Here is a 288,358-nt window from a genome sequence, read left to right on the forward strand (position 1 = left end):
TGTGGCCAATTGAAAAAAATTAATTGTGACTTTTTTATACCAATGGTATGTCTGTCTTGTGGCAAGGTATGGTTCCAACACTTGGTCATTGAAGTCGACTCCCCCATGAACAAATTATATTCATAGATGCATTTTGGTTTTGTATGGGGCCATTCTTTCTGGGGATTTCCACAAAGGTATCATTGTGGATCGAAGACAACAACATGTAGACATCCCTTTTGTCCCTCCACTTCACTGCTAAAATCTCCTTGTTTCGCAGACTTGCCTTTTCTCCTTTTCCCAACTTCTTATTGACAAGACTTGGAGGAAAGCCCTTCCAGTTCTTTTTTATGGTGCCACATGCTGGCGTCTTATTCCGGTGAAGGTTGTGGAACAGGGGCAGAGATGTGTAGAAGTTGTCTACATATAAATGGTAGCCTTTCTCCATTAGGGGGTGTCACGGACCTGGCCGGAGCAGAGGCTGTTGGAGAGGACTGTATGCAAGCCTGTTGCCCACCGATTATGGGCCCTAGCATTTGAGGTGAATGAGAAATCCAGTCTGAACTGTATTAATCGGACTCAGTCATGTATATATTGTATGGGGACTCCTTACTGTAGATTTGTGTCCCTGAAGAGGGAGGGGGGATTCCTCCAGCAGCCCCCTGCTGATAAGACTGATTCATTCTGTTGGGACACATCCTGTGAGGAGATGCTGGTGTTATCAACATGTGTTTATGTTAATTGAGAGAGCTGATCACATTAGCCACCAGCACTGGCTAATAGACGAATGGTCTAGGCTGAGGAAGGGGGAGATTGTTGTTTGTATTGTTAATTGTATTAATGTGTGAAGCTCGGTGCCCACAAGACTGTCATCTGGTCTGGGTACATTTTGTAGTAAATTAGGTCATGTTAATTAGGTTAGCTTTGAGTCATCCCTGCTGTATAAAGGTCTGTGAGATCTCAAAATAAAGGTAGTTCTGATGTACTCCAAGACTGGTGTTGTCTAGTTCTTGGGGGTTCCTATAGCCAGATCCATTGGACTCGTGTTCCAGAACTTAGGAAGCGGTATATGACGGAAGCACTCAAGCGGAGTGTGGGGCGTTCCGTGACATTGGTGGCAAGCAGCGGGAAAGCTTCCTGAAGTCTGAAGTCTGGGACATCCAAACCTCCAACTGGATCCAAGATCAGCATAGCAGACTTCAGTCACCCCAGCGGAGATATGGACCTGGCATCAGAATTCCCGGGGCTGCTGCGGATCATCCTTTCAACGTACACCAGGACTGTGTCTGAGGATGAATACCTGGAGCTCAGGCAGCTGATTCGGGTGGAGCTCTGGATAGCAGCCCTCCGTCTCGCTGGTATAAAACAGGGCAAGTGCTTTCCAACCCAAGAGCAACGGGCATTGCGGATAGCATTCCTGGGAGAGCAGCCCCAGGAGCAATGGGTGACTGAGTTGGACAGGTTGGTCCAGCAGGAGATAGAGCTGGACAATCGTTATCGGGCTCTGCAATGGCACGCAGAGGAGGGATATTTAGGGGAGACAACAGAATGCTCTCCGGAGGGATATGACTTTGGCGGCCCTGGATTGCTGTGGGAGAACCTTACAGATCTTTTTATGTTTGGCGATGAGGGGGAACCTGACCTTGAGGACATGAGGGACTATAGAGAGTCTATGCTCGGTCTTGCAGGGGTCTCAGAGCTCAAACCTGATCTGGACCATTTGCTAAGGAAGGAACAGCATCTGGAAAGGGCATACAGGAAACTGCTAGAACAAGTTCAGCAGCATGCCAGAGAATCGGCAGTGGAAAATCCGGAGATTGCCGTCCCCAAACCTGAAGTGCTGACAACAGGGCAGAGCTCTGCTAACCTCTGTCCAGAAATGATAACATCTTCTGGGTTCCATGGACAGGAGATGGTGAACCTCTATTCCCAGACATCAGTTGCAGAGACATGGGATTTGATAGACTTTTCTGCTGAGGAAGAACAACCTGATGAGCCTCCAGCAGAAGAGCTGCTATCATTGCCAAAGTTCACTGTGTTCTGCCCAGCACCAACAGTGGCTTCAGCCTTCCTGAGAGAAGAGGTAGTCGGCCTTTCTCCCACAACACTGACAGGGACATGTGATTTTCTGCCAGCAGCATCTATGGAGTTAAAACAAACTTCTCCAGCTGAAGATCTGGTAACTGAACAGAGGGTCCAAGACCTCTGTCCCACACTTTTACCAATTCCAGAGACTGGGGATTTAATAGACGTTTCTGTAGAGGAGGAACCACCTGGCAAACCCCCAGCAGAAGTGCTGGCAACCGGACAGAGGGTCCAAGACCTCTGCCCCACACCTGCAGCAATTGTGGAGGCCCAAGGTGAGGAGGTGGCAGTCTATCGCGAGCTGCAGATCAGGATCCAAGGAGAGAATGCAGTCATCACCTCACAACTGCAGCTTGATCTGGTGTTGGTTGATGGGGCTTCAGTCCCCACCTGTATACCCCTGCTGATAAGACTGATTCATTCTGTTGGGACACATCCTGTGAGGAGATGCTGGTGTTATCAACATGTGTTTATGTTAATTGAGAGAGCTGATCACATTAGCCACCAGCACTGGCTAATAGACGAATGGTCTAGGCTGAGGAAGGGGGAGATTGTTGTTTGTATTGTTAATTGTATTAATGTGTGAAGCTCGGTGCCCACAAGACTGTCATCTGGTCTGGGTACATTTTGTAGTAAATTAGGTCATGTTAATTAGGTTAGCTTTGAGTCATCCCTGCTGTATAAAGGTCTGTGAGATCTCAAAATAAAGGTAGTTCTGATGTACTCCAAGACTGGTGTTGTCTAGTTCTTGGGGGTTCCTATAGCCAGATCCATTGGACTCGTGTTCCAGAACTTAGGAAGCGGTATATGACGGAAGCACTCAAGCGGAGTGTGGGGCGTTCCGTGACAGGGGGTATATGAGGTCCCAAACAATTTTCCCGCTTGATCCCAAGTAGTCTGGGCAACATTGGGTTGCAGCTGGGTGTCCTTCCCTTTGTACACTTTGAAGGCATATATGTACCCTGTGACTCGGTCACATAATTTGTATACCTTCACCCCATAGTGGGCCCTTTTGCTGGGAATAAATTGTTTGATTTTAAGCCTGCCACTAAATTTAACAAGGGACTCATCCACACACATGTGTTGGTCCGGGGTAAACAGCTGGGGGAATACTTCAGAAAAATAATTTAGAAGTGGACGAATTTTGAAAAGCCTGTCATAATTTGGGTCATTTCGGGGCAGGCACTAGGTATTATCATTGAAATGAAAGAACCTCATTATCATGAGGTATCTGGTTCTGGGCATTATCTTGGAGAAGATTGGCATGTGGTGGATGGGGTGGGTTGACCAATAGGACACCAAAGTGTTTTTTTTGGCGAGTCCCATACAAAATGTGAGGCCTAAAAAACCTTCAACTCCTCCACTGCTAGGTCTCTCCACTCGTAAGGATGGGCATAACAAGACATTGAAACAAGAGGTATAGGTTAGGACTTTATATGAGACCATGACCATCCGGTACACAGGTCTCCATCCAATTATATCTGAGAAAAATAAGGGGACTAGGGGAAAAAAGGGGGAACAATGGGGACTTTATATGAAACACATCACTAGGGCAGGCTGAGTCATCAGATGTAAAAAAATGTAAATTTATTGATACCACATGAGAAACAAGGTGCAATAGATGATGCTTGCATATAGTCAGTAAATAAGGTACAAAGTATGTAAAACATGGCAGTAGAACATATAATAATAGCATAGTAACATGTTATACATTGTAACATAGGTAGATTGCAGCATCGTCAAAATTACACCCCACATGTGTATACATGATTCATATTGTATTAAAATCCAACTGATGGCTAAAACACTAAAATGCCCATAGTAGATACATATTCGTTGTGACATGTCAAGAAGTTATGAATGTTCAGTTGTATTGCTCGACGCGTTTCGTGGAAGTTTGTCCACTCATCAGGAGCAGCTATCTGGAAATATCTAGAGTAACGTATAAAGTAGTAATTAATAATATTTAATTACAACAGGAAGAGGGGAAGCAGAACCGCTAGTCCTAACACTCTTACCTGTAGATATATGGTAAAATAGTAGTAGGGCTTATATAGGAAAGTTCATGATGGTAGGAGATAACCAGGGGTGGACACAACAACCCCACGGGAGCTGAGGAGGCAACCAAGAGGCGGCAGGGCGAGGCAGCTCAGGACGCCATAGAGCAATGGGTAGTGAAAAAGTTCACCTAGGTTTCCAACATGGGGTGTAAAATAGAGCATTGACCCACGGTAACTGTAGATAAATAAAATAAAATACGTATAGGTAAAAAACAAGTGATGTTGGATGACCACTAGGTGGAAGATCAAGTGTGGGACAAGGTGAAGTGACAGTGAAGTGAACATAGGAAAAACAGACAGATAGTGTCTGGGAGACCGGTGGAGTGAAGGAACAAAGAGAGCCCATCACAACACCAAGCGAACAAGGTGAAGGGATAGTGCAAGGCAGGTAGAGTGAGGACGGGTGTATAAAGGGGATAAAGAAAACAAGGTGCAAGAAGATCTACGGTCACCTAAGATGACAGAGTCTCAGCCCGCCAGCCAACGAGGTGAACCCCCAACGTCACGCTCAGACGTGCTAGGAGGGAGGAGAGGAGGCAGCCCACTAAGGCGACTAGCGCCTATATAGGCAACCTCCGGCCTCCATCAGTATGCACGCCAGATGGAAACAGCGTCACGACGGCACGTGATGTCAATTGACGCCAAACGTGCCGACGTGCGGGGCGTGGCGTCGACGCACAGCGAACACACGCCCCCAATCCCATGACTGGTGGATCAGGGGGATAGGGGGATAGCAACGGTGCGCGTCGCAGCTCCCGAGGATGGAAAGGATCCACCCCCTGAGTATCAACCTGGATAGATAACATGACTAGGGTAAAACAAAGATATTCCAGTGATAGCAAGTAAATATAGTAACTAGGCATATGACACAAGACCACAGCAATGGTATATATAGTATTTAGTGTGTGTTTCCACCCCATATTAATTGAAACAAGAGGTATAGGTTAGGACTTTAACATTACTTGTTTTTTACCTATACGTATTTTATTTTATTTATCTACAGTTACCGTGGGTCAATGCTCTATTTTACACACCATGTTGGAAACCTAGGTGAACTTTTTCACTACCCATTGCTCTATGGCGTCCTGAGCTGCTTCGCCCTGCCGCCTCTTGGTTGCCTCCTCAGCTCCCGTGGGGTTGTTGTGTCCACCCCTGGTTATCTCCTACCATCATGAACTTTCCTATATATGCCCTACTACTATTTTACCATATATCTACAGGTAAGAGTGTTAGGACTAGCGGTTCTGCTTCCCCTCTTCCTGTTGTAATTAAATATTATTAATTACTACTTTATACGTTACTCTAGATATTTCCAGATAGCTGCTCCTGATGAGTGGACAAACTTCCACGAAACGCGTCGAGCAATACAACTGAACATTCATAACTTCTTGACATGTCACAACGAATATGTATCTACTATGGGCATTTTAGTGTTTTAGCCATCAGTTGGATTTTAATACAATATGAATCACGTATACACATGTGGGGTGTAATTTTGACGATGCTGCAATCTACCTATGTTACAATGTATAACATGTTACTATGCTATTATTATATGTTCTACTGCCATGTTTTACATACTTTGTACCTTATTTACTGACTATATGCAAGCATCATCTATTGCACCTTGTTTCTCATGTGGTATCAATAAATTTACATTTTTTTACATCTGATGACTCAGCCTGCCCTAGTGATGTGTTTCATATAAAGTCCCCATTGTTCCCCCTTTTTTCCCCTAGTCCCCTTATTTTTCTCAGATATAACAAGACATTGGATTATTTAAAATAAATTGTTGTGCATAAAGGTTGCACTGGGCCACAATTGTTGATAGCATGTCCTCGGTTAAAGTTAAATCAAAAAAATTGATTGGGGAAAAATTGTCCGTGTCCACCTGGACTCCCGACTGGACAGTGAAAGGGGGAATGTCGGCTTCTCCTGAATTAGGAAGAAGCCACAAGGGGTTCTGAAGGGCATAGGGAAGGCTGGCATGGGTCCTTGGCCTTTCTTGCCGAGGTACTGCAGTGCTGGTGGATGGCACTGCGGTGCTAGTGGATGGCACTGCCTCCTCACCAGAACGCCTTCGTTTGGTGGGCTGAATATCTTCCTCCTCTGAGTCACTCAGTGTTCCAATACTGAGGACTGGCTCATAATTTACGTCCGACTCAGAATCTGAGTCTGAAAAAGAATCCAAAAAAGAGAGCTCCCCATTGCTCTTGTCGGCCTGGGAAAGTATTTGGTATGCCTCCTCGGCGGAAAAGCATCTTTTGGACATGGTTACTGGTGGTGATGCGACTACACAGGTGTGTGCTAAGCCTGCACTGATGGGCACTGATGAGGCGGCAATGATGAGCACAGACGGGCATGGAGGTGGCACAGAGGGGCACTGATGAGGTGGAACAGATGTGCACCGATGAGGTGGAACAGATGTGCACCGATGAGGCGGAACAGATGTGCACCGATGAGGCGGAACAGATGGGCACCGATGAGGCAGAACAGATGGGCACCAATGAGGCGGCACAGATGGGCACCGATGAGGTGGCACAGATGGGCACTGATTGCACAGATGTGCACTGATAAGGTGGCACAGATGGGCACTGATGAGGGAGGACAGATGGGCATAGATGAGGTGACACAGATGGGCACTGATGAGGCACCACAAGTGTGCACTGATGAGGTGGCACAGGTGGGCACTGATGAAGTGGAACAGATGTGCACCGATGAGGCGGAACAGATGTGCGCCGATAAGGCGGAACAGATGGGCACCGATGAGGCAGAACAGATGGGCACCGATGAGGCGGCACAGATGGGCACTGATTGCACAGATGTGCACTGATAAGGTGGCACAGATGGGCACTGATGAGGGAGGACAGATGGGCATAGATGAGGTGACACAGATGGGCACTGTATGAGGCACCACAAGTGTGCACTGATGAGGTGGCACAGGTGGGCACTGATGAGGTGGCACAGGTGGGCACTGATGAAGTGGAACAGATGTGCACTGATGAGATGGCACAGATGTGCACTGATGAGGTGGCACAGATGGGCACTGATGAGGCAGCACAGATGTGCAATAATTGGCACTGATGAGGTGGCACAGATGTGCACTGATTGCACAGATGTGCACTGATGAGGCGGCACAGGTGAGCACTGATGAGGTGGCACAGGTGGGCACTGATTGTGAAGATGTGCAGATGGACACTGATCACCGATGGCAGATTGGCACAGGTGGGTACAGGTGTGCACCGATTGGCACAGGTGGGCACCAATTTGCACAGGTGGGTACTGTACTGATGGGGCACTGTTTGGGCACTGTTGGCACTGTATTATGTTTTTTATCACTCACAGATTGCTGCCAGATGGTCTCTCTGCTCACACGCAGTCCCTGTGTGAGGAGAGAGAGAGCCGGCAATGAGAGATGATCTCATATGTTTACATTTGAGATGATCGCTCATTGGCCACGCCGATCGCACTGTAAATGGCCGCTGTGATTGGCCATTTACAGCGATCTGTGATTGGCTGTGTCCAAGGGACATGGCCAACACAGAATTTCCCCGATGCGCACTCGTGAGTGCGCACGGGGAGCGAGGAAAAGGGGGGCCATCATATGACAGCCTCCCGGAAATTGAGGTCCACGCTGTAGCCATCATTTGGCTATGGCCCGGATGTCAAAAGTTTAAGCAGGGGCACCAGGCAGGGGTCCCCATTATCCCCACTCCTTTTTGCTTTGGCTATCAAGCCCCTTGCCTGTGCTATCCGGAATAATGCAAGCATTAAAGAATACACTAAGGGTTCTAAAGAATTCAAATTAAGCCTCTATGTGGATGATGTCATTTTATTTCTCACTGAACTACTTATTTCCCTGCCAAACCTTACTAAAGTATTGAATATATTTCATGACCTTACAGGTTTAAGCGTAAACCTATCAAAATGTTCTGCTTTGCCCATAAACATTCCACCAGTGATGACATCACTGCTAATTTACATTTAATTGGTGCTCTAATTAATTTAGATATTTAGGAATCCATATCACCCCCTCATATAAAACTTTATTCCAGGAAAATTATCCAATATTACTTAACAACATTAAAAATGTACTTAAACTATGGTCAACATATCATATCATATCATATTTTGTTCATGGGAAGAATAGTCGCTACAAAAATGGTTATTTTATCAACTTTTATTTTTTTTTAGAGTCCTCCCCCTTTTAATCCCTAAAAACACTTTAGATTCACTCCAAAGAGATATCAATAAATTGATCTGGCAAAACAAAAAACCCAGGTATAGCTACTCTTTGTTGTTTAGACCTCAATCTAAAGGAGGGTTAAGCATTCCAAAACTATGGATATATTATCTTTCAGCATGATTCACTCAACTAGCACAATGGTACGCTTCAGACACACAAATCGCCTAGATTTTATTTGAAGAGCAGTCAGTTCTTCCATACTACCTACAAGGCCTACTATGGTCCAAGTCTGTCTTACCACGGAAAATTAGTCCACTAAACATAGTAGTAACTCATTCCTTACAATTATGGAACTGACACAAAAACAAATTTAACATGTTCTCTGACATCCCTCCCTTAGAATCCTTCCTGTGTAAACCCTACTACTCCATCCCAGATAACAACCAAAATTCTCTAGCCATATGGCAACTCCACAAACTAACAAATCTAAAAGTGCTTACCCAAAATAATTAATTTCATTCTTTTACAGAACTACAAACAGAATATAACCTTGCACATTCAGAATAAATTAACTATACAAAAATTAGACAATTCTATTAAAAATACTATTAACTCACTCTTCATATTCTTTTCTCACAATTTGAACACATATGCGTATCCTCCCCAAGGGATAGAGAAACGATATATAGAATTTACAAAAGCCTGAATGAATTCAACATGCCAATTAAATCACAACCTATGCTTCAATGAGAGTTCGACCTGGACCAATCTTTCTCACCTGAACAATGGGATGTTATGATCGGAAATTTGCAAAAACGCACCAAAACAACTTTCTTCAGAGAATCAGCTATAAAGCTACATTACAGGTGGTATCTTACCCCTGACAAAATGAATTCATTCTATCCATTAACATCCCCCTTTGTTTTAGAGGTTGCTCCACACAAAGTACATTATTACATACCTTTTGGGACTGCAAACACCTCAAAACCAAATGACAAAAAGCAAGTCTCAAGATAGAACAAATAACAGGAAGAAAAATATCTTTAACACCACAGATGTGCCTTTTATTTATTCCCATAACAGATATGCCTATAGCCTGTTCCAGATTAATATATACCTTGCTTAGTTCTATCCATTGGACCATAGCTTTCAACTGGCATTCTAGTACCATCCCATGGCCTCGGGTCTTAAACCGTATGGTAAAATAAAATTATCAGAATGCATACACCATACACTTTTTGACAACATGCATATTTGTAAACAAAAAAAAATCCAGAGTATGTCATTTTTTTATTAGTTCCATTTGGGTTTGTTCTGCAATTATGATTTAAAAAGGATCCACAAAACTATGTCATAATAAATGGCTTCATGTCATTGCTATCCTTAAATAAAAGACATTTTTTGGCATTATCAATCATATTTTCAATATTAATGCCAAAATCTCACAATTTCTGCCAGAGTATGCAAACTTTTGAGCAGAACTGTATGTACATATACATGTAACTATGTAGTTGGGGTTTACCTTTACATGAATACAGGCTAGCTATGCAAAAATATCATTGCAGCATATTACAATTGTGTTAAAAATAAACCTTTAAAAGTGGTTGTAAACCCTTCTTCCTGACTTTTACCTATAGGTAAGCCTAGAATAAGGCTTACCTATAGGTAGTGAAAATATCTCCTAAACGTGCGCCATTTAGGAGATATTTCCCTTGTAAAGCACCGATGATGTCATCGGCGCATGCGCTGTGAAGAAACGGACCTCCGTGCCGTTTCTTTCCCAACGTGTGCCGTGACTGACGGCTCGCGCGCATGTGCAGGGGTGATGTCACGCGGCTTCAGCCAGTCACAGACCTGGAGTCTGCGGCCCCGGGAGGAAGAGGAGTGAAGATGGACAAGGCCTGCACAGGGGACAGCGCAGGATTCTTTTGCAGGTAAGTGTCACATAATGGGCTAGTATGCAATGCATACTAGCCCATTATGCTTTTAATTTGCAGGGTTTGCAGGGAGCAAAAGAGGAAGTAAAACCCATCAGGGTTTACTTCCTCTTTAAGCTGAATATAAAAAAGCTAAGTTGTGTAAAAAAAAAAAAAAATCCTATCCATTGTGTAAATGACTCACAGTAATTACAGACCATGGTCTGAAATTGAGAGATCAATGTGAACAAACAAACTCACTTCAAATACTCACAGCATTAAGGTAGTTTCTCAGAATCCATTTATCATCAGGTCTATCCTGAAGTGAACCTCTCTTTAATATCCCTAGTCTTTTGTTAAGACTTTATCAATTTCTCCATTTTATAGCCTCTGGCAGAAATGCTGTTTCTCATTCCCTCCAGGATTTGTATAAGGTCTTGTCTATCAAATGCCATCCACATCGCTCCAAGGTACCACAGCAAGAGACCAAAAAGCCATTTAAGAACGTTATAAATGCAAAGCTAAAACCCCTGCAAAAATCTGACAGATTATATATACACACATATTTTATATATATATATATATATATATATATATATATATATATATACACACATACACACACACACAAACACACACTACACTACTGTGCATATGTTTCAGGCAGATTTTAAAAAAATGCTCTAAATTAAGAATGCTTTCAGAAGCATAAGTATTAATAGTTTATTCTTATTAACAAAATGGAATGTAAATGAACAGAACGGAAATCCAAATCAAATCAATATTTGGTGACACCAGCCTTTGCCTTCAAACAGCATTGATTCTTATAGGTACACTTGCACACAGTTTTTGAAGGAACTTGGCAGGTAGGTTGTTCCAAACATCTTGGAGGACTAACCACAGATCTTCTGTGGGAGTAGGCTTGCCTCAAATCTCTTCATGGAACCCCAGGCAAATTTGATGATGTTGAGATCAGGACACTGTGGGGGCTGAATCATCACCACCATGAAGATAGTTCTTAATGACATTGGCAGTATGTTTTGGGCTGTTGGCCTGCTGCAGAATACATTTAGGGACAATCACACGTCTCTCTGAAGGTATGGTATGATGGATAAATATCTGCCTGTATTTTGCAGTATTGAGGACACCATTGATCCTAACCAAATCTTCAACTCCATTTGCAGAAATGCAGCCCCAAACTTGCAGGGAACCTTCACCATTCTTCACTATTGCTCATAATTGTACTGCTCATCAGTTCAGAGCACCTGCTGCTATTTTACTGCACCCAAGTTCCTATGTAGTTACGCATAGTTGAATCGCTTATCCTTCTCTCCGCGTTGGAGGTATGGCTTTTTAACTGCAATTCTTCAATGAAGACCACCTTTGGCCAGCCTTCTCCAGACAGTACATGGGTGTACCTAGGTCCCACTGGTTTCAGCCAGTTCTGTGCTGGCGGCACTTTTAGACATCTTCCTATGTGAAAGAGAAGAAAGCATGATGTGTCTTTCATCTGCAGCATTCCGTTTCCTTAACCAACTATTGCATCTATGGTCCTCAGCATTGCCCATTCCTATACGTTTCTTCAAAAGTGCTTGAACAGCATATCTTGAAACCCCAGTCTGAAATCTTTGCCTGGGGGAGACCTTGTTGATGCAGTATAACTACTTTTTGTCTTCTTGTTGTGCTCTGTATTTCTACACACCTGCCTAATGCCCCGTACACATGGTCGGATTTTCCGATGGAAAATGTCCGATCGGAGCGTGTTGTCGGAAATTCCGACCGTGTGTGGGCGCCATCGGACATTTTCCATCGGATTTTCCGACACACAAAGTTGGACAGCAGGAGATAAAATTTTCCGACAACAAAATCCGATCGCGTCAATTCCGACCGTATGTGGCCTGTTCCGACGCACAAAGTGCCACGCATGCTCAGAAGAAATTCCGAGACAGGACAGCTCGTTCTGGTAAACTTAGCATTCGCAATGGATACAACACTTTCGTCACGCTGCAATGTTAAAAATGGTTTAATACAGCGCACTCTCTTCTTCTTTATAATGTGACAAGAATTAAGTAGTTTTGCTGCTCATATTCACACACACTTCTCACAAAGTTTGATTTGTGTTTTTTTAGTGGGATTCCCTGAATATATTGTTATTAGTTGTCACATCTGACAGTTTTATAATTTTTTTTTCTGTTTTTTTGGATTTTAAGCCTTTTTTTTTATTTAATGTTTTGGATTTTTTCCAAGGCTGATCTTTGTTCAATGTTAATTTTATTTTTACTCCAGAATATTTTTGTGTGTGTTTTGTGTGTCAAGTTACCCCAACACCATTGATATCTTTTATTATTTAATCTCAAGGAGATTGTTTGTTGTTGGTGTCCCTTGTTCATTTCACATTGTATATTTGAAATGTACCTGAAACCTCACAAACCAACTGTCCTTTTTGAAGTAAAACACATAGGAGAGTATAATTCCAAACAAAAATCCTTTATTAAGGGCTCAGAACCAAACAAAGAGGAAGGCAACACTGGATCAACATGAGAAATTAGCGAAGCCTGGGACCCCCACGGCAGACATCAATTCTTGAACATCAAAATTGGTGGCCTGAGGAGTCCATATGTAAGGGAGGGCAGTCTGGTCCAGAATTCGCAGAGATCCGGATAGCAGCAGATGACATCTGTGTCCCCAGGCTGTGGTACCACAAGAGGCTGCATCTTTTGGCCGACCAGACTGAACCCAGGGCAATCACTGTCTGGTCTTCCTTCCACGCTTCATTCCGGGCTGTGGCTGTGCAGTTGGAGATGTGGCAGGAGGAGGAGTAGGACCTGGAGGAGGAGGAGGAGGAGGACCTGCAGGAGGAGGAGGACTGGGAGGACCTGGAGGAGGACTGGGGGGACCTGGAGGAGAGGGAGGAGGAGGAGGACCTGCAGGAGGAGGAGGAGGACCATCGCGAAGGTGTGTCTGAGGTGTAATTTGGCCCCTCATACCTTTCTCCAGAGCCTCCGATATGAGGGCCTCACACATGACTTTTTGGCCCTTCTCCATCCTCTGCATTTTATATGCAATGAAGGCAGCAATGTTCTCCTCCATGGTGTGGGGTGCTCCCAGGACCTCTGTAGCCCTCCAAAAGAATCCTATAGCAGCCTCCTCTAGGGCACTCCTCCTACTGCCACTTTCTCTTTTCAGGGGGGGTGGAGGGACCTGCAGATCAGCCAGCCGGCTCGGCCCGGCCACCTCCTGGCTGAGACTTCCCTGTGTATGAAAAAAGGACATGGTTTTAGTTGTTGCTTCATCAATCCCAATCCTAAATTAGTACTCCCAACTAACATCTAGTTAACATCATTGATTGGACAAGCAGAAATATTTAGAGGAATGCTATACCTGGCTCAATCTGGGCTCCTCCACATGTTGCTGCCTGGAAGGCCCAGGTTGGGAGTCAGAAGCCTCAGCCGGGGGGGGAAGGAAGCGTGGAAGGAAGACTTGAGAGGGATGGCCTGGGTTCAGTCTGGCCTGCCAGAAAGTGCAGCCTGTCGTAGTACAACATCCTGGGGACATAGATGTCATCTGCTGCTCCAGATCTCTGTGAATCCAGGACTTTCTTGCTCTCCCTTAGATATGTGCTCCTCAGGCAACCAATTAATATCTTTAAATAGGTGATGTCTGCCGTGGGGATCACCTGCTTCACAATTTCACACAATTGCACCAGTGCTGCCTTCCTCTTTGCTTGGTTCTTGTAATGTGGGTGGTTAATCTCCCACAGACAGGGCAGCTCCCTTAAGATATCTATGAATACTGACATGAAGTCATTGTCTTTCAGTAAGATATCCATGTTCACTGCAAGACACAACACAAGACAAAGCCTAATGTCAGACAAAACTCTCCTAATCTTGTTACAATATAGGCCTCAATCTAGAACCAGTATTGGCACAAGTTTGTCTCTTACCTTCGTTCTTACGATCGGCGCGTCCAATGCTCCTTCCTCCGCTCACAGATCGTACGTAATACGCACGCGTGTTACGCTTTATACACACTGCGCATGCGTGTAACTCCGCCCGCCCCTGACGTTCTTTCTAGTCTATTCCCCGCCCCTTTTCGTTCGGCGCAGTGGGTGAAGAGCACATGGTGGAGTTACAGCAGGTGCATGCTAATTATAGCAACGAGGAGGAGGAGGAGGAAAGCCCGGATCCAGGCACGTCCCGATCCAGAAGGAGACGTTTTAAGGCCACAAATATGTCCTTTGGGGAGATGTTGGAGATGGTCGACATCATGAGGAAGTCCGACTATGACAGAAAATATGGGCCTTACCCCAACCCCAACATCCGAAAGGCCAAAATCATTGCTAAAGTGATCAAAAGCCTTCACAGGAATTTCGGGGTACGAAGATCGAAAGATCAGCTCGGGAAGCGGTGGTCGGACCTGAAGTTAAGAGAGCCAGAGCAGTACCGAAAGATCCGGAGAGTGCTGCAAAAAAGTAAGTAGTTGTGCTGTGTTCCTATTCTTTCTGTCTTTATTCCGTTCGTTCTGCTCCATATGCTTTTATTAATTGTAACGTTTAAAAGGGCAACTTTAATGTTCATGGGCCCATTATTCGTTCGTATCCAACATTTTTCTTTCGGCCTCTAGAACACCATTGTTTAGGCCATATGCATTTTCACACATTTTTTTTGGGCCTACTTGGATGCCAAATATTTGTTTGTGTAGATGGGTTTGTTGCTAGAATGAAATGCCAACTAGATTCTGTGTAAGGAGAGGACACTGAGCAGCTGTTTTCACATCTGGACACTGGAGCACTAGTGTGGGACACAAGAACACAATTTTTATTAGGGGGGCCACACAGGTGCTCCAGTGTATACTATAGGGGGGTCTCCATCTGTGAAGCTTGTACTAAACAGGTAAAGTATTGCAGCTTGACAAAGGCCAATAAAAAATATACATCTTGGAACTCTGCTAAAATAGACAATTGTACCCCACTTCCAAGCAACGTTTCCTATTTATAGTTCTGCCATCAAATATCTGTGTGCTAATTATACCATTTTTGTTTTACATAGGGGAGAAAAGACTCGGAGGACACCCCTCATCCGAGGAGACCACAGACCCCCCATCTATGGAAGAAGGTGAAATACCCCCAAATGAAGAAGAGCAGGAGGAAGAAGAAGATGTGGTGGAGATTGGCACCACAACAGGTGAGTGTCTGCGACCACAGGCTCAGGTAAACGAGATGGATGGTGGCAGATTTTTGAGACCTATTTTATTTTTTATGATCTCTTTTTAGGTGATCGTGAGGTTGTGGATCCCCAACGTTTTACTTCTGAAAGTGCCCAGATCCTGATCGGGGAGATCATGGGGTGTAATGCCGAACTGCAAAACATCCAGCAAAAAATCCATGATGTTATTAAAAAAAATAATATCATCATTGATGTTTTGGGGCAAATTTAAACCCCACAAAATCACTTTTTGTATTGTGGTTCAATATTTTAAAATTTTCTGCAATGTTTAGAAAAGCCAAATTTGGAGGATGCACACAGTGTGCCAACATGTGCTATCTGCCATCACGGGAGATCAATGGACGCGTTTTGGGGGTGCAACCCCTTCCTCAATTATAAAGTCGCGTTGAGGAAGGGCTTGCTCCCCCAAAACACGTCCCTTGATCCCCCCTGATGGCAGATAGCACATGTTGACATTCGTAAATTGGTGTGCATCTTCCAAATTTGGCTTTTCCAGGGGTGATTTCCCCCCATCTGAACGCTATATCAAACCCAGTTCCTAAATACTGATGTCTGATATAGCCTTCAGGTTTTACCTAATGTGAACTTTGTAAGTTCAAGTTTTTTGGCTTTCTTGTTGGTTTTACACAGGCCTGTTTTATCTGAAATTGATATTTCGATTTTTGATAATGCTACTGCAAAAATTGTTATACAACAAACATGTTGGTTTGTTTTAAAAACCTTTGGTAAATGCACATGTGATTGTGCAGGTATAAAAAAGTGGCTTACTCAAGAATGTGTGGATTATTGTCTCAACACTACAACACTTTTGGGGTGATGTAATAGCTGTTTTATGCAAAAATGGGGGTTATTTCCTAAGGGCAAATCCACTTTGCACTACAAGTGCAGGTTCAGTGCAGTTGCAAGTGCACTTGTAGTGAAATGTGTTTTTGCATTTAGTAAATAACAGCCAACAGTGCTTTGTATAAGGTTACACAATCATGACATTTTCTGCACTAAAAACATTTCTGTCAGGGTCAGCTAAAACAAACACAAGCAGTAAATGTCCACCAAGAATTTCTTTTGTTTTTTTATTATAAAAAGGCTTCACATACTGTTTGGCATATTGATAGCCCCCCTACCCGCAAAGAACTCCAGGTATCATAACCAGACATCACGGGCACTCAGAGAGGGCAAGCCAGGACGGCCGCTTTCAAGCGCCGTCAGTGTTGTTGGATGTAGGATTCCGGCCTCAGGCCCAACTGAGCCAGCACAGTTGGCAGAATGTTTTCTTAAAAAATTATGGAGAACACAGCACGCCAGTATTATATGGTTCAGTTTATACTCTGCCATATGGATGGGTGTCAGAAATAGTCGGAACCGGCTGGCCAGGATTCCAAATGTGTTCTCCACCACTCTTCGGGCTCTGGCCAGCCGGTAATTAAAAACCCTCTGTTCCGGGGTGAGGGTCCTCATCGGGAATGGCTGCATCAGGTGGTCCCCCAGCGCAAACGCTTCATCAGCAACGAACACAAATGGGAGACCTTCCACATTGTCCTCTGGAGCTGGCAAGTCCAAGCTGCCATTCTGGAGACGCCTGTAGAACTCCGTCTGGGCGATGACTCCACCATCGGACATCCAGCCATTCTTCCCCACGTCCACATACAGAAAGTCGTAATTAGCCGACACCACCGCCAACATCACTATACTATTAAACCCCTTGTAATTATAATAGTACGACCCCGAGTTGGGTGGTGGGACGATGTGGACATGTTTCCCATCAATTGTCCCTCCGCAGTTAGGAAAGTCCCACCGCTGGGCAAAGTGGGAGGCCACAGTCTGCCATTCCTGTGGCGTGGAAGGAAACTGTTGAGGAAAAAACAATAAACATTACTATTTTTTCACAGAAACATGGCAAGCAGATTAGACACAAACATTCTGGGGCAACCTCCAGATAGCATTTATTAAGGGGAATTTAACAAGGCCAAAGTATAAGGTACACCTATCATATTCCCCCCCCCCCCTCTCATGGGCCATTTCTAACATTATAGGGGGGGAACTCTTGGACAGGTAACCCTCTTCACTTCATTGAGAGATGAATGCCTAAATACAGGGTATTACTTGGAACAGCCCCTCCTTAGTTACACTATTGGCAGACCACTGGACAGGTAAGAAGTGTCATAATACAAAGATATAAATACACACTGTACACATTTGAGGACATTTGGACATTCTGCTATTACCTATCAAGATAATAATAGGATACAAAAACTTTAAACAGTACCATTGGAAAGTATACAGGCAGGCCCTTGCACTACATGCTTTGGGGAATTCATCCATAAATCTGAGCACAAAATAGATGGGTATAGTGTGTATGGGTTTGGCAAAGTCAGCAGATAGATGATTGATGATAGAGAATTGGGATCAGCTGACTTAGCAGTTGGGGGAGGGAGGGTTACTAAAAATTATTTGGGGACACCACAAAAAAAAGCCTCTGCCACTCTGCCTGAATTTAAATCAAAAATAACATTTCCAAACATTTTAGGGGGTGTTTGGGGTAAAGCACTACTATGGAGCTGATAAAATACATTGTTAAGTGACTACATGAGGTGAATATAGGGCAGGAGACACCATGCTATGGAGGTTATTGAAGGGCAAATATGTATGAAGGACCTAAAATAATAATTACATAAAAATCCACCATGCATGAGGACAAAGGGGACATTCACAGCATATTACAATCATGGTAATTAGGGAATGAGGAAAGAAATACAATATATTAGCAAACATTCAATACAATAAAATGTGATATAAAAGGATAAAAATCTTACCTTCATATACTCCTTCTGCAGGACCTGGATGATGGCAGAACAGGTCTCTGGGATGATGATACCCAGAGTCCTGGGGGGAGATGCCTGTCGAGAACTGCAAGTCCTGCAGACTTCTCCCTGTGGCCAAATACCGCAAGGTAGCGACCAACCTCTGCTCCGGAGTGATGGCTTGCCTCATGCAGGTATCCTGCCTGCTGATATAGGGGGTCAGCGAAGCCAACAAACGGTGAAACACGGGGTCCGTCATCCTGAGAAAGTTCCTGAAATCATCAGGATTATTCTCACGGATCTCACGGAGCAAAGGCATGTGAGAGAACTGGTCACGCTGAAGCAACCAATTCTTGGTCCATGAATTCCTCCACACCCTGTTCATGGACTGGACTTGTGTCAAGGTCAGGACCCCAACACCAAGCCCCCGCACAGCACGAACTCTACGAGGAGTACGCATACGAAACATGGCTAGAAAACGGTCGGCTGCTCAGAACGAAGTAACAGAACGCACTGAAGAACAGCAAGGCCTGTGAAGAGTGACCTGAAAAACAGCAACGAGCAGGCAAGATCACACAGAAAACTCTGATACGAACTGACTGCACGCACTGAAGAGCAGATACAAACCCACAAGCACAAACTGAACGGCAGAAAACGATCTGAAAGCCACGAGTCTGAAAAAGCGCGAATAGTCTCTCACCAAACTTTTACTAACACGAGATTAGCAAAAGGAGCCCAAAGGGTGCCGCGCTTGGTTCTGAACCGGCCTTTTCTAGTCTCGTCGTACGTGGTGTACGTCACCGCGTTCTTGGCGATCGGAAATTCCGACAACTTTGTGCGACCGTGTGTAGGCAAAACAAGTTTGAGCTAACATCCGTCGGAAAAAATCCTAGGATTTTGTTGTCGGAATGTCCGAACAAAGTCCGACCGTGTGTACGCCCTATAAAACTTTTGCACAGTACTATATTTTATACACACACACACACGTGTGTTAATCCTTACACTAGTTCAAGAATTAAGTAAACAAATGTAAGCAATTATAGTTAAGTACACTTTCTGCTTAATCTCTAGCCTTGAAACATGTTTGCACTGGTGTCCCAACTGTACTTGTGTGGCTTAATAATGTTGCTCACTTACTATGCAGTAAGTCTATTATCCTCTAATTATAGATGGGTTGGGTGCTGTACTTGCAGTATGAGCTTGTATTAGTAGATTTGTGTGGGTGTCATCAATTGAGTATCTGTTTGAAACAATTCTGAGATCAGAATCTATTGATTGGTGAATTTTATTTGCTGTTTACCCACATTTGACATGCTTTCTACGGACTTCTATAGGAATGCAAAACACATCTGTTGCAAAAGAAAAAGTCTGTGGTTTTGTTTGACTTTCCTGAATTATTACCTGTCCTGGATCAATGAGTGATAGGGAAACCCCAGAACTCAAGGGGTTTCAGTAATGTTGACTGCTGAGGCTGAATCCAAAAAAAGATTACCTATTTATACAAGCCTATAGTTTTAGCTATAAGCAGGGAGAACAAGCATAATGTCACAGTACATGTTCATTTCAAAAAGTACTGCTCTGAAATGGCTGAGAACCTCATAGTACAATTTATACATTCTGAAGGGGGTGGCATCTTGGCACCTGGACTCTTTTGAAGTCCCATTCAACTCTGTTTACATTCATTGATATGCAGATGGTCATTTCACATATACACGTCACTTCCAGAGTTCTCTGGGAAAAGCCATGTCAGGTCACCTTGAGGTTAGGTGACAGATGCACACCGTGGGGATCAGGAGTGCACCGCAAGGTAGTGAACCCTACGGCTGACTGCTGCGGATGGGAGTCAAGGTGGTAAGGAAGGTAGGGCCACTGGAACACCAAGACAGATCCCACCAGGATTAGAGCATAAGATTCCCTAGGGCATGGAGTCTAAAAGCTATCAGGTGTTCACCAAAGCCTCTAGTGGTGAGGATGGACTGGGCTGCAACTGGCTCCAGGTCGCAACCCCCAGGGTCCCCCAGCTCACGCCCACAGTAGGCAACAGGAGGATAAGGATAGTAAGGGAATAAGCCAAGGTCGAGGCCACAAGCAGACAAGAACAACAGAGTTCACGCCAACGGTTCAGGGTCACAGGCAAACAGGGATAGTCGGGGACACGCCAAAGGTCAGGGTCACAAGCAGACAGGAATAGTTGAGAACACGCCAAGGTCAGTAACAGAAATAAACGTAGAGCACATGGCAAGCAGGAACAGGAAGCCAAACACACAAAGGTTGATCAGCACTGCTGGCTTGCAGTGCACAGGTTAATATAGGGTTCCCTGATAGGGCCTAGGGTGGGGCCATGCTTAGAGGAGAGATTATAAAACCAGCCAGGTGTGAGTGGCTGGCCTCTTAGTCTGAACACATGAGGAGAAGGTAAGATGACAGAGAAAGATTGCTGCATAACCATGACAAGCAAGAGATAAACATCTTCACAGCTGGAGTTGTGAAAACATTTGAACACAACCAAGACAGCTGTTACATCATATGACTTCTAACATATTTGCACCAAGTATATCTGCTTAATCAGAAACACGTGTTTTGATACTTATAACTGAATGTTTGATAAATAAAATGGCTATTCAATTTACCCTATCAATGAGTTATTGAGATAATAATGACATCCCCTAATTTTCTATCACAGAATGCTTATTTTATATTTATTTTGATCCCTTCACTTCAAAAGTCAACAAATTATATCATGAAACTGAAGATATATTGAAGTGCACTCTTTAGAAAAAAATGTAATCAGGATTTTTGCCCCCCAGTGCTTAGAAGACCATAATGAAGTAGACTACAAAAAATCTTAAACATATCGGTTTAGCTATTGCAGAAGTTGAATTGGCAGTTGACTGTTAAAGAAACACCATGAACACAGTAAAATATTTCTATCATTTAGAAGATGACAATGAACAATATTACAAAAGGTCTGTGTTTTGTGAACAGAAAGTGATTTTGCAGTTAGACTCAAATATAACAAAATCGGACCACAAAAGGTTGATCAAATAACTATACCAAAAAGCTTCCAAAGATAAAGTAGATTTAAGAAACAATAAAATCACTCTTACATTTTGAGTGTTTATAATGGATGAAACTATACTGCTATAAAGAGTATGCAGGTTGCAGTCAAATGTTGAAGAAAAGACATCACAGTAAGAATAAAATTCCACTTGCACCTATACTAATGAAGCCAACTGAAAAAAGCCAGTGAACAATGTTATCAAGATGCGGAATAAGATACTATACAGTCAACTGTACAAATACACCATGGAACAGTAAAGTCACTCTTTGGCTTAGAAAACTATAATGAAGTGCATCACACAATTGGTAAATCATTCTACTGAGCTACTTCAATAGATGTGCTAGAAGTTATTTTTTCAAGAAAAAAAAATACAGTCGCCTTCTTAGAAGATGATAATGAAGAGGATTATACACATCGAGTAGTATACTGTATAAAACAAAGTTTTATCTTTAGGAAATACATCAAAGAAAACACCCAAATCACAGTATAGAAGGCTGTAGTGAAGATGACACGGATGTTTAGTTGGAGGGAGCCAAATATATCTGGTTCATTGAAGGCAGGATTACAGAACACGACTAAAGTTTGGATTGAAGTCAATGTGAGCTGAACGTTAAAGGGGTTTTAAACCCTCAAGGTTTTTCACCTTAATGCATTCTATGCACTAAGGTGAAAAACCTTCTGTGATGCAGCTGCCCCCCAGAGCCCCCCTTTAACTTACTCGACAGGAACGAGCACACCAGCTCCAGCTGGTGTCTTGGGTTCTGATTGGATAGATTGGATAGTAGCACAACCATTGGCTCCCACTGCTGTAAATCAAATCCAAAGATGCGGGAGCCGAGTCCTGCTAGCTGTGTCAATAGATGCAGCAGCAGGACACCGGAATGCACCCACACGAATGCCCTGAATGAAAACGACTCTCCAACGGGGCACTTGAGAAGAGGTGGAGCCAGGAGTGCCACTGAGGGACCCCAGAAGAGGAGGATCGCAGCCACTCTGTGGAAAACCAACTGTACAGAGGAGGCAAGTATGACATGTTTGTTTTTTTTTTTTTTAAATGAACCTTTAGATATCCTTTAATTCTCTTATCCCTGAAGGTAAAACAAACCTCATCTCCTGGATGCAGTTTTGCAACTTTGGAATGCATTAGTAAAACTGTACATATCTTTGCAAATACTTATCCAGTCATACCTTGTAAATTGGGCCTTCCTTTTTTTATTGAACTATTGCATGCCATTACCATGGCCCACCACCAAAGAAACCCCAAAATAAACTATCCTATGCTTGACATTTATAGCGATACCATACATGTATACGGTATAATATTTGATGTTGTACCACCATGGTAGAGTCAACAAAAAATAGTGGATGATCTTAAGCAAAATATAACATGACATGGATTTTAAGGAAGATTTGGCGGAAGTCTTGGCTAGAAAAATAAAAAATAAATGGAATAAAACCATGTACTAAATAAAATAAAACAAAGTATGACCTAGCCAACACTGCAGTACAGCATCAAATACCTTGTTGTAGTTTAAAGTTACAGAATGAAGTGACCATATATATATATAGTTCCACAAACCTATAAAGCGAATATAATCAGAAGAGAATTTAAATGAAACCCATGTGTTCCAAATTTTATGGTAATGATTTAAGCAATCATAAGAGATAGCCAAAGTTTCTTCCATTGCATGAAAATTATTGATCTCTGAGAGAAAATCTTTAATAGTAGGTTTATATTTAGTTTTACAAACTCTGGGAATTAGGGTTTTTTCTGCATTAATCAAGTGCCTAACCAAGGCATTTTTATAATGCTGTATGGGTTGAGTGGAGCGTTAAGAAGGCAGAAAGCGGCATCAAGTTCAATCTCAAGTTTAATGTCTGATCTTTGTCAGATCACATATATTGTCCCAGAAGTTGGAGATCAGAGGGCATTGCCACCAAATTTGTAACATTGACCCTATGTCGTTATTACATCTCCAGCATGTATCTGTGTATTGTGAGTACCAAGAGTGTAGTTTATCAGGTGTAGCATACCACTGAGTGAGAATTGTGTATGAAGTTTCTTGTAGTTTAGTACTAATGGAACACTTGAGAGCTAGAATTTCCCATTGGTGGTCTGTAATGTTCTTATCTAATGCATTTTCCCACTTAGATTTAAAGTTGAGGCTTTGCTTATTAGTAAAGGTCTGAAGGCATGAGTATGCTAAACAGGTTGTTTTCTTTACCGTATGGCATTCAAACATATATTTTCTAGTTGCTTGGAGCCCTTTGAAAAGGAATGCTTAGATTTGTGTTTTCTCAAAAAGCTGCAAAGTTGTAAATATGTCCATTGGGGAAGAGCCTGTTTGTTGTATAAGGTTTGTATGCTGTCTCTAGATTTAATAACTCCTGCTTGTAAGCAATGTGAGGTTAAGAGTGGTGAGCCACTAACAGTGGTGGGAATCATTTTGTTTTCAAGACCTGGACTGAATTCTGGGTTGTCTGCAATTCTGGTTAAGGGGCCAGGAATTGAAGCTACATTGCAGTTAAGGGAGATTAAATTAAAATTTTGTAAAGTGGTACCTATGAAGGGGTGTTTTATAGCTAATGGGTAAAAAAAAAAATTGAATCCATGGTAAGAATCTGGGAGGGAGGGGGGATGTTGCATTTTCAATCGTTATCCAATCCTTGTTTTGGGTGTGATAGTGTCACTCTATAATCCTTGTGATGTGTGTGACATCTCTCTTAAAGTCAGGCAGGCCCATGCCTCCTGCTTCTTTTGAGCGTGTGATCGTTTTAAAATTTAAACAAGGTTTTTTTGTGAGCCCACACAAATTGTCACTGCATGTGTTGTAAATGTCTAAAGAAGCTGCATGGGGTTTTGATGGGGAGAGCATGCATGCAATATAGAAGTCTGGGTAGGATGACCATTTTAATGATTGCAGCTCTCCCAAACCATGAAAAACCTTTGAAATACCATTTCTTAAGATCTGTTGTGATTTTTTTTTTTTTAGTAGTGGGGAGAAGTTTAGATAGAAAAGGTCTTTAGAATGGTGTGTGAGCCAGATTCCTAAATATTTCAGGGCTTTTTCTTCCCATTTAAAAGGGACAGGTCTGTTGTGTAGATGTCAATTTATCTCTTGGTAGGGAAATATTTAGGGAGGGAAATATTTAGGGCTTTGGATTTGTTGTAATTTCTATTTATTTTTAAAATATAGCTGTATGTATTGAAATTTTCCAGGTGGTTAGGTATAGAGATGTGTGGTTGTGTCAAAAAGAGTAGGAGATCATCTGCATATGCCGCAGTTGTAAATTCTTTTCCTGCGATCTTGAAACCATGAATGGAAAGGTTTATGTTAACAAATCGAATAAATGGTTCTAACGTGATAATGAATAGTAATGGGGAAAAGGGGCATTCCTGTCTAGTACCATTTTTGATCTTTAGGACATCATATAAAGTACCATTAAGATTTTTGCCATTGGTGAGGTATAGAGGGTAGAAATCCAAGACAACATCTTATCTTGTAAACCAACGTGTTTGCATGTTGCAAATCCCATGCCACTCGAATAAAGGCCTTCTTTGTGTCAGTGTACAGGAGAAGGCCTTCTATCTTGTTTAAGTGGATGTTGTGGATCAAGTTGAGTTCTTTAGTGATGTTGTCCCTGGCTTCCCTCCCTGGCATAAAGCCCACTTGTTCCGGGCCTATGTTCTTCATCAAAAGGGGTCTAAGACATGTTGCTAAAATTTTTGTGAGGAGTTTTAAATCAATACTGAGTAGTGAAATTGGTCTGTAGTTTGAGCATTCCTTGGGGTCTTTGTTTGCTTTTGGGATCACTGTTACAGTATATGTGCTTGTAGGAAGGAACCAGGGATTTTTTGTAGGTTGTTTAAGGAGTTAAAATTTGCAAGGAGAGGGGCTTTTAAAATTCCTGTGAATAATTTGTAATACTGGGAAGCTATGCCATCCAGTCCTGGACTTTTGCCCAGTTTAAGATCTTTAATTGCCTGTAGATGTTCATGGTCTAGAATCGGGAGTTCTAATTTTTGTATCTCCTCAGAGGGAGCTTTGTTTTAGGAAGTCCACTATAAGGTGGCTCCTGTCACCATGAAGATTGGTTGGTTTATGAGTTGAGGAAATATCATAGAGTTTGAAATAATAGTCATGGAATTGTGCAACTATTTTATCTGTCAAGTGTTCCAAGACTCTTTCCCGAACGTATGCAATGTATATTTTCTAGTGTTTTGGTATCTTTTAGACCCCTTTCACACCGAGCCGCCTATATTTTCAGCGGTAAAACGCCGCTATTTATAGCAGCGTTTTACCATTGGATTTGCGGCGCATTTTGGTCGCTAACAGGGCGCTTTTACCCCCCGCTAGCGGCCGAGAAAGGGTTAAAACCACCCACAATGCACTGCAATAGTGGCGTTTTGCTGGCGGTATCCCAGCGCTGCCCCATTGATTTCAATGGGGAGCAGCGGTGGAGGAGTGGTAAACACACCGCTCCTTCACCGCTCCAAAGAAGCTGCTGACAGGACTTTTCCTGACGTCCTGCCAGTGCAGTGCTCCGGTGTGAAAGCCCTCGGGCTTTCACACTGGAAACAATGCTGCAGCTGTTTGAGGGCGGATTGCAGGTGCTATTTTTAACGCTATAGCGCCTGCAAAATGCCCTAGGAGTGAAAGGGGTCTTAAGGCTCTAGCTAAGTATTTCCCGCTCTTGTTACCATGTTCGTAGTAGAGCCTTTTTTTTTTTTAGAAACAGTAGAAGTCTCGTCTTGTTCTCTAATAAAGTTTGTAGTTCTTTTCTGGCTTCCAGTAGTTCAGAGGCTGATGTCACTGAAAGCGTTTGCTTATGCTGTGACTCTAGATGAGAAATAATGGCAGAAAGAGTGGAAATTTTCTGCTCAAACTCTTTTGTAAGGCGGGCGCCCCATTTAATTCTCCTCTTATCACACATTTGTGTGCTTCCCACATTATAAGTGGAGAGGTTTCATTATTGCTATTTAGTGCAAAATGTGTCATGATGGATTCCATGATCTGTTTTAGAACGTCTGGTTTCAGAAGCAAGGAGGGGTTTAGTCTCCAGTTACAAGTTCTGGTTTTTTTTTTTTTTTTTTTTTTTTTTTTTATTTCCACTTCAGCGAAAATTTTCCGAGAGACATTATTTCAACTTTATGTGTCAAACTTTATCTCTTCTCCTTTTTCACATCATTGTGGATTGTTTCCGTCACATCTTTATTATTTTTCCCTTCTAGGATATTCTTAAATATTTTTAAAAACCGGCGACAAACCGCCTTCTATAATTATAAACCCTATTATTATCTTATTCTCTCTCAGTTCCTCTTATTTCCCCCCACCCCCCCTCCCCCTCCCCTGTGTCTGGTCCGTTCCTTTATGTTATTTATTTATCCACTTGGCTCTGCACCTGTTCTTTCTTTTATCCTATCTAAATAAATATCCGAGACTTTGTAGTTTTTCCAACTTTCCCATCTACTATTATCCCCTTTCTCTCCTCCTTCCATTTTGTAGTGATAATCTATTTCCTTTAGCCAGTTTCTAATGTCTGGTTTTCCACTTTTTAGCCAATTCTTGGGAATTAAGGCCTTGGCCGCATTCAGGAGGTTAGGTATTATTGATTTTCTATATTGTTTCTTAGGTTTATTGTAGATATGGAAGAGGCATGTCCAAATATTTTGTTCTATTTCTTCTCCAGTTATTTCCTTTATGTTGTTTAACACTTCCTTCCAGTACTCCATTATTATTGGGCATTCCCACCATATGTGTATGATCGTTGCTATTTGGCCACATTTTCTCCAACACAAGGAGGTTCTATCTTGATGGAATCTGTGTATTCTTACTGGGGTCATATACCATCTTGATACTAGTTTATAATTCATTTCTATGGTCTTCATGTCCCAAGCCTTATTATATCCCATTTCTATCATTTTTTCCACTTTTTGGTTATCTATTTTTAAATTCATTTCTTTTTCCCATTGATTTATATATTCTGGTCTTTCTTGTGCTTCCAAATCTGTCAGTATACTATAAATTTTTGATGTTCCGTTTTTTAATGGTGTTTCATTGCTACATAGCTTTTCCAGTGCAGTTAATTTTGTTTCATCTCTCAGTGGGTGTGGTATTGTGCTTACTAGGTGCCTTATTTGAATATAATTCCATTCATTCATCTTCCATCCATTCCTTTCCTCTATTTCTACTCGTGTTCTTATTTTGCCATTTCTAGTGATATCTTTCAGTCGTGGGTTACCTATTCCTTGGATTTCAAATATTTCCCTCCCAGGGGTGAAGAGATTCGATCCTGTGAGTGCTAATAGTGGTGAATTATATTTCCATTCATTCTTTAAGTGAATGGTGTCCCAAATTTTAAATACATTTTTTGTTATTTCGTGCGTGTCGGTGTCCAATATTCTATATTTCCGTGGAATCCAAATATTCTTATGTAGTGTGGCTCCACTTATTGTGTTTTCCATTTCCACCCATTTTTTTTCATTTTTCTCATTTGTCCACTCTAACATTCGTGTTAAAACTATGGCTTTATAGTACCTACTTATATCTGGGACGGCAAGACCCCCATGCTCCTTTTTCCTTGTGATCAGCGTGTATTTAATTCTTGGTTTTTTATTAAGCCATATGTATTTTAGCATGATTGTTTTAATTATTTTAAAAAAACTCTGCGGGATTTTTACTGGTAACATCTGTAATCTGTAATTTATTTTAGGTAATATCGTCATCTTAAACATATTTATTCTTCCAATCCATGAAAGTGGCTGTATTCTTAACTTTTTCATTTCTTCTTTGACCTCATTGATCAGTGGAATAAAGTTTGCCTGATAAATTTTTTCGACTCTAGGAGTTATTTTAATTCCAAGGTAATTGAGTTCTTTTACCCAAGTGAATGGGAATTCTTTTTGTAAAAACTGAACTTCCTTTTCCTCTAGACCTATGTTTAATATTTCCGTTTTTATTGGATTAATTTTGAAGTTTGACAGTTCTCCGTATTTTTTAATTTCTTTCAGTATGTTTGGGAGTGACACTCTTGGGTTGGATACGTACATCAAGATGTCGTCCGCGTAGGCAGCGATCTTATGCTCTTTTCCTCCTAGTTTCGCTCCTTCTACCTCTTTGTTATTGCGGAGTGTTGCTAATAGTGGTTCTAAGGCCAATACATATAATAGTGGAGACAGTGGACAGCCTTGCCGTGTTCCATTCTGCATCTTAATTTTTGGAGAGAGTCTACCGTTTACTTTTACGACTGCTGTCGGGCCATTATACAAATTTGTTATCCACTTCATCATTTTTGTCCCAATACCCAAGTGCCGCAATGTATCCATCATGAAACCCCAGTCTACCCTGTCAAATGCTTTTTCTGCATCCAATGACAGGAATAGAACTGGGGTCTCATTCTGCACCTTCTTGTGCAACATCAATAATGATTTTAGGCTGTTGTCCCGCCCCTCTCTCCCCGGGACAAAACCAGTTTGGTCCGGGTTGATCCACAGTGGGATTAGTTTTTTTATCCTAGTGGCCAGGATCTTGGAGTACAGCTTCGTATCAGCGTTCAATAGGGCTATTGGCCTGTAGCTTGAGCAGTTAACTTTGTCTTTCCCTTCTTTTGGTAGTATTGTAATATGAGCTAATAACGATTCACTTCTTATTTCTTCATCTTCCCCTAAGGAATTCATATATTCTAATAGTTTTGGAGTCAGCTGTTCTTCAAATTTTTTATAGTATTTGACCGTAAACCCGTCTGGTCCTGGGCTTTTTCCTACGGGAGTTTCCTTTAATGCCAGTTTTACCTCTTCATGCGTAATATTTTTTTCCAATTCTTCTAGTTGGTCTATTTTTAGTTTTGGTAAGTTTGCTTTTTTTAAATATTCTTGTATCTTCTTTGTTCTTGTATTCGCTTCTTTCCAACTTTCCTGTCCTTTTATTGCATAAAGGGAGCTGAAGTATTTTTGAAATGTTATCGCTATATCTGTGGTTTTATTTACCACTTCTCCTTTTTCATTTTTGATCTTCTCAATGTAATTCAAAGACTTCTTTTTTTTTACCAGATTTGCTAGGTATTTTCCTGGTTTATTACCCCATTTATATTTTTCTTGTACTACTCTGTTGTAGTCCTTCCTTTCTTCTTGTTCCATCCAGTCTTTTAATTGCTCTCTCTTTTGAGATAGTAGGCCGAAGATTTTGTTGTTTACTTGATTTTTGTGTTTTCGTTCCAATTCATAAATTTCTTTAATTATTTGTTGCATGTTTGTTTTCCTTTCCTGTTTTTTTCTTGCCCCTATAGCTATTAACTTGCCCCTAATAACAGATTTATGCGCCTCCCATATTGTTGCTTTCGATACTTCTGGTGTATCGTTTTCTTCAAAATATCTTTTAATTTCTTCTATGATGCTTATTTCGGTCTCACTGTCTTCTAATAAAGTTTCGTTGATTCTCCATGGACCCCTTTCAAGGACTTCTCCTTTTATTTTCATTCTCAAGATTACTGGGCTGTGATCTGAGGCGGTTATTATGCCTATTTTTGTTTCTTCTATTTCTTCCAAGTTTCTATGTTCGACCATGATGTAATCCAATCTGGAGTAAATTTTGTGTACTGTTGAGTAGAATGTGTAGTCCTTTGTGCTGGGGTGCTGAATTCTCCAAGGGTCTATTAGTTGCTGTTCATATAATGTTCTTTTTAATTTCTTTAGTTGATTTACCTCTTTGTCCCTTACTCTTGAGGTACTGTCCATTTTATTATCCATGCTGAAGTTGAAGTCTCCAGCTAGTATTAATTTTCCTTGCTTGAATTCCATTAGTATTTTAATTATATCTATCAAATATTTTTTAGGGTTCTTATTAGGACAGTAGACATTGGCCAATGTATATTTTACCCCATGTATAGTTCCTGTAATAAAAAGATATCGACCCTCCGGGTCTATTTTCCTTTGATCTATTAGAAAACGTACATTTTTCCCTATACCGATGGCTACTCCTTTGGCCCTTCTTATTGGCGAGTCTCCTTGATACCATGTTGGTATGTTTCTTGAATAAATTTTGGCACTTGAGTTTTGGGTTATATGCGTCTCCTGTAGGAAAATTATTTCTGCTTTACTTTTTTCTAGTTCTCGGAGGATGATGTTTCTCTTCCCTGGGGAATTTAGTCCTCGGACATTGTAAGAGATTATTTTTATGCTGTTTACGTTTTCCATTCTTGTGCCTTTTCTTCCCCGCCCGTCCTCCGGCCCTCCCCCCCACGCGGTCCCCCTAGGAGACCGGATGGAGGGGCCACCCAGCGGACGCACGGGGTCTCCTCATCTCTTGTCTCAGAATAGGTGTGCCTATGTAACCACTCATGTGACTCAGACCTCTCCCTCCCCACCCTCCCTCCCCCTCCCCTCCCTCCTCCCACCCTCCCCCTCCCTTTTTTCTGATATGGGTTTTTTACCCCCATATTCTCTAGAGCTGAGAGCATTTTACTTTGTTTTGTGGGGCACGCTCTGCCCCCTCTGCTCTATTTATTGTGAGGCGGAGCTCTGTAAGACACCCTATTACCCCCCTGCCTAAGCACTAATAGGGCGACCCCCTGTCCACTCCGTGAGTCCCTGTCTCCCTCTCCCTGCGTTTTTGTTGTGTTTTACCAATCCTTTCACTTTCCTTTTTTTTCCCATCCCATCAACCCCAGCCCCCCCCCCCTTTCCACTCTAAGGCCCCTTGCACCGTTGTGTGGTATTTTCTCAGATATTAATTTCCTCGAGAGTCCACATCTTGATGTCTGATCCTTGAATTTACTTGCCACTGTAGGTCATCTCTTGCCGTTATTCGCTCCTGACTATTTGCGTATTTTTCCAGTTCTGGGGAGGGGATTTCTAGTTTGTTGCAAAAGTCCGGAATCTCCTCCACATGTCTTAGCCTCGCACTTATTCCGTTTTTCCTTGCTATTAGACATGCTGGAAAACCCCAGTTGTATTGAATTTCTTGCTCCCGGAGGATTTCTAATAATGGCTTTAGTATCCGTCGTCTTTTCAACGTTTCTTGAGATAAGTCTTGAAATATTTGTAATTTACCTCCCGCAAACTCTATTTGTGTTTTCCTCTTTAGGTTTATCCAGATCTGTTTTTTTTCTTCCCATTTTTCAAAGCGTACGATTACATCTCTAGGTGTTTCCCTTGCAAACCTTTGAGGTTTTTTTACTCGAAAGACACTTTCTATTCCTATTGTGTTAGTTGTTTCCTTTCCCAAGATTTGGTTGAAGAGATTGTTCATTTTTTCTATTAGATTTTCTGCTTGTTCTGTTTCCGGTAACCCACGTATTCTCAAGTTTTTCTTTTTATCTCTATTTTCTTGCTCTTCTATTTTATATGATTGTTCCTGTTGTTCCCGTTTTAATTTCTTTATTTCATCTTCTAGTTCCTTTATGTTTTTTTGATGTAGGTCTACTTTGATCTCTACTTCTTCCACTCTGTTTAACATATATCCCATATCTTTATGGAGTGTTGACATCTCTGCTTTTAGGGAATTCTCTAGTGCCGCAAACATTTTTTCCATATCCTGTTTTGTTGGCAACTGTGGCCCTTGTTGTCCTTCCTCCTTTCCTCTGTCTTCCTCTCCCATTTCTGGCTCCATTCTGGGTTCGGAGAGGTGGCTGGTTTCTGTTTGTACTTTATACTGGCCTTTTTTATCCTTGTTGTCCTTCTCTTTTGTATCTATTTGTCTGCCCTTTGAACCCACTTGTTTCTCTCCTTCTCCGATTCCTTGCTGTATATACCTGTTCATAGGGCCTGGACTTGGGCCTAGGCTGGTCCTAGGTGATTTCGGTATTGCTCCCGCACTTCTTGTTGTTTTCCCCTTCATGTTTGTTTCTATGGCTGGATTTATAAGATCTTCAAAGCTGCCTTCCAGAATACCCCTTGATTGGGATCTCTTAATGATGAAAAAATCTCCCAGCCTTTTTAAATTGACTTATTTTTACTAATATTTCTTTTATTCCGTTCTCATACCCGGCATCCTCCCCACAATCCAATAATAGAAATAAATTAATGAGATATGAGTGGTCCCCGTTTTCCAGAAGTTATGTTACTACCTTAAGTACATTAAGCATTCCTTAGTGCTGTTCAATTGTTTAAGCGTTCTTAAGCTGGAAAAAAAAAAAAAAAAAAAAAAAAGGCTCAAAAACGCTATTGCAAAAATGCTGAAAAAAAGCTGGAAAAAGTTAAAAAAAAAAAAAAAGTCACTGCAAAGACACCGGCGTCTTCACAGCGCTTTTCCAGCAGCCCGTGTGCATGGGGGCCCAGGTGCTCAGCAAAATAATTCAAATGTTTTAGCGATATAATGCAATCTAATTCAAGTATTCAGCAAGATGGTTTATATATTCAGCAGTATAGTTCCAGTATAAGCTTATATGTTCCACATTTTGTTACTATGGAATTTCTTCTTATTCTATAGTTTGTACTATCAAGCCTATAATTAGTACCCTTTGCAAAAAAAAAAAAAAAAAAAAAAAAAATTCACAAGAAAGGGAGATACTGCAGCAGCAGCAGCAGCAGCAGCAGGCAGGTGGGGGCTGGGAGACAACTCTTCCGTTGGCTTGTCTTTCTTTCACCTTCTCCTTCTCTTCTCCCCTGTTCCCCCCCCCTGTTTTTATTGTTTTTCTTAGCTCACTTGATTCTACTTTTTCAGCTCTTTCGCCTTTTCCCCTGCTTGTTCACTTCAAGACAATTGCAATAGAAGAGCCAAAAGAGGAGGAAAAAACAAAAACAAAAAAAAAACGCTCCAAAAACGCTCAAAGACGCTATTGCAAAAACGCTGAAAAAAAAAAAAAAAAAAAAAAAAGTCACTGCAAAGACACTAGCGTTTTCACAACGTTCTCCCAACAGCCCATGTGCATGAGGGCCCAGGTGCTCATAAAAATAATTCAAATGTTTTAGCGGTATAATGCAATCTAATTCAAGTATTCAGCAAGATGATTTATATATTCAGCAGTATAGTTCCAGTATGAGCTTATATGTTCCACATTTTGTTACTATGAAATTTCTTCTTATTCTATAGTTTATACTATCGAGCCTATAGTTAATACCATTTGCAAAAAACAAAAACAAAAAAAGACCAAAAAAAAAAAAAAAAAAAAAAAAGGATCACAAGAAAGGGAGCTACTGCAGCAGCAGCAGCAAGCAGGTGGGGGCTGGGAGACAACTCTTCCGTTGGCTTGTCTCTCATTCACCTTCTCCTTCTCCCCTGTTCCCCCCCCTGTTTTTATTGTTTTTCTTAGCTCACTTGATTCTACTTTTTCAGCTCTTTCGCCTTCATTTACTTTCGCTTTTTATTCCATTTTATTTCGTTTTATTTCAATATGTTCTTTCCCTTTCCCTTTCTTTTGCTCTATTACTTTTCCTTTGCCTTTTCACTTCAAGACAATTGCAATAGAAAAAAAGCCAAAAAAAAATACGGTACTTATCTTTTAGTTGTTGTTGAAGTTGGGACAAAAAGGGACGCTCACTACAGCTTGTTGCAGTCAGACGCAGGTACAAACTTCCTCTGGCTTACTCCACAAGACAGCTCAGTGAGTGATGAGCAGGGGGGGCGGGGAGGAAAGCTACCTACACCTTCTCATCAGGCCGATCATTCCTCTCAGCTGCAGGGAGAGGGTTCTCAGGATCCTCACGCCGTGCACAGAGCCATTACCAGGCTCCTCCCTCCTCCCCTACAAGTTCTGGTTTGATTATCGCATTGAGAGAGGGTAATCACGATAGGGGCATGGTCAGATACAGATTGAAACCCAATTTTGGCCTCTATCAATAAAGCAATATCCCTTTGTGTTACAAAAATGTAATGTATTCTTGAATACTTGTCATGTGGTATTGAGTAAAATGTGAAGTCTTTTCCTGAAGGATTTTACAGTCTCCACAAATCCACTAACAAAGAGATTAACATGGATTTAATGCATTTAAGTGTTCCATATGCAATTGAAGTCTGACCGTTAGAAGTGTCTTGGAGTAGGCTGAGGGGGATATTAAAATATCCACCCAATATTATCATTCCTGTTGAGAACGACTTCAACTCGTCTGTAACCTTCTGGCAAAAATAATTATGTGCTTTATTGGGGAAATACACATTTGCAAGGGTTGTTTCTTGCCCATTTAAGGTCCGCTTTAACCACCTGACATTCGGCCGTAGCCGAATGACGGCTACAGCGCGGATCTCAATTCCCGGGAGGCCGTCATATGACGGCCTCCCCTTTCCTCGCCCTTGGACACAGCCAATCACAGATCGCTGTAAATGACCAATCACAGCCGCCATTAATAGCGCAACGTAAACATTTGAGATCATCTCTCATTGCCGGCTCTCTCCCCTCACACAGAGACAGTGTGTGAGGAGAGAGAGAAACTGTCAGCGATCTGTGAGTGTTGCAAAACATTTTTACAGTGCCTACAGTGCCCAATCAGTACAGTGCCCATCATTACAGTGCCCATCATTACAGTGCCCATCAGTACAGTGCCCATCAGTACAGTACCCCATCAGTACAGTGCACCATGAGTACAGTGCCCACCTGTGCCAATCGGGGGCCCACCTGTGCCAATCGGTGACCACCTGTGCCAATCAGTGACCACCTGTGCCAATCAGTGACCACCTGTGCCATTCAGTGACCACCTGTCTGCCCAGCGGTGATCAGTGTCCATCTGCACAATCAGTGCCCACCTGTGCCACCTCATCAGTGCCCACCTGTGCCACCTCATCAGTGCCCACCTGTGCCAATCAGTGCCCATCTGTGCAATCAATCAGTACACATCTGTGCCGCCTCATCAGTGCCCATCTGTGCCACCTCATCAGTGCCCATCTGTGCCGCTCCATCTGTGCCGCCCCATCTGTGTCCCGCCTCATCAGTGCCCAGCTGTGCCACCTCATCAGTGCACATCTGTGCCATTTCAGTGCACATCTGTTCCACCTCATCAGTGCCCACCTGTGCCACCTCATCAGTACACCTCTGCACATCTGTTCCACCTCATCAGTGCACATCTGTTCCACCTCATCAGTGCACATCTGTTCCACCTCATCAGTGCCCCTCTGTGCCACCTCATCAGTGCCCAGATGTGCTCATCAGTGCCGCCTCATCAGTGCCCATCAGTGCAGGCTTAGCAACCATGTCCAAAAGAAGCTTTTCCACCGAGGAGGCATACCAAATACTGTCCCAGGCCGACGAGAGCAACAGGGATCTCTCTTTTTTGAATTCCCTTTCCGACTCTGATTCTGAGTCGGACATAAATTATGAGCCAGTCCTCAGTAGTGAAACACTGAGTGACTCAGAGAAGGAAGATTTTTGGCCCGCCAAACGAAGGCGTTCTGGTGAGGAGGCAGTGGCATCTACCAGCACCGCAGTGCCATCCACCAGCACCGCAGTGCCATCCACCAGCACCGCAGTGCCATCCACCAGCACCGCATTGCCATCCACCAGCACCGCATTGCCATCCACCAGCACCGCAGTGCCTCGGCAGGAAAGGCCAAGGACCCATGCCAGCCTTCCCTATGCCATGCAGAACCCCTTGTGGCTTCCTCCTAATTCAGGATAAGCCAACATTCCCCCTTTCACTGCCCAGCCAGGAGTCCAGGTGGACACGGAGAATTTTTCCCCAATACATTTTTTTAAATTTAATTTTTACCGAGGACATGCTATCAAATATTGTGGCCCAGTGCAACCTTTATGCACAGCAATTTATTTTGAATAATCCAACGTCCTACTATGCCCATCCCTATGAGTGGAGAGACCTAACGGTGGAAGAGTTGAAGGTTTTTTTAGGGCTCACATTTAATATGGGACTCACAAAAAAAACACTTTGATGTCCTATTGGTCAACCCACCCCATCCACCACATGCCAGTATTCTCCAAGGTAATGCCCAGAAACAGATACCTCATGATAATGAGGTTTCTTCATTTCAATGACAATACCCAGTGCCCTCCCCGAAATGACCCAAACTATGACAGGCTTTTCAAAATTCGGCCACTTTTGAATTATTTTTCTGCAGTATTCCCCCAGCTGTTTATCCCGGACCAAAACATATGTGTGGATGAGTCCCTTGTTAAGTTTAGTGGCAGGCTTAAAATAAAACAATATATTCCCAGTAAAAGGGCCTGCTATGGGGTGAAGGTATACAAATTATGTGACCGAGTCACAGGTTACATATATGCCTTCAAAGTGTACAAAGGAAAGGACACCCAGCTGCAACCCCCTAATTGCCCAGACTACTTGGGATCAAGCGGGAAAATTGTTTGGGACCTCATATACCCCCTACTGGAGAAAGGCTACCACCTGTATGTAGACAACTTCTACACGTCTCTGCCCCTGTTCCACAACCTTCACCGGAAGAAGACGCCTGCATGTGGTACCGTAAAAAAGAACCAGAAGGGCTTTCCTCAAAGTCTGATCAATAAGAAATTGAGAAAAGGAGAAACGGCAAGTCTACGAAACAACGAGATTTTGGCAGTGAAGTGGAGGGACAAAAGAGATGTCTACATGATGTCTTCAATCCACAATGGAAATCCCCAGAATAAATGACCCCATACAAAAACCTAAATGCATCTATGATTATAATTTGTTTATGGGGGGAGTCGACTTGAATGACCAGATGCTGGAACCGTACCTTGCCACAAGACGGACATACCATTGGTATAAAAAAGTTGCAATTTATTTTTTTCAATTGCCCGTATACAATTCATATGTAATTTATCGTAACTCCACCCAAAACCCCAAACGCTTCCTTGGCTCTCGACTCTCCGAACGCCACTTTCCCGATAAAATCCCTCCCAAACCAACAGGCCAACAACAGCAAAAAAAATGTAAGGTGTGTACCAGAGCAGGATTCAGAAGAGATACATCTTTTTATTTTGCACAATGTCCTTCTGAACCAGGCATCTGCATAGGTGAATGTTTTCGCCGTTACCATACTTCAGTAAATTATTAGTGAAGTATGGTAAACGTAAGCCTCCATTCCTGCAATTTACCCTCACACCCCTTATGCCACTGCCTGCTCTATAACTGACCCTGGCTTGTTATTTGAACACGCTTCTGCCTAACGATTCTGTACATACCTCTGCCTGATCTGGAACTGACCTTGGACTGTTTAACCATGATATTTACCTGCCTCTTGGACTGATCTTGTACCCTGCTACTGGACTAGTGGGATTCAACACAGGGGTCTCACATATGTGAGGGGCTCCAGAATTGTTTTTCTGGATGAAGAAAACAATTTTTTTGTTTTCTCAATCCTAGATTAGGGTCTGCAGATTCGGAGGCTTCAAAGAGATTTGGGTGGGAGAAGCCTCTACCCCGTCCCCATTCTGTCCTGAACGAGGCCCTACTTCTGCCTGTAGGACTTACTGCCGTCATGCCTCTTCCTGTCACACTGACCACACCACATGGACCTGCCTACTACCAAGACCAATATTTTTGGCACTGCGGACAATATCTCTGCCTGCACTGACCCTGGACTTTATATGGACAGTAACCCTGCCTGCTGCCTGGACAATTGTGTTCGCCGCTGCTGACCAAGTCCCTGCCTGCTGCCTGGACCAGTGCTATCCTCCTGTGTACAACTGTGCTACTACAACCACAGGAAATCTTTTGTTTACGCTTTGCTCAGCATAATGTATTTTGGGGTGTAATTCTTGGTATGTGCATGCTATGTGTCCCTGGAACACCTGACGGTGTTCCTTGCATGTTGGATCTCTGTATGTGGCCAGGCTGTGTAGAAGTCTCACACATGGGGTATCGCCATACTCAGGAGGAGTAGTAGAATGTATTTTGGGATGTCATTTTTGCTATCCAAATGCTATGTGTTGGAAATATCTTATAAACGGACAACTTTGTGTAAAAAAAAAAAAAGCATTTTCATTTTTTTCCACATTTTTCAAAAACTTCTGGAAAAAATAAACCATTCAAAAGACTAATTATGCCTCATAGATTATACGTTGGGGTGTAAGCTTTCCAAAATGGGGTCATTTTGTGGGTGTTTCCATTGTCCCAGTGCTCCAGGGCCTTCAAAAATGTAATAGGTGGTTGAGACATGTGATGTGTAATTTATGCTCCTACAACACCTGATGGTGCTCCCTGCATGTGGGGCCTCTGTATGTGGCCAGGCTGTGAAAAAGTCACACACATGTGGTATTGTAATACTCAGAAGGAGCAGCAGAATGTATTTTGGGGTGTGATTTTTGCTATCTAAATGCTATGTGTTGGAAATATCTTATAAACGGACAACTTTGTGTAAAAAAAATGCGTTTTCATTTTTTTCCACATTTTTCAAAAACTTCTGTAAAAAAATGAACCGTTCAAAAGACTCATTATGCCTCATAGATTATACATTGGGGTGTTAGCTTTCAAGAATGGGGTCATTTTGTGGGTGTTTCCATTGTCCTGGTGCTCCAGGGGCTTTAAAAGTGTAATAGGAGGTTGAGAAATGTGATGTGTAATTTATGCTCCTAGAACACCTGATGGTGCTCCCTGCATGCTGGGCCTCTGTATGTGGCCAGGCAGTGAAAAAGTCACACACATGTGGTATTGTAATACTCAGGAGGAGTAGCAGAATGTATTTTGGGGTGTCATTTGTGGTATACACATGCCACGTGAGAGAAATAAGCTATTACAATGACACAATTTTGTGGGGAAAAAAAATCTAAATTTTGCAAAGAATTGTGGGAAAAAAATACAACTTCAAATAACTCACCATGCCTCTAACTAATTACATTGAAATGTCTACTTTCCAAAAAGGGGTTATTTGGGGGGCATTTGTACTTTCCTGGCTTGTTAGGGTCTCAGGAAATGAGATAGGCCACCAGTACATCACATGTGATATTTTTTTTTATGATTTGCACCATAGCTTGTAGACTCTAAAACTTTCACACAGACCAAATAATTTCCACAAATTTTTGGTTATTTTTACCAAAGATATGTAGCAGTATAAATTGTGGCCAAAATTTATGAAGAAAAATTACTAATTTGCAAAATTTTATCACAGAAATTAAGAAAAATTTGGTATTTTTCAAAATTTTCGGTCTTTTTTCAATTCTAGCGCAAAAAATAAAAAACCCAGAGGTGATCAAATACCACCAAAATAAAGCTCTATTTGTATGAAAAAAAGGACAAAAAAAATCATTTGGGTACAGTGTTGCATGACTAAGTAATTGTCATTCAAAGTGTGAGAGCACTGAAAGCTGAAAATTGGTCTGTATAGGAGGGGGGTTTAAGTGCCCAGTAAGCAAGTGGTTAAGAAGAAATATCTACTTTCCAGATCTGCAAGCTGATCAGTGACCAGGAAGTTAGAGTTTTTACTAATGAGTATTGCAACCCCTTTTGTCTTAGTCAGAGGGTTAGAGGAGTGAAACACCTTTGTAAAGTAGTTATTACACAATTTCGGAATTTTGTCCGATTTAAAATGAGTTTCCTGTAAGAACACAATTTTGGTTTTGATTTGGTGAGTTTCCTTAATCAAGAGGATCTTTTCTCAGGTATTTGGTACCTTGTGCAAAATTATTGTGGGGTGTTTCCCCAATTCAGAGTAGGCCAGAGTAGGCCATGAGGAAAAAAAAATGTTTAAAAGATCATATTAAGAGTTATATTAACAATTCCTATATGAGATTAGACAATAGTCTACTATTTTTGACAGATAATGTGCCTGTAGACTTGTGAATGATTTCATACAGATTAGATTTTCCCCTAAAGCCTCGTACACATGATCGGACTTCAAACAAACTTTTCAATGGATTTCTGTCCAAAGGGCGTTGGCCATGAACTTGGTATACACACGGCAAGACTTTTTCAGCCAACTTTCACCAAATCACGTGTTTTTTTTCAGCTCTTTACCGCCACCCTTTGGTCAACTTCTGTATTGTTGTCTGATCTTTTGCATTGGTTCTGAGCATGTGTGTTTGTACTTTGGACTAAAGTCCAATGGATTTGTGTACACACGATCGAACTAGCCGACGTAGGACTTTTGTTGCAGGAAAGTTTGTCTGTTTGCACAGCCAAAATTTGTCCGATGAAAACCGAAAAAGTTTTTCTGATGGAGCGTACACACGGTCGGACATTGCCTTAAAACAGGTAATTTGCATGTTTGTTGTCAAAAAGTCCGACAGTGTGTATGGTCTTTTAGATTAGTAATCTACAGAATTTGTGGGGTAGTGGGAGATTTGCGTTTACAGTGCTAGAATAAGAGAATCTCCATAAGAAGCCCTACAAATATTTTTATCAGTTGTAAATAAACACTAGTTATTGTAAGAAACAGCATTCATAATAACAAAATTAAAATGTGATAACTTTAGATGGTCTATCCATCACAATGGCTACAAGTCTGCAGTTATAATAACAGTAACGTCACGTTTTTCCTTTTTTTTTTATTCTATGAAACAGAATCCACAGAGCAAACTTAGATTTTAGTACATCATATAGAGAACAGAATCTGACTTAGCTATCTGGGTATCTATGAACACATTACATAGCACTATGTTTATTACTAGCTAGACCGACTGTAGGCAGCATTGTAGTATGTGGGTATCAATGCCTCTTGTCAGGGAATAAATGCTTATGGTTGATAGTAGAAAGAGCAACGTTCTCTTGGACTGGTAGGTTCTGTCTTGTAGTATTAGACATTGTCCTAAAGCAGTTGCATGGTGAAAAGCAGGGATGAGCCGAACACCCCTTGGTTCGGTTCGCACCAGAACATGCAAACAGGCAAAAAATTTGTTCAAACGCGTGAACACCGTTAAAGTCTATGGGACTCGAACATGAATAATCAAACGTGCTAATTTTAAAGGCTTATGTGCAAGTTATTGTCATAAAAAGTGTTTGGAGACCTGAGTCCTGCCCCAATGCAAAAAAAAGTTTTAAAAACTGACGTTTTTTCGGGAGCAGTGATTTTAATAATGCTTAGAGTGAAACAATAAAAGTGTAATATTCCTTTAAATTTCGTACCTAGGGGGTGTCTATAGTATGCCTGTAAAGGGGTGCATGTTTCCCGTGTTTAGATCAGTCTGACAGCAAAATGACATTTCAAAGGAAAAAAAGTCATTTAAAAATACTCGCGGATATATGAATTGTCGGTCCAACATTACACATAAAAGTTCATTGATAAAAACGGCATGGGATTTCCCCACAGGGGAACACTGAACCAAAAAAAAAAATGGCTTGGGGGCCCCCCTAAATTCCATACCAGGCGCTTAAGTTCAGCGGACTTGCGAACAGCCGATGTTCGAGTCAAACATGAGTTTGACTCGAACTCAAAGCTCATTCCTACTCTCCAATTAGGCCCCCCATCAAGAAAATAGAGGATTGCCTCATTTTAAAATCAGCTACAGAATTAGGGGTAATGAGGATGTAGTGCTCTTGTCCAAAATGCGCTTTTGCTTCCTCTTCTAAAACATCTAATCCCACAGTAGCCCCTCAAACCGGCATTGAGGAGTCATATAAATTATTTGAGCCAACCATCAGTAAGTAAGGGAGGGCATAGAGACAGGGAGAATAAGTCGCCAGTGATGTTCCTACAGTTTACTGCCAAGTAGGCTTGTGTGATGAGGAAGGTGGGGATGGGGAGGTAGCAGGTCATGCCCAAATGCCTGAGAATGTAGAGGACACTCCACATTCACCACATAGGCGTGCACACAGGGTGTGCCGAGTGTGCCTGGGCACACCCTAATCACCCCGTGCAGTGCCATTTCCTCCTGCTTCCTGTGTCCCTTCTGCAGTGCTGCCACTGCCAGCTTCTCTCCTCTTGCCTCAGGAGCGGGCTAGTAAAAATTTAATTAATTCCTTTTCTGAATATAAACATAATATAAAAACATATATACCTCTCGCCAAAGAAGAAATAAATAAAAATAAGCTAAAACCATAAACGTAGTTCTAAAATGGACTGTTGGGTCTATTCCCTGTAAATACGATGGGTTGTTCACAGTCACACTAAAATGCAAAAAAAATGGAAATTGAAACACCACACCACTGCTAGGAGGCTCAGATACAACTTTATTCCAATAAAAGTCAGGGTTGTAATTCAAAAAGCACCAACACATTTCAGGGGTACAAGAGTACCCCCTTCATCAGGGCTAGAAAGAACATAAGAAAATCTCCATATCAATCTGATATCAATATACAGGCGGTCCCCGGGTTACAAACAAGACAGGGACTGTAGGTTTGTTCTTAAGTTGAATCTGTTTGTAAATCGGAACAGGTACATTTTTTAAGTACAAAAACCACCGGTGATAAAATTGCGCTTGCTCTAAAGTGTGAGCCGCTAACACAGCAAATAGAATAATTGCTAAATAGACAAGTAAAAACACAAGTGTAGCGCTGAATGAAAACACACCTTAAATATACAAATTATAAAATTGAAATAAATAAGTATCGGGTGTCTTGATTAAAAATTAAATATCCATCAGAAAAAAATTAAATGTCCATCAGTGGACTAATGATTAGAGTCCTTAAATAGTGAGGATCTTAATGGTCACCAACTGTGAAAATGTGCAGAATGCCGTCACCAACATATAATTCTGTATAAACTATTTAAGAGACAGTACGCAGCTGACTACTATTTTGTCCACCACTTGTATAAACTGGATCTTGCTAGTTGGCAAATAAAAAAACAATTCGATAAATCACACCACAGTGTCTTCACGAAAATGTGCAGTTCCCACAGCCAGTGAAGGTGGAAGCTTACCGGAGGATTTGAACCCAAATCAGCATATACTGTAAGGGTCAAACCAGCTTGTATTGCACACCGGCAATAGGGGGAAGACCTTGGCAACCTGGAGGTAAAGGGATCCCAGGGGACTTCATGGAAGTGTCTTCTCCACATATATCGTTAAGTATCCCAGCATATGGCCCATAGGGAATAAAAAAGGGGCCACATAGTGTGATTCCGTAAACACAGTACTTTTAATATAAAAAGAAATACACTTACATTTAAGAAGATAAAAAGCGCTTGTACATAAAATGAAGGCGGCAGTGGAGTCCTCCCGACGCATTTTGTCTAACAAGACTTCGTCTAGGGGTATCCATCCATTTTATTACATTGGGATTATTGGGCTGTATCACATTGAGGTGGAACGCAAAATACACCCGCGAGATCGAGGCTTGGAACGCACGCGGGTCCGCCATTTTGGGCAACCCGGAAGTGCCAATTTAGTGAATTGAATGGGCTGGATTCTTATCATAGGGATTACAGTGCCTATATTAGGGAGTCAGGCTGCAGTGGATGGATACCCCTAGACGAAGTCTTGTTAGATGAAACGCGTTGGGAGGACTCCACTGCCGCCTTCATTTTATGTACAAGCGCTTTTTATCTTCTTAAATGTAAGTGTATTTCTTTTTATATTAAAAGTACTGTGTTTACGGAATCACACTATGTGGCCTCTTTTTTATTCCCTATGGGCCATATGCTGGGATACTTAACGATATATGTGGAGAAGACACTTCCATGAAGTCCCCTGGGATCCCTTTACCTCCAGGTTGCCAAGGTCTTCCCCCTATTGCTGGTGTGCAATACAAGCTGGTTTGACCCTTACATTATATGCTGATTTGGGTTCAAATCCTCCGGTAAGCTTCCACCTTCACTGGCTGTGGGAACTGCACGTTTTCGTGAAGACACTGTGGTGTGATTTATCGAATTGTTTTTTTATTTGCCAACTAGCAAGATCCAGTTTATACAAGTGGTGGACAAAATAGTAGTCAGCTGCGTACTGTCTCTTAAATAGTTTATACAGAATTATATGTTGGTGACGGCATTCTGCACATTTTCACAGTTGGTGACCATTAAGGTCCTCACTATTTAAGGACTCTAATCATTAGTCCACTGATGGACATTTAATTTTTTTCTGATGGATATTTAATTTTTACTCAAGACACCCGATACTTATTTATTTCAATTTTATAATTTGTATATTTAAGGTGTATTTTCATTCAGCGCTACACTTGTGTTTTTACATTTTTTAAGTGTAGCTCCAGCCAAAACAAATATTTTAAAGCTTTTTGGATAACATAGGGAAGGGTTATCACCCCTGTAACATTTGTTTTGCTGTCTGTGTCCATGTTCAGAAGATTTCACCTCACATTCTGTCCCAATGACAATTTGATTTTGAAAATTTTGGGTTGCTGTGGAAACAAGCCTTGGTGATAAAGCATCGGTGGAGGTACCTTTTTCCCATAATAACTTTTACAGAAGTGAATTTCTCTTTTTAGGGGTAGATTTCCTCTCACTTCCTGTTGTCTCCCTCCGTTAGTAAGTATGAGTCGTTTTAGGTGGGATGTTTGTAACTAGGGGACTGCCTGTATTATCCCATCTACTGTATGGGGTAATATTTAAAACCAAATAGCCAATAATATGGAAGTGTTAAAATAAATCCACAAAAACGCTGGACAAATATGAGAACATGAATACTAAACCATACAATTTCATAAAAAAAAATAACATTAAATTATTATTTTAAAGTGATACATTTGGGCCAATATATTGATCTATAAAGAATATATTAAAAAATGAGCAAAATATATCTCAAAACTGATGTGTATAACTTGAACCATACATTAAAGAATCGGATTGTACAATTGTAAAAAAAAAAAATACTAGTATTAGTGATAATACTTTAAAAAATTATACAATCCATTTAAAATATAGACTCATTGAGAATAAATGTGTAGAAATTAGTAAAATATATACAAAATACACTGTACCATTTGACTGTACAGTGGGTTAAATGGAAAAAAAAAATATGACTCAATTCCCCAATCCACTAAATCCAGGTGGATGGGAGATGCATCCCTGTTGATCTATTGTATTCCGACAGCAAGGAGACTTCCCATCGGAATACATTGATCAGTGCTGCCGACCATAGCTGGCAGAGCTGATCAAGTGGCAAAAAACTGACAGAGTGGTAGACAGACTTCTGTACAATCACCCTGCCCACACATTGATCAAAATTGGCTGGTGCCTGCTGAACTGGACTAATTTTGATCCATGCATGGCTGGCTTTACATAAACACTACAAGCATAGTGTAAGTGTAGGTTACACTGAACACAAAGAAAGCACAGTGAAAACAATGGAAAAAAACTCAAATCTCTGTAGGCTGTAATTTATTGTTATGTAGCAGTGGAAATCTACAACATTGCAAATAGTCCTGTATATTTCTGTAGAGTACGCTAACAATGTACAGTGGCATCGACGACTCTCTCAGCCTCACAAAGCTGCTAGCTGTCCCTCAATACCCCACTTAAAACATACACAAACAAAAGGCTGATAGGAGCCCTGACTAATTGGGAGGGAGTGGCACATTTTCAAAGCCCCGTTACTGGCCTTACTTTTTCAGCTGATCACCAGTTCCCCATTCAGAATAACCACAAACATGCAAAGTTTGCTGCAAACACAACCCAGAGGTGAACCTCAACCTCATCCCTAGTAGTGTCAAAATCTGAGTAGCACAGCTGTTGTACTTTGTGTAAAAAAAAAATAATTTGATGATTGTGGAAAGCCACCAGCAACATTGCCTATACAATATGGTCTGAAGCCAAGTAAAAAGATAAGATCAAGCAATGTATCCACTGGTGAAGGATCAATTAATCATGTGAAAAGGCATTAACACACATGCTCCTGTAGTGCTTTAATATGGGGATGGGAGGTGGGGGAGTCTAATAACCATACCGAAAGATTTTGTGCAAATACATGATAGAAAATACATAATGAGGGACTAGTAGGGCTACAGATGAATAAAAGGATATGGAACAGTTTGAGCTATGTGACACAGTGACAAAAGGGCCATAAGTCTCTACTTTGGAGAAAACTAACCCAAAGTAGATTGATTTATTTTTACATTGAGTTGCTCGATTTCAGCAGCATTTATTTGCCTGCACACAACAATAACAGAGACTAAGAATCCAATATCTACAAAACACAGCAACAGGTTATGAGCCAGAATCTGTATGCATTTTAAGAATAATGTTAAATGTTTCATTTGAGAATGAAGCGTCACAAAGTTTCTTTTCCATTCCCTGGTCATATTTTCACCTGCTCTACTACTCATATTTTTATTGTAAAATTGATGTGAAAAATTGGGTAATACAAGAAAAGATAAAACAGGTTATATATAAAAATTTGACAAGTGCAGACTGGAAAATCAAGATGGAACATGTTGTACCACTCAATGCATCATAAGATGTGCTAGGTAGTTCAGCAATGAAAAATCTGGTTATTGAAACAGTCTTTTAGCTTTTAGATATAGATCACAGGGATTGGCATTGATATAATGTTAGCCACAAATGCGAAGATCTCCCCGATGACTATGAAAACTGCTGTTATATTATACATTCTTTACATTATTGTGATCACAGCTCTGAAAATCTTGACATGATTACATTTCCCTGCAGCTTGAAAATTCAGTTTAATCTTATAGCATGTTTTCTAGAGTTCACTCCTACAGGGTGATTGGATACTGGGCTGTACTCTGGTGTTTAATAACTAAAGGCCATCATCAGGATGCTACACCCCTGTTGTCTATTTTAGACCTGTTATGATACCCATGAATAAGGCTTATATATTTTTTTATAGAATTTGTTTCCATTCCTACTAACTGCATTGCCTGTTACCACTACTCAGGGAGGTAAAAATGTTGCAGAATGCATGGCTACTAACATTGCCGCTGCTTATTCAGAAGCCTGTAACTTGCCTGGCTACACTAATGCCGCGTACACACGGTCGGACTTTATGGCAGACTTTGCCCGGTGGACTTTGACAGACTTTACGATGGACTTTCTGAATGAACGGACTTGCCTACACACAATCAACCAAAGTCCGACGAATTCATATGTGATGACGTATGACCGGACTAAAACAAGGAAGTTCATAGCCAGTAGCCAATAGCTGCCTTAGCGTGGCTTTTTGTCTGTCGAACTAGCATACAGACGAGCGGACTTTTCCACCGGACTCGAGTCCGTCGGATAGATTTAAACATGTCTCAAATCTAAGTCCGTCCAACTTTTGAGAAAACAAAGTCCGCTGGAGCCCACATACGATCGAATTGTCCGACGCAAAGTCTGCCGTAAAGTCAGACCGTGTGTACGCGGCATTAGTCATGCAAACTGCTTTCTGGATTCTGGATCACTGTCTCAGTTGCTGAAATCTTCTAGCAATGTCTTGGAGGTGGGGCATAAGACACAAATGAAGGAGGATTTGCCTCAGGGAAAATGAATGAAGTTTTTTGTTACTTTATCAGGCTTGTGCATCACATAGGAACTATAGCCTTTGCATATTTAGACAACCATACAACCTTTTGAGAGGGGGAGGGGGCATAATGGCATGTAACTATTAGGCCATAGACATTAAGATAGTAGCGATTATAAAAATAATAGTAATGAGGCGCATGCACAGAGTTCCGAAGATGGCCATTTGAGCCGAGAGCCTCGCTCCATCCTGACACAGTGGCGCCCACAGCACCGAGCACACCGAGGGCCCACATCACCACAGCACCATCCCCACACACCCAGGAACACCCCCATATGTACAGAGCGACGGCAAAGAGGGACTTAAGGCCACAATTTGAATCTGTAGTCACGGATGTGAAATCCAAGATGGCCACCGCAGCACAGCCTCATGTCTCCAGCACAGGTCAGAGCTATAGAAAAAAATAAATAAAAAAATAATTGCGCTTCAAAGTGTCTAAATTATGATAAAGAAAGCAGCGATGTCTAAATGTGACACAAACACATAACATGAACAAGGAAAAAATTTAGATGACTCGCGCTGTGTAGATTGGTGAATGTGTGACCAGATTCACTGCACAAAAACACTAAATACAACCAGTATCAGTGAATGCATAAGCCGTCTGTGTGGCAATGTATCACGATCAGTGCAAACAAATAACAAAAAATATAAATCGTCTGTGCAATAATATATCGCAATCAGTGCACACAAATCACAAAAATAAAGTCCAAACAAAATAAATATATTGAAGAAACTATTATAAAGGGTAAAAAATGTCCAAAAAAGAAGAAACCCGAGAAAAAGTGAATTAGCAATCAGGGGTCCTTCAACCTCATGGAACCTCGAATGTGCAGGACCACCACCAACAGTAAGAGCCTGGCCGCTTACCAGAACCCCATGACCCCCCGTTACAGAGGGTCTTAAAGGGCTTTTTAAGATCCTAGTAGTCCGGACTTCCCAGGAGCAGAGATGGAGCAGAGATGGGAATGGGAACTGGAAAGGGCGTCAGGTGCTGGGATGGAGATGGATGGATCCACAGGAGGGGGGCTCAGCCCTCAGCATAGTGGTGTCATCATAGAAGAAAAGAAAGGGAGGGCTCCCATAGTGTAAAATCAGATGGCAATTTATTGTAGAAAAAAGCGTAAACACTCACATATAAGTAAGACAATCAGCATCATCAAATAGAAGAACAGACTGTGGCACCGGCCGGATGACCACAGATAGCTCGTCCTGTTAGATATACAGCAAGAGTGGGAGGTGGCGCGATGATACAGATGATTGCGCCACCTCCCACTCTTGCTGTATATCTAACAGGACGAGCTATCTGTGGTCATCCGGCCGGTGCCACAGTCTGTTCTTCTATTTGATGATGCTGATTGTCTTACTTATATGTGAGTGTTTACGCTTTTTTCTACAATAAATTGCCATCTGATTTTACACTATGGGAGCCCTCCCTTTCTTTTCTCCTATGACGACACCACTATGCTGAGGGCTGAGCCCCCCTCCTGTGGATCCATCCATCTCCATCCCAGCACCTGACGCCCTTTCCAGTTCCCATTCCCATCTCTGCTCCATCTCTGCTCCTGGGAAGTCCGGACTACTAGGATCTTAAAAAGCCCTTTTAGACCCTCTGTAACGGGGGGTCATGGGGTTCTGGTAAGCGGCCAGGCTCTTACTGTTGGTGGTGGTCCTGCACATTCGAGGTTCCATGCGGTTGAAGGACCCGTGATTGCTAGGTCAGAGGTATACTCAGCGACCCTGCACTGCACCCCAGGCTTACAGGTGGGATATCAGCAGGCTATCACCCCCTCCCCTGCCTCCACAGAGTCCCTCATAAGCTGCACGATGGCGGACTACACTCTCTCCCCCATGGGGCCTAACACAGCAACTCAGACCGGCACACCCCCCTTGATAACCAGGCCAGGGACTTAGCATACCAGATAGAGGAACTTTTCCAAAAGTTCTCAGACCTCCTGGACAGAGGCCTAGCACAAAAAGCAGCTAAAATCACTGGAAATTTGAAGGCAGACTTTCAAAATTCGGGCACCAGGATAGACATGATAGAGCACTAACTGGAAGAAACTATTGACACGACGAATCAAAACTCCAAACATATATATACAGTGCAGGAACAACTTGATTTGGCCATGTCCCGAATTGATGACCTGGAGAATGGGTCCAGGAGGTACAACTTGAGAATTTGGGAGCTACAGGAGACCATACCCAATGTACCAGCAGCGGTGCAAGACTTGATCAAGAACTTACTCCCCAATGTTCCCCAACACCGACTCGAACTAGACAGGGCCCACACAGCCTTGGGGCCCCCCAGAAAGGACGGCACGCCCAGAGACATCATTGACAAACCCCATTACTACTCCGTAAAGGAGGAGGTCATGAAACAAGCAAGATCTGCAACCCACGTGATGTGCCAAGGTCACCAGGTACAAGTCCTGGCGGACCTCTCACCCTCCACAATACAATGGAGAAGATTACTGAAACCATTACTCCATGTACTAAAGCAGAGAGACATAAAATACAGACACGCCTTTCCATTGCGGTCAAGTTCACTGACAAAGGGAGAAACTACTCCTTCTCCACCCTTTCGGAGGGAGAAAAACTACTCCTACATCTGAGGTTTATAGTCCAGGAAGTTGACATGGTCACTTCCAACGCCGGTACAGGCTCCTTCAAAAGGCTAACACCTACCAGCTCACAATCCCCCCGCCGTGGAACAACAGTAAAGCGAAGAAAGTAAAAGACAATGGGCCTACCTGAACCAGGACCTTCTCATCTGACTCTTCCACTTTTTTCAGACTCAGAGTCCAGTATCAGGTTCTTATGATCGAATTGATTGGGGCTCTACCCAGCTCACGTCCCACATGTTCCCCACATCTGGTTTTAAAGTTTTTTTCGGATTTGCTGTGAAATATAAAAAAACAAGCGCTGAAATGGATATAAAGTGAATAAATAGTGTTATGTAATAACTTAATTGGTGGTTGAAATAAATAATTGGTGATTGAAAAAAACAAATTAAGCTGCTATCAATCATAAAAGTGGTCAGAATCCATACTAAAAAGTGTAGTAAAATAAATAAATATTGATGCACTCTAATAAATTCTCAATCAAATAAATTACGAAAATGTGCAGGTACATGATGTGATCAATAAAAATGCATGATGTGTGTCAGTTCACTCTGTACACAAAATAAATAAATGCAGGTAAATGATGCGAAAAATAGAAGTACATGAAGTGCATCCAAACTCCCTATGCTCTGCACACTGCACTAGTGCTAATAAATAAACATCAATGATTGCCAATAAAATAATAAAAAATAAAAAACCAATAATGGTAAATAATATAAAGTGTAGCTGTCAGACACAAAAACATGAAAGAATAGTACAATAAGTGCGGTACTAGTGTCAGCTAAAACATATGAGTAGTGCACTTTGGAGAATGTAAACAAAAGGAAAAAGAAAAAGAAAATCCTTGAGAAAGTCACGTGGTCTGTGACATAACGCGTGGGAGGAGCCAGTGGCGTTCACTACTGTTCGACACATTAGCTTGACAGTAGTGGCTCTCTGAAAGAGCATCATCGACAGCGGCTGACTGCAAACTACATGCCTCTATGCCTTGACTGACCAGGCGCTTGTGAGTGTATCACTGTGCTGTTTTGCCTTTGTCCTATCGCTGTTTACTGTTTCCAGTTTGTGTTTCGCCTTCCGATTCTCGGATCAACCAATGATACTGGACCTCCCCGGGTAAGACTGATCAACCTCCGAGGTAAACTTCACCTTCGACAGATGAGCAGTGGCTGTCCATAATAGAAGAGAACTGCTCCCTACTCCATAACGGAGTCTCAGCGAGAAGAAACAAAAAAAAAAAGACTTCCAGGACTAGCTCATGAGAAATTAAGGATTACCTATTGGAATTGTGAGCCTCCTCCCCCCTCATAGAGGTCAGGGGAGGTAGGACTGACCGGACAAGCCGGGGAGGCTATGGCCACACACTGGTCAAAGACTTAAATAGCCGTACTATGACTCATATGACAATAGATTCCTAGGGCGCCCTGCTCAGGGATGGAACACATGTGCCTCCACCTACCCTTTAGACACCCGAGGGTCTCTGAGGGCTAGGTTGTCTGCACCCATATAGGGCAGACTCTTATTGATTGTTGTTCAGGGGCTTCTCCCCCCAAATCCCGATTCCTTATGCTAGGAGACCTATCTCTCCACTCTGTCCTCCCCCCACTTCCCCTCTTCACTTATGTGCCTAATGCTTCAGTTTTTTGCAGCCCATCGATATTCCTGCCAAGAGATGGGCATCAAGGCTCAACCCAGCCACGAAGGAGACCCCTGTGATACTATCGGTCAGAAGAATTCCAACGGTGAGTGAGGATGAGGTAAGTGGCTTTGCACCGACTATAATCCATGACTAACAGCACAAACGTCGAACTCCACATAGCTTCCCACAATGTCCAGGGCCTGAACTTCCCGGTCAAAAGGAGGAAAGTGTTAGACTACTATAAATCACTTAAGATTGATATTCTCAGGGCGTGGCCAGCAGCCGAGGAGATGGCAGCTTGAGGAGAGAGCACCAGGAGAATTCAGTGCTATCCAGCGACTAGAAGCGATGCCAGACAGCATGGTGAGGTGATATCAGTTACCCTATCACCCAACTACCTCAGGCCATCAACATAAGCAAAAGAAAAGCAGAGCGGGGCCCCACAAAGCTGACCGATTTCTTCAATACAGCCAGCACACAGATGCCTCAAAATGGCGCCGCGGCCTGTACATCACAGCGCTGCCGAAGCCGCGATGCTTCCTCCAAGGACATGCTACAATATCAAGCATCATCCCTGGGAAACAGTAATGGATTGTCGCCGGGTGCATCCGCTGTGCAAAGTCCGCAGAAAGCTTCACGGAAGCGTTCCTCAGAGCACAGATATCCAGTTGAGCTGGGGGGATTTGATGTCACAGGACAGTACTAGAGAGTTCATTTAACAAATGCATGACTTTCCCATCCTGGATCAACCATTAATAGATACTATGATGAAGGATATGTTAGTGACATTAAGGGGCTCATTAAACAGGGATCTGATGGAATTCACAACTGAGCTTAAAGAAGAAGTTATAGCCCTAGGGGACAGAATAAATCATACTGAGGACAAAATGGGGGAGTTGGCTGCAGCTCATAATGAGTTAGTGGATGCATATAATGGAGCAGAAGATGATATACAGGCAATCAAAAAAAAAAATGGTAGATTTGGAAGACCGCTCTAGAAGAAATCATATCAAGCTGAGAGGAGTGGCTGAATCTGTCTTGCCCGCAGACCTTAGAGTATTTATTTGTTCAGCAATTTATTTCTACATTAATGCCCAACACACCAGAGAGGGAGGTGATTGTAGATTAGGCTCATCGTCTGCCTAAACCAAAGCACTTCCCGGATAAAGTTCCAAGGGACGTCATAGCACATGTACATTTCTTTCATGTTAAAGAGGAGCTGATGATATATACTAGTCAGCACTCCCCTCTACCTGACCCATATACAGATATATCTGTATAGTCTGATATATCGCAACATACTATGGGGGTTGTTTTTTTTTTTTTTTTTCCTCCTTTATCTGATACGTTTGCTAGTAGTTTTTAAAATACTTTGTTTCCCCTCCTTTTTTCTGACACTTTTTAAACAGCATTTTTTTCTTCCTGCTAATTAAGGGGGGTGGTTAATTGTTCACAGGTGTATAAAAGTATCTATACAAACTCCCCTAGGAGCTTGCTCCCTGATGGTGGCTTGCATGTGGATTTTGTGAACATAAGTGGAATTTTGAACTAAAGTGGAGAGTTAATAACCAGGAGTTGAAAACAGGAGTTAAGACAGGAGTCTTCTAACCTGTAAGTAACGTCTTAAATTTCCTTTAAGTAATTGTATTGTAACTGGGAAATGAGTGCTAGCAGGGTTGAAGGTTTTGCTCAGTGCACAGTGTGCCACATGTATGCAAAATTGGTGCAACAGCTACAGGATGAATATCGCTGTGACAGATGTGAGTAGGTTGCCCTTCTGGAAGCTCATATTAGAGATCTGGAGGAGCAAGTTGCAACACTGGGCAGAAAGGACAACCTTGAAAGGGGTCCTCTGCTCACTGAGTAGGTGGTCAGTAGGGTTGATGTGGAGGGTGGAGGGGCAAGTCAGGATTATCAAATAGGAAGATGGGTTAATGTAGTTAGAGGGAGTGGAAGGGGCTCGCAAAAAAGGAAGGCCAGTCCTGTATTTGTGCATCAAAACAAATTTGCCAAGTTGGGTGAAGATGTGGTGGTGGCAGAGGCGTTGCTAGGGGGTGGCTACTGGGGCTATAGCCCCGAATCTAGGGCCCATAGCCCCGAGTCTCTAGGGCAGGGGTCAGCAAGCCCCTGCAGAGTGATCCTGGAAAACCACCTCCCACAATCAAAAGCCAGTCTGATATTCAGCGGCTGTATATGAGAAGCTGTGCGGCTGGTTCCCGCCCACCTCCTTCACGCTGACATTGGCACTATCGATTTGTGCAGTGAGGGAGTCGGATGCCCTGGGGTCAGACAGAGTAGTAGTAAGTGGCAGCGGCAGTCTTTTCTCATCTGGGTCATGGCCAGGCTTCTGTATGTTGAGTGTTCATCTGTTGTTTCTGAGCACTGCTTGTAACTAAGTAGCCACGCGACTAGCTGAAGGAGAGACCATGTTGGCTGTGGATGGAGTTTTTTTTTAACAGGTTGGTTGTATAAGCAGGGTGTCACTACAGGGGCGGAGGGCTGCTGTGCTTAAAAATCTCGGGAGTCAGGTATTTTCCTGCCCCTGCCTAATGCAGCTCAAAGTGCACACAGGGAGGGGTCCACTCCCCCACTGCTTGCAGAGAGCATACGACCAGCGGACTGAGTGCACAAGTGACAGATAAGAGTGTTAGCTCTCCCTCCTCGGCTGAGAGGCCTGAGAGCAGAGCACCTGGAGCTGCATGCCGGAGTTCTGGATGCCTTTGCCCTACAGATGATCTTTTGCCTGTTCCTAGTCACAAAGCTCTGCATCCCTAACAAGTTTCCTGATGAAATGCTCCCCTGGGATAAGGTCAGCAAAGAGACACAGACAGGGCCAGAGCAGAAAGGAATGCTCAGGTCCAGGACAGGGGGAGAGGGTGAGGGGGGATCGGGGTGGTGGCAGCCTGGCATTGAACTACAGTGAACAGTAAAGTTGGGACAGAAGTGACAGCAGTAAAGAGAAGAGAGCTTGAAGGAGCAGGCTCTGCTGTATTCTCCCTCCTCCATCTCCCCCCTCTAGTCAGAACAGTGCTGTATTATACATTACTGCCCACTCTGTACTCTGCCCTCCCCACTTGCCCTGCACTGTGCCCCCCCGCCTGCTCTGCACCCACCTGCCCAGCCTGTACTGTACCCTGAAGCCTTCACTGCACTGTACCCTCCTGCTTTCCCCGTACTGTACCCTCCTGCCCGCCCTGCACTATACCCTCCTGCCTTCCTTGCACTGTACCCTTCTCCCCGCCCTGCACTGTACCCTTCTCCCCGCCCTGCACTGTACCCTCCTGCCGCCCTGCACTGTACCCTCCTGCCCGCCCTGCACTGTACCCTCCTGCCTGCCCTGCACTGTACCCTCCTGCCCGCCTTGCACCCTCCTGCCTTCTCTGCACTGTTCCCCTTCTGCCCGCCCTGCACTGTGCTCTCCTGCCCGCCCTGCACTGTACCCTGCTACCAACCCTGTACTGTACCCTCCTGCCCACCCTATACTGTCCCCACCTGCTCACAATGTACTGGCTTTGTGAGAAATGCTTTATATCTGTCTTTGTGAGAAATGCTTTATATCTGGCTTTGTGAGCAATGCTTTATATCTGGCTTTGTGAGCAATGCTTTATAATTGGCTTTGTGAGTACTGCAAAGCCAGTTTTATAAAGCATTTTTTTTTTACAAAGCCAGTTACAAAGTATTTATCACTAAGCCAGATATAATGCATTTCTTACAAAGTCAGTTATAAAAGAGTACTGCTTTATATCTGGCTTTGTGAGCAATGCTTTATAACTGGCTGCGCTATACACTGTAAAAAAAATTCCAAAACTGTGTATAAACAATAGAAGAAAAAGAATCAACAAATAATACTGGGCAATAAATTTTAATGCAAATATTAATAAAGTAAATAGTGCTTAAAGTGCATATACTGTATTTAAACATATGTTTACTCATTCAAGTGCATCAACAATAGTAATTCATCAATGAAGTCCATTCAAGATATGCAGCGAGTCAAAATCTTGTGATGGTGCTCCAATATTTTCAATGCGACAGCACATGTGTGCTTCCCCCCGCATGCAGATATGTAACAATATTATATATATATATATATATATATATATATATATATATATATATATATATATATATATACACATATACATATACACACACATGTATATTATATACATGTGTATGCCCGCCCAAGCGTATGACTTTCTTTACTTTGCTGCTATGGGCTCTAGCCCCAGATCCTTTGTAGACCTAGCAACGCCCCTGGGTGGTGGCAAACAGAGGTGGCAGCCCTAGATGTCACTGCTACCTCTAACAGCTGGGAGAGCATCCCATCTAGTAGAGGTGGTGAGGGGAGTGCAGGTAGGCCTAGACAGTTGGTGGTTATAGGGGATTCTATAATCAGAAGGACTGATAGAATAATTTGTCGCCAGGATCACCTCAACTGAATGGTTTGCTGTCTCCCTGGTGCTAGGGTTCAGCATGTGTTGGACCGGGTGGATAAATTACTGGGAGGGGCTGGGCATGACCCAGCTGTCTTGGTCCACGTTGGAACCAATGACAGTATACATGGAAGGCGGAAGCTCCTTAAGAATCAATTTAAAGAACTATGCTGCAAGTTGAAGGGAAGGACCTCCAAGGTGATATTCTCTGAAATATTGCCTGTGCCATGCGCAACACAGGAAAGGTAGGGGGTGATTAGATAGCTGAATGCATGGCTAAAGACCTGGTGTAGGGAGGAGGGATTTGGGTTTCTAGAGCACTGGGCTGACTTTTCATTGGGGTGCAACCTATATGCTAAAGATGGTTTGCACTTGAATGGAAGGGGGTCTGCTGTGCTGGGGGAGAGGTTTATCGGAAGGCTGGAGGAGTATTTAAACTAGGATTGAGGGGGGGGGGGTGAACTAGATTTCCATCAGGCAGACAGGTTAGTTAGGGGTCAGACATTAATGGAGGGTGGAATGAGGATAGGGGGAGGTTTATGGCAGGTGACAAGAAATTTCCCATGTTGTAAACAGCCATTGGAAACTATAGTGCCATTTGTACTACTAAAAATGATATGAAAAACACCAGAGCAAAATGTAATAATGCATTAAAGTGCTTGTACACCAATGCCAGAAGTCTGACAAGAAAAATAGGTGAGTTGGAAACTCTGGTGCATGAAGAGAGCTATGATGTAATTGGAAACTTGGCTTCAATCCTCACATGACTGGGCTATTAATATTCCTTGCTATGCACTGTTTCGGAGAGACAGGGTAAAAAGGAAAGGTGGCAGGGTCTGTCTCTATGTGAGAAGTGATCTCAAAGCAAGTGTGAAAGAGGACCTGGTTGATGGAGAGTGTAATGAGTCTGAAGCATTATGGGTGGAACTGCATATAGATGGGTGTAGTTCAAAGTTAATCATTGGAGTTTGTTATAGACCACCCAATGTTAGTAAGGAGGTGGAGACTCAGCTCCTTGCACAGATGGAAAGGGCTGCAAGGGCTAGGACAATGATAATAATGGGGGATTTTAACTACCCAGAAATTGACTGGAGTAATGGCACTGCTGGGACAGTTAAAGGGCAATTTTTTTTAAACCTATTACAGGACAATTTTATGGTCCAGTTTATTGAGGCCCCAACTAGGAATGAAGCTCTGTTGGACCTGGTGATCTCAAACCATGCAGAGCTTATTACTAATGTCCAGATAAAGGAACGCCTGGGTAGCAGTGATCATAACATGATTTCATTTGATGTTAGCTGTAAACAAGAAATACATATGGGAAAGATAAAGACACTTAACTTCAAGAGAGCAAATTTTCCAAGGATGAGGGCTGCTCTCCAGGATTTAGACTGGGGGGGAATATTTGCATTGATAAACACAGAACAGAAATGGGAATTCTTCAAAAAGACTGTTTGGGACCTCACTGCAAAGTATATTCCCATGGGCAAAAAGTTTAAAAGGCTAAAAACAAAACCTATGTGGCTCATGGCCAAAGTTAAAAAAGCTATAAACAATAAGAAAAGAGCTTTTAAAAAATATAAAAATGAAGGAACACTAGTGTCGTTTAAATGTTACAAAGAAAACAGAATTTTACAAAGAAAACAGAATGTTACAAAGAAAACAGAATATGTAAAAAGGAAATCAAGGATGCAAAAATTCAAAACGAACGACAGATTGCAAAAGATAGTAGGACAAACCCCCAAAAATTCTTCAAATATGTTAATAGTAAAAAGGTCAGGTCTGAGCATGTAGGCCCTTTGCAAAATAATCTAGAGTGGGTGACTGGGGACAAAGAGAAGGCAAATTTATTAAATACTTTCTTTAGCTCTGTGTATACAAAAGAGCATGGGGAAACTCATGTCCATAATGGGGGGTGGTAGTGACACAGCTCCAAATGATCCACAATGGCTCAAAAGTGATATGGTCCAGAAATATTTAGACAGAATAAAGGTGGATAAAGCACTTGATGGCATCCATCCACGGATCCTAAAAGAATTGAGCTCTCTAATTTCAAAGCCATTGTATCTAATTTTTAGGGACTCATTCATGACGGGAATAGTACCACTGGATTGACGCAGGGCAAATGTGGTGCCTATATTTAAAAAGGGATCAAAGTCTTTAACAAGTAACTATAGACCTGTTAGTTTAACTTCTATAGTCGGGAAGATACTGGAGCGTTTAATAAAAGACCACATAGACGAGTTCTTGCTGGAAAAAAAAACATTTTAAGCAATGGACAGCATGTATTCATGAAAAACAGAAGTTGTCAGACAAACCTGATTTCTTTTTATGAAGAGGTAAGTAAAACCTTGGACAGAGGGTTGGCTGTGGACGTAGTATACTTGGATTTTGTAAAAGCGTTCGAAACACAGTTCTCCACATGCGGCTCATGTGTAAGGTAAAGTCTACAGGCTTGGAAATATCAGTTTGTAAATGGATAGAAAACTGGCTAAAAGACAGAATTCAGAGAGTAGTGTTTAATGATTCTTACTCTGAATGGTCTAAGGTTATCAGTTGTGTACCCCAAGGTTCAGTGCTGGGACCCTTACTTTTTAATATCTGTATAAATGATATTGGGTCTGGGATCAAAAGTAACATTTCTGTCTTTGCAGATGACACCAAGCTATGCAGTGGAATAACGTCCTTACAGGCTGTCTCCAATTTACAAGCCGACCTCAATGCACTCTAATTGGGCGACTATGTGGCAGATGAGGTTTAATGTTGAGAAATGTAAAGTTATGCACTTGGGGGCTAAGAATATGCATGCATCATACATACTAGGGAGAGTACAACTGGGGGAATCCGTGGTGGAGAAGGATCTGGGGGTTTTGGTAGATCATAAGCTCAATAATAGCATGCAATGCCAAGCTGGGGTTTCCAAAGCGAGCAAAGTCCTTTCTTGTATTAAGAGAGGTATTGACTCCAGAGAGAGAGATATAATTTTGCCCCTGTTCAAATCATTAGTAAGACCTCATCTGGAATATGCAGTTCAGTTTTGGGCACCAGTTCTCAAAAAGGATATCGGGGAACTGGAGAAAGTGCAGAGAAGGGCAACCAAACTGATAAGAGGCATGGAGGAGCTCAGCTATGAGGAAAGATTAGAGGAACTGAATTTATTCACTCTTTAGAAGAGGAGAATAAGGGAGGATATGATCAACATGTTCAAATATATAAGGGGTCCATATAGTGAACTTGGTGTTGAGTTATTCTCTTTACGGTCAACCCAGAGGACACAGGGGCACTCTTTACGTCTAGAGGAAAAGAGATTTCATCTCCAAATACGCAAAGGTTTCTTCACAGTAAGAGCTGTGAAAATGTGGAATAGACTCCCTCCAGAGGTGGTTCTGGCCAGCTCAGTAGATTGCTTTAAGAAAGGCCTGGATACTCTCCTAAATGTACATAATATAACTGGGTACTAACATTTATAGGTAAAGTTGATCCAGGGAAAATCCAATTGCCTCTTGGGGGATCAGGAAGGAATTTTTTGCCCTGCTGTAGCAAATTGGAGCATGCTCTGCTGGGGTTTTTTGCCTTCCTCTGGATCAATTGAGGGTATAAAATTGGGTATATTGGATTGTACAATATTTTTTATTTTATTTATTTATTGTCTTTAAGGTTGAACTGGATGGACTTGTGTCTTTTTTCAACCTGACTAACAATGTAACTATGTATGTAACTATATGTAACTATGTTTGCTCGCAAAAACCTAGCCACACGAACCAAGCTCTTTCAAAACCACAAGATTCCATGTACCTGGGGCTTTCCAACAAAAATCATCATTACCAGGGAAGGTAAAACCTACGCTATCAATCTTTAAAATGGTTTGAAATTGGCTAGATCAGTGTTTCTCAACTCCAGTCCTCAAGGCGCACCAACAGGTCATGTTTTCAGGATTTCCCTCAGATGAAATGGCTGTGGTAATTACTAAGGCAAAGAAACTGATCAAATCACCTGTGCAAAATAATGGAAATCCTGAAAACATGACCTGTTGGTGCGCCTTGAGGACTGGAGTTGAGAAACACTGGGCTAGATAGTGGAAACTACTCCCAGATGATGAAAAAGGCCATATTGACTCTCCCACTCACAAGATTTGTTCTGAATGGCAGAAAGTAATACATGGGAAATGTTATTCACTATTGCACGACCACTCAGGGTGGTCACCTCACCTTTACATTGAGCCAAATCTGGATAAATGGGCTGGATCTTACGGAACAAAGACCCCCACTATACAGAAAAGAAATTCTTCGCACAATGTGACAATTTTTACTCCTTTTAGATGTTATACTGTTATCTTTTCTTTACCTTTTTATGTTTTACATGTACCAGCTAACTATGATGATCTTCTTCCCTGGAAATCAACTACATCCTCAGAACAGGGATGCATGTACAGTGTCTTCAACCTTCAGAAATTCAAGTCCTGCTCTATGCTGCCACCCAAAGGTAAATATACCAAACTAGACCTTCATGACTTTAATATGCAGCAATACCCAGCATTAATTTTGCAAAGACAATATGACCATTAAGGTGATTTCTCTTAATGCACACGGCCTGAACAGTCCATATAAAAGGAAAGCCATGTGGCAGGAGGCTAAACGGCTTAAAGGGGGCATACTTTGCACCCAAGAAACGCACTTCTCTCGGGATAAACAACCCAAATGTTCAGACAAAGTATTTTCCCACATTTTCCACACCTGCGCCAAAGCCAAAAAATGAGGCACAATGATCGCAGTGAACAAATCAGTTGCATTTCAGCCACATGCAGTAATCACTGACCCCAAAGGAAGATATATCATACTGGTATGTGAGATAAATAATGTGAAATATACCCTAGTGAATCTCTATGCCCCAAATACGGGTCAAGCGACATTTCTACGATCCCTATGTAAGAAAATTACTAAGCATAAGGTGGGATCTCTACTTATGTGTGGGGACTTCAACTGTGTAGTAGACAAAGCAATGGATTGCTCTTCTTCACAGCGTACATAGATATGAAATAAAATCTCTACTAACTGAGATGGATATGTATGATGCAAATTCCTCAGAAAGGGATTATACCTACCTTTCAGTGCCTCACAACTCGAGGATTGATTTGTTTCTGACCCTGCCCTTCTTCAAAATACCCTGAAAGTGACTATATATGCAATTACTTGGTCGGATCATGCACCGGTGACTATCACTCTAAAGGAGCAAAATTCCTATAACCCTGCATATTTATGGAAGAATAATCTCTCTAAACTGTCTAACCCACACCATAAGAATAGACTCTCACAACTACTTAAAAAGTATTTTGAAAATAATGATACTGGTGATGTGAATGTTATGTCATTATGGTGCACCCATAAAACCTACAGCAGAGGTTTGTTGATTCAAGCTGCAGCACAGGAAAAGAGGCAGAGGGACAAAACTTTTACTGCTCTCCTAGAAAAATTACATGCTTTAGAACTCCAAAACAAGCAAAATCCTACCCCTAGTAACCATTCAGACCTTCTTAATCACAGACACAAACTATGCCTAGCTCTACTGACAGAACACACCACCTCTTTAAAATGCTTCAAAGCTAAATTACTATGCACGCAGTAACAAAGCAGGCAAACTATTGGCCAGCTACATACGTAAAAGACAACAAAACTCTAAACTTAGTTCTATTAGGGAGCCTTACACAGGAAAAATGGTATTTCACCCATCTCAAATTACCAACACATTCCAAAAATACTAAAGTGATCTCTATAATTTACATACTGACCCACATACCCCACAACCGAATGAACTTACTATCAACACTTTTCTACATGCAGTCAATCTACCCTCTTTAGACAAAGAGGCACTAATCTCCCTTAACTCACTGATTACCAATAAAGAAATATTAGATACCATTAAAACACTTCCAACACATAAATTGCCAGGTAGCGATGGCTTTACAGCAGATTACCACTAGGGATGAGCCGAACACCCCCCTGTTCGGTTCGCACCAAACCTTGCGAACAGGCAAAAAATTTGTGCGAACACCGTTAAAGTCTATGGGACACGAACATGAATAATCAAAAGTGCTGATTTAAAAGCTTATATGCAAGTTATTGTTATAAAAAGTGTTTGGGGACCTGGGTCCTGCCCCAGGGGACATGGATCAATGCAAAAAAAAGTTTTCAAAAAAGCAGTTTTTTCGGGAGCAGTGATTTTAATAATGCTTAAAGTGAAACAATAAAAGTGTAATATTCCTTTAAATTTTGTACCTGGGGGTCTGACAGCAAAATTACATTTCAAAGGAAAAAAAGTAATTTAAAACTACTCGCGGCTATTAATGAATTGCCGGTCCGACAATACACATAAAAGTTCATTGATAAAAATGACATGGGAATTCCCCACAGGGGAACCCTGAACCAAAAGTTAAGAAAAAAATGATGTGGGGGTCCCCCTAAATTCCATACCAGGCCCTTTAGGTCTGGTATGGATATTAAGGTAAACCCCAGACAAATTTTTTTTTTTTAATGGCGTAGGGTCCCCCTCAAAATCTATACCAGACCCTTCAGGTCTGGTATGGATTTTAAGGGGAACCCCGTGCCAAAAAAAAAAAGGCGTGGGGTCCCCCCAAAAATCCATACCAGACCCTTATCCGAGCACGCAACCTGGCAGGCTGCAGGAAAAGAGGGGGGGTGAGAGAGTGCCCCCCCTTGAACCGTACCAGGCCACATGCCCTCAACATTGGGAGGGTGCTTTGGGGTAGCCCCCAAAACACCTTGTCCCCATGTTGATGGGGACAAGGGCCTCATCCCCACAACCCTTGCCCAGTGGTTGTGGGGGTCTGTAGGCAGGGGGCTTATCGGATTCTGGAAGCCCACTTTAACAATGGGACCCCCAGATCCCGGCCCTCCCCCCTGTGTGAAATGGTAAGGGGGGTACAAAAGTACCCTTACCATTTCACAAAAAGACTGTCAAAAATGTTAAAAATGACAAGAGACAGTTTTTGACAATTCCCTTTATTTAAATGCTTCTTTTTTCTTCTATCTTCTTTCTTCTATCTTCTATCTTCCTTCGGTTTCTTCCTCCATCTTCTTCTTCTTCTGGTTCTTCTGGTTCTTCCTCCGGTGTTTTCGTCCGGCATCTTCCTCATTTTCTTCCCTTCTCCTCGGGCCGCTCCGCATACATGATGGCATGATGGGAGGCTCCCGCTGTGTGACACTTCTCCTCTTCTGACGGTTCTTAAATAATGGGGGGGCACCTGGTGACCCCGCCCCCCTCTGATGTACGGGGATTTGACAGGGACTTCCCTGTGGCATTCCCCGTGATGTCAGAGGGGGCGGGTCTGGTATAGATTTTGAGGGGGACCCCACGCCGTTTTTAAAAAAAAAATTTGGCCAGGGTCCCCCTTAATATCCATACCAGACCTGAAGGGCCTATGGAATTTAGGGGGACCCCCCACATAATTTTTTTTTTTACATTTTGGTTCGGGGTTCCCCTGTGGGGAATTCCCATGCCATTTTTATCAATGAACTTTTATGTATATTGTCGGACCATGTTGTCGGCCCTTGTTGATGGGGACAAGGGCCTCATCCCCACAACCCTTGCCCGGTGGTTGTGGGGGTCTGCGGGTGGGGGGCTTATCTGAATCTGGAAGCCCCCTTTAACAAGGGGACCCCCAGATCCCACCCCTCCCCCCTGTGTGAAATGGTAAGGGGGTACAAAAGTACCCCTACCATTTCACAAAAAGACTGTCAAAAATGTTAAAAATGCTTCTTTCTTCTTTCTTCTATCTTCTATCTTCCTTCGGTTTCTTCCTCCATCTTCTTCTTCTTCTGGTTCTTCTGGTTCTTCCTCTGGTGTTCTCTTCCTGCATCTTCATCCACGGCGTCTTCTTCCCTTCTTCTCCTCGGGCCACTCCGCATCCATGATGGCATGGAGGGAGGCTCCCACTGTGTGATGCTTCTCCTCTTTTGACGGTTCTTAAATAATGGGGGGCAGAGCCACCCGGTGACCCCACCCCCCTCTGATGCACAGAGACTTGACGGGACTTCCCTGTGGCATCCCCGTGACGTCTGAAGGGGGCGGGGTTATGTAACGGGTGACCCCACCCCCTCTGACGTCACAGGGAATGCCACAGGGAAGTCCCCATCAAGTCCCCGTGCGTCAGAGGGGGGCGGGGTCACCGGGTGGCCCTGCCCCCCATTATTTAAGAACCATCAGAAGAGGAGAAGCGTCACACAGCGGGAGCCTCCCTCCATGCCATCATGGATGCGGAGCGGCCCGAGGAGAATAAGGGAAGAAGACGCCGTGGATGAAGATGCAGGACGAGAACACCGGAGGAAAAACCACCAGAAGAAGATGGAGGAAGATAGAAGATAGAATATAGAAGAAAGAAGAAGCATTTAAATAAAGGAGTTGTCAAAAACTGTCTCGTCATTTTTAACATTTTTGACAGTCTTTTTGTGACATGGTAGGGGTACTTTTGTACCCCCTTACCATTTCACACAGTGGGGAGGGCTGGGATCTGGGGGTCCCCCTGTTAAAGGGGGCTTCCAGATTCAGATAAGCCCCCCGCCCGCAGGCCCTTGTCCCCATCAACATGGAGACAAGGTGTTTTAGGGGGCTACACCAAAGCACCCTCCCAATGTTGCGGCCATGTGGCCTGGTACGGTTCAGGAGGGGGGGCGCTCTCTCGTCCCCCCTCTTTTCCTGTGGCCTGCCAGGTTGTGTGCTCGGATAAGTGTCTGCTATGGATTTTTGGGGGGACCCCATGCCATTTTTAAAAAAAATTTGGTGCGGGGTTCCCCATAAAATCCATACCAGACCTGAAGGGTCTGATATAGATTTTGAGGGGGACCCCACGCTGTTTTCTTTTTTTAATTTTGGCCGGGGTTCCCCTTAATAACCATACCAGACTTGAAGGGCCTGGTATGGAATTTAGAGGGACCTCCCACGTCATTTTTTTTTTAAATTTTGGTTCGGGGTTCCCCTGTGGGGTATTCCCATGCCGTTTTTATCAGTGAACTTTTTTATGTGTATTGTCGGACCGGCAATTCATTAATAGCCGTGAGTAGTTTTAAATGACTTTTTTTCCTTTGAAATGTCATTTAGCTGTCAGACTGTTCTAAACACGGGAAACATGCGCCCCTTTACAGGCATACTATAGACACCCCCCAGGTATGAAATTTAAAGGAATATTACACTTTTATTGTTTCACTTTAAGCATTATTAAAATCACTGCTCCTGAAAAAACAGCCATTTTTAAAACTTTTTTTTGCATTGATCCTTGTCCCCTGGGGCAGGACCCAGGTCCCCAAACACTTTTTATGACAATAACTTGCATATAAGCCTATAAAATTAGCACTTTTGATTTCTCCCATAGACTTGTAAAGGGTGTTCCACGGCTTTCGAATTTGCCGCAAACACCCCAAATTGTTTCCTGTTTGGCGAATGGGCGAACAGCCAATGTTCGAGTCGAAAATGAGTTTGACTCGAACTCGAAGCTCATCCCTATTTATTATGTTTACGCTATGAAACATTTTTTGTTATATGTTAAACCAAATAAAAATATTTGAAAGAGAAGATTGATATTCTCATGTTACAAGAGACGCATTTCCCAGTACGGTATAGTCCCAAGTTCCTCCATCCGCACTTTCCTCAATTCTTCCTGGCCAGCGCAGAAAACAAAACCAGGGGGGCATAGGTGTGCGCACAGGGTGTGCCAGGTGTGCCCAGGCACACCCTAATCACCCTGTGCAGCACAGAATTCCCCCTACTGCCCTTCCCCCCACCTTCCCCCCACAGCACTGCCAGCTTCCCTTCTCTCCTCTCCCACCGGCTGTTGCTAAGGGGATGTTTTAGGGTGAGTGGGGGAAGGTGCCAGTAAATATGTAATTTACTGGCCCCTTCACTTTCTAAATGAACATTGTGAGTGATCATTAGTGTGTGTTTGAGCTTTGGGGTGCACAACCTAATGAAATAGGCTGTGCACACCTATGCAGGGGGGTAGCAATAGTAATATCAAAATCCTGTAAATTTGAAAAAACTTCTCACTACATAGACCCAGAGGGAAGGCTTATACTAGTGAAAGACACAATAGTGGGACAACTCTACTCCCTGGTCACCTAATACACTCCCAACAAAGGACAAGCTAAATTCTTCAACACCCTACTGGACGTCCTCAACCCTAGACTGGAAGGAGCGATCATTTTTGGGGAGACTCAAATGTAGCATTCGACCAGGGCTTAGACAAATCCAAACCCTGCTCCCAAGTCTAAACTGACTCACCCAACTAAAGAAAGCCTCAAAATTGCTAAATTACTCCATTCCCACGGTCTGGCCAATGCCTGGAGAGAGCTAAACCCCTCCAAAAGGGACTTTACCCATTACTCACAACCGCACAACACATATGCCAGGATAGATCATATCCTCACTCCAACATCCCCGCTCCCCAAAGTACTTAGCGCACATATCAGAGACACAGCCCTGTCAGACCACTCAATAGTGATCATATCTCTCCATTCCGGGGCCAACAGGGACAATGGAAAATGAATGAATCTTTACTCTCCGATCCCATCAGAGCGGAGGAAATCAAGCTCTTCAGGAATATGTTTTGGGCTGCCCTCAAAGCCTTTTTCAGAGGCAAAATTATCCAAATTTCCACCCAAATTAAACGAGAACAGCGGGCCTACATAGAACTTCTAGAAAAGGAATATGTTGCCCTACAGGCTCAACACAAAAAGGGCTCTTCCAAAGTCAACATAACACAAATAGATAAAGCCCGACTGGATCTCAACCTCGCACTCACATTGAAGGCCAAAAAATCCATCCACTGGTGCGGAAACAAATTCTACACACAAGCAGACAAAATGGGCCCTCTATTGGCAGCTAAACTCCCCTCCCCTCATCAGGGTCCACACTATGCCCAAGATTAGAATAGCTGATCAATCCCCCACAGTCAACCCGATCAAAATACTGGATGCATTCCAGGGGTTTTACTCACAACTCTACAGCTCCCCCACTCAGCCCAACAAGGACTCAGTCTCTTGGTTCCTAGGTGGCTTGGCCATCCCATCCCTCAGCACTACACACAGGAACCTTCTGGCATCTGCCTTCACAGAGGAGGAGGTGGTGGAGGTCATCAGGGACCTCAAAAAGGGGTCAGCCCCAGGACTGGATGGTCTTTCCGTCCCCTATTATAAGGCCTTTGGCAAGCACCTGAAGCACTGACTAAGTTCTTCAACACAAAAATCCAAGTTGACCCCTAGATTCCCATCTCAATATGACATATATCACAGGCATACCCAAACCAGACAAAAAAACATGAAGACCTTCACAATTATTGCCCAATCTCCCTTTTAAATAATGATTTGAAAATTCTAACCAAAATCCTGGCAAACATACATAAGGACCGAGTGGGATTCATCCCCGGTAGACAAGGCTTGGATCAAATCCAACGAGCAATTGACGTGGTTTCTATTTTGCAATCTAATTGGGAAGGGGGAACAAAACAACATCGGTTTCTCCTGGTACTGGACCTCCAAAAGGCCTTTGACACTGTGTCCTGGCCTTACATTTTCGCCTTAACGGACCACTGGGGCATTGGGCAGCGCTTCATTGGACTCCTACAAGCCCTATACTCATCACCGAAAGCATTAATTTGACTTCAGGGGCAATACTCCAAACCAATAAACAGAACGAGAGGCACAAGACAAGGCTGTCCACTCTCCACAGTCATATTTGCAATAGCTATTGAAACCCTAGCAATTGCTATTAGACAAAACCCTAACATTAAAAGGGGTGTCCTGTGGAGACCAGACCCATAAATGTGGATTATTCGCGGATGACATCCTTTTTTTTCTTACTTCCTCCTTTACCTCCCTACCCAATCTATGCCAAGTCCTAGATGACTTCTCCAAGACATCAGGCCTGCAAGACAACTACTCTAAATCAATATATTTCGCTTCTCCCCTCCCGACAGTCTTCCTGTTGAAGCAGTCATTCACATTCGACTGGAGCGACACCTCCATCCAATATCTAGGTATCACCCTGACGGCCAAAACGGAAACTTTCTATTCTCACAAATACCCTCCTTTGTACAGAAAACTTGAATCCGACCTCAAGAACTGGTCCAAGCATGAGCTCAGCTGGCTAGGCAGGATTAACTCAATTAAAAGGACCTTCCTCCCAAAAATCCTCTACTTCTTTCGGTCCCTCCCTATCCCAATTAGGAAAGACCACTTAAAGTCCCTCCAGAGCAGAATAATCAAATACACCTGGGGAAACTCGGGTTACCTCATCCCCCAATACACTCTATTTCTCCACAGATGCAAGGGTGGCCTTGGTCTACCCAACTTACATAAATATTACTTAGCGGTGAGACTAGCACAGCTTTCCACAATCTACTCCAGATATGAAAAATTGGACTGGGTGACTATCAAAAGACAGGCTGCCCCCCTGCTTCACCTTAGACTACCTCCTTTGGAGCCTGCAGAAAACCCACCCCCCCATACTGTCCCCCACTTTATCCCACTCTTGCGCTCTCTGGGTCAGTCTTAGAAACCACCCAGCTATGGTATCCACAGGACACCCATTCGCAAACCTGTTTCATAATCCTGACTTCCCACCTGGCATAGACATTAAAGCATTCAAGCGGTGGTTGGACAAGTGACTATACCGTATAGGACACTTTTTCACCTCCAATGGCCCTATCACCCTTATCTACAGCGTCAACAGATTAGAGCTCCCTGACTTCGAAAGATTCTGATTGAGACAAATATTTCATTTTCTACACAAAGTATGGATAGACAAACCACTTCCACACAAATTCACAGCTTATGAGATATGGTGCGGATAAGCCATGGAACATCTCGTTGATATACACGTCCCTCACTCACCCAACTGGAAAATCTTCATACATGGAAGCTTGGGAGAATGATCTCCAATGCAGCTGGGACCTGGAAACCTGGCAAGCAGCATATTCTAAATCTTTCAAGGGAATCCTAAATGTCTTCCTAATTGAAGCAAGTCTTAAGATCATAACCAGATGGTACCTTACCCCCACCAGGGTATGCTGCCATCTACCCTCAGCAGATCCACTCTGTTTCAGAGGATGCCAACCACTAAGTTCGATGGCGCATGTCTGGTGGGAGTGCCCTAAGATTCGCACATTTTGGAGACAAATTTTTAACATGATCTATAAGGTGACCAGTTTTTGGGTGCCCAGATCCCCAGCTGTGGCTTTCCTCAGTGCTCACATACCCAAACTCCCAAAGGCTACTCAAAAATGAATCCACTTTATCTTTCTAGGTGCAAAGCTCACAAATCACCAAAGCATGGAAACAGCCAAAAACTTCCATTTTGGCAGCTGAAAGGAAAATATCGTGGATTATGACCTAGGAAAAGCTAACCAGTATCCTGGCTGATACAACCCAGAAATTCCAAAAGATCTGGGAACCCTGGGCTCTCTTTATGGGAAATCTCCCTCACTCCTGGTGTTCCTTCGAGTACGCATCCCCCCACAGTCTGAGGTTAGGCATACACCCCCTCCCCCACCTATCTTCCCCCTTTCTCCTCTTCTTTTTCTACCTTTCCTTATCTTCTGATACTACAATGCCTGGTGGTGACCCTGGGCACACCTCTTGTCCCATGATACTCTGGGACAGGAGAGGGCAAATGTGAAGGACATTGGGGAAACCCAGATAGTCCAGTCTTCACAGCCGGGCTGGCCATGGGCCTTCGGGGCGGGGCCACTGGGAGGGCGGTAGAACTCTCCCCCCGACACAGTAAGATTCGATAGGGGTGCCAGGGGCAGGGAGGAATCCTCCCTGGGGGCCTAGGTTCAGGATCTGCCCAGCACCAGCCCAACCTAGCCTGCCTTAATGGCAGCCCACCATGACAACACTTGTTTTAGAGAATATAAGTGAACATGTTCGTTGGCTGTATGTTTAAAATAAGACTTCAACTGGGGTCTACCCCCAGGTTTTGTTCTAAATACACTGTAGTTTGTTATTATTTCTGCATTTTGAAAATAAAATACTTTGAAAGTTAATATAATAATAATAGTAATAATAATAGACTTCTGCTGGGGTATATGTCTATGTGGATGAAACGCGTAGGGTAGATATGCTAGATAAGCCACTTTTTTAATACTGCGCATTTTTATCTGTTCAATTAAACCCATTTTTAACCGTAATTTCTGTTTTATTGGATGTTGGAAGATACATTCTGGGAATAAATCTTTTATTCATTGGATTTACACCATGTGGAGGCTCTCTTTTTCTTTTATTTTACACTTTGGAAACCTTCATTTTTACTGAGAGGACTGTGGATGATGACCGAGGCACCCAATAACCTTCGGGTAAAGCGGCAAACATAGGAGTCGAGCACGAAGGTTCAGTGCACTCAGTGTGGTGAGTACAATTCTGTGTGCTCCTTCAAGTTGGAATATCCCACTGATTTGGACCGGACCCACATCCACCGCATGATGGCACAAGCTTGTTTGACTCACAGCTAACGGCCTGTGAGTCCACCACCGTCAGCAAGAGTACCTCATCTCTCTCTCTCTATTTATGTATAAATATGAAGGCATCTAATTGGTTCGACATCAAAAAGCAATATAGAGATCTGGATAGAATAATACTATTACTATATCCGTATGAACTCTTTCTACATATATTAATATGGACTCCATATGTTAAAACATCCCTATGCATCATTGCTTCCGATATCTATTTTTGAATCATAGGCACTTTACTGCATTGTTCCATTATCACTGTCATTTAGGTTCCCGTTAGCTTGACTGAGTTAACATATAGGCAGTGGATACACGATTTTCCTGATTTTATTTAAACACTTTTTTCACCAACCTTTAGGGTCCCTACGATTCTATGTTTCACGGTTGTGTTTAAAATAGATTTTTGTGCTGTTTCTGTGGATCACACCCATACATTTCTATGTCTTAGAGCACGTTTTCCATTTTTCTTTAATTGAATAACTTTATTTGTATGTGTGTGATTTTTTGCGACTTCAAGTTGCATTTTTTGCCATATACATTTCACAGTTTCACGTTTATATATTCACTATAATTGTATTTCACATTTTCACTATATGTGTGATTTTGATTTTAGGTACAGGCAAATTTTTGCTATCAGTTATATGTTTTTATATATATATTGTTCCTTTCACTCTGCATTTCAGAGTGTTTCATTATCGTGTAAGACACAATTTGCATCCAGACATATATTCTGATATGCTTTTGTGAATCACATACATCACTAGCGCTACACATTTATTTATACTTTATTGTACAATTAGTCTGATTGTTGTGTTGGCTGCTCATTTTTGAGGAGGCGCGGTATTATCACCATATTTTTAAAAGTTGGGAATAGACATAGGAAATCACTCCTTTCATGCTAATTGTCTTAACCAGTTCACAGAGCACGGGGGGGTGAGTGACATGGAGTGGTCTGTGGGACAAAACTATACTACTTGGGGATGTTTATGAAAATAGCTTTTACATAGAGAGATATCATATTGTAAATGCTGAAACAACACAGACGTCCCACCTTATAGATTTGAGAGATTGTCTTTTATATACCTCAGGTAGATTGTCATTAACCCACAGAAGTTTAAATATTGTAAATTACATCAATACCCAGAAGACGTTTAACCCAATTCCAGACCCTACCAATGAGGCAAACAGTGGGCTTGATTGAGGGTTGTACATCGCTTCTGATTTATAGAACAGCTTTGCTTCACTAAAATATTAAAAGGCTTTATTTGGTTGATGGCGAATGCCTCCCACTCCCGATCCTGAAGTATAATTGAATTGGGAAGTAAGAAAATACATCTATGGCTTGGGTATGACCATATCTCCCCTGATCTTTGGAGCATTGATATGTCTCAGATTTTAATCTAGCCATTTGTTTCCAAACCAGATATCTGATAAAGTAATTTATTCATATAAAAGGTAATCCAACAGGAGCAGCTGTGTAAAAGATAAAGTAATTGAGAGATCCAGACCATATTGATGATATTGATCCTTACACAAATAGTGCAAGTTTGCAATTCAGTTGTATAAGGAGTAGTACATTTACAGATATGTAAATTAGCTGTGTCTTAAGGGACCTGCATGCAAAAGTAATTAAAGTGGTACACTACTTTAGGGTGAGCCAAAAGTACATTGTTGGGGTCCTAGTTAGAGGTTCAGGGGGAGGAAGGTGGATGTATCCAAAATTACGGGTAAGTCTGAAAACCTGATAAGCTCTAATAGCAGGGACATGATGTAAAAGGCTTGGGTGTCAGCCAGGAAAAGGACTTCAACAAAAGACTTCATCAGCATGCATAAAAACTTAACCCCTCACCTGTACCCCTCTAAAGACTAGTGAATGAGTCCTTTGGCTAAAGCAAAAATGTATGGTAATTGGGGGCAGCCCTTTCTTGCTCCCCTGTGTCCGTATTGGATTTTCCTTTCAAGTTTAGCTGTTTGTGATTTAATTGAGGTTGCGAATTATCCGAAATAACGAATGCCAAATCTAAACAAATGGAATGGAACAAATTAATAATTAATAATAAAAAGGTTTTATTATTGTTATTTATTATTATTAGATCGTTACGTTCCATTTGTTTAGATATGGCATTCGTTATTTCAGAGAATTCGTAACTACGGATAATTTCATACTCGTTGCGTTCACAAACAGCCAAGTTTGAAAGGAAATTCCAATACCTATAATTTAGACATGTGCACACTGAAATATTTCGTTTCGTAATTTCGTTTTCGTCCGAAAAATAAATTTATTTAGTTACACCCAAAGTTTGTTTTTATTTATTTTGCTTCATTAAAAAATGCATTCGTCCGAAAATCTGAAATAATTAAGGTTGAATCTGTGATTGAAGGCTTATGGTGTCTGTCGGATGTTCTAAACTGTACAATGCCGCAATCGTAGATTTCCGGTCAAGTGTTCCACCTACAAGCTATAATAGAATTCTAATGTTGTATGACACTAGTAATAATTATATTTATTAATTATTATTACTAGTCAACCAACATTAGAATTCTTCTATAGCCTATGGGCAGAGCATTTGACCATAAATGTCTGCTCGTGGCGACTGCTTCGTTAAATATTCATGTTGAATCTTTTCTCTCTATGTCGAATAATCTTGGACTAATAGAGTTAGGTTAGGCACATTCAACCTTTTTTGCTATTGTCTCTATAATGTCGAATCTTTTCTCTCTATGTAGAATAATCTTGGACTAATGGAGCTAAGGTTAGGCACATTTGACCACAGGTTCGATGGACACAGATCACTGTTGTCAGCGTCATGTCGAATCTGCTATCTATATCGAACTGTTGTCGCAACGAAAATGAAAATAAAGCATTTGTTTATGTCGGCGCTTTCGGTTTTCGGATTCTGCACGTTCGTTATCATTTGTTAAAACGGTAACAAAAATGCTCGAAATTCAGACGAAAATGCATTCGGACGAAAACGAATGCACATGTCTATAATTTAATAGCTCGTTATTTCAAATTTTACAGATTTTCTTTCTTTTTTTCAGATTTTCGAATTTTCAAATTTTCAAATTTCTGAATATCTGAAAATTAGTAATTTGAAAATTTGGAAATTAAAAAATTTGAAAATCCGAAAATCTGAACAAAAGAAAGAAAATCATTAAAACTTAAAATAATGAACTATTAAATTATAGGTATTGGAATTGCCTTTCAAATTTGGCTGTTTGTGAACGTAACGAATGCACATTTATCTGAAGTTATGAATTATCAGAAATAACGAATGTCGCATCTAAACAAATGGAATGGAGCAAATTAATAATAAATAATAATAATAAAAAGGTTTTATTACTGTTATTTATTATTATTAGATCATTAAGTTCCATCTGTTTAGATATGGCATTCGTCATTTCAGATAATTCGTAACTTCAGATGAATTCATATTCGTTACATTCACAGCCAAATTTGAAAGGAAATTCCAATACCTACAATTTAATATTTATTTCGAATTTTACTGATTTTTAAAAAATTTTTTCAGATTTTCACATTTTCGGATTTTGGATTTTCCAAATTCAAAAAATTAAGAATTCGAATATTTGAAAATTTGAAAATCCGAATTTCCAAATTTCTGAAAAAAGCAAAAAAAAACAAATGAAATGAAAATAAACATTTTTTGTCAGTGCACATGTCTAAAAAATTTATTAGTGCCATGCTGAACTATTCAACAAACAGTTCTGAAAGTCTCTACCTATGAGGAGAGGGGTTAAGGAAAAAAACAGGGAGGGGAGGCGCCAACCTGAGTGTAGTATTAAAATGATGACTTTAATAGGATAGGATTAAAAACACTTACAAGATGATAGAAGATGCATGCTCGTCAAAGTAAAGTGCATTCCACATGGCTCCGTAGGTCCCACCGCTGTTCCTGATAGCTAGAAAGGATTGAGCAGCTGGCTGGAATTGATCACAGTGTTTCTCCAGGAGGAATCAAAAAGCTCCACACTGACCAGCATGGACCGTGGAACAGGAAGTTGGCCAGTAGAAGGAGCAGTCAGCTCCGAGCACGTAGCCTTTCACCACTGCAACCCTGATTGACAAGATTCCAGCCCTGCCTAGGTCCAGATGCCGGTGAAATCACTTCCTGTTCCATGGTCTATGCTGGTCAGTGTGGAGCTTCTTGGTTCCTTTGCTCCTCGAGAAACACTGTGATCCATTCCAGCCTACAGAGCCATGTGGAATGCCAGGACTGCACTTTACTTTGACGAGCATGCATCTTCTATCATCTTGTAAGTGTTTTTAATCTTATCCTATTAAAGTCATCATTTTAATACTACACTCAGGTTGGCGCCTCCCCCTCCTTGTTTTTTCCTTACATATCTTGCAGAGTTCTGGACACACTCCAAAGGACCCTTAATACCCCTTTCTATGTATACATCACCATCCAGCTATTACAGCCACAGACTATACACCTAAGGATTGCTCCATCTGGAGCACCAGATAAACATGGACTATACTGCTAAATGAGGAGAGGGGGTGTTTGCCTTTCCTCCAATCAACTGTCTTGGCTGTATGCCCAGGCTTCACTGCAGTGTTGAACAGGAAGAGAAAATCTTCTAACACAATCTGAACTTTTTAAAGAATAGATAAAGCTGAAGACAGCAGATATACATGTAAAACTTATGTAGGGAGATTAGTTTCATTCCTGTATCATCTGAGGCTGTTCACTTCACTGGGTATATATGAGGGTTTAAATCCACTTTAAGTGCCTTAGCCAGGCCATAAATGTTACAATTGTGATTCCAGGTTGCAGGAAAGAAAATCATTTGATTTTCATTCCTGTTGATGGTGGAATCCCTCCCATGGAGCATTCTCTCAGAAAGTGAAGGGGGATTGTGTGCGCCATCCCTACCAGAACACAGTGATTATTGCTAGCAGCTATAGCCGCTGGCAATAATCGGATGTAAAAATTCGGCAAGCTGGTTGTACCCAAGTCGATTAGTGGACCATACAATCAGCCTGCCCATAAATGGTTTGAATTATCTATGGCCAGCTTAAGTCCTTGTGGACCTCTAGAATCCATATTAAGTATAATAAGGATACAGCAGAGGGCCATCAAAGAATCCCTGTGTGAGCATGGCATGGGGACAGGCTCAGGGGACCTATGATTTTGTTCCCCATGCCAGTGTCTGCTAATACAGGATCAACAGAAGGTAGGAGGGGGACTTCCTTGCATCTCAGTGCCTGCTAAATCCAGGCAGTGTCCTTTGAGACCACAGCAGGCACAGGAGGACGACAACAAAGAGGAGGAGTATGATTTCTGTGGGGACATTGGAACTCAAGGTGACATGGGGCAGCCTTCTATGAATGAGTTTTAATGCCTCCCAAACTCAAGAAGTTGTATTTAGCTGAGGAGAGGTAGCTGAGGATCAGGTCATCCTCACTGACCAGGAAGATTTGGGTTTCTCCACCTCCTGTAATTTGAGGTGCATGGGCTCCCTCATGCTCCAGAGCCTAAGAAAGAACCCCAGAATTGTGCATTAACCACTTCCCACCCAGCCTATAGTCAAATGACACTGGGCAGTGACGTCATGTGGCGTCCTCCCAGAATGCACCTCACACTCAGCCCACAAGCCATGCTGTGGCACTATTTGGCACGATGACTGATCAATATACCGGCCCGCTGTCGCCACTGTGACCAATCACAGCAGATAACATGACAATTGTACACAATTAATGGCTTTGTTTTATGCCATTTATTGTGTACAATTGTATTACTAGCTGTGATTGGTCACAGTGATCACATGGTACATACAGTCACAGCCCATATGTACCATGCTAATCACAACAAAGCACACTGAATGAATTTGTTGCATTCAGTAAAAGTGGTTGCTTATGCCAGTGAAATTCACTATAAGCAATCGTAATGTATAAAAAAAAAAAAAAAATCCTGATCACTTCCCCGGAGTAGTACAGTGTTGGTAACACTAAATATAATTCAAGTGCGCTATGTCAATGTGATTTATATAGGTGAAACATAACTCAAAATGTGAATAATCCAAATACTGTAAGTATTATTAAGTACTATTAATGTCCAAATATGAAGGTGGAAAAAGTCCACATTAATATATCCAGGTGTTATTTATCCAAAACATTGTGGATAGCAGCCACGAATATTCATGTGCAAGTCACCAAGATGTGCTTATCTGCCACCAAATGAGGGTAAATATGCTTACTAGAGAACATGGACAAAGATACCAGAGGTAGACAAATGAGTTGACAGACATACATTATATTATCAAAAGTATTGGGATGTCTGCCTTTAGAGGCACATGAACTTTAATGGCATCCTGGTCTTAGTAAATAAATACAAAAATAATACTGCACATGTGAAAAGATAATTCAGTGTGAAAAAAGCAGCACCACAAATGTGAGCTATTACCACAAAAAACAAGAAACTAAATAAAGGTATGTTGCTCTACAGTGATTGATATTAAAAATACTGACACAAATTATAAACAGTCCAGAAAAATCTGTCTCTCAAATAGACCACAATAGGTTGGACTCTTACCAGAGAGCCTGGACCCTTTATTATGAAGGGTCAAACAGGCTTAATGAATTTGTCCGAAGAGGGCTCATCAGCAGGGGATATACAAAGAAACAATGTCAGGAACAGCTCCAGAGCATCCAGGGGACTCCACCCAAATGATGATCGAGTAGTCAGATCCAAATAAAACATAAACTCAAATATCCTGACACTTACCAGTAAAATACATACATAGCTTCAACATCTTTTAACACAAACTCCGAAATTACTGAGTGAATTGACTTACCAGTTGCTAATAATGTTAATCAGCTGACATAGGTCTCGTGGGAGTCCGTTCCTGAGGAGGGAAGCAAAAGAGATACACAGATACTTCCACATCATAACATACTACCCTAATGTCAATATCCTTAATACCCTCCCTCCTCCACTTTTCTCTCTCCTCTCAATATACTCCTCATTTATATAAGCCCATACCATTAACCTTCCCCTCCATTTTAGTATATACCCACCCCATACTCACTCCCCACAGCCTGCCCCACTTCTCCCCTATCCACTCCCCCCCCCCCGATAAATATATAACCTATATTTACTGACTTGAACAGGATGACACTGACAACACAAACCGCATATATCCAGTCCTAAGTCCTTACCAAATTGCAAACATAGCTTTGAAATAGACACTCTCACACACTCTAAATAGAGAGGATAACTGCAATACCCCAAGGGGCTATGCATAAACATATACCTCGATCCATAGCACTTACACCCCCAAACACAGATTTTTTTCATGAGACAGTACAAGTATAACACAGGACCCTCTACAGACCTACAGTCTCAGTAAGACTATAATTGAAATACACAAATTGTCGGTTAAATTATATGATATCGATATAGATTTACGTGTTAACAATGTAAGATTGTAGGCCTGATTTTTTTTTCCCCTGTTCATGTTCATATTGTCCATATTCAATATGTATGTTCAATGCCTATTGTAACCTTACTTGTGTGAAAAACAAAAACTTTTTTGGAAAAAAAAACAAAAAGTCCAGGATAGTTTAAAACCACTTAAGGGCTGCATTTATTATAAAGTATTGCACTTACACTTATCCATAGTAAAAACAGCATTGCATGGTAAAAAAGTAAGGCGGCCGCCACAGAACATCCAAACGTAAAATGCGCAATAACAGGAACATGCCATCACACTAAATAAGGAACCTTGCGCTTCAAGCCCCACTTTCATCTCTGCCACCTGAGTGAGGAAGAAGGACGGCAACCAAGCCTCACTTTCACATTAAAAGGAAAAAGCTCATGTCTCTTTCAGATTTAGACAGGACAGAGCAGTGAAGTAAAACAAACCAGCCCCACCCAGACTTGAGTGTCCCCCATGTTAGCACCCTGACATTTGACTGTGATATAAATAAATTCCATATATTAAATTAAAAAGGCTGCAATTATAAATGGTCTGCTACATTCATATAATATATACAAGAACAAACTAAATTAAAAATGAAATAAATAAATAAAATGATATAAATATTGCAAATGGAAAAGTCAGGAATTATCCATGAAGCTATTGACATCCCAATCTACATTTAATCCGTTTGGGACGTGACTCTTAAGGATATAAATCCACTTGGTCTCCATCCTTGACAATTCCCTAACTTTATAGCTCCCCATCCAATGGGGAACAAAATGATCTATCCCCATGAAAAGAGTACCAGAGGGGTCTCTGCTGTGTACAGGGTCATAGTGATGCAAAACATTGTGCTTAGGATATCATTTACGGATATTGACAATATGTTCGTTTAATCTAATGTTAAAGGCATGGGTGGTCCGCCCCACATATTGTAACCCGCAAGGGCATTGGAGCAGGTATACCATGTGCATGGTGTTACACGTAATGAAAGGTTTGACCGTATACTTCTTTGATGTGATGCTAGATTTTTCTAGTTTTACTTTTATTAAGATTGCATACCTGGCATTTCCCACATTTAACATATCCAGTAAGATGATGGAAAAAGGTTGGTCTGGATGGAGGGTCTATAATACTAACTTATCTATATCTCTTTAGTGCAATGGCAGGAAAATAATGCTCATAGATTAAACATAGATTGGGATGTCAATAGTTTCATAGACAATTCCTGACTTTTTCATTTGCAATATTTATATAATTTGGTTAATTGGTTATTTAACGTATTTATACATTAATTAACCAATGCTGGCACTGGTATTTATGTATTCCCTGTGTGGGAAATCATAATATATATATGTGTATGTACATTTTTATAATTTTTTGAGATACGTTTTTATATAGTTTGTTCTTGTATAAATTATATTCATGAATGTAGCCGAATATTTAGAATTTGAAGCCATTTTAATTTAATATATGGACTTTATTTATATTACAGTCAAATGTGAGGTGCTAACATTGTTTCTGGATGCAGAAGTACTTTGTTTCCTTCCCTTGGGGACAATCAAGTTTGGGTGGGGCTGGTTTGTTTTACTTCACTGCTCTGTCTTGTCTAAATCTGAATGAGACGTGAGCTTTTTCCTTTTAATGTGAAAGTGAGGCTTGGTTGCCAATGCCATCCTTTTTCCTTACTCAGGCTGCAGAGATGAAAGTGAGACTTGAACCGCAAGGTTCCTTATTTAGTGTGATGGCAGGAAATAATGCTCATGCCCCAGAAGAAGTCCTTTTTTTGACAAAACCAGTTGGGCTGAGCTGTATGTTACTGTTATAGCACATTTTACATATTTGGATTTTCTGTAGGGGCCACCTTCCTTTTTTACCATGCAATGCTGTTTTTAATATGGATACTTATAAGTGTAATACTTTATATTACATGCAACCCTTAAGAGGTTTTACACTATCCAGCATTTTATGTCTTATTTGGATCTGACTACACAATCGCCGTTTGGCTGGAGTCCCCTGGATGCTCTGGAGCTGTTCCTGTTCCACAGTTGAATAATGGAGTTTGCCATTTGACTATTATGGTCCGTTTGAAAGACAGATTGTTCTGGACTTTTTATTTATTTATACATTTTTTTCAGTATTTTTAATATCAATCACTGTAGCGCAACATACCTTTATCCTGGTCTTAGTCCATAGGGTTCAATATTAAGCTGCCCACCCTTTGCAGCTTTAGCTTCAACACTTCTGGGAGGGTTGTCCACAAGGTTTAGGAGTGAGTCTATGGGAATGTTTGACCATTCTTTCAGAAGCGCATTTGTGAGGTCAGGTGCTGATGGTGGACGAGAAGGTCTGGCTCACAGTCTCTACTCCAATTCATCCCAAAGGTGTGCTATTAGGTTGAGGTCAGGACTTTGTGCAGGCCAGTCAAGTTCCTCCACTCCAAATTCGCTCATCCAATATTTTATACTTTTTGCTATAATAAATATCCTCAAAATAAATATATATATATATATATATATATATATATATAAAAACACATTTCTTCTTCAATTTAGGCCAATATGTATTCTTCTACATATTTTTGGTAAGAAAAAAAAAATAGGATTTTTATAACAGCTTACCTGTAACATCCTTTTCTTTGAGTACATCATGGGGCACAGAGCCGCAGTATTTACTGAATGAGTTATATAGGCACAACTAGGTGATGGACACTGGCACATCCTAGACAGGAAGTTTAGCCTCCTATATAACACCTCCCCTTACTGGGAGTACCTCAGTTTTGTAGCAAAGCAATATATGTGTATTAGAAGAGGGGAGGGACCTCTGTGTCCCGTGATGTACTTGAAGAAAAGGATTTTACAGGTAAGCTGTTATAAAAATCCTATTTTCTTTTTTGTACATCACAGGACACAGAGCCACAGTATTAACTGAATGGGATGTCCCAGAGCAATGCTATCTGAGGGGAGGGAAACACAAACAAAAGTAGGGTGCAATCAGACCTGAGGACCTTATACTGCTGCCTGCAGCACACTGCGCCCAAAGCCGATATCCTCATTCCTTCTCACATCCACCTGATAGAATCTGGTGAATGTATTGACTGAAGACCAACTTGCGGCCTTGCAGATTTGAGCCATGGAAGCCTGGTGATGCACTGCCCATAAAGCACTAACAGCCCTGGTAGAGTGCGCTTTGATTTGAAAAGGTGGAACTTTCCTCTTCAAACCACTCTGACCCAGAGCCTGAGGGAGATCCCTTTGAGCCCCTATTTTTCGGGGTATTTTTACCTCCCCTTCTGCCCATAGTGCTAAGCATAATTGCAGAGGTACTACCAGAAATGCACCCACTGCTGAGCAAAATAGTTCAGCAACTGCCGCTGCTATCAAGGCTCAGTCTGATGCTAAGTAAATGTGCCTGGGAATGCCTGTGTCACCCACACTCACATGCCATCTATCTGCTCTGTGTCCCTCCTTGAGCTGTGTGCACCTGCAAAAAGTGCATCTTTATAGCCTTGTATAGCCTGCGTTGTGGGCGTTAAACCACACCGATGTCGAGCTAATGCTCCACCCCCCTCCTCTGACCACCCCTTCCACCCCCTCATCTTTTTAAAAAAGACAGCTTTTCCCGTGCAAGCCGAGGGCTCCCCGATTAAATTGCACATGGAGGGGAGGCTGGGGCAAAGGAGAGAGGAGGGCCAGTGAATGGAGAGCCTCCGTAATGGCGGCGGTGGCAGGAGGTGGTGCGGCATACTGCCGACTAACACATGGCCTCTAGCCTGAGGGAAGCTGTGGGGGGACATTCCTGAAAAGAAAAAAAAATTCCCTTCCCACATCCTACCTGGAGCATGGGCTCGGAGGAAGCGTGCGGCTTGTGACACAGAGACGAGGCTAACAATCATGGAATCAGGTATGTGCTCTTGACAGCCCCCGGTGACGACTTTAGGCATAGCAACATTTTACTTAAAGGAGAAAACTCATAAGAATTAGAAAAATTCCTTAGGAATCTATCTTCCTTACCTTATCCGGCTGCAGGGTCCTGTGGTAACAGACCCATTCTTTACCGCTCATGGTGGACTCCATTTTAGAAAACCTCCAGGGACTGGGGCCCCTTTTTTTAAACGGGGGGATCCACAGCCCTGGACCTGTAAATAGCACCCTGCCAAGAATATGGCTGAAAAAAAACAAATACTGGATCCTGGGGTCCAGCTCTCTAATAACAGAAGAATTACAGGCAAAACCTTGTTTCTTCGGACACAAGGCCCGGGTACCATTCAGTTTGACCTGGAAAAGGCACTTTGAATGGATCCGTTTGCATGGCCTGCCCCAGCAAAGATTTCTCCAGCGGAGCTCAGCACAGCACATCTTCACTCATGGCCAATACCTAAGACACTAGCAAAAAAACTGAGGTACTCCCAGTAAGGGGAGGGGTTATATAGGGGGCTAAACTGTCTAGGGTGTGCCAGTGTCCATCAACTAGAGGTGCCTATATAACCTATTCAGTAAATACTGTGGCTCTGTGTCCCGTGATGTATGAAAAAGAAAAAAAATTGCAATAAGCGTATATTGATTGATTTGCACAAAAGTTATTGCCTCTACAAAATAGGGGATATATTTATGGCATTTTATTATTATTAATGGTGGTGATCAGCGATTTTTAGTGGGACTGCAACATTGCAGCGGACAGATCGGACACTTTTTATACTTTTTGGGACCAGTGACATCTATACAGCGATCAGTGCTATAAAAATGCACTGATTACTGTATAAATGACACTGGCAGGGAAGGGGTTAACACTAGTGGTGATCAATGGGGTTAAATGTGTTGCCTGCAGGAGTTTTCTAATTGTATGGGGGACTGTGTGACTGGGGAAAACACAGATCCATCTTCCTGCTTAGCAGAAAGACAGGATCTGTGTGATCTCCCCTGTCAGAACGGAGATCTGCCTTGTTTACACAGGCAGATCCCCATTTTGTCACTGCGGGGAAAGATCGTGGGTGGCTGGCGGTCATCTAGTCCGCTGGACCCGCTGATTGGCTCCCATGCTGGGAGCACGCGCCCACCAAAGTGAGTTCCTGCACCGACTTACAGCTATGGCGATTTGTGGGATTGTGCCACATTGCCTCAGTATAATGATGGTGACTGGTTAGCAAGTGGTTAAAATGTCTATGGTAACACTGTATTGCTCTGGTCACAGTGTGTGTTAAAAAAATATATAAAAAAAAAGAAAGAAAATGTAAGAAAAGAAAAAAAAAATTGAAAAATATGTTTACATACTGTCACCAGTCAATGCACCTGATCACCACCACACCCATTATATAACTACACTGTACTGCACTGGTGACAGTATGCAAAAAAAAAAGTGTGAAAATTTTTTTATTTATTCATTTCCCAAAAAATGTTTTTAAAAAAAATTACAACTTCAAAATACTTGCCATGCCTCTTACTAAATACCTTAGACTGTCTACTTTCCAAAAAGGGGTAATTTGGGGATATTTGTACTGCCTTGGCATTTTTGGGCCTCAAGAAATGCAGATAGGCTGTCAGTACATCACGATTGGTAAATGTTTATCTATATATACTCACCATAGTTTGTGGTCTAACTTTCCTACAGACTAAATAAACACTGATTTGGGTGATTTTCACCAAAAAAATGTAGCAAAATACAGTTTGGCCTAAATTCATAATGAAAGATTATTTTCAAAATTTTAGAACTAATAAGGAAGAAAAAACCCTTTTTATTTTCAAAATGTTCAGGCTTTTTTTGTTTATTTAGCAAAAAATAAAAACCCAGTTGTGATTAAATACCATCAAAAGAAAGCGCTATTTATGTGAAAAAAAAAGGATAAAAATTCCATATGGGTACAGTGTTGCATGACCGCACAATTGTCATTCAAAGTGTGACAGCGCTGAAAGCTGAAAATTATCCTGGGCCTCGCCCATCAGACTGCCGGGGAGGACGGGTGCGCCGTTACCTCGCGTCGATGTCACGCACATCAAAGCCATGCGCACGGCGTCTCTCTGACGCTGTCACGCACAGGCCGTGTATTCCATACTCGTGCACCATGGGGGAGCTGTTTGCTTGCCGATGCCGGAGTTCCAGCTATTCGGCACAGCTGTTCCTCATCCCGGTGCACGGCGTGACATTGGTGGTTTCTCCTGAGGCGGGCATATTTATAGGGGCGATCCTTGGGTGGTCTTGGCACTCGAGGCTTCTCACACCCAGATTTCTACATGTCCTGGCAATTCACTACCTTCTTGGTTCCCTCCCCATAGGGCTCCTCATCCTCACCAGGTAATTTTGGCTTCACTTATGTCACCTTCACGTGTTTTTCACCGTCACCATTTTGGCACACTTTTATCTCCATTATCACCAGACACCCCCCTTCTCATTCCTCACACCACTCTTTCACTCCATACCCATCACTCACTCCTCCCTTTTCTCTCCTCTCCCCCTTTCTTGTTCTTTTTCTTTTTATTCTCCCTCTCCCCCTTCCCTTTCCCCTTCCTGGTCCCCCTTCCCCTTTCATCCCCATTTCCTTTCCCCCCCCCCTTCTTCCCCTCCCCCTTTTTCTTTCCACCCCTTTCCTCTTTTTCTTTCCCTCCCCCCTCCTTTCTCTTTTTCTCTCTCTTTACCCCCCCCTCCTTTCTCTTTTTCTCTCTCTTTACCCCCCCTCCCCTCCTTTTTCCTTTTTTTCCTCTGGCTCACTGTTCATACACTACAATTCTCTTTTTTAATCTGACCTCGATTGCTGTGACCGCCTCGGGTATCGCCCCTCCCCCAGTCCTCAGGACCTTCTACTTCAGCTCCCGTTTTGGAGCTGTGTCCGGATTGCTCGTGCAGCCCTACCACCATATGGGCACTACATCAAACCTCAGTAAGTAAGCCTCGGTTACAGGGGGTGACACCCAACCCCTAACCTTGTCTTTCTTCTTAACGTTATTCTTTTTATATCTACATTATTTCTACAGATATCACACATGCTAGCTCCTGACGAGTGGCACTAAGCCATGAAACGCGTAGAGCTATAGTTTGTCATGTTCATATCAACTTTACCAAGATTTGTCAAGCTATTATGTATTTATCTTCTCAGGTCCAATGAGACCATAGGTCCCGCAAGTTATACCATATGAATTAGTGCATTTACCCCTTTGTCTTATGATGAACTAAGGAATTTGATGTTTCATAACATGTGAGATTACCATTGTTTTTTACATGTTGTCCAGCATATATCACTGTTATCATTATACATGTTTACATGGATGATCGATATATATGTTACTTTGTATCAGTGTTACCAGATCTATATTTATTTATGTATGTATTTTACCCAGCCCTCTAATAAAATTCCTTCTTTTCATCTAAATATTTATTTGCTGTCCAGTGCTTTATTCAACGTCTCACCCTCCGTGTTTTTACACGTTCCTCTCCAAACACATATGGGATGGATATGCATGACCTTACCAGATCATAATATCAATTAAAGTCCCTGGGGATGGAAACACATGACCCCACCATGTCATGCATTCCTGAAAGTCCCTATTCCCCCAAACCTCCTGGGCAGGAAGAGGGTGAAAGTGTCCTGTATTTTAGTGGTTAAGGAGAAAACCATTACTGGTTTGAAACCCTCCATGGTCTACATTAAAAGGCAAAGTCGCAAAGCTCACCCTGCCCTTTGCATAGGAAGCAGAGGCTAAAACATCTGGAGGACGTACTACGGAGGGTTCTGTGTCACTCAATTCTATAAGCTGGTAGGATAAAGTGTCATGGACAAGCTGTATAACTCCTGTCAGTAAAAGGAGGAACAGCGGTGGAAGTAGTTGTCAGTGATGCCTTTTAAAAAGTTTTCAGTCCACAGTGCCCAGAGCTGCCTGCTACTAGCACCCATCAGCAGCGGCTGCATCATATATTAGCTGATTATCTATGTGCAAGAGTAGATAAAGAGACCTTCTGAATGGATTACCCTCTCAAATAGTGGAACAAGAGGCTGGACCACTGACGAGAGCTTGCACAGTAGGCATTGCAGGCAGCATGTTCTCTGCTTTGAGGGCAGAGGAGAGATCTAGAGTCTAATAGACCCCATTTTTTTTTCAAAAAAGAGTACCTGTCACTACCTATGGCTATCATAGGGGGTATTTACTTTCCCCGTAATAACAATAAAAATGATTACAAAAAAAAAAAAAAAAAATGAAAGGAACAGTGTGAAAAAAAAAAAAGGAAAATAAATAAAATACCCCCCCCCCCATGTCATATGTAAACAGCAATTGCACCATGCATGTGAGGTATCAACACAAACATCAGATCAAGAGCAGTAATTTTAGCAGTAGACCTCCTCTGTAAATCTAAAGTGGTAACTTGTAAAGGCTTTTCAAGGCTTTTAGAAATGTATGTAGTTTGTCACCGCTGCATGGTTGTGCGCAATTTTCAAGCATGACGTGTTTGGCATTTATATACTCTGCATAAGATCATCTTTTATATTTTACCAAACATTTGGGCAATATAATGTGTTTTAGTGCATTAACATTCAAAAAAGTGTATTTTTTTCCAAAAAAATGGAGTTTGAAATATTTGCAAATACTGTATGAAAAATTAAAATGGTGGGTGTTGCAATTTTTTTCTGTAGGGCCTTTGCTTTAAAAAAATATATATTGTTTGGTGGTTCAAAGTAATTTTCTAGCAAAAATATATATATATTTTCATGTAAACAAAAAGTGTCAGAAAGGGCTTTGTTTCAAGTGGTTAGAAGAGTGGGTAATGTGTGGCATAAGCTTCTAATGTTGTGCATAAAATACCAGGACAGTTCAACCCCCCCTCCAAATGACCCCTTTTTGGAAAGTAGACACCCCAAGCTATTTGCCGATAGGCATGTTAAGTCCATGGAATATTTTATATTTTGCCACAAGTGTCGGGAAAATATATATTTTTTCTTTTGCACAAAGTTGTCACTAAATGATATATTGCTCACACATGACATGGGTATATGTGGAATTACACCCCAAAATACAGTCTGCTGCTTCTCCTAAGTACAGGGATACCACATGTGCAGGACTTTTTGTGAGCATAGCCACGTACAGGACCGCGAAAACCACCGCCTTCAGGATTTCTAAGGGTATAAAATACACCTTTAGAAATACCAAAGGTATTTGTTAAGAGGCATGGTGAGTATTTTGCCGCCTCATTTGTTTTTGAAAATGATGAAAGAAAAAGGATTTTTTTTTTCTTTTTTCAATTTTCAAAACTTTGTCACAAAAAGCGAGATCTGCAAAATACTCAACATGCCTTCCTATCCAGTACGGTTTCCCAATAGGTGTGGGGCCAGTACACAGTGATTCTAAGACTGTTGGGTTCTTTCCAAAGTTGTGTCTGTTCGCGGGGTTGTCAAGAAAATGTTTTATTTGGAGATAGGCCCAGAAGTGAAACGATTTAGTGTTTGAGATTATTGCTAGTTCTTGCTGTCGAAGGAATCTACCCCTCAGAAAGAAGTGTTGGGCCCGCATCTCCGAGTATGGCCATTCAGCCGCTAGGTAGGCTTGTTCCATAACTGGAGGGAAGTCCGGGTTTCCCTTAAGAGGTGTGATTGCGCAAATTTTCGCTGTAAGTGAGTGTATTCTGCACGCACCATCAAATGCATTCAGGGTCGCTCCGATGAGATGGTGTGCTTGAGTGGTTGCCTTTGTGTCACCTGTGGAGCCTCCAGTCAACTACCCGGGTCAGATGTACTGCAGGTCCGGGAGGCCTATCCCACCTCGTTTTTGGGTGAACCAATTTTGCCCATCCAATACGCGCCATCTTGGTTCCCCAGAGAAAGGCCCTACACATCCTCTTGTATGTAGCAAAAAAGGAGGGGGGTAAGTGGATTGGGGCCGTTTGGAGTTTATACAATAAGCGAGGGAGTACTGTTATCTTAAGAATCGCAGCCCGACCAAACCATGATATGGTGGGGGCTTCCCACTTTTTGAAATCTTGTATAGATTTTAATTCTGCTAGGAAGTTTTTTTCATATAGATCTTTACGGTTACTAGGGAGTTGTCTGCCTAGATAGGTGAGGGCATCTGCTTTCCATCTAAACGGGAAGTTAGTCCGACAAAGTTGAACTACAGTAGGGGGTAGTGATATGTTTAGCGCAAAGGACTTGGAGTAATGAATCTTTAGGTTCGAGATAGTCTTGAATTTGTCTAGAATCGGCATTAGATTGGGAAGGGACATTAACGGGGATGAGAGGAAGAGCAGGATATCGTCTGCAAAGGCGGCAATCTTGTATTCCTGCTGGTGCACGTCTATGCCTTTGATGTTCGGGTTTGCTCGAATGCAGCGGAGGAGAGGTTCTAAGGTGAGGATATACAATATAGGGGAGAGAGGGCACCCCTGTCTGGTCCCATTTTGGATGGGGAAGGTGTCTGACAAGTGGCCATTAACCTGGACTCTAGCCCTGGGGTTCATGTATAGTGCCCTGATAAAGGCCCGCATACAGAGACCCAGCCCCTGGTTTTCCAGGACTGCATCCATGTAACCCCAGGCCACCCTGTTGAACGCCTTCTCCGCATACATGGCCAGAAAGCAGCCCTCCCATTGAGTAGTGGTGAGCCAGTGATGTAAATTGAGGGCCTTAATGGTGTTGTCCCTGGCTTCTCTTCCAGGGACAAAACCAACCTGGTCCAGACCCATCCATGCAGGTATATGATAGGTCAGTCGGGTGGCCAGAATCTTGGCAAACAATTTAACATCTGCATTTAAAAGGGAAATGGGTCGGTAATTGGCTACATCAGTGGGATCTTTTTTTTTCTTCGGGATTACCGAAATATAAGCCTCGAGGAGGCTTCCCGATTTGCAGGGTGAGCGGGAGAGGGCATTGAAGGCCTTAAGAAATTCCGGTGCTAGGAGATCGGCGAAACCCTTATATTATTGTGCGGAGAAGCCGTCCAGTCCTGGGCTTTTGCCAGGCTTCATGGCCTTCAATGCCTCCCCCCACTCCTCTGCCGAGAGAGGGGCCTCCAGTGATTCTCTGTCCTCACTTGAAAGCGCCTGTGGGCTGTAAGTGGTTAAAAACTCCTGCATAATATTAACGCGAACGTTCTCGTCTACCAATCTGCGTTCGTGTGTTTGGAGATCGTAAAGTTTGCTGTAAAATAATTGAAATTGATTAGCGATCTCATTTTTGGAAAGAATAGCCCCATGTCATGTACCAGATAAGACCAAAACTGTGTGGACTGCAACAGAGGAAACACCCAGACATGTATAAGTGAAAATATAAATGATTTATTAAAGATAAATGAATAAATATAACACAACCACCTCCAATATCACTCAGTGCACCACAACCAATACAAAACAGAACCCCACAAATAATAATCAGGATGCAGGCTGCGGGTCAGGGCTCAAGAAAAATACCAGGGCAAGATGAGTGTGCACTTGCCGGGTATTTATACTGCAGCTGCTAATTAAGGTCAGGTGACACCTGTCTGCCGAGGGGAATACCTGCTCCATACTGCCAGGATTCCTCCGCTGGTGGATGCCAGTACTGCGGCCCAAAGGTGACAGAATACCAGCAGGAAAAAGCTCTTCTGACAGCTCAAAACTGCCAGCAGACTGCTGGTGGACCTTAGTACTGCACGCCAAAAGATCGATATTACCAGTGGAAGGGACCTTTCCTGACACCCCATCTCTACCTTTGATATGGTGTACTGTAGTTGTAAGGGTTCGTTTCTGTGTGGCTCTCGCTAGGAGCCTCCCTGGTTTATTGCCCTGTTCATAGAATAACTTCTGTGACAGGAATTGCTGTTTACGTGCTTGTTTGAAGAGCTCCTCACAAAGGAGCGCTCTAGTCAGCTAAGTCTTTCGCCACCTTCCTTGCCAGTGAACATTTATTTATCTAGTAGGATTATTTTGTCAGACAAGTTTTTAATAGTAGCTTGGTGTTCCCTTTTCTTCCTGGCCACGATAGAAAGCAGGTGCCCCCGTACTACGCATTTGTGTGCCTCCCATTGGGTCATGGGAGACACATCTGGTGTATTGTTATGTCAAAAGTAGTCCTCAATAGTCTGTGTTACGTCAGCGAGGTCCCCAGGTTCAGACAATAGGGTGGCATCTAACCTCCATATTTTGGTAGAGTTTTCCCTCTGTGGGAATTGTAGGGTCAGTGTGATCGGGTGATGGTCAGATAGTACCATGTTCTCTATTGTCGCTTCATGGAGGTATGTCAGGTCAGCCTGGTGGATGAAGAGGTAGTCCAGCCTCGAGTATTGATTGTGTGGGGGCGAGAAAAATGTGTAGTCTTTCTCCCGTGGGTTTATGGTATGCCAGGTGTCGTGGAGTGTGAGAGAAGTTAAGTGCAGTTTTACTTGGCGTAAGGCCGAGAACGGGAGTGAGGATGCGCCGTTTGAGGTATCAAGGAGTGGATCCAGGGGTAAGTTGAAGTCCCCACCCAGTATAAGAAGGGCCATCTGAAAAAGTGTTAATTGTAAGAGGACCTCTTTCAGGAATGTCACTTGGCCAGAGTTGGGGCAGTATATGTTAGCCAGGGTTATTGTTCTATTTTTCCAGGTCCCTTTCAGAAAAATAAATCTACCTTCTGGATCAAAGACTTGGTCCGTGAGGGGGAATACAACATACCACTTGAGCTCTGTTGGGGTGTATTTCTGCAAGAACGCTACTGCGTTTTTCGGGTACATTGAGACCCTTTGTGTTTAGAGAGTAGACCTTGAGGGATAAAAGAGCTGATGTCTGCACTGTAGGAGGCATGTTTAAAGAAGGGGAGTTGTTTGTTAATAACACCTTCTAGGTTTGGATGGGGCAGATTTAGGGGGGTGGGGTGGAGGGTAGGGGGTAAGAGGGAGAAAGTAGGAAAACAGAAGAGATAAGGAAAGGGAACGAGCCTGATTCAGAGGGTAGCTCAGATAGCTATCGTAGCCTAAGGGGGGCTCGCAGCTGGTATGGTACACCTAGTACCTTAATAGGGGGTGGGTCAAATTTACCGGAGGTAATGACAGTCCTGCTGAGTTACCTAAGAGGAGAGGATATGGGGCGAGGGGTAGGATTAATTCAAGTGGGGGGCCTGCCCCCTTGTGATGGGGTGAGAATTAGTACCAAAAACAGAGGTACGCACCTCGTCATCCAGAGGCTCCAAAGGACAAACAGACTTTGATGGGTGGACACCCATCCCAGCAGATGGGAGGGATGTTGGGCAGAACCAGGTAAGCCCGGAAAGAGTAGTCCCACCCGGCTTCCCGGATGCCAGCTAGTACGGGATTCCCCTTGAGCCAGGGCCACCCATAACAACATATTAGTACATCCTATGAACATGTATAGTAGCCTGTAACAAAATTACGAAGTGTTAAGTAAATCACGCTAAGAAATTAACTGGATTAACCCAGTTGCCACGTGGGCTACCATGGTGGTGTATTAAGGCCCTCAGCCCCGGGAGCACCCAAATCCGGGACACTTCCGAAGCGGGGGGTCCCATCCACCAGCAGATTCCCAAGGCGAGATCCTTAGAAGAACTTGTCCATAATTGAACAAGCGTTCTTGCATACTTCTATCCAACTCAACCAAGTTAAACCATGAGGGCTCATACTCTACCCCATTCGGGTGAAGAGCTTGTGCCCCCAAGTTGTGAGTTTCCTCATTCTACAGGTCGCAGCCAACTATAGTCCGATAACCGGTCATAGGTCAAGGCTGAGCCTCACAGAGTATCCAAAAGAGTATCTCGGCCCATGAGCGGTTATGCATGAGAAAATGTCAAAAGTAAACAAATTAAACAACTAACAATAAACAATTTTCATTCTCAGTCCCAGACCCGGTGTGCCACACTGGCCATCCCCTCCTCCAGGCCTGGGCAATCAGAAGCAGTAGTGGTAAGGTTCTGCACTGCCAGTGAAGTGTGCGCAACAACAGCATGGTGCCTTTGGGCAGAGGGGGGGGTTGAGGGGGTTGAACCAAAAGGCTGTTCCTAAGCCTTAAATACCACGCTGTTGCTGTCAGAGGTAAACAACAAGTGTCTATCAAACTAGGTTCCCTGATGTGGTGACCAGGAAGTCAGTCTCATTGAGAGCAAAGCCCGGACCAATTGAATTTGAGAGGGCCTCCGGTTGCTGTGTATCCTCTGTTAGCTGTTTCGGAGTTGTGTCAAGGGAAGAGAATGCTTCTTCCCATGGGTCAGCTGATTCTTCAGATGGGTAGGGACTTTTTAACCTCAGCTGGGGGTGAGATACATCTCAGATAAGATCACAGAGGGGTTGGGGCATTGGTAGAGGTAGATGCTTACCTCAGCCCATTTTAAAGTCCAGAACTCGTTATAAGGCCTCAATGTCCTGGTCTCCAGGTGCTACAGGGCCTTATCAAGTGAGGGGAACCATGCGTGTGTCTCCCAGTGTGGTGTAGGGCATGCGGTAGTGCAAAGGGTGGAAGAGAACCTGGGGCAGTGTCAAACCCCCCATAACTCCTTACCGTTTGCTTGTATCTTGCTTGAGTCTGGGAAAATGGCGTGAGCCAAGTCTCTGTGTTAGTTGATAAAGGCAGGCGGGGGGAGCGAGGGCTACATCACAGCCCACTGTGTTGCTGTGCGTGTTCAAGGATCCGTTTTGTGACGAGCAGAAGATGGGGAAGCGTGCGGGCTTTCATCCGTTTCCACGTCCCCGTGTCTTCTAGGAGGGGAATTACCCAAGGTTCTGCGGCGACGTTGTCTGCTTCCCTGTGACCTCGGGGTGTCGCCAGGGCGGGCAGGAATCCAGGGTTGCAGAAAAGCACTGTACCAGTCCGGGACCGGGACCATGGGAATGTCCAGTGCTTCACAGAAGGGCCGAAGGTCCAATGGCATTCGCAGAAGTACTGTGTGACTTCCAGCGGTTGCCTGCAGGCAGAATGGAAATTTCCATCTATAGGGGATGCGTCTGTCCCGCAAAACTTGCAGGAGTGGGCAGAGGTCTCTCCTGTGCTGCAGGGTGATGGCGGATAGGTCTTGGAACAGTTGGATGGGTGCACCTTCATACGCCAAATGAGCGTGGTTTCGGACCAGGCGTAGTATGTCTTCCTTTTGGGTAAAGCTGACCAGGCAGCATACTGCATCCCTGGGTGGGTCAGTGTCCCTACCCCTAGGTCTCAACGCTCTTTGACACCTCTCCATTTCTAACGGTGCATCTGGTGGTCTGCCTAGGAGGGTATTAAATATGGCCCACACAGCGGCCTGCAGCTGGGGTCCCTCTACTGTCTCCGGGATCTCATGGACACGTAGATTGCGTCTGCGGCCCCTATTGTCCAGGTCCTCCATGTGCCTGTGCATGTCCTTGAGGTGCTGTGTGTGTGTGTACTCACTCTTTGTTGTATCTGCGTAATGGCTGCTCCTTGTTTCATGGCCGCTGCCTCCACATGCTCCAGGCACATTGCTACAGCTTTAATATCGAGCTTCAGTTCTGATATGGCTGCTGACAAGGTATTTTTGATGTCCGGTGCGACTAGCTGTAGGTCTGCTAGGCAGAGGAGAGGAGAAGCCTGTGAGGAAGACATATTCGTAAGGGGGATTACAGGAGTGTCAGTGGCGGCTGGATGTCCTGTGTTACTACAGACCGCGGTTTGAGATGCGGCCTGTGTGTCCGTGGGCTGGGTCCGGAACATCACTGGGATGTTCCTGCTGAGTTGGGTGGATGGGTCCGGATGCGACCGGGAGGTCGGCTGGCTCTTACCCGCCATCAATATAGCCATGGATCTGGGCTATTTTGGCTGCTTCGGTGGAGCTCCGGATGACAGAGCTCTGTCCCTATGCGGCCATTCCGTTCCGGCGCCAAGCAACACACCCCTTTTTTTATTTATATCACAAAAAATAAAAAAATGCAGAGGTGATCAAATACCAGCTCTATTTGTGGGAAAAAAAAGAATGCAAATTTTGTTTGGGTACAGCATTGCATGACCACGCAATTACCAGTGCTCTGGCTTGGAAGGGGGTAAAAATTTTCGGGGGGCTGAAGTGGTTAAAGAGTATCTAAAGATTAGAAAAAATAACTTCATGTAACAGCCTGACAACTAGCATTTCAAAAGAAGTTCAGCAGTGACAGCCCTTTTATAATGGCAAGCTCAGATAATTCTTAAAGTAAAATTATACGTTAAGTATCAGATCATTAGTCTTAATCAACCACGCCTATTCTTTTATAACTGTGGTTTATGAGACATTAACCTTACTGTAATAACATGGGATGTTTGCAATAAAATAGTGCCTATTGTTTTATATTTACATTCCTTTACCCCTTTTTTCTATACCTTTTACTGATTGTTTACAATGGCTTGTAAGCTTTTTCTATATGTTTCTTACAAGAAACAATGGCTTCGATATAGCAGAGCTCAACTGTTTAGATGTACTGAACATGTTTTTTTTTCCCCCAGACAGACTTTAAAGAAGCCTTCCCAATTATTTGATGTATTGGGCTGTGGTTGGGATGCAAGTCACCAATGCACGCGGGTGGGAGTCTGTGTAGTACAAGGCAGCTTGAAAGTTAAGATCTTTATGCTACAGATAAGTTACATTACAGAAGCACTCAACATACAATTAGCACACTACATAAAACCACAGAAACAAAAGCAGCTCCAGGTGACTACATCAGCCGTCAAACCACTGCAAAGCCAGGGTGCAGGTGAAGGTGCTAGTACAGCTCGTCTGCAGATGCACAATCAAAAGAAATCCAGAATTCGCTGCAACACTTCACCTTTATTGATCCTTTATGCAAAAAACATCACAGACAATGTGGGGTACAGTAAAAGTTGAAGCATTTCATGCAGTGGTTAGCTCTTACTAATAACCTCATTAGGTGAGGTTATGAGTAAGCTCTAACCACAATCTAAAACATGTCAACTTTCACTGTACCCCACACTGTGATGTCTTTTGCATTAAAAAAAAAAAAATCTACGAGGGTATAGTGTTGCAGCGAATTCCAGATTTCTTATGATTGTACACTACATAAAACTATGAATATGTGAAAATAAACAGAAATGTATAGAATTGTAGACATGTAATTAAAGTACAGTTAAATATGTTTCTTATAAGCCCATATACAATTTATAAACCAGATCCTATTAATGTAGTGATAGGCATCCCAAGATGAATGTAAATGAATGGGTTGTGACCACCTAAGTGTACTGGATTTTTCTAAACCTACAGGTTTAGAGTGTGCAGCAGCCATAAGTCAAGCTCAAGACCTGCCATAGCATGCACTCATCCTGCTATCAAAAATAACTGGTGGGCCTCACTGGTTAGCTTGCCTCTCCTCCTTAGCAAAAAAAGCTGCAAGATACCAACAGAAAATAAAATCTGTCACACACTCCACACAGTTAAAATGGGAAATGCTAAACCCTACATGAGGGAAACTGTTGGGAGAAAATGGAGGACTAGTCACTCTCTTCAGCCAGTGTGGTTGCTTTTCAAGTCTTTAAATCTTTATTTTTAAAAGCTATTGAATGTGCCATCCACCATTTTTTATCTATCTCTCGGTTTTATCCCCATAGGACTACCACCTATATCCCTTTACCTTAAAATAAAAAGTGTCAAATGGGAACCATATGGTAACATTCTTGTTGTATCTCCCTTTCTTTTGTGCACCTTTGCAAGCAGACAGGGCTACATGGGTATGTGATCATGGTCTTATTTGCCCAGAATATTTATAAGAAAATAACGGACATTCTGGAAAAATAAAAACATGAAAACAGAAGTGCGAGGGCTGTGGTTTTATATATCCTCTATTCTTAATTTCTGAATTTGGATGATGGCTTTTGATGGAGTACAACATTTTACCTGCAAAATCAATTTATCTTTTAGACCTAAAGTAACTCCCCCCCATTTGCTTATAGGTTGGGAATGTGGTGGGATGGAAGTGTGTTGGGGATAAGTTCACATTGTATCAATGTACAAACATCCTTTAAAGCGGCAGTAAACCACTAGCAATTTTTTATTTTTTTTGTAACCTGCATTGAAATCTGCATTTCATACTAGCACATTATGTGAAACTCACCTTAGAACAAAGCCCCCCAGAGGCAAGCTGTCACCGCTGACAAGGCTTCCATCTTCACCCAGTCTTCATTCCGGGTTCGTGGACTCCAGCTGTGTGAGTGGCCATAGCCACGATGAGACATGATTGAGCCGCTGTTTATGGCACAGGACTCTGAAGGAACGGCCTGGGTGCCCATTCCTTTAGAGCGCATGTACAGTAAATATTTCCTAAACTGTGCACGATTAGGAGATATTTACAGTACCTATAGGTAAGCCTATAATAAGGCTCACCTATAGGTAAAATTCATGCATAGGAGTTCTCCCACTTTAAGAGATTTATTTGGGTGATAAGTACTAATTTGCGGTCACGGTCCAAACCCCAACTATAGCCATGAATAGATATTTCATAAAATGTGTTTGCCCAAGACAAATCCATTCTAATTAGGAGTCTTGTTTTGTGAGCCAAGTGATTAGCGAGTTAAGTAAATTGTCCTCCACACAGAAATTCTACATTATGCTGTATCACTCCCACACCAGTGGATGCTGTCATACTGAAAGACATTGTAACGTATGGCATGACAGAGGATGAGCAAACAGAAATGAACCAATAGATTGAATAAGCTAGTGTGGACATATAATAGATAACAGCATTGCCAGTTACACTTCATAAATCATAACATTTGGGCAGCACTGTTAATTTCCACTGGATTTGTTTTCTAGTTTAAGTCAGGATGAAAAGATATAGGCATCCAAGTGTGTGGGCACAGATATACAATTTAATAAAGTGATAAGTGATTGTTTCTAACAAAACCCAATAAAAACCACAGTGGCAAAGTAAATATTTTAGAGTACTTTTCATACAAAAATAAGAAAGAATTTTACGCAGAAATAAAAGCTAATGGATAGAAACTAGAACAGTGAGATAGAAGTTCAATCTATTCCTTATGTAGTGATGAAGTAATCCAAATTCCAAAAAATAGTCTTGATGAGCCCTGCTGCAAAGTATTGCATCAAAAATTGTAATTACACGCCCCTGTTAAACAGGGGCAGAAAAATTGGGCCTTGGCCACTGGTGGCGGTGCCCAGAACCAAAAATGTTCTTACAAGCTATCAGCATGAAAATTGAGGAGGAAGAGGATTGTGACTCAGCATAACAGGATAGTCACTCAGCATCAGCATAGGCAGTCTTGAAGGTATTTAAAAAAACAAAAAAAAACAAAAATCGGTTACATTAGCATCAGGTGATTGGTAGCTGGTGATCCAAGACTGATCCATCTTTATGAAGGTCAGCCGATCGATCGATTCTGTGGACAGGTGCACCCTGTGATTATCTAAGTTACCATATAATATGTACCCCCACAGGTCCTGCAGGCAATACCTATGAATCATCGTTATATATATATATATATATATATATATATATATATATATATATATATATATATATATACACATACATATATACACACATATACATATACATACCAAAACCCCGCTTTGTGGTGAACCAGGAAATTTTGTGTGGTTATTCCATGAGAGATAAATACCAATTTTATTATCATCCTATCTATTGTACACCATTGATATTAGTGTTGCATGTATGTATATACTGTGCTAATTGTCCAGGTACCATATGTATGTTACCATATGCCTTTGTTACTGGAATTATGTTTACAATTCAGCTCTCAATAAAAATCCCTTTATGTTCACCCAATTATCTTTTTTGCTGCCACGTGATTCACACAAAGTCCCACCCTCCTTGTAAATAAACTCCTTTCTCTAGGGTTAAGGCAGTGCTGGAAAATAATGGTGGCCACACAAAATATTGATACTTTGGGCCCAATTTGGAAATTTTCACTTAGGGGTGTACTCACTTTTGTTGCCAGCAGTTTAGACATTAATGGCTGTGTGTTGAGTTATTTTGAAGGGACAGAGTGTGTGTGTGTGTGTGTGTGTGTGTGTATATTTTATTTTTATATATATATATATATATATATACTTTTATATATTACACACACACACACACACACTTCTAAATATCTTTTTTCCTTTTTCTAGAAGTGATCACATGACCTCTGTTCTCAGCTGCATAAAGGGCTTCAATAGGTGAAACTGGAGACTTCTCCGTAAGATGAGGGTGCTTGACAGCAGCAGCATGAACAGAGCAGAGGTACAATCCAGTGTAAAATGCTGTGCAGGGGGGGGGGGGGGGGGAGGAGACTGTAATTACATGTCCCTGTTGAACAGGGGCAGAAAAATTGGGCCTTAGCCACTGGTGCCACAACACTGCAACCCCTAACAGATGCTATAGTTGGAGTGCAGGAATGAGCCCTGCTGCAAAGTATTGCGTCAAAAATCGTAATTACATGCCCCTGTTAAACAGGGGCAGAAAAATTGGGCCTTGGCCACTGGTGGCGGTGCCCAGAACCAAAAATGTTCTTACAAACTATCAGCATGAAAATTGAGGAGGAAGAGGATTGTGACTCAGCATAACAGGATAGTCACTCAGCATCAGCATAGGCAGCCTTGAAGGGATCTCACATTAAAAAAAAAAAAATCAATCGGTTACATCAGCATCAGGTGCTTGGTAGCTGGTGATCCAAGACTGATTCATTTTTATGAAGGTCAGCCAATCGACTGATTCGGTGAACAGGCACAAGCTGTGATTGGTTACAAAGCCTCCAGCAGCACTGAATGTGCATTCCGAAAGAACGCTGGATACAGGACAGGCCAGTAGCTCAATTGCATACTGTGCAAGCTCTGGCCACTGATCCATCCTCAAGACCCAGTAACCCAGAGGATTTTCGAAGGGAAAGGTGTCCAAGTCTGATCTTGCTCCTAGGTAATCCAGCACCATGTGAATCAGACGCTGGCGATGATTGCTGGAACCGATCAGACCTTGGGGCTACGGACTACCTTCTCCACCGCTCCTTCTGTGACTGACCGAAGCCTCAGCCATACGTTGTCCAGGAGGACCAGGAAATTGTAACCTCCCAGTCTCTAGAAACACATTGCAGAAACCTTTCTGCAAGGTCTCCCAAAGATGTTTCATCCTCTGCTCCCTCTGCAACGGCAAGATAAGGTCTGCAACCTTACCCTTGTAATGTGGATCAAGGAGGGTTGCCAGCCAGTAATCATCCCTCCCCTTGATACCACAAATATGAGGATCCTTCCGCAGGCTTTGCAGGATCAGGGAGGCCATGCAGCGTAGGTTTGCTGAGGCATTCGGTCCAGAGTCCTCTGGGTCACTAAGGACGACATGATCTGCAGCCACCTCCTCCCAGCCATGTAAAAGTCCATGGGTTTCTTCGGACTGAAAATGATCCCTTGAAGACTGCTGCTGAGGCTCCACCTCCATGCTGACATAATCCTCCTCCTCTTCCTGTGTGATCGGCGGTCACGCAAGAACACTGTCTGGATAAAGTGGGCCTTGAGAGGTAAGGAAGTCCTCTTCTTCCTCCCTCTGTTCTGCCTCAAGTGCCCTGTCCATTATTCCACGCAGCGTGTGCTCCAACAGGTGGACAAGAGGGACAGTGTCACTGATGCATGCACTGTCACTGCTCACCATCCTCGTGGTCTCCTCAAATGGTGACAGGACAGTGCATGCATCCCTGATCATAGCCCACTGGAGTGGGAAAAAAAAAACAAGCCCCCCTGACCCTGTCCTGGTGCCATAGTTGCATAGGTACTCATTGATGGCCCTCTGCTGTGTGTGCAGCCGCTGCAGCATGGCCAACATTGAGTTCCACCTGGTGGGCATGTCACAGATTAGGCGGTTCTTGGGCAGGTTAAATTCCTTTTGGAGGTCAGCCAGCCGAGCTCTAGCATTATATGACCTGCGGAAATGTACACAGACTTTCCTGGCCTGCCTCAGGACATCCTGTAAGCCCGGGTACCTGCCCAAGAACTGCTGCACCACCAAGTTAAGGACGTGAGCAAAACAGGGCACATGGGTCAGTTGTCCCTGTTGGAGGGCGGAGAGGAGGTTGGTGTCATTGTCTCAAACCACCATACCTGCCTTAAGCTGGCATGGCATCAACCACCTCTGAACCTGCCCCTGCAGAGCTGACAGAATCTCTGCCCCAGTGTGGCTCCTGTCCCCCAAGCACACCAGCTCAAGCACCGCATGGCATCTTTTTGCCTGCGTGCTTGCGTAGCGCCTTGAATGCCTATGGAGCACCGCTGGTTCTGAGGACAAATCAGCACAGGAAGAGGCCATGGAGGAAGAAGAAGAGGAGGGGGTGGAGGAGGGAGGTGTGGCAGAATCACCACTAGTAGAATTTTGGAGGTGTGGTGGTGGAACAACCTCCAACACTACTGCACCCTGTCCTGCATCCTTTCCAGCTGCCAGAAGAGTCACCCAGTGCACGGTGAAAGATAGGCAACATCCCTGTCCATGCCTGCTGGACAATGAGTCAGCGGTAATATGCACCTTACCACGTCCAGCGAGGACAAGATATTGCCTTCCACATGCCAGTAGAGAGCCGAAATCGCCTTCCGTGAGAAAAAGTACTAATAGAAAAAGGTTACCATCCAGCTAGATCATGTATGTTGCCAACATCCCTAGATTGATAGGTGAAAAAAAATACCCCCAAATAAGGTTGTGGGACTTTAACGGCAACAGCGTAATGTAAAAACAATTTTATTCCATAGAAAAATTTATATATGTATACAAAACATTAGCATAGTAAATAAACATAACACAGTGAACACAATAAAAAGCTGAAACACAGCTGTACTGATGTGCATTGGATAAAGATGCTTGTAATGTCTTCCACGAAGGCCTACGCGTTTCGGGACTGAAACTGACCGCCCCTTCATCAAGGGCGACTCATGGGACAAGCTCCTACTGTATGGTGAAATACAAGATTGGAAAAAATATAAATAAATACAACATTTTCTATCGCATAATATTGTCATAGCATTGCATAGAGAACATGAAGTCTATGAAACCAAAACAAGAGAAACAGCCTACCCAAACATGACAGTGTTGGAGCACCCATTGCCCAAATCACGGTGGCGGATATGTCAAAACCACCCACGGATCCAAAAACCGGAGCCTGGGTGTGTGTGGTTGGCCCCACTCTGCCTACACTGATCCACCCCCAAAAAAGGAGACACCGAATCATGGAGCCCGTCCAAGAGGGTACTGTGTCAGGATGGCACAGACCCAAGTGGATGTCTGAATGGGATAATAAAAAAAAAAAAAATTATGGTATTCAATTAAAGATTATCTAAGTCAAAAATGTCAGTCCAAGGGTCATAGTCGGCTCAGTAAATAGTATCATACCTGAGTGCTAGAAAGTATACAGTGGTGAATCTAGGGCAAGTAGAAAAAAGGGGCTATATGAAGGGAGTGTGGGGTGCCAATTGAATTGTCATTGATTAGCTCGCATGAACATATTGATCTTCACACCAGCAGAGTCTGCAAACAAACAGTGCTGTGTGAGAGAAGTAAATCAATATAAAGTAAGTAAAGTGCCTGGACTTATATAAAGCAACAAGGCAAAAGCTTACATACCGGTATAAGGCTCTTTAGTTAGTGGGCGTCAGATCTTGCAGCATCTATGTCCAAACGGGTCGCCTCCATTCAGGGCAATGACAGACTGACACTAATCACTGCAGCATTTAAAAGACTGAGAGGGGAGGGGTCGGGCATGACACTGATCTGTAAATTAGCATGGATCATGTCACTTAGCATGGAAGAGGGCAAAGAAAAAGGAACCTCCAGGTGAGAGTGATTTTGCGGCGACACCGCACTCTCTGCGGCATCCCCACATTCTCACTCCAGCCAGGTTTAGCCCAGAACTCCTCCCACTCTTCTGTGAGAGGAGACAGGGCGCAGCCGACTGTATCTTAGCAGCCAGGAGCGTCGTAACAATATAATAGCCGGCTACATAGTAAGACCACAGGATAGGAGGATCATGTCAAGCACAGATGCATCCATGGTTCTCCATGTTTACTATGTGAACATATTAAACAAAAAAGGGACCTACTGTATATTCAGAGCTTTTGGAAATAGGGGGCAACATGAAAAAGGTGTCAAACAGGACGGGGGGGACCCCAAGCCATCACTGCACGGCGCACCCCACAGGCATAAACCTGAGAGGTGGGTCATGCAGCGGCGACCCACCAACGCAGAGAGGGTGGCCGAGCCAGGCATCTAGATGCCGCAAGGACGCCACATGAAAAAGGCCCCCCAAGAGGGACACAGAGTCCCTGGGAGGCCACCCTGCGCTGGGCGGGGCAAAGAGGGGCCAACAGATGTACCCGAACATATAGTGCGCCATAACCGGACATGGACATGGCCCCTTCTCCATGCCATCCCCTACAGCCAGTATCTGTAGTTAAGGCGGAATTGCTCCAATCAGGAATCATACCTACGTGAGGCTTCCGCACTGAGAGACAGACTTCTTTGTAGAGCCTACTCTCTTTCCTCTCTAAAAAAGGCATTCAAGCGAGCCAATGGACATACCAGACGCGATCTACTGTTTAGCCATCGAAGGAAGTCCGATGACTACTCTACAGTCAGGCTCATTATGAGGTTTAGCAATCAACACGAATCCATACAATTAATTCTTAACAAGTTTTGGCAAACCTTATATGATGACCCCATGCTACGCCCACATTTAACTGCACGACCGGCCATTACATAGTTCACTAAGAGACCATTTGGTCCAGAGTGAATTTGTAGGCGACTTCCGAAACGATCCACGTAAAAGGTTTGGGACCTTCACCTGCGCTGGTTGCTCTATATGCAGATACATGAACACCAGTAAAAATATCATTCTCCCCAATGGCCGACCATACCAACCCCATCACTTTTTCAACTGCAAGACCGAGGGGGTGATATACCTTCTTACCTGTCAGTGCCAACATTTCTACGTTGGGAAGACCAAACTGAAGTTCTCCCTGCGAGCCTCCAGGCACATCACTTCCATGAAAAAGGCAAACCCAGATCCCCCTCTGGGAAGGCACGTAATTCATGAACATCATGGGATCTTTCCAGGAATTCAATTTTTGATCCTGGATAGAATCCATCCCAACCCCAGGGGCGGGGACTGGAACAAGGTCCTCTTACAACGGGAAGTCCGTTGGATTGTTGACCTTGCTGCCACCTCGCCCCCGGGCCTAAATGAACAGCTTAACCATTTTTAGAGGGGTTTGCATCAGGAGAATGTGAGAAAGATCTATAGTCTCCTATATCGTGGTTCCTCCCCCTCTCCCCCCCCTGCTTTGATCTAACACACTGTCCGATCATCCAATCTAGGTTGGTCACCTGTGTAATGTTATGTTTAAACCATCTACTTAGATTTGTCTACCCCTGACCTGCTCATCGTGTTTTAGTTCCTTGATGATGTACATTTGACCTGTTTTCATGCCCTGCAGTTGTTGGATTTCTCATTGCCATGTCCGGTTATGGCGCACTATATGTTTGGGTACATCTGTTGGCCCCTCTTTGCCCCGCCCGGCGCAGGGGGGCCTCCCAGGGACTCTGTGTCCCTCTTGGGGGGCCTTTTTCATGTGGCGTCCTTGTGGGCATCTAGATGCCTGGCTCGGCCACCCTCTCTGCGTCGGTGGGTCGCCGCTGCATGACCCACCTCTCAGGCTTATGCCTGTGGGGTGCACCGTGCAGTGATGGCTCGGGGTCCCCCTCGTCCTGTTTGACACCTTTTACATGTTGCCCCCTATTTCCAAAAGCTCTGACTATACAGTAGGTCCCCTTTTTTTGTTTAATATGTTCACATAGTAAACATGGAGAACCATGGATGCATCTGTGCTTGACATGATCCTCCTATCCTGTGGTCTTACTATGTAGCCGGCTAATATATTGTTACGACGCTCCTGGCTGCTAAGATACAGTTGGCTGCGCTCTGTCTCCTCTCACAGAAGAGTGGGAGGAGTTCTGGGCTAATCCTGGCTGGAGTGAGAATGTGGGGATGCCGCAGAGAGTGCGGTGTCGCCACAAAATCACTCTCACCTGGAGGTTCCTTTTTCTTTTCCCTCTTCCATGCTAATTGACGTGATCCATGCTAATTTACAGATCAGTGTCACGCCCGACCCCTCCCCTCTCAGTCTTTTAAATGCTGCATTGATCAGTGTCAGTCTGTCATTGTCCTGAATGGAGGCGACCTGTTTGGACATAGGTGCTGCAAGATCACTAACTAAAGAGCCTTATACCGGTATGTAAGCTTTTGCCTTGTTGCTTTATATAAGTCCAGGCACTTTACTTACTTTACATTGATTTACCTTCTCTCACACAGCACTCTCTCTGTTTGTTTGCAGACTCTGCTGGTGTGAAGATCAATATGTTCATGCGAGCTAATCAATGACCATTCAATTGGTACCCCACACTCCCTTCATATAGCCCCTTTTTTCTACTTGCCCTAGATTCACCACTGTATACTTTCTAGCACTCAGGTATGATACTATTTACTGAGCCGACTATGACCCTTGGACTGACATTTTTGACTTAGATAATCTTTAATTGAATACCATAATTTTTTTTTTTTTTTATTATCCCTTTCAGACATCCACTTGGGTCTGTGCCATCCTGACACAGTACCCTCTTGGACGGGCTCCATGATTCGGTGTCTCCTTTTTTGGGGGTGGATCAGTGTAGGCAGAGTGGAGCCAACCACACACACCCAGGCTCCGGTTTTTGGATCCGTGGGTGGTTTTGACATATCCGCCACCGTGATTTGGGCAATGGGTGCTCCCAACACTGTCATCTTTGTGTAGGCTGTTTCTCTTGTTTTGGTTTCATAGACTTCTTGTTCTCTATGCAATGCTATGACAATATTATGCAATAGAAAATGTTGTATTTATTTATATTTTTTCCAATCTTGTATTTCACCATACAGTAAGAGCTTGTCCCACGAGTCGCCCTTGACGAAGGGACGGTCAGTTTCAGTCCCGAAACGCATAGGCCTTCGTGGAAGACATTACAAGCATCTTTATCCAATGCATATCAGTACAGCTGTGTTTCAGCTTTTTATTGTGTTCACTGTGTTATGTTTATTTACTATGCTAATGTTTTGTATACATATATAAATTTTTCTATGGAATAAAATTGTTTTTACATTACGCTGTTGCCGTTAAAGTCCCACAACCTTATTTGGGGGTATTTTTTTCATCTCCGTGAGAAAAAGTGATGTTTGGGAAGTTGCCACTGAGGAACCACACATTCCACAAACTCACAGAAGGGGGCAGTGTCTACCAACTGAAAAGGCAGCAGTTGAAGTGCTAGCAATTTAGCCAAGCTAGCATTCAATCGCTGGGCATGTGGATGGCTGGGAGTGAACTTCTTTCGGCGGTGCAGCAGCTGGGGCAGGGAAATTTGCCTGGTACATTCTGACATTGGTGTACTGATAGCAGATTGCCTGCAAGTACTTAGCTGTGACACACCTAATGCTACACCTTCATTCCTCTCAGCACAGGTTTCAGAGAGGACTGAAGGTATAGTGGGGTTGGAGATCCTAGCTGATGGAGGAGCAAGGAGAGGTCCGCATTGTTCTTTGGTGTGGGTCTTTTAGGTATGCTTGCCAATGAACTGCATGGCAAGTCGATATATGTCTGGTCAAGCATGTGGTGCCGAGGCGGGTGATGTTTTGGCTATGCGAGATACGCTTGAGACATATGTTGCAAATAGCAGTGGTAGGATCTGATGCACTCATCTCAAAGGCCCACACCAAAGAACTTTTGGAATAACATGCAGAGACAGCAGCGCCCTGCACATGCGGAGCTCTGCAGTGTGATGCAGTCGGTGTGCTGCCCTTAAGCTGGCCCCTGGAAGGCATATCGCCTAGTTGGAGATGTGCCTCCTCCTTCTCTCTCCTATTGGGCACCCACGTGGAGTCAGTGACCTCATCATCCCCTCCCTCATCATTTTCTTCAGGTAGCTTTAGGTGCGCACTGTGCAGAGGACGCACTACACTAATTTGTAAATGCTGCAGCTGCCTGCGGTACTAATAGGATCAGAAGAACACCATCAATTTTCTTCAGGTAGCTTTAGGCACACACTGTTCAGAGGTCGCAGTACACTAACTGTAAAAACTGTAGCTAATAGGATCACAAGAACACCAGCAATTTTCTTCAGGTAGCTGTAAAAACACCTGCCTGCCTGTCAGTAGGAAGAGAATAACAGGAAGGGATCTCGCTAAACTGAATACAGTGTGTGTGTGTGTGTGTGTGTGTGTGTGTGTGTGTGTGTGTGTGTCACACACAAAACCTAGGATGCGTATATATACACAATACACTGGAAGTGCAGCTAACTGACTCACCTGCCTACTCTAACTTAAATCAAATGACACTGTCTCTCTCCCTCTCTATCTCTCTTAACGCCGGAACACACTACACAGGGCTGACATGCAGGCGGCCTTATATAGTGTGGGGTGTGTACTAAACCACTGATCCATAATTGGCCAAAGCCACCATGGCTTTGGCCAATTACGGCTCTCTGTACAGACAGCGCTGTGATTGGCCAAGCATGTGGGTCATAGTGCATGCTTGGCCAATCATCAGCCAGCAATGCACTGCGATGCTGCAGTGAATTATGGGCCGTGACGTGCCACTCGAATTTGGAGCTAATGGCCCATAACGTTCGCAATTCGACGAACGGTCGAACATGGGTTTGACTCGAACTCGAAGCTCATCCCTAGTCCTTAGTCTGCTTGTCTTCAGCAAACTGTTTGTGGGCTTTCTTGTGCATCACCCCACCCCTTCAACCTCTGCAGCAATGCTGGCAGCACTTGTACATCTATCTCCCAAAGACCACCTCTGGATATGATGCTGAGCATGTGCACTCAACTTCTTTGGTCGACCATGGAGAGGCCTGTTTTGAGTGGAACCTGTCCTGTTAAACCACTGTATGGTCTTGGCCACCATGTTGCAGCTCAGTTTAAGGGTCTTGGCAATCTTCTTATAGCCTAGGCCATCTTTATGTAGAGCAACAATTCTTTTTTTCAGATCTTTAGATAGTTCTTTGCCATGAGGTGTCATGTCAAACTTTCAGTGACCTGTATGAGAGAGTGAGAGCGAATACACCAAATTTAACACACCTGCTCCCCATTCACACCTGAGACTTTGTAACACTAACAAGTCACATGACACCAGGAAGGGAAAAGGAAGAGACTTTTATTGCCAGCTGTTTAAACATTAATGGCTGTGTGTTAAGGTAGTTTGAGGGGACAGCAAATTTACACTGTTATACAAGTTGTACACTCACTCCTTTACGTTGTAGCAAAGTGTAATTTCTTCAGTGTTGTCACATGAAAAGATCTAAAAATATTTACAAAAAAGTGAGGGGTGTACTCAGTGGTAGATGCGTTTTCATGTAGTGAGTCCTCATCAGACAGGCGTTTATAGTTAAGGGCAAGGTAGCCCACGTTTATTAAATGATAAAAACTAAACAAAAGTCCACTCAGGAATCCCACACAGGGGTTTAAACGTCATTCAGACACAACTGAAAATACAAGCCCACCTGGCTACTCTTCAACAGCACTGCTGCTACATGTACTGGTCCCTCAAACCAACAGATCTTCCAGACCCACAGTCTTGGATGCACACAGCTCCAGGCTTCTTAAACGCACACATGCTTCAAGCCCCTCAATGCACACAGCTTCTGTCTTCACACAGAGACACTCATTGGAGCCACTGCTCCAACTCAACCTTCCTTCCACCTTCTGCTCTCACCAGCCCCTCGTTATATGGGCTGTGTGAAGCTGGGCACACACCCTGCTTGCTATCCTCAAGACCTAAACACAGGGTTGGAGATCCCATCCCACCCATGACCCTCAGGGATCTCCAAACTACAGAATCCCATCCGGAACTAGCAAAACCTGGAGAAAACTAACAGAGCAGTTTTCTCCATTTAAACTCTACACTCTGTAGTCTGGCAGTCCGCAGATATGAAAATTCTGTCTTTTACCTCCAATTTCATAGGGACAGAGCCTCGCTCTGCCACAATACATACACACATATACACATACATATATACACTATATTACCAAAAGTATTGAGCTGCCTGCCTTTACATGAACTTTAATGGCATCCCAGTCTTATGCCCCATACACATGGTCAGATTTTCCGACAGAAAATGTGCGATCAGAGCGTGTTGTTGGAAATTCTGACCCTTTGTGGGCTCCATCGGACATTTTCCATCGGATTTTCCGACACACAAAGTTTGAGAGCAGGCTATAAAATTTTCCGACAACAAAATCTGATCACGTCAATTCCAACGCACAAAGTGCCACGCATGCTCAGAAGAAATTCCGAGACGGAACAGCTCGGTCTGGTAAAATTAGCGTTCGGAATGGATATAGCACTTTCGTCAGGCTGCAATGTTTAAAATTTGTTTAATGCAGCGCACTCTCTTCTTCTTTATAATGTGAGAAGAATGAAGTTGTTTTGCTGCTCATATTCACACAGAGTCCTTACAAACTTCTTTCTTTATTATTTATCATGATTTCATCAATATATTTTGATTTGTCACATCTGACAAAAAAGTAATATGTTCATATTTTTGGGTTTGTATTTTTTTCAAGCCTGATCGTTTTTTTTTTTTTTATTTATTTTTTTTTTACTCCAGAATATTTTTGGGTGTGTTTTGTGTGTCAAGTTACCACAACACCATTATTATCTTATATTATTTAATCTCAAGGAGATTGCTTGGTGTTGGTGTCTCTTGTTAATTTCACATTGTATTTTTGAAATGTACCTGCCTCCTCACAAACTGTCCTTTTTGAAGGAAAACACACATAGGCAATTATAATTGAAACAAAAATTCCTTTATTAAGGGATCCGAACCAAACAAAGAGGGAGGCAACACTGCAGAAACAGCAGAAATTGGCGAAGCCTTTGGCCCCCAGGGCACACATCAACTATTTTACTGCAAAATTGGTGGCCTGAGGAGTCCATATCTAAGGGAGTGCAGTCTGGTCAAGAAGTCCAAGAGATCCTGAACAGCAGCAGATGACATCTGTGTTCCCAGGCTGTGGTCATACAAGAGCCTGCATCTTTTGTCAGACCAGACTGAACCCAGGCCATCACACTCTGTGCTTCCTTCCACGCTTCCTTCCATGCTGTGGCTCTGGTGGTGGAGTTGTGGCAGGAGGAGGAGGATGGTCCAACTCACACAGGTGGGTTTTGTGTGTGATTTCGCCCCTCACCCCCTTAGTTACGACTTTATAAAAAAGGTCCTCACACATGGGGCGTTGGCCCTCCTGCGTGCCCTGTAGTTTTGTGCCAAGCAGGCAAAGGCCTCTTCAGGAGTGGGTAAGGCTCTGAGGGATGCAGAAGCCTCCTTAATCAGCCTGAGCGCTGAATCCTGCACGTGACTCCCCTTCCTGGGTCTTTTGGTTGGAAGGCGGAGGGGAGGAACCTGCGATTCGGTCAGGCTCCTACTGGGCCCGGCCTTCTCCTGGCTGCCACTTAGGCCCGCCTCCTTCTGGCTGCCACTTAGCCCCGCCTCCCCCTGGCTGACACTTACCCCCGCCTCCTCCTGTGTGCCACATTACAGAGCCTCGCCCTGGCCGAGGTCTTCCTGTGTATGAAAAAGGGACATAGTTTTAGTTTTTTCTTCATCAATCACACACAATTTTCACCTCATGACTGTTGCTAATTGAAAGTTAACAAATATAACAGGACTATCATTCTGAGCCCAGCGTTTTTCATTCTTGTCCCAATTATGTTTGCCCACTACTGTCTATTGATATGTAAAACACTTTATGAAATCAGCAATTAGTGATCAATAATAACATCTAGTAAACATCATTTATTTCTTGAAATCTGTAGAAGAATGCTATACCTGGCTCCAGCTGGGCTCCTCCACTTCTTCCTGGCTGGAAGTCCCAGGTTGGACATCGGAAGCCTCAGCTGGGGTGGAAGATAGGGTGGAAGGAAGGGTTGAGAGGGATTCCCTGACTCCAGTCTGGTCTGACAGAAAACTAAGTCTCTCATAGTACCACAGCCTGGGGACATAAACGTCATCTGCTGCAGCTCCTGATCTCTGGGAATCCTGGACCTTCTTGTGCTCCCTAAGATAAGTGCTCCTCAGGCCACCAATTTTAGCATTTAAATCGGGGATGGTTGCTGTGGGGACCACCGGCTTCACCAACTCCAGCAGTTTCTCCAGCGCTGGCTGCCTCTTTTGTCTATGATTATATTGCGGGTGTTTTATCTGCCATAGACAGGGCAGCTCCCTGTATTTGTCTATGAACAGGGGGAGGAAGTTGTGGTCATTGAAGCCATCCATTTTATCTGCAAGACACAACACAAGACAAACCCTAAAGTCATGCGAAACTCTCCTAATCTTGTTACAATATAAGCCTCAATCTAGAAGCAGTATAGGCCCAAGTTCAGATCTTACCTTCGTTATTACGATCGGCGCCTCCGATGCTCCTTCCTACGCTCACGGATTGTACGTACTACGTGCGCGTTACGCTTTATATACACTGCGCATGCGTGAAACTCCACCCACCCCTGACGTTCTCTCTAGTCTATTCCCTGCCCCTTCTCGTTCGGCGCAGTGGGGGAAGAGCACATGGCGGAGACACAACAGGTGCGTGCTAATTAGGAGGAGGAGGAAAGCCCGAAGCCTGAAACATCACGATCCCAGAGGAGACGATTTAAGGCATTGAATATGTCCTTTGGGGAGATGTTGGAGATGGTGGACATCCTGAAGAGGGCCAACTATGACGGGAAGTATGGACCTTACCCCAACCCCAATGTCAGAAAGGCCAAGATCATGGCGAAAGTAGTCAAGAGTCTGCACCGGAATTTTGGGGTACGACGATCGAAAGATCAACTGAGGAAGCGGTGGTCGGACCTCAAATTAAGGCAGCATGAGCAGTACAGAAGGATCAGGAGAGTGCTGCAAAAAAGTAAGTACTTGTCCTGTGTTCCTATTCTTTTTATAACGTTTGTGCTGCTCCATGTGCTTTTCTTTACTGTTGTACAGTTTAAAATGGCAACTTTCATGCTAATGGGCACATTGTTCGTTCATATAAAACATTGTTTGTTTGGCATAGAAACCCCCATTGTTTTGGCCATATGCATTTGAATACCTTTTTTTCTGGCCTACTTCTCTTAAAATAGTCTAGATGGGTTTGTAACTAGAATGTAATGCAAACTAGATTCTGTGTAAGGAGAGGACACTCAGAAGCACTTTACACAATTGTACACTGGAGCACTAGTGTGGGACACAAGAACACCCTTTTTATTAGGTAGTCCCACACAGGTGCTCCAGTGTATACTATAGGGGTGATGCCATCTGTGAAGCTTGTACAAAACAGGTAAGTATTCAAGCTTGACAAAGGAAAACAATATTTCATCTTGTAACTGTGACCAAACAGACAATTGTACCCCACTTCCAAGCAATGTTTCATATTCCTATTTCTGCTATCAAATATCTGTGTGCTAAGTATACCTATTTTTTTGGACATAGGGGAGAAAAGACTCGGAGGACACCCCTCATCAGAGGAGACCACAGACCCCCCCACCTCTGGAAGAAGGGGAAATCCCCCAAAGCCAAGCAGAGCAGGGGGAGGAAGACGTGGTGGAACTAGTCACCACAACAGGTGAGTGTCTGCGACCACAGGCTCAGGTAAGAGATGGATGCCGGCAGATTTATAATACATGTTTTTGTTTTTTTTTATTTATTTTTGTAGGTGATCGTGATGTTGTGGATCCAGGTCATTTCACTAGTGAGTGCCCAGATCCTGATCGGGGAGATAATGGGGTGTAATAGGGACTTGGAAAACATCCAGAAAAACATCAATGAGGTTAAAAACAAAATGAATAACATCATTGATGTTTTAGGGAGAGTTTAAAAGACCTCAAAATCCCTGACTTTTTGGTGGTATTTGTAATGGAAGAATTTATTACATTTTTTGACATTTTATAGAAAAGCCAAATTTTGACGATGCACACAGTGTGTCAACATGTGTTATCTGCCATCACGGGAGATCAATGTAGGCGTTTTGCAGGTGCAACCCCTTCCTCAATAATAAAGTAGCTGTGATGAAGGGATTGCACCCCCAAAACACGTCCATTGATCCCCTGTGATGGCAGCTAGCACATGTTGACATTCTGCAATTTGTGTGCATCTTCAAAATTTGGCTTTTCCAGGGGTGACTTCACCCCGTCTGAACGCAATATGAAACACAGTTTCAAAATACTCATGTCTGATATTGCCTTCAATTTCTACAAAAGCTGAACTTTGTAAGTTCCAGATTTGTGTATTTCTTGTTGGTTTGAAACATGCCTGTTTTACCTTAAATGGACATTTCTACTTTTATTAATGTGACCCAAAAAATTGTTATACAACAAACATGTTGGTTTGTTTTAAAAACCTTTTATAAATGCACATGTGATTGTGCTGGTATTAAAAAGATTGATACTCAAGAATGTGTGGATTATTGTTTCAATGCTCCTTAAATTTTGTGGTGGTAAAATTGTGGTTTTCAGTGACAATGTTGGTTATTTCCTAAGGGCAAATCCACTTTGCACTACAAGTGCAGTTTCAGTGCAGTCTCAAGTGCACTTGTAGTGCAAAGTGGATTTTCCTTTAGTAAATAAAACCCAACAGTGCTTTTTTATGTTACACAATCACGCCATTTTTAGGACTCCCCACATTTCTGTCAGGGTCAGCTAAAAGAAACACAAGCAGTAAATGTCACCAAAGATTTTAGTAGTTAAAATGCTTTTTTAATTTGAAAAATGTATTATACATTGTCTGGCATATTGATGACCCCCCTACCCGCAAAGTATTCAAGGTAGCTAAGACGGACCTCACGGGCACTCAGGGGGGCAAGCCAGGATGGCCAGCCTCAAGCGCCGTCAGGGTTGTTTCAGTCCCAGGAATTCCAGCCTCGGGCCCAACTGAGGCAGCATAGTTGGCAGAATTTTGACTTAAAAAGTTGTGGAGAACACAGCATGCCAGGATGATATGATTCAGTTTATACTCCGCCATGTGTATGGGTGTAAGAAATAGGCGAAACCGGCTGGCCATGATTCCAAATGTGTTCTCCACCACTCTTCTGGCTCTGGCCAGCTGGTAATTAAAAACCCTGTGGTCTGGGGTGAGGGTCCTCATAGGGAGTGGCTGCATAAGATGGTCCCCCAGTGCAAACGCTTTATCCACAACAAAGACAAATGGGAGTCCTTCCACATTGTCTTCTGGAGGTGGCAAGTCCAAGCTGCCATTCTGGAGATGCCTGTAGAACTCCATCTGGGCGATGACTCCACCATCGGACATCCGGCCATTCTTCCCCACGTCCACGTACAGGAACTCATAAGTAGCCGAAACCAACGCCAACATCACAATACTATTGAACCCCTTGTAGTTGTAATAGTATGACCCCGAGTTGGGTGGTGGGACGATGTGGACGTGTTTCCCATCAATTGCCCCTCCGCAGTTAGGAAAGTCCCACCGCTGGGCAAAGTGGGAGGCCACAGTCTGCCATTCCTAGAATCTTTCTGTAGGACCTGGATGATGGCAGAACAGGTCTCTGGGATAATGATCCCCAGAGCCTGGGGGGAGATGCCTGTCGAGAACTTGAGGTCCTGCAGGCTTCTCCCTGTCGCCGAGTACCGAGCTCCCCAAAAATGGGCCCGAACCGATGCTCGGCCCTGACAGTTCAGCCAGCTCTACTGGTGACAAAATTGTCCTGCATGACTGCAGTAGATTTGTACTAAGTCATGAACAAGACTATATGGTTAGGTGAGGCTATGTGAACCTGCCTGGAAAAAAAAAAAAACCTCTTTTGTCAAGTAAAACTACTTACATACTGTGTATGCATTTCAACTGCGTTTATCTGTTTGTCTGGAGTTCATCGTGTAATAAATGTATTTTAAAGTAATTTTCTGTGAGGCGCATGCACGGAGTCTCCTGAGATGGCCACTTAGCCACGGAGCTCTGCACCATCCCGATCCTCTGAGACCTGCCACAGCCGTCAGAGCCCTCGGACCGGGCCGGTTCCACAGCGGTTCGCTCGGGGAGACTCCCGGGAACACCCGGATGGACGGGTATAACGCTAGACGGAACCTTTCTAAACAACTAGAAGAGACATCCCTCCTGTCAGGCCAGTCCAAGATGGCGGCCGCAACCCTACACACACAGAGACAGCTTCAAGAACCAGAAAACTCCATCGTGGACCAGACAGAGGAGACAGCCTCCATTTCTGGACTAGGGATGGCCACAGTGAATCCACACTACATGCCCCCGGTCTCATCGGCCTCCACTGAATCCCTGATAGGGAGAGCCATGGGGGATTACCACCTCACCCCACTAAACGGCATGCTGTGCAGCCCTGATCATGCTGGAATAGAGGGACATACACCTTATCCACCCCCCACAGATATCCCAACATTAATGGAGGCGTTTTCTACAATGCTAGCCAGAGGACTTGCTCAGACGGCTTCACAAATCACCACTGCCATACAGGTGGACCTCAAACACCTAGGCCTGAGAATTGAACAATTTGAGCAGAAAACGGACCAGTCAGCAGCCAGAATCAATCAGAATACAGCCAGAATCCAGGACATACAAGACCAACTTGATGTGGCCCTTTTTAAAGTCGATGACCTCGAGAATAGGTCTCGCCGTTACAATTTTAGGATCCGAGGCCTCCCTGAATCTATAAAGGAAATCCAGCCGCTGGTTCACATGCTCCTCAAGAAGCTTATCCCTGATCACAAACTAAAGCTAGACAGGGCACACAGAGCACTTCAGCCTTTGAGGAAAGATGGGCTCCCCAGGGATATTATTGTGAAGCCCCACTATTACTCGGTGAAAGAAGACAAAATGAAAGCAGCAAGGGTGAACACCAAGCTCACTATTAGGCAGCATCAAATACAAATTTCCCCCCTCACGGTCCAAAAACGACGGTCCCTTAAACCGTTGCTACTAATACTATCTCAAAAAGAAATTACCTACAGGTGGGCCTTCCCCTTTCGCCTGAACTTTTCCTTCCAAAATAAACCCTATGGCTTTTCCTTCTTCGCTGAAGGTGAACGACTATTGATTTAACTTGGCCTCATTTCCCAGGAGATGACACCCCAGTCCACAGGACAAGGATCCTCATCAGTCAAGCGACCTTCTCCTCCTAGCCCAATTTCGCCAGTCTGGCAGAAACAACAAGTCAAGAGGTCCAAAGACAGACGACCCCCTTAACGGCCCTTCTGATGACAACTGTGATCTCAACTTGACCAGCTCACGCTGAATCTTAACCGTCAGATCCACAGAAGATCCCACCTGAGCCTTTGGCAATGTTTACCTCCCTTGTTATTTTCATTTTGGTTCCCCCCCCTCCTTTTTGACACTTAGTGGCACTATGTAAAGTTTCCCCTAGGCCTAGCCACGGTTTATGCAATGTATGCATAAGCTGCAATTCTTTTATAGTTGTTTACAGATTTTCTGGGACAATTTTATGGTTTGACTGCGAGTGGAGGGAGGAGACTGGGGGGGTTTTGGGGGTCCCTGGGAGGTATGGCTCCTAGGTAGCCCTATAGATACTCTCAGTACCATTGATGTACAGTACTATATCCTCTCCCCCCTCCTCCCCCCTCTTTGATTTTTTACGGTTTACTTCGCAGGTTATACTGTTTATGTTCTAGAAGGCCTGTGCTCCGCTAGAGGCTAGATAAAAAAAGTATTATATGTTTTTAGGGCGGGCGGATCGGCATGGCTGCCATACGCTTCAACCGATTTTTGTGAGGATGCTACAAGCCTCTCGGAAACGTTCTAACATTTCCAGGGAGGAGGAAAGTCACGCCCCCCTGGACTCAGGGGATGAGGGTGGCAACACCTTCTCCCCTAGTATTATTCAATATAACGATATGTACAAGACTTACTTAACATGCTCTTCTTTCTCTGTCCTATTCCTCCTCTTCCACCCCCATTCTCTCTCCCACTTAACAGGTCACCTCGGATTCCTGATCATCCAGGGGAGGTCCCAGCACCGACTCTCAGGCTCAAGACAGCAGAAACCTTCCCAACATACTATCGCTTCGGATAACCTGTTCACCAGGGGTAAGCTTCCATTTTCCTTACAGTGCCCCCACCTCTTTGATCCATGACAGAGCCCACTAAGGTACCATGTAAAATGCTAATCCTTTCTCACAACGCCCAAGGGTTAAACTCCCCCATCAAAAGGCGGAAACTATTCCACCAATACCACGGCCTGAAAGCTGATATCATCTTCATTCAGGAGACTCACTTCCCCTCCTTGTATAATCCGACCTTTCTTCACCAAAAGTTCCCACACTTCTACCTGGCTAATGCTGAGTGTAAAACTAGAGGGGTGGCGATATGCTTCTCCAGAGGAATTAACTACTCAATGTCTGAGGTTGTCAGAGATCCAGATGGCCAATACCTGATGACCGTGGGCACAATAGACGGAGAGACATACACCTTCCTCTCTTATTACGCCCCCAACAAGGGTCAAGGGAAATTCTTTGAGGACATGTTTTCTAAATTGAGCCCACTCTTTCAGATAACGGTGGTTATGGGTGGGGACTCGAACATCTCTTTTGATACGGTCCTGGATAAATCCTCTCCACGAGGATCCGTGGCCAGAAGGCCCCCTAGGCAGAGCCTCAAAATAGCTAAACAACTAAACGCAAGAGGGTTGGTAGACATCTGGAGAGAGCTCAATCCGCAAACAAAAGATTACACCCACTATTCGGCCCCACACCAGACCAATGCCAGGATAGATCACATCTTTTTACCAGCTATCTCGATCCCCCTTGCAATAGAATCCCATATTAAGGACACCTCACTATCAGATCACTCTATAATGTCCTTGACAATGGAATGTAAACAGGGAGTTAGACAGACCTACAAGTGGAGACTAAATGAATCTTTATTGAGCAACCCAGTACACTGCTCACTGCTAGAGACATCGATCAAAGAATATTTCCAAATTAATGACACGGGATCGGTCTCACCCTAGACGCTTTGGGCGGTGCATAAATCGGTGGTGAGGGGGAGTCTGATCCAATTAGCCTCTAAACTGAAGCGGGAGAGAAAAGCTGATACCCAAAAACCCATGGACATCTTCCTGGCAGCTAGTAAGGCACACAAACGCAGCCCGACGTCGTATTCCCTCTCCAAACTAGATTTGGCCCGCGTCCAACTGAACCTTGCCCTGACCACTTCTGCCGAAAAAAATCTCTGTTGGACGGGAGCCAGATTCTATTATCAATCAAATAAAATGGGGACCAAGCTGGCGACTAGATTGTGTCCTAAGACACAGACCATCTCTATCCCAAAAACCTGAACAGCGACAGGGGATCTAACCCAGAACCCCATTCACATCATGAAGACTTTCCATACCTTTTACCAAAATCTATATACAAACAGTTACCCTTCCTCGCCTTCCAACATAGATGCCTTCCTGAAAGACCTCCCAATACCTAAATTTATTGAAAACCATAGAGAGCTCCTAGACGAGCCATTCTCTGAAGCAAGGGGTTATTGACGTTATCAAATCACTTAAACAAGGTTCAGCTCTGGGCCCTGATGGCTTCTCTAGTGGTTATTACAAAAAATTTAGCCCCCTGCTGGCCCCCACCTGACTTGATTCTTTAATTCACTACGGAATGGAGCCCCCCTGGCCAGAGATCTCAACGCAGCCTTTATCTCAGTAATCCCAAAACCGGGGAAGGACTCCAGTGAGGTCGGTAACTACCGCCTGATCTCGCTTATAAACAATGATATCAAAATCATGACAAAAATTTGGCTACCAGATTGTCTGGTCTTGTAGCGCAGTATATAAGCAAAGACCAGGTGGGCTTCATCCCGGGGAGGCAGGGTCTTGATCAGGTGCGAAGAGCTATAGATATAATTTCCCTATTGAATCCCAATGGGATGGAGGCCCTACACAAGCTGGGATGCTACTCTCGATAGACTTGGAGAAGGCCTTCAACTCTATAGCTTGGCCTTACCTGTTTGAGATTCTAGAGAGATGGGGATTTGGCCCCCATTTTATGGGGACCATTCGCTCACTCTATTCTACCCCCAATGCGCAGGTCAGATTTAAGGATCACTACTCAGAAAACATAATATTAAAAAAGGCACCAGACAGGGTTGTCCCCTTTCACCACTGATCTTCGCAATCGCCATTGAATCCTTAGCCATTGCCATCAGATCGAATCTGGACATAAAAGGGGTCTCATGTGGTTCCCAAGAAAATAAATGCGCATTATTTGCGGATGATATGTTATTATTCATAACATCTCCCCTGGTCTCCATTCCTGTTCTCCTCAAGACGTTCCAACAATTCAGCAAAGTCTCGGGCCTCTCCATCAATACCAAAAAGTCACTTGCGCTTGAAATTTCAATCCCTCCACCTCTTCTAAATCAACTAAAACACAATCTACCCTTCACCTGGGCCTCCACTTCGATACTGTACTTAAGGATTACTCTCACAGATGATATTGATAAACTTTACAAAGCTAACTACCCTCTGATGTTTCTGGAGGATGACCTCAACACCTGGGCTAGATGTGATCTATCCTGGCTGGGCAGGATTAACGCGGTAAAGATGACCCTGATGTCACGGATTCTATACCTGTTCCGGTCCCTGCCAATTCCCGTTCCCAAAAAGGATATTGATAAATTTCAATCTAAAATAGTGGCCTTCGTCTGGGGTAAGAGGGGTCACCGTCTTTCTAGAGATATCCTTTTCAGGCATAATAATCAGGGGGGGCTGGGCCTACCAAATATAGGGTGGTATTATCAGGCGGCGCAACTAGCCCAGCTATCTATAGCATATGCCAGGGGTCCAAAGCCTGACTGGCTTGCAATGGAGAGACATGCGGTTCCCAATCACACTATAGATTACCTTCTGTGGTGCTCCCCAAAATTAAGACCCCCAATACTGGCCCGTGGTCTCTCACTCAGTGTCCTTGTCCAATGTTCTACACAAACAAACCTCCTTAATCTCACCTTTAAAACCTCTTTCTCATCTGTTCCATAACCCAAACTTCCAACCGGGGATGAATATTCAAGCCTTTAAATCGTGGTTGAATAAAGGCTTATTCAGAATAGGGCACTTCTTTACCTGATCGAGCCCTATCTCCCTAGGAGATTGCCTAAGCAAACTCAAGATGCCCGATGGGGAGCGGTTTCGCCTCTTCCAGATTAGGCATTTCCTCCACTCCCTATGACCGGATAAATCGCCCCCCCCCCCAACCCCACCGCCTATGAACAGTGGTGCTCTAATTTCATGGATCAGAAAGGTGGTATTTCACTCATTTATGCCTCATTGGCACTGAACAAGACGAAGCCTGCCTATGCCCGAGCCTGGGAGTCTGACCTGGACCTCCATCTGGATTCGGAGGTTTGGTTCTGGAAGCGAACATCAAGTTACTCACTAGGTGGTACAATGTCCCCACAACACTAGCGAAGATTTATCCAGATGCTTCCCCTCTATGTTTTAGGGGTTGTGGTCACTTAGGTACCATCCATCATATTTGGTGGACGTGTCCGGATCCGCAGGTTCTGGAATCGTTTCTTTGCTCTAGTTCGAAAAGTCACTAAAACACTGATCCCCCAAGACCCTAAAACAGCGCTGGTGAATATTAGCATCAACAACATTCACAAACCTACGCAAACTTTAATCTTCTTTATGTTACTGGCAGCCAAAATATCCCTAGCAAGGGCCTGGAAGAAACCCAGGGTCTCTATCCAAGCAAGCTACAAAACGGAAGATCTCCTGGATAATGACTCAGGAACGGATGACAGCAATGCTCCTAGACAGGACCCAAAAGTTTGTAGCCATATGGGAACCTTGGGCGGCTTACACTAGGGTCTCTCTATATCCTGGTCATATATCGCCCTAATCTGCCTGTCCACTAGAGTTGACCTCTCCAGTCCCCCCTCCCTTCTCCCCCCCCCCCACTCTCTCTATTCTTCTCTTTTTCACATTTCTCTTGTCTTTCCCCTACTAGGTAAACCCCTGATGTGAAGGGACATCAGGGCCTGTTACCTAATTTTTGAGCACAAAGAACGGAGGTAACCTTGACAAGCAAGAAGGATTCCTCTCGAGGAGCCTGAGTACAGGTTCAGGATGCACCTTCATATATATGATGGAGAGTAATTGTGAGATGCTCAAAGGGCCCACTGAGAGCTATGGGGGTTGCAGTGAGATCCCAAAGGGGTGACCCGTGCAGCTCTCTGGTGCCCACTTTCTATAGGATTGACTCTCCCAATCTTTCCATGTACTGATCCCATTGTTCCTATCTTGCTCACTCAACCTATACTTCTTAGTTACATTGGTTAACGAGGCCATCCTTTGTGGACCTCTGAATCATCCTCTGTAGCTGCTTCAATTAAAGATATTCAAGACCCCTAACTGGGCTCTTGTATTCAGTTTTATTCAGTTTTGTTTTCTCTCCTTTTTCTTGTTTTGTGTTTATTACTGATGTACTAACTATGTCATTTTCCTTCATGATAGGGCCATGTAGGCCCAGTTCATAAAATAATGATTGTGTAACGATTATTTGTACTCTGCTCTCAAAATTCTCAATAAAAATTATTCAAACGAAAAGTAATTTTTTGTTTCTAATGCCCCGTACACACGGTCGGATTTTCTGACGGAAAATGTGTGATAGGACCTTGTTATCGGAAATTCTGACCATGTGGGGGCTCCATCACACATTTTCCATCGGATTTTCCGACACACAGTTTGAGAGCAGGATATAAAATTTTCCGACAACAAAATCCGTTGTCGGAAATTCCGATCGTGTGTACACAAATCCGACGGACAAAGTGCCATGCATGCTCAGAATAAATAAAGAGATGAAAGCTATTGGCCACTGCCCCGTTTATATATATGCGGAATGGCAGAAAAAGCTTATGATCAGGTTGATAAAAAACAAAAGCTCAGGCTCATCATTTGAAACTCATCTTTGCTAGAATGCACACATATTCCAGCATTTGGATTTACCATTTGTGGCCATACATTTGGATTTCTTATTTGTGGCCATACATTTGGATTTATGTATTTGTTGCCATATAAACAGAACTGGCACATTGCCTTAAGGTTCATTTGCACCAGATAACTGCTGAATGTGCTGCCCTATGGGGTGCCCTGTGAGAGACAATAGAGAGGTGCCAGTCCTGGAGCATTGCATGGTTTCTTTTTTTTTCCACAGAACTTTATTGAATTGTGCTGAAAAAAAAGTACTGCACGCAAAGCACAGGAAAGAAGAAAGAGCAAGAGATAGCTAATTTGCTTAACAAACTGTCCAGTTTAAATAAAACATTTTTGTAGATCCCGGAGATTGAAATCACCTAATAGTTTTATTTTAATCTCTCTGGAACATGTGATGATATTATTACACTTTAAAGGGTAAGTTCACCTTACAGAAAAATGTGTAAGGTGAACTTACACAGGACCCCCTCCTGCCCATCCCGCTGACCTGCAGCGTGGCGATCTCCCATTCTGAGCCCTGCTATGGCCGCCTCACCGGACCAGGGCTTTGAAATTCCCTCGGCTTAATCTTCAAAACGTCCCCAGTTAGAAGGGATATTTCAGAGCATTGTAATTGGTCCGACCAATCAGATTCCGTGTAGCCTGTCCTGTCAGTGGGGAAGAAGTAGAGAGAATGCCGAGGGGATTTCTAAGCCCCGGTCCAGTGAGGCAATAGCAGGGCTCAGAACGGTAGATCACCACGCTACAGGTCAACAGTGGGGGGGGGGAGGGTGAGGAGAAGGTCCTGTGTAAGTTCAGATTTTTCTGTAAAGGTGAACTTACACACAAGTAAAGCCAATTTTTTTGTTATAGTTTTGGATAAAATAAGAAAGGGTTAAAACTCCCATCAGGCATTTTGGAGCCTGTGTTCCACCAGGGAGATTTCCCTTTAATTTCAAAAGGGTTTGGGTGATGTGATTGGGGGATGGACACCTCACGTTTTCTTTTAACTATCCCCAGCTCCTTTTTTTACATGGCCAAGGATTCCCCTCATCTATATCAGACCCTTATCCTAGATGAGGGTCTGATAAAAATATATTAATGGGGGGGTTGTCCATTATTCCCCCCAGGCCACTCAGGCCTAGGGGACCCCATAAAAATAACCGGAATGTTGCCCCTCATATTCCATACTATACCCTTCAGGTTTGGTATGGATTTAGGGGGGAACCTACAAAAAACCTACAAAAATCAGGAACACCACTGAGTGGGGTGCCCCTAAAATCCTTAATCCCTTAATCCCAGCATGCAACCTGGTTGGCCAGAAAAGAAAGGGGGATGAGTGTTCAGCCCCCTTCCCCCTGAACCATATCAGGCCACCTGCCTTCAACATTGGGGGGGTACCCTGACCCTAAGTTGATAAGGGCAATGGTCTCTTTCCCACAAACCTGGATTATGAATTCTTATCAGAATCCTAAAGCCCCCATTAACAATGACGCTCCTCTCCAACATAAATGGGTAAGTGATAGTACCCCACTTATTCACCAAAACAGTGTAACCTGGAAATAAAGACACCTTTATTCTTTTTTCAAAAGTAAAAAAAGTAATTCATTATAAATAAATCACCATGGATGCTGCAAGCCATTGCTACGGACGCAGCTGGTGCAAGCACCCAGTGTTTTAGAAACCATAGACACAGAGAAGCTCTTATATACAGTCAGGTCCATAAATATTGGGACATCAACACAATTCTAATGCCCCGTACACACGGTCGGACTTTGTTCGGACATTCCGACAACAAAATCCTAGGATTTTTTCCGACGGATGTTGGCTCAAACTTGTCTTGCATACACACGGTCACACAAAGTTGTCGGAAAATCCGATCGTTCTAAACGCGGTGACGTAAAACACGTACGTCGGGACTATAAACGGGGCAGTGGCCAATAGCTTTCATCTCTTTATTCTGAGCATGCGTGGCACTTTGTCCATTGGATTTGTGTACACACGATCTTTGTGTGTCGGAAAATCCGATGGAAAATGTGTGATGGAGCCCACACACGGTCGGAATTTCCGACAACAAGGTCCTATCACACATTTTCCGTCGAAAAATCCGACCGTGTGTACGGGGCATAACCGTTTTGGCTCTATACACCACCACAAAGGATTTGGAATTAAACAAACAAGATGTGCTATAACTGCAGACTTTCAGCTTTAATTTGAGGGTATTTACATCCAAATCAAGTGAACGGTGTAAGAATTACAACAGTTTGTATATATGCCTCCTACTTTTTAAGGGACCAAAAGTAATGGGACAATTGGCTGCTCAGCTGTTCCATGGCCAGGTGTGTGTTATTCCCTCATTATCCCATTTACAAGGAGGCTTTTTTAGATGTTTGGCAAAACTCTAATCTGGTCTTCCTGTTTTTGAGGCTCACCAATGGTTTACATCTTGTGGTGAACCCTCTGTATTCACTCTGGTGAAGTCTTCTCTTGATTGTTGACTTTGACACACATACACCTACCTCCTGGAGAGTGTTCTTGATCTGGCCAACTGTTGTGAAGGGTGTTTTCTTCACCAGGGAAAGAATTCTTCGGTCGTTCACCACAGTTGTTTTCCATGGTCTTTTGGTGTTGCTGAACTCACCGGTGCATTCTTTCTTTTTAAGGATGTTCCAAACAGTTGATTTGGCCACACCTAATGTTTTTGCTATCTCTCTGATGGGTTTGTTTTGTTTTTTCAGCCTAATGATGGCTTGCTTCACTGATAGTGACAGCTCTTTGGATCTCATATTGAGAGTTGACAGCAACAGATTCCAAATGCAAATATCACACTTGAAATGAACTCTGGACATTTTATCTGCTCCTTGTAAATGGGATAATGAGGGAATAACACACACCTGGCCATGGAACAGCTGAGCAGCCAATTGTCCCATTACTTTTGGTCCCTTAAAAAGTGGGAGGCACATATACAAACTGTTGTAATTCCTACACCGTTCATCTGATTTGGATGTAAATGCCCTCAAATTAAAGCTGAAAGTCTGCAGTTAAAGCACATCTTGTTTGTTTCATTTCAAATCCATTGTGGTGGTTTATACAGCCAAAAAGATTAGAATTGTGTCAATGTCCCAATATTTATGGACCTGACTGTATGGAAGCAATAAATATACCACTTCTTTATATAATTTTCAGAACCTGCTGAATGTGAAAAAGTTAGAACACCCAAACAGTAGAGATGGGCTAAACACCTGCCTGTGGGGTTTGCACCAGAACGCCGAACAGAGAAAAATTTCTGACCTGAACAGCGAACCCCATCTTCAAAAATCAACAATCCCCATTTTGATGGTTTATATGCAAGTAATTGGCCATAAAAAAAGTATGGGGGTCTGGGTACTGCCCTGGGGGACATGTACTGTATCAATGCAAAAAAACAACATTTAAAAAAGAATGTTTTTACAGGAGCAGTGATTTTAATGATTCTTAAAGTGCAACAATAAAAATGAAAAATGTCTTTAATATAGTGCCTTGGTGGTGCCCTTATTCTGTTTTGTAAAGTGGTGCATCTGTAGCATGTATAGAATATGCTGCAGCAAAAATGACATTTCTGAAGAGAAAAAAAAATGCATTTAGCCTTGGTTCACACTGGAGCATTTTGACATGCGATTTGACTTGTCAAATCGCATGTCAAATCGGCGGCAATTTCCATCAATGGCACCGTCCTAATCGGTTTGACGCCGCATGTGCGGCACTGCACAGATTTCAAAAAGTAGTTTCTGTACTACTTTTTGTGATTTCGGGCTGCAATTTACTTGACATCTGTACAGAAACATGCACAGATGCCTCTGAAATTGCGGCCAAAATTGGGACTGATGTGCAGGAGTGTAATTGTGCGAGTTCAGCTGAACTCACACGGCTTCATTCCCACAGCTCAGTGTGAACCTGGGCTCAATGACATTAAATTCTTCAGCAATAGAAAAATGTAGAAAAAAAACAAACAAACACGTCCCCCCCAAAATCTATACCAGACACTTATCCGAGCTTGCAGCCTGGCAGGCCGGGAAAGAGGAGGTGAGTGAGCACCCCCTCCTGAACCATACCAGGCCACATGCCCTCAACATGGGGGGTGGGTGCTTTGGGGCAGGGGGGCATGTTTATGGGGACAAGGGTCTCTTCCACACAACCCTGGGCTGTGGTTGTGAGCAGTGCCGGGGCAAGGTCATACAGTGCCCAGGGCGAAAATGTCTACTGGGCAGTGATGATTAGGGCTGCAGTGTAGTGTTGTCTGCTTGCTCCGCCCACCTGTATTGGAGCTCTCACTGTTCAGATCCAGCCACCCAGCCTGTCAGGGACCTGTGCCTGGGAGAGAATGTTTATGTCCTTTCCAGCAAGGGGCGGGGAAGCCTGCAGGAGGTATGGGCACATTCTCAGCGGTGCATTTGGACAGACTTTAGCAACACAGAGGCTGAGACAATGGGTGAAGCTCCAGTGCATTGGCTCCCCCTCCTGCACTCAGCCCAGAGCAGTGGCCCCTCCCCCCTTACCAGCCCTGGTTGTGAGGGCCTGGGGGCAGAGGGCTTATTGGAATCAGGAAGCCCCGTTTTAAGAATGTGTCAAAAGGAAATAAAACACAGACAGTTTTTGTCAATTCCTTTATTTTAAAAAAAAAAAACAAAAAAAAAAACGTCCCCTGAAAATTCATCAATCATGATGCCGCCACCACTGCCCACCCGAAAAAGAAAAAAAAAAAAAAAAAAAAACATGCTCTGCTGTCAACTAAGGCAAACTGCCGAATGGTACTGAACCCCAAGTCCTCTCACTGGAACAACAGTTTACCCTACAGGGAAAGCTAACGTTTTTAATTAATTGGACTCAAAGAAGTTAACTCAGTAACAACTCATGTCATTTCCCTAAATATCTTGGAAATAATTTAGTAGCCATTCTGTAGATTCAGACCATATACTGTTGCAACAATTTTTACAACGTTCCTTGTCTGGAACACAACTGACAAATCAAAAACAAAGTGATAGAAAATATTTAACCTCTATATGAGCACCATACATCAGCTAAAGAAAACAGTTTTACTGTATTTACTTTATATCTCGAAACCATAAATTATTTGTTTGCTACATGGGAGCATTATTTATTGATTTTAAAGCTGATATCCAAGGAAAACAGATAAAATGCACAACTAAAAATACTCTTCCTTCGAAAGGTGTATTTGTCTGTCATTGTCTTGTGATCAAGGCTCTTTTGCCATACAATACAGTCAGGTTCAGGACTTCTCTGCAAACTTCACAGCAGTTAGGGTTTGTTCACACCAATTGAACATGCATGCAATCTCAAATACAGTTTGATATCCATATGGGTTTTCAGTTGTGCCTTTTAAATATAGCAAAAAAATGTTTTTTTTAAATATTTAAAATTTTCTTTCCATTTCAATCTACAGAACTATAACTTTCTGTAAAATGCAATACAATATGGCAACCTGGCGGCGTTGGTGGCCTATGGTGTATGGGACACCAACAGAAATGTCTTTTCCTGCTTGTGTGATTGGCTCACTGATTTTCCCAGAAGTCTGCACAAAGATACAAGTCATATTAGTCATCCTCTGCAACAAAAAATTATTATTTTTGGTGAGATGCTTCCCAAGGGATGCAGACCTTTTTAAGAACACTGAACATGCATCAACTAATTAATAATGAAAAAGTAATTCCCATTCAGATTCAATCTGCACATAAACTGTTTCTGCAGAGCAGAAACAGGAATGTGCAACAAAGTTTAAAATCCCTGTAATGTACATTGATCATTGAACATCAATACATTTCTATCTCTTAACCTGGGTTCACACTGATGCAAATTTACAGTGGGTTTGATGCATTTAGGAACACACAGATTCGCAGCTCATGTAAAAAGCATAGTATTCTATGGCTTTGGTTCACATCTATGCGTTGCGAATTTGGTGTGAGAAAAAAAAGGGTCCTGTGCGTGTTGACTGCGAGTGCAATGCAAATTCCTATGGTGCAATGAACATTTTATCCTCATAGGCTTCAATAGAACTTGCAGTAAACTTTGCAGCACACATTTCACATCTCTCCGAATTGTTCACTGTCTGCCTCCTGAAATTCGCGCTAAAATCGCATCTGTCCACCTCAAAAACGCAAGGCAAATTTGCACCACACACAGGACAAAAAAAATGGATCAAATTCAGCACATCTCATCGCAGTAGTGTGAACCTAGGCTAAAAGAGAACATCAGTACATTTCTCTGATAAGAACAGACCCATTGACACATATGATTTTTAAAGCACTGTACCATGCAGTTCCCTTGCAGCATAAACCAAAGCTAAATGTATACAACTTAATCTGATGTAAAGTATCTCTTCCAAACATCTCAATCTGATCCAGCCTAGGAAAATGACTGATTAGTTACCCCTTTGCTCTATCCTTCTTTAAGCATTTTCACATATTTTAACAACAGCACTGTGTAAAACAATAGAGCACTGATTGTCTCCTACTCAGGGGCAACCCATCTATTAAGGGCACACAGGTGCCACCCCCTCTCTCCAGCTACCCCCTCTATGACTAATGGATAGTTTCATGCATAGCATGAATCTATCCATGGCCGCCACTGCCACCCCCTATTTAGGCATCCGGCCCCTTTTCAGACCCCAGGTGCTTGAATTCCAGTGGCGGGGTGTTTTTTGAAGCACCTGATTAGAGCCATAGACTCTAATAGGCTTCAAAAAAGGTGGACTTGGAGCGCAGAGCATTACACTCGCAGTCCACCCAGGTGTGTTAGAAAAGCAAATGAATATTTGCTTTTCTAACACTGACCTACCTCCTCTCTCCACCAATCAGGTAGCGTGGGTCTAATACCCATCATCTGATTGGCTGAAGGCACCCCAATTGGACACCTACCAGACCAAAGAAGAGACCACTCCAGAGTTTTGTATGGCAATTCCTCTCTCCCCTCTGGGAGCCTGAACCAGCTATCTCTGAACTGTCCAGCAAAAAAACCTTTTCCCTAACTTTGCAGCTCTGTGTATATTTATGGAATTTCCCTATGCCACGATGGTGTGACTCCTGTGCACATACATGAATGTGATGTCATCACAGCCAATCAATTTTCTGAACAGTCAGAGCCCAGAAGGAAGATCAGAAGAAGATGAAAGCACCCATGACCAGCGGGGGCACTGACACTGTAGGGCTGGAAGTAATCATATGACAGGTAAGTCTGCCATAATGTGCTAATATGGCGTGCATTTTTTTTTTTATTACAAGTACTTATATAACACCATCTATTACACAGAGATAGATAGATAGATAGATAGATAGATAGATAGATAGATAGATATCTAACATTAGTCCCTGCCTTCAAGGATCGTACAATTCAGTTAGCCACTGTGCTGCCCTAATACTACCATATTATGGCTAATAGCTTCTGGGGATCCATTAACAAAGAAAAAAAGTTTTCTGCTTTAGGGTTATGGTGAAAGGTAGTGAGGTGTACGGTTTTGCGTATATATACTGTATATGCAGCATGTCTACATTTTTACACAACACCCCACAATTCACATGGTGTGAACAGAGTGTATAGAAAACAATTGTGATAAACAGACCCTTCAACATGACCCACTCCAGTAAATTCGAAACTGTCTGCTCTTGATTGTCCAGTTACACTCATTTGACAGTATATGCAAACCTGTCACTGAAGTCCATTGATAAAGACCACTAGATTATAACCAGAGGGCCAGAGAAGATCAGGAGTCATTTTATTTACTCACAATGGATGATTTTTGGATTCAATTTTTTTTTTCTTAGATTCACCACATCATTGTCAACAGTGCAGATTAATCTTTTGGAACTTCTCAGTATCCTTTCATGGCAAGTACTTTTTATTCTTGGATGCAGTTAGGCTCGGTTCACATTGGTGTGATGCGGGAAACCCTGCAAATCCATTATGGGTTGTCGCATTGCACCTGACTCGCAGGTGCCTTATGCTAATCGCTGGGAGTGTCAATACAAAGTTAATGACACCCCCAGATCGGTTCGCATAGCGCAGTGCGAACTGTCAATTTGGACAGGAATCTTTCACACCCATGCAATCCCATTCTGATAATATAAATATGCCCCTGTTGAAGGCTTTTGAGTCGAAACGCGTAGGGCATTTGAGCTTCCCACATTGCCATTGATTTTTATTCGGTGATCACTTTTATTTGTAAGGTTTTTATCCAATAAACCCCTTTAAAATTTTTTTGACCTACACCATGTGGAGCCTCTTCTTTTCTTTTTCCTCCATGAATACTTCTATGATGGGGCGTTTTTGACCCCTTGAATCTGCTGAGAACGGGAGAGTGTGCGAGTGAGCTGATCACCCCCACCGGCGACTGCCCTGGCTATCGGTGACTGTGACTCAGGCCAACTTCACCCACTGGAGATCTTGACCCAGGGAGAACCTCCGGGGAGAATACATGGGAGATCATTCCCACAAGCTCGGATAGATGTACTGCCGTATGGCAGATATGTCCCACATGATCTGGTAAGAGTGTTTACTCTACAAGTGTATGTCATTTTACTTCTGATTGATGTGATATCCAGTCTTCAGTCAACATCTTATTTTCAAGTATTTCTCTCATCTGAGAAGACTCCTTCCATGTACACCTATTATCACTGTTTTTTTGGGCTTTAACACATCTGAATTTTTTCTCTCTGGACACTTTTTTGAACTTAGTGTATTCACTTTGGACTTTTTGCTATACCTCACAGGTGTATATTGCGTTGAGCTTTTTCACTGTATTCATTTTCATTATTGTTTCATTTTTATTTTCACTTTTTTGGTTAGCGCTGCACATTTATTTTTATATAAATCCCATTCTGATGCAGACCAAAATAAGGGTACTGTATGACTTTAGTCCAAATGCGATGCAAATTCAGCCATACAACCTGTATGGCTGAATTTGCATCACACAGACATCACATGTGATTTGCACAGCAGTGCGGTGCGAATCACATGCGATGTCGGACAGCACACCAATGTAAACCGAGCCTAATGCCGCGTACACACGGTCGGACTTTTCATCTACAAAAGTCCAACGGACGCCGACGGACTAAAGCTGGCTGGTAATCCGATCGTGTGTGGGCTTCTCCGGACTTTCAGCAGACTTTTTCAGCCTCAAATCCGACGGACTTTAGATTTGAAACATGCTTCAAATCTTTACGTCGTAACTACGACGGACCCCGAAATCCGCTCGTCTGTGTGCTAGTCCGACGGACAAAAACCCATGCTAGGGCAGCTATTGGCTACTGGCTATGAACTTCCTTATTTTAGTCCGGTGTACGTCATCACGTACGAATCCGTCGGACTTTTGTGTGGTCGTGTGTAGGCAAGTCCGTTCGTTAGAAAGTCTGCTGCAAGTCCGCCGAAAGTCCGCCGGAAGTCCGCCGGAAGTCTGTCGGACAGGCTGTCGGACTTTTGTAGACGAAAAGTCCGACCGTGTGTACGCGGCATAAGAGAAGAATAATGCTTGATGCAACACTCATCTCTCAACCTATTAAAGTGTCATTAACCTCATGCCGACCACAATATGTATAAACACGTTGTGGTTTGCAAGTGGTCTATCAGTATTGTTTTTTTTCAGACGGCGGCTGGCTTTTTATTGAAAGTGCTCCGAGTGGCTTATGTCCCCTTCTGCCGCTCGCCATGTTTCTCAGGCTTACTGTACCATTTCTGCCAGCTCTCCAGAGACAGGATCTGACGGTGCTGCTGGCTGATTACAAAATCAAAAATTAGATCCACTTTGATCTCCTCTATGGCCTTGGAGGACCGGAGCGATGTCAGGATGTCACTTCCAGGCCAGGGTAGAAGTAAACAAGTTTTTTTTTTTTTTTTTTTTTTTTTAAAAGCAAAAGATCAGAAAATGTTTTTTTTTTTTAAACTTTTGCTTTTAGAAGGTAAAGAAGATATCTGGGGTCTATTTCGTTTTTCTGGTACATACAGACCAAGTCAGGTTTGTTCAAGGGAGGGAAGCTTGCAATAATATGCCCAAATCTTTATTGCTCATTGGCTATGCCCAAACAGCAAAAATACCAGCTTGCCTTCTCTCTGTTGACGCAGAGAACTTTTCATCGTGTTGGCTGACATTTTCATTGAGCAAACGCCAGTTCTGGCAAATGCTAGTTCTGTTACACAAAATTTTGGCACTCTATTTTAAACCAAGTGCCAAAATGCAGATCAATTAATCCCTGACTGAGCGTCTCTATTCAAAATGGTACCCATCAGGGATGTCTGCTGTCTCCCCTCCTGTTAGTCATAGTAATGGAACACTTGGTAACAAAATCCCTCTATTACTGGTGTAAAGATAGACAGACAGGAGCTGGAACTTATGGTATTTGCTGACGATCTGCTACTTTATGTCACCAATCTACATGTGTCCATGTCTTGCTTGAATTCCAGCATTTTGGAGCCTTGAGCAATTTTAAGGTAAATTTATTTAAATCGGAAATTCTTAATGTGTCTCTTTTAACACATCAAGTCCAGGTTCTTAGGAATAATTTTCCATTTTAATGCTGCTCTTCAATATTTGGGTATCAGAATTCTTTCTGATATAATTTATATATGGAAAACTACCATCCTCTTATGCAGCATACAATACAAGATCTTAAAAAGCATGATTGTGCCCTATATTAATGGTTTGGGAAGATTAATATCTTAAAATTGGACACCTAGTTTTTTCTCTATCTCGTTCAAACTATACCCATTGTGGTTCCCTGCTCTTTTTTTGTTATTTTACAATCGGCTTTTACAAGGTTTATCTGGGGATGTAATAAACCTAGATTACATAGAACAATTTTATCCCTCCCTAAAGCAAAAGGAGATGTAGGTGCACCGGACCTCTGTCTAGGATAAATTGAATGCTCAATTGGGACTTCCCCCAGTGGGACTGAGGACTCCCTTGCTCGGTAATCTACAGTTCCTTCCTTTGGTGGCTCGGACAAGCTTTCTGTCTTGGAATAAAGAGTCGCACCACCGAATATCCCAAATCCTTTCTCAGGGAACTCACCCACCTTTGTCAAATCTAAATCATACACAGCACATTCAATCACGCACTGGTTAGAATATCAGCAATTATCGTAATTTCTTTCCTCCTTTTCCCCAAGAGATTTATTTACTAGGGAACCAGATACCTTTGAGTCTCTTCTTCTGCAAGATACTACACCGGATCATGTCCTTTCAGCGGTATACAAGGCTCTTATTATAAAACTCCATCCGCATTTTCCGGAATTTCCAAATAAATGGGCATTAGATCTGAATGTTCAAATTACAACAGAGGAGTGGGAGAAAGTGTTTACCCTTACCCACTGTATGTCATTGGCAACTAAGGCACATGAGACAAATTTTAAGCTGCTCTTTCTCTTTGGTACCAGTGCCCGACGCTGCTCCGCCGGATATTTCGGATTTATGTTGGCGCTGACATTCTTCCAAGGGCTCCCTCTTGCATATCTGGTAGGAATGTCCACCTATCCATGATTTTTGGGATGTTATTTTGCAGCTTTTTACTACTCTAACTGGGGCGATTGTCCCCAATATGCCACACATTTGTTTGCTATCCATTTTACCTAGCTCTTTTAACTGCATAAAAAAGGTCTCCTGGGGGGGGGGGGGGGGGGTGATGACTGAGCTCCAAGATGGATGTGTGATTCAGGAGCTCACTCACCCGCCAGGGCAACTTGCACTAATCGGAGCTGCCTCACCTGCCAGACAGCCCCAGACAGAGACTACAGCCGCCAAAGAACCCACATGATGCCACAGCACCGTAAGGAACCAGCAGCAGCTTAACAAGCTGCTGGGCTTCTTTTCCTCGCTGCACTGAGGGCTTCAACAAAATGGCAGTGGCACCTGCTCCTCACAGCCACTCGGGACTGCAGGGACCAAACGATCAGGCCATAGCCCGCGCAAAGGCAGCAGCACAAAAGGTGGGGGATATAGTAGATCATCATCCAGCAGATCCAGCTCATCCACCCAAAGCTCTGTTAAATCAAAGCCCTACAGGAGCTCTCCTAACAGGTAACTAGAGGACCCAGACATGGAGGCGATTGCACCCGAGGTCTCTAAAACCAACACCACATCAGAAGTACTGGATCCCATAGCTGCCTTCCCGACCACTGGGCAGCCAATATCAGACACCATGCTAAAAGAAATGATGCTGTCACTCCAGGCATCACTACATGCTGACTTGGTGTCCAGTGTTAAGGTATGTCAGGTGGAAGTACAAAATGTGGGGGACAGAATAAACCAAGTGGAACATACCTTGGGTGGCTACTTTTCATCCTTCAACACTCTAGTAGACTCCCATAATACACACAATGAGGAAATACTATGGATGAAAGATACAATTGCTGACCTAGAAGACAGGTCCAGGAGAAACAACATACAAGTTAGGGGCATCCTCAAATCTGTGCCTACCACCCAATTACAGTAATTTGCACAGGTACTGGTCTCCTCACTGGCACCCTCACTGTCAACAAATGATCTTACTATCGATAAGATCCACAGAGTACCAAAACCATCTTTTTTGGCAACAGAAGTGCCAGAGATGTCCTTTTAAGGGTACACTTCTACCAGAGCTGGTAATGACCTCCTTCAGAAAAGTGGAACACTTACCAGATCAATATGCAACCAATCAACTACTACCTGACCTGTCCAGTTATACCCACTAGCGCAACCTGGCGACAGTGACCAAGGCTCTCAGGAACCACCAAATTCCGCAAAGGTGGAAATACCCCGCTACACTCTCAATTACCCACAATGGGGTCACTACCACCATGTCAACACTAGAAGAAGGGTTAGCTGCCCTACGCCAATGGGGCATAATTCTTGATACTCTTTCTGCACCCTAAGCTCCAAAGTCAATGCCAGAACCTGAATGGCAAGTGGTATTCCATAAAAGATTCTCCAAAAAACACTCAGGTGGAGGCTCCAAAACGCACTCAGCAAGATGCCTATAATTTTGTACAATACCCCCAGTTATAGGAATAATACGTATATATTCCTTCTTGTCCCTCGTTGCAAAGGATGCATTTTATGCACTCGGATCTACCAATAGATCCCCTTTTTATGGTTTTCATGTTCATCTCGTTAACCTACGTTATATTTCACTTCCCTTTCTCCCTGTATGGTACACGCCTTGTTGGAAGAGTTGCCTTCAAAGACCCTGAGATTCATAGCTCTACTTCGAACCACAAGATCTACACCAATGTTCAAAGGATGATATGATCTCCATCTTCAAGATACAGCAAACCTAGAAGGACCTCTGTCCAATCAATGACTGCAATCTACAATAGTGAGTAGCACAACCACATCATCAAATATTCCTAAGGATAACTATGACTTTCACATGCCTTTCAATTAATGCCAGAGGCCTAAATCACCCCGCTAAATGCTTCTCAATGTGGAAAGAAGCCAATAAATATAGAGCCGACTTACTTAGCATTCAAGAAACCCATTTCCAGGTCTCAAAAATTCCCAAAATGCTCACACAAGGACTACATTCACATTATCTGCCACTCTCTGGCATTCCAGTTTAAAGAATCATTCCTGGACTCAGAGGGAAGATAGATTATTGATACGTGCAAGATGAACGCAAAGCCATACACACTGGTGACTATGCACCAAACTCACACCAACTTAGGTTTTTACAAGCCCCATTCAAACACATAGCCTTCTTCAGAAATGGCCAACTTCTGATATGTGGAGACTTCAATCAAGCAGTGGTTCCTCATTTTGACACAAGCTCAAAGGCAAAAGGTCGTGGCACTCTCCTAAACCAACTGATTCACTTTGAGGAGGTTTGGCATGTCTGAAGATGCCAACATTCAAATGAGAGGAATTATACTTACTTCTCCTCCAGACATCGTACTTACTCCCGTATCGATATGTTTGGAATGGTTAAATGGTTGCTACAAAAAGTATCCTCCGCAAAAGATACATGACATAACATGGTCTGACCATGCTGCCTTATCCATAACAATTGAGGAGAAGCATTTCTACCCCCCCCCCCCCCCCCCGTTCCCATCTGCTGCTACAACGTTCAGATTTTACAAGACCCTAAAAGCTCTGAGGTCATCACTCAGTACCTTAGGGACCTCTTCCACAGCAACTCTTCCTCTTACACTATGGAACGCTCACAAAAGCCTATATAAGAGACATCTTGGTTCAACAAAGAGCTAGAGTAAAAAAATCTTATAATTCTACACTCAATACACTTCTGTCAGAGATCCACAGACTGAAGTCTCAAAAAAAAACAATACACCACATCCAAAACATCCCAATCCCTTAGCAAACTTAGAGAAGAATTAAGAAATCTGTTAACTCAGCAGTATGATAAGAGCCTCTGACGTTTAAAAATACAGACCTAATAGGACCAAATATTTAGCTCACAGATTAAAAGCAGCCCAAACTAAATCTAGAGTCACTCACCTTAATCCATCCCACTTATCACAAAATCATTAACCCTCAAGAAATTGCAGACCAATTTGCAGATTACCGGGCGTTGTACAATTTACGAGATGACCCCCTCACCCCTCGGCAGAGGACATCCAAAACTTCCTAAGATGTGAATCTCCCAGCTCTCTTAGAAGCACAACTCCTTCAGTTGAACGCCCCATTCACCGCAAAAGTAATTGAGTGAGTTATTGCATCACTACCTACTGGAAAGTCCCCAGGCCCAGATGGCTTTTCTTATGAATATTTCAACATATCTAGCAATATCCTATCCCCTTACCTGGAAGAGGTCTATATGAAAGCCGCTCTTACTTCCTCCTTTCCTAATGAGAGGCTAAAAGCGTATGTTGTTACTTTACCCAAGCCTGGAAAGGATCCTACCACAATGGCCTATTTTACACTAATTTCACTTCTAAACACAGATATTAAAATATATGCAAGCATTTTAGCCAAAACGCCTCACAAATATTTTTCTGTATTTAGTGAAAAGTGATCAGATGGGATTCATCAGGGGAAGACAGACTTCTGATGCAACCAGTAAAATTTTAAACATTATCCACTATGCAGAACAGACCCGAACACCTTCTCTGCTGCTATCTATTGATGCAGAGAAGGCGTTCGATAGAGTACATTGACAGCATATGTCTTCAATACTATCCAAATTTGGTTTCCAAGGCACTATCCTTTCTGCTTTCTTAGCCCTATATTCCAAACTGAAAGCATAAGTCTACACATCTGGTCTTTCGTCAAAACCCTTTAGAATTCTGAATGGAACTTTTTGTTGGGAACAGAGTTGCCCTCTTTCCCCAACTATCTTCAACCTGATGTTCGAACCATTGGCAGAATCAATTAGATCACACGCCCCAATTTCTGGCTTCTGTTTCCAGTCTAACCAACATGTAATTAACTTGTTCGCAGGTGACGTGATATTGAACATGACAAACCCGGCAGTTTCCCTTCCACACACCCATCAAATATTGACACAGTTCAGTCCCATTTCTTACTACAAAATCAATTTCTCGAAATACCTGATACTAGATCTTGGCCTAAACGCAGCAGCCAAACAGGTTTTACAACATAAGTTTAGCTTCAAATGGAGTCTGCAAGGGATCCCATTTTTGGGCATCACCCTAACGGCCAATGCATCTGCTCTAGCAGTTGCCAATCATTGCCCCCTCATTGCCAAGATAAAGAATCAACTAAAACAATTTTCGCAACATGAATTATCCTGGGGATGAGGATTGGCAGCTTTCAAAATGAACATACTTCCACAAATCCTTTACCTATTTCGAGCTCTACCCATTCCCAAACCACAAAGCTACTTTAATACCCTGTAGAGTCTCCTCATAAATTTCCTCTGGAAAGGCAAAAGAGCACAATGCCAACAATCCAACCTGATTAAACCCAGGTCTATATGTGGGGCAGGGTTAATAGATATTCGGGACTACTACTGGGCAGTCCACCTGGATCAAATTCAATTTTAGTTCAGAAATACCGATGTACCCCTTTGGGCAGCGATAGAAACAGCACTGGCACCTACTTCTAGCTTGGGCACCCTTCTTGAGTGTGACCTATGGAAACCCTGGGATTTATCCACAGTAACACCACCTTTACAAGCCTCTGTACTAGCTTGGAGACACCTAAATGACTAATTAGATACCCAGGCTGACGCTCAGACCATTGTTCACCCTTTGCTCCTCCTAGAGGCTATGATTCCCATGCTCTGTACCAAACCCCTCACTTCATAAACAGTGTTTGAGACTTTATGCAAGGCTCTAAACCCAAAACAGTGGAAGCAGTGATAGAAGAATATAGGCTACTTAGTAAATATTACTTCACATGTGCTCGCATTGTGCATAGCCTAAGCAAATTTCCTATACCGAAACTAAATGTACACCCCAAAGCATGGAACTTTTATACTTCACAAAGATCAATAGACAAGGGTATTTCCTTTTTTTATGAGATTCTACAAAGCAAAAATACATTCCAGAAAACTAGCATGATGCTCAAATGGGAAAGAGACCTTCATGCCTCTTTTTGTCCCCTCCAATGGCAAACTGCTTTTCAAGCAATCCATCAAGTGCACCACGCACTGGGAGATGACACTAAAACTCACACATAGGTGGTATTACACACCATACAGGTTGGCCAAGTTCTCTCCATGCAAGAGGGAAGGGGAAAAAAAGCACCAAGCAGGCCTCAAATAGCACAATTTATTAAAAGATAAAAAATTATATGCAATGGCACTCACAAGTGGGTGTGGTGGGGGATGATGACAGTTCACAGTGGATGGGAAGTCCAGTTTTGAAAAGGGAGCTATGGTCTTTATCCATTATAGGAAGAAGGCAAGCTGTATAGAGGGAGCGAGATCAGCCTGACATCTATCTAGAGGGAGCTGGCGTCAAGCTGCCCTGTATAGCTGGGATAGTCCGTTCGGTGTTCGGATATCTGTCCAAAGTATGCATCTCCAGAGGAAGTGTAGAGAGGAGCTTTCAGTCCATCCACCATGAGAGCCAATGCAAACACGTTTCAGAGGCAAGCCACGCTTCCTTCATCAGCTGATGGACAAATATCTGAATACCGGATGGACCATCAAACTTGCCTCTCATGGAAGTTGTTCAGGGAGTCATCTGAAATGCGAAATATTCTTGTGAGATAGTTGCAAGACCTGAATTTGGTCTACGTTTGGGCTGTGTGAAGCATTAACTGGTTGTCCACCCCAGGTTGCCCCAATTGATTATACTTCCCTCCTTTTTTTTCTTTTTTTTTCTCTGTCACCTACACCTTTTCGGGCGTGGATGATTGATGATAGGGATTAGTGTACCATGGACTACAATTTTTGTCAGTATTATGAAACTATGATATGTCTATTCTCCTTCCAAGTCCAACAATTAGTGTAGTCCGGTTTCATCATTTTTTTTTTTGCTAAAGAAATGTTCCTGTGCTAGTTCATTTTCTTCATCAGCATTAACATTAGTTCCTGTAACATGTGTAATGGTTCCTGTGGAGTGTTGATACATTATATATCATGTACACTTTAATACTGCAGCACTTTTACAGTTTTTTTCTGATATGTTTAGATTGCTTTTTGTATTACAAATTTGTATGAAAATGTTTTTCAATAAACTTGGATTGAACCAAAATTTTACCGATGGAGATTTTTAAAGTACCGTAGTTTGTCGCCATTCCACAAGCGTGCACAATTTTAAAAGCGTGACATGTTAGGTATCTATTTACTCAGTGTATGATTATCTTCCATATTAGGTTATAAGTAATTTTCTAGCAAAAAATATTGATTTAAACTTGTAAGCAAAAAGTGGCAGAAAAGCCCCGTCTTCTAGTAGTTAAACCCAGACTATGAAAAACTCTCATTACATGCTACATAATAGTATGCATACTCACAAAGCCACTAGAGCATTTGCTTTGCGTAGAGTGAAATATATCTGCTTGGTCCTGCCTTTAGCTGCCCACCCATCTTCTTTGTGTCCCCACTACAGGTTGTGATTGTGTAGATCAGCTGATGTCCCCTTTGGAGCATGCTCAATTTTAGTTCACTTCTAAGCTCTTCATTTCTTACCTGTGCAGTCCACATGACTATCAAGTCAGACATGTAGGTGTATACATAGTGGTAAATGACACACACCCCCCTCCTCCTCCATATCCCCCTATTGCTAAACACTATGGGGGCAGGATATAGTATGCTGATTTATTACATTCATTAAGAAAATCACAAAACACTTAGCTTGATTATACTGTAAATCAGTATTAAATTGTATGTAAACCCTCACTTTGTAAAACAACTCATTCAGTTTAAAATAGAAATGAAAGGCAAAACATTTGTGTATAGATATTGTGGATCACGTTTCCTGGGGAAAAAGGCAATCCAAAGGCAGGCCTTTCTTAAAATTCTGACTTGTAGTCAATTTATAAGTTTGCACAGAAACAAAACAAAACAGAAAATAAATCCTTGCCATGCAGGCACTAACTAAACAGTTCAGGTTCCTTCCTCACAGGTGAAGGGCTTTTCCCAGTCAACAAAACAAATGCTTTGCAAACCTTTTGTTTGTTACAGAGCAGGCTTCCACATCCAGAGCTCTCTCAAGTTTTGGCTTTCTGAGTCCCAGGTTAGAGCAAACTCTTGCTCCAGTCCTTTATTTATACCACCAGCTGGTGGTCACCAGTTAAAATCAAGTTCTGGTTTGGAAGCAACACTGCCAAGGTGGCCTGGAAAACCTGGACCGGATTCCATATTAGTTTCCTACATATGAGCGCATGCGAGTTGACACACAGCGCCCATCAATCACCTCACCTTTACCACTGTCACACCCCCCTGCACAAGCCCCTGTGGTGGAGCAGCTGTCCCAACAAGGGAAAGGACATCTGCATTACCTTGAAACTTCTCAGCTCTGTGTTCCACATGGTCTGTGAGTGCCTGTGTATTGTATTGCTGAGTATTATTGCCAGGAAGCTAGTTGTTGTTAGGTAATTTGGACAGGGTATATTCCCCAATCCTAATTAAATTATTAGGTATAATGTCAGGCGGGGGTGGAGATGCAGCTCGGTTTACATCTCGTGGCATGTATGCGTTCCTTGATCATCTGATCGAGGGCGAATATTGCTGTGCAAAATGTAAGCACATTGTTTCCCTGGAAGCCCAGGTTCTGAATCTAGGGAAGCAACTCTCAGCACTGCATACTAATGGAGAGTTGACAACATACCTGGCGGGGGCCAGCACAGAGGCAGGTGGAGACAAAAGAGGTGCAGGCACGAGAAACCAGTAGATGGGTGACAGTCAGGAAGGATAGAGGGGGAAGTGCCAGGGAGGCCGATCCTGGTCTGGAGCACCCCAATAAGCACTGCTGGAGCTGAGGGACTCTCCTAGCTGCCAGGGGAAGATCTCCTCCAGTGAGAGTGGGGGGAAGCGAAGGGAAAGGTTGGACAGATTCTGGTGGTAGGGGACTCGATTCTTAAAAAGACAGAGAGGGCAATCTGTGACAAAGACCTGAAGCGCTGAACCGTATGCTGTCTACTGGGTGCTCAGGTTCGGCACATCACGTGTCTGGTGGACAGATTACTGGGAGGGGTTGGGGAAGACCCGGCTGTCATGGTGAATGTTGGCACCAATGACAAAGTCAGAGGCAGATGGAGTGTCTTGAAGAATGATTTTAGGGACTTAGGAGCTAAATTGAGGAAGAGAACCTCCAAGGTAGTATTCTCAGGAATACTACTGGTACCTCGAGCCACACCAGAAAGGCATAGGGAGATTAGGGATGTAAGCAAGTGGCTTAGGAGGAGCTGGTGTAGTAAGGAGGGGTTTGGGTTCTTGGAGAACTGGGCCGACTTCTCAGTCGGTCACCAGTTCTATAGAATGGACGGACTGCACCTAATGAGGAGGGTGCAGATCTGCTGGGAGTGAAGATGGCCAAAAAGTTAGAGGGATATTTGAACTAGGTGACAGGGGGGAGGGTCCAGAGGTAGAGATAGTCAGCAATGAACATATTGCAGAGGTGTCACGTACCTGGTAGGTTGTGAGCCTGAAGTGCAGGAAAAGACCTCCCTTACAGCTCCCACTCCCGTTCCCCTGGAATGGAGACAGATGGCCAGGAGTGAAGAGTGGTATGGGTGCCTGGCAGGATCAACAGTTGCTGAAAGTCCAGTAGTGGTGGCACCCTCTGGAGTCAGTAGTCTGAGGAGTAGACTGAGGACAGAGACTGGAATGTAGGACTGGAACCAGGAACAACAGCAGGTAATAGCAGACTGGAAGCTGGACTGGAACAACAGCAGAAGATAGCCTGGAACACTGGACTGGAACCAGGAACAACAGCAGGTAATAGCAGACTGGAAGCTGGACTGGAACAACAGCAGAAGATAGCCTGGAACACTGGACTGGAACAACAGCAGGTAATAGACTGGAACGCTGGACTGGAACACAGCAGAAGGTAGCCTGGAACGCTGGGCTGGAACACAGCAGAAGGTAGCCTGGAACGCTGGACTGGAACCAGGAACAACAGCAGGTAATAGACTGGAACGCTGGACTGGTACACAGCAGAAGATAGCCTGGAACGCTGGGCTGGAACACAGCAGAGGGTAGCCTGGAACGCTGGACTGGAACCAGGAACAACAGCAGGTAATAGCAGACTGGAAGCTGGACTGGAACCAGGAACAACAGCAGGTAATAGCAGACTGAAAGCTGATGAACACAGCGGAGGGTCAACAAGCCAGTGGTCGGTAACGTTCGGACAGCAGAGGTACCAGGGGTAATGCAGAGGGATGGTCAGGCAAGCCAAGAGGGTCTGGTGCGGGCAGATAGCAGGATCGTCAAACAGGAAGCCGGGTCAGATAACAGGAAACACAGATCAGATCAGGTAACACTCACAGAACGCTGTAGAGCAGACAGCGGGGATGGAGTGTGACAGGCAGGTTTAAATAGCCCGCCTGACACCAGCGGGAGTGCGCGCGCGCGTGCCCGTGCGTGACCGCACCCGTGAACGCGTGCACATGCGCAATGGGACCCGTGGCCGGGTTCCCGTGCGCCTGGGACGCCGGTTACTGGCAGGATCTTCGTGACAAGAGGGTAGCATTGGGGCATTAGTGGTAGGTTGATTAAAGCACATAAACCCGAAGTATAGTAACAAGTCCTATTTTCAATCTCGTAACACCCAATAAGAGGACAGTATGCAACTGGTCTAAACTACGTGGCATGTACACCAATGCCAGGAGCCTGGCGGACAAGATGGGTGAACTAGAGATACTGTTGAACAAGGAGGATTTAGATTCTGTGGGAATTTCAGAGACCTGGTTCAACAACTCTCATGATTGCCTGACAACCATTCAAGGGTATTCCCTTTATCGCAGGGATAGAGAGGGTAAAAAAGGGGGAGGGGTATGCCTATATATCAAGAATAATGTACGAGTGAATGCAAGAGATGACATCAATAAGGGAGCTAGGGATGAGGTGGAATCCTTATGGGTAGAGCTCCAAAAGGGATGAAGCTAAGGGGAAAATATTACTGGGATAATGCTATAGGACCCCCTAAACTGAGGGAAGAGAGGGAGACGGACCTCCTATCACAATTTGGATTAGCAGCAAGGATCGGAAGTGTTATCATAATGGGGGATTTTAATTATCCAGATATAAACTAGGCGGAGGGAACCACGCATTCGTCTAATGCGGTCGGACATTGATTGGACATTCCGACAACAAAATCCATGGATTTTTTCTGACGGATGTTGGCTCAAACTTGTCTTGCATACACACGGTCACACAAAGTTGTCGGAAAATCCGTTCATTCTGAACGTGGTGACGTAAAACACGTACGTCGGGTCTATAAACAGGGCAGAAGCCAATAGCTTTCGTCTCTTAATTTATTCTGAGCATGTATGGCACTTTGTGCATAGGATTTGTGTACACACGATCGGACTTTCCGACAACGGATTTTGTTGTCGGAAAATTTTATATCCTGCTCTCAAACTTTGTGTGTTGGAAATTCCGATGGAAAATGTGTGATGGAGCCCACACACGGTCGGATTTTCTGACAACAAGGTCCTATCACACATTTTCCGTCGGAAAACTCGACCGTGTGTACAGGGCATTAGGCTCGCCATTTCCTAAATGTCTTGCAGGACAATTTCATGGGTCAGATGGTAGACGCACCAACTAGAAACAAGATGTTAGTAGATCTACTGATTACCAACAATACAGACCTGATCACGGATGTGGAAATACGGGGCGATTTAGGAAAAAGCGATCACAGGTCAATTGGCTTCAGTATAAATCACACAAATAGGAAACACAAGGGGAACACAAAGACACTGAATTTCAAAAGAGTCAACTTCCCTAAACTACGAACCTTGCTAGAAGATTTAAATTGGGATAAAATATTAGAAACAAAGAACACGGAGGAGAGATGGGTTTGCTTTAAGAGCATATTAAATAAAGGGATTAGCCAGTGCATCCCATTGGGAAATAAATTGAAAAGAGTGAACAAAAGTCATGGATGTGAGGGGGAAAGTGTGGGGTGTCGGCGCCACAATACAAAAAAAAAACTATTTATAGATTATATACTAATGCTGCACCTAAAATTAGCGGAAAATAATAATGCAAACTATAATATATATATATATATATATATATATATATATATATATATATATACACACACACACACACACACACAGTATCTCACAAAAGTAGTGAGTGTACAGCTTGTATAACAGCAAATTTGCTGTCTCCTCAAAATAAATCAAATCAACACACAGCCATAAATGTCTTAACCGCTGGCAACAAAAGTGAGTGCACCCCTAAGTAAAAATGTCCAAATTGGGCCCCATAGCCATTTTCCCTCCTTGGTGTCATGTGACTCATTAGTGTTACAAGGTCTCAGGTGTTAATGGGGAGCAGGTGTGTTAAATTTGGTGTTATCACTCTCACTCTCTCATACTGGTCACTGGAAGTTCAACATGACACCTCGTGGCAAATAACTCTGAGGATCTTAAAACAGAATTGTTGCTCTACATAAAGATGGCCTAAGCTATAAGACAATTGCCAAGACCATGAAACTGAGCTGCAGCATGGTGGCCAAGACCATACAGTGGTTTAACAGGACAGGTTCCATTTAGAACAGGCCTCGCCATGGTCAACCAAAGACGTTGAGTGCACATGCTCAGTGTCATATCCAGAGGTTGTCTTTGTTCAATTTCTGGAACCCAGTAGCTGCCGCCTATCTATTATCAAACAGAGTGGGACTCGGTTGTCCTAAATTTATACCAACAGTGTATGGGGACATACATAGATTGAAGTCCCCCCCCCCGATGATCATAAAGGGTTGGGTAAAGGGTTGGATTTTCTCAAAGAATTCCTCTAGGAACCCAATCTGTCCCGAGTTGGGTGCATATATATTAGCGAGAGTGAAAGAAGTATTCATGTGATCACAGTTCAGGAGAACATACCGGCCATGGGGATCCAAGTAGGAGGATTTTATATGTATGGCAGAAGAGTGCTTGAGGAGAATAGCAACACCAGCTTTTCCAGAGGGGTCAGAAGCTACAAAGGCAGTGAAGAAGTATTTAGATGCAAATTTAAAAGAGCCCTCTGCCTTGAAATGTGTCTCCTGAACCATGATCACGTCTGCGTTAGAGGATTTGAACTCCTGCATCGCTAGCCAATGATTCCGAATAGAGTTCAGGCCCTTAATGTTACATGAGAACAAACTTACAACCATAACTAAGCAATGTGGACAAAGCTCGCATTACATCTATAAACCATAAAATGTGTAGATACCATGATGTAGAGAACTTGTGAGCTATAACTATACATTTAAGCGAATAAAATTGAAATAAGAGAGTGGAAACACAGCTGTGTTTCTTGAGTGGATCAAAAAAGGATCAAAAAAACAACAAAAAAACCCCAAAAGAATTCAAATTAAAATGTACCTGTGAGTCAGAAGTGAAAACAGGGTTAGATGTATAGTGGGGACGGAAAGTATTCAGACCCCCTTAAATTTTTCACTCTTTGTTATATTGCAGCCATTTGCTAAAATCATTTAAGTTTATTTTTTTCCTCATTAATGTACACACAGCATCCCATATTGACAGAAAAACACAGAATTGTTGACATTTTTGCAGATTTATTAAAAAAGAAAAACTGAAATATCACACGGCCCTAAGTATTCAGACCCTTTACTCAGTATTTAGTAGAAGCACCCTTTTGATCTAATACAGCCTTGAGTCTTTTTTGGGAAAGATGCAACAAGTTTTTCACACCTGGATTTGGGGATCCTCTGCTATTCCTCCTTGCAGATCCTCTTCAGTTCTGTCAGGTTGGATGGTAAACGTTGGTGGACAGCCATTTTTAGGTCTCTCCAGAGATGCTCAATTGGGTTTAAGTCAGGGCTCTGGCTGGGCCATTCAAGAACAGCCACGGAGTTGTTGTGAAGCCACTCCTTCGTTATTTTAGCTGTGTGCTTAGGGTCATTGTCTTGTTGGAAGGTAAACCTTCAAACCTTATTTTGTACAGGTTTATATATATATATATATATATATATATATATATATATATATACCTTATAGGTAAGAAGCCTGAGGAGAGTGGGCTCCTCAGGGGACCATGGTCATTTTTCGGGACCATGTTGAGGGGACATGACAGCCTGCAAGGTCCGACTCACCGGCTTCAGTCCAATCTGAGCAGCAAATGTAAGAGGCAAACAGGGAACTTTCCATAAATAACTGTTCCAGGGATGGTGCTCTTGAAAAGGCACAACAGAGATGGTAACTAGACTCTGAGCCCAGAGTCTCTAGTCACAGAAGTGGAGATAAGGACTTCTGTGTAAAAATTAACAATGGAGGCAGCTCAAAGGTCAGTTTCAGGAGGGGCCTTTAGATGTTGCATTCCTTTGGGGGGGGTGAAGGAGGTTTTCCGGGACCTCTGGCGAACTGGGGTCCAGATCTTCCCAGGAGTAGAGAGTGGTCTGGTTGCTGGGGCCTGTACTTGTAAATCCTCTTCAGGGATAGGGGGAAGTGCCAGGTTCCTAATGAAAGACTCACATTCTTAGAGATGCCTCATGGAGTGTTGTGATCCATCTTTGGTCACTGACAGGCACAATGTGAAGCCCCAGCGGTACAGGACATGGTGATGTGGTAGATGGGCTGTAACAGGGCGCAGGGTGCGACGTTTAGCCAATGTGATGGGAGATAAATCACTGAAGATTTGAATTTTTGCACCTTTGAAATCAACTCTTGATCTGTTATGGGTGGCAATGGTTAAGGCTTCTTTGCTTTCATAGAAATGGAAGCGGACAATAATGTCCCTAGGATTGGCACCTTGAGGGGTTTTAGGAGCCAAAGATCTGTGAGCTCTGTCAAGGCACCAGTCTATATCAGTGATGAGCTAGGTGGATAGAGATCAGTATTTCCAGAGATACTGGAAATGTTTTTTATGTACCAACATCCCTAAAGTAGTAAAGCAAAAATATGTGTGAGAAGTGGGATTTTAAAGGTACACCCAATATAAGGAAGAGCACTGCCAATTAAAAATTATACCAAATATTTATTAATACAATTTTACAAAAAAGAATAATAAAATGTGAAAACAGTTTAACAGTCATAGTCAAAGGTAAACATCATCAACCTAATATTGACAAATGAAGGGAAAGGACTGTAGTCACAAAGAATTCTGATCATAACCACGTCCACAAATTTCAACATGTTTCGCCAGGAAGGCTTCATCAGGAAAATGGACGAGGATTTTCAATTATTCAGCAGCAATACTCATGATAAAAACAACCTTGGATGTTTAAAGGAGAAAACAAAAAATAAGAGTAGATACGTGGAAATGATACATGAAACATTTGTATTTATACAACTTGAGAGCTCTTTAGCTTGTGCAACCATGACTCCACCAAAACCCCCCCCCAAAAGCAAAAGGAAATTATACACCAACCGCCACCTCCCCCCCCACACACACACACACCCGACCCCAACCCAGGCTCCCACCCTCCAAATACTCCCAACCAACACAAGCCCTACATCAACTCCATACCTCTGTGGAGAGTTCCGGGGAAGTCGCCGGACCCGAAGTATCGAGTGAGAGGAGAGGGAAGGAGGGGTACCCCCAGAGTTGACTCCCCCCTGAGGTCCAGAAAATTGCCTGATCACCCGTAGGGAGGGATGTGTATTCTTATAGATGAAGACCATCACAGGCAGAAGAAATGATTACAGTATCTGTAACATATATCATAGATAATAAGAATACACGCATATTACGGGTGAGGGGAGAGAGAGTCCACAGCAATAACTAAACAGTGGACCATACTCACTGACACCCCATGATATAGGAAGATATTTGTATTGGGAGCTCATGAGGACTGATGGCACAATATCAATTGTAAAAAGACAGCTATTTAAAGGTCATTGGTTTTTTTAGTCTCGAACATATTCCAGAACATGAACGAGGCGGTGATATAGATAATAAACTCCTCCAATTACAGACGAGATGGATCTACTGTTTACAGGCTACTCGGTCCCCTGGCCTCAATGAAGGGATTAGCTACAAGCCTTTTCTATAAACATCATCCCTTATTGAGATTTGCCACTCATGTCCTATTGGGAGAACGTGCCCCATTTTTGAAGAGATCCATCTGGCTATATAGACCAAGGGATTATTCCCTGAATGTGGTTTCTTTCCTGGGCACACTGATCATGGGATTACGTCATTTATGTCATTACCCACTTTTTCCCTGACCTTTCCCCCTTTTCCTCCCTTCAAGCCCCCCCCCTCCTCCCCCCCCCCTCTTTCTCTTTCTTTCCCCCGTTTTGGAAACATTCACCACGCTTGAACAACATGGGATTGTTAGGCGTATACTTTTATCGCGACCAATTCCCGGTTAGCTGTCTAGGCTAGTATTGCCTTTATTATAAACAATACATCTTTCGGAATAGGGAAAATAATACACACAGAGTTAGCTATAATGAAGTGTATATCGATATAATCTTCTATATGTGGATGCAAATTAGGGGTGCATTATTGTCAATGAATTATTGTGATGTGCAATCATGACCACACCCAAACTTTGTGGTCCCCCCCCCTTTTTTTTTTCCCTCCCTGGGCTTCTTTGTTCCCTCGTTTTTACCTCCCCAGTCCAGTGCCATTTGATCCCCGTATGGACGCCCAAGGGTGTGGACTAGGTTGGGCATATATGCCCCTTGGGCATTTCTTTTCTGGGGGGGTGCCAACCCAGCACACGCCCACCTTGAGGTTTCCTTCTGGCCCATGGCATCCCAGTTCAACCGTATTCTACAGCCATTATATACCATCTGTCCAAGTGTTTCCACCCTCTTGGCTCAGCACTGTCTCCAATGGGAGTTAAAGCGGTGCTTTTGGCAACCAGAAGTAGTTTCCACTTCCGGGTTGTTGTATCCGGTTCCGGGTATTCAGTCCAGGGACCTGGGACCTCCCCCCTTGCTTGGCGCCGGTGCAGCGTGATGACATATGCAGCATTTTGGCGCCATGGGGAGGGATATTTAAACCCCACACATCTAGATGCTTGTGTTAGCAGCTTGGGAGCTCATGCTAAACATGGACGCCGGCACCAGGTAAAACCACAATGACTGCCAGCAGATCTAGCACTTTGCGATATATTCAACTGAGAACTAAGCACTATTTTGGGTGCCTTATCTCTTTCTTACCTCCCTTTTTTTTTTTTTTTTCCCTTCCATTTGAAATAATTTGAAATATAGGAAGTGACTACCTTTTGTGGTCTATCGTCTCTGGGTGTCTCTCCAGTAGCCCCAATAGAAACGCGATGTAGCTTTCTACATAATGGTGTGAACCCTTCAAGATGAGCAGGTGCTCTTGAAGATTTAAAGATGCAGTATACACTTATATATGTTTCTTGTTACACAAAACTTTAATATAGATATATGCATCTTTACATTTTTTCAGAAACTATGGAGTAGCCCTGTCCCCCCTCCTGATTTTCGCATAGCTGTCTTTTTACAATTGATATTGTGTCATCAGTCCTCATGAGCTCCCAATACAAATATCTTCCTATATCACGGGGAGTCGGTGAGTATGGTCCACTGTTTAGTTATTGCTGTGGACTCTCTCTCCCCTCACCCGTAATATGCGTGTATTCTTATTATCTATGATATATGTTACAGATACTGTAATCATTTCTTCTGCCTGTGATGGTCTTCATCTATAAGAATACATATCCCTCTCTATGGGTGATCAGGCAATTTTCTGGACCTCAGGGGGGAGTCAACTCTGGGGGTACCCCTCCTTCCCTCTCCTCTCACTCGACACTTCGGGTCCGGTGACTTCCCCGGAACTCTCCACAGAGGTATGGAGTTGACGTAGGGGTTGTTTTGGTTGGGAGTATTTGGAGGGTGGGAGCCTGGGTTGGGGTCGGGTGGGTGTGTGTGGGGGGGTGGCGGTTGGTGTATAATTTCCTTTTGCTTTTTGGGGGGTTTTGGTGGAGTCATGGTTGCACAAGCTAAAGAGCTCTCAAGTTGTATAAATACAAATGTTTCATGTATCATTTCCACGTATCTACTCTTATTTTTTGTTTTCTCCTTTAAACATCCAAGGTTGTTTTTATCATGAGTATTGTTGAATAATTGAAAATCCTCGTCCATTTTCCTGATGAAGCCTTCCCGACGAAACATGTTGAAATTTGTGGACGTGGTTATGATCAGAATTCTTTGTGACTACAGTCCTTTCCCTTCATTTGTCAATATTAGGTTGAGGATGTTTACCTTTGACTATGAATGTTAAACTGTTTTCATATTTTATTATTCTTTTTTGTAAAATTGTATTAATAAATATTTGGTATAATTTTTAATTGGCAGTGCTCTTCCTTATATTGGGTGTACCTTTAAAATCCCACTTCTCACACATATTTTTGCTTTTCTATATCAGTGATGTTGGCTGCCAGGGTGATGAAAAGAGCAAGAAGGTATGATCGAATTTCTTTGTCTGTGATGGATTCAGGAACCTCATGGATCTGTAGGTTCTGCCAATGTTCCCTGTTCTCAAGGTCTTCTTGCTGCATTTGCAATTGCGACACTGCATTTTTTAGGTTGGCATTTTCATCTTCCAAAACGTGAACATATTGCACCATATCATCAAATTTGGATTCTAGGGTATCAGTGTGTTCTCCTAGTTGATTTATTTCTCTTCTAATTTTGTGCGCAAGATTGCCCACCTCCTTGGCTATGATGTGAGTGAGGCTTTGAAGCAGAGCCTGCAATCTTAGATCTAGCACCTCCACTGTTACCAATGCCACCATAGCAGGTTGGTTGGATGTTTGTGGCTTAGGTGGGGGATTTTCAGTAAAGAGAGAGGGATCGACTAGTGGGAGTGCATCTGGTGGATCTGCGGCATCCGCCGGATTACTTGTGGCTGGGGATTGCAGCCTATGCAGGAAACGGTCTATGAGGTGAGAGGGCTGGAGTGCGGTCTGTGAGGTATGTCTCTGGTAAATGTGCCTCTTATCTCCAATCTTATCCATACAGTGTCCGTGGGGTAGCTGAATGGTTCCTGGAGCAGATGAGAGGCCTCCCAGAGCTGTAAAGGCTAATGTTGCGATGCGGGAGCTTCGGTTAGACGAGATGAGGCCGGAGCTCTGGTCTTATGCGTCCGCCATCTTACGAGCCGCACATGCGCCCCTGTTCCTAATTTTTACTGACAGTCTACTGACTGGAATGGTACCAGCTGATTGGAGAAAAGCCAACGTAGCACCAATATATACAAAAGGGCCAAAATACATCCCTGACAATTACAGACCAGTTAGCCTGACATTAATAATATGCAAGCTCTTGGAGGGGATGAGAAGGGACTATATACGTAGGTGAGGTTGAAAAAAGACACAAGTCCAACCTATGTGTGTGATTATATGTAAGTATTACATTGTATATCCCTGTATGTTGTGGTCATTCTGGTGCTTATCTAATAGTTTTTTTAAACTATCGATGCTCCCAGCTGAACCCTCGACATAGTTTAAGGTTAAACCTCTTTTCTTCTAATTTTAATGAGTGGCCACGTGTCTTATTAAACTCCCTTACACAAAAAAGTTTTATCCCTATTGTGGGGTCACTAGTACGGTATTTGTAAATTGAAATCATAGCCCCTCTCAAGCGTCTCTTCTCCAGAAAGAATGAGGTCAGTGCTCGCAACCTTTCCTCATAACTAACATCCTCCAGACCCTTTATTAGCTGTGTTGCCCTTCTTTGTACTCGCTCCATTTCCAGTACAGCCTTCCTGAGGACTGGTGCCCAGAACTGGACAGCATACTCTAGGTGCGGCCGGACAAGAGTCTTGTAGAGCGGTAGAATTATCGTTTCATCTCTGGAGTTGATCCCCTTTTTAATGCATGCCAATATTCTGTTTGCTTTGTTAGCAGCAGCTTGACATTTCATGCCATTACTGAGCCTATCATCTACTAGGACCCCCAGGTCCCTTTCCATCCTAGATTCCCCCAGAGGTTCTCCCCCCCAGTGTATAGATTGCATTCATATTTTTCCCACCCAAATGCATTATTTTACTTTTTTCTACATTAAACCTATTTTGCCATGCAGTTGCCCACCCCATTAATTTGTTCAGATCTTTTTGCAAGGTTTCAACATCCTGCGGAGAAGTTATTGCCCTGCTTAGCTTAGTATCGTCCGCAAATACAGAGAGACCATTTACTCCATCCTCCAGGTCGTTTATGAACAAATTAAATAGGATTGGTCCCAGCACAGGACCCTGAGGAACCCCATGCCAACGGACCTTATTTTGTACAGTAAACGTTCATGGGGAACTGTGTCAAATGCTTTTTCAAAATCCAGATACACCACGTCTACGGGCCTTCCTTTATCTAGATGGCAACTCATCTCCTCATAGAAGGTTAATAGATTTTTTTGGCAAGAATGATTCTTCATGAATCCATGCTGATTATTGCTAATGATACGGTTCTCATTACTAAAATCATGTATATAGTCCCTTATCATCCCCTCCAAGAGCTTGCATACTATTGATGTTAGGCTAACTGGTCTGTAATTCCCAGGGATGTATTTTGGGCTCTTTTTAAATATTGGTTCCACATTGGATTTTCTCCAATCAGCTGGTACCATTCCAGTCAGTAGACTGTCAGTAAAAATTAGGAACAATGGTCTGGCAATTACTTGACTGAGTTCCCCAAGTACCCTCGGATGCAAGCCATCTGGTCCTAGTGATTTATTAATGTTAAGTTTCCCAAGTCTAATTTTAATTCTGTCCTCTGTTAACCATGGAGGTGCTTCCTGTGATGTGTCATGAGGATAAACACTGCAGTTTTGGTTCCTGAAGCCCCCCCCCGATTCCATCATAAAGGCTGAGGAGAAGAATAAATTCAATACCTTCACCATCTCCCCATCCTTTGCAACCAGATGACCTTCCTCATTCTTCCTCATGGGGCCAATATTGTCTGTCCTTCCTTTCTTACTGTTTACATACCTAAAGAATTTCTTGGGATTTTTTTTGCTTTCCTCCACTATGTGTCTTTCGGGTTCTATCTTAGCTGCCCTTATTGCGCTCTTATATTTCTTGTATGTTTGAAGGGCTTGTATTTTTGAAGGGCTTCTCCTTTGCTTCTATATGCATTTTTACATTGGAGTTAAGCCATCCAGGACTTTTAATTTTAAAACTAAAACTTTTAATTTCATTACCTAATGTGATGCATTGGCTAATGCCCTTATTTAATATGCTCTTAAAGCAAACCCATCTCTCCTCTGTGTTCATTGTTCCTAAGATTTTAGCCCACTTGATACCTTCTAGCAAGGTTTGTAGTTTAGGGAAGTTGGCTCTTTTGAAATTCAGTGTCTTTGTATTCCCTTTACAGTATCTTTCCTATCTGTGTGATTTATAATGAAGCCAATTGACCTGTGATCACAGTTTCCTAAATTGCCCCATATTTCAACATCTGTGATTAGGTCTGTATTGTTGGTAATCAGTAGATCCAGTAATGCTTTATTTCTAGTTGGTGTGTCTACCATCTGAACCATAAAATTGTCCTGCAAGACATCTAGGAACTGGCGAGCCTTAGATGAATGCGTGATACTCACAGTATTATTTTTCCCTTAGCTTCATCCCTTGTAGCTCTACCCATAAGGATTCCACCTCCTCCCTAGCTCCCTTAGTGATGTCATCTCTCACATTCACTTGTACATTATTCTTGATATATAGGCATAATCCTCCCCCTTTTTTACCCTCTCTATCCCTGCAATAAAGGGTATACCCTTGAATGGTTGTCAGTCAATCATGAGAGCTGTTAAACCAGGTCTCTGAAATTCCCACAAAATCCAAATCCTCCTCATACAACAGTATCTCTTCGTTCACACATCTTGCCCGCCAGGATGCTGGCATTGGTGAACATGCCCCGTAGTTTAGACCGCTCACATACTATCCTCTTATTGAGTGTTCCGAGATTGCAACTAAGAATTGTTACTATACATACCTTGGGTTTAAGTGCTTTAGTCAACCTACCACTAATGCCCCCAATACTACCCTCTGGAATATGTTACATGCTGACTATCTCTACCCCTGGGACCTCCCCCACGTCGCCTAGTTTAAAGACCCCGCTTATCTTTTTTACAAGATTTTAGTAATGAAAACATTATCATTAGCAGTAATCAGCATGGATTCATGAAGAATCATTCTTGCCAAACCAATCTATTAACCTTCTATGAGAAGGTGAGCTGCCATCTAGATAAAGGAAGGCCCGTAGACGTGGTGTATCTGGATTTTGCAAAAGCACTTGACACAGTTCCCCATAAACGTTTACTGTAAAAAGTAAGGTCCATTGGCATGGACCATAGGGTGAATACATGGATTGAAAACTGGCTACAAGGACAAGTTCAAAGGATGGTGATAAATGGGGAGTACTCGGAATGGTCACGGGTGGGATGTGGGGTCCTGTGCTGGGACCAATCCTATTTAATTTGTTTATAAACGACCTGGAGGATGGGGTAAACAGCTAAATCTCTGTATTTGCAGACAACGCTAAGCAGGGCAATAACTTCTCCGCAGGATGCGGAAACCTTGCAAGAAGATCTGAACAAATTAATGGGGGTGAGGAACTTCATTAATGTAGAAAAATGTAAAATAATGCATTTGGGTGGCAAAAATATGAATGCAATTTACTCACTAAGGGTTGAGCCTCTGGGGGAATCTAGGATGGAAAAGGACCTGGGGGTCCTAGCAGATAGGCACAGCAATGGCATGCAATGCCAAGCTGCTGCTAACAAAGCAAACAGAATATTGGCATGCATTAAAAAGGGGATTAACTCCAGGGATAAAGCGATAATTCTCCCACTCTACAAAATTTTGGTCCGGCCTCACCTGGAATGTGCTGTCCAGTTCTGGGCACCAGTCCTCAGAAAGGATGTACTGGAAATGGAGCAAGTACAAAGAAGGGCAACAAAGCTAATAATGGGTCTGGAGGATATTAGTTATGAAGAAAGGTTGCGAACACTGAACTTATTCTGTCTGGAGAAGAGACGCTTGAGAGGAGATATGATTTTAATTTACAAATACCATACTGGTGACCCCACAATAGGGATAAAACTTTTTTGCGTAAGGGAGTTTAATAGGACACGTGGCCACTCACTAAAATTTGAAGAAAAGAGATTTAACTCTAAACTTCGTAGAGGGTTCTTTACTGTAAGAGCGGCAAGGATGTGGAATTCCCTTCCACAGGCGGTGGTTTCAGCGGAGGGCATCGATGGTTTCAAAAGCTATTAGATAAGCACCTGAACGACTGCAACATACAGGGATATACAATGTAATACTGACATAACACCATATGCATAGGTTGGATTTGATGGACTTGTGTCTTTTTTCAACCTCACCTACTATATAACTATGCAACTATGAATTTAAATGCTTTTAGAGCGAGAAACCACCTTGTCACACATTTTTCTCGTTATCACACATCCACTTGAAAGGGGCATTAACAGTGACTAGTTTGAATTGTCTCCCCAAAAAGGTAATATTTCAGTGCATCCAAGGCCCATTTGATAGTTAAACATCTTTTTCAACAATGGCATAATTTTCCTTATGTCTATTAAGCATTCTGCTAAGGTAGACCACTGGGTGCTCCTCCTCATCTCTAATTTGGGACAGTACAATGCCTAGTCCCAGATCAGAGGCATATGTCTGTAGCACAAACTCTTTTGTGAAATCTAGGGTAAGAAGCACAGGTTGTACACAAAGAGCTTGCTTCAACATTTGAAATGCCTTCTCTGCTTCAGGATTCCACCTAATCATGATCGACCCCCTACCTTTCATCTGTCAGTGGGACTGCAATGGTGGCAAAATTGGGTATAAAACTCCTATAGAATCCTGTAATTCCAAGAGATGCAAAGTTGATTTTCATTTACAGGTTGGGGCCACTTTTAAAATCACATCATTTTTATTTATCTGAGGCTTAATTAGCCCACAACCAATAAGGCACACTTTTTGGGCAGTAAGTCCTGCTTTCCTAAGTGAATCTACTACTGCTTGTACCTGGGGCAAATGAGACTCCCAATCTGGGCTGTGGATGACTACATTGTTCAAAAAGGTGGCTTTGTATTGGCGATGTGGTCTTAATGCCCTGTCTATTCTCTGGAATGAGGCAGGAGCACCATGCAAACCAAAAGGCATCCGCCTATATTGGAATGACCCCTTGGAAGTAGGAATGGCGGTCTTTTCTTTTGAAGATTCCGTCAGGGGTATCTGCCAATAGCCTTTAGTCAGATCTGAAGTAGTTATGCATCGGGCAGTTCCCAACATGTAAATTAGCTCTTCCACCTGAGGCATCGGGAAAACATCAAATTTGGACATGCTGTTCAATATGTGAAACCATTATAAAATCTTTTGGTTTCGTCTGGCTTTGGGACCAACACTATGGGACTTGATCAATCACTGTGGGACGCCTCGATCAATCCCAACATGTTCATTTGCGACTGCTTCCCGCCTGGCTTCAGGTATTCTATAGGGCAGAGGTCTTCAAAATTTCTGATCAAGGGGCTAGTTTACAGTCGTTCAGACATTAGGGGGCCAAACTGTGCCCAATGGGAAGTAAACAACGTCCCACTTTTGGTATTGGGGGAAACAGTGCCAAATCTTTGTCCTCAAGGGCCAGAAGAAGGCAAAGGGCTGCATCCAACTCCAGGCTGCAGTTTAGAGACCACTGCTATAGAGCTTTATATTTACACAGACACCCAGCTCTGTGTTTATGTCATGCTGTATAACTGTGGTCAGGCCGAGTTGGTGAAAGAAAAAGTCAATATGCTTTCTCACAAACTCTTTAAAATCATTCTGTTGGGCGACTGACAGAGTTTCAGTTATAGGTACCCTCAGGGGTCACAGGGGCCATGTACTTTTGGGGGTTGGTACTGCCAGTAAAGTCTCTCTGTCCTCTAAGGTTTTAAAAGATTAACGTGATATTTGCTCCTTAGTTTCCTTTTCCATGGCTGGTATACTTTATAGTTTACTTCCCCTACTTTTTCCAGATTTTCAAAGGGAACCTGACCACTTGGCTAATGATTTACTCTCAACCGTAGGGACTAGTACGAGCACTATCCCCAGGGTTGAAGGCACAGATCTTGACACCCTGATTATAAACCCTTCTCTGGGCTTCCTGGGCTTGTTCCATATGCTGCCATACAAGTGACATGACAGCTATGATTCTATCCTGCATCTGCAAGATATGCTCAATGACACTTCTTTAGGGTGTGGTCTCTCCTTCCCACATTTCTTTTGCAACATCTAGCAATGCCCTGGTATGTCTACCATACAGTATATCAAAAAGGTGAGTGACCTGTAGATGCCTGGGGTACCTCTCGTATAGTGAACATGAGGCAAGGCAACAAAAAAATTCCAATTTCTCCCATCTTTGTCCACCACCTTTTTTTAGCATGTTCTTGAGCATTTTGTTTAATCTCTCCACAAGTCCATCAGTTTGAGGGTGGTGGACAGAGGTACGAAGATGGGAGATTTTGAACAGCTTACACAACTCTTTACTGACTCTGGACATAAATGGTGTGCCCTATTACATTAAGATATCTTTCGATACACCCACATGACTAAATACCTAGACAAGCTTTGTCATGTACCAGGTGTGACTAGAACTGCATGGTTAGCTACAGAGAAACACATGTAAGTGAAAATATAATGATTTATTAAAGTAAGTGAATAATATAAGTACAACCACCACCAATATGACAGTGCAATAACCAACCAACAGACAGAGACCCACAAATAACAGACAGATAAGTACAATAAATGGGAAATACCAGAATCATAAACAATAGCCAGGCCAGGGTCATACACAGCAGATCAGCAGATGAACAGGGGATGTTCCAGAAACATAAACATAAGCCAGGCCAAAGCTATGCGCAGGGAGATCAGCAGATGGGGTAAGGAACACAGGACAGGGAGAGGATGTAAGGATCAGACTGCAGGGCAGGGATGCAAGGTAACAGGTAGGACAGGATAAGGATCAGGACAGAGAGACAGGATCAGATACATGAGTAACAGATTCAGGGCACAGGAACAGGTTCAGAATCAGGATCAGATAACAAGCTAGCAGGCCAAGGCGCAAGGACGAAACCAATGCAAACATGTGAGTGCTTGCCGAGTATTTATATGCCTGTATATGGCCTCAAGTGACACCTGATCGTAGGAGGTGCTGTCTGCTCCACACTGCCAGGATCCATCCACTGGTGGATGCCAGTACTGCGGACCAAAGATGACATACATCAGCAGGGAAAAGTTCTCCTGACAGTTCCAAACTGCCAGGAGACACCTGCTGGTGGAACTCAGTACTGCACGCCAAATGACAGATATTACCAGCGGATGGAACTTTTCTTGACAAGCTTCTTGGCAATAGCCTTTACTAAAGTTTTCCACAAGGGAATGGCTTCAGGATACCGTGTGGCATAAAGTATTACCAGTGTGTGCTGATGACCCTGGACAGACTTTACCACTGGTCCCACCAGATCCATGACAATTCTTTCAAATGGCACTTCAAAAATCAGTAACTAGGGATGAGCTTCATTTTCGAATCGAACGCATGTTCGACTCGATCATCGAGTGTTCGGTCGTTCGCCAAATTACGAACGATATGGGCAGTTTGCGCCAAATTTGAGGGGCCCGTCACAGCCCATAATTCACTGCGGCATTGCAGTGCATTGCTGGCTGATGATTGGCCCGGTATCCCATGACCATGTCCTGTAGCGACGAAACGACGTAGGGAGGAGGAGCTACGTCCTGACGACACCGCTATTCTAGTACCCGGAAGACACGGGCTGTTTTGGAGCTGGCCGGCTTTCTCTATATGCTTTCTTGCAACCGCTGTTTGTAAGTGTATTTTATTGCTTTATTTACTCAATAAATGTGAGGATTTTACGCCATGTGGAGCTATTTATCTCTTTCATGCTGACACATTCAATCCATCCTGCTGCGGTCTGTGGAGAGGGTTCCTGTGGACCGGATGACACCCAGTGCCTGTCTCTGAGATCCCTGGCTGGGGTTACAGCTGCCTGCCTAGTGAGGTCTCCTATAATTAAGGGACCAACGCTCTCTGGTAAGAGGCAGCAATTTTTTGAAGGTGGAGGTTTCATCTACGCACCCTATTCACTGCAGCAAGATTATTTCTAGTATTTTTTTCACATATTTTTTTTCACCTGTCACTTGGGGACATTTATCTTTTTTTTCCCGTTTGGTTTACACAACATATGGATTGTAACCAATCACTGTTCATTGTGCACAAAGTTTATGGACATCATTTATGTTTCTAATCTGTTTTACAATATTGATTATCACCCATTCATTGTATATATTGATTATTGCTTATATTTTTACTTTTTTTGGTATAAATTTCTAAGGCATTTATTTGCTGCTTGTATCACACCATTAGCGCAACTTTTTTTCTTATTTTAACTATGACCCGCATGCTTGGCCAATCACAGCGCCATCTGTACAGAGAGCCGTAATTGGCCAAAGCCAGGGTGGCTTTGACCAATTATGGCTCAGGGGGTTTAGTACACGCCCCACACTATATAAGGCCGCCTGCACGGCGGCCCTGTGTAGTGTGTTCCGGCGTTGAGAGAGAGATAGATAGACAGAGAGACAGTGTCATTTGATTTAAGTTAGATAGAGTAGGCAGGCGAGTCAGTTAGCTGCACTTACAGTGTATTGTATATGTATATATATATATATATATATATATATATATATATATATATACACACACACACACTGTATTCAGTTTAGCGTTTAGCGTGTTCTTCTGATCCTATTAGTCCTATTAGCTACAGTATTTACAGTTAGTGTAGTGCGTCCTCTGCACAGTGTGCACCTAAATCTAACTGAAGAAAATTAGTGGTGTTCTTCTGATCCTATTAGTACAGTACCGCAGGCAGCTGCAGTATTTACAAGTCAGTGTAGTGCATCCTCTGCACAGTGTGCATCTAAAGCTACCTGAAGAAAATTAGTGGTGTTCTTCTGATCCTATTAGTACAGTACTGCAGGCAGCTGCAGTATTTACAATTTAGTGTAGTGCGTCCCCTGCACAGTGTGCACCTAAAGCTACCTGAAGAAAATTAGTGGTGTTCTTCTGATCCTATTAATACCACAGGCAGGCAGCTACAGTATTTACAGTTAGTGTAGTGCATCCTCTGCACAGTGTGAACCTAAAGCTACTTGGAGACAATTGCTGTTGTTCTACTCCTATTAATACCACAGACAGGCAGCTACAGTATTTACAGTTAGTGTACTGTGTCCTCTGCACAGTGTGCACCTTAAGCTACCCGAATAAAATTGGTGGTGTTCTTCTGATCCTATATAAATACCACAGGTAGGCAGCTACAGTATTTACAGTTAGTGTACTGTGTCCTCTGCACAGTGTGCACCTAAAGCTACCTGAAGAAAATTAGTGATGTTCTTCTGCTCCTATTAATACCACAGGCAGGCAGCTACAGTATTTACAGTTAGTGTACTGTGTCCTAAAGCTACCTGAAGACAATTGCTGGTGTTCTCATACTAATAATACTACAGGCAGGCAGTTGATAATGCTAGCTGCAGTATCAGTATATATATATACATCCCAGCTTTGTGCAGCTACATCTCACTGCAGGCCATTAGTATGTCTGGAAGGCCAACAAGGAGAGGCAGACAGTCATAAGCCAATAAAAGAGGGCAAGCAGGCTCTGTGTCTAGAGGCAACAGTGCTGGTCATGGAGACGGTGCATCCTCATCAGCACATGGCCGTGGGACAGGCTTGTCCTTTTTTTCAGCAGCTGGTCGTGTTGAGCTGCAACATGAGGAAGACTTGGTAGAGTGGATGACCAAGCCGTTCTCATCCTCCTCTTCCTCTCTCACCCAGGCTCAGGGTACCAGCTGCCAACGCAGCCTCTTCCCTTGGCTCAATGGCATTAGTCACTCCTTCCCTAGCCCCACCATGTCCCCACCATGTCCTCCTGAGGAGTCCCCCAAATGACCAAGTGGATGACCAAGCCGTCCTCATCCTCCTCTTCCTCTCTCACCCAGGCTCAGGGTACCAGCTGCCAACGCAGCCTCTTCCCTTGGCTCAATGGCATTAGTCACTCCTTCCCTAGCCCCACCATGTCCTCCTGAGGAGTCCCCCAAACTGTTTGACCACAGTGTTGGGTACATGCTCCAGGAGGATGCCCAGCGTCTTGAAGGCTCCGATGATGGTACCCAGCTAGAGGAAGGCAGTAACGTGAGCCCAGAGAGAGGGGATGCCCAAGAAGGACAGCAATCTGTCAGTCATGTTCCCCCAGCTGCAGCATACTGCCAGCTTTGCTCCAGTGATGAGGAGGGAGGGGATGATGAGGTCACTGACTTCAGAAGGGTGCCTGATAGGAGAGAGGAGGATGAGGTGGAGGAGGCACATCACCAACGAAGCAAGATGCCCTCCAGGGGCCAGCTCAAGGGCAGCACACCGACTGCATCACACCGTAGAGCTCGGCATGTGCAGGGCACTGCTGTCTCTGCACATTATTCAAAAAATTCTTTGGTGTGGGCCTTTTTTGAGATGAGTGCATCAGATCCCACTGCTGCTATTTGCAACATATGTCTCAAGCGTATCTTGCATGGCCAAAACATCTCCCGCTTGGGCACCACATGCTTGACCAGACATATGTTGACATGCCATGTAGTTCGTTGGCAAGCGTACCTAAAACACCCACACCAAAGAACAAAGAGGACCTCTCCTTGCTCCTCATCAGCTGGAATCTCCAACCCCACTATACCTTCAGTCCTCTTTGAGACCTGCACTGAGAGGAATGAAGGTGTAGAATTAGGTGTGTCACAGCCAAGTACTTGGGGGCAATCTGCTATCAGTACATCAACATCAGATTGTACCAGGCAAATTTCCCTGCCCCAGCTGCTGCACCACCAAAAGAAGTTCGCTCCCAGCCATCCACATGCCCAGCGGTTGAATGCTAGCTTGGCTAAATTGCTAGCACTTCAACTGCTGCCTTTTCAGTTGGTAGACTCTGCCCTCTTCCGTGAGTTTGTGGAATGTGCGATTCCTCAGTGGCAGGTTCCCAAATGCCACTTTTTTCTCACGGAAGGCAATTCTGACTCTCTACCGGCCACCACGCTTCCAAAATACTACTAGAGGTGATTCTGGCACACCTCTCTCCTCCACCCCCTCCTCCTCTTCTTCCTCCATGGCCTCTTCCTGTGCTGATTTGTCTTCGGAACCAGCGGTGCTCCGTAGGCATTCAAGGGGCTACGCAAGCACGCAGGGCAAAAGATGCCATGCAGTGCTTGAGCTGGTGTGCTTGGGGGACAAGAGCCACACTGGGGCAGAGATTCTGTCAGCTCTGCAGGGGCAGGTTCAGAGGTGGTTGACGCCACGCCAGCTTAAGGCAGGTATGGTGGTTTGCGACAATGGCACCAACCTCCTCTCCGCCCTCCAACAGAGACAACTGACCCATGTGCCCTGTTTGGCTCGCGCCCTTAACTTGGTGGTGCAGCAGTTCTTGGGGAGATACCCGGGCTTACAGGATGTCCTGAGGCAGGCCAGGAAAGTCTCTGTGCATTTCCGCAGGTCATATAATGCCAGTGCTCAGCTGGCTGACCTCCAAAAGGAATTTAACCTGCCCAAGAACCGCCTAATTTGTGACATGCCCACCAGGTGGAACTCAACGTTAACCATGCTGCAGCGGCTGCACACGCAGCAGAGGGCCATCAATGAGTACCTGTGCAACTAAGGCACCAGGACAGGGTCAGGAGAGCTTGTTTTTTTTCCCCACGCCAGTGGGCCATGATCAGGGATGCATGCACTGTCCTGTCACCATTTGAGGAGGCCACGAGGATGGTGAGCAGTGACAGTGCATGCATCAGTGACACTGTCCCCCTTGTCCACCTGCTGGAGCACACGCTGCATGGAATAATGGACAGGGCACTTGAGGCAGAACAGAGGCAGGAAGAGGAGGACTTCCTTAGCTCTCAAGGCCCCCTTTATCCAGACAGTGTTCCTGCATGCCCGCCGATCACACAGGAAGAGGACGAGGAGGAGGAGTATTAGGAGGGGGAAGAGGAGGATTGTGTCAGCATGGAGGTGGAGCCTGGCACTCAGCATCAGCAGCAGTCTAAGGGATCATTTACAGTCCGAAGAAACCCATGGACTTGTACGTGGCTGGGAGGAGGTGGCTGCGGATCATGTTGTCCTTAGTGACCCAGAGGACTCTGGACTGAATGCCTCAGCAAACCTACGCTGCATGGCCTCCCTGATCCTGCAAAGCCCCAAGGTATGATCGGTTCCAGCAACCATTGCCAGCATCTGTTTTACGTGGTGCAGGAATACCTAGGGGCAATATCTGACTTGGACACCTTTCTACTGAAAATTCTCTGGGTTACTGGGTCTTGAGGATGGATCACTGGCCAGAGTTTGCATAGTATGCAATTGAGCTACTGGCCTGTCCTGCATCCAGCGTTCTTTCGGAATGCACATTCACTGCTGCTGTAGGTTTTGTAACTGATCACAGGGTGCGCCTGTCCACTGACTCGGTCGATCGACTGACCTTCATAAAAATGAATCAGTCTTGGATCACCACCAGCTACCAAGCACCTGATGCTGATGTAACCGGATAATTTTTTTTTAAATGTGAGATCCCTTCAAGACTGCCTATGCTGATGCTGAGTGACTATCCTGTTATGCTGAGTGACTATCCTCTTCCTCCTCAATGATCATGCTGCTAGCTATATTTTTAGTTTGTAACCCAAAAGGAAACATCCATTAAGATCCTTATGTTTTGGTATAAGACCCCTGACATCATTCACAAATATGATTCCTCAGTTTTGCCGCGCTGTTGGCGCCGCAGAACTGACATAGGTTCTTTGTTCCATATTGTTTGGCACTGCTTCCTGATCCAACCCTTTTGGCATGATGTGATGCTGCTAATACAGAGGGTGGTAGACATGTCCCTCCCTCTAGATCCCTTGAATTGTATGTTGGGTCTTCCTTTTTCAGGCTTATCCAAAAGGGACAGTCGACTGATCTCTTACATTTTATTAGCAGCCAAAAGGCTTATCCCATTGTGTTGGCTGTCTGCCACGCCTCCCCCGTGGTCCAGATTCCTTCATCTGGTGGCGGAAATTCGGAGGATGGAGTTTTTGACAGCCTCAGGACATGACTCTATCTCCCAGTTTAATAAAGTTTGGGAACCTTGGGATAGATCGGAATATGGGACCCATATGCCAACTGCCACACCTTGATTTCTAGTGACATCACATCACTTATGTCTCTATTCCCTCCCCTCTCTCCCTCCCTTACGTAGACTACTTGGTGCCTTTTTAGGAATTTTTTTTTTTTCTCTACTACATACCATATACTCTCCACAGTACTCCTTGTTTTTGTATCCTTTTGATTGCTCTTTGGTGTTATGTTTTATTGTTTACCTATGAGCTCTTTCTCTTATAGATTCTTGATTTGATATACAGATTACCCCTGTGCTCTGTATTGTTTGGACATTGTTCATTTGTAACATTTTTAATATATTGTACATTATGTAACAATTTAATTTATGTTCTTTTATAACCCAATAAAAATACAATTAAAAAAAAAAGAATATTTTTGGTTCTGGGCGCCGCCACCAGTGGCTAAGGTCCAATTTTTCAGCCCGTTTAACAGGGGCGTGTAATTACAAATTTTGATGCAATATTTTGCAAGGAGGATTTATTGCTGCACTCATCTAGAGTATTTGTGAGGGGTTTCAGTGTTGTGGCACCAGCACCAGTGCCTAAGGCCCTATTTTTCAGCCCCTGTTTAACAGGGGCATGTAATTACAATTTTTGATGCAATATTTTGCAGGAGGACTCATTCCTGCACTCCAACTAGAGTATCTGTGAGGGGTTGCAGTGTTGTGACACCAGTGCCTAAGGCCAAATTTTTCAACCCCTGTTCAACAGGGACATGTAATTACAATTCTTGATCTAATATTTCACAGCAGGGCCCGTTTCTGCGCCCACCAAGAGTAACTGTGAGGACTTACAGTGTTGTGGCCACAATTTCTGCAGAGTATAAAGGGCAGGCCCCTACTTTCCAACATCCAACTTACAAACGACTCCTACTTGCAAACAGAAGGAGACAACAGGAAGTGAGATGAAATCTACTCCTAGGAAGGGAAATTCTCTCCTGTAAGAGTTAATATGGGAAAAACATGTCTCCTCTCCACTGATGCTTTATCACCAATTTCACTAAAAACCCCAAATAGTCAAAAAACATTTGTCATTGGGACATAAAGTGAGGTAAAATCTTCTGAAGAGGTGCACAGACAGCAAAACAAAACAAATGTCACAGGGGTGATAAACCTTCCCTATGTTTTCCAAAAAGCTTAAAAATAGATTTTTTGGCTGGAGCTACACTTTAAAAATGTACCAGTTCAAAATTATAAACAGATTCTACTTAACAACAAACCTACAGTCCCTGTCTTGTTTGCACCGCCTGTATACTGCTGTTCAGGGGGCTTGGGGCCCCACGCCTTTCCTTTTTTTAATTTGGGTGTGGGGATTCCCTTAATATCCATACAAGATCCAAAAGGGCCTGGTAATGGACTGGGGGGGTACCCATGCTGTTTGTCTCACTGATTTTCATCCATATTACTGGGACCAGACATTTCATTAAAGCTGTAATGACTTTTATTCCTTTAAAAATGTCATTTTGTACAGGGACTGTTCTAAGCACAGGAAACATGCGCCACTTTACAGGCATACTATAGACACCCCCCAGGTACGATATTTAATGGAATATTTCACTTTAAGCATCATTAAAATCACTGCTCCCGAAAAAATGGCCGTTTTTAAAACTTTTTTTTGCATTGATACATGTCCCCTGGGGCAGGACCCGGGTCCCCAAATCCTTTTTTTGGACAATACCAGGCAAATTAGCCTTTAAAATTTGCACTTTTGATTTTGAACGTTCGAGTCCCATAGACTTCAATGGGGTTCTAAAGTTCGTACAAATTTTCGGTCCGTTCGCAGGTTCTGGTGCGAACCGAACCGGGGGGGGGGTGTTCAGCTCATCCCTATCAGTAACGGTACCAGCAGACTGTGAAAATAGGGAGATGGTGCAGAATACAGACGCTACAGACAATATTCTTTGACATCAGCATGTAAACCATGCCAAAAGAATCTCTGGCTTATTCTCTCCTTAATTTTCTCTATACCCAGGTGTCCACCCATTATAGGACCATGGGCTAAATCTAATACCATCCGCCCATAGGGTTTGGGGACCACTAGCTGCTCTACTACCTCCTCCCCTTGCTCTACCACTTGACACAGCAAGTTATTTTTAAGAGTCATGTAGGGAAAAGACACCCCTACACCAGGTTCAACAGGTTCTCCATCAATCATTTTAAAGTTTTCTCTGGCTCTATTAAGTGTAGAGTCCTTCACTTATTCCGTACAAACATCCTCTTTTCTGACTTCTAAGTCAGGCACCACATTCTGTTCACTCATTATTAGAGCCAGGGATAATTTTTTGTTTGTTATTCTCAGGCTTGGGGTTGGATTCCAGTTAGCTTTTCCTGCTCCCCAGCCATTACAGAGAAAGAAAAAGGATCTACCCCTTCCCTGGACACTCCAAAAGTTTCCCCTTCAAATTTGCAATCAAAGGGGTCAGGTGTTTCCCCAGCATGGGGAGCTCTGTTCTCCTGACTCCTTTTGATTTCCCACAAACTCCAAAATTTTGGAAGATCACTTCCCACTATGGCTTCATAAAACAACAAGGTTATCACTCCTACTGAATGTGTCACCAAGCCCAAGGGAGTATCAATCTCAACCATAGCGGTCTGGTAGTCACATGTGTCACCATGTATACATTTAAGCCAAATAGCACTAGGGTGTAACTTTGCAGGGTTAACAAAATCACCTTTGACTAATGTCACAACACTACCAGAGTCTAGTAGAGCAGTGACTGGCTTTCCATTAAAATGACACACATTTGTTTTTCCATACGTCCCTAAAATGCAGTACATGCTGCCTGTGCAAACGAGACATGCATTTTTTTCAAATAAGTATTATCACATTGCATTGGTTCATCATTTATGGTACAGTTAGCAGCAATATGATCTAATGCATGGCACTGACAACACCTTGTAGGGTTTGCACCCAGTCCTCTAAACCGCCTCAGGGACCTTCCTGACCTATTTGGCCAGTCTCCAGGTCCTGAGCCTACACTTTTATCATCTGTAGCAATAGTCTTGTATTTTTTTCCCCTAAGCCCTTGAACCCTGGAACAGTCTTACTGGATCCTCTGGGAGTGGAGTTGGGCCCAGATGAGTTCAGCAAGTCTTCAGCTGCAGTATATCTCTCCACCAGATCCACCAGCTGGTCTGTAATCTTAGGGTCCCCATGGCTGGTCTACTTCTTTAAAGTGGTAGGGAGTGCCCGCAGATAGCAGCCCATGACCACATGCTCCACAATCTTAGGTGCTGACAAGGTCTCTGGCTGCAGCCACTTCCTGGTGAGATTTATGAGGTGAAACACTTAGGAGTGGGGTGGCTTCTCAGTACTGTATGGCCAAAGATGCACCCATTGTGCCCAGACCGCAATGGTGATGTCCAGGCATGCAAGGATTTCAACTTCAGTTTCTCATAATCCTGGTCAGCATCTGGTTCCAGATCATAATAGGCCTTTTGGGGTTCACCTGTCATAAAAGGTGCTAGCAGTCCTTCTCATTGCTCTTTTTGCCATCCTTCTCAAACAGCAACTCTCTCAAATGTTGTGAAGTAGGCTTCCACATCATCTGCAGGTGTCATCTTCTGTAGGGAATAGCTGGCATGCATCATTTTCCGCTCCACAGGCAGTGGGCCTGTGGAGCCCTTCTTTAACTCCATTTGTTGAGCCACCTCCTTGAGGAACTCTCGGTCTGTTTGTTGAGGCTCCACAAATGGGCAATTTGTCTCTTGTTGCACTGCAGTGGCCTTTTGCTGCATCTCTGGCATCTGTTGCTGAATCTCTACAAACTGGCAATTTATCTCCTGCTGGGCCTGCAGCAAGGTGCTTATCACTTCCTCCCTCTTCCCACTTGCTCAAGAAGTTGCCCGCCAAATCCACCATAAGTGAGGGTTAGCTTTGATCACATAATTTTTATCATTTTTAAATTACAATAACTTTATCATTTTTAAAATGAGGGTTAACTTAAGTGGGGATCACCTTCCTTAGGAAAAAGGCAGTCCAAAGGCAGGTTTCTCTTAAAATTCTGACTTGTAGTCAGTTGTACTTAAAAGGTTGCAGAGAAACAAAACAGAATACATCCTTGCCATCCAGGCACTAGCTATACAGTTCAGTTCAGGTTCCTACCTCACAGATGAAGGGCTTCTCCCAGTCACCAACAAAACAAACGCTATGCAAACCTTTTCTTTGTTTCTTACAGAGCAGTCTTTCACATCCAGAGCTCTCAGGTTTTGGCTTTCTGGGTCCCAGGTTAGAGCAACCTCTTGCTCCAGTGCTGCTTTATTTATACCACCTGCTAATGTTCACCAGTGGAACGCAAAATCCAGTTCGGATGGCAACACTGCCAAGGTGGCCCCAAAAACCCAGACTGGATTCCACCTTAGTTTTCTACATATGAACGCATTTGAAGTGACACATAGCGCCCAACAATCACTTTGCCTTTCCCACTGTCACAATATATTAAAAAAAAACAACAACATCTAACCCTTTTTTCCACTTTAACCACTTGCTGCCCGCCCACCGTCATATGACGGCAGGACAGTGCAGCTGTTATCCTGGGCCTCCGTCATATGACATGACAGCCTTCCAGGCCCCCCAGGGTCCCGGTGTGCTGCCCAGCGGCCACGATGTCCGCCGGGCACCCGCAATTGCCCGGTAACTGAGCAGGACCGTGGATCTGTGTGTGTAAACACACAGATCCACGTCCTGTCAGAGGAGAGGAGACCGATGGTGAGTTCCTTGTACAGAGGAACACCGATCAGTCTCCTCCCCTTGTGAGTCCCCTCCCCCCACAGTTAGAATCACTCCTTAGGAACATAATTAATCCCTACAGCGCCCCCTCCTGGTTAACCCCTTCATTGCCAGTCACATTTATACAGTAATCAATGCATTTTTATAGCACGGATCGCTGTATAAATGTGAATGGTCACAAAAATGTGTCAAAAGTGTCCGATGTGTCCGTCGCAATATCACAGTCACAATAAAAATCACAGATCACTGCCATTACTAGTAAAAAAATAAAATAAAAATAAAAATGCTATAAATCTATCCCCTTTTTTTGTAGATGCTAAAACATTTGCACAAACCAATAAATATATGCTTATTGCAATATTTTTTACCAAAAATATGTAGAAGAATATGTATCGGCCTAAACTGAGGAAAAAATGTGGTTTAGAAAAAAAAAAAAAATTGGATATTTATTATAGCAAAAAGTAAAAAATATTGTGTTTTTTTTTTTTTTCAAACTTGTCACTCTTGTTTTGTTTATAGCGCAAAAAATGAAAACAGCAGAGGTGATCAAATACCACCAAAAGAAAGCTCTATTAGAGGGGATAAAAATGATAAAAATGTCATTTGGGTACAGTGTTGCATGACTGCTCAATTGTCATTCAAATTGGCTTCGGCAGGAAGGGGGTGAAAATGCCCTGCATGGAAGTGGTTAAAGTGATCATATTCCCGCTTCTTCTCAGCTGCACAAGAGCTGGGGATGGAGAAACAGCAGCACAGTGATCTTCCCAGAGAAAGGCTGTGCAGGGGCCAGTGAGGGTGTGTGTGTGTGTGTGTGTGGGGGGGGGGGGGGGGGTGTCAGGACAAGTCTGATAATCAGATGAGAGCAGACGGAGTTCCCAGCATAGCATTAAATATATTGAATGTAATTGCTAAGAACTGCAAAGTAGAAAAAAAAAGCCTCCAATGCAGATGCCATCTGAACAAAATGAAAGCTAGTGTCAGTCATCTTTGACTCCACCCACACCATATTAAAAGGATACAATTGTACAAAAGATAACAAATGCACATCTTTTTGAAGTTTTTTTTGGGTTGTTTGTTGCAGGGGCTGCTGCATCTGTAATATGTTACACCCTGGATATGGGTGTAACATTAGGAAAGGGTAACTAATCCTTTAATGCACAAAAAATACACATTTAATGTTCAAGATTTATAGGGAACTGAAAAACACTTTGATATTTATACTGCTCTTCTGAAACTTTTTTCATGTGACTGGCACAGCACCAATCAGGGCTTGCCAGACACAGACTCACACTTTAGAATACTGTCTATAAGAATGCATCAATGTGGGAACATGCCTAGCGTTAACATAGGTTCATGTGCGCTAATGTCTGTTAAGGATCTTTTGAGCATTTTTTATACTCAAAAGCTCCTCTCCTGAGCGCACAACTGCTGTTCTTTTTTTTTTATCTGCCTGCAAACTTCCCTGGCACTAAACTCCTGAAAATGCCTATAGTGTGCATGGACACAAAGGCAAACATGAAGAGGAGTTTACAGAAGAAAAAAAAAAAAAAACAATGCCCGAAGAGGCAGCTTTTTTGAGCTGAAGTTTGCATGAGGATTTAAAGTCCAATTCCAGCTTGATCAAAAACCACAAGTATAAATCCTGCTGCAGATTTTAACTGATACCTAGCAAAGATCTGTAGCATGGCAGCACAAAGGAAAAGGAGCTTCATGAATGATGTGGAAGAAGAGTGATGCAAGAAAAACTAATCAGCTGCTAGGCAGACCATGCAATAATATTTATAATACAAGGACATTTAAACAAAGAAGTGGAATTTAATTTATCTAGGTAAGGGAAATTACTTTACAGTTTCATACTTCTCGGTAACAGATTTATAAAGCACTATTGAATCAGAATGATAGACAGGTGACAAGTAGTTTCAGAAAGAGATCAGCAATGGCAGCCCTTAAAGTGGTTGTAAACCCTAACATACACCCAGGGGAAGTGAACAGCCTCAGATGATACACAGAGATCCTCCTACATAGGTTTTACTTGTTTATCTGCCGTCTTCTCTTCCCTACACCCATTCAAAAGGGCAGAAAAGTATTAAAATCTTTCTTCATCTGTCAGGAGCACAGAGGAGGGGTCAGAGAGGCTGCAGCTACAGTGTGAGAGAGCTTATTGGAAGAAAGGAACATACCACTCTTCACACAGCAGAAGAACTGTGTTGTGAATAGACAAGTTCTGTGCCGAGTTCCCTCCCCGACACAAATTTTATCTGATGTGTCAGGAAAACTTTTCATAAGTGACTCTCAGAGTAACAAAGCACCAGAGAATAGTGGCACTTAGAGCTTTGGATGGAGACAGGTAAATACTACAGATATATGTGCTTCATTCAGATTCCATGACAACCACTTTAAACCTAGATCAGCCAGTGCTGAGTAACCCCTGCACTTAAAAAAAATCTATAACATGGGGACACAACTTATCCCTCCAATGTCCATAATTTTTAATTAATCGTGTATAAATAAAGATGACAGTGCATGTGGACAATACAGATAATGTTTTTATGTGCAGGGGTTACTCAGCAGTGGCTGATTTTGGTATTATTGTGTAAAATAGTCACAGAAGTGATTTGTACTGGCTGGCTGCAGAGAGATCCAGTGCATTGTTTCCTTTGGAGCCCTTAAACCTCTTCAGTCCAGGTTTATTTAAGTCTTTTATTTTGAGCATTTTACTATTTTAAAAAAATCTGATAATTCAAGCGCTTTACGATGGAAAAAAAAAATTAAAAAGAAAATGGATATTCAAAGTATAAATGTATAAACCAATTGCTACATGATTTGTGAGCCAACTAACGATTCTGAAAAGGTAATTTAATTTAAAGTTTTGTTCTATTTTGGTTAATTATCATAAAAGCCTTTACATTTTTAATATCACCATTTATTTTTTGTATCTTGATTTCAGGTGCCTGTCACATAAACAATAATAAATAATTGGTCTAACCAGAGCTTCTGTGTGTATGCAATGAGAAAATGTATCTGTTAAGTCTGGTATTGGCTGTGGGTGGGAGTTATTACTGAAGGAAGAATTTTATGTTTTGTCTTCTATGCATTTTTGCCACCATGTTACCATAACATGTTACCATAATCCCCAGCATTGGGTCTTATTCCATTCCCTCCATTGGGTATTACTATTCTATGCAGCAGCCAATCAGCAGGAATAAAGTCATTAGGACTATGCTATACAAAATCATAGAAATGTTGGGTATTTTTATTGTAATGTGGATAGAAATGCAAGATCAAAGCCACATAGCTGAACCTGAAAATGTATTACTGGTCAACAAAATTACATAGAACACAGGGCCTGGGTGGGTTTTTTTTTCTTTTTTTGAATAATGCAATGCGCTATACATGGCTTGCTAAACAAAGTGGACAATAAAACATTCATCAGGAAGAGAGTAACAGTATACATATAGTATGTTTTATCTTTAGTTTGTGCTTGATGCTAGGGATTTGATTTTGCTGCTGATCCCTCTAAAACAAAGCCATTTTAAAGGCTTTTATTTGAAATATGGATGTTTTTTAGGGAAATGTGTATTTTTTGAGGGAAAGGTGCATTTTTTGCTTTTTTCAAGTTTGTGGTGTTCAAATTGATGTACTCATGTGTTGCTGACAAGCTATTCTTGGAGGTACTGTATACTCTTTTTGCAGTTCACCACTGCATCATCAGCTCTTCCCCTCATGTGCCTAAAGGTCCACCCCCTACTGCCACCAAGTGGCAAAAACAGTATCCCCCCACCATTACACACAAGCCACCAAAAGTGTAGTTAAGCTTTAAACTGCTATGCCTGTGAAACATGCTTAATATCAATATGCAAATTTGTGTATACCACTCTACAAAGGAAAAAAAAACTGGCCTAGAAACAATCTCAATGGATCTTGCTGCTTCTTGAAAGCAAATGAAGAATTTGGATACAATAGTTGCCAATGAATAACTAAATTTGCAAGATATCAATATTTAATCTATAGTTTTGCATGAAATTCCTTACAGCTAAAATATGCCAATTCCTTAAGAAAATTTTCTGGATGATCTCCAAATTGTAGGCTATTTAAGCTTATAGCTGAATTAGTTGACAGCATGAATATTTTGTTTTCCAATTAGATTAGTTTGGTCTACGTCAAATCTGATATGCATGTAGTCACAAAGCACTAGAAATCTCTTAAAACAACAAGCCTGCATGTGAAGCGAAATATGCTTCACACTCCTAATTACAGCAACATCACTGCTGTAAATGAGGAATGACACAATTGCATAGCTATAGGGAGTTTGGATTTTTTTTTAAATTTGAATTGAAGGAAGCCTGCTCTATACAAATAGCTCTACCATGGATTACGAGTGTAATGTAGCAATTAACCCGCTTTTTTTTGCACAGTGGACACAAATACCTTCTTTTAGAATTGAATATCCAATTTTTGTTATTTGATTTCTGCAGTATGCAGAAAACTCTCTCAGTTGCAAATCATTGCATTAGTAGCCTTAAGATAGGCACTATAATGAAATCATGTCTATGCAATCTTTTTAGTTTGGGGCATGTAGTTTAACCAGGGATGCATGTGACAGGTTGACAACACAGAAACACAGGAAATATCCGAACATTAGGGTAGAGCTAAAAAAGCATATCTTTGCATACACAAGAGGCTCACATAAAACTCTATTCTTCACAAGTCTAACACCAAAATTCCACACTATTAGACAATTAATATGCCCCAAATGTGAACCATCCTCTAACCTTTTCTTTTGTACTTTTATTGAGGAGTAAAACTTGAATAAACATGGAGGAGGCATGAGATACCCCCAAAGAACTGACACAAATGAGGACTATTCTCACTATACTGACAGAGAACTTCAACAAAGTCACTATTTACTAGGAGAAATGCTTTAGATTTGTCTGTGTAAAACTTGAATCTGCATAGAGTCACTAGGGCACAAGAATTAGGTCAGTATTCACAAGCCTCAGGATCATCAGCTTTCACCTTCTGACATACACTCGGCACTTCTTAGTGAGGGAGACACAGACTCATAATACCACCAACCACTGGACCCTCTACCATCCAACCTCCACCAGGTATCCTTCAGAGTGCTTCTCCAGACCATAAACAAAAAAAACAAGTTTTAAAGAATAGGCCCCCCAGCCCAAGCAAAGGCTGGAACCTCAATGATTTTCACACAGCATCTCAGCAGACTTCCTAGAGCCCTTTAGGCAGGGGAGTCCTCCTGAATCCAAGAACCCTCTGTCCTGATGCTTCAGTCTATTTATGGGCACCTCAAACACCTTCTGGACATGCCTCTCCAGTGATTGGCTGGTTTCCCATAAATGTTTAAGCTGTTATCCCATTTGTCTTCCCACTGTATTTCTAGAATCTTCCAGAATGAAGGGTAAAGCAATCAGACCAGCAGCCTGTGTAACACTGAGCAGACTAGAAAAATGAACCACTACTCCACTGATTACAGAGGAGCTAAACTAAATGTTCCTGTACTAACTAGGAGGGTGCTAAAAAAAAAAAAAAAAAAACACAAAAAAAAACAAACAAACAAACAAAAAACAGAGGGGTTTGAAATATCTATTGGTTTTCAAACCAGCTGTGTATTGAGCAAATGATGCTTTAGAAAATTATCATGTTTCACTTTTGTTCAGTTTCTTTATGACTTTTAGACATTTAAAGTGATCAAATTGAAATGGATAATTTACCATTTACAATCATGATTATTATTTATTTTTAGTGTTCAGTGCTATGGACAAGGATGAGGGCTATGGTATTGGGGCAATAACCAATTGCCGACTGTGCTATAGACAAAAAACAGCGCGGCCGTCCAGTTCTGGGAGGGCGTCAATAAAAGTCCTCCCAGAACCCCCCTTCAGACATAACTTATCACAGTTCTGGGGAAAAGGGCCAATCACAGCAGCCCTTTACCATGTGATCAGCTGTGTCCAATCACAGTTGATCACATTTTAACATATTTGCCAGTTATTGGCAGTCCTTTCATCCCATGCTGTGTCTATGGGAGGAAAGGAATACCGTTAACCATCATGCACTGATGCAACTTGAGTAGTAAGGTACAATGAACTCATCCATAGCTGAAAGACAAATCTCAAAATAATAGTAACAAACAGCAGCAAAGTTGCTGGGGGCACAAGAAGGATACATTTTTATTATTAATTGTAAGAAAAACCATCTGACTTTTGACAATTTATTTAATATGGTTACTGTTTTTTTTTTACTCTGGAGAAAATGCTTTCAGAGTTTGTAGGTTTCTAACCTTGTTTGTAACATATCTGTGTTAACTATGAAAGGCAAATACTAAACTTAAAAGTAAAGGAATTCAATATATCGACATTCACTTTAAACTCATGTTAAAGTTAGATTATATTTTTATTAAATTTTATTAAAGTGTTTCATTATTTTATGAAGTGTATGATTTAATTAGACGTCCTAACAATAGCTTCTCAACACGTTAAGGGCTCTATTGGTTCCACATAAAAGAATCCTACTATTAAATTATTTTATTTCAAAGAAGATGACAATTTTCTTCCACTATCTTGAGATGATCACATTTATTACATGAATACATCTTCAGTGAGAAGAAAAATTATCTAGGGCTTTATTGAGTTGTCATTCTCTGATCTTGACAGATCTGTGGAAGACCATACAGACTTGAATGTGATATAAAGATGTCTATTTTTCCTGTATTAAAGTTTATAGCAAGCTTTTTCTTGCTAACCTGACTGTTCACAATTGACTACAGCAAGGATGGATCCACTGATTTTACAAACATTGCTATAATAATATTAAAAAAAAAACACCATTTAGAAGTAAATATTTTGCTTACTATTGATCAAATGTTGTGTTCTTTTTTTGATTTGTTAGGAAAACAGAAAATACAAGTAAATAGCTAATGATAGCCTAATAATTCTGAACCTGCAATGAAAGACAATGCATTAACCACTTGAGCTCTGGAAGATTTTACTCCCTTCATGACCAGAACAGTTTTGCTATTTAGCACTGTGCTGCTTTAACTGGTAATTGTGTGGTCGTGCAACATTGTACCTAAACGTAATTTATATCATTTTTTTCACACAAATAACACTTTCTTTTGGTGGTATTTGATAGCCACTGTGTTTTTTACTTTTTGTAATATAAATGAAAAAAAAGAAAATTTAGAAAATTTTAAATAACATTTTTTTTTTTTTTAGTTTTTGTGCTACAAAACATATCCAATAATAATAATAAAAAATAATAATTTGGGTCAAAATGTATTTTGCTACACATCTTTGATAAAAAATCCCAATGAGTGTATAATGATTGGTTTGTGTGAAAGTTATAGCTTCTACAAACTATGGTATATACATTTGTGCTCAAAAGTTTGCATACCCTGGCAGAAAATGGGAATTTTTGGCATTAATATTGAAATTATGACTGATCATGACAAAAAATTTGTCTTTTAGTTAAACATAGCAACCACATGAAGCCATTTATTATCACATAGGTTTTTTTGGATCCTTTTTAAATCATAACAGAAATCACCCAAATGGCCCTAATAAAAAGTTTACATACCCTGGAATGTTAGGCCTTGGTACAGACACAGAAGGTGGCACACACAGTTTAAAATGGCAATTGAAAGGTTAATTTCCCACACTTGTGGCTTTTTAAATCACAATTAGCGTCTCTGTGTATAAATAGTCAATGAGTTTGTTATCTCTCACATGGATGCACTAAGCAGGCTAGACACTGAGCCATGAGGGGGTAGAAAAGAACGGTCAAAATCCATACCAGACCCTTATCTGAGAATGCAGCCCGGAAGACCAGGAAAGGAGGGGGATGATCAAGCACCCCCCCTCCTGAACCATGCCAGGCCACACGCCCTCAACATGGGAGGGATACTTTGGGGCAGAGGGACTCTGCCCCAACCCCAAAAGCACCTTGTTGATGGGGACAAGGGCTTCTTCCCCACAACCCTGGACTGTGCTTATGGGGGTCTAAGGGAAGGTGGCTTATCGAAATCTGGAAGCCCCCTTTAATAAGGGGGTACCTCAATCCTTCCCCCCCTATGTGAATGAGTATGGGGTACATAGTACCCCTACCCATTCACCAAAGAAGAAGACAATACACACATTTTTCACAATTCCTTTATTAAAAATAAAGCACAATGTCCCTCTATGTAGATTCATCATCAATCACAACTCCCCACAGGACCCGAAAAAGAAAAACCTCCAGCTTCATCGAATGCTCCCTGCTGACTGACTGCTCCTCTGTCTAACATTTTTTAAATAGCTAAGAAATGGTGTCCTCCAATGACATCAGCTGGTGACTCCACCCCCTTGTGACATTGGCCCAGCAGGCTCCAGTTGGTGACGTCACAAGGGGGCAGGGGCGACCCTGCCCCTTAGCTATTTAAGAAATGTCAGACAAAGAAGCAGGCAGTCGGTGGAGAGCATTCGACAAGGCCGGAGGTTTTTTTCTCCTTTTTTTGGCGGATGGCATGATTGACATTGGAGCTACATAGGTTTAATGAAAATGAAGCAAAACAAAAAGTCAGAGAACTCCTAAATTAATCAATGACACAAAATTAGTAACATAATGAATCTATCTGAAACAAAACAAATTTTTTTCCATCCTGCACATGTCTACCAAGAACACATAGTTGGAACAGACACAAGCAAAAAGCACACAGTCAGAGCGGATGAATGTAAAAAACACACAAGTCAGGGCAGACACACACTGAAAACAGTTAAAATCAAAAATTGTCCCCAACAGAGGGGGGACCAAGAAAAAGTAGGGCTGCAATGAAAGGCAATCTGATTAAATGTAAATAATTAAACAAGTGTTTATTGTGGTACACAAATAGATACATGTAGACATAAGAGCATGAACCGATAATTGCATTGCCCTGATAAAAATGATCGGTAACTAAAAACCCGATCAAAAAGATAACACAGACAGGGGGGACAAAAAACATGTAATCAAAACTAACCAACAAACAAACAAAACGTCCGGACGTCTAGGCAATTGATGTCTGCGTAACCAAACAATAAAAAGTGTGCAGCTAATGCTAAGTACGGTTACACACCAGACATCAATCCCCCCGGGGGGGTGGCTCAAAACTGAGTTGGCAGGGACAGAAGGGGGGGAAGGGGAAAGGAAGGGAGGGAGTGGGGTGATGAAAAGGTGGGAAAGGAAGGTGGGGTATTGCAAGAGGGAGCAGACAGCTGTGGAGTGGGGCACTGGTGTAGGTCCTGTAATCAGGTACCAATCAACCTGTAGATGGAGAAGATGTGGCCGTTGCTGTGTTAGAATGGAGCTGGAGTAGCAGCAGGTCCAAAGATGTAAGTGGCAGATTGCTACAATAAATACGGTGGTATTAAGAGTCTGACCGGGTAAGCACTGGTGCGGTGAATGAAACCATGGCTTTCATATAATATGCTGGGCAGAGATATGCAAAGAGGATAGTTGAGTACATTACCACTTCCGGGTCCTGTCTAGAAGTCCACAGATACTGCCGTAGTGTATATCATCTATGCTGTACTCTGCTTAGTTGGATACTGCACATGGTACCAAGTGCTTCCTATGAGGTCTCCGTGCTCCTGAGAAACACTGCTAAGGTGCATTGATGGCCGGCCATCTAAGTGTGCCTGTTCCCTCCTGCACGGCTGTTCCGTATAGCCAATCGGAACGCTCCCTCGGTGTACGAGCCGGCTAGCCCCAACGGGGGATGACAGCGGGCGTGACGTCCGGACGTGATGACGTCAATGCGTTTCACAAAACTAGGGTGTGTAGCTTCATCTGGACGTGTAGGTGGCGTACGAGGGCTCCTTCTTATTGCCGTCCATTCCTCGTACACACCCACCCAGCTAATCTGTGTGAAGGAAACTCACCCCGTCTGTGTGTAACCGTCTGCTGTTCGTTTGCCACTTCATATACGTAGCAATCTTTTTAATGTTTTATTGTTGTGTAACCCCTCATCCACGATCTCTTATGTACTCAGTCTCGAGATTTGAAACAATTGATGAAAATAGAGGTGCAGATAGTCCGCACAATTGACATCCCTATTTCTTGCAATATAGCGTCTATTTGGTACGGAAAACATTTAAATATGTCACTTTTTTATTATTCCATTTGTCATATATAATAGACATCCAAGCAATATCTGAATAGGGAGTACATTTAAAACATCAGACAGATCAGCGAGCAAACGGGGGAGAGGGAAGAGTTGGAGAGGAATAAAGGAAGGGGAGAGGGGGGGGGAGAGGAAAAAAGGGAAAAAGTAGTTACTTTCATTGATGCCCTGTCTGGATATAAATTATCTGTAGTAGCCACAAATGACCCATAGTATATCCAGATTCGACTAACACACGGGAAATTCACCAATGTGGAACATCAGAAGAGGTAACTAGTCTGCATCCGTGAGTCCTGATCTGCATCCGTGAGTCCTGACCCTATGTGTTTATATCTTCCCTCAGGTCAAATATGGGGACTCAGAGGAGGGGGGGTTTCACATCAAGTGCCCTGCATGGTATATTGTATGTTATGGGCCTTTATGATAAACAAAAGAGGGTGAGCAATAATGGTGATGCTCAAACCTAGTCCCAATGTACTTAGCCGGGGTACTGCAGGGACACAAAGATAGCTATATGACCAGTTCCACATTGGGTACCCATCCAAGATGTTTACGCCATTAGGAAAGGCTGTAAATTCAGTTCCGTGTTCAGGCCTAAAGGAATCAGGGAACCCAGATGGAAAATCCATCTTTTTTCTTTTTGCTGTAAAATTTGATCAAAATCCCCTCTTCTGGAGGAAAGATTCAAGGCATAGATTCCCTTGACCTGCAGGGAACAGTTAGCAGATAAAAAAAAAGGAGCTTCGGGTATAGACCAAAATGAACTGTACAAAAACAAAAATACAAAAAAATATTTCATTACATTTTTTTTTTTTTAATTTAGCCCAAGGAAAAATGGACCACTTTTTAAAAAACATTTAAAATAAGCAAAACAATGGGCCAATCTGATATATTCCTCATGTATGCTATATTTATTCCTCTATGTGGTGATTTATCAGAGTGGCCCATGGTTTTGCTTATTGCAAATATTTTTTAGAAGGGGGTGTTTTTTGGGTTAAACACAGACAGGGTGCTACCACTAGGCGAACTAGGCAGTCACCTAGGCCACAGCCCCCTGCACATACATGCCAACTGTCCCTGCTTTGTTAGGACAGTACCTCTGTTTATGTTGTTCTACCTCTGAAAATATTTCTCAGCAGGCTTGTATACCCAGCCATGTGACACTGTGGGAGGGTTGAAACCCTCCAGCTCAATCCTCATCATGTACTTCTCCTGGCTGGCCAGCATCAGAGAATTGTCAAGAATATGGTCAGTGTAATGCCCCGTACACACGGTCGGACTTTGTTCGGACATTCCGACAACAAAATCCTAGGATTTTTTCCGACGGATGTTGGCTCAAACTTGTCTTGCATACACACGGTCACACAAAGTTGTCAGAAAATCCGATCGTTTTAAACGCGGTGACGTAAAACATGTACGTCGGGACTATAAACGGGGCAGTGGCCAATAGCTTTCATCTCTTTATTTATTCTGAGCATGCGTGGCACTTTGTCCGTCGGATTTGTGTACACACGATCGGAATTTCCGACAACAGATTTTGTTGTCGGAAAATTTTATCTCCTGCTCTCCAACTTTGTGTGTCGGAAAATCCGATGGAAAATGTCCGATGGAGCCCACACACGGTCGGAATTTCCGACAACACGCTCCGATCGGACATTTTCCATCGGAAAATCCGACCGTGTGTACGGGGCATAACAGTGACTGCATAAGTGGTGGGGAGAAAGTGTTGAGCTGCAGAGGTATGCTGGGGGGAGGAATTGCAGGCATGGTTGTGCTTGGTGGGGGAGCACTGGATGCAGAAATGTGCTGGGGGAAAACTAGACAGGTGCTGGAAGGAAACAGATATGCTAGGGGTACAGACAGGTATGGAAGGACACAGAAATATGTCGGGGGTACAGTGGTGGCAGAGGTGTGCAGCACATATATCAGGTGATATAAAGTGGGACCATGTCACCTGAGCTACAGGCTGTTTTAACATTTTCTACATTTAAAAAAAATATATATATATTTTTTTTTTGGTGGAGGGATGCAAGTAGCTGGTTCTGCCTGGCGAGCAAAATAGTCTAGCACGGGCCCTGCATATAGAATAAAAATGGATTTGTTAAAGTATTTTGTTTTTTTCATTCAGTTAATGTTGGTCTATATGCTATGCTTTCCTGACGGACTCCATGGCAGCCTAAGTATGCTATAGGACCCCATACCCATAAATTTGAACTCACTGCTAGGGACTGCGTTCCTTTTTGTCCTCCTCTACGGACCTACATTTTGTTTGTTCCAGTTTCGCGTCCAGTCAGGATAACTCTGGATTCCGGCATACCATCTTGCAGTGCAAGCTCAGGGCCCAGCCATGGGCTAGCGAGTAGCTGTTCAGGCACGATACCCCAAGTGGTGGAGGGGAGGTTGCCTTGGTATGCTCAGGATGGACATCTGGCAAGCGACTCAGCTGGCAAGGTCTGCTGTTTCTATGTTTTTCTTTTCCACTTCCATGGCAGCTGTATGTGTTTCTATGTTATTTCCCCCTTCCCCTGCTAGCCTTCCTAAAAAGTTTCTTTTTTTTTTTTCAATAAATGTTTATTAAAATTTTTCAGATATACATAAAATCACAGTTATCGGGTACACATTGAAACAGAGGCTGTTAATACAATCAATAAGTCATACAATCGATAAATAAAGCAGAAATGAAAGAACAAGTTCAAAATACGCCCAACTGAGCCTCTTACTAGGTCACTTCTGTATTAGTGATGGAGGTGAAGTTCCGACCCAGTAAAGTATTCCTATGGTAAAGCGGGAATACCCTAATTAACAAGTGTATAAACTAAAGATCATTAAGCATCTCCGTGTGAGGGAGAAGGGGTTGGTGTGGGGGTAGGGGTCCAATCGGGGTAATGTTATGTACTGATCAAAGCCACCCTTAAACCCATTCACCCCTAAAGGGTTCTAACTGTGAATGGGTGGGGGCCATGTGTAGTAATGTGTGTGGTTTTAAACCTATTCGGTACCCATATGATTGAGAGGCAGCTCCGTAATAATAATATGTTGTTTAGGAGTGGGGGGGGGTAAGGAGACCAGAAACAGTTAGGGTGTGTGCTCCTGCCGGAACAGTGAAGGGGTTATGTTGGTATCAGGTTGAGAGGGTGTGGAAATCGCCTAAGTATGATTGGTGAGGATCAATTGGGTAAGAGGAAGGGTATGGACGGAGGGAGGGCACGATCAGCCAGACACTATGGTGTTTCTGCGACAATTCAGTATCGATCATGGCTCAGAGGTTGGGTCACCGGGCGGAATGATCTGCGTCGAGGAAACTCTAAAGTGCAACCTGCAAGCCCATGTTGTATTCAATTTTGTCGGATTGTCTTTTGCTTGGTAAATTAGTTTTTCCATCTCGGCCGTTCTATCCCTAAAAAGTTTCTTATGACGTCTGGAGCGCTTCTGCATTCCAGGACACCGCAGCACTCCCGGGTCGCGGTGCCGCTATCTTCTGTGCCTGTGCGAGGCCTCTGTGACATTGAGGCTTGGCTCGTGTCCTTGTGGGGAAGTTGCAGCTCTTAAAGGGGAAGTTATCTGAAAGGGGAAGTTATCTGAAAAAAAAAGAAAAACATTGAAAAAAAAAACCACAACAAGCAAAAATCTTTTCTTTGGCTTCTCTTGCTTGCTCCGTTAGTTGTCCTAGGAGTTCTGTATTTCACCTGCGATTCCCATTGAGTTTTTGACACTTTTCATCCAGGAGTCATGGATAGGTCACCACCTTAGTGCGGCCAGGAAGGAAGTTCTTAAACACTTGGGGAAAGAGCGCTCTAACTTTCTGTTTCTTTCGGAATTGAAGGATATCATTGACGAGGAGTGGAGCAAAATAGACAAGAAAGCCTGTATGTCATGCAAAACTTCCAGACTATATCCCTTCAAGGAAGGGGAAGTGAAACATCTGGAAAACGCTTCCCTTGTGGACGCAGCACTGATGCATCTGGTGAAACACACCACTCTTCCCTTGGAGGATGCGGTATCCTTCAAGGACGGCATTGAGAGAAGAATAGACCAGGACCTCAAGAGAATCTACGGACTAGCCGGTATAGCTTGCAAACCCGCCATGGCCCTAGCGGCTATGTCCAAGGCCATAGAAACCTGGACAGAGAACACGGACTCTGGATAACTTCTGAAACTCCTGAGTACAAAGACTCAGCAGTCCAGGAACTGAAGCTGGCAGTGGCCTTCCTGGTGGAGGCTTCTATCGATCTTATCTGCCTGCTGGCCCTGACTATGCTGTCTTCGGGCAAGGCTAAGCGGGCCTTGTTGTTATAGCCTTGGGTCACTGATCCGGCGTCCAAACAAGCCTGGTGTAGGATCCCCTTTGAGGGCTTTTCGCTATTTGGTAACAGGCTGGACAGCGCTATAGCCCAGGCCACTGGTGGGAAATCGAGCTTCATACAGGATAGGCATTTGTTCGGTCAGAAGAGACCTCAGCTTAGAAGACACAGTACCGAGCGTTCAAGGTAAGCACGCTCTTACAGGCTGGCCGGGACTTCAGAAGGAATTGGAACAGAGGGCAGGCTCCCTACCGAAAGTCCGCTAAAAGCCAGGCGTCCCGAGCCGGCTAAGTCCTCCTGTTGCTGTCCCAAGACAAGGAGCAATTGTTGATCCATAAGGAGCAGGTTTATAGAATTTTATATATATGGGTGCGTACCTATACACACGCATGAATACATGCGTTTTATACGTATTTCAATTTCTACTTTGGATCTAATGTTATCTTCAATTTTATGTCATATTCATCTCTAATGTATTTTGGGGGTGCATATAGGTCTTTGAACTTGGGGATGTTCCCATTTTGTAACAGATTGTTGTTACTATATTAGGATGTTGATTTTAAATATATCCATATTACACACTATTATTAAGTGACACTACATATAATCAACATGGTATTAGGGATATACTTAGAAGTCATCCATTACACATGAGATTTGATTGTGGATATTTACTGTTAGATTGCCTTGTCATAGGTCATACAGTAGCACTGGTATATTTTGTATGTTTGGGATAATATGTGCTGAACATCGGTCTCCGTCCTGCATAAACATCACATTGGCTGTTTATATATTTCTATATATGTGGATATTTCCTTTTGGGCTATGAGTTGGACTTTATTAACTCGTTCCCCATATACACAGCTGTTTACAGTTTCGCCTAGTTTTGCAGATGCTTGTTGCTTTCTCCGGCGCCGTTCAATACACTGAGCAATAACACATGGAGCCTGGCACTAGAGTGTCTGCAAATCCATGGCAAAATGGCCGTGATGACTATATTTAGACTGCAGAGTGTCTGTCCAATCAAATCACCCTGATGAAGACACGTGACCCTGTGTCGAACACGCGTAGGGGAAGGGCCAGGACAGAGCACGGAGCCTTTCACTCCACTGAGATGCGATGCACAGCTTATCCCTCCTTTGGAGACTTATCAGATTGGTGCACTCACTCACCTTGCAAATTGGAATTGCTGCTGAAAACTGTGTATCTGGATTCCATCACTGAGCCCTGGGATGGCTCATAAGCGTGTTTAGACTCAGTCTCACAGCTGAGTCGCACGCTCTGAGGTGAGCAGCTGTCCCCGGAGGGTCACTGGATGGCACTTGAGCATGGAATTCTGAGCACTAAGCACTAAGATTAATGCACGCACGTTGGATTTTTTATGAACTGTTTTTATGGACTTTATGTGCATTTCTTCCATATATTGGACTTTAATAATCACGTACCACATCTTGGATTTGATATTCACACTCATTGTGTGGCACTTGGCACTTTGTTGTATTTTGCACTTATAACCGTGATATATATATATATATATATATATATATATATATATATATATATATATATATATATATATATATTTTTTTTTTTTTTTTTTCACGGTAAATTTCAGACTATATAAATGATTTTTTCATCCATTATATATACAGGTAGTAGTTCAGTAATCGCTACTCTCATTTTAATGGTATACATCTAGTATATTATTTACACATTGCACTTTAAAATCACTTGTGGAGATAACCTCCTTATGTATACAAAAGATACGCTGCGCTAAGGTGAAAATATCAATCTGGAGATTATTAATGCATATGAGGTATACTGAAAATACCACATAAGCGGCTTGTCCAGCCACACCAAGGCGCAAAGGAGATATATATATATATATATATACACATGCACACACATACGCACACACATACACACTGTATTCAGTTTAGCTAGATCCTGTTCTTCTCTTCCTAATATAATTCCTAATATACTGCAGGTGTTTTTACAGTATTTCCAGTTACTGTACTGTGTACCCTGCACAGTTGCACCTACAGTATAGCTACCTGAAGCCAGGTGCTTGTGGGGGCTCTTGACGTATTTCCAGTTACTGTACTGTGTACCCTGCACAGTTGCACCTACAGTATAGCTACCTGAAGCCAGGTGCTTGTGTGGGCTCTTGACGTATTTCCAGTTACTGTACTGTGTACCCTGCACAGTTGCACCTACAGTATAGCTACCTGAAGCCAGGTGCTTGTGTGGGCTCTTGACGTATTTCCAGTTACTGTACTGTGTACCCTGCACAGTTGCACCTACAGTATAGCTACCTGAGGACAAATGCAGGTGTTCTCATACTAATAATACTACAGGCAGGCAGTTGATTCTGCTAGCTGCAGTATAATCGGTATATATACATCCCAGTTTTGTGCAGCTAAATAAATCACTGCAGGCCAATAGTATGTCTGGAAGGCCAACAAGGAGAGGCAGACAGTCACAAGCCAATAAAAAAGGGCAAGCAGGCTCTGTGTCTAGTGGCAACAGTGCCGGTCGTGGACACGGAGCATCCTCATTAGCACGTGGCCATGGGACACGCTTGGCCTTTTTTTCGGCAGCTGGCCATGTTGAGCCGCAACATGCGGAAGACTTGGTAGAGTGGATGACCAAGCTGTCCTCATCCTCCTCATCCTCCCTCACCCAGGCTCAGAGTACATTGTCTGGCAAACCAGCTGCCAACGCAGCCTCTTCCTTCGGCTCAATGGAATCAGTCACTCCTTCCCTAGCCCCACCATGTCCTCCTGAGGAGTTCCCCAAACTGTTTGACCACAGTGTTGGGTACATGCTCCAGGAGGATGCCCAGCGTTTTGAAGGCTCCAATGATGGTACTCAGCTAGAGGACTGCAGTAACGTGAGCCCAGACAGAGGGGGTGCCCAAGAAGGACAGCTATCTGGCAGTCATGTCCCCCCTGCTGCAGCATACTGCCAGGTTTGCTCTAGTGATGAGGAGGGAGGGGATGATGAGGTCACTGACTCCACATGGTGCCTGATAGGAGAGAGGAGGAGGAGGCACATCACCAACAAGGCAAGATGCCCTCCAGGGGCCAGCCTAAGGGCAGCACATTGACTGCATCACACCGCAGAGCTCTGCATGTGCAGGGCGCTGCTGTCTCTGCACGTTATTCCAAAAGTTCTGGACCTTTTTTGAGACAAGTGCATCAGATCGCACCGCTGCTATTTGCAACATATGTCTCAAGCATATCTCGCATGGCCAAAACATCTCCCGCTTGGGCAACACATGCTTGACCAGACATATGTTAACCTGCCATGCAGTTCATTGGCAAGCGTACCTAAAAGACCCACACCAAAGAACAAAGAGGACCTCTCCTTGCTCCTCATCAGCTGGAATCTCCAACCCCACTATACCTTCAGTCCTCTCTGAGACCTGCACTGAGAGGAATGAAGGTGTAAAAGTAGGTGTGTTACAGCCAAGTACTTACGGGCAATCCGCTATCGGTACACTGACGTCAGATTGTACCAGGCAAATTTCCCTGCCCCAGCTGCTTCATCGCAGAAAGAAGTTTGCTCCCAGCCATCCACATGCCCAGTGGTTGAATGCTAGCTTGGCAAAATTGCTAGCACTTCAACTCCTACCTTTTAAGTTGGTAGACTCTGCCCCCTTCCGTGAGTTTGTGGAATGTGCAGTTCCTCAGTGGCAGGTTCCCAAATGCCACTTTTTCTCACGGACGGCGATTCCGGCTCTCTACCAGCATGTGGAAGGCAATGTCTTGGCCTCGCTGGACAGGGCGGTCAGCAGTAAGGTGCATATTACCGCTGACTCATGGTCCAGCAGGCATGGACAGGGACGTTACCTAAGTTTCACGGCGCATTGGGTGACTCTGCTGGCAGCTGGGAAGGATGCAGGACAAGGTGCAGTAGTGTTGGAGGTTGTTTTGCAACCACGCCTCCAAAATGTCACTACTGGTGATTCTGACACACCTCTCTCCTCCACCCCCTCCGTTTCTTCTTCGTCCTCCATGGCCTCTTCCTGTGCTTTGTCCTCGGAACCAGCGGTTCAAGGGGCTACACAAGTACGCAGGCCAAAAGACAGGAACCACACTGGGGCAGAGATTCTGTCAGCTCTTCAGGGGCAGGTTCAGAGGTGGTTGACGCCATGCCAACTTAAGGCAGGAATGGTGGTTTGCGACAATGGCACCAACCTCCTCTCTGCCCTCCGACAGGGACAACTGACCCATGTGCCCTGTTTGGCTCACGTCTTTAACTTGGTGGTGCAGCGGTTCTTGGGCAGGTACCCGGGCTTACAGGATGTCCTGAGGCAGGCCAGGAAATTCTGTGTGCATATAATGCCAGTGCTTGGCTGGCAGACCTCCAAAAAGGAATTTAACCGGCCCAAGAACCGCCTAATCTGTGACATGCCCACTAGGTGCAACTCAACATTGGCCATGCTGCAGTGGCTGCACATGCAGCAGAGGGCCATCAATTAGTACCTGTGCGACTATGGCACCAGAACAGGGTCAGGGGAGCTTGTTTTTTTTCCCCACACCAGTGGGTCATGATTAGGGATGCATGTACTGTCCTGTTACCATTTGAGGAGGCCACAAGGATGGTGAGCAGTGACAGTGCATGCATCAATGACACTGTCCCCCTTGTCCACCTGTTGGAGCACACACTGCTTGGAATAATGGACAGGGCACTTGAGGCAAAACAGAGGCAGGAAGAGGACTTCCTTAGCTCTCACGGCCCCCTTTATCCAGACAGTGTTCCTGCGTGCCCGTCGATCACACAGGAAGAGGAGGAGGAGGAGGATTGTGTCAGCATGGAGGTGGAGCCTGGCACTCAGCATCAGCAGCAGTCTTTAAGGAATCATTTACAGTCCCAAGTAACCCATGGACTTGTACGTGGCTGGGAGGAGGTGGCTGCGGATCATGTCGTCCTTAGTGACCCAGAGGACTCTGGACCGAATGCCTCAGCAAACCTACGCTGCATGGCCTCCCTGATCCTGCAAAGCCTGCGGAAGGATCCTCATATTCGTGGTATCAAGGAGGGGGATCGTTACTGGCTGGCGACCCTCCTTGATCCACGTTACAAGGGTAAGGTTGCGGACCTTATCTTGCCATTGCAGAGGGAGCAGAGGATGAAACATCTTCGGGAGGCCTTGCAGAAAGGTCTGTGCAACGCGTTCCCAGAGACTGGAAGGTTACAAACTCCTGTTCCTGGTCAACGTTTTGCTGAGGCTTCAGTCAATAAAAGAAGGATCGGTTCTAGCAAACATTACCAGTGTCTGTTTTACATGGTGCAGGAATACCTAGGGGCAAGATCTGACTAGGACACCTTTCCCACCGAAAATCCTCTGGGTTACTGGGTCTTGAGGATGGATCACTGGAGCTTGCACAGTATGCAATTGAGCTACTGGCCTGTCCTGCATCCAGCATTCTTTCGGAACACACATTCAGTGCTGTGGAGGCTTTGTAACCAATCGCAGGGTGCGCCTGTCCACCGACTCGGTCGATCGACTGACCTTCATAAAAATGAATCAGTCTTGGGTCACCATCAGATACCAAGCACCTGATGCTGATGTAACCGAATACATTTTTTTGAAATGTCAGATCCCTTCAAGACTGCCTATGCTGATGCTGAGTGACTATCCTGTTATGCTGAGTGACTATCCTCTTCCTCCTCAATGATCATGCTGATAGCTTGTAAGAATATTTTTGTTTCTGGGCGCCGCCACCAGTGGCTAAGGCCCAATTTTTCAGCCCCTGTTTAACAGGGGCGTGTAATTACAATTTTTGATGCAATTCTTTGTGGCAGGGCTCGTTCCTGCGCTCCAACTAGAGTATCTGTGAGGGGTTGCAGTGTTGTGGCGCCAGCACCAGTGCCTAAGGCCCAATTTTTCAGCCCCCGTTCAACAGGAGCATGTAATTACAATTCTTGATCTAATATTTCACAGCAGGGCGCGTTCCAGCGCCCACCAAGAGTAACTGTGAGGACTTACAGTGTTGTGGCACCAGCACCATCACAAAAGGTCCAATTTTTCTGCCCCTGTTCAACAGGGATGTCTCCAATGCTCATGACAATCAAGCATGGATCATAGTACCCAAAATGACATAAAGGAAGGGGACTATATTGAAGTACTGCTTGGTAAAGGTATTTATTGTGCAGATAAAAAAGGTACTTACAATGAGAAATGCCGCTGCTGGTGTGCGGTCCACCGAAAACCGAAAGTGACGTGTGGAAGATGCAATTTTCTGGTTTTAAATCCACACGACATCACTTCCGGTTTTCGGTGGAATGCACACCAGCGGCAGCATTTCTCATTGCAATCCTTTGTTAAACCTATTCCTGTTTTAACCTACATTTTGTAAGTACCTTTTTTATCTGCGCAATAAATACCTTTACCAAGCAATACTTTATTATAGTCCCCTTCCTTTATGTCATTTTGGGTACTATGATCCATGCTTGATTGTCATGAGCATTGGAGATCTCCCTGGTATCCTGATATGAATAGCCATCCCTGGCCAACACTCTAAACCTGAAACAACCCCTAGACTGAAAAGCTGGGGGTCCATTCCATCAGGTGAGTGGGGACACAGGAGGGAGTGTGGCTCACATTGAGTTTGGAGCACAATAGCACTTTATGAATTGGAGTACATCATTCACCAATATATGGATATTCACTTACCTATGAATTGTTTTCACTTTATTTTTGATACATCATTTCCACTACTGCGAGCACTGTAATTTATTCATTTAAAATTAATGGGGTGGGCAACTATATGGCAAAGGAGGTTTAAATGTTGAAAAATGTAAGGTAATGCATTTGGGTGCCAAGAATATGAATCCAAGTTACTCGCTAGAGGGGGAACCTCTGGGAAAATCTAGGATAGAAAAGGACCTGGGGGTCCTAGTAGATGACAGGCTCAGAAATCGCATGCAATACCAGGCTGAGGCAACAAAATATTGGCATGCATTTAAAAAGGGCATTCACTCGAGAGATAAAACATTTCTCCCACTCTACAAGGCTCTGGTCCAGCCACATCTTGAGTATACCGTCCAGTTCTTGGCACCAGTACTCAGGAAGGATGTGCTGGTGCTGGAGAGAGTCCAGAAAAGAGCAACAAAGCTGATCAAGGGACTGGAGGACATTAGCTACGGGGAAAGACTACAAGCATTGAACTTATTCTCTCTGGAGAGGAGATGCTTGAGAGGGGATATGATATTGATGTACAAATACGGTACTGGTGACCTTAGCATATGGAAAAAACTTTCTGTGAAAGGAAATTTAAAGACACACGGGCATTCACTAAAATAAGAAGAGAAGCGGTTTAACTAGTGGCGGCCAGTCCATTAAGGGTGCACGGGTGCTGCCCCCTCTCCCCAGCCACCCCCTCTTTGTAGAGATTCATGCATTGCATGAATCTATCCATGGCTACCACCTATGCAGGCATCCAGACCCTGTTCAGACACCGGGAACCTGAATTACAGTGACGGGGTATTTTTTTGAAGCACCTGGTTAGAGCTTGACCCGCCACCAAGATGGGGCAAGTGCCGGTCAGACAGCGGGTGGGCGGGGTCACAGTGGCTACATTTGATGAGGCACAATGGTGGCATTTGATGACGCACAGTGGCCACATTTGATGGGCACAGTGAGGCTGCAATTGATGGGCACAGTGAGGCTGCAATTGATGGGCACAGTGAGGCTGCAATTGATGTTTTTTTTCAGAATTTTTCAGCTTGTTTGCGCCCCCCCAAAAAAATTTTGAGCACCAGCCGCCACTGAGTTTAACCATAAACTGCGTAGAGGTTTCTTTACTGTCAGAGCAGTAAGGATGTGGAATTCTCTTCCACAACAGTGGTATCAGAAGGGAGCGTCGACAGTTTAAAAAACTATTAGTTGGGTACCTTAACGATCACAACATACAGGGATATACAATGTACTATTGACATTGACGCACACACACAGGTTGAACTGTATGGACTTGTGTCTTTTTCAACCTCACCAACTATGTAACTAACACCTTCCCAGGTATCATGTAAGGTCTCTATCTAAGTGTTACACAATTTAATAGCTGATCTAGCTTTACTATTTTGGACGTCTAAGAATGTACATTAATGACTTATTTGTCCACTATACTAATAAATCTTAGGGTTCTCATATATAGTGATACACAATGGATAAAGGCATTATGATCAATTTTTAGAGCAACTTGTTGCTCCTCTTTATGGGAGCTCACTAAAAAAAAAAATTTCCCTATGATGGCACTCTACTCCTGAAAAGAGCTCACGCTTTAGGAGGCAATACATCCCCCCTTTGCTGGAGTAACTGTGGGTTCAAAAGGGATATATATCACCTTTTTTGGAAATGCATAAAGCTGCATTTATTTTGGGATCTGGTATTCAACCTTACATCTGATGTCTCTCCTAGCTGCTCTGGGTTTGGCACTACTTAACCTAGGTGTGGAAGCTTTACATCATGCAGTTAGACATACAATTATTCATATCCTGCTGGCAGCAAGACTTAGCATTACCAGGCATTGGAAATCCCCTTGCCCCCCTACAATCTTAGACATGGTAGACCTTATAAAATTACACTGCTCTTATGAGATGTTGATGGCTGCTAGTATGGGAAAGTTGGATCTGTTGAAAGCTCTTTTGCAACCCTGGATCCAATGGAAGGCCCTCAACTCCCAATCACGACACTACCTGCCTGGAGTTTGCATGTTCTCCCTGTGCCTGCGTGGGTTTCCTCTGGGTACTCCGGTTTCCTCCCACACTCCAAAGACATGCTGGTAGGTTAATTGGCTTCTGTTCAAAATTGGCCCTAGTATATGAATGGGAACCTTGGATTGAAGGTAGGGACTGATGTGAGTGTGGGATGTACAGGGATAGGGACAATTGTAGACACACACCCACACTCACTCAGGTTAAACTGGATGGACTGGTGTCTTTATTCAACCTTACTAACTATGTAACTATTAGCTGTCCACTATCTTTCTAATCTGTTTACTGCAGTGATCATAGGTCTTTTATACTTATTAGGCCTAAATTCTATGCTTTTCTGTATATCTTGGCTGATTTATTTACACACCATAATGTGCTCCAGCAGTTTGCTGTAACTACTCCCATTATTTGGAATTCCACAACATTTCTCTCTTTCTTTGTTATGTTCATATTGCTTGTACATTTTGTACTCCTCAAACTACTAATTGCAGTTTCCATGTCCCTTTCGAGTAGCAGAGGGAAACTGAGCACCATAGTTTTATGATGTTCAATGTTTTGTGCTTTATTGCTCTGATATTGAATATTTTTGTCTTTGTAATATTTGTAAAACCTTAATGAAAACAAAGTCTTTAACAACATGGCAATATTTAGACTAGGTCCACACTAGTGCAGCACTAAATCCAATTTTAATGCCGCGTACACACGGTCGGACTTTTCGTCTACAAAAGTCCAACGGACGCCGACGGACTAAAGCTGGCTGGTAATCCGTTCGTGTGTGGGCTTCTCCGGACTTTCAGCAGACTTTTTCAGCCTCAAATCCGACGGACTTTAGATTTGAAACATGCTTCAAATCTTTACGTCGTAACTACGACGGACCCAAAATACGCTCGTCTGTGTGCTAGTCCGACGGACAAAAACCCATGCTAGGGCAGCTATTGGCTACTGGCTATGAACTTCCTTATTTTAGTCCGGTGTACGTCATCACGTACGAATCCGTCGGACTTTTGTGTGGTCGTGTGTAGGCAAGTCCGTTCGTTAGAAAGTCTGCTGCAAGTCCGCCGAAAGTCCGCCGGAAGTCTGTCGGACAGGCTGTCGGACTTTTGTAGTCGAAAAGTCCGACCGTGTGTACGCGGCATAAGTGTGAATATGTACTGTGACTTTGGTTGAATTTAGAAGCATTTTTGATACTATAGAGTTTTTTGGTAAAGGAAGGAGACTGGATGATGGCTGTTAAGTAGTTGCAACCCACTGGCATCCTAATAATTAATGACTTATCCCTGCTGTCAGCAGAATGTAAACAAAGGAGCCAGACAGAACAAATAAAAAAATGGCATGGGAGTCCCCCCACAATTCATACCAGGCCATTGAGGTCTGGTAAGGATTTTAAGGGGGACTCCATAACAAAAATAAAATAAAAAAAAATGGTGTGGGTCTCTTTCCTAAAATCAATTCCAGACCCTTTTAGCATCTTCCAACCAGGAGCAGCTGGTACCATTTCCACATACAATAGATTATAATGCAGCAGGTTTGAGTATTTCTAAATTCAACAGGGAATTATCCCAATCTGGAGTATGTGCTAGTTTTAACAAGCCATTGGAAGGTAGGGGCTCTTTTGAAATTGCCCCTATATTTTGGAGGGAGGCAGAAAAAGTTGCTAATCAGGTTTTAGCCGTTGAATATTCTCAGTCTAAAACAAAGCTGGTTGTTAAGAGGCACTTTAGTATATTACGAAAGATAAAATGTTACGCATGTGAATTATTTGGTCTCATTGCCCAATTTTGTTTATCCTCTTCTGGCGAAAAAATAGTGAAACAAAATCAATATAGAACAAAGAGGTGTGACATTGGAGTGTACTCACCATGCTGGAGAACATGGCCTAGGTGTACTAAATATGAAACGACTAGATCATGTGTCCCTTTCCCAACTATTAAGACTGAGAATGAGTCTTTACGGTATGAGATTGGAACTGAAATAGGAATTGGAGATGAGTTTGTAAAAAAAATTCCAAACGTTTAAAAGAGATTTTATGGAATCCTTGAATTTGAAACATAAGGAAGGAGTAACTTGCCCATTGAGAACCAAACAGGAATAGTGAAACGAATACTAGTGAATAGCATTTAATTTTCACTGGATGGAAGTGGGAAAGTCAGTGACCATATACCAATGTAAATGTAAGAATTCTGTATTGTTGGCTTTCTTTGTATGTTAAAGAAAAGGGAAATAGCAATAACTTTTGTCTATACGTTATATTTTTCAGGTTCAGCGAGTTACTGAAAGCGTATTTACATATAAAGCAGATATGTAAATACACACACCTAACAAAAGGTAACGTATATTAGGCTAGGTATTGCAACATGGTAATTATTAATGCAGGTTTTTATCCCCCCCAAGGGATCAGAAGACTGCACAGTATTGCTTAGGACAGAATCCCACTCTTGATTCATTGGTTTTTTTTTTTGTTTCTTTTTTCTTTTGAAGAAGTTAGATCTGGTAAAACAACAGACTACCTATGTCATAAAACAAACCAGACACTGAAAAACTACAATTAGGTTTTCTAGTCCCATTTTCCAGAAACATAAGCTTTCTCTATCCAGAAAGTATTGGATTAAATGTGTGCATCTGTGTGATGCAAAGGATGTGTATGAATTGTCTATTAGAGATGGGACAAACAACCCCCTGCTTGGTTTGTGGCAGAACTTTCAAGCATCGCAAAAGTTCAGAAACTCAAAAGTGTCCATGCTGAAGGCTTATGTGCAAGTAATTGGGCATACAATGGTTATGGGGGTGCGGGTACTGGGGGTATCAATGAAAAAAAGTTTGTAAAAAACATTTTTAAATGAGCAATGATTTACTGATGCTTAACCACTTGCCGACCGCCGCATGACGATATACGTTGACAGAATGGCACAGGCAGATGTACCTGTACATCCCTGCCTCCCAGCAGGCAGGGGCCCCATCGAACCCCCCCCGGTGCCTGCAGCAGTCGGCTTCATTCCAGGAGCGATCCGTGCTGAGGGGGAGGCCACCGATTCATGGCCACCCCTTCGCTATCGCTCCTGACGAATGGGCTTCTTCCTCTGTCTGTGAACTGTAAACACAGGTCAGAGGAAGTGATGTAATCTCTCCTCGCACTTTCTTTTTCATTCGGGAGCCGTTGAGAGAGGACGTGAAAAGTGAGTTGCGCCAACAGCACACTAACACCAGTACACATAGCCACACAAATCACCCCCCGATCACCCCCTGCACCCCCAGTCACAGTGTCACCGATTGCAGTGTTCATTTTTTTTACTGATCACTGCATTTGGTGTCATTTGTGACTGTAAAAAGTGTTAGGGCAGTTAGTGATAGGCCCATTTAGGTCTAGGGTACCCCCCTAAACCCTCCTAATAAAGGTTTAACCCCTTGATCACCCCAGTTAACCCTTTCACCCCCTGTCGCCAGTGTCACTAAGTGATCTTTTTCCTGATCTCTGTATTAGTGTCATGGGTGACGCTAGATCGCCTGTTAGTTATTTAGGTGTGCTGTCAGCTTTTTATAGCATCAGGTACCCCCATATACTACCTAATAAAGGTTTTAACCCCCCGATTGCCCCCTAGTTAACTCTTTCCACCCCGTCACCAGTGATCACCGTATAAGTGTCACGGGTGACGCTAGGTTGCCAGTTAGTTATTTAGGTTCACCGTCAGCTTTTTATAGCGTCAGGTACCCCAATATACTACCTAATAAAAGGTAACCCCCTGATTGCCCCTAGTTAACCCTTTCACCAGTGATCACTGTATAAGTGTTACGGGTGATGCTGGTTAGTTAGTTTGTTTTTTAAAGCATCAGGGCACCAGCCGTTTATTACCTAATAAAGATTTAACCTCCTGATCGCCCGGCGGGTGATATCAGTTAGGTTTTAGGGTCAGTCAGGGTCTGCGTCACCCCAGGCAGCATCAGATTAGTGCCAGTAGCGCCAACATCCACGCACACAGTATACACCTCCCTTAGTGGTATAATATCTGACCCGATCAATATCTGATCAGATCTATACTAGTGTCCCCAGCAGTTTAGGGTTCCCAAAAATGCAGTGTTAGCGGGATCAGCCCAGATACCTGCTAGCACCTGCATTTTGCCCCTCCGCCCAGCCCAGCCCACCCAAGTGCAGTATCAATCGATCACTGTCACTTACAAAGCACTAAACACAGAACTGCAGCGTTCGCAAAGTCAGGCCTGATCCCTGCAATTGCTAATAGTTTTTTTGGTAGCGTTTGATACAGTTGCTGACAGCCTAGGAGCTTTTTTTCCTGTGAGTCTCACTAGTGTACCAATAAATTTAGAGCCCAAAATGGCAATCTCAGAATATGATCCTGTAGACGACAGCGGCTCCATGACAGATAGCTCTGACGACGGAGTTGTGGTCATTGCCAAGGTCAGGCGTACCAGAGCACAATCTGCTGTTGTTGAGGTGCAAGAACCGTAGGGCTCTCGTATGGAGCAGAGAAGTACTAGTGCCGCTAATCCTTCTGGTGAACTGGCAAAAAAAAAAAAAAAAAATAGTTGTCGTTTTATTGTTCTCTCTCCCTTTATTCTGTCTATTGTTCTGCTCTTTTTTACTGTATTCTATTCTGAAATGTTTTATTGTGTTTTATTGTTAACCATTTTTTGTTTTCAGGTACGCCATTCAGCTGCAGCGTAGATTTATTTATCCTTGAAAAAGTCACGTGTCAGTGATGTAACGCGTGTGTACTGTAAGCAGAAAAAAAGATGTAAAAAATATATATTAATTACCCATTTGTTGAATAGTGGCTGCTTAACAGAGCGGTCCCTTCCTAGCGAAGCACAGTGAGGGAGTGAACCGTCAGTCTGTCGGTCCCAGCTGATATACTCTGGAATGACATACATTCCCATCCTCTCACCTATTTACCCAGTGCAGGACATCCTCTATCTTCACACATTTCCTATGGGTTTCTTCACTTATCTTTTTTCACGTGCATTTTCATGCATCCATTTTATTTTTATTTTCATTTCCCCTTATTATCTTATTTTTCACACATTTACTTTTTTCATATGCACCAAGCACACATTTCTTTCAGTCATTCTATTCATCCAACACTTTCTACTCCAGTTTTACTTTCTTTGACACATCCCATTTTTTTCAATTTTCTGCAGATTTTCCCATTTACAACTCATTGACCAGTATATTGAGGGCTCAGGAATCAGTCGGCTGTGGTCTCTCCTGGCCCACCCTCCAATCACTTTGGAAGGATGGTCGGTGCCCTGCCTCAACCCCGGTTGAGACGGTTATATCTCACACCCTAACAGATCCCATTGCTGGTGACTCTTCTTGACTTTTGGGCTATTTTGTAAGTAGCTTCTCCATTCAAAGTAGACAATTTGGACATTTCTGATACGATTTTCTCTATTGGCCGGAGGTTCCACATGTATCAATATTTATGATATTCCTTTCTTTTTCTCAGTTAAATCATGCATCCCACCCCTGATGACTGGCAAGAAGCCAAGAAACGCGTCGGGTTCGCAAACTAAGGATGCCCTATCAAGCCTAAATCATATCCCTGACATTTATCAATTTTTTATCGAGTTTTCTCATTTCATGCGATTTTGTGATTTTGATTGGCGATTTTAATTCATGTATTTCTGTTATGAATTGCATATATGTATGTCCATTGATTTGTTTACACTACTGAGTTTCCTTGATTGTTACTGCTAAATATGCTTATATATCAATTCATGCGATTATGTCTGTATTTATACTACTTTATTGGTACTGTAGGCATCAAAATCATGGACTTGACTATAAATTAAATCCAATCATTTTACCTACTCGCATGTATTCATTATTATACTTTCAATTGACATGCTTCATTTAAAGTCCCACTTGCCCCTCTTTTTTTTCTTTATATATGAACCCGGGATGGAAGCATGCCATTGATATTTAGTTATGCGACTGGTCACTTTCTTTTGTTTGCATCCTTTTTATGTGGCTTTAAGGTGCTCTTGCCAATGGGCTAAGTGGTGGGAGGTTAAATGCCATGTCAAGCATGTGGTATGCAAATGGCTGATGTTTTTGCCATGCTTGAGGCAAAGTTTTCAAATTGCAAAACTTTGATTGGCTGCACAAGTGGGCCGGAAGATAACAGCTCCACAATCTGGTGGAATAGGATGGCTGCTTTCTACACGTCCATATTGGCTGCCTCTTTGGAGTTGTGCCCTACCCTCACTTTCCTCCTCTGCTCTATCCGGCACCCAAGTCACGTCAGTGACCTCATCACCCCCTCTATCCTCATCACTGGAGACAACTTGGCAATATGCTGCGGCTGGGGGAACAGGACTGCCAGTTTATGGTTTACCAGTGTTCTCCCCTCTCTGTAGGCTCATGTTCCTACCTTCCTAAACCTCGGAACCAAGATCTGAATCAAATAATGGCTGTGCATTGTCAAGGGGTAAATTTAAATTTTTTTTTTAGCTGCCTGTTTCACTTGCAAAATTTGTCTTAAAAGGGGATCAATTAATATGTTAAATCACTACAGGAGATGGAGTGCCTTTTGCATAGCTGTGATCTTTGGAAGCAGTTTCAATGTTGTTTTTGGAAAATAAAATACAGATTCAATGCTCTTTAACAGAAAGAGAAAGGTGTAGGGCAGGGGTGCCCAAACTTTTTTCAAAGAGGGCCAGATTTCATGAAGTGAACATGTGTGAGGGCCGACCATTTTGCCTGACTTTTTTTGAACCATTAAAATTAAATGCAAATGAAATATTTTCTGCAAAGTTTATTGCAAAAGGAATACTATTAATTTTGTAACATTGATGACAATATATGATGATATATAATATATATATCTTCTCTTCTCAGGGTAACAATTAGCTCAGGCATGTCATGTTTAAAAAAAAAAATTATATATATATATCTCTTCTTTAGCCTCTGACCAATCCCCAAGCACCTCACGGGGTAGGGATGAACTTGAGCGTTTATTATTTTTTTAAATAATAATCTTTTCTTTAGCCAGCCTAATCCACCAGTGCCTCTCACTGACTGAAAGGAACCGCGTTACGGGTTGATGTGGCCCCCACTTGGAATTTACATATATATCCATCTGTGCCCCCCCCCCCCCCAAGTATATCCATCTGTGGCCCCCAAGCTCAAGCATGTTTTGTTTTTTTTTGCTGTGAATATACCTATCTTCTTTAGCTGAACAAATCCCGAGCGCCACGCTCATTGTTAAAAGTCGATGTGCCCGAGCCTGCAAGGAAGAAAGCTGACAGCGCGCAGCGCCACCGCCACTCACAGGCACTGTGACATTTCCCCGATCTGTGGACTGCAGATGCAGAGATCGGGAATAGTCACAGTGCTTGTGATTGGCTCTGGGCGCTGTCAGCTTCATAGCGGCTCTGGCACATTGACTTCTGAACACGCCCAGCCACACCCCCCGGCTCATCCTAACAATAAGCGCAGCGCTCGGGGATTTGTTCAGCTAAAGAAGATATATTCACACCAAAAAAAACATAACACGCTTGAGCTTGGGGGGCCACAGATGGATGTATATGTAAATTCCAAGTGGGGGCCACATCAAACCGGAACGCGGGCTGCAAATGGCCCGCGGGCCGGACTTTGGACATGCCTGGTGTAGGGCAAATGTCATGTTGAGGCAGCATTAACTCTGTACTTTAACCTTTTCATTCTTTCCTTCCTTTATCACCTTTATTCTTATGTGATTCTTAAGTTGGGTTTTGATGTCGTGAAATAAAATAAAATAAAAAGAAGGAGAGAAGTATGAGAAACATTATATGGAGAAAATTATTGATATAGAATATTTAAGCTTCCCTGTGGCCTTTTGTGTTTGTGCCAATTCCCAACAGTTTTTTTCCCTTCCAACATTGAATAATTGTTTTTACATAAAACAGTAAAAGTAACATCAGGTTTAACCACTTCAACCCCAGAAGGATTTACCCCTTAATGACTAGGGCATTTTTTGCGATACGGCACTGCGTCACTTTAACTGACAATTGCGCGATCGTGCGATGTTGTACCCAAACAAAATTTATGTTATTTTTTCCCACAAATAGAGCTTTCTTTTAGTGGTATTTGATCACCTCTGCATTTTTTATTTTTTGCGCTTTAAACAACAACAAAAAAAGTTACTTTCACTATAATACATATCCAAAAAAAATATATAAAAAAAAAAAAAGTATTCATCAGTTTAGACCAATATGTACTCTGCTACATAGTTTTAGTAAAAATATTGCAATAAGCATATATTGATTGGTTTGCGCAAAAGTTATAGCGTCCACAAAATAGGGGCTAGAGTTATGAACTTTTTTTATGTTTTTACTAATAATGGAGGCGATCTGGGATTTTTAGAGGGACTGCGACATTGCGGCAGACATATCTGACCCCAAGTGACACCTTTTGGGGACCAGTGACATTACACAGTGATCAGTGCTAAAAAAATGCACTGACCAATGTATAAATGACACTGGCAGGGGGGGGTTAAAGCGGAGTTCCACCGAAAAATGGAACTTCCGCTTTAAGGGAAGGTGACCAAATGACATGCCACATTTGGTATGTCATTTTTTTGGGGGGAGCGGAAACCATATTTTTAGAGGGTTTAAACTCCCACTTCCTCCCGGGGCACTGAGGCGCTGGAAGGAAGTACACCTCTCTCCCCTCCCTCTTGGCAATCATCTGGGACACATCACAGGTCCCAGACGATTGCCCAGTCTACAGAACTACTTGCACACCAACCAAGGTAGTATCCCATTAGGGTTTGGATAACTGAACACAAATTCCAGTAATAAGGAGTTAGTGGTGAGTTGTTATAGCAACAAGATCCCCACTGGAGACATGAAGGGTCACACACACACAGTGGTAACCAGCAGAAGGGTGGGCAGAGTTATTTACAGCCAGACATATGACAATGGATGAATTAAGAGGGGTGATGAAAATCAAAGAGCCTGGCTGAAGGGGGTGACCATTTCAATTGTTAAATGTGGCAATGAGAAAGGGTCTCATTATTATGTTGCAGTAGATCTATAGCAATAATAAACAATGGTGCTTACTACTCAGAATTACAAGACAAGCATTATTTGAATGAATATGTCTTAGAAGTACTCTTCAGGATACCCGTTTTTCTTTCCCTTCCGGTGTCCACATTAATAAAGTATAATCTCAGAAAGCTGGTCCAAAGCTGTTATTGAATATGCTGTATCCTATTTGAATCACCATGGAAGGCTGTCCCAGAAGCAAGGGCAACATGACCAGATCTTCGTACTATTATTATTGGACTGTTGAGAACCAAGATCCTCCTTTTTATTCGGGGGGGGGTTGTCTTATTAGTATTATGGACTTATTACATCCAGAACAAGTGATGAACTACAGATACTGAGATCTAGAAATGTGGACTTAAACCTGGAGGGTTTGAAGAGTCTTTTTAAAGAGTTTTTTTTATTTCCGAAAGCAATGACAAAAGCTCCTAATATAAAAGTAGACCATTATTTTATGTGTGGCCTAGTTTCACTGGTGGACTGTTACATAAACTCATGTGAAAGCTCCATTAACCACTTCAGCCCCAGAAGGATTTACCCCCTTAATGACCAGGCCATTTTTGCGATATATCACTGCGACGCTTTAACTGACAATTGCGAGCTTGTGCGACATTGTACCCAAACAAAATTGATGTCCTTTTCCCACAAATAGAGCTTTCTTTTGGTGGTATTTGATTCCTTATGCGGTTTTAATGTTTGCACTATAAACATACTTTCTGCTATATTACATACTCAAATTATATTATAATTATATATATATACACATATATATATATATATATATATATATATATATATATATATATATATATATATATATATATATATATATATATATATATATATACATAAATAATAAATGATAACACAAAAACGTTTCTTTCACTCAAGGTTAGTGTTTGGCTAAAGCCATTTATTATCAGTCAACTGTGTTTACTCTTTTTAAATCATAATGGCAACAGAAACTACCCAAATTACCCTGATCAAAAGTTTACATACCCCAGTTTTTAATACCTTATATCGCCCCCTTGGCCTTGTGTTTTGGATCATTGTCATGTTGGAATGTCCAAGTATGTCCCATGCGCAGCTCCCTGGCTGATGAATGTAAAATGTTCCTCCAGTATTTTTTGATAACATACTGCATTCATCTTGCCAACAATTTTGACCAAATTTCCTGTGCCTTTGTAGCTCACACATCCCCAAAACAGCACTGAACCACCTCTGTACATTTTATCATAGGCCTTGTTGACTCCTCTCCAAATGTAACATTTATGGTTGTGGCCAAAAAGCTCAATTTAGGTCTCATCACTCCAAATGACTTTGTGCCAGAAGGTTTGAGGCTTGTCTCTGTGCTGTTTGGCGTATTGTAAGTGGGATACTTTGTGGCATTTCCATAGTAATGGCTTTCTTCTGGCGACTCAACCATGCAGCCCATCTTTCTTCAAGTGCCTCCTTATTGCGCATCTTGAAACAGCCACACCACATGTTTTCAGAGAGTCCTGTATTTCACCTGAAGTTATTTATGGATTTTTCTTTGCATCCCGAACAATTTTCCTGGCAGTTGTGGCTGAAATTGTAGTTGGTCGACCAGACCGTGGTTTGGTTTCAACCTAACCCCTCATTTTCCACTTCTTGATTAGAGTTTAAACACTGCTGATTGGCATTCATAATTCCTTGGATATCTTTTTATATCCCTTTCCCGTTCTATACAGTTCAACTACCTTTTCCTGCAGATCCTTTGACAATTCTTTTGCTTTCCCAATGACTCAGAATCCATAAACGTCAGTGCAGCACTGGGCAAAAGATGCAAGGGTCTGTCAGGAGTACAGAAAGGCATTGACCTTTTATACACACACACTAATTACAAGCAAACAGATCACAGGTGAGGATGGTTACCTTTAATAGCCATTCAAACCCCTTTGTGTCAACTTGTGTGCATGTTATCACGCCAAAATCACCAGGGTATGTAAACTTTTTATCAGGGTCATTTGGGTAGTTTCTGTTACCATTGTGATTTAGAAAGAGTAAAAACAGTTTATTGATAATAAATGGCTTCAGCCAAACACTAACCATGAGTGAAAGAAATGTCTTTGTGTTATCATTCATATTCTCTGAAAAATGGCCAAGAAATCATAAATTTTGCCAAGGGGTGTAAACATATGAGCACAACTGTATATATATATATATATATATATATATATATATATATATATATATATATATAAAAAACAAATTTAGTCATCATTTTAGGCCAATATGTATTCTGCTACAAATTTTTGGTATAAAAAAAAAAATAAAAAATTGCATAAGCGTATATTGATTGTTTTGTGCAAAAGTTATGGCATCTACAAAATAGGGGAAACATTTAGGGACTTTTTATTGTTTTTACTAATGACGGTGATCTGCAATTTTTAGCAGGACTGCGACATTGCGGCGGACAAATCTGACCCTAAGTGACACTTCTTGGGTGACCAGTGACACCAATATAGTGATTAGTGCTATAAGAATGCACTGATCACTGTATAAATGGCACTGGCAGGGAAGGGGTTAACACTTGTGGTGATGAAATGGTTAAGTGTTCCCTAGGGAGGAGCTTCCTAACTGTCAGGGGGATGGGCTCACTGGGAGTAGAGAGAGATCGCTGTTCCTGATCATTAGGAACAGCTGATCTCTCTCCTCCCCTGTCAGAACAGGGATCTGCCTTGTTTATCTGTCTACTGCGAGCTGTACAGGGGCAGGCAGGCAATACATACAGGTAAGACATGCTTTGTCTTTTCTGCATTAAAATTCCTGCCTGTTTGCCTATTTTTAAAAATTATTATTTTATTATCTAAAGTTACACTTTAATATTTTTGGGTGGCCATCACACTATCTTGATCTCAGTATTATTAAAACCACTTTGGGAAAATCTGTAACATATAGTTCATGCTCGACAAGTATAAGATTTACGGGACCTAAAACCTTTTTGCCAAGAAGAATGGGCAGTTTTACGGTACCAGAAAGGAACACTATATAGTTTTACAAAAAGAATTGCTTATTTAATGTTACAAAATGAATAAAAAAAATATACAAAGTAAAAACAAGATAAAATAGAGCTCTCATTGGTATAACAACAGGTGTATATGAAAATAGATTCCCTATTCCTCCACACATGGGAGTGTTCTCTCTGCTATGTGAGTGGCACACTCTATATACACTGTCCCCATACTATTTATGGGCTCCGATGATGTTTTGATACTTTTTTTCCCATATAGAATCCCTTTACCTGCAGTCAATGGAAATAGGTCCTGAAGAAGCGATAGCGAAACTTTGACCTTTCTTTGACTCATTAGGAATAGGGAATCTACTATTTTCACATACACCTGTGGTTATACCAATGAGAGCTCTATTTTCTCTTGTTTTTACTTTGTACATATTTTTATCCATTTTGTAACATTAAATGAACAATTATTTTTGTAAAACTAGATAGTGTTCCTTTCTGGTACCAGAAAAGTCCACTCAAATGTCCAAAAACAATTTTCTAACAGTTTTCATTGGATGTGGTACCCCCTTAGCTATTTCTTTTTAAACTTACCATATGAGAAAATAAAAGGCTTCATTCATACTTATCACAAAAGGCTACAACTAGTGTCATTAAAGTATAACTAAATGCAAAACTTTTTTTTTAGTTTTGGATAGAGTGGAGAGGGATTTTAACACCTGTCAGTTTTTATTGCTGTCTGTGTCCCCATTAGGGAGATTCACCTTCTCCATTTGTCCTGTTTACCATTATCATTGAAAGTGAAAGTAAAAGAAAACCCCAACTTTTGGGTTGGCTCTGGTGACCTGGGAGCCCCCAAAAGATTCCCTTAATTTGCAAGGATTTCCCCTCACTTCCTGTTTTAGCAATGGACAGGAAGGTGTCAAAAATAAATTTTACAGGGGTTACAACCTTCCTTTACTCTGTCCAAAAAAAAAGTTTTGCCTATAGTTCTACTTTAATGTCAAGGAATTATATTTTAGGGGCAACACATGCTCTTGAGATTGAAGGATATGCATTTTTTTTTAAGCTGCAAGCCATCTGCCTCACCCCTCCTAAAGAGCTAGGGTACCACTCTTAATCTGTCCCATCAAATTGAAAGCTTTCGGCCTCCTTCACATGAACGATCCGTTCAGGTCCGCCTGTCAGTTTTTTAGGCGGACCTGAACGGACCCTCCATAGACCTCTATGGAGTGTCGGATGTCAGCGGTGACATGTCCGCTGACATCCGACCCACTACGATCCGAAAAAGTGTAACGGAGGAAAAACCTACTTTTCCATCCGTGATCGGATCGGGTGACGACGGACTCTACGGTCCGTCATCATCTGATCCCCCATAGGGGAGACCGGCGCTCTGACAGGTCCGTCCCTGCACAGTGTGCATGATGGACCTGTCATCTGCCTGCTCAGAGGGGATCCACGGAGCGATCCCCGCTGAGCAAGCGGATGTTCACGGGGCGGATCATCACAGATCCGTCCCGTGTGAAAGGACCCTTCCTGTTTAAGAGTATGCAAACCTTTGAAAAGAACAATTTCTATTATTTTTCTTTATTGTTATGTTTTGTATAATTATATTATATGTAATTATATGTGTAACCAACTTTTGGGCTATAGAGGTTTGTTAGTGCTTTGCATCTCCCCATATAATAGATATTGGGTGTTTGGCTTCACTTGTGCCTCGTTTCCACTGAGTGGATCGGTTCGGGTCGGTACAGTTTGGAAGGCCTAGAATGGTTCGGCCTATTCAGGTGAGCGCTTCCACTGCAAGTCGGACTGCCAGGGGCCATACGTGGGTTTAGAAAAAATGCCTAGAATGGCGTCACATGTCCGCCAATCAGTGGAATGTATCGTAGCTCTGCCCTAACTGAACCGTACCATTTTCTATGGCCCCACATCTGAAGCAGGACCCAGAATAGTGCGGTTCGGCTCAGTTGTATGGGCTGCCTTCTTAATGGAAACACTCAAAATAGTGTACCGTACCGAACCAAACTGAACCGATCCGCTCAGTGGAAACAAGGCATTGGACTCTTTATTTGGACAGAGGCACGGTTGTTTGCTGGGTCCTTGCATTTGCTGAACTTTCAGTTATCTGTGAAAACAGGGCTGGTGCATTTGACACCCTGGGTCAATCCTCATTTTGCAGACTCCTGGCTCCGCCCCTGACTCCACCCCCTTTGCCCTGCCCATGTATACAGTGGAGGTGGTAGGGGTGGAGATTATTGCGGAGCCTCTTCAACTTTTTCTAATATAACAGGTTTTTGGGTTTAATACTGTTTTAAGGAGCAATGGGGGTTATTTACAAAAGGCAAATCCACTTTGCACTACAAGTGCAAAGGTGCACTTGGAAGAGCAGTCGCTGTAAATCTGAGGGGTGGATCTGCTGATTAGCTCTTCTGATTTTATTATCCAATCATGTGCAAGCTAAAATGCTGTTTTTTATTTTCCTTGTATGTCCCCCTCGGATTTACAGCAACTGCACCTCCAAGTGCACTTTCTGTGTAATTTCAATGGCACTTTGCACCTGTAGTTTGCACTTGTATTGCAAAGTGGATTTACCTTTGGTAAATAACCCCCAATGTGCCTTATACGTAGATTTCATGCCAGTACAACAAGCCTGTTAAGCTGGAGAAAAACAACCCATTGATATTTGATCAGTAGGCCATAGCAGTGCCCTGTAGTTGATTTTATATGAATTTTCTTTTTAATTGTGGCTTCTGAAATAAAGCAATTGTTAAACTTCTCAGTCTATATGTAGAATATACAGTACATTGTGTTGGTATTATTCTGCATATATACCTTCATCTATGAGATGTAGAACGCTGGAGATCTTATATTTTGGATTCTTCTAAAGAACATTAACATCCAATGTGAAGGATATTATAATATAAATGCAACATTTCATATGGTTTTGAACTACCAACTATAGTGTTGTATGCTTGATGTACAATTAATTAGTGATTTTTCTATTCTGTGTGATGCCCAAAAGTTTATTATCACAATAAACTTAAATGATCACAATTCAAATAAAACAAATGTGTTTGGTCTGATCATGTGTGCTTCATTAAAAATGATCCACATCTTACAAGTTTGGCCAGGGTTATGTAAACCCATGAGATCAACTGTAGTCCTAGTGATGCAAACAACTAAAATCTCAGACAGCCAGAAAATTTGCATTTTAATAAACAGGCTGCAGAAAGAACAGAAAGACTTCAAAATGGGTTGGAGGTGGAGGAAAGACAGAAACTGAAAATTAAAAAATCTAATCATTTTGACAGCGTTTGTCAAGTTGTATGACATCACCTTCATTTTTTTTTTTATCTTATTGAAGAGATTTTCATTCTCATGGTCCTATAGCATATTAAACTCAAATTATCTCAATTTTACTGTTCAGCTCTACTTCAAGCACAAACCAATTAAAAAGAAAACACTTATGTACCAGTGAGGGTAAAACAAAATTGCAAAATGTAATCTTTTAAGTTTGCAGATAATACGCAAATTGTTCTTTTACTCTGCAGCATTAACATGTTGATACGCTCAGCCTGCACTATTTCCAGTGATAAAATGATAAACATTTAAATTACTTTAACTTTAATTGGTAAGTGAAATGGATGCACAGCTTAGACCAGAAACTGAAGGAATATACTGTAGCTTGAGATAGCAGAGTGAGTGTGTGTGTGTTCAGTGGTAGACAGGGCAGCCATCAAACATTTGTTGACAACTATTTTTATAATCAATTATAATCCATTATGTGGACAAGTTGTTTCAGCCCTACAGCAGTCCATTGGGGAGGGAAGAGGAGATGAATTGGGCATGTAAAGGAAGGCAAGAATTTTACAGGCCCATTTTACCTCTCCTTCCTTTACATGTCCATTTCACAATGTAATGGGCAATGTAAAGGTGGGGGATGAAATGCACATGTAAAAGGAAAAGAGGAGGTGGGGTGGGGAGGTGGGGTGGAATGAACATGGAAAAGAAAGGGGGGGTAAAATATTCACCCTGCCTTCCTTTACATGCCCATTTTATTCCCCCCCACTCCTTCCTTGACATGGCCATTTCATTTCAATCCAGCAAAGAGGCCCGATCCAGCAGACACATCCCCATATAATCCAGCAAAGAGACGTCCCGATCCAGCAAAGAGACAGTCGTAAACCAATCCAACAAAGAAACAGTCACATATGTTGCCCCTCAGCATCGATAAATTCCCCAACTGAAGAAATATTAGCTCAGCATTATAGGAATCATGCAGCAACAAGTACTACAATTAAATTTAATACTACAAGTACGTACAATCAATGGGCAGGCCACCATCAGCAAAAGTTTCCCCAGACCCCCCTTTCTCTTCACCACCACCACATCACCAACCCTGTCCCTGAGCACACACAGTACCGCTATGCTCTATTAGTCTCCCTGTCTTCCGGTTTCAGAGTGTACGGCGTTCTCTATCACTGGTCACGTGATGACTGACTCCCCGCCCACCCGCTGGTCAAGCAAAGGAGGTAAACACAGTGGAGTGGGCCCCTTGGGACAGCCAAGCCCCCTACATGTATATGCCCCCCCCCATCTGATGGCGGCCCTGGTGGTAGATGCATTTTTAAATAAGTTCACTTCAGTCAGTTAGTCACTTCAGTCAGGAACTATATTTAAGGGCCTGGTAACCCACTTTTATTAAAAGGCAGATGGAAAGTCCATAACACATAACATAACATATGCACAAATGAAAAAAAGGTAGCCCATCTGGCTCATAACTGCTCACTCATTTTTAATCTCAGTGCCTCTATTTTTAATGCTGGTCACCCAGACCATAGCTTTTTTCAATGCAGACAGTTTCACTCGAATGACCACAGATCCACTCTGGCCTTAGTCCTCAGGCCATTATCTGTCTCTTGCTGCCACATGCATCCTCTCCGACTCCTGTAGGAGACCTCCTGTTTCTCTTGGGTGGAGTTGTGAGGTCTTCCTAAACATCCATTTTAAGGTCCACAAAACTCAGGCTTGGAGATTCCATCCCACCCAAGATACTATGGAATCTCCAAACTACGGAGCCCCATCCAGGTATACCAAAACCTGGAGAAAGCTGCTAAAGCAGTTTTCTCAACTCAAAAAAATGCTCCTTAGTTCTGCACTCAGCAAAATTGCAAACCCTGTGTGCTTTTGCTGACCAATTCCACAGTGACAGAACCTTGTGCTGTCACTATATTACATCTACAAACACATACACACATACGTCGCACGTCAGTGCAATTGTCAGTTAAAGTAGCACAGTGCTGTATCACAAAAAATGGCCTGGTCATGAAGGGGGGTAAACCTTCTGTGGCTTAAGTGGTTAAGCATAAAAAAATATGCAGTGCACCACAAAGCATGTGCATTTTTGTATTCTGCAGCACTGATGCATTCCATTGGGGGTGTCATTAAAAACATTTTGAATGGGCCCATAATCTGAGATTTTTTCATTGCTGAACAATTATTTTACTTTAGAGGGTACAATCATTTCTATAGTAATACTCTTTCAGCTGAAATTTAAAAAGACCTCTTGTCAAAAGAGGTTTAAAAAAAAAGTGTGCTGGAAGGTGCTCCAATTCACCAAACTATTGTCAACAACTCAAAATGTGCTTCTATTATTGTTCTAAGCAGATTTATATTACCTTCAATGCAGCTCAAAAGGTGCTCGTTTGTGCAATAGGGTTGGTTTACTAAAACTGGAGAGTGCCAAATCTGCTGTATCTTTCGTTATTTTTTTTTTTTTTTGTCAAAGCTAAACTGAACAAACTGAATGGCTACCATTAAAGTGGTAGTAAACCAAAAAAAAAAAAAAATTGGGCCCCCTGGCAGTTTAAGTCATAATGTGCTACTATGCATCGCCATTTACAGCACGGCTCTGAAGGAACAGCATGGGTATGCTTTTCCTTCAGAGCGCATGTGCAGGTGACATCACCAGCTGCATCCAAAGTAAATATCTCCTAAAAGATGCACGTTTAGAAGATATTTACTGTACCTATAGGTAAGCCTTACCTATGGGTAAAAATCATACTAGAGAGTTTACTAATACTTTAACAGCTACACCAGATTTTGCACTCTCCAGTTTTAGTAAATCAACCCCTATGTGGTGTTCATTTTGCATTAGCTGGCAGATCACCTTAATGCATGGAAAATCAGACATATACCTATGTGCTGCACTTCATGCAGGCTGTGATGTAATACCCTCTATTGTAACAGTGCAGTTTAGTATCATTCAAATTAACAGGCACTGCACTCTATTGCTTTTGTTACAATGCGTTGTTGTAATGTCCTTAAAGCGGAACTTAACCACCAGAAATACTTACTTTTATCTTCCAGCGATGCAGCAAATACATCATCGCATACCTCCCAACTTTTGAACTTCCGAATGAGGGACACTCGAGGCAAGGGACAACCTGCAGTGCATGCTGCGCCATAATGTGGGTGTGGCCAAGCTCTTACCAGTGGGAAGAGCTTATATGGCGTGGTTAAACAAAACCTGGGCTGGGAGGTCTTCGGAGCTCTTCTCCCTGCTCCAGGGGAATCTGTCCTGGCCTCCCTCACGGCCCTTCGTCCCCGCTGCCTCCTGGAGCCTTCAGCAGGGTGCTGTCCGGCTCCCTGTCAATCAGTCTGCAAGTTTGCCCAGGGCAGCACACGATTGGTCAGGCTGCCCTGGGCCCTGGGAGTGCCAGAGAGGGGAGGTTGAGTCAGAAATGCTGGCATGGAGAATCAGGGAGCAGTGCCGGCTGAAACAAAAGCCCCACGCCAGTGTGCCCTTGCCAGGATTTTCAATGGAACCAAGTGCTGGAACTTGTTCCAGCACTTGGCTCCCTCCGGGACATTGCTATGATTCGCTGGAACATAGATCAATTTTTGGGATGGTCCCAGTGAATCCCGGGTGGTTGGGAGGTATGTCATTGGTCATCTTGTTTTTTTGCCATCCTCTTTGGCCAGCGAGGCAATGATGTCACCCCACATATGGACATGGGAGCCAGTTATTCCGACACAGCTTGAGTGTCCTGGGAATAAATGCTGAGCTGTGCATCCACAGCTCAGAGGACATTCAATAGAAGACTGTGAACATGTATGTAATGCTTCCTTCATACAGTCATTTAGCTGCCTACCCAGGATTCTTGCTGCTGAAATAACAGGTGCATGCGAATAGCGGTGGCTGCTCAGCCAGTACAAAATATTGACAGGCTGACAGCAGCCATTGCTGTACACATGCAACCGCACACCTAGTGGTTACCTGTGGTTAGGGATGGGTGTCCAAGCCTAGATGCATCTGACAACATCCAGGCTCAGAAATCTGTCCCTAACTGCAGGTCTACAATTTTCTTGTTCAATTTTCCTTTATGCTTACCAAAGCCATATAAATATGACATCAAACCTAAACACTTTCAATTTGTATGCAATTAGGCAGGCCCTTGCGCTACATAGTTGAAGGTAAATCTAAAGGAATAAGAGAACTATATAATGTATGGCCAGCTTAATTCAGGTGTATGTCGCTAAACGGCTGTGTGAAGGAGGCGTGAGTGTTTGCTATTGCAGAAGACAAATTGCATGTCTCTTCTGCAATAAAGAGCTGCCTGCTCGCTCTTTTTTACTACTTATATTTAGCTTTAATTTATCATAAAGCGTCAGTGTTAATGTGCCCTTATTCTTCATAGCCATTTCAAATTTCCTCAGTTTTTCTAAGTTGGAAAGTTTGAATTTTCTATTTAACCATCTTTTTTCTTATAAAATGAACAAACTTCTTAAAAAAAAGTGACAAACAAATCACCTTAAAATATAGTGATGTGCCATTGTTCAGATATGGACTTTGATAGGGATGAATACATTTTTACATGAAACAAGTTGAGTTCCACTTTCACCCCACATTTGGTCAACATGAATAAACATCTAGACTGGTGTTCAGGTAAAGACTATATGAGGAAAGTATTTTTTTTATGTGCATTTAGATCATTTCATGTTTTCCCAGTTTCCTTTTAGTTTCATACAATAAAAGTCAGTCCAAACTTCAGTTCTTGGTATTCACGTACAGTTTTGTCTCATGCATGGGATAGATCCAGTTCACCTCCTTAATGATAATCCAAGTGTCTCACCAGCCCTGGGGTCTGACTGTTAGATATACATTGTCTTTTCCTGTACACACACATCCCAGTATGTAAGCACTCTCACACTGCAGCCCCATCACTACACAACCTGTCCGTGGCTTCCTTCAGAGCAGAAAACATGGGACAGACTCCTGCAGTGTGGTGGAATGGGAACCCATTCCAGAGCCATAATCATGACTTAAAGCAAGCTTGAGAAGCAATTTACTATGCAAACCTCCCCAATCAAGCACTTGCTGCCCCAGACCCATATTCCATATGTATGCTTACACACACATACATATACAGTAAAACCTTGGATTGCGAGTAACGCGGTTTACAAGTGTTTCACAATACGAGATTTTTTTTTTAAATCAATTTTTAATTGTCTCGCAAGACGAGCAGGATTCAAGATTCTGGTATGTGCAGTACCGCATTTGGCCAGAGGTGCGGGGGCACCGATGATGCTCGGAGACACTCAGAGCCACTCGGAGACACTCCATTCCGAGTGTCTCCGAGTGGTCTCTGAGCTTCTTCGAGTGTTTCCAAGTGTCTCCAGCGCCCCCCCCACCTTTGGCCACATGCGGTACTGCATAGACAAGCAGTGGCTGTGGAACCAATTATCTGAGTTTCCATTAATTCCTATGGGGAAACTCGCTTTGATATACGAGTACTTTGGATTAAAAGCATTCTTCTGATGCTCGTAATCCAAGGTACCAATATATATATATATATATATATATATATATAATATATATATATATATATATATATATATATATATATATATATATATATACACACACACACACACATTTATATATACTGTATATATGTATATACATTATTGGTAGGTTTATCTTGAAGGCAGCCCCATCTTCCTTAACCGCTTGCAGCCCACGAAAATGACGGAGGGGCAGTGCGGCTCACGTTTTGTGACAAAGTCATTTGAATGGCCGCTCTAGGACACATGTGATCGGCTGTGTCCAATCACAGCAGGTCACATGTAAACACAGAAATGCCGGTAATCGGCTCTCCTCGCCTCACACTCACAGAGTGTGAGGCGAGGAGAGCCGATCAGCGGCATCTCCTCACAGGGGACATTCAGACATGTAATCAGGGCACTGATCATCAGTGCCCTGATTACAATACAATGCCACCAGTGCCAACAATCAATGCTGCAATCAGTGCCACCAATCAATGCCCATTAGTGATGCCAGTCAGTGCTGGCTATTAGTGCCGCCTATTAGTGTTGCCTAACAATGCCCAATATTGCTGCCCATCAATGCCGGGGCAAGCCGGCTCAAGTGCCCCTATAGCAAGAGGCTTGATATTAGGGGCACTCGTTAGGGGAGAGGAGCCAAAACCACCAGTGGGGGACCCAAAAAGAAGAGGCTTGGGGCTGCTTTGTGCAAAACTATTGCACAGAGCAGGTAATATAACATGTTTGTTATTTTAATCACTTTAAGCCCAACTCCAGAGTATATACAGAATTTTTTTCAAATGTCCCTCAGTCAGGTTAAAGGATAAGTTCACCTTATCCTTTAACCAGTAGAGTTGGGCGAATGGTTCGGGCAGAACAAAAGTCTGGCCCGAACATCACTTGTTCGGCCACTGCACAGTGCATTATAACAGGGAAGTCGGCCACGGTGTCCTTGACAACTGATGAGTCATCAGCTGCCAATTTGCTTCCCTGCTGACAGCTGAATAAAAAACATTAAAAAAAAGAAAAAAGCAGAGCTTTTTTTTTTTTTTTTTGGATCAGGCGGTGGCAGATCTACTTTGAGGGACATTTTTTTTTTTTTTTAAAGTAATTGTCAAAAACCTGTCTACATGTTTTATATATAGTCATTCTCATGGGGGGGGCAGGATCGGGCCCTACCAGATTCCGATAAGCCCCCTGCCTGCAGGTCACCACAACCACAGCCCAGGGTTGTGGGGAAGGGACCCTTGTCCCCATCAGCAAAGTGCTTAGGTGTGGATAGGGCAGAGCCCCCTCCGCCCAAAGCACCCACCCCCACATGTTGAGGGCATGCAGCCTGGTATGGATCAGGAGAGGGGTGCATGCTCGTCCCCTCCCCTTTCCTTGCCTGCCAACTTGCATGCTAAGATAAGAGTCTGGTAAGGATTTTGGGGGGGGACAAGCCGTTTTCTTTTTTTTTTTGGCGTGAGGTTCCCTTTAAAATCCATACCAGATGCAGTTTTTTCTTTATTTTTTTAAATAGCTGGGTGCTGGCAATTGCAACTGCGAGTCAATTTAATGTGACTTTTTTTTCTTTAGAAATTTAATTTTTGCTATACATGCTACAGATGCTTAAAATAAATTGCATTGATACATGTCCCCCAGGGCAGTACCAGTACCACATACCCCTTTTATGGCCAAATACTTGCATATAGGCCTTCAAAATGGGGGCTTTTGATTTCTCATGTTTGGCTCCCATAGACTTCAATGTAGTTTGTGGTTCGAGGCAGAACTTTTCTTCTGTGCACTGAGCAGTTTGGTGTTCAGCCCATCTCTTTTAACCAGTTACACCCGTATTTAGGGTGGAACATGTAACATGTTCTATTACCTGCCCCACCCCCCTTACCTCTTCTCTTGTGGGTGGGGGTTCCTCTCCCCCTCAGCCACTGTCACTTTTAAAATTAGCGTGACTGTGCTTTGCCCACACAACCATGTCATTCATTTACAGCAATCTGTGAATAAATAAACTACAGGTATAGACTTCCAATACAGCAGGAATATTTGTAGTTCTCAATGAAACATAAGCATGCTGATCAGCATGCCGGTAGTCTATCCATTTTTCCTCCAGCTTTCTAATTTAAGGCCCCTAAAGAGGTACAAGCAGAAAGTTGTTGATAGAGTGTTCAGGAGCCTGGCATTATAACCATTGGTTATTGGTGATCATGGGTGTAATGCCTTGCAGGTTCCAGTAGGAAAAGATAATAAATGTACATTTTTTTTCTGCAAAAATATGTACATGACAAAAAATCTAAAAATAATAATGCGCCAACCAAAAATTAAGAAGCAGCCAACACAACAATCAGACAAATTGCAAAATAATATAGTGTAACAAAGTGTGGTGCTAAGTGGATAATACTCTACGTGTACTTCATTAGGCAGAACCAAACAGAATATCAATCTGAAAGGCAGTATGCAAAATGAAACAAATTAATGAAACACAAAAAATGTTGGTGTAAAGACTGTTAGTTGACTCTAACAGAAAAAAATTTTTTTATAGATATGGAAAATTGTGTCCTGAAGTGACTAGCTGAAAACACAAAAAATATAAAATGTTGTATAATAAATGATAAAAAATAAATAAAAGGTGGAGAAAGGTTGCATGTATGTCACTTTCTCATAGACCAGTATTCATATCAAAGTAATAACCCACTGTTAAATGTGTGAAACAAAAGTGTAAAGATAACAGAATAAATAAGTGAATATAATAATGGTGACAATAAAGTGATGGTGAGTGACTGAAAAATTGAAAAATGTCAACACTCAAAATCTCGGTAAAACAATACGCCTGACATAAATTGTGTACTGCTGATAAGACCACAAGTCCAACATGAATATAAGACCACAGATGGGTCTATAGCTGGAACGACCGGCAACGACCAGGATGAATGGTGTGGGGTCCTTGAACCCAGGAAGGGCATACACACGGTCTGAGGTAAAACAGATGTGTAAATGGAATAGGCAAATGCACCCTTACCGACAGTGGTGGACTCACTAGCCAGCGGCTTGGGAGTCAAACAGGCTTGCAGTACGGCTGAAGAGATGGCCCGCTATCCCCAGCAGCGAACAATGGAGGAGAGCTGCGGCACTCACCAAACAAACTTCTCTGGTCTCATCAGTAACCGATATCCATAGCATGAAAGGGGAACTGCTCACAGGGGTCCAGCTTCATATGTTGGAGGTAAATCCTCAAATATGGTAGGGATTAAGAAAAAAAGAACTCCCCATAGTGTGAATTGGCTAATTATGAGCTTTTATTAAAAACACGACAATAATAAAAAATATGTACATGTATTATTTTTTCCCTAAAAGTGAACTTAGCCCTTAAAGAAAAAAAGTTCTAACTGCAATGCTTACTTTCAGTCCAGACCTTTCCTCAGTTTTTGTGTTGAATGACACGCAGGGTGTCATGGGTTCACCTCTTGAGAAAGCATCAACAAAGCACCCTTGATCAAGAGACCGGCTTTGATATTATCATGTCAGTCCTGTCTTTTTGCATCTGGAAGACTGCCCACCTTCGGAAGAAGATTCAAGGCAGTGGTTCTCAGATCATGTTCTCAAGACCCACTAACAGGCCAGGTGTGCAAGATAACTGAAATACATCACATGTGATATCATTTGCTGCTCAGTAGGGATGAGCCGAACACCCCCCGGTTCGGTTCGCACCAGAACCTGCGAACGGACCGAAAGTTCGCACGAACGTTAGAACCCCATTGACGTCTATGGGACTCAAACGTTTGAAATCAAAAGTGCTCATTTTAAAGGCTAATTTGCATGGTATTGTCCTAAAAAGGGTTTGGGGACCCGGGTCCTACCCCAGGGGACATGTATCAATGCAAAAAAAACTTTTAAAAACGGCCGTTTTTTCAGGAGCAGTGATTTTAATGATGCTTAAAGTAAAAAAAAAAAAAGTGAAATATTCCTTTAAATATCGTACCTGAGGGGTGTCTATAGTATGCCTGTAAAGTGACGCGTGTTTCCCGTGTTTAGAACAGTCCCTGCACCAAATGTCATTTTTAAAGGAAAAAATCTCATTTAAAACTGCTTGCGGGTTTAATGTAATGTCGGGTCCTGGCAATATGGATGAAAATCAGTGAGACAAACGGCATGGGTACCCCCCAGTCCATTACCAGGCCCTTTGGGTCTTGTATGGATATTAAGGGGAATCCCGCACCCAAATTAAAATAAGGAAAGGTGTGGGGCCACCAGGCCCTATATACTCTGAACAGCAGTATACTGGCTGTAGGTTTGTTGTTAAGTAGAATCTCTTTGTAATTTTGAACGGGTACATTTTTAACGTGTTTAGCTCCAGCCAAAAAATCTTTTTTAAGCTTTTTGGAAAACATAGGGAAGGGTTATCACCCCTGTGACATTTGTTTTGCTGTCTTTCCTCCTCTTCAGAAGATTTCACCTCACTTTTTGTCCCAATGGATTGGAAAGCATCAGTGGAAAGGAGAAATGTTTTTCCCATATTAACTCTTACAGGAGAGAATTTCCCTTCCTAGGGGTAGATTTATTCTCACTTCCTGTTGTCTCCTTCCGTTTGCAAGTAGGAGTTGTTTGTAAGTTAGTTGCTTGAAAGTAGGGTCCTGCCCTATATACTCAGCAGAAATTTGGGCCTTAGGTGTTGCTGTGGCCACAACACTGTAAGCCCTCACAGGGCTCTGCTGTGAAATATTAGATCAAGAATTGTAATTACATGCCCCTGTTGAACCGGAGCTGAAAAATTAGGCCTTAGGCACTGGTGCTGGTGCCACAACAATGCAACCCCTCACAGACACTCTAGTTGGAATGCAGGAACGAGCCCTGCTGCAAAGTATTGCATCAAAAATTGTAATTACACGCCCCTGTTAAACAAGGGCTGAAAAATTGGGCCTTAGGCACTGGTGCTGGTGCCACAACACTGCAACCCCTCACAGACACTCTAGTTGGAATGCAGGAACGAGCCCTGCTGCAAAGTATTACATCAAAAATCGTAATTACACGCCCCTGTTAAACAGGGGCTGAAAAATTGTGCCTTAGGCACTGGTGGTGGCACCCAGAACCAAAAATGTTCTTACAAGCTATCAGCGTGATGATTGAGGAGGAAGAGAATAATTACTCAGGGATAGTCACTCAGCATCAGCATAGGCAGTCTTTGAAGGGATCTGAGATTTCAAAAAAAATTATTCGGTTACATCAGCATCAGGTGCTTGGTAGCTGGTGGTGATCCAAGACTCATTCATTTTTATGAAGGTCAGTCGATCGACCGAGTCAGAGGACAGACGCACCCTGTGATCGGTTACCACGCCTCCAGCAGCACTGAATGTGCGTTCCGAAAGAACGCTGGATGCAGGACAGGCCAGTAGCTCAATTGCATACTGTGCAAGCTCTGGCCAGTGATCCATCCTCAAGACCCAGTAACCCAGAGGATTTTCGGTGGGAAAGGTGTCCAAGTCTGATCTTGCCCCTAGGTATTCCTGCACCATGTAAAACAGACGCTGGCGATGGTTGCTGGAACCGATCATACCTTGGGGCTGCGGACCAAAAAATTGTCTGAACGCATCGGTCAGACGGCCACCTTCTCCACCGCTCCTTCTTTGACTGACCGAAGCCTCAGCAACACGTTGTCCAGAAACAGGAGTTTGTAACCTCCCAGTCTCTGGGAACGCGTTGCACAGACCTTTCTGCAAGGCCTCCCGAAGATGTTTCATCCTCTGCTCCCTCTGCGATGGCAAGATAAGGTCCGCAACCTTACCCTTGTAACGTGGATCAAGGAGGGTTGCCAGCCAGTATTGGTCCTTCTCCTTGATACCACGCATACGAGGATCCTTACGCAGGCTTTGCAGGATCAGGGAGGCCATGCAGCGTAGGTTTGCTGAGGCATTCGGTCCGGAGTCCTCTGGGTCACTAAGGACGACATGGTCCGCAGCCACCTCCTCCCAGCCACATACAAGTCCATGTGTTTCTTGGGACTGATCCCTTAAAGACTGCTGCTGATGCTGAGTGCCAGGCTCCACCTCCATACTGACACAATCTTCCTCCTCCTCCTCTTCCTCCTCGTCCTCTTCCTGTGTGATCGGCGGGCACGCAGGAACACTGTCTGGATAAAGGGGGCCTTGAGAGCTAAGGAAGTCCTGCTCTTCCTGCCTCTGTTCTGCCTCAAGTGCCCTGTCCATTATTCCACGCAGCGTGTGCTCCAACAGGTGGACAAGGGGGACAGTGTCACTGATGCATGCACTGTCACTGCTCACCATCCTCGTGGCCTACTCAAATGGTGACAGGACAGTGCATGCATCCCTGATCATGGCCCACTGGCGTGGGGAAAAAAAACCAAGCTCCCCTGACCCTGTCCTGGTGCCATAGTCGCACAGGTACTCATTGATGGCCCTCTGCTGCGTGTGCAGCCGCTGCAGCATGGCCAACGTTGAGTTCCACCTGGTGGGCATGTCACAGATTAGGCGGTTCTTGGGCAGGTTAAACTCCTTTTGGAGGTCCGTCAGCCGAGCACTGGCATTATATGACCGGCGGAAATGCACACAGACTTTCCTGGCCTGCCTCAGGACATCCTGTAAGCCCGGGTACCTGCCCAAGAACTGCTGCACCACCAAGTTAAGGACGTGAGCCAAACAGGGCACATGGGTCATTTGTCCCTGTCGGAGGGCAGAGAGGAGGTTGGTGCCATTGTCGCAAACCACCATTCCTGCCTTAAATTGGCGTGGCTTCAACCACCTCTGAACCTGCCCCTGCAGAGCTGACAGAACCTCTGCCCCAGTGTGGCTCCTGTCCCCCAAGCACACCAGCTCAAGCACCGCATGGCATCTTTTGTCCTGCGTACTTGCGTAGCCCCTTGAACGACTACGGAGCACCGCTGGTTCCGAGGAAGAGGCCATGGAGGAAGAAGAAGAGGAGGGGGTGGAGGAGAGAGGTGTGTCAGAATCATTAGCATTTTGGAGGCGTGGTGGCGGAACAACCTCCAACACTACTGCACCTTGTCCTGCATCCTTCCCAGCTGCCAACAGAGTCACCCAATGCGCCGTGAAACTTAGGTAACGTCCCTGTCCATGCCTGCTGGACCATGAGTCAGCGGTAATATGCACCTTACCGCTGACTGCCCTGTCCAGTGAGGCATGGACATTGCCTTCCACATGCTGGTAGAGAGCCGGAATCGCCTTCCGTGAGAAAAAGTGGCGTTTGGGTACCTGCCACTGAGGAACCGCACATTCCACAAACTCACGGAAGGGGGCAGAGTCTACCAACTGAAAAGGCAGCAGTTGAAGTGCTAGCAATTTTGCCAAGCTAGCATTCAACCGTTGGGCATGTGGATGGCTGGGAGCAAACTTCTTTCGGCGGTGCAGCAGCTGGGGCAGGGAAATTTGCCTGGTACAATCTGACGTCGGTGTACCAAAATCAGATTGCCCACAAGTACGTGGCTGTGACACACCTAATTCTACACCTTCATTCCTCTCAGTGCAGGTCTCAGAGAGGACTGAAGGTCTAGTGGGGTTGGAAATCTCAGCTGATGAGGAGCAAGCAGTGGGTCTTTTAGATACGCTTGCCAACGAACTGCATGGCAGGTCAACATATGTCTGGTCAAGCATGTGGTACCCAAGCGGGAGATGTTTTGGCCACGCGAGATACGCTTGAGACATATGTTGCAAATAGCAGCGGTGCGATCTGATGCACTCGTCTCAAAAAAGGCCCACACCAAAGAACTTTTTGAATAACGCGCAGAGACTGCAGCGCCCTGCACATGTGGAGCTTTGGGGTGTGATGCAGTCAATGTGCTGCCCTTAGGCTGGCCCCTGGAGGGCATCCTGCCTCGTTGGTGATGTGCCGCCTCCTCCTCCTCCTCCTCCTCTCTCCTATCAGGCACCCACGTTGAGTCAGTGACCTCATCATCCCCTCCCTCCTCATCACTGGAGCAAACCTGGCAGTATGCTGCAGCAGGGGGAGCATGACTGCCAGATTGCTGTCCTTCTTGGGCACCCCCTCTGTCCGTGCTCGTGTTACTGCCTTCATCGAGCTCAGTATCATCATCAGAGCCTTCCAAACGCTGGGCATCCTTCTGGAGCATGTACTCAACACTGTGGTCAAACAGTTCGAGGGACTCCTCAGGAGGACATGGTGGGGCTAGGGAAGGAGTCACTGATGACATTGAGCCGAGGGAAGAGGCCGCTGCTTTGCCAGACAAAGTACCCTGGGCATGGGTGAGAGAGGATGAGGAGGCTGAGGACGGCTTGGTCATCCACTCGACCAAGTCTTCCGCATGTTGCGGCTCAACATGGCCAGCTGCCGAAAAAAAGGCCAAGCGTGCCCCATGGCCACGTGCTGATGAGGATGCACCGTCTCCACGACCAGCACTAGACACAGAGCCTGCTTGCCCTCTCTTATTGGCTTGTGACTGTCTGCCTCTCCTTCTTGGCCTTCCAGACATACTAATGGCCTGTAGCTGCACTAAGCTGGGATATATATATATATATATATATATATATATATATGTACTGATACTGCAGCTAGCAAAATCAACTGCCTGCCTGTAGTATGAGAACACCACCAACCTTCTACAGGTAGCTTTAGCTGAACACTGTGAGGTGGACGCACCCCACTAACTTGTAGGTTTAGCAGAACACTGTGAGCAGGACGCACTGCACTAACTGTAAATAGTCTAGCTGCCTGACTGTGGTACTAATAGGATCAAAAGAACACCAGCAATTTTCTTCAGGTAGCTGTATTTACTGTAACAAGACAAGCCTGCCTGTCAGTAAGAAGATAACAGAAACGGATCTAGCTGAACACTGTGAGCAGGACGCACCCCACTAGCTTGTAGGTTTAGCTGAACACTGTGAGGTGGACGCACCCCACTAACTTGTAGGTTTAGCTGAACACTGTGAGCAGGACGCACCCCACTAACTTGTAGGTTTAGCAGAACACTGTGAGCAGGACGCACTGCACTAACTGTAAATAGTCTAGCTGTCTGACTGTGGTACTAATAGGATCAAAAGAACATCAGTAATTTTCTTTAAAATACTGTAACAAGACAAGCCTGCCTGTCAGTAAGAAGATAACAGGAACGGATCTAGCTGAACACTGTGAGCAGGACGCACCCCACTAGCTTGTAGGTTTAGCTGAACGCTGTGAGGTGGACGCACCCCACTAACTTGTAGGTTTAGCTGAACACTGTGAGCAGGACGCACCCCACTAACTTGTAGGTTTAGCAGAACACTGTGAGCAGGACGCACTGCACTAACTGTAAATAGTCTAGCTGCCTGACTGTGGTACTAATAGGATCAAAAGAACACCAGCAATTTTCTTCAGGTAGTTGTATTTACTGTAACAAGACAAGCCTGCCTGTCAGTAAGAAGATAACAGGAACGGATCTAGCTGAACACTGTGAGCAGGACGCACCCCACTAGCTTGTAGGTTTAGCTGAACACTGTGAGGTGGACGCACCCCACTAACTTGTAGGTTTAGCTGAACACTGTGAGCAGGACGCACCCCACTAACTTGTAGGTTTAGCAGAACACTGTGAGCAGGACGCACTGCACTAACTGTAAATAGTCTAGCTGCCTGACTGTGGTACTAATAGGATCAAAAGAACACCAGTAATTTTCTTTAAAATACTGTAACAAGACAAGCCTGCCTGTCAGTAAGAAGATAACAGATAGCTGAACACTGTGAGCAGGACGCACTGCACTAAATGTAAATAGTCTAGCTGCCTGACTGTGGTACTAATAGGATCAAAAGAACACCAGTAATTTTCTTCAAAATGCTGTAACAAGACAAGCCTGCCTGTCAGTAGGAATATAACAGGAACGGATCTAGCTGAACACTGTGAGCAGGACGCACTGCACTAAATGTAAATAGTCTAGAAGATAACAGGAATGGATCTAGCTAAACTGAATACAGTGTATATATATATATATATATATATATATATATATATATATATATATATACAACACCTGGGATGCATATATATACACAATACACTTTAAGTGCAGCTAACTGACTGACTGTCCTGCCTAATCTAGCTAACTCAAATGAAATGACACTGTCTCTCTCTCTCTCTAAGCACACTGGAACACACTGCACAGGGCCTCCGTGCAGGCGGCCTTATATAGTGTGGGGCGTGTACTAAATCCCCTGAGCCATAATTGGCCAAAGCCTCCTTGGCTTTGGCCAATTATGGCTCTCTGTTAAGGCGGCGCTGTGATTGGCCAAGCATGCGGGTCATAGTGCATGCTTGGCCAATCATCAGCAAGCAATGCACTGCGATGCCGCAGTGAATTATGGGCCGTGACGTGCCACACGAATTTGGTGCGAACAGCCCATATCGTTCGCAATTCGACGAACGATCGAACAGCCGATGTTCGAGTCGAACATGGGTTCGACTCGAACACGAAGCTCATCCCTACTGCTCAGTGATTGCAGTATTCTAGTCTGCATCCCCCAAGGTAATACTTAAAATCTTAGTGGGTCCTGAGGACAGGAGTTGAGAACAACTGATTCAAGAGGACTCATAAGGCTATACTGTTGGAGGACTCCCTGGTGGGGACTGGTTGATTGAATGCTGAAGGAGCTGAGTCTAGAGTTGGGCTTAAAAAAAAATCTTATAATTTCTCAAGGTAAATTTTGGATTTGATGGAGACCATGTTTGATCTAAGGCAACTGAGCAACTGAGATGCATCAGGCTGGCAAGAATGCTATTTACATGATTCGTGCAGGTAGCCCTATCTTTCTTGTAAGGTATAGCAACATGTTGATGACATATTAGTAATATCAAAGCCTTTCTGTTGATGCTCTTACGTCACAAACAACTGTGCCACTTTCAGAAGTCAAAAGTGTTCAATTTTTAAACTCTCTGTTAAAGGTTTAAAGAAGTTTAAGAATCAAATCAATAAAATTGTTTATTCTTATTGTTTGGCAATGCTGCCAGGTTAAAATAGAAAACAAACATCAATTTAAATGGCTGAAAGACACAATGTAATTTTTTTTCTAGGAATTGTCAATCACCTAACCCAAATACATTTCATGAACTTTTTGGGAAGAAAAGAGCAAGGAAAAGGGCTTTAAACCTATTGTAACCCCCCCCCCCAAAAAAAAAAATAAAATAAAATAAATACTAACAAGACACAACCAAACTTCAGCAACATTGCATAGCATGATGATTAGGGATGAGCTTTGGTCATTGGTCAAGCATGAGTTCACAGTTTACGGACACAATGAACGAATGCAGCCATTCACCATCGTAGTGACAAACTGCCAATAATGCATTTCCTGGTCTTCAATTTGAGGTCAGATGGCTTAAAATGGTAAATTGTAGGGGCTTTGCTATGGTGACAAAAAAGGTGGAATTCCCAGCAGCCATAATGATAATGTGCTTAGATATGATATAAGACTCAAAGGATCTGATATACATTTTTTGGGGGGAAATTAAGCACATTTTTTCATGGTTGCTGTAGGATGTGTGCTGTTTTTTGTTTAACCAGTTCCCAACTGTCCTATAGACAAATGACAGCCAGGCGGAACATTCATTGTTTTGGGTAGACATCATATGATGTCCTTCTGGAACGTGCCCCATGGGCTGCGGTGCGGTGGGATCTGTCCCTGGCTGTGTCCACTGGACACAACCGATGACAGATCACTGTACTGGTCCACTGTCGATTGTGATCACTGTGGCCAATTACAGCAGATCACATGACAATTCTATACAATGGATGTCTTCCATTCATGCCATTCGTTGTGTACAATTGTGTTGCTAGCTGTGATTGATCACATGGTACATACAGGGCCAATCACAGCCAATCTGTACCATGTGATTAACTGTGGCCAATCATGGAAAATCACAACAATGCACACTGAATGAATCTATTTCAGTCAGTAAAAATGGTTGCTCATAACAGTGAAATTCACAGGCATAAGCAATCATAATGTGTAAAAAAAAAATCCTGATCACTTCTCCAGAGTAGTACAAAGCTACTATGGTAACACTGTATTGCTCTGGTCACAGTGGGGTTGATTTACTAAAATTGGCGAGTGCAAAATCTGGTGCAGTTGTGCATGATAGCCAATTAGCTTCCAACTTCAGCTTGTTCAAATAAGCTTTGACAAAAAAACCTGGAAGCTGATTGGTTTCTGTGCAGAGCTGTACCAGATTTTACACCCTCCAGGTTTAGTAAATCAACCCCAGTGTGTTCAAATAAAATTGTAAAACAAAGAAAAAAAAATGTAATAAAAAGAAAAGTTAATTGATCCCTGATCACCACCACTGCATTGGTGACTGTATATAAAAAATAAAATTTAAAAATTGTGCAAAACATTTTTTTAACCTCTTCCTGACTGCAGAAATTGTGGATAGCCTCTACAATCAATATTAATGAATAGATATGATCAAATAAGGGTTGTACCATCATCCAGAAATTTTTAAGAGATAAGGGGGTTGGGAGCCTGGTCCCCAGCCAGGTCTCAACAGAGAAACTTGGAGGCAAATGGACAATCTCAATACAATACAATGAAGATAAATTCAACTATATGAACAATCATGTAAAATAGTACAAAAGTTTATTGATACATAACACATGACACAAATGTCAATAGTAAATTAAAACATAGGTGACAGTCCATCACCAAGATAATACTCCCCTGATTGGGGAAGATCACAATGGGATAGTTGATCAAGGACAGCATTTCGCATTTCAACTAGTTTTACGGACTAAGCCACTTCATCTGGAAAATATCTGCAATTCAATTAGCACATGATCAATAACAATGTAATTAATCACATACAACAGAAGAACAATATTTAGAGCAATATATCAATTAAACAATGTACAACTGTTATAGTAGGTGAGGTTGAAAAAAAGACACAAGTCCATCAAGTTATATAGGGGCAGATGAAGAACTGCTTACCTGGATCCCGGTATACACAAGACACAAGGCGTCATCAGTAAAGGGGCTCTCCCGCGTCGACTGGGGGAGACTAAAAAATCAAAGGGCTGGAGTCTAGATAAAATAAAGTGCATGGAATGGGTAAACCATGAACTAGTCCAAGATGCATGTGGAAGGGAGGGAGAGAGAGGAAAGTGAGGGGAAGGGGAGTGAAGTGGTGATAAATGGGGACTGAAGTGAATCAGAATGGTGAGAAGTTCCAAGTAAAAAAGTTGAGCTTACAATAACCGTGCTAATGGTGAATGGCAGTGATTAAAAACTGTGACGACCATGTGCAAATAAAAATCGCGAGGCGCAAAGCTGAAAGACGTGTGGAACACTGTGAATGGTGAAATTGGAATTGAAATGGTGAGAGAAAAGAAGCAAGGAAAAGCCAATAAATGGATAAGGAAAAACAGAGAAAAAAATATATACAAAAGAAAGAGGGGGGAAGATGGGGGGAGGAAAAGTAGAAGAGGGAGGGGGGGATGAGGGGCTAGAAGGGACAGGGTTGAGGAAGGGAGGGAAAAAGGGGGGAGGAGGGGAAGAAAAGGAAAAGAGGGAGAGGGGATAAGGAAGAAGAAGAAGAAAAATGTGGAGAAAGAAGGGGAGGGGGAGAGAGGGGAGGGGGTGGGGGGGGGAGAAGAATGAGAATGAGAAGAAAAAATGTAAAATTGAAAGGAACATAAGAAAGACAAATAAAAAGAGAGGAACAAGAGTAAAAAGAAAAAGGGAAGTGGAACCAAAAAATTGAAGTAATCGTGAGCCAAATTGAACGTTTAGAAAGATGAGCATTGTATGTACCTAGTATTCAATTTACAATGATTGAAGGGTCCCGGGAGGAGAGATCCCAATGAAGGGAGATACCAGAAGAAACTGATGAAGGGGGTACTCTGAAAAGAGGATGAGGAGTGACAGCACCACAGGCACAAGCACAGGACTCCCACCCAGATATCCTGTAAAGGGAGACAAGATACCTGAGGTAATGAATGAAGAGGGTCATACAAAAGCCACAATGAACCTGTAGTTAAAATCGCAAGGATAGAAGACTTACAATTTGAGTAAGGCATCAGAGCTTCTCCCTGGCCTGCGATCCAGTCTATAAATGAGCAGGCAGCTGCCTGCTATTTGTAGTCTCCAACCCTGTCACGTTTCACTAGCGCCGGCTGTAGCTGGCGTGCGGCGTCACAGGGTCAAGGGTCCCACAGTGCGCATGCGCGAAGGTGTTGCGTGCCCGCCTGCACAAACGCCCTGTGAGCAATGGGTGGAGCCCAAGCCAGGATGTGTGCAAGTGGGAGGACAGGCCAATCCTATAGAAGGGGCAGATATACTGCAACAGATCGGCTCTATTGCGTGAAACTACGTACCTGTACGTCATGTCATGCAATAGACACTGGGGCCGTGCACACCACTGGAGGCGCACGCGTGTGCTGATTGGACAGAGGGGGAGCCAATCAGCGGGCCACCTGCGATCATTCTCCAGAGAGGTAGAATGGCGATCTGCCCATGTAAACAAGGCAGATCGCTGTTCTGACAGGGAAGAAGATAGAGATCGGTGTTCCTGCTAAGCAGGAACACCAATCTCTGTCTTCATCCAGTCAGACCATCCCCCACACAGTTAGCAAGCACCCCCTAGGGACACACCCAGCCCTTTGATCGCCCCAGAAGTTAACCCCTTCCCTGCCAGTGTCATTAGTACAGTAACAGTGCATATTTTTAGCACTGTTTACTGTAATAATGTCACCGGTTCACAAAAAAGTGTCAAAAAGTGTCAGTTAGGTGTCCCATTTGTCTGCCGCAATGTCACAGTCCCACTAAAAATTACCGATCGTTGCCATTACTAGTAAAAAAAAAATGTAAAAATTTAAATTCCATAAATCTATCCCATAGTTTGTAGACGCTTTAACTTCTGCGCAAACCAATCAATATACGCTTATTGGGATTTTGTTTACCACAAATATGTAGCAGAATACATATTGGCCTAAATTGATGAATACATTTGATTTTTTTACATTTTTTTATTGGGTACGTTTTATAGCAGAAAGTAAAAAATATTGTTTTCAAAATTGTCTGTCTTTTTTTGATTATAGAGCAAAAAATAAAAACCGCAGAAGTGATCAAATACCACCAAAATCTATTTGTGGGAACAAAAGGACATAAATTTTATTTGGGTACAGCGTTGCACAATTGTGAGTTAAAGTAATGCAGTGCTGTATCGTAAAAAATTGCCTGGTTATTAAAGGGGTAAAACCTTCCAGGGCTGAAGTGGTTAAATGTCCTCATTTTCTCAAAAATTGTGACAAAAAATTACAACTTCAAAAAATTTGCCATGCCTGTTACTAAATACCTTGGGCTGTCTACTTTCCCAAAGGGGGTAATTTGGGAGGTATTTGTACTGTCCTGGCTTTTTCAGGCCTCAATAAATGAGATCCCATGAGGCCATCAGTATTGATCGATTTTCAGATATATATACCATAGTTTGTGGACACTTTAATTTTCCTACAGAATAAATAATATAGACTAGTTTGGGTTTTCATCCCCAAAAATTAGCAGAATACAGTTTGGCCTAAATTCATGAAGAAAGATTTTTTATTTACAACATTTTTTAACAGAAAGGAAGAATTTTAAAAATGATCAGTCTTTTTTCATTTATGTTGCCAAAAATAAAAAACCCAGTGGTGAAATGAAAAAATATAATGATAAAAATTTCAAATGGGTACAGTTTTGCATGTCTGAGTAATTATCATTCAAGTGTGACAGCGCTGAAAGCTGAAAATTGGCATGGGCAGGAAGGGGGTGAAAATGCCTGGGATTGAAGTGGTTAAATAGAAGCTAGATGGGAAATATTGTTTGCCATCAATTTAAAACCATGTTTCGTTTGTAAATGATGATGATTTACCAAATCATTTGTCCTGGCCAAACAGAATTTTTGAAAATGTTTTTTGCACTGGAACATGTTTTCCAGAGCAATGCCCACCCCAATGTTATTTTTTTTACAACTCTGCTTATTAGCCCTGAAAATGGTCATTTTTTGATTGGGCAGATTCAGCTATCATTGATTTAAATGGGGTTTTGATGCAGCATCCAAAATTCTTGAAAGTTCAGCAAACTCTGCTTGAACCAAACAAGCATTGTTGGCTGGTGCATAGTCATTAAAGTGGAGTTCCTCCCAAAAATGGAACTTCCACTTTTTGGATTCTTTTCAGGGGGGAGGAGGGAGCAGATACCTGTCTAATACAGGTATTTGCTCCCACCTCCTCGCATAGATCACCACGGCGCTTGCGGTGACCTATGCCACTTCCGACACCTACTCCGTCCTCCCCCGCTGTATTCTGGGAGACACACGGGTCCCAGAACACAGCAGGGACCCGAGAGGACGCGCAGCGCTACTCTTGCATGTGCAGTAGGGAACCAGGAAGTGAAGCCGCACGGCTTCAGTTCCTTATTCCCTTACCGAGGATGGCGGCAGCAGCCGAGAGCCGAAGGATGGATCGGCTTCGGCTGCCGACATCGCAGGCTCCCTGGACAGGTAAGTATCCATATATTAAAAGATGAAGATATTAAAGCGGAGGTCCGCTGAAAAAAAAATATTAAAAGCCAGCAGCTACAAATACTGCAGCTGCTGGCTGTTAATATTTTTTTTTCAGCGGACCTCCGCTTTAATATCTTCATCTTTTGTCAGGCAATGGTGTAATGCCTGCTTTGCAAATCAGAAAAATGTATAATCTTTGCGCTGTTTGGCTTCCATGTGTTCACCACAGAAAAGTAAACTGGGTAAAAGACCTTTTGCTTTTGCATTAAAACCAGTCTTCTTTAGATCAAGGATTCAGTTTATGCAAAGCGGAGATGTACAAAGCCTGCTCTTCTCTATGAGCAGCCAGATGTAAAGGGACTCCACTGTCTGTTTACACCCTACTGCCCTCCGGCCTGATCAACCTGGACAGATGGGTCCACTTTCATTTTTTTTTTTAGCAGACCGGATCTTATCAGAGGAAGGCGGATGTAAATGAACATAAGTCTCTTTATACCCGCCAGTTCATAGGGCTGAATGGAGGGTCCGATCAGGTCCACCTGAAAAACAGACAGACAAACCTGATCGGACCCTTCACGTGAAAAGGGCCTGATGCTGCGTACACACGACCGGTTTTTCCATCAGAATAAACTCTGACGTTTTTTTCCAACGGAGTTCCGCTGAAACGGACTTGCCTACACATGATCACACCAAAGTGTGTCCGTCTGAATAGCATACAGAAGAACGGTTTTCCCGATAGGAGTTGATTCAGTCGGAAAGATTTAAAAAATGTTCTATTTCTAGGTCCATCAGAATTTTCAAAAGAAAAAGTCAGATGAAGCCCACATACAATCGGAATATCCGATGGAATGATTCCGTCAGACCTTTTCTGCCGGAAAGTACGCGACATAAGAGTTCTATTTAGTGGAACATCTCTATTACTGATGCAGAGCCAAGCATGACCGAGTGGCAGCATAAACAGGCTGCCTGTTTTTAATTCAAGGGGTGCCCACAGCAGGAAACAAATGAAGGTGTCAGAACTCATCTGTTTTGCACCATTAGTTAAATAAAAAACAAGAAAAAATACTGCGCTACCACTAAATCGATGAACCCCCCCAAAAAGCAGCAGTTAAACAGTGAGATGTGCACCAAAATGACAAAAGAAAAAGAAATAACCGCGCTAAAATATATATGAATAAGATATGTGAAATATTCTTATATCGATGTCCCAAAAACCTCTGTTAGAAAATTCATGTATGTATGTGAAACATTGCGATAATCAGAAAAAATATATATAAGTCCATACATATAACTGTGAATCAAAAAGTGATGTCCATATGTGGTAGATGGAAATCTTTATATATGATAATTGACCAGAATCAGTCACAGAGAGAAGCCCATGAATGGACACAACCAGACTTGGTGGTAAAGATGAAAGAGACACCACACTCATGGATCCGCCACCGCACAAATATTGCGCTTACCACAAGGCAAGCAAAAACCAGCCTATGTTCCGTCCTGGTATGGGAAAATCCAGCTGGTGTGACTTGACTGCATACAGCGTGGCTAAGAGGATGTAGCAAGGACCCCAAACTCTCGTCTCACAGGCATGTGAATGAAAAGAAACTGACCATAGTGTAATACTGGCAGGACAGTTTAATAAAAAAAGGTAGAAAACTTACATAAGTAGATTAAAAACAGCAAATAGCCGGCCGGCATAGCGAGCACCCGTCCACACTAGGATGGCGATGATGTCAGAGCGTCAACCTCCCTATTTAGTTAGGTTATTAGGTCATTAGTTAAATCAAAGTATCCAATGATAACTCTCTCTCATTTGAGGTTGATATACTAAATCCAAATAGACTGCACGTTTTGCAAGTGCAGTTACGCTGTGAGAGTGAAGTTGCTCCAGACCTCTTCACGCAGGCGCCTCCCGGCCCTTTAAGAGGTTTATGACACTTGGAGGTGGGGCAGTGCTTAAGAGCACATGACCTCCATGATTGGCAATGCACAATACCATACAACATATGAGATATGAACATTTCTAGACCGTTTAAAATCAAACATGATATACACAGGCTCTGTGGCTGATTAAGGTGATAACTTAATTCACTTAATAGCTTAAAGGCATTGTAAGGATTCCTACCTGCACCTTGTGTTTTTCACCTGCATAAGAGAGCAACTTGCAGGTGAGAGCTACATAATAATTACATCTGACACAAGCAGGCAGAACATTCTCAGACAGACAGAGAGCTCACTATGCAGGATAAAGATTTCTTTGTTTAACGTTACCACTCCCACAATAGTGAAGTGACACAGAGTGGATGGCAAAGCATGCATTGGACCCTGTTTGACCTGGAAAAGGACATCATTTTTCCCCTTTGGCGCATAGGAACAAGCTACCTAAATCAATACATGGACATATGGGAATTGATCAGTTATGACATTACAAACTCCAACCACAATGTGTGAGCCCATCATTACAAGATAAGGCAAACAAATGGAATAGAGAATATAACTACACTAATGCCCCATACATGCGAGCGGAAATTCTGCCAGCAAAAGTCCAATGTGAGCTTTTGGTCGAAAATTCCGACTGTGTGTATGCTTCATCGGACTTTTGCTGGCGGACTTTTGCTGGCAGTTCTCTATTTTTCCTTTGGAAAAAGTTCCTATCGGAAATTCCGTTCGTCTGTATGCAATTCCGACGTGCAAAAAACCACGCACACGCGGAAACAATTTGACGCATGCTCGGAAGCATTGAACTTCATTTTCTCGGCTCGTCCTAGTGTTGTACGTCACAGCGTTCTTGACGGTCGAAAGTTCAGAGAACTTTTGTGTGACCGTGTATATGCAAGCCAAGACTGAGTGGGATTCCGTCGGAAAAATCTTGGATGGTTTTTCCAAAGGAATTCCACTCAAGCTTGGCTTGCATACACACGGTCACACAAAAGTTCTCTGAACTTTCGACCGTCAAGAACGGGTACAGACTCCGGGCTGTACGTGTAAGTCATTTAGAAGTAGTTTACCCTTTGATATTTTCCCCTTTTAGAGGGCATTATATATTAATGGATATTTATTTGATTTTTCAGCATAAACCATGCATTTTACTCCTGAAGATTGGCTATAAGCCATGGAACGCATTGAGTTCTCAAATAAGAATGCTGAGACATGCTCGTCCATATTATCCATTTTTTATATTATTGTCTATTATTTGTACATGTACTATGTGAATGTCAGGTCACCTGAGGCTAGGTGACAGATGCACACCGTTGGGATCAGGGGTGCACCACAAGGTAGTGGACCCTACGGCTAACTGCTGTGGATGGGAGTCAGGGTGGTAAGGAAGGCAGGGCCGCTGGAACACCAACACGGATCCCGCCAGGGTTAGAGCATAAGATTCCCTAGGGAGAGGAGTCTAAGAGCCAGCAGGTGTTCACCAGAGCCTCTAGATGTGAGGATGGACTGAGCTGCAACTGGCTCCAGGTCGCAACCCCCAGGGTCCCCTAGCTCACGCCCACAGTAGGCAATAGGAGGATAGGGATAGTAAGGGAATAAGCCAAGGTCGGGGATAAAAAAGCAGACAAGGACAACAGAGACACGCCAAAGGTTCAGGGTCACAGGCAAACAGGAATTTGTCAGGGACACGCCAAAAGGTCAGGGTCACAAGCAGACAGGAATAGTTGAGAACACGCCAAGGTCGGTAACAGAAAAAAAAACGTAGAGCACACAGCAAGCAGGAAACAGGAAGCCAAACACACAAAGGTTGATCAGCAGGGCTGGCCTGCAGTGCACAGGTTAATATAGAGTTATTGATAGGAGCTGGGGTTGAGCCATGCTAGAGGAGAGATTATAAAAGCAGTCAGGTGAGTGTCGGCTGGTCTTTAGAGATGAACACATGGTGATAGGTAAGCTGACAGACAAACTCTATTGCATAACCATAACAGTGAATTTTATCTATATGCTCTGTATTTTGAATGAACTATATATTTATTCATTTTGTATTGACTGCATCAATATGTCCACTGATTACTTGTATTAAATACGTTATATCATATATTTGTTATATAAATCTTTTTAGATTATATTATACTATTTTTTTGAATTTGACTGATATTGACACAGTAATCATTTTTTTCTATAATCATGGATTATCTTATCGGATTGAGATGGCAAATCAATACAGATAGATGTCCTATACTATACAGCATTATATACATTGACATGCCTCATGCAAAGTCCCACTTCATTTTTCTCTTTTCTCTATGTAACATTTAGCGATGGAGCCATGCCATTGCTCTATTATGGTTGACAGGTCACATTTATTTCTAGTATTCCTATTTATAAGTGACAGTTCATTTTTTAAATGTTTTATTTCTTATCTCATTTTGTAAGCTTAACACATTTCTATAAATAAACAATTAAAAAAAAAGAAATGCAGTCAAATATAACAAAAAATACAATGAATAGCCCATTAAAAAATAACAACACTGCTGCAATATTCAGCTTCAATCCAGAAAGCTCATCTTTCTGCTGTTAGAGGTCTTTAGTCTTATGGCATGCATTTTAACCCACTGTCTCTGAGCCCAGATCACCCTGAACCCCCTACCCCATCCCCCAGTCTGCATGGAGAAATGAGGAACAAATCACATTGCAAAAAACTCAACTTTCTGTCACTCTGCTTTCTCTTCCTATCAGCAAACTACTTGTCAGCATATGAACTAATTGGCTTCTTGTACTGCTAGGGACTAAAAGGGATTGATACCATGCCAAATTCAGGCACTTATACTGGCTTGAATTTAATACATACATGTGTTGCAGACCTGCATTGATTTATGTTGTTTTATTTCTGCCTAGAGTTCAGCTTTAAAGACTGTTAAATTAATTTTGGACACTCTGAACCACTATACTTTGGAAATGAGAATCATTGATTCTACAGTTACTGCCTTAGAGAATATCAAATAATTGTTTTTTCTGTCTACATACCTTGTCCCACCCAACATCTATACATCGTAACTCAAGAGGGAGATGATTTCAAGACATCAGGTAGTTTGCAAAAACACAGAAACTCTATTTATCAAAGGATTACAGGTAAATATCCATAGCTCCATTTAAAAAAAAATGACTACATGAATATTTAATTTGCTCTTTGACTAAATGGAGGGTTTTATATTAGATTGGACATATATAACACAAATGGAAAAATGGAACCATATGATATCTGTAAAATACTGTAAGCACCATGTTATGTTGTCACATCTTAAAGTATATTTCCTATCCATGCAGACTCCTTTGCCAATAGAATACTTATCAGTCCCCAGTCCTGTGCTAGAGAGCACTGCTTGTCAAAATCTTACCAGTCTGGCCTGAACACGCATTCTACACTGTCCATTCATTTCTACAGAACTGCGTGGCAGAAGCTCGTTATCTGGATTTTCTCACCATTGGAATGAATGAAAGTGCGGAATGAAGGCGCAGGCCAGGCAAGGCCAAGACAATTTTGACAAGCAGCCATGTGATCTATTGATCCACATCTCACTGGATCGAGGACAGGTAGGAGCGGGGGACGGATAAACTACAATTTAAAATGTTACTAAACCCACAACAGTAAAATCATTCTGTATATGCAGTAAAGCATGCTTATTATACTCACTGTGGAGTATATGCTAACTCAAAGGGGTTAACCCTCTGCATTGTGTAAAAAGGCTGTTTTATCCTGTCTTCTCTGATCCTCCCCTTCTTCCACAGTCCCCAAACCATCTCCTAATAGAACAGAGCCATGGGGGCAAGCTGCATATGCTCAGTTTGGTGTTTTTTCTTGGGAAAGTGCATGTGATCAGCACAGGGCCAATCAGCACTGTCAAGGCAGAGGGTCAGGGGTCCTGCAGCCTCATAGGACAATCAGGGGAGAATTAAATGTCCTCCTACAAGCTTTAACCAGTGCTCTGCTGGACACTGATTGAACTCACAAGACTGCTACATACTGTCGATGAAAAAAGGAGTTTAAATTTACTAAAACTATTGCATTTCCATGTTCTGTGTACTGGGGGAGACCAGATATAGTGAATGCAGGTGTATCAAATGTGGGAACAACAACATTTATAATGAAGATATACTGGGCAGCCAGATATCTAGTAAATATTTAAAATGAACAGACACACCAAGAGAAGTTTTGATAAAATGCATAAAACAAAACTTTACTGAACATCAAAATACATAAAGTTTCTTACACATAAAGGTTACCATAAACTTTACACGAAATAACAAGAATCAAACATACACTCCTACTCCCAATATCCCAAAGAAAGGTCAAATACTTAACTCTGGCAAAAGCTTCCACTGGAAACAGGACAATTGAGATGCTTCTGCTGCATGCTTTCCTTCCACAGCTCCAAAACGAACCTCTCAAACAGACTTCTCTCCTCCTCCATGGCAGTTCAAAGTCCTGTATACCAGAGACCACCCACAGGATGTAATCATTCCTCTTGACCACTCACAGGTTGTTTTGTTAGTGATGTCAGCAACACATGATTGCACTTCCCTCCACAACCCCATGGTCAATTGAATATGCAGCAGCCATCTTTACAACTCGACGTCAAGGCTATGCTCACTACACCACTTGTGGGTGAGAGATATTATTACACATGTATGGGGACATTTGTCATGAATCAGGTAAAAATATCCACAACTGGTACAGCAGGGTCCTGGGTTTAGTAACACTTTAATTGCAATTCCACCAAAGGTATGGTTCCACTTTAAGAAACTGCTAATGATGATACGGAAGTAAGTATACTTTTTCTTTATGTCATCATTTTTTGTCTTTAAGTATTAACATTTATTTCAGATGTCTTTAAAATTCCTATTCTTTGCTGACCTAATTCCATGTTCTCATTATTAAAGTTTTTTCCCCACAGCTTATGATTTATTACACGGAAAATGCGCTCCAAAAACAAATTTAGGGTTTAATGAAGCAGTTCATCCTAAAGTTTACATTCCTGAAGAGATATCGAGCATCATTTAACAATACTGAATTGTAATCCTCTATGTGCGCTGGGAATAAATGTAATTAACACATTTAAAATTTAAAATTATTTACTAATATCAGAACTAAAAATGTTCTATGCTCACTGCTAATTTACTATGCTAGCTAGTAAATGTTTGTGTTTTCCCTACTTCCTGCTGTTTTGTTTTATGATTAGAAACTTCTTTACTGCATTTAAATGTGTTAATAAAAGGTCCTGCTCCCTCTGAAGGCAAGCTTTAATAACACCAAAACCAGCCATTAAATGTGTAATGTTGTTTTCCAGTTCTGTTAAAATAAAATAAAATAAAATATAAGAAAGCAAGCTGGGGCAGAGCAATCAGTGCTTGTGTAAAAATCCCTGTATTGGCTTGCATGTCACATGCTGGTCCAAAGGAACAATACAAATAAACAGGACTGTAGCATCAAATGTGGAAATTCTTAAACTATTATTTCAATGTGGATCTATACTAGGGATGAGCTTTGAGTTCGAATCAAACGTAAGTTCAACTCGAACATCGAATGTTCGTCCTTTCGCCAAACAGCAAATTTTATGGGGCGTTCGCGGCAAATTCAAGCACCCCATAATGCACTGCGAGAACGCAGTGCATTGTTGTATGATGATTGGCCAAAGCTTACACCTGACCTGCATACTCTGCATTCAGTGTAGCCTATATATACAGATTAAACTCTATTTTCAGTCAGTACAGGCAGTGTATTTGATATATTCAGTCAGTACAGGCAGTGTATTTGATATATTTATACAGTCTACTAGTAAATTTATATGCACTAAGCAAAATTATAAACACAACACTTTTGTGTTTGCCCCTATTTATCATGAGCTGAACTCAAAGTTCTATGATTTTTTCTATGTACACAAAAGGCCTATTTCTCTCAAATATTGTTCACAAATCTGTCTAAATCTGTGTTAGTGAGCACTTCTCCTTTGCCAAGATAATCCATCCACCTCACAGGTGTGGCATATCAAGATTAGACAGCATGATTATTGCACAGGTGTGCCTTAGGCTGGCCACAATAAGAAATAAGATATATACTCTTACCGGATGAAGTGGACTCACATGCCAGCGGCAGTGGGTCAACCGAGCTTGTGTTGGCGACAGCCTGGAAGTCCAACGCTACATGGGACTCAGATGGAATTGGAATCCAGTAGGAGATTGATCCAGACGTGGATGGTGAAGAAAAGGATGCTCTCACTCAAACTGACATGGGGATGATAGGAAACAAAAAGGCTCCATATGGTGCAGGTCACAAAAGGGAGATTTATTGTAAAAGTACCAAAATCAATCACAGATGCGTACAACGATGTGATCACAGGGTTTTAAAAAAGCAACGTGGGAAGCAATGAAAGCAGGCTCTTCTACTGGATTGCTTCCTTGGCCGGTCCATCACCTTTACCTTCAGCTTCTTTAGCAAGGCAGTGGTCATCTTGGAGGTGTGTTTGGGGTTTTTATCATTTTAGAATACTGCCCTGTGGCCCAGTCTCCGAAGGAAGGGGATCATGCTCTGCTTCAGTATGTCACAGTACATGTTGGCATTCATGGTTCCCTCAATGAACTGTAGTTTCCCAGTGCCGGCAGCACTCATGCAGCCCCAGACCATGACACTCCCACCACCATGCTTGAATGTAGGCAAGACACACTTGTCCTTGTACTCCTCACCCGGTTGCCGCCACACATGCTTGACACCGTCTGAACCAAATAAGTTTATCTTGGTGTCATCAGACCACAGGACATGGTTCCAGTAAACCATGTACTTAGCCCGCTTGTCTTCAGCAAACTGTTTTCAGGCTTTCTTGTCATTATCTTTGGAAGAGGCTTCCTTTTGGGATGACAGCCATGCATACCAATTTGATGTAGTGTGTGGCGTATGGTCTGAGCACTGACAGGCTGACCCCCCACCCCTTCAACCTCTGCAGCAATGCTGGCAGCACGTATATATCTATTTCCCAAAGACAACCTCTGGATATGATGCTGAGCACGTGCACTCAACTTCTTTGGTTGACCATGGCGAGGCCTGTTCTGAGTGGAACCTCTCCTGTTAAACAGCTGTATGGTCTTGGCCACAGTGCTGCTTCTCAGTTTCAGGGTCTTGGCAATCTTCTTAAAGCCTAGGCCATCTTTATGTAGTGCAGCAATTTTTTTTTCAGATCCTTAGAGAGATCTTTGCCATGAGGTGCCATGTTGAAATTCCAGTGACCAGTATGAGTCAAATTTAACACACCTGATCCCCATTCACACCTGAGACCTTGTAACACTAACGAGTCACATGACACCGGAAAGGGAAAATGGCTAATTGGGCCCAATTTGGACATTTTCACTTAGGGATGTACTCACTTTTGTTGCCAGCAGTTTAGACATTAATGGCTGTGCGTTGTTATTTTGAGGGGACAGCAAATTTACACTGTTATACAAGCTGTACACACACTACTTTATATTGCAGCAAAGTGTAATTTCTTCAGTGTTGTTACATGAATAGACATAATAAAATATTTACAAAAATGTGAGGTGTACTCACTTTTCTTAGATACCATATATACTCTGCATTCAGCGTAGCTTATATATACAGTGCATTCGGGGGTGTACAGTTTCTAATACAGTGCAGGCGCTGTACACAGTATATAATAATTATAGAAATCCACCCAAGTAGACCCAGAGGTTGCCAACATCCCGGTATAAGGAATTGTAAATAAAAAGTACCCCCCCAATGAAAGTACTATGGGACTTTAAGGGCAACTGACAAATATCAGAATATGAGAAAACAGAAATTTATTTATATAAAATATGTGGTGCATACATCACCATAGATGCAATTACATAAAAACAAAGAGCAGAAAAGGATCATTTGAATACAGTTCCTTCAGCATTGAGACTGACGCGTTTCAGGACCGGTATAGTGTCCTTTCTTCAGGGGCATTCCATGTGAAGTATTACTGCTATAGAACATTCTACAATAAAACACAATTACAAATCAAAATCAGGATCAGGGATAGAGGAATTTGACAGGAGCATCATTGAAGCAAAGTCTGGAAAAACATACCGATCCAAAGTTGGGTCTGCGCTATGAGTACCACCTGATACAGAGCCAGAGATAGAAAAAGGCTCAAATGTTACAGGGAAACTTTGAAAGATGTAAAACCTGTGACAGTAATTATCTCAGTTGGAGTGTTCATAGACATCAGCTGAGTTTGATTAGGTGGAAGGCCATTTTTCCAAATCGCAGACTTAAATGGTGCTACTGATTTTGCTGGTGGTATTCCCGGATGCCGCAAGGAACAAAAATGTTTCTGCAAGAAAAACAGGTTTTTCCATAAACACATGATTGTACATATGGTTTAAGGGTAACTGATTAAGTGTGTGTTTAACAATGATGTTATTGTTAGAACAAAATAAGTTAGAATTTTCTATTTGTATCGCAGTCGGTAGTGTGGCATTTAAATGGATTTTAATGACTTATACTTATGGCTGTCCAAATAGAATGGCGGACAGCCTAGGCTCCCCAAACAGGGTCTCAATATCAACAACTGATACAGCACCAGCAATTGAGCAGAGAGCCCCTCCATACCTTTCCCAATTATGAGAAGAGTTATAACTTTAAAACAGTTAAGGTATGTCCCAAAGTAGGATAAATGAATATCACAAGGCCGTCATATAGAAGAAAATATTGTTTCTATATGTGGACCAATAGTATAGGGTATATACCTTTTTGTAAATGGCCATATCCACCAGATATATATAAAAGAGGTCAATCGTATTGATCAGTACATACAAATCCTAACAACAGCAGCCATCCACAGAGCATAGTAACTGCACACTAACCTTTTGTAAGCAGGAAGGGGGGAGGAGCTACTATGCGGACGTCACCCACTCTCTCTGTGCATTTGTACATGTCATTTCTAGCTGACGGTGTTTACTGTTTATTTTGATCTATTTGCTGGACACCCTGAGCCTATTTTATGGCCTTTACAGTTGTTTTAGTTTGGATGCAATAAACAATCTTTTACAGTTTACACTTAGATTGTTTTCATCTTTATTTTTGGCACATATCATCTGTCTTGCACTTATCCTGCTCATGCTTTTGGATTCATACCACTGGAGGTACCCACGCTTAATCTGTATCACTGGATTGCTGCTGCTGGATTTCTAGCCTACACCTATGGTGGTAATAAGCCATTTTTTAAATCTGATCTGGTAAGAGTATACAACATTGGCAGTGGAGGATATGTCACTCTGATTACCAACTGATTATCTTCTCTAACTCACGTGGTGGATACACTTCAGATTGCCATTCAACATTCTTTTTGCTGTTTATGAACTTTATCATTATTGTCCTATACTGCGCTGTACCGTTTCCTATATTCATACGATTTCTGAGGTGTTTGTGATTTGCTCCTTTTTGGTGTACAGCTTGCAAGTTCCATTGTTGCTACTTTTTGTGCGCTGATTGTTTATTTCTATAACTTATCGATCTCCCTATGTCCATCTATTTGTTTACCTAGCTTGTCCCTATCTACTGAAAGGACCAGCAACTTCTTGTTCCGGGTCACGTAGGGTCCAACCCATGCCATGCATTTCCTCTATGGTGGATCACAAATGTGGAAGTGCACATTTTATGAAAACACTTCTCTTTCCTTCATTGCTCTGTCTGTTTGTGTCTGTTTAGATCTAATTACTATGCAGCTCTCACCTGCAGAACACTAGATAGAGAGACCCAGGAATTGCGGGATATGTCGTTTCTTTAAACGAAGTGTCAGTTCTTAGACTACAGATAGCAGTCATTCACTAACTTGTACTGTGCCATGCAGCATGCTTCATGTTTGTAAACACAAACAGAAACTGCTGACAAAGGAATGTGAAGATTTACTTTAGACTTTGCATACAGGACACCACCATGAAGCTTCCTCGCAGATGACAGTGCCTAGACACACTTTTCTCTTCTAGTCTCACAGGAATCTATAGGTAATTTGATAGGCATACCCCAGCCACTCCTTGTGGACCTGTGGAATTGGAGACTGTCCCATGACATGTAAATGAGTAGTTTTATTATGAGGTTCTTCTCAGCTGGGGTTAAAGATGTAGCAGAGTACCTATATACTCATCATGCTCAGATGTAGGCACAGGCCTTCTTAACTTAATTTCCCACAACTTCCTGGGTTCCATGGCCACTGCTGCCACCCTCTATTCAGGCACCCGGCCCCTTTTCGGGCACCAGATGCCTGAATTACAGTGGCGGGGGTGTTTTTGAAGCACCTGATTAACGCTATAGGCTCTAATAGGCGTCAAGAAAGGTGACTTGCGAGCGCCATGGGCTCGCAGTTCACCCAGCTGTGTTAGAAAAGCGAATGAATATTCGCTTTCCTAAAACTGAACTGCCTCTCCACCAATCAGATGCTCGGGTCTGTTACCCATCACCTGATTGGCTGAAACGACAGGCGAGGAGAGAACTGGAAAAGACATTGAGGACATGGAGGAGCATGGAGGACACTGCCTGCCACTTGTGCCCCACCGAGACAGAGTAAGTGCCGGGAAGATGGCGAGTGGGCAGGTGGGGGGCAGAGTGGCAGCATTCGATGGGCACAGTGGCTGCATGCGATGAGCACAGTGCCAGCATTTGATGGCACAGTGGGAGCATTTGATGGGCACAGTGGCAGCATTTGATGGGCACAGTGGCAGCGTTTGATGGCACAGTGGGAGCGTTTGATGGGCACAGTGGCGGTGTTTGATGGCACAGTGGCAGCATTTGATAGGCACAGTGGGAACATTTGATAGGCACAGGGGCAGTGTTTGATGGGCACAGTGGGAGCGTTTGATGGCACAGTGCGCGCGTTTGATGGGCACAGTGGCAGTGTTCGATGGCACAGTGGAAGCATTTGATGGCACAGTTGCAGCGTTTGATGGGCACAGTGGCTGCGTTTGATGGGCACAGTGTCTGCGTTTGATGGCCACAGTGGCTGTGTTTGATGGCCACAGTGGCTGCATTTGATGGCACACTGGCTGTGTTTGATGGCACAGTGGCTGCGTTTGATGGGCACAGTGAGGCTGCAATTGATGGTTTTTTTTTTAGAATTTTTCAGTTTGTTAGCGCCCCCCAAAAACTTTGAGCACCAGCCGCCACTGGTTCAGAGAGGCCATACCTCATTATGAAAGAGGTAGCTGGCAAGTGATCTGCAGACAGGTGTGAGGTCCTCTACTGTCAGAACCAGAGCAAGGACAAGGGGTGGGGAGAAGGGGAAGCTGCCTTAGGCGCAATCGTTTTTACTGTAGATGGGGTGCCTTCCTTCTGTTACAAGGCTAACAGGAGTAGTTACAGCAGCAGTGATTTTGACATGCGAGAGACTGATGAGCGTAGGATTCCCTAAGCTTGCACATCATGAATGGAGGGCACAGGTTGGCATCTTTGACCTGGGCCCTGGATGACCTTGTCCCGGCAATGGTCAGAACTGATGTGTGGGCAGCCAGGCAGAAATCTAATAGCATGCAGCTTTTCTGGAACACTCAACTGCTGTGGGAAGCACCCCCCCCCCCAATTGCTAACAGTTTTTTAGTTCCAGTATTGTGGCCCTTTGTCTTTTAACCTTGGATTCCTTTAGCTGTTCACCTGTGTTACCAGAGCTACCCTGGACTTCAGTGAGAGGGATGCCGTGTATAAGGATAAATGCATGTAGCTGTTTGTATTCTGAACTGTTTTTCTGAAGTAGTGATTCTCAGCTAGACTCCCTGTTGTTAAAGAATCCTATAGAGACTATGCAGCCACATGATACCCTAACTAAGCTACAGAAACATTACTGGGTTCATGTCTGTGCTGCTTTTATAATCTGTTTTGTATTATTCTGCAGTATATGCATACTCTTTGCCATCCTGAACATGTTTTACATTATTGTTTTTAACTTTGCACCTGATTAGTAAACTGCAAGTTATGCCCTGTACACACGATAGGATTTTCCGACAACAAATGTTCGATGTAAACTTGTAGTCGGAAATTCTGACCGTTTGTAGGCTCCATCAGACATTTGTTGTCGGAATTTCCGACAACAAAAATTTGAGGGCTGGTTCTCAAATTTTCCTACAACAAAATCCATTGTCGAAAATTCCGATCGTGTGCACACAATTCCACGCATGCTTGGAATCAAACAGAAGAGCCGCACTGGCTATTGCACTTCATTTTTCTCGGCTCGTTGTACACATTGTACGTCACCGCGTTCTTGACATTCGGAATTTCCGACAACATTTGTGCGACCGTGGGTATGCAAGACAAGTTTCAGCCAACATTCGTCAGAAATAAATCCACGGTTTTGTTGTCGGAAAATCCTATCGTGTGTACATAGCATTACAGTTAATCCATGTATGATTATTTTGCTGATTACCTATTGTGATATGGAGAGTCAGTTTAGTGTGCCAGTTCTGGATCAGAAGTGTACTCATGAAATAGCTAGGAGGCTATGCTGCAGAGCTCAGGAACCAATAAGCAGTACAGAATCAAAATCCAAAATTACAGTCCAACAATCCTGGGTTAGAAGAGGGAGCAAGGTTTTCATAAGTACAGTATACAATCCAGGTAGCAGTACAAAAGCCTAGAACAAGGGCTGGTACCTCTATCATAAGCAGTAGAACCAATCAGGATTCAGCATAGAAAGCAGATGAATGACATAATGCAGGAAAATTAGTATGCAAAAATATATTAGCTGACAGGTGAAACTGTACATGCACCATTGTAGCAAAGGAAGAAGTGACTCACGGTATGGGCAAAGGAGCAAGGAAAGTCTTAGGTACAGCAAAAATAGTCTGCCAATGCCCGCAGAAAACCCATGCAGGCATAACATAAGCAAATACAGGCATCTGACAATCCTGCATTTGATTGCTGAAATACATTGATAGCGTCTCCAGAATGCGGAATATAGGAACAAGAAGAAATATGCAGAGAGACTTGTACACTACTCAGTGTGTGAATTACAATAATAAAATCAAAAAGTGTATGGATGCAGAAAAAAAAAACTGCCAACTCCTATAGTGTCATTGCACCATCAAAAGCATATAGTTAGTAGGGACAGCATGGCGCTAAATCAAACAACACCAAAAATAAATTAATAAGTAAAGGTATATATCAGGCTTTCTCAACCTCTTAACCCTGGAGGAACCCTAAAAAATGATTTTCATGTGTCGAGGAACCCTTACTAAAACCAAATCATCAGGGCTCAATAGAAACAATGCTCCTGATATTGGTGGAGTTGATATTGGAAGAATGTCCCCCTTAAAGTGGGGTTCAGAATGCCACCCTTAAAGACAGTTAAAAAGATATTTGGTGTCATGCTACTGGCTTTGCCAAGTGGTGCTGAACCTTGAACTCTGTAGGCATCATCAAATAGGTGGTTCGTCAGCCACAGCTCAAGAAACCCCTAACAACCTCTGGAGGAACCCCAGGGTTCTACGGAACCCTGGTTGAGAATGGCTGGTATATATAAACATTCAAAGAATATATAAATACATCTAATGAAGAAATAAAAACAGTGGATGTTCAAAAGTCCAATGCAAAAATATAATGGTGAACACAGATAAAGTTCTTATTACTGAGATTATATATGCTTCACAAAGAAATCCCAGGGTCGGCTATCACAATCCAGTGCTAGAGCCAGATAGACAGATAAACTCCATCACCAGGGGGGCGTGGTCTGGAGCCGCTCTAAGATGGACGTGCTGTTCTGAAGCTCCCGTCCATGAAGTCCAACTTCTTCAGCTAGACAGCATCTGAAACCCCTCGGCTATGGTGAGGACATCCCGCAGTGCCTCAGCTACCAGGTCCCGGTCCCCACGGAGTCAAGAAGATCATTGCGACAGGCATATCCCCGAGATCTTCCGTTCCAGGCCTAGAAGCACCATGCAGGCCTCACATCCAGCGGCCTCAAGTAAGGCATACCCCCCAAGCATCAGCCCCCACTGCTCTGGAGCTCAGAGCCCGTCAGGAACGGGAATAGAGCAGAGACATCCTCCCGCAGTCAGTCTGGAAGACTTATACAGCGTAGCTGCTGATATAAAGAACACCCTAATGGCAGCCATCTCAGACATGAGGTCTGACTTGCATGCTATCTCTCTCAAAGTGGAGGAAGTAGAGCTGACACAGACACGCCATGAATCCTCCCTATGCCATGTACAGCAGCTCACAGAGTCTCATGCAATTCACTTGAGAGACATAAATAGACACATGGAGGATCTTGATACTCGCGGGAGACGCCGCAACCTCCGACTGAGAGGGATCCCAGATTCGATCGATCCTAATCAACTTTCTCAAACAGTGGCATCCATTGTCAATGAGCTGCTCAAGAGACCCCAGGACCCCCGGTCGCCTTTGAACGCATTCACAGAGCGTTACGCCAGAGGGGAAGGGACACAGATCCCCCCAGAGATACAGTGTGCTGCCTAATAGACTTCTCCCTCAAGGAAGAAATCCTGCGAGCATCCAGGAATTGCAATCAATTGATTTTTCAAGGATCCAGTATCAAAATATACCAAGATCTTTCTAATATCACGCTGCAAAGGAGACGCGAATTAAGACCATTGCTAGACATACTAAGGGCCAGATCTATTATCTACAGGTGGAAGTTTCCTTTTGGCCTCTCAGCAACGCACCAAGGTCGCACAGCCCTTCTCAGGGTCCCGGAAGACCTGGAACATTTTTGTTCCACTCTGGACATTCCAGCAGTCGTGCTGCCTGATTGGTATAGCGACTTCCACTTACCACAGATGCAAAGAGCTACATCGATGGATGGCATCGCAGAAGCGGGCAACTTCAATCTCGGTCGCCGCCGTCCTCACCCAGCGCCTCCTCACTTTCCACTAAGAGACCCATGTATGCCACAGAATGGTAGCCCCACAGCCTCTCCTGCACATCGCAGAGCCCGCATCACCTAAACATGCGGCCTTGCCTTCTCATTTCTCTTTTAACACATGACACAGAATGGAAATCTCCAAGTTTTCACCCCTTTCCATATCTAAGATGCCGATACCTGTGAGAGACACTCCTTTCTGTTACCAGACTTCTTGATGCACCATCGAGGCTCCAGACAGTTTTTCTACTCACGAGAGACTTACTTACCTACTCCATCATCGCTTCCCCCACTTATCTAACAGAGGAAGATACTGACATTACACTCGGCTGTAGATCATTCTGCACTGAACAAAAACACAATCCCCCGGGCATTTGCCCTAACCCTTCCCTCCCCTTCCTTTACAAGTCTGGAAGCTACTGTCCTCATCCAGATACTCTCCCAGCTCGGTACATGTCGTCCGAGAGCAAATACTATCCTTGTGCCGAACAACACAGACGTAGCACTTATTAACATCCAACGGCGCTTCCACCCACCAAGGATCCCAGCCCGCAACAGCTAGGAAGACAAGAGATAATCGTTGAAACTTGCTCAAGGACACATGCAGTATTTATACATACATTTATTACCCCTCTTCTCCCCCTCACTTCCTTTCTTTCCTTCCCCCCCATTTCTCCTCTTACTCATGTGTCCCCCTCCTAGTTTTTCTCCACTAGGAATTATCTACAAATACTCTTCACCCACCTAAACCCCATCTCATCTGCTTTTCTTGCTGTTTATCTTCAAAATAGGTACTTTAGAGTAACCATGATATGTTTACTTAACATGCCTTTATTCTCCCTCTCGATCTGGTTTTAGATGTTCCCATAATTTAGTCCATAGGAAGCATGATGTGAACAACACTGTCTGGAAGCCGCGAGGGGCGTGCTCAGGTAAGCAAGTTAAGACAACCCACTCTACCTGCACACTCATATATTTCCCAGAGGATCAGACCCATCCTCCTATAAAGAATTTATCGATCAGCATTACTGAGTGGGGGTGCACGCAGGATAATTGCCTCTAGACCACTACTGGGCACGCCCCACTCAACACCAGAGAATTATTATGGAGGACTTTATATTTTCTATTTCTCTCTCAGGTATGCAATTACTTGTTAATCTGTTAAGTGGTTCAATTTTTCTAGTGTTATAGTTGAACAAGTTTGAACACTACAATATATGCTTCCTATTTCACTCTGTGTCATGTGGACTGTACACTCATAGTTAACATTCCAAGCTTTAATATTTCCTCAACCATAATTTGTCTAACCCATATAGGCACATGGTAGCTATACAACATCTAACACATGTGATACATAGACATGCACATTATTCCACAGTCACTCGCTACTTATACACGGTCTAGATAGACTACGGAATACTTCTTTCGAGCCACTAATATATAGTTACGCAGCACTCATTATATTCTTTGCAACATACGGACCTTACACATCTATTCTACCTCCCCGCCTCAAGAATATATCCCTACACCATAGTACGAAAACATACTCTTACTGTCGGGATCATACCTGGGTTCACCTATCCTACCTTTAAGAAACCTGACAAATTAACCTAGAAACTATACAAGTAGCTTTTATGACATCAAGGGAACACAGGACTTCCACCATCGGTTGAACGTCACCTACCACCCCCGCCACCAGCGGACTCTGGTAGATACCGCTGACCTATAACGGTCTCCCACAGAGTTGGTAAGTGGGACTGCAGGTCATCCCCCACAACTGGTACATCCTTTGTACTTTCCCTCTCATTTCCTACACGCACACCCCCCCTTCCCTACACTACATATTCAAACCACCTTCCTCCCATCACTCTCCCCTTACCTACCCACACCTCCCCCTCATCCCTTATCCTTGCATCAATCTCTCCCCCCCGTCTCTGACTTCCCCTTGGGAAAGTTGTAAACTCGGTATCCAAAACCTTGATTAGAAAACAATGGTCCCCCACAGAGCACCATCCACTACTCTCTCTCTGAAAGTTATTTCTCTTAATGTGAAAGGTTTGAATACCCCTGAAAAGCGTTTGCAACTGCTTGCCCACATGCGTAGTGCGAAGGCAGATGTGGTCTTTCTTCAGGAGACCCATTTCAGCAGTAAAAGTATTCCTAAACTGACGAACCATTCTTTCCCCCATAGCTATCATTCTGCTTCCCCATCTTCAAAAACGAAAGGAGTATTCATACTTCTGTCAAAAAATGTACCAGTACAAATAATGGATACCATGTTAGATGAGCAGGGAAGGTTCATCTTCCTTAAAGGCACACTCAAAAACAGACCCATTACCTTGGCAAACATATATAGCCCCAACACTTCCCAAGTCCCATTTTTCCGAACAGTAACAAGTAAGCTGACAACCTTTCAAGGAGGTCTATTGATCTTAGGGGGCGATTTGAATGTCCCTTTAGACCCTCTAGTAGACACCTCTTCAGGCAAATCTCACTTACTGTATAGAGCATTGAAGCAGATCAAGGGCTGCCTACAAGAACTATTACTACATGATGCTTGGCGCACACTCCACCCAAAAGACAAAGACTTTACCTTCTTCTCAACCCCCCACAACAAGTACTCTCGCATAGACTACCTGTTTCTTACACAACAAGATCTTCCGATTCTGACAGCAGCAACAATAGACCCCATGACATTTTCAGACCACCATCCTATCTCCATGACACTTTCTCTCCCAGATACCCCCCACAGATCGTATGTATGGAAACTCGATCCTACACTTCTAACGGACGAACTTAAGGTAGAAGATATCCGCTCATGCTTAAAGGATTATTTCATCGAAAACGACACCCCAGATACTTCCACCCAGACACAATGGGAGGCTCACAAATGTGTCATACGAGGGAAACTGATATCCCTAACAGCATCTGTTAAGAAAGCAAAGAAAGCTACTCTATCTAACCTATTCATGAAACTGAAAAAACTCGAAGCCTTACATAAACAGACTCTTGCACTACAAATTCATTCTGAACTTACTGAGATCCGTACTCTTATCAAAGACGAGCTACACCTCAATCTTAAGAAAAAATTCATTTTATCTCACAAACTCTTTTACGAGTTTGGAAACAAGAGTGGTCACTTACTTGCACGGGCACTACGCAAAAAAAAAAGCCAATAACACGATCTACCAGCTACAATCTACTAATGGAAAGCCTCTTACACGCAATGATGACATAGCAGAGGAATTTGCAAAATACTACTCCTCTCTCTACGACTTACGCACTTCTGAACCCGCCACAACTCCAGCATCACTGAGAGCCCAAAACATTAAATCGTTCCTTGAACAATATGCCCCAGGGAAAATACCCCTAGATGAAGCGGCTACTCTTGACACCCCAATCTCCTCCACGGAATGGGTACAGGCAGTCAGACAGCTTAAACCTGGAAAGAGCCCTGGCCCAGATGGTCTCCCAGCAGTATATTATAAGACATTCTCAGACATACTACAAACCACATTCCTCAAAACCTTTAATTCTATCTCCCCCACAAATCCCCTCATGGGAGGAATGCTGGAAGCTCACATAGTAGTCATTCCCAAAGAAGGTAAAGGTCCCTCTCACACAGGTAACTACAGACCAATCTCATTGTTGAATGTAGACATAAAGATATTCTCCAAAATACTAGCCAACAGACTGTTAACCCTCCTTCCCTCTATCATCTCTCCAGATCAAGTAGGTTTTATCCCTGGTCGTGAAGCCAGGGATAACACAAGCAAAGCAATCAACCTACACTACCTGATAACCCAAACTAAGCAAAACGGTTTCTTCCTATCACTAGACGCGGAGAAGGCGTTTGACAGAGTATCCTGGGACTACATGACAGCTGTTTTACAAGCGATAGGACTTGGTACCCATATGATCGGACTCATTCTATCGTTACATGGCAGTCCCTCTGTGAAAGTGAGGGTCAATGGTACTCTGTCGAACGCCTTCCCAATCCGCAACAGAACGAGACAGGAATGCCCCCTGTCACCCATCCTTTTTGTATTTACACTCGAACCCTTCCTCCGCAAACTTAAACTTAACCCAGACATAAAGGGAATTAAATCCCCAGAGAGGGAATACAAATATGCTGCATACGCAGAGAACATCCTAATGTTCCTCACACAACCGATAACTACTTTACCAGTATTGTTAGCTGAATTTAAGCACTTTCAGACCCTCTCTAACATGAAGATTAACCTTACTAAATCTTTTGTTCTCAACATCTCATTAACCCATAGTCAGGTAACCCAGTGTAAGGATAATTTCCCATTCCAATGGAAAGCAGATTCGATAACATACCTAGGCATTCAGATTCCATCTAAACTCTCAGATTTATATACCAAAAATTTCCTCCCCCTCTTAAACAGACTAAACTCTGACCTTAAAACATGGAACAAACTGACATTTTCTTGGTTCGGCAGAGCAGCCATACTGAAGATGAATGCTCTTCCAAGAATTCTATACCTCTTACAGACGATACCGATACAGATCCCCCTCTCTTTCTTTAAAACACATAGACAGGTATGCTCCAATTTCCTGTGGGGACAACACAGGCACAAAATCAATCACGACCTGCTCACCCGACCGAAAAATCTAGGAGGCATAGGCCTTCCGAACATCTTTCACTACCACACCGCCACTCACCTAGCTAGGATAGTGGACTGGAATGTTCATACCCAAAAGAAAGACTGGGTCTCTTTAGGGGCTTCTTTCACGAAATTATCCCTGAATTCACTCCCTTGGATTTACCCACATCAAATCCCACCAGACATTCAAACACATCCGACGATAGGCCCCACCTTACGATGTTTTCACCAATCATGCAAGAAGACTTCTATCTCCTCTATCCCCAGTTCACTGACTCCAATAAGGTTGAACCCTGACTTCCCGCCAGGCATGCATCACCAATTTCTCTCTGATAATCTACCACAGCGATAAATTAGAGCTCATCAATTCCACACACAGGGCAAACTACTCACTGCAGCACAAACCGCAACCTGTTTCAAAAAAACGCCTATCCCTCCATGGTCATATATAATGATAGCCCACTACCTCAAAACTTTAGATAAAAAGGGTCAATGTTCCAGACAGCTTACACCATAGGAAATATTATGTACCGAAACGACGCCACAAGCACACCTTATCTCCCACATACACAACTTCCTCTTCACTAACATTAAAGCAAATGACAGTCAGTTCTGTAGGAAGTGGGAAGCCGATTTATCCATCCAACTCTCGGAAGAAAGCTGGGAGCAAATATTTTTAAACATACACAAGGGCTCAACCAATGTCTATACTCAGGAGAATGGGTTCAAAATTCAGGCGAGATGGTACCATACCCCAGTACTGTTACACAAATTTAGAGCCGACATCCCCGAAACATGCTGGAGGTGCCATCAAGACAGAGGTACCCTCCTACATATTTGGTGGACTTGCACCCCTCTGCAAGCCTTTTGGTCAGAGGTCCACTGTATAATCGCGCAAATTACCACTTACAATCCAGAATTCACCCCAGCCCAATTTCTCCTACACCTCTCCCCCCACCACACAAAACGTATCATAAATCACTAATGATGCACTTGATTAACACAGCAAAACAGTGGATCCCCGTACATTGGAATTCAAAAAAGATACCCACTCTCAAAGAATGGTTCATCAGAATACACAAAGTAGCAGAAATGGAAAAACAACGACGAAATTCAGCCATAAGTGGGCCTGTTGGACACACTACCAGACTTTACCCGAATACAAAGACATACTAAATTCTCACACATAAAGGTTAGATACACCGAAGGCCATAACCTACATATAGCCGAAAAATCCTCACCAATAATCCTTCCCTCATGGAGGACTCATCCCCTTTCTTCTTTCTTTTTTTTTTTTTTTTTTTTATCAAAACTCACTTAAACGCTGTCAAAATACCGAGGCTAGATACCATTCACCAAGGGAAGTCAGAGACCCCCCCCTTCCTACCCCCCCCTTCCCCCCTCTCCACCCTTTCCTCCACCTTTCCATCGCCCACCTCCCCACCTCCTCTCCCCCCTCCCCTTCTCCTTTTCTACAATCTCCATCTAGACACCCACATAAATACATAGTTTATCCACTTCACATACCAATTAACAACCCAATTTACGAAATGTACTCCAGAAGTTCACGAAACTACTCTGAACGCTTAATGAGCAGATCCATATACATTAAGTAATAAATACAACACACTTCCGATAAAGCGCTTACTTAAAATCTCATTCCACAAATCCGGTACATATGGGTTTCATTCCCGAATATAGAATATACTTTAATGGAGTGTTAGCTATAGGGCAATTAAGACTCATTTGAGGATATATGTTGGGTTGATACCCCTTTTATAACGTCGAGTATGGAAGTGATTATCAATACTAGCTGGGACTTTTGTTATGAAAATATTTTATAATTTGAAAAAATGTCATAATTTATATGCATTGATAAATGTGAAACGACTGCTGTAAAGACTTTATAATCTTCAATAAAATACTTTGAAACGATAAAAAAACAAACAAAAAAAAAAAAACCCTCCATCACCATGTGCAATGGCCGCTCACCTCCAGTCCAAAGGTATTATGACACTGGGATTTCTTTGTGAGGGACAGGAAGAGCGATTTCACAGAAATACATTAACGAAAGAAAGTTTTAGCAAGGTTACTTTTGTCTAGCTTCACTTTAACACATCTTATTTGCTATTCAAGTGTTTTTTTTTGTGCGCAATGCATTGACTAAACATTATTTGAATATACCAAAAGCCAGGGCAAAAGCTCAGCAGATGTTATGAATTGACATCAAAGATGCTACACAAACAAATATAGGGTAATGTATTGTATTCCTTCGGGTGCTCCGTAGGCAATTCAAAAATGTATAAGAAACTAGAAAAGCTACAATTTCTTGGGAAATTGTGTGAAGTGTTCTTGACTCCACTTACAGTAGTCTACAACTGAAGTGGGCGGAGTAAATGGGTGGAGTGGCTGGAGTAAAAAGCTTAATATTTTAAAAAGTATAAATAGTAGTAAAAAAGTTGAAGTAGTCCCATCATTAGCTGAAAGAGCTGAACTTTTTTTCAAAAATGAATTTTTTTTTAAATGATTTTTTTTTAAGTGATTGTTTTTTTTTTCAAAAATTATTTTTTTTTAAGTGATTGTTTTTTTTTTCAAAAAATTTTTTTTTTTCAATTTTTTTTCAAAAATATTTTTTTTCAAAAATAAGTATTTTTTTTCAAAAATTTTTTTTTTCCAAAAATTTTTTTTTTCAAAAATTATTGTTTTTTTGAATATTTTTTTTTCAAAATTGTTTTTTTTAATTATTTTTTTTCAAAAATGATTTTTTTTCAAAAAAAATTAAAAAAAAATGAGTTTTTTTTCAAAAATGATTTTTTTTCATAAATGATTTTTTTTAATGATTTTTTTTAATAAAAAATGATTTTTTTTTAAATACATTTTTTTTTTCAAAAATTATTATTTTTAAAAATTTTTTTTTTTTTTTCATGGGGTGGTCATAATGTTTTGGCTGATCATGGGGTGGTCATAATACTTTGGCTGATCATGTTGTGGTCATAATGTTTTGGCTGATAATGGGGTGGTCATAAATTATTTGGCTGATCATGGGGTGGTCATAATGTTTTGGCTGATCATGTTGTGGTTATAATGTTTTGGCTAATCATGGGGGGTCATAATGTTTTGGCTGATCATGGGGTTGTCAGCTTTTGTCACCTCCCACTCTAGTTTTGAACATTTCGCCATTTATTCCTATGGGACCAATTTTGCCGCAAAAACGACGATATTTCGTGAACCATTTGGCAAAACGTTCCACAAAGTAATAGCACACCAATCGGGAACAATCCACACGTTTCGGTATATTACTGTCTATGTAGTGTAAAAGCTGTGGGAGGAGTTAGGGTGGTAAATTTGGCTATAATAAGAATAATAATATATATGTAAGATAACAGTAAGTGGTCTTGCTATGCAAGAACACTTACAGTAATCATGTTTTTGAGCACTAAAGATAAAACTACAGTTGTAATGAAAGAAATATATGGGATGCAGTGGCTGGCATTTTTCTGAAAATGCTAACTGACTGACATTAATATTCCTGTGTCACTGTCCTGGAACAGGCATGTAGCATATGAAAGTCCAAGAAAAGACAGCACAACAATTACGTACGTGCTGCTCCATGTGCTTTTCTTTACTGTTGTACAGTTTAAAATGGCAACTTTCATGTTCATGGGCACATTAATCGTTCGTAGGAAACATTGTTCGTTCGGCCACTAAAATACAATGTTTTGGCCAGATGCAGTTCAATACCATTTTTCTGGCCTACTTATATTAAGAAAAGTTTGTTGTCTAGATGGGTTTGTAACTAGAGTGAAATGCAAACTAGATTCTGTGTAAGGAGAGGACACTCAGCATCTGGACGCTGGAGCACTAGTGTGGGACAAAAGAACACCCTTTTTATTAGGGGGCCCACATAGGTGCTCCAGTGAATACTATAGGGGTGTCTCCATCTGTGAAGCTTGCACAAAACAGGTAAGTGTTCAAGCTTTACAAAGGACAAACATAATTTTTCAGCTAGGAACTCTGCCGAAACAGACAATTGTACCCCACTTCCAAGGAACGTTTCATATTCCTATATCTGCCATCAAATATCTGTGTGCTAAGTATACCTATTTATGTTCACATAGGGGAGAAAAAACTCAGAGGACACTACTCATCAGAGGAGACCAGGGACCCCCCACCTCAGGAAGAAGGGGAAATCCCCCAAATCCAACAAGAGGAGGAGGAGGGAGACGTTGTAGAAATTGTCACCACAACAGGTGAGTGTCTGCGACCACAGCTTCAGGTAAGAGATGGATGCCTGCATATTTATAATACATTTGTTATTTTTTTTTTTTTTTTTGTAGGTGATCAGGTTGTTGTGGAAGAGGAATGTCATTTCACCATTTCACCAGTAAAAGTGCCCAGATCCTCATCGGGGAGATAATGGGGTGTGATAGGGATTTAGAAAACCTAAAGGAAAACATCAATGATCAAAACAAAATGAAGAACATCATTGATGTTTTAGGGAGAATCTAAAACACCCAGAAATCCCTAAATTTCTTCAGCTTTTTTTATTTTTTATGACTAACTTTTTACGTATTTTAAAAGCTAGATTTTGAAGATGCATACAGTGTGTCAACATGTGCTATCTGCCATCACGGGAGATCAATGTAAGCGTTTTGTGGGTGCAACCCCTTCCTCGATAATAAAGTAGGTGAGAGGAAGGGGTTGCACCCACAAAACACATACATTGATCTCCCATGATGGCAGCTAGCACATGTTGACATTAGGGATGGGATCAGGAGGGAAATCTCCTTTTTGAATCCCAATTTGTGTGCATCTTCTAAATTTGACTTTTACAGGGGTGACTTCACCCCATCTGCTGAACGCAATATCAAACACAGTTTGTACATACTCATGTCTGATATTGCTTTCACTTTATCAAAGTTGAACTTTGTAAGTTCCAGAGTTGTGTATTGTTTTATGGTTTTAAACATGCCTGTTTTACGTATAAAAGGCCATTTATCATTAATGTGACCTAACAAACATGTTGGTTTGTTCAAAAACCCTTTTAGAAACGCACATGTGATTGTGCTTTGAGTAAATAGTATGATAATCAACAATGTGTGGCTTCTTCTTTCAATGCTCAAAAGCAGTTTTGGAGTAAATTTGTTTTTTTTACGTGACAATGGGGGTTATTAACCAAAGGCAAATCCACTTTGCAATACAAGTGCAGTTTCAGTGCAGTCTCAAGTGCACTTGTAGTGCAAAGTGTATTTTCCTTTAGTAAATAACACCCAACAGCGCTTTATAATTTTATACAATCACGCAATTTTCATGACTCCCCAAATTTCGGTCATGATGCTGAAAATGCAGAATATTTTTGTCAGTAATGCATTACATACATTAACAACAAAAACAAGGTGTGTGTAGCAGACCCACAACATAATAATAATAATAGTTAGCTGAAGAAGAGATTGAAGCAACCAATTCTTGGTCCATGAACTCCTCCCCACCCTGTTCATGGACTGGGCTTGTGTCAAAGTAAGAACCCCAACACCAAGCCCCCGCACAGCACGAACTCTACGATGAGTATGTACACGCAACATGGCTTCAAAACGGTCAGCTGGTCAGAACGAAGTAACAGAACGCACTGAAGAACAGCAAGGCCTGTGAAGAGAGACCTGAAAATCAGTAACGAGCGGACAAGAACACACTGCATAAACCAATGGGAACTCACTGCACACACTGAAGACCAGATACAAACCCACAAGCACAAACTGAACAGCAGAAAAACGATCTGAAAACCACGAGTCTGAAAAAGCGCGAATCGTCTCTCACCAAACCTTTACTAACACGAGATTAGCAAAAGGAGCCCAAAGGGTGGCACGCTTGGTATTGAACTGTCCTTTTATAGTCTCATCGTACGTGGTGTATGTCACCGCGTTCTTGACGTTCGGAAATTCCGACAACTTTGTGTGACCGTGTGTATGCAAGACAAGTTTGAGCCAACATCCGTCGGAAAAAATCAGATGGATTTTGTTGTCGGAATGTCCGATCAATGTCCAATCATGTGTACAGGGCATAAGGGTTGCTTTAAAGATCATACATAAAAAATTGTATTTCAAACTGGTTGGATTGAAGAGGGATTGCAGTATTAAAATGTGTGTTTCTCGCCCTAATGAATGTAGCATTCAGCCAGTGTTAAATAGGTACATATTCTGCAAGATATATGCTGGAGTTATAAAATGTCATGTAGAAATGTGTAATGGCCTAACCAGGGGTGGATCCAGGGGAGGGGCAATGGGGCAATTGCCCCCCCCCGGGAAATTAGTTGCAGGTGAGTGAGCGGGAGGCTCGGCGGGTGGACAGCTCGGTGAATGGGTGAGTGTGTGGGTGGCTCGGTGGGTGAGCAAGCGGCTCGGTGGGTGAGCAGGCTGCTTGGCAGGTGGGCTGGTCGTCGGGCAGCTGGGCAGCTCGGTGGGTAAGCAGGCGGCTCAGTGGGTGAGCGGGCAGGTTGCTCGGTGGGTGATCAGCAGACTGGCGGGCAGGGGAGCAGAGAGATGACATCATCTCTCACTGCCCGGTGCCTGCCCTGAATCCCTGCAGTTCTGCCCTCACTGTGCAGGCAGCCATGGGCAGCAGAGAGATTACATCATCTCTCTGTTGCCTGACTTCACTCTGGGACACAGCAAGTGACAATCCCCACCTTAGCAGGAAAGTGACACAGCAAGTGACAATTGTAGCGGGCAAGTGACAATCCGCAACGTGTGGCAGGTGACGTGGCAAGTGACAATCCGCAACTTGTGACAGGCGACGTGGCGAATGACGATCCACCACCTGTGCCAGGTGACGTGGCAAGTGACAATCTGCAACGTGTGGCAGGTGACGTGGCAAATAACAATCTGCATCTGGTGACAGGTGACATGGCAATCCACAACTTGTGGCAGGTGACATGGCAAGTGACAATCCTCAACGTGTGGCAAGTGACAATCCACAACTTCTGGCAGGTGACGTGGCAAGTGACAATCTGCATCTGGTGGCAGGCGACAGTGACAAGTGACATGCTCAGTGTTCCCACTGATTCTGCATTATAGTGAGTTGAACTATTTCATTTTATATAACAATGTAATAATACAAATAATACGCTTCAATTATCCTGACACCATAACAACTATGGATGATTGAAGCGCCAACACCAGCCATTTCCCCGATAAATTGCTTGCAAAAAAAACATATTTTCTGGATCCGCCCCTGGGCCTAACCTTGTTTTAGATTTTTTCATAGAATATTTAATTTCTGGTTTTCAATATTTCTTTTGACAGGGTTTGATTATGTTTGAACTTCCCTATCATTTCCTTTAATGGAAAAAAGTGAGAATAGAAATCTGGCCAATGCCATTACTCACCTGTTTTTGAAGGTGGTAGGAGGAAAGGCTGTCATCCTAATCCTGTGGATTACTACTCAGTTAGTCATTGATATAAAGTATGCAGGTTCTTGACTCATTTAGTAATATAGGAACAGAATTACAGTCCTGGAACCTGCAAATTCAAAACAAGTCAGCAATGACAGCTCCTATACGCATACTCTCACAGGTTCCCTCTAAAAGGAAATATGTGGCCACATAAGGTAATTTAAGTTTTTGCCGATAATACTCTCCCTAATGTAGGTTCTGGTACATTCAGATGCAAAGGTGTCTGTTTGATTTTTCTTAACGCATTATTAGTGATAAAACAAAAGACGATTAAGAAGAAATCATGCAACCCATGAGACTTTCCTCACCCAATCACAGGTGTTCAGATCCAGATTTAAAGCAAAAAAGATATCCCAACCAACTCATATGAGGAGCATTTAGAAGCGCCCTTTCAGAAGAGCAAAGACAAAAACCCTCTAGCTCCTCTCATGCTACTACTGAACACACAGCACTCCACACTTACAAAACACACCGACTGTTACCATTGCAACAATCTTAGATGTCTTTCTTGCTCCATACTAACAGATGGGAGTAAAAAATACACTTTATCCGTAATTCCAAAACTTAGCCAATCACTTCTCATCTCAACTGCAGCTCCCAGTTCATTGTCTATTTACTCTATCACTGTAACCTACAGTAAATTGGAAGGACCATACAAGCGTTTCGTCAAAGATTAAACAAGCACAGGTTCAATATCAAGAAGGCAGTTCCAGAACACAGCATCTCCCGGCCACTTTTTGACACACCACAACAAGATTCCAGACCTCATCACAACAAGAATTATCAAGCAAATCCCAGAATCCATCAGATATAACAGATTCAGAAGAGGGGTCCTACTAGCTCTACCAGCTTAACACTGTAAACCCATATGGCCTGATTAAAGTCATAGGATCCTGTTAATAGTCACACCACCCTTTCTCTTTGGCGTTTTCATTTTGCCATAGAATATATTCCTCCGTGCCCACTCCCACACTTGGCTCAGCCAAGAGTCCTGTTTGAGTATACTTTTTCCCAACTCAACCAGATCGAACATACTTTTCTTACCCAGTCAATATACATACCTCGGATGTACACTCCATAACATTCATCCACCAATAGTCATGTAGCCACTCTGTCACTCTGGTCTTGCTCAGTCCACATCCACATCTGTCAATCCCCCAGTCACACCCCCCTGTCAGCTGTTCAGTCCACATCTGCTAATCTCCCAGACTCACCTTTTTGTAAAAATGTCAAATCTTTGCTGCCAAATTTTCCCACTCTTGTTTCTTCTATGTCACAGGAGCTGGCATTTTCCACTGAAAGGTGAGTGAGCTGATCTCTCTCCTGTTCACTCCCTCATGTTTCCACTGCTGCCCACAATCCCACTGCATGCCCACCGGTGTCTCCTCACATTAGCTGACACCAGACTTTCTCTTTGCATGCATTGCTTCTCCCCTCCAGCTGCTCACCATCACTAGTTCTCCTTCCTTCTCTGGTCATAATCCACCCCACTGCTTCTCTTCCCTCTCCCATTTGGCTGCAAAGCTGCTACTGCTCTCATAGCTTTTTCCATTTATCATTCACTTCTGTCCTGCACCAGTTCAGGTCCCTCTCCACCGACCCTCCTGTATCAAAAAGTAACCTCCCCAGCTCTCACTCGCAACCACAGTTTCTATCCTTCACTCTTTTCACCACCTCTCCATCTCTCACTTCCTCTCACCACAGGTCTCCTTACAGTCCCTACCTCTATTACTGTTCCTTTCTCTCCCAGCTTATATCTCTACTGACACTCCCAGTTCACTTACTTACCAGCTAACATAACCACATCTCCTTCTTCTAATTCAGGACATTCTCCTTACCCTCTTCTCCCTTTCCAGCCTCCCCTCTCTCCCCCACCATCCCTTCCCAGGTCCCTCAACTGCCCTCTTTCCCTCTCCACCACCAGCAACCCTCACAGCCATTCCCCCATTCATCCCCAACCACCATCCATCCCCCCAACAGCCCTCTTACTCTATGAACAGTTATTCTTCTTTCTCTCCTGACTCCCCCCCCCCCAGTCACACATCACCAATCTACCACCCTTAATGATTAATATTGCCTCTAAATTCAGAGGCCTAGTGGGTGTACAACTTTTAGTATGTAAACACATTGTAAGCAACATTGAGTTCAAAAAAGATAATTTTTTGCTTTTTCTACAGAAAGTCAGGTACAAGCATGGAGCCTACTCATCTTCATTAGCATGTACCAACCAGTTAATCCTCTTTTGTAACTTTCTTTCCACCATTATGTTCCAACCTGTCTGACTCATTACCTCTCAATGCCCCTTACGCTTAGGGTCCACATAACTAATGATAATCTACCTATGTCTATATATATATATATATATATTTATATATCAATTTATTTATTATTTATATATGTATTTATTTATTTACTAGGATGTGTTCTATATACTTTTATCATTTGACCATAATTCTTTATGCATATTCAATTTGAGTTTCATATCAAATTTTTCATATTGAATTTTACATATTGAACTTTTTTATGTTGGTTTTACTTTTTTACTCATTTCTTTTCTCTCTCTTTTTTAGATTTAAACTTAATTAATTTTAAATTCTGCATCACAAGCATTTGTTCTGATCATATATGATCATATATGATTTTTACACTTTGTTTGTTGGTATGATAGCCCTGAAAAAGGGGGAGTCAATTGACTCAATCTGTACATTTTATACTATGAATAAACAATTGTATTCTTCCATCAAGAGTCACATTATTCCGGACACCGGGCACTCCTTCTTCCTCATTCAAGTATTGTCTCTGCTGAACCGACAGCTCCGTCGTATCAGTAAGGTAGTAGCCCTAACTTCGAAAGTGGGATTAGCACTAACACTCTCCCACAAAACCACCTAATAACCACCAGTGACTGTTATGATCAGTTCAGAACAGCCTCCAGCTCAAATTAGGTCATTTTTGGGGGTGGAGCTAGCCGCAAAATGGGATGGACGCCTGAGACTGCAGCTCTGATCACACAGAAAAAATCGGCACACAGCGACCTTCCAGAGCCCGCTTTCAGCCACTAATACCCCACGGTTTATCCATCTAACACTTGTGACCATGTCACAGAAGAGAAAGCCCCAAAAGCTGACTGTATTTTACCATCAGCAGCAGTGTGGTGGTAAGCAAAATGGTGTCGACGGCCCCTCCACCCATGATCACAGAACACCACTACAATCATCACATACCTCTCAGCAGAGCTCACAACTCCAGCCAGCAGATCTCCCCATAGCCACAACTCAAACTCCTCCACTCCTCTGTATGGCAGCCCAGAAAAGTCTAGCGTTAAAATGGACACACAAAACAGACAACATGAAGTGAGCTATAATGCAGAATCTGCAGAGGATACACAAGAATTGCCTGACCATTGCCAACATCTAACCAGCCAGTCTTAGCTACAGTAATGAAAGACAGGCTGATTTCACTGAGAAGCTCATTACAGGCTGACATTGTCTCTTGCATGCACAAATTTAATAAGGAACTGGGGGAGGTGGAAGCTAGAGTGGAAAAAGTGGAACACAAAATGGGGGAATTTACTTCCACCATTAACAAATTGGTGGCTGCCTCGGAGGAAAATGATGAGGAGATGGAGTGGTTCAAAGCCAAATTAGCAGACATTGAGGACAGGTGCAGGAGGTATAACCTGAAAACTAGAGGCATCTCTGAATCAGTTTACGTTTGCATTTCTTCCACATCAAAAAGAAACTCATGTCGGCAATGCATAAAATAGATCACATTCCTTCCCAATACCTGCACCTGCAAATCTACGCGGATCTATCCCAATATACTCTGTCAAGGAGGAGGAACCTCAACACTATCACAAAAGCATTGATAAATCACGATATCAATTACAGGTGGGGTTACCCCACAAAAATTACGGTCACAAAGGAGAGTTCCACATATGTCATCGACTCTCTGGAAAAAGGCCTCTCTTTGTTGAAAAATTGGCAGATACTACCAGATTCGCCAGTACTTGCTTCTTCTACAACAATCAAGCACGTTAATCCTGAGTGAAAAACAGTGACAGCTAAAAACTCTAAAAGTCACAACTATCTCTAGTAAGGTGTAGAAATTGTCCATTGTAACCCCTGTTTGACAGAGGATGAACATTGGCTCTTTACACCCCCGTTTAATCTGAGCAGTGAATGATGCATATGGGTTTCAACAACCCCTTTATGTTCTTTGTTTCTTAGAAATACATGAAAAACATGTCACCTGCATATTACAACTGTTCTCTTTTCTTTTGTTCTACTGTTTTTAACCACTTCCGGACCGCCCCCCGCTGTCATTATACGGCAATACTTTGAAGTGGAATATCGTTGTTATGGCAGCAGCTAGCTGCCATAATCCCAGTATCCACTTCTTCAGCGGGCGGTCCACTTTCAGATAAAAGTGGTCTCTACAGCAGATTCGCTCCGAGATCACTTTTATTGGTGGCAGGAGAGGGCCCCCCCGCCACTCTCCCGTGCCCTCCGCCTCTTACTGGAGCCACCGGCACCGTCGGAGGTGATCAAGTTCTCTTCCATGTTAGGTATGGAGCTAAGTGAGGGGAAGATGGCCCCCGCTTGGCTCCATATAATTACAGGGCGGAAGCAACGTCAAAACGTCCCATATGGAGATTTTTAAGGATAAAAGTTTGTTGCCATTCCACAAGCGGACACAATTTTAAGCATGACATGTTGGGTATCAATTTACTCAACGTAACATCACCTTTAACAATAAAAAAAAAATTGGGCTAACTTTACTGTTGTTTAATTTTTTTAATTAAAAAAAGTGTATTTTTTCCAAACAAAGTGAGCTTGTAAGACCGCTATGCAAATACAGTGTGACAGAAAATATTGCAACAACTGCCATTTTATTCTCTAGGGTGTTAGAAAAATATATATATATATATATATAATGTTTGGGGGTTCTAACTAATTTTCTAGCGTCAAAAAATTATTTTAGCTTATAAACAACAAGTCTGAAAAATAGGCTCGGTCTTAAAGTGGTTAAACACAGTCATGCTGTAAAACAACTAAACAAATACTTGAGATTTCTCTCACAGCTTTTCACAAACTGGACGATGGAAACCAGGCCTTACCCGGAATCGACCATTAAAGGGCGTACATCTTCCACAGTGATTAAAAATATGTACTCCTTCAAACAAAATACCTTAATACCAAAATATGGGGTTGACTTTCCTATCTATTAATTCCAATGACCTCAACCATTCTGTAAAATGCAAGTCCCTTATGGCAAGAAGCCTTAAGCTTTAAATATGATGTCCTGTGTACACAGGAGACACACTTCTGCAACAATGGACCTCCTAAATGTTCACACAAGAACTTCCCTCACATATTCACCGCAAACACGGACTCTAAAAAGAGGGGTGTCATGACAGCCATTAAAGACACAGTGTCCTTCACTCTCCACAAAGAGGTTAAGGATCCTCTGGGCAGATACCTAATACTGGTTTGTGACATTAATTCCAAGACCCTAACATTGGTGAATGTATATGCTCCCAACACACACCAAATAAGTTTTTTCAATAAACTGATGAAGACTATACACAAGCTTCAACAAGGAGGTTACTCATCTGTGGAGACCTCATTATCACTCCTAATCCATCTATGGACTCCTCCTCCTTCCATGGTAGATATGTCTCCTCTCTTCAATGCTCCATCCAATCACATGACCTATTTGATGCATGGCGCTGCTTACATGCTAGTGAGATGGATTTCACCTTTTTTTCTAATCCTCACTGCTCCTATAGTCAGATAGACTTGTTCCTGCTGGACAAATGGATGCTAGAAAAAACAATGACCACTTCTATAAACTAAATAAAGTACATAGAGAGGTGAAAGAAATGGCCAAAATATATAAACCAAACAAGCATAAGGGCTCGTAAATGCTAGATAAATAAAAATAAAAGTAAATATAAAAATACTGGCATAAGTATAACACAAAATAGGTGTATATAGCAATAATAAATCAATAAATCAGTCCAAATGAGTGCATAAGCCAAACAAGCATAAAGCTCTTAAATAGTAGATGAATAAAAGTGTTAGCATAAGTGAAAAGCGCTGCAAAAAAATACCACAAAATAAATATATATAAAAATAGTGAAACATTAAATGAGTCCAAGTGAGTATGGGCTAGTATCACACTAGCACATAAGTGACAGCTCAAACGAGCTGTAAGTGACAAAGCCACAGGGGTAAGTAAATATCAGTCCCACCACCAAGTAAAACAGCTCCCAGATAGAAAACAGTTCCAATAATGGGGGGGGAGATCTTCAGTGGGGACACCTCCGTGTTCGCAAGCCGCTTACTTTACTGCTGTAAGGCATACAGCTTGTGTTGCAAACAGTTAGCAGGCATGGAAATCCCATCCAGTTATACAGATGATGATGATGGTAAATATGCAGGGCGGGATATAGAAAACAAAAATAGACAGTATATAGTGTGACTCCGTGACGGCTATAGTGGAAGGGAAGCAAGACACAGAGAGGGGGGGGGTGTTGCAATCACTTTTTAAAAATGAGTGTGGGCATCAATCCATAAGCGCCAAGCTTGTATGCCTCAATAGGTAACTTCAGTCTGTCCCCGCTTCCAGCTCCTCAATGCTCGTCAGGTAGAGTGAGTATATGGTGTGTAAGGAGAAAGCGCACATAGCGTGATCCCATATAAAAGTCAATTTATTAAGTAAAAACAATCCAATAAACTTACATTTAAAAAACGGCTATAGTGTAAATCATCCACGAGCGCCGAGCTCGTCTCCTGCTGTTGGTTTGTGACAGCATCCCGTGCTCCAATCCCCCCCTCTGTGTCTTGCTTCCCTTCCACTATAGCCGTCATGGAGTCACACTATATACTGTCTATTTTTGTTTTCTATATCCTGCCCTGCATATTTACCATCATCATCATCTGTATAACTGGATAGGATTTCCATGCCTGCTAACTGTTTGCAACACAAGCTGTATGCCTTACAGCAGTAAGGTAAGTGGCTTCTGAACACGGAGGTGTCCCCACTGAAGATCTCCCCCCATTATTGGAACTGTTTTCTATTTGGGAGCTGTTTTACTTGGTGGTGGGACTGATATTTACTTACCCCTGTGGATTTGTCACTTACAGCTCGTTTGAGCTGTCACTTATGTGCTAGTGTGATACTAGCCCATACTCACTTGGACTCATTTAATGTTTCACTATTTTTATATATATTTATTTTGTGGTTTTTTTTGCAGCGCTTTTCACTTATGCTAGCACTTTTATTCATCTACTATTTAAGAGCTTTATGCTTGTTTGGCTTATGCACTAATTTGGACTGATTTATTGATTTATTATTGCTATATACACTTATTTTGTGTTATACTTATGCAAGTATTTTTATATTTACTTTTATTTTTATTTTTATTTATCTAGCATTTACGAGCCCTATATGCTTGTTTGGCTTATATATTTTGGCCATTTCTTTCACCTCTCTATGTACTTTATTTAGTCCCATCCACTCTAACCCCCCCTCCCCTTTTTTTCCCTGCATCACAGCGCAACTACAACCTTCTCAATTTACGCTTATTTTGTCTGTTTGGATCAGTCATACAGGTGTTGCAGCAGTGTCCTTTAGCATAGGCTTTTTCTGACAGCGCAGGAGTTATCACTTTCACACTTCTATAAACGCCATTACATGGTCAGACCACACCTCTATTTTGTTAACAAATAAGGACTCTTTTGCATTTACCTCTACTCCTGTATGGAGGGTCAACTACCGATTATTGCAACAAAACAGATACCAAATCTTAGCTAGAAGGGCATCTGAAAGAATGTCATGAAAATAATGCTACTTCAGTAAATGATCCCTTTACATTGTGGAATGCCCATAAGGCGTATATAAGAGGTTTTTTCATTAAATTGGGGGCTAGGGCGAAGATGCAGCAGCAGAAACAAATAAATGACCTTATCTAAAAAATTAATAGCATAGATACACAAAACAAAAACAAACCTTCTCCTTTATTGTTGGATAGCTTCGAGAAAGCAAATAGGAGGTTAAAAATGACTTATTATACCAAAGATAATAGGGCTGGTAAATTATTAGCATACAAACTGAAAGGCCATAGATAAAAAAAATAAAATTCCTTTTATCCACCACCCTTCCACTTATGCAAAACTATACCATCCTCTAGCAACAGCTGACGCTTTTAGTGATTACTATAGTTCACTTTACAATCGAAACTAAGATCCCGACACTAGCCAACCTAACTCAGAAATAATCACTGAGTTCCTACAGAAAGTAAAACTCCCCCAACTGTCTCAGGAACACCTGGTAGCATTGAATTCCCTGTTTACAACTCTAGAATTCCAAAAGACTATAGATTCATTACCTAATAACAAATTGCCTGGGCCTGATGGCTTTACAAGGGAGTACTATAAAGCATTCAAATTCATTCTAACCCCATATATGACTAGTATATATAACAGAGCGGCTGCCTCCTCGCCCTTTCCATCAGAAATGCTCAGAGCCCTGATAATTACACTACCCAAGCCCGGGAAGGATCCCACTACACTCCTAAACGTCAGACCCATTTCCCTTCTAAATAACGACCTAAAAATATATGCTAAACTAATTGCCCAACGCTTGCTTGACACTTTACCTCTCCTAATCCACCCTAATTAAGCAGGTTTCAATAAAGGCCGGTGTTCTGCCGAGAAAGTTCCGCTCGGCGTATAAGTTCCCCCCTCTACTGCGCCTGCGCAGTAGGTATCGGCGGAAATAGCCGAAGCACAACAGCTGAAAATCAGCTGTACACGGCGCCTGGAAGAGGGCCCCTCGCGGGCTCGCTTCGCTCGCCATGCTTCGGGCATGGCCTCGCTGCGCTCGGCACTTTTAGATTCCCCCTCTAGGTCCACTTGGATGGTGGGGAAGGAACCTGGAACCAGAGCGCAGGCGCCGTGTACAGCTGATTGAAGCATTTGAGCTTCGGCTGTCTCCGGTGGCTGAGAGTAGTATGTACTGCGCAGGCACTGCGCCTGCGCAGTACAGGGGGGAACTTATCCGCCGAGGGAACATTCTCGGCAAGACACCGGCAAACCACAGATGCTACCCGCCGCTTAATTAATATAATACATCTGACAAAGTAGCAAGGAACGCCTTCTCTGCTCCTAGCATTGCATGCAGAGAAGCCATTCAATAGAATCCACTGGAGTTACCTAGCCTAGGTATTGACCGCCTTTGGCTTCTCTGGTCCAAATATTCACTGCCATTATGGCTTTATACAAAAACCCCTCTGCTCAAGTATACTCCTCAGGGATGTTATCTACCCCATTCTCAATCTCCAATGGAACTTACCAGGGCTGCCCCTATCACCATTAATATTTAATTTATTAATGGAACCATTGGCATCATATATCCGCTCACACCTGCAAATCTCTGGTTTCCAAATTCAAAATACTGAACATGTCATCATCTTATTAGCGAATGACATAATACTAATGCTAACAGATGTGGAATCTTCCCTTGCTTAAATCCACTCAACCCTATCATTGTTTAACCATATATGCTACTACAAAGTAAATGACTCTAAATCATTTATCTTAAGTTTGGGTATACCTATTAATACTCATCATAAATTACAGCATTTATTCCCATATGTGTGGCAACCAGAAAGTATCAAATATCTGGGTATCACATTAACCCCTGATGTAAACGCACTAGTAGTGGCTAATTACTCACCTTTCTTAGACGTTCTCCGTTTGAAACTTAGCAAACATAGCAAAATCAGAGTTGTCTTGGACTGGAATACTGACAGCCTTCAAAATGGTTTCACTACCATAACCATTCTATACAGGACTTTACCCATTCCTGTACTGATGTCCTTTTTCAAGACAGCTCAATCAATACTTAATTGGTTTTTATGACAGGGCAAAAAGTCCAGATGTGCATTTAGTAAACTCACAACTACAAGGAGAGCAAGGGGAATGGGACATATGGTACTTAGAGACTACTATCTTGCAGCTCTTCTCACACAACTAAAAGCTTGGTTCCATCAATCACAAAATAACCTATGGGTGATATTGGAGAGACATCAGGTACAAGGTAACAACTTATACCACTTTTTAATGGCTAGCCACTTTCTTAAAAGCACCAGTTTTAAGATGTCCCCCCCAATCAGAGCCACAGTTCAAGCATGGCACACTTTATTAAACACACCTTTAGACAGCTCAGCAAGAACCACTGTCCAATTCCCTATCATGACTGAGTCTTCCTTGAATTGTTCCTAACATAACCGTTGTACAATGGGATAAAAAAAGGATCAATTGGCTGGATGATATCCAAATCGGTCCAGCCACCAAAACTTTCAGAGCTCTGCAGATAGAATATGGGTTGTCCTCCGGGTTTTCCTTCACATATATGCAAATAGTACACTTTTACGCTCTAACTCTTCACATCACATTTCATTACCTTGGCGAATTGCACAATCTTTTACTAAACCCCATTCTAACATCAAAGGTATTTCTCTAATATACAAAGCATTGAGCAATAGAAATGAATTTACCAAAACAACCCCCATAAGAGCCTGTGAGCATAATCTTGGCACAACATACACACATGAACAATGTCATTTTGCACCCATCTCCACTTATTCTGCCACCAAAAATATAAACATGTGGGAACTGACCCAAAAAACACTACTACGGTGGTATCTTATGTCCCACAGGATTTCAAAGTGGTACCTTTGTGTTGGAGACAATGTGGAGCGGTAGGTATACTCTATCTTACACTTTGGACATGCCCAGATGCATTTTCCCTAATTAACCAAATTTATGGGATCACAATTCCCCTTTCCTGGGAGCAGCGCTATTCTTCTTGGGATTGGACAATGCCCCGCCTAAATTAAGGGGATGGATTATACATATCCTGTTAGCATCCCATTTACTATTAGTCAGATACTGGAAGAATCCCAATACACCATCTATAAAAGAGGTGATCCAATTAACCCATACTAATGCCACCTATGAACTACTATTTGCCTTGTCTAAAGACAATTATATGGCTGCTAACTCATTATGGGAGACCTGGTGCATTTCCTTTTTGTTTGTTTTTTCTTTTAATACGTCTTTAACATACAACATTCATTTAGTATGGAAGAGATTATCAATCTTCATGAAGGTACAATACCTAGAGTTAATTGTATCTTATTCTATATATTACAGTTGTTAATTGGCGTACTGTTCGTTATTTCTGCACATTTTTGTACTTTTGTAATGCAAAAGCTCTGAAATTTAATAAAAATATATTGAAATAAAAAAAAAAAAATAGGTCATTTTGACAGGCAATGCTCCAACACTTCTAGATAGTGTCAGAACTTTCTGTTACCCCCTCCCCTCTATTTGCCACATTGCTTTATGCCCATCACAATGATGGAAAGTCTCACTGACCAAGAGGAATATGCATGAAGTTGTGAATATGCTTTAGCTATATCACTGTATCAGACAGTACCAGAGCTTTGTTTTTCAGAATGGCCCAGAATTTAGCAAAAATTGCAACAGGTATAGGAACAGGATGTATTCTAGATTCCTACAGTTTTTTTACTGACATTCAATTTAAAGATAGCTTCTGTTAATCATACTGATGTCTAAACTGATCAAAAAGGAGCACTAAAACAATTTCAGAAAAAAAAAAACCTTTCTATTGAGCTTGGATGTACTGGCTGAATGAAAAAAAAAACAAAAAGACAGACCACCGTTCCAACATGTGATGTTGGTACAGTGATCGCCCCCCACTGTGCTATTTTATTCTGCCTCCCCCACTAAAATATACTGATCAGCCTTGTTGCCATTGGCTGCAAGTGAAAAAGTGTCTGCAAAGAACAACTGTACTTGAGCCGTACTTGGCTGTATTGCTAAAGGCCAGCTTGTGTATGCTTCACCCACTGGAGTGATTAAGGCCATGGTATAAATCTGCAATAAGAATAGGACCTAATGGGGACTGTTCTTCACAAGAGCTGTGTAGCGCTATGCAGGGATGCACAGTGAAGATAGATGAAAAGGGGATGGAGGTAAATATTTGACCTAATTCACTTGCAACACAATGTGTTCATTAAGTGTAAATGAAGGCAAAACTTTTTTTTTTTAGTTTTAGATAGAATGGCAAGTCGTTAGAACTCTTCTCAGGTTTATATTTCTGATCTTTTTGAAAGTGAGAGTAAAAGAAAATCCCAAGTTTGGGTTGACACCAGAACAGGAAGAGAGGGGAAATCTTCCAATGGGGACACCAGTTATTATGACCCTGGTGACACCCTGGGATTCCCTCACTTTGGAGGGATTTTCTCTCACTTCCTGTATTGACTATTGAACAGGAAGTGGAGGGAAATCTCCCCAATAGGACACAGATGGCAAAAAAACTGACAGGGATTATTACTGTATCTAAAATGAAAAAAGAAAACGTTTTGCCTTTAATACTACTTTAATTCATGGTGCATATAGTATTTTGTAACAATTACTGGTTAGATGGAAAATGCTGTCAATTATAAGCAGTAAACTTTGGTTATCCTGGTAAAATAATATGAAAGCACTACCAAAAATAAGTACAGAAAATGGTTAATATTCATAAAACTTGAACAATTTAGCCAAGCACAACTTTCATGTTTTCTGAATAATTTTCACTTGATTTTAAACTGGATTTATAATGTGATTTGCATAAGCTGTTAGCAAAGTGTTATTTAATTATGCAAACAGGTTTTGTCTTGTGCTTTTATAATTACACATTCAGTACTGATACTGGGAGTTTTTAGTAACTACACGATGCTTATCCAATGTTGGGGACATTTATAAAACTAGGGCAAACTGAAATCTAAGTATTTCTAGTACTATATAAAAACAAATCTTTTTTTTCCCCACATACAGTATGTTAGCAAGTAGTCACAAAACTGTATTATACCAACATACAATTATGATTAATATAGCACCGACTCCCTAAGGAGCTGCTGGACTGTTGGGTCTGCCCACTCCCAGTGGTGACCTGCCTGCATTCAACAACTCACCGACACCCCACTAGCGAATAAAATGAGCTTTATTTAAGCAAGGATACACCATGTAAGGTTTAACTCCATATCAAATGCAGATAACAGTTTTAAGCACAAGTAAATGTCACTCATTCTTCTAGCTGTCTTGTGGAACAACCCTGCCAAAATGCACAAGGCACAACTTTAACGTAGCAACAATAGCAGTAACAGAGGTAAATACCCTTATAAAATAAGATAACACAATTTTTCACGTATATGGGCCTGTTGGACCCACTTTCGAACCACAGACGAATACAAGACCTTAATGGGACTAGACTCCAACAAACCCACAAATGAAATGCAGAATACGAGACACTTAATCCTGAAAGAGACTGGACCTCTAATCCTAGACATCGGGCCTCCCTCCCCCACCCAAGGGACGAGTCTGGGAGGACCCCACATAGAGGAAGACTACAACTACTACCAACATTATCACCCTAGATTCAAAGCACAATTTTACAACATACCCTCCCTACCATATACATATATTTCTACCTGATAGGCATAGCTTTACTGACTGCAGAGACCAGGGAGGTAAATCCTCTTTCTTCCCCCTCCCACCCTCCCAATCCCTTCCATTTCTTTCCTCTTCAATACCCTTCAATACACCCCCTGATGCCCTTCAAATCAACCCCAACCATCCCATTTCTTTTCAACATATTGCAACATCGGACTTTTCCATATTGAACTCATCATATAAGATTTAAGGACACAGTTAGAAACCAACCCTTTTCCATCCACATAAATAGTTAGTGTCATTCACCCTTTACCTAAGCTCATCCTCTCACAGAAATGAGACTCCAGCTCTGCACCTAGTATTATTTAAATTGACTTCTACTATGGTTAAATAAAACTTTTCTTACAGATCCCATCTAGAAGTTCAGACCGATGAATGTTTAAGATGTTTTTGTTTTTATATGCTTGCCATGTATACAACACAACTAAACTATGCTTGTCATTGTTGACTGATGTACTTAGTGTGCTGTATGTCACTACTGTATATTATTCTTTATTACTTACAATAACATTTTATTGTGAAAAAAAAGATAACACAAGTGGCAATGCAATCTAACTTCAGTGTTTAAGTCCTGTCTAGCTACTGGCTAGTAGCACAATATAAGCAGTCTTTCACTGGTAGGGTCCAATGATTTCATGTTAGAGCACTCAACCTCAAAGCAACAGTACTTGAAATTCACATGAAGAAGAAGGGTGGTGGAGGATAAAAGCAGTTTACAAAGGGTGCCACACTAGTAGTGTGTTGTGGCTAAACCTAGGGCTAACAGAACTGTGGTTTAATAGTGACAGGCCTGCAGGAGATGAATTTACAGCAATATGGACCTTAAAACAAATAGTTGTGACTTGACAATACACAGACAAAAAATTGCAAACTGACTTACAACCTGTCAGCAACTGGCAATTCATTAAGAACAAATAGGCAATTAAGATGATTTTAGGGCAACAATGGCCAATTGTGTCAATTTGAGGACAACAAATGGGTAGTTGCAAAAATTTATAGGCAATAAGACTTGTCTGTGTAAAGACTTTGGCAGGCAGATGCTCCACTGTTAAGCTACAGCATGGCACCTTTCAAATGGACTTGGTTTAAGTCATCAGCTTAGGAAATATTATTTCCATCTTCCCCATAAGCATACTACATTTTACTGTAAGTGTGTGGCTTGTAGAACCATGAGTTCCAGAAATGCATGTCTTGTCTCTAGCATGTAAGAAATGCTCTGAGTAAAGTATAAAATCCATATACAACTGCAGGATGGAATGGCCTGGACACTGTAGGAATGAGTGTAGAACTGTGCTGTATCTTCATTCATCTGGATTCCCTGATCTACCTGCTGTCCCCATGTTGTAGCTGGAGGGAGGGGGATAAAGTAAAGTCAGCCCTCTGCTCCTTCCTTCCTTGCCCCACAATACACACTGCCTTGTCCTAGTCCTGATAGCAAACAGGCTGAATGTAGGCACAGTACAAACTACTTCCTCCTTAAATGCCTCTATGTCTCTATGTACTCATATGTCTCCCAAAGCCAGGCAAGAAGTAACTCAAAATGCTCTGGGTCTACTTTCATGCCTGAGCCTTTTTCTTGAGTCCACATGGGCATTTGGTTCAGTAGTCAGTCTCTTTGTTTACTCAGGTCTTGCAGATTTCCCCTGTCTAACCACGTGGTACTCTTTTCAGATTACTTGCCTGCCCCCTTGCACAATTTGCAGCCCACATCACCCTGTCTTGCACCCCATCCCAGAATCTCTTTGCTCTGCCCTAGCAGTTCTCTGCAAACTTGCTTGCCTTGATGCTTTCTCTTTCTTGGGTTCTTTTTATTCCCTGCTCTCTGGCCAGGTCAAAGTCCCAGCCATGAAAAAAAGCAATAAGTTCTCTAGAGTCCCACACTTCCTCCTTTTTCCTCCTCATGGGTTTAGGCAGGAGTGGCCAAGTCCAGGCCATGGATGCAGCTAATCAGTGCCTTGATACTTTCCTACTCCTTCCCACAGGCCTGTCAATACACCTGTGGGAAGAGTCAGACAAGCTGCTGTGCTTCCGCAATGCCTGGGTTTAAAAGTGTCGCTTCTTCATCAATTTAGGACAATATGTATTCTGCTACATATTTTTTGTTAAAGCGCATATTGATTGGTTTGGGCAATACCTTATAGCATCTACAAACTATGGGATATTTTTTTTTTCTACTAGTAATGGTGGTGATCAGTGACTTATAGCAAGACTGTGACATTGCGGCCGACAATCAGGACACCTAACTGACACTTAGAATTGAGTGATTCACCGGACCATACATGTAGATTGCCACCATCCCTTGGTAATACATATAATAAACCTAAAAAATGGGATTTTATGGGCAATTGGAAAAATATAAAACTTCAATTATAGAAAAATATTTGTTTATTATAGAAAAATTGCATAAAAAATCTCGTATTGAAAATACAAAACATTACATCAAATAATGTCATCAACATTGCATATTTGACTGTTAGCCATAAAGTGGTAGTCCCCATCTATTTGCTGTTCCCTTCGTCATTGATTGTGCCGAGGAATACAGCATGCGTTTCAAAGTGTACTGTTATAAATCTTCTTCAAGGAATAATACCACTTCTGAAAAAACAGCTTAAATTAGTAAAACGTTGATACATGATTTTAAGAAAATATACATGCAAATTGTCATCCACATGCACTTACAAAAAATGTGTGTTTAGCAGAAGCACTCCTCCAAATGGCAAGGATACCATGCATCAGCCATTGAAAACCTCCCCCAAGAGGACACCAAGGTGTAAACATCCATTGGATGCCTGATGTAAACTGTCCTAGATGGCACTGAGAAACTTTGCACTGTAGGGTGAAGGGAAAAAGCAAGACAAAAAATGATGATAAATCCCCGAGAGGAAAATTAGTCTCAATTCCAGGGGATGCTGGGTCAGCCTGGGATGTTATTCCCCAAGAGGCTGGCCCAGTAAATAATAAAAGTTACTTACTCGGAGAATCTCTTGAGCCAAATGTGCATTGGTCCAGAAGGTCCCGTATCTAGGTGTCAAATATAGCATAAAGCGAAGTTCCTAAGGACCGGCAATCTAGGAGAAGGAGACAGAATGGCTCCACATCAGTGAAAGCAAGAGGAATGGTGCTGAGGGATGCCGATGGCGTCCCTAATATATTGCACATGTGCGGGAGGAAGTGACGCAATGCGCGTCATCACACGCAATCGCGTCACCACCACTTGCGCTCCTGCGCTGTTGGAACGAGAGGTGTATGTAAGGAAGTGACGTAATACACGTCAGAGTGACGTGACCACGTCATTGCCACTTGCATCATCACCACATTGCTTCCGCTCTCCGGAAAACAACCATTCGGAGACCAGGACAGCGACTTTGATTGATACAAATCCAAGAGGTCCCCCATAAGTGAAAAATCACCTGTAATCAGGAATGAAAAGGAGAGGTGCTTCTGCCATTACAAACTGTACATATTGTAGATTGCCAAACATTGTAATTTCCATATACAAAAATATTATTGAAAACCCTAAGAGATGAATCACCTTATTCAAAATAAACAACCCACTAATGGAAGATCCGCACAAAAGTTAGAAATAGGAAAAGAAAACCCCAGAGTCGATGCATTGCTAATCATTTAAGTCAATTAACATTGAAAAATAATTGTGAGCACAGGACACAATAAAAACAGAGGGAAAGAAAACAGATTGTGTCCACATATATGATAGCATAGTATACTGAACAGCCGACAACCCTCCCTTGGTAATCCACAGCGACCCCGATGACACACACACAACAGGCAGCTTTCGTGAAAGTGAGTCTGAACTCTTTATTAAAGTGGATGTAAACCCAAATTTTTTTTTATGTCATAATGTAGAGTATACGATTTCCTATCATTTGAGCCCAGTCTTGCCACAAAGAGTTAATCCAGCTCTGAGCAATCCTCTTTTATTGTTCAGTGAGATAAATCTTGACAAACAGAGAAAAACTTTGTCAAATCCTCCCCCTTACTGTGAGTGACATGTGATTTACATATCTCGTGCACTAGCCTAAGAGACATGCAAGGATTGGCTGTTCCACACCTCTGCATGATTTGACATGCTGAAGTCATGTGGTTACTTTCCTCTCTTTTCACTGGATGTTAGAGATCATAGCAGAAGTTCAGTGTAAGAAATACACAGGAGAAAATGCATATTGACAAGGGGAGTGTAAAGGGTGGCGGGGAGTCTACTGACATCACGACTCCACCCACCAAGCTCCAGATAACAGACCCACCCACAGATTCTGCAGTTTTTCGGCTCTCATAACAGACAGAGGGGAGACATTTGACAGGTAAAGATACATGCAGGAGGCATGTATATCCTTATAGATAACCCCTATGGCAGTATGTCTACCGGGCGCTCGGGTTCGGCACATCACGGATCTTGTGGGCAGATTACTGGGAGGGGCTGGGGAAGACCCGGCTGTTATGGTGCACGTTGGCACCAATCACAAAGTCAGAGGCAGATGGAGTGTCCTAAAGAACGATTTTAGGGACTTAGGTGCTAAATTGAGGAAAAGGACCTCCAAGGTAATGTTCTCAGGAATACTACCAGTACATCGAGCCACACCAGAAAGGCATAGGGAGATTAGGGAAGTAAACAAGTGGCTGAAGAGCTGGTGTAGTAAGGAGGGGTTTGGGTTCCTGGAGGACTGGGCCGACTTCTCAGTCGGTAACCGGTTCTATAGAAGGGACGGACTGCATCTAAATGAGGAGGGTGCAGATCTGCTGGGAATGAAGATGGCCAAAAAGTTAGAGGGGTTTTTAAACTAGGCGATGGGGGGGAGGGTCCAGAGACAGTGATAGCCAGCGCGGAAGATATTCCAGAGGGTAGTATTGGGGGCATTAGTGATAGGTTAATCAAAGCACAAAAACACAAGGTGAGTATAGTAGCAAGTCCTAGTTGCAATCTTGAAACACCCAATACGAGGACAATATGTGACCGGTCTAAACAATGTGGCATGTTCACCAATGCCAGGAGCATGGCGGACAAGATGGGTGAACTAGAGATACTGTTGTACAAGGAGGATTTGGATTTTGTGGGAATTTCAGAGACCTGGTTCAACAGCTCTCATGATTGGCTGGCAAACATTCAAGGGTATACCCTATACCGCAAGGATAGAGAGGGTAAAAAAGGGGGAGGGGTATGCCTATATATCAAGAATAATGTACAAGTGAATGTGAGAGATGACATCACTGAGGGAGCTAGTGAGGAGGTGGAATCCTTATAGGTAGAGATCCAAAGGGATGAAGCTAAGGGGAAAATAATACTGGGAGTATGCTATAGGCCCCCTAACCTGAGGGAGGAAGTGGAGATGGATCTCCTATCACAAATTGGATTAGCAGCAAGGATGGGAAGTGTTATCATAATGGGGGATTTTAATTAGCCAGACATAGACTGGGCGGAGGGAACCGCGCATTCATTTAAGGCTCGCCAGTTCCTTAATGTCTTGCAGGACAATTTTATGGGTCAGATGGTAGACGCACCAACTAGAAATAAAACATTACTGGATCTACTGATTACCAACAATACAGACCTGATCACAGATGTGGAAATACGGGGCAATTTAGGTAACAGCGATCACAGGTCAATTAGTTTCAGTATAAATCACACAAATAGGAAACATGAAGGGAACACAAAGACACTGAATTTCAAAAGAGCCAACTTCCCTAAACTACAAACTAAAAGGCATAAATTGGGATAAAATATTAGGAACAAAGAATACGGAGGAGAGATGGGTTTGCTTTAAGAGCATATTAAATAAGGGCATTAGCCAATGTATCCCATTGGGTAATAAATTTAAAAGAGCGAACAAAAATCCTGGATGGCTTAACTCCAATGTAAAAATGCATATAAAAGCAAAGGAGAAGGCCTTCAAAAAATACAAGGTTGAGGGATCATCCTCAGCATTCAGACTTTATAAAGAATGCAATAATAAATGTAAGGGTGCAATTAGGACGGCTAAGATAGAACATGAAAGACACATAGCGGAGGAGAGCAAAAAAAATCCCAAGAAATTCTTTAAGTATGTAAACAGTAAAAAAGGGAGGACAGACCATATTGGCCCCATAAAGAATGAGGAAGGACATCTGGTTACAAAGGATGGGGAGATGGCAAAGGTATTGAATTTATTCTTCTCCTCAGTATTCACGAGTGAATCGGGGGGGCTTCAGTAACCAAAACTGCAGTGTTTATCCTCATGACACAACACAGGAAGCACTTACATGGTTAACAGAGGACAGAATTAAAATTAGACTTGAGAAACTTAACATTAATAAATCACCGGGACCAGATGGCTTGCATCCGAGGGTACTTAGGGAACTCAGTCAGGTGATTGCCAGACCGTTGTTCCTAATTTTTACAGACAGTTTAATGACTGGAATGGTACCAGCTGATTGGAGAAAAGCCAATGTAGCACCAATATTTAAAAAGGGCCCAAAAAACATCCCTGGGAATTACAGACCAGTTAGCCTAACATCAATAGTATGTAAACTCTTGGAGGGGATGATAAGGGACTATATACAAGATTTTAGTAATAAGAATGATATCATTAGCAGTAATCAGCATGGATTCATGAAGAATCGTTCTTGCCAAACCAATCTATTAACCTTCTATGAGGAGGTGAGTTGCCATCTAGATAAAGGAAGGCCCGTAGACGTGGTGTATCTGGATTTTGCAAAAGCATTTGACACAGTTCCCCATAAACGTTTACTGTACAAAATAAGGTCCGTTGGCATGGACCATAGGGTGAGTACATGGATTAAAAACTGGCTACAAGGGCGTGTTCAGAGGGTGGTGATAAATGGGGAGTACTCAGAATGGTCAGGGGTGGGTAGTGGGGTTCCCCAGGGTTCTGTGCTGGGACCAATCCTATTTAATTTGTTCATAAACGACCTGGAGGATGGGATAAACAGTTCAATCTCTGTATTTGCAGACGATACTAAGCTAAGCAGGGCAATAACTTCTCCGCAGGATGTGGAAATCTTGCAAAAAGACCTGAACAAATTAATGGGGTGGGCGACTACATGGCAAATGAGGTTCAATGTAGAAAAATGTAAAATAATGCATTTGGGTGGCAAAAATATGAATGCAATCTATACACTGGGGGGGGAACCTCTGGGGGAATCTAGGATGGAAAAGGACCTGGGGGTCCTAGTAGATGATAGGCTCAGCAATGGCATGCAATGCCAAGCTGCTGCTAATAAAGCAAACAGAATATTGGCATGGGGGGATCAACTCCAGAGATAAAACGATAATTCTCCCACTCTACAAGACTCTGGTCCGGCCGCACCTGGAGTATGCTGTCCAGTTCTGGGCACCAGTCCTCAGGAGGGATCTACTGGAAATGGAGCGAGTACAAAGAAGGGCAACAAAGCTAATAAAGAGTCTGGAGGATCTTATTTATGAGGAAAGGTTGCGAGCACTGAACTTATTCTCTTTTCTATTCTAGTCTTTTCTATTAGAATTCCATTTCATTCTATTTCTATATAACCATTTTACCATTTTCCGAAATTAGAATTTCGTATAGAATGAATTTGCATTCAAATAGAAAAGATTAGAATAAAATAGAAAATAATAGAAAAGAATAGCATAGAAAAACCATAGACCAACATAGAAAAAAAATATTTTATATATATATATATATATATATATATATATATATATATATATATATATATATATATATATAAAGATTGAAGTGTATAGATTATATAGATTGAACCATCTTCCGGAATTTTGTATAAAATGAATTCGAATAGAAAATATTAGAATAGAGTAGAAAAGAATAGACTAGAAAAACAATAGAACAGATTAGAATACAATAAAATATATATATATTAAAATTATATTTTATTCTATTCTGTTCTATTGTTTTTCTAGGCTATTTTCTATTATTTTCTATTCTAATCTTTTCTATTCAAATTCAAATTCATTCTATATAGAAGCCATCTTCCGAAATTCGAATTTCATATAGATTGAAATCAAATTTGAATAGAAAAGATTAGAATAGAATAGAAAATAATAGAAACGAATAGCATAGAAAACAATAGTGTCAGCAAACAGGTCCTCCCACCGACCTTGTATATATAAAAATAAAGTTCAGATGTGTTCTGACTGATCTAAGGAAGGGTGCGAACAAATCAGCCTGAAAAGTAAGCTTTGTCTGAACAGATGATTGTAACGATTTTGTTTGGAATGACTCTACTTGCTTTGTAATCTTTTTCTAAAGATTTGATGGAATAAAGCAACACATTTTTAAGTGCAGCAACCTTTGGAACAGAATAGAATAAAATACAATATATGTTTTTCTAGTTTATTCTTTTCTATTATTTTCTTTTCTATTCTAATCTTTTCTATTCAAATTCGATTAAATCCTATATGATATTCGAATTTCTAGTCTATTCTTTTCTATTCAAATCTTTTCTATTCTAATTTAAATTCATCCTACACGATATTCGATCCTTAGAAGCCATGTTCCGAAATTCAAATTTTGTATAGAATGAATTTGAATTTGAATAGAAAAGACTATTATAGAATAGAAAATAATAGAAAAGAAAAGCATAGAAAAACAATAAAACTGAATTAAAAAAAAAATATATATATGTATATTTATATTGCTTTATGATTTTATATTCTATTTTATTGTATTTTTTAGAAAATCGAATTCTATTGTTTTCAAATTTGATTCAAATTTGTTTTCAAATTCATTAATGTTTTCGAATTCGATTCAAATATGTTTTCAAATTCGATTCGAATTTGTTTTCAAATTCGATTCGAATTCGTTAGCTTTTTTCGGATTCATTTAAATTCATTACTTTTATAATTCGGAAATTCGGATGCATACGAATTTCCGAATAATGAAAAATTTGTCCAAATTTTGTTTCGGAACTGAACAGAATGCACATGTCTACCATCCACAAAGACATTCTGTGCTCCAGGGAGAGCAGTTGAAGACATGTTTGGTCTGGGGGGCTGTGTCTTGGTGGATGAGGTCCATGCATGCATGTTGAGGCACTACCTCATCTTCCTCACCTTTCAAGCCTAGCAAGGCATTCAGGATTGGAGCTGGGCCAGAATTGGGAGAGGCATATTTTATCTCAAGTTTTGGGTTAGTAAGTAAAATTATTACATAACCGCTCAGCCTTTGGGCTGACATGTACTGGGTATGGATAGTCTTTAGTAGCATGGATACATTGTGAGTGGTGTGTTGTGTGGTGGCATGTCCTAGACTGAATGATGTAGCCATTTCCACCACCATCGCACAGGATGCCAGAGCTCCGAGAAACATCGGCATGCCCCGCACTGGCATATGCACAACCCTTGAAAAACAATGCCATAGGGCAGAGTTTGCCCCCATGCTTCTGTGCCAGGACCCCTGCCAATGTTTTACATTGTCCCTGGAAGGTGATCCAAGTCCAGGAGCTGTGACCATTGCATTTTTTAGATACACAAAAGCATTGTACATTTCATCTTTCCATTTCACACAATCTGGCATGTCAGTACCTGTGGCTTGCCTCAGGAAATTATCGTAGTAGGAACAATCAGATATCCATTGGTGGCAGTAACCAATCATACCAAGAAAGGATAGCATGTCCTTCTTAGTGAGTGGGCGGGGCAGACCCATGAGAGCCAAAGCTCTCTTGTGACTGATTTTCCTTTCTCCTTTGGAGAGTACAAAACCAAGGTATTCAACAGTCTCCTGACATCATTGTAGCTTTTTCTTAAAAACCTTGTGACCATTATCTGCTAACCAATGTAACAGATCTAAACTATCCTCCTTGCATGCAACCTGGCTTGGACCACACAACAACAAATCATAGTAGGACGAAACAATGACGGGGTGTCCAGGACAGCAGTGTTACCTGGAGGACCACTGAGTAGACTACAAGGGAATCTACATAACCCTGGAGCATTCTACACCAAGTCATCTGGCAGTTTTTTTTTAAACAAAAAGCAAGGATTGGCTGTGTCTCCTTATCCAAGGATGCTAAAAAATGCATTCATTAAATCAATCACAGAAAAATACTTTGCATCGGATGGTATGGATGTAAGAAGTGATGGCACATCAGGCACTATAGAGGCAATGGGCACCACCAGGTTATTTACAGCTCGAAGGTCTTGAACAAACCTATAACTGTCATCCGGCTTTTTAACTGGGTTGATGGATGTGTTGTAGGGGGATACAACTTCTTTTAGAATGCCTTTCTTTAAGAGGTGTTCTACCATAGGGGCAATGCCTTCCTCTTTTTATTTTGATAATGGATACCGTTTGTGATAAAGGGGTTGTGCCCATTCTTTGAGGGTAGCCTTGTATGGGGTACAGGAGATGAGCCCTACATCTAGAGCGCTCTCTGACCATACTTTTCAGAATCACTGGGGAGTCCTGTGTCTGTCTCTTGCATTTCAGTATTCAACATTATGGGCCATATGAGGATTTTTACAGAATGACCAATCACACCTCCCTGATTTGTTATCTCTATTCTAATCCCCAACTTACCTATTAAGTCTCTGGCTGACCTGGAGGACAAATTTCTGAACAGCATACAACAAAAGCCATACAGATATTATCGCTATATTGATGATATATTCATGATATGGACTGATGGTGAAGAAAATCTAAACCAATTCTTCTCATTGATCAACACTTTTCACCCATCTATCAAACTAAAAATGGACTATTCGAACACACATGTCAACTTCCTGGACACTACAGTATACATCAGGAATGACAAGCTACACACGTCGATATACAGAAAACCGACTGACCGATGCAGCTATCTTCATAGTTCCAGTTTCCACCCCCAACACACCAAACGGGCCATCATACACAGCCAGGCCATCAGATACCACCGAATTTGTTCAGACCCAGAAGACAGAGATAAACATCTCAGAACACTGGCAGACTCCTTCCATAAGAAAGGTTACAAAGACAAAACCATCAACAACAGCATAAACACAGCCTTGAAAACCCGAAGAGAAAATCTCCTCCAATACACAGAGAAAAAAACAAATAACCGAGTACCTCTAGTCACCACATACAACCCAGCACTTGAAGGGATCAAAAAGATAATCAAAGATTTACAGCCCATTATAACAGAGGATGAAACTCTGAAAGGAATATTCCAACAACCCCCATTATTGGCTTTCAGACAACCACCCAACCTCAGACACAAACTAATCAGCAGGAAACTTCACTCTGATTATGAAGTCACAAACAATGGTAGCAAACCCTGCAATAAAAAACGCTGCAAACTATGCAACCAGATAAATCTATCCAAAAGTGTTACACACACTAATGGGACCTTCAATATCATGGGATCTTACAGCTGTACCTCAAGTAATGTTGTGTACCTCATCCAATGCAAAAGGTGCAGCAAAGGATCTTATGTTGGTGAAACAGGACAGAAGTTGCAAGCGAGGATGAATTTGCACAGACATACCATCAAAGAACATAAAGAAGACAGTTTATGCACACCTGTGGGACATCATTTCTCACAATCGGACCACACTATAGAAGACCTCAATGTCTTAGTTCTTAAAGGGAATTTCAGAACTATCCAGGAAAGGAAAACGTTTGAACTAAGAATGATACTTCTTTTTGACACGAAGAATAATGGCCTGAATTTAGATATTGGTTTCCTTACACATTATGCTAAAGTTTTACGACCGCTCTGTGACTAGCATCCCCCCTTGCATCCCCCCCTTGCTCTCCCTCTGTCTTATCTCACTAACTCTGCTGCTATCTTTATTACCATTGATTTGTATGTGTTTGGTTTTCTCTTTTTTTTTTTTTTTTTTTTTTTCTTCTTTAACATTCTGCTTAAAAATTTGTGAATCAGTACTGCTTGGACCTTGAAGAAGGGGACATACCCCGGAAGCTTGTCCTGAAAAATTGTATGTTAGTGCAAATAAAAAAAGTATCACGGACAGTACTCAATTTTCTCTGTCACAATTGCACTAATACGGCTACAATCAAATCAAGTAAGTCTCTCCCCAAAATATTGACAGAGCAGTTTGGTATTATCCTGAAACTGTGGTGCAACAGCACTGATCCGCGTTCTACATTTACTACTGGGAGGGGAGGGGTTAAATTTCCTTGGACATGCAGAGTAACCACCGGCTACTAACCAAAGGAGTGAGAGACAAGGGGGAACGCTGGGACACCACCCCCCGGGCAGCTTCACTGTTGTGGCTTAGGCTGGATCCACTGAATGTGGTATTTCACTCCCTGATTTTGCTGAGGGTTCTGTATCTGGGCAGGGGCTTGACTATTTTGTTGATGATTGAAAGGTTCATATGGGCATTGATTTCTCCAGTGGCCCTCCTGTCTGCAGATGAAACAGCTGGTTCTGGACTGCTGAGGACCCCTAGAAAATCTTCTTCCTCTGCTCCATCCTCTGCCTCTTCCCCACTGCCCACCTTTACTCTTGGGAGGCATTTGCTGTGCCCCTCCTTGGTAATGGGCACTTACTGGTTTTTTCTTTGCTATATCAAAACATCCTGCAGCATCCCTATCTGTTAATGTTTTCTGAAAAACATCCAAAATACTTGTTGGCCATTCAGATATAATTTGCCTGACCATTAAGCCCATTTGTGGTTTCAGGTTAGAGATGTAAGTCTGAATCATCAGACTAGTCATAACTGCCTGCAAGCATAACCCAGCCACTTGAGTCCAGGTATCCATGAATCTCTTCCAAAAAAAAATCCAATACAGATTCACTTGAATTTTGTTTGCATGCTGTAGTAGTGGGGAGAAAAGGCTTATTTTTAAAAACACTTGTCATTTCTTTCTCTATTTCTTCCCAAACTTTCTTCCTACCATCTTCAATGTTAAGCCCATAATCTGCTGCTTTGGTGTCACCATCTTGTATTCAGCTATGGTTGGGACATGAACCCAGTTCCATGCAGTTGTGTGTCCACTTATTCCATCAATAATCAGGTGCATGTCTTCTTGTGTGTAAGCTCTATATCTTATTTTGTCAGATTGGGATAGATTTTGTTGGTATATGGTGGAGGGTTAAATGGAAGGAGGGGGGCAGTTGGGTCTGGTCTCTTTTTATCTGACTTTTCCCTGTGCTTCCTCTCATAATCCTCCTTACGTAAACATTTGTTGGGTTTTCCTTTGTTTCTTATTATTCCTCTGGAACCAATACGGGGCATATTTTAACCAGTTCTCCCCTCCCTGTCTCATATAAGTCATGTCCCATTGTGGCCCCCCCCCCCCCCCCAGAGTACCAGGGAAATGCCTCTTTTTTTTAATCTCCTAGACAATCCTTTTACCATGTCCATGTGAAACTCATCATTATCACCATCCCGGGGGGTTTCAGTCCACCCCGATAGATTTGATACCCAGGGGACTATGAACTCACAATCTGTACCACAAACCCTAGCTACATAATCTTTGTTTCCTCGGGGTTGGGAGGAGGGGTAGGAACTTATTTACCATATTTTTTGACCCATATTGACAGTGGGGAACGACTGTCTTACATTCGTCTGATACACACAACAAATCATCTTATACTCCTAAGCGACAGAAAGAATAAGCATAAAAGTTTTGGGTCATGGTGGATTTACCTCATAGACTAGTCTCCTTCCCAAAAGGAGTAAACAGTACTGTTTAAATATTTGTGTCCTCCCAAAGGACTTTCTTAGGTCTGCCAAAGACCTTTTTCTATATTTGTGTCCTCCCAAAGGACTTTCTTAGGTCTGCCAAAGACCTTTTTCTATATTAGTCTATGTGGGCATGGTTCGTCTCCTTTCTATACAATTTAAATGGGACTAAAGCTTTATCAGAGCCGCAGCAAGGAAATAATTTGTTAGATAAGACAAAAATTCACTTACAGTGGAATGACTGCTTTAACCGAGATGAGCCCCCATATGATAGCATACTGGAGAGCCAACCACTCTCCTAAATTTCTAAGGGTTAACCAGGCTTCTACAGAGAGATTTTATTTCATTATTAGTTTTAGGCAGCTGAAAGGAATTTACAGAGATAGCTTATCTGGATAGACTACTGAGAATTGGTCTAAACACAATGAGTCATACAGTGAGAGTTCTAATTAATAGTTGACTCAAGCAAAAAGGTCTAAAACCCTAATGAGAAAGAATTGTGAGATAAGGCACATTCTTTAAAAACAAGCTTATAGAATGGAGGGGAGATTACAAAATGGAGTTGCAGTTGATCATATAGCTCTATTACAATATATATGTGACACATTATAATAGGGAGGCAAAGAAACATAGAAGAATATATTCACGGTGTATGATCATTAAAACTCTCACACTCGTTAAGGCCTGCAGGTGTGGTTGGCTTGAGAGATCTAATCCAGCAAATTTCTCGCTGTAGTATCTTGTTCCAGCCCCCTCCACGGACTGGAACATGCACTCTATCAAGAACAGTAAAGTTTACTTTGTGCATCCTATAATTATGCTCCTTGGCCACATGTCAGCCTAATGGTAGATATACTGTAGATTGCCAATACTCATGCTATGCATGTGTTTGTTAACCCGTTGGCCTAATTCTTGTTTGGTTTTGCCTACACAGAATGCCCCACACTGACACTGCATAAGGTACACCACCCCTCACGTCTTGCAATTGGCAAAATGTTTCACCCGAAAGGAATCACCACTGGGCAAGGAAAATTGTGTCCTTGTTTCAATTACAGGGCATTGGGAGCATGACCCACATGGAAAAGTTCCCCAGATCTTACAAGGGTCTTCCCTCAAATCCTCTTTATATTCACTTTGAACAAGTTTTTCACCAACTGAGCTCGCTTTTTTGTATGTAATTTTGCAGACTTTTTGTTACTAAACTCCCCAAAGTGGGATCCTCAGTCAGAATTGGCCAGTATTTTGTGAGAATTCTTCTAATTTTGTCATGTTCATTTGAATATCGTATAATGATCCTTGTTATTTTGTTCTCCTCAACCCTACCCTTTTTACCTTTTTTACCCTTTTTTGTTAAAAACAATCTTATGATGGTTTGGGTCATTGGACAGTTGCAAGTGATGTCCCAGAACCTGTAGCTTTCTTATGGCAAGGTGATCCATGGTCAATCTCAAGACATTTTTGTGGTATGTAGGTCACTAGCTCTTGAATAGGAGTGGTGACTGAGTTTTAAAAGTCTTCAATGGTCTCAAGGAGGCCCCTAATTCATACACTGGAGTGGCAAGCCCAATTCCCAAAATCCTTTAGCTGGTCTTGGAGGTATTTTATCTATTTTTGAGCTTGTTATAAGTCCTGCTCATGTCTTTGCAGGTTTGTGGTAACCGGTTTTCCAGGGAGGCACTGTGGTAGCCTATGTCTCTCATTTCCAATTTAATTTCAATGTGATGGCATTGAAAGCTTTGGGGAATTCTTCCCTGTTAATATCTGTTATTTGGTAGAGAAGTTTAGCATTGTCAGATTTCTAAATCCCTAGAAGTAAGTAATGGGTTCTGGCTATCCTTGGAGTAGGCTGTTGAATATCTGCAGGTGGCATCATTCCTTGTGATATTTATTGTCATCTTGCTGTGAGAACATCTTGCTGTGGAATTTAGTGTTATCCTCTTGTATTTTAGCTGTGAACCCATTGTTCAGTGGATCTGATGATCCATTGTATTGATTGTGTAGTAGGAACCAAAGGCTTTAAGAAATTGAGCTGTGTTTTATACCCGAAGTGTGCTGAGCAGTTTTACAGAATATTCTTTCTCTGCTGCTGTGCAGATGCACTCCCCGCAACTTTGGTTTTTATTGTTAAAACTAGCCTACAAACTTGCTTTCATTTATTTTTACAGCAGTATAAACTGTAATATGAGAAATGCCCTTTGTGAATTGCATCAGATGGTTAGGTTCAGCAGTATTCCTGAGCAGTATTGATTATCTATCTGATATTCAGTGAGCATATCTTAAAATTTTAAACGCTAAAGCACAAAATATGTGCTTAGCTAATACAATTATATATCTAATGTATATTGGTTCTATTATCACTAAAGATATTTAATTGAAATTGCTGCCTAAAATGGCATTTTAAAAGACAATTTTATTCTTAATTAAGGGATTTTTTTTTATAACTCAACTGTCAGACAGTTAACTGTAAAAACTTAAACTTTTCACTTATCTCTAATTAGTCATAGTAGCAGTACAGTGTTCTTCAGAACTATAAGACTAATAGAGATAATACTAATAATTATAGATGAGTTAATACGCCCGGGTTCGAGTTGCTGTTGGTTCATGTAATCCTGTAGCACTTATAAAAAGACAAGGGAAAAACAATATCATTGGGACTTTGGAGGCACATCATGTTTTCTTTTATTAGAAACATTTATAAAATAGTATATATACAGTACCTCACAAAAGTGAGTACGCCCCTCACATTTTTGTAAATATTTTATTATATCTTTTCATGTGACAACACTGAAGAAATGACACTTTGCTACAATGTAAAGTCATGAGTGTACAGCTTGTATAACAGTGTAAATTTGTTGATCCCTTAAAATAAATCAACACACAGCCATTAATGTCTAAACCGCTGGCAACAAAAGTGAGTACACCCTTAAGGGAAAATCTCCAATTTGGGCCCAAAGTGTCAAAATTTTGTGTGGCCACCATTTCTTTTCCAGCACTGCCTTAATCCTCTTGGGCATGGAGTTTAGCAGAGCTTCACAGGATGCCACTGGAGTCCTCTTCTACTCCTCCATGATGACATCCCGGAGCTAGTGGATGTTAGAGACCTTGCGCGCCTCCACCTTCCATTTGAGGATGCCCCACAGAGGGTTTAGGTCAGGAGACATGCTTGGCCAGTCCATCCACA

The sequence above is a fragment of the Aquarana catesbeiana genome, linkage group LG08 (genome assembly GCF_042186555.1).
Source record: "Aquarana catesbeiana isolate 2022-GZ linkage group LG08, ASM4218655v1, whole genome shotgun sequence".
NCBI lineage: Eukaryota > Metazoa > Chordata > Amphibia > Anura > Ranidae > Aquarana > Aquarana catesbeiana.